Raw genomic sequence first — 218,137 nt, 5'->3', positions numbered from 1 at the left:
CCCCTCTGTAACATAAGAAATACTGCCCACTGCTTATCACCTGCCCACGCTCCAGCTGCCTGGACAAACACAGTTAACTTTCAGTGAATACACAATGTTCTCCACTGGTTACAAAGCATGCAAACTGTGCAAACTGTGCAAACTTAAAGGACTGAATCTCACCATCTTAACAGCATTTTTCATATAGTTGTCGTTCACTGAAGCAGGATTCAGGCAGTCGTCAAACAACACCAAATGGCACCAGGTTTCATCATCGTTTGCATAAATCAGATTTTGACTGATATGAAAGAAGAAGCCTGAGGCACACTGAACAAAACACTGCTGCCGGCAGGGGGTCCGACATTAATGTGAAGCATCGCACAGCCCCACAGTTTAGGCCTTTGTACTCTGTGCCGTGCCTCGGTGATGGTTTGTACTCTCGATTAGACACAAGTTTCTACATTCAGCCTGCTGGACCAAACTCTGCAGCACAGCTTCCAAAACTTAAAGTCTGACAGCATGAGATATGAAGAGAAGCATTCAGAACAACGCATCTCCTGTGGCTTGAGATAGCAGAGCGTCTCACATTTCCACCTCGTGATAAAAAGGGAACAAATTTAAACAAAGTGCATGCCATTTGATCCTCTCCTCTCTCTGCTGCTTTACTGTCACCATGCTGGCTCTGTGCTGATTAAATTAGCTGCACTCGTCGTTTGAAAAGCTCACACAACAAACATCAGACTGTTTTTCTTCCTTTTCTCCATGCATGACCACAATCAACATACTCTAGACTGTGTGTGCACTTAGACCCAGATGTATTCACTTTATGCTGCTCACTGCTGAATAACAGCTCTAAATTTGTGCTTCTGAACTCTGCAAGTCCAGCAGGACCCAGAACGGGAACCTTAACAACAGAGCAACAGTCGGGAAATAAGGCAGGCGGGGTTTATTCTGAAACAAACCCAGGTAGCAACAAGACGACCTTCGTGTTGGATAAGCAATAAATGCTTTAAAGATCATCACTTCAAACTATCAACAAAGTTACGCAAATGTGTGCCTGCTGTGCTGAGGTCTGGAAGAAGATCCTTACTGTCATTCTGCTGTTTCACGATAACCCAGGAACCACCAAGGCTCTAACCTGACATGAGCTGGAAACTGCTGAAACACCAGGATCACTATCCACAGTGTAGCTGTCACAGTCCAGGTGAGCTGCTAGAAAATTCCACCAAGTCCACGTTCTCCTGTGCACGGACCTGAACCCTGAACAATTAACCAAATATGTAAGTGTGTATGCTTTGTGTGGACCAGAGAAAATTCAGCATAAAACCAAACTTATAAAACCAATTCTTCTTTTTTAATGTAATTAAAGATGTCTGCTGTTTCAATCATTCCACTCTGGGAAAAGAACAGTTCAAAGATGACCCTGACATTCATGACCCTGATGACTGCATCAATACTTCTTAACACAACTTTGTTTTTACTTTAAATATCCACATATTTAAGGTAACAATAGTAATATTGGCTGTAATTCTACTGCAGACACATTGATCTTTATTTCACTGCTGTTTCATCAGAGTTCAGCTCTGATTCAGCCGACAGCAGAAAGTTGATTTAATGTGATTTCACATCATTTCAGTTATTTCATGTTTTTGATCATCATTAACGCTGCGCGCACACACACACACACAGAAGACAGACGGACAGTGTGTTGTACATGTTAGAGGAGCAGATTAGCTGGGAGTGTGCTTCTTGTTTCCTGGGCCCTGCTGTGCCCAAACACACACACACATGCGTTGTGGGCAGGGTCTTGTACCTCCTGCTTCAGCACCATCTGCCTCTTTGATATATTGGCACATTTGGTGCACACACACACACACACACACACACACACACACACACACAGCATGCCTCTGAGGCCTGACCAGGCATCAGCTGTTCACAGTCGGATCAAAGGATTTAGAGATGACGTAATGATGGTGAAGCGTGACCTCGTCACACACACACACCTGCAGCACAGGTAGAACACCTCCTGACAGTTTTATTGGGATCTTTGTCTCTTGGATGAGGGCATTAGCTCGTATTTTTTCCCGCCTGCTAAATCCCCAGTGGCGTGTCGGCGAGCAGAAATGGGCTCTTCCATGCAAACAAGGCTTTTATGAGACTCCTGAACCTTTTATGTCGTTTACTGAAGCTTTACATCCCTGTTTACTGCAGAACTTCACAACACTGAACCCATGAAGATCTTTCAGAACTTTCTAACACTGCACAGTTCCAGTGAGAAATAAATTCAGCTAAGAAAACCCTTTAGCTCGCAGGTTGGTACGTAGCGTGAGCTCAAACTTCCTGCTGAGAGACGTGGCAATGTCTTGGCTTCTCAATTAGCCGCGGTGTGGAGCGAGCACTATGTCCGCTGGCAGCACAATAAAGTTTATTCAAACAAGACGACTCTGTCTTCAATAACCATAGACTGCTGCTGATTTTTGGACCAAGAAGTGATGATACGTGACACTTTATGGAAGCATCACACAGACACAAATAAAAGTGCTCAGTAACATCCAATTACAAATGAAAGGATTTTAGAATAGAATAGAATAGAATTCAACTTTATTGTCATTGCACATGCACAGGTACAGGACAACGAAATGCAGTTTGCATCCATCCAGAAGTGCTTTATTGATATAGATATATTACAATATATATTAGCAATAATATAGATATGTAAGTATATTACAGAAATGGGTCTATTATGGTATGTTATAATGTACACGGTATGGAGTATGTTGTGAATATTCTATAACTATAAATATGTACAGGCTGTATTGAGTACAAGCTATGTACAGGATATGAACAGGATATAAATATGAAATAAAAAAACTATACAGAATCTGAGATATACAGTTATACAGAAATGTGAACTATGCAAGTTAGAAACAGTTGTAGGATTAAAAATTATCGTATGTACAGAATGATTATTTACACAGAACTATACAGTAGTGCAGTTAAGAGGCTATATAAAGTGCTAGTGGTTGTGAGTGGTGGTTCAGTCCATGTTATTATTGTGTGTTTGAGGGTACAGTTGTCCATTGTCTGTGTGTGTATGTTCAGTCCATGTGTTAATGTGGGTCAGATGTCAGGAGGCAGAGTTCAGGAGTCTGACAGCTGTGGGGAAGAAGCTGTTCCGGTACCTGGTGGTCTTAGTCCAGAGGCTCCTGTAGCGCCTCCCAGAGGGCAGGAGGGTGAAGAGTCCATGTGATGGGTGACTGGGGTCTTTGATGATTTTCCCAGCCCTTTTCAGACACCGCTTCCTGTAGATGTCTTTTATGGCAGGAAGTGGTGCTCCGGCGATGCGCTGGGCAGTTTTCACAACCCTCTGTAACGCCTTCCGGTCCGAGGCAGAGCAGTTCCCGTACCAGACTGTTATACAGTTGGTCAGGATGCTCTCGATGGTGCAGCGATAGAAGTCCACCAGGATGTCTGAGGACAGGTGGTTCTTCCTCAGAGTCCTCAAGAAGAAGAGGCGCTGGTGAGCCTTCTTGACCAGCTTGGAGCAGTTGGTCGTCCAGATGAGATCCTTGGAGATGTGGACTCCCAGGAACTTGAAGCTGCTCACACGCTCCACAGCCGTCCCCTTAATGTGGATGGGTGGATGTGGGTCAGCATTCCTCCTGTAGTCCACGATGAGCTCCTTGGTCTTCTTGGTGTTACAGTTTTTTCTGAATGCTTAAACCCTAACTGTGATTCCTGTAGCACAATCTCTAAAACTATTCAGACTTATAGCAAAACCACTCACTGAGTTTGCAAAACTAAAAGCACAAAAACTGCTTTGCACTCAGTTTGCAATTTTGTAACACACACTTTGCAAAACTGTAGGCACAATTCACTGCACAACACTCAATTACCAAATTTCCAACACACTCCTAGCAAAAGTATACACATGTATGGCTATCATTAACACTAATTTGCCAACTGTCTGGCACACTGTCACATGTGAAAACTTTTTTAGATAATTAGTTCACTTTGCAATCAGCCTAAGCACTATAATACAGGTAAGCTGTGTGTGCGGAGTACAATGGAGGGAGCAGAAAGAGTGAGAAGTAGAGGAGGCCGAGGAAGAGGACGTGGAGGTGAAGAAGTAGGATGAAGAGGACGACAAGGACAAGGAGGAGCAAGAGGAGGACGAGGAGGGGGGAGAGGAGGACAAGGAGGGGGGAGAGGAGGACGAGGAGGGGGGAGAGGAGGGGGGAGAGGAAGGGTAGGAAGAGTAAGAAATAGAATTGCTGATGACATCAGAGCTACAATAGTGGACCATGTAATCAACCGTGGAATGACCCTGAGGGTAGCTGGCCAACGGGTCCAGCCTAACTCGAGCCGCTACACTGTAGCAAGTACCATAAGGACATCTTGAAATGAGAATCGGTTAGTACAGTCACTTCGCACAAAGATTTGTAGCACTGCCATATGCCAATGAGAAACACAACAATACCATTGATGTAAAAATACTGAAATTGTTACTTTACAGAATTGCTAGATGACCAGATGCTGGGGGCAGAGGAAGCATGTTCACTGCAGACCAAGTAACCCATAGAGTCATTATGGCGATTGCAAATTATCCTATACTTGGAAATAAACACTTGTGTTTGTTTTGATGTGTGTGAATAAACACCAGTGCTTGAAGTTTGGATCCGTCTATGCTTATGGATCTATGACAGAAGTATGAGCTCAAACTGACATACCCTACCTTGTGCAAAAAATGTGCTTAAGCAATCAGAAAAAACTGTAAGTCTTGAGCTCTTTTATTTTGATGTACTAGAATAAATTATTTAGTGCACACACACCAAACAAGGAGAGAAGTTTTCACATATCTGTGTTATAAACAAAGGCTGATTGCCTTCCGACTCTCCAGCATGCAGCTCCAGCTGTAACAAGAACTACAAAGACCAATTTGTACCAAACGTCATATGGTCGATTGTGTGTGGCGCTCAGATAATGCAGCAGAGATAAAATTTGAAACTTCTGCTTTGACGTCAACAGAAATTAGTGGAATGACCAAACACGTGTGCTGCAGATGGGACTTTCACAGAGTCGACACACTGACGTGTTTTTGTAAAAGTCCACTTCCAGGAAATTTTTCTGACCCACTCTGCTCCATCAAAGGCTGTCTTCCTATTTTCCTGCCTTTATTAAGCTCCTGCATTAAAGAAGAAATGTGGCTCTGTTGGAAGCAAAGGAGTCACTTCTTAAAAGCACTCTTAGTCGTCTGAATAACACCCACCTCAGCCACATTTGCTTTTGTGCTCAGAGTTGCTGTCATTAAGCCAGCCAAAAGAAAACTCATTTCCATCTCTCTTATTGCCTTTCATATGACTTTCATCAAATCCAGCAGTCGAGATTTCTTTGTCAACAAGGAGCTAAAACGCCCGAGCACTGACAGAAAAATTATTCAGTCATTACACGAGCCAAGCTGAGACATGCCAGGAGAAGAAAAGCCCATGAAATGGTATTATCTGCTTCAAAATGACTGTTTTATTGGTTTCACAATTAATTTTCCTGCCTGTTTATTTTTCGAGTCGTGTGTTTTTAAATTGCTTTGCTTTTCATATTTGACCTGTCTTGTCATCGTCCTGTCGCCCTTTTGTGGAGCACTCTGAAGTCTCCCAACTCTGATTGAGAAATAATAAAACAACATTAAAGTGATGAATAAAAGATTGTAATAAGGAGGCATCCCATACCAGATGAGAGACCTCACCAAGGACGTGTCCAGGGGGCTCGCTGTGATGTGAAGGAGCTGTGGCTCTGCTCTTCAGCCTCTCTGGAGCTGCGTCCGCTCTGAAAGCGACATGGTGACCAGATGGCGACATTCTGCGTCTTCATGCTAGTCACAAAAAATAGTTGGGACCAGAGACAAACTTTTCTCAACTCCCAGAGAAGAGACTGAAGCAACTACCAATGTAAAGAATAACATATTTGCCACACTAACATGCGTCTCAGATCATCAAACACATTTTAATATTAGACAAATGTAACCTGAATAATAAGTTCAGTTTTTAAAGTGAAGCAGGCTAAAAGACTTCAAAGCAGCACGATCTAAAGGAAGAGCTGCGAAACAAACAGTCTGAAAGGTTACAGAGACGTGTAAGGCTGTGAGACTGCAGTGAGAGCCACACATGGAGGAAACCTGGAACAGTGCTGAAGATTCCCGGGAGCGACTGAGCGGTCTACCAAAATTACTCCAAGAGTCCATCGACAACTCATTCATGAGGTCAAAGAAGAATGCAGAACAACACCTAAAGACCTGCAGGCCTCACTCAGCTCAGTTAAGGTCAGAGGTCATGATTCAACCATAAGAAAGAGGCGGGGCAAAAATGACCTCCATGAGAGAGTCCCAGGAGAACACAAATGCTGGTCTCACATCTGCCAACAAACATCTGGATAATACTCAGAGACAGAAGCAGAACTTTCTGGAAGGTCTTCCATCAAACATGATGGAATATCACAGCAGTCAAACATGGCGTTGGCGCGATGGTCTGGGACTCATTTCCTCATGAGCCATCGTGCAAAATCTTATGTGGGATGAAAGAACTCGGCTAGTTGATCCAAAGTCATGAAGCTGAAACTTTAAAAAGACTGGACTCACATCAGTCTGGGTGTTTCTATCAGCAGTCTACGAAGACATGGGGAACAAAAGGATCTGAGTGCAAAGTGATTAGTGAGAATCATACCTGCAGGAACACCATTAAACTCCTTTATACAAGAAAGACTTTGAAGGTAAGCTCCTACCCTGTGCTTCCATTCTGCCTATTTCACTGTACAGTGGCCATTATCTCTGTGATTGCTTAATGTTAGTTGAGCAGTATGAACAGAGTACTCGGTAATTACCAGCAGAGAACGTCTCGTCTCTAATTTCCCTGCTCCATTTGATTCATTAAAGTCTTGCAGTTATGTTTTGTAAGGAGAACATGAAGAGTTTAACTCTGAGAGCGAAAAAAAGCAGGCAGGGTGAGTGTTAGACAAGAATTTCACAATAAAAGCACAGCTTTAACCCTTGAACAGCTTTTACAGCTTCTCAGAACAATTCAGCACATTTCACCTCAGCCAGCATATTTTTCCTGAATCCCTAATTACAGCCTTTCATCAAACATGAAGAATCAGCGTTTCTGACTGAAACAAGGCTCATTGTTCTTTGTTGCCGCTTTGCAGAAAAGAGTTTAGACGTCGACATGTCGGTTCTGATCCTCGCAGCTCGCAGACAATATCACCGGGCGGTATTTTGGCAGCTTTTCCTTTTCCAGGCGTGACGGGTTTTGTCCAAACCTGCAAGGCCATGGGAGCTGACTGCCTAACACAATGAAAGAAGAAAGTAATTTAACAAGTGGTCCCTTGATCTCTTCTCAGTCTGCTTCCTCGTGTTTCTATTTGTTCATATCCAAACTGATCCCTCCTGTTGCTGTTTTCTTTGGCTGCCTCATTTTAATCTTTCTGCATCTCCTCTCTCTGATCCATTGTACACTGCAGCTGTACCACAATTACCTCAACAGAAAAGGAAAAATCCACATAGAAACTCACAGCTTTATGCTTCTTAATCCATTTCTGATATTTCCGTAGAAACAATTGGACATAATTCTGTAAGCATCTGTTTTAAAGGTATTAAAAAAAGGTACAGCTAGTTGTTATATCGGGTACGCTCTTTTAAAAAACACTGCGTCCTTGATACCGTGACTGATATTGTAGACTTTACAATCAGCTCTCAGCCTGACATGAACAAACTCACTGCCAAAGGAGAAAAAAACAGATAGTTGTTTTGAACAGGATCGTCAGTTCTCCCTGCTCATATTCAGAACACACATATTTCATTTTTAGGATCTCTGTGGTGCTGATGACCCAGTTTGATCCAAGCTTTGGCCGTGGGACAGATGGCCTCTCTGTGCTGACAGCTGGTTTATGAGTATGAGCGTTTGCATTGATATACCAAGTCTGATTTTCACCAAATGTGTAAAAATCATGGTGAAAATCCCCACCACCAACCTGTGGGCTGCACGGTGTGCTCATTTAGGTTTTATACTTCCTGTGTTCGTGAGGCCATCAGAGTCCCAGCCACGTAAATTTGGTCAATGGACAGTGAGCGAGAACGTCTTTTTACATTTACATTACAATGCACCGATGATCTGCCCAGGCAGTGGACTTCAAAGAGTCTCTAGCTGTTTGTGTCCATCCAAAGAATAATCCATACTTGTTAATTTATAAAAAGAGGATTCACCCCCCCCCCCCCCCCCCCCCCCCGGGTCGCTACTAAAAAAGAAGCCTACATGTTGGACTTGGTTTCACTTTCATCTGAAGAAGCTCCCAGTTGTTGATGATCAGTATGTTTCAAAAAAATGACACCAATAACTATCAACTATAGTTTCAGGACTTATCTGAAATCCAAGGTAGGACTTGAATCAGTTCTTCAGGCAATTCCCATAATCCGTTCTCATGGCTGGCCGCACAATTTCACCATCATTCAGGTTCTTATTTGGCCTGGGCTTGCCGTCACTGGTTCCTCCAGGATCCTTTGTAGCAGTTGAAAAAACAGTCTACACAAACAGTGCAGGACAATGAATTTCTATTCTATACTGGGTTCTTAACATGAGCCCATTAACTTCTTTTCCTCCAAAATGGATCTTAACAAATATTATACATCATGTATAACCAAATACTTAAGAGTGTACTTTGATTACCAATGTATTAATAACAAATATTTCTCTTAGCTTTTCCAAGTTGCCACAGTTACAGTAACTTGTTTTTAGCTGTAACAAATTATTTTATCACAATTATGTCAAAATAAAGAATATAAGCAACTTAAACAGTAACAATCACTGTTTACAATGAAAGTGACGTTTATCATTCTTATCTCTTAATTACTTAATTTACAGTACAAATACTTTTAAACCTGAGATGCGCTGTTTCTATTAAGACTGAAACATTTTAATATAAACACAGCAAGTACTTGTATTTGAATGATATGGCTTGTGGTGTGGTTGGCTAACCGCACATAGCAGCTAGCATCACACCTAGCATCGGCAGTAACATATGTAGCTTAGAACACTCAACACTTACACCACACCGTAAGGAACAACAAGATAATGTGTGCCCTGGCTCATGTGTGCCCAGCCCAGTTTTACTCTTTAAGTGTGTGTGTGTGGGTGTGTGGGTGTGTGTGTATGTATCCATGAACGTTTATGTTAATGAGAGTGTGGGGAGTGAGTTGGAGGGCGGGGTGGGCTGCTTTTAACCATGTAAAGCACTTTGTGCTACATCTTTATATGAAAAGTGCTTTATAAATAAAGATTGATTGATTGAAGTACAACAACACACTACATTCTCATAGCTCCCGATTGTTTTGTTTTTTTAATTGTTTCTGAGCTAAATCGGCTAGTAAAAGACATTATCTAAACTTAACAGTTAGCTAACGAAAACATGTGACTGACCGGGATTTTCCAACACAATGGCTGAATAGATGTTATTCCCTTTGTGGCCAGAGTTCATGGCCTAATAAATTAGCAGCTTATTAGCATTGCTATGTAAAAACTATTTGGTCTCATTAACTGGTTTGCAGGACTGCATGTCGAGATACTTTGTGCCGTGCTCTGACTGTGTTGCCCTTAAGGCATTTCTCTGAATAAATAGGTTCATAAGTTTGAAATAAATAATTCTAAAAAGATTTGCCATTAAAAAATTTATATGTGTTGTTAAAATGAATAATTCATGCTTTACATACATTTTAGTTAAAAGGAAAATATCACTAAAATGTATTTCCTGTTCTGGCGGGGCACTTCCGGTTCCGGTCAAGCACTTCCGGTTTTGGTCAAGCACTCGGTTTTGCTGAGAAATTGGTCGTGTCCAAATTCATGGGCTGCATCCTCCTGAGGCCGCATTTGTAGACCGATTACGTCACAGCGACGCGCCGAAGGCTGTCCAAATTCGTAGACTCCTCCGAATGTAGCCGACAAATGCGTCCTCCTTTTCCCTGAATTTGAAGGATGGGTCGGGTGTGTCCTTCGTGGCCTACCATATCCCAGAATTCATAGCGCGGCCCAGCCAAACTCCAGTTTCCAACAATGACGGCCGCTACTAAGCTTTAAAATTACTCATACTAATTTTTCTGGGTCACAAAATAAACTTTTAACATATTTTCAGGCGAGAAAGTAGCTGTGTAAACATCAAATATCTGCTCGGTTTATCAAGATATCGCATATTTGCAAAAGTGCTTCGATGTTTTCGGAGGCGTCTGCTACCCACCAGCTCGATAGCTAGCCGGGAGCTCGAGGGTTACTGATGCGGCCGAGAACGGCACAACTCCCGGCACATCATTTTCAGATCACCGCAGACTTTCGCTGCTCGGGTTAAACGTAATATATATAAGTCACTTAGACAACCTAAAAATGTTATTGTTGGGCTTTTTTCACTGTTTTGTTTGTTCATGATTAAATCGGTTTGGCTGAGATTAAAGTTATTAGATTAGATTAGATAAAATAAAACTTTATTAATTCCCCGGGTGGGTTCCTCCTTGGTTTTTACACAGCTGACTAAACGTCAAACAGAAAACTGATTAAACAGAAGTATGAGACAGTCGAGAATTTACGCCAGTGTCCCGTTATATTTTAGATAGCAAAGAGCAGACGGCTGAGTTTATTAAACTCCACCGAGACAGCGGTGACCCTAATCAGAAGGCTAGACCGTCCAATTTCACGGCCGTTTACTTCCGGCCTACCCGACCTTCTGAGGACCTGGCCCACGTAGACCGCGAAGGCCGGGTCCTCAGGAGGATGCAGCCCATGAATTTGGACACGACCACAGGCTCCTCATGCTAAAGGCAGTATGGAGATGTAATCAAATGCCATCAAATGCCATGAAAAAAAATCCTCTCCAGTGGTCACGCTGAGGTGGCCCCCCCACTGGAAAAGGGAGAAGAGTGTTGGTATCTTCCAACATTTGGAGTCTACCACCCACAAAAACCCAATCAGATCAGGGTTGTCTTCGATTCTAGCGCCCAGTACTTGGGTGTCTTACTTAACAATGTCCTCCTTACTGGCCTTATTTAAACAACACACTTGTCGGAGTTCTTCTCCGCTTCCGGACAGAAAGTGTTGCAATCATGGCAGATATACAGCAAATGTTTCACTGTTTTATGGTACGCGAAGACCACCGCAACTTCCTCCGTTTTCTGTGGCATAGGGACAACGACCTAAACAAAGAAGTTGTTGAGTACCGGATGAAAGTCCACGTGTTTGGCAACTCAACATCCCCCACTGTTGCCATTTATGGACTACGCAAGGCCATCAGAGCAGGTTCGAAAGACTATGGTGCAGATACAGTAAAGTTCGTGGAGAGGCACTTTTACGTAGATGACGGCTTGATCTCTGTCCCCTCTCCTGCTGAGGCTATAGACTTGCTTCAAAGAACACAAGCCTCACTCGCTGAATCCAACCTATGCCTGCATAAGTTCGTTTCCAACTCTCAGGAAGTTATGCAGGCCTTCTGCCCAGAAGATTGTGCTCCTGTCATTAAAAACTTAGATTTAAGTGGTGAAGAGACACAATCCCAGCGAAGCCTTGGACTCATTTGGGAAATAACAAGAGACACATTTACTTACTCAGTGGCCACCTCAAGCAAGCCATTCACTCGCCGTGGCGTATTGTCCTCTGTCAATAGCGTCTTCGATCCCCTGGGCCTATTGGCACCCGTTACAATCCAAGGAAGGGCCCTACTCAGAGAGCTTACTTCAGAATGTTCAGATTGGGACGTACCCCTTCCAGAGGACAAACAAAGCAGATGGGAAATGTGGAGAAATTCCCTTCAGGATTTAAGAGAACTACATGTTCCCAGAACCTACACATCCACCTCACTAAGTCGAGCAAAGCGAAAGGAACTGTGTTTATTCTCAGATGCATCTACTAAGGCCATAGGAGCTGTAGCCTACTTAAAGGCAGTTCACACAGATGGGAAGGTCGAGGTTGGGTTCATAATGGGCAAAGCAAAACTAGCCCCCCTGTCAGAACCTACAATACCAAGACTTGAACTATGTGCAGCCATCTTGGCAGCAGAAATGGCTGACCTCATTCAAGATGAGTTGGACTTAGACTTTGATGCAGTGCACTTCTATATGGACAGTAAGGTAGTGCTTGGCTACATCTGTAATGAGTCAAAAAGGTTTTACACATACGTTCACAACAGAGTACAGCGCATTCGCCAGTCATCAAAGCCAGAACAGTGGCATTATGTGCGCACAGAGGAAAATCCAGCAGACCATGCGTCTAGGTCACTGTCGGCATTCCAACTAAAAAAGTCCACCTGGTTCACCGGACCACCCTTCATCCACCGTCCTGCCGCAGAGACAACACAACTGAGTGGAATGTTTGACCTGATTGAACCAGATAAGGACTCAGAAATTAGACCAGAAGTAAAAACCTACGTCATTCACCTCCAAGTACTCATCTGTAAGCGTTTTGAGCACTTTTCTACCTTTCAGTCTCTAGTCAGAGCCATAGCAAATCTTATCCACATTGCAAAGTCCTTCAATGGGACTAATCCAAACAAAAAATGCAAAGGCTGGCACAAATGTCATCTGCCTCAAACTCCAGAGGAGATTGCTCAAGCAAAAACTGTCATCTTCAAAGAGACACAGAAGGCATACTTTGAGAAGGAACTTTCTGCCCTTGATGCTGGGAAGTCAATCTCAAAACAGAGCCCCCTCAAGAAGCTCAGCCCAATGTTACAGGACAGTCTCATTTCTGTTGGAGGCCGACTCAAACATGCAGAAATTGAGAGTGTTGAAAAAAGCCCAGTAATTCTTCCAAAAAACAGTCACATCTCCCTTCTGCTCACTCGCCATTACCACGAGCTAACAAGGCATCAAGGTCGGAGCAATCAGAGCTGCTGGGCTGTGGCTTTTAGGCAGCAAAAAACTAGTCAATTCAGTAATCCACAAATGTTTAACCTGCCGCAAACTACGTGGAAAACAAGAACAACAACTCATGGCGGACCTACCACCTGAACGCCTAAAAACGTGTCCTCCTTTCACCTACGTCGGCCTTGATGTCTTCGGACCGTGGTCCATAACAACCAGGCGTACCAGGGGCGGAGTAGCTGAAAGTAAGCGGTGGGCCATCATGTTTACCTGCATGAGTTCGAGAGCTGTGCATATTGAGGTAATCGAATCTCTGGACACATCCAGCTGCATAAACGCCCTCCGCCGCTTCTTCGCTCTGAGAGGCCCCGCCAAACAGCTGCTATCTGACCGTGGCACAAATTTTATTAGCACTTCAAAGGAACTTGGAATGGATAAATCACTCCAACAGTACCTAACTATCCAAGGCTGCAGTTGGGAGTTTAATCCACCACATGCATCCCACATGGGAGGCTCTTGGGAGCGCATGATCGGAGTCGCCCGCAGAATCCTGGACTCCATGCTACTACAAAATAAGGTTCAACTGACTCACGACGTGTTATGCACACTCATGGCTGAGGTTACAGCCATAATAAATGCAAGGCCGCTCGTCCCAGTGTCCTCTGATCCAGAGAACCCTTTCGTCCTATCCCCTTCAATGCTCCTTACGCAGAAATCTTACCTCCTATCCCCACCTGGAGACTTTTCGGATAAAGACCTCTACAACAAAAAATGGAGACGGGTCCAAGTCCTTTCCAACCAGTTCTGGACACGCTGGAGGCGAGAGTATCTACCCACATTGCAGCAAAGGCAGAAATGGACCGGATCGCGCAGAAACCTCCAAGTTGGCGACCTGGTTCTGCTCAAGGACAAGCAGGTTGCACGAAACAGCTGGCCCATGGCCAGGGTCACTGCCACATTCCCAAGCAAGGACGACCGAGTAAGGAAAATTGAAGTAAAGACATGCAATCAAGGGTGCATAAAGACATTTATGCGACCAGTTACAGAAGTTATCCTCCTCATGCCAAAGAACTGAATGCATAATGTTTGTTTAGCATAGTGGCCTCCCGAGGCCAGGCAGGGAGTGTGTTGCCCTTAAGGCATTTCTCTGAATAAATAGGTTCATAAGTTTGAAATAAATAATTCTAAAAAGATTTGCCATTAAAAAATTAATATGTGTTGTTAAAATTAATAATTCATGCTTTACATACGTTTAAGTTAAAAGGAAAATATCACTAAAATGTATTTCCTGTTCTGGCGGGGCACTTCCGGTTCCGGTCAAGCACTTCCGGTTTTGGTCAAGCACTCGGTTTTGCTGAGAAACAGGCTCCTCATGCTAAAGGCAGTATGGAGATGTAATCAAATGCCATCTACTCCGAATTATCAGGCTGGAACGCCGTAACTTACTTTATATGATAGTTCATACAGATAGCTTTGGATATTAATGTATATTTTGTTAACATGAATGTTTTAGTAAGAGTAATGCACTTTATTGATGTAAACATGCTTCTGCCTGTTGAGATGGAGTTTATTTTCTGTCATTTCAGTTTTCACCACATGTTCATGGAGACAATTAAACAAGCTGCAACTAAACTCCAGGGTCTTCATTTGTGGTTTAACTCGGTGTCACCAACATCCTCGTTGAAAACACTACACCGACACACACTTGACGGCCATTAGAGGGAGGATCTCACAGGTAGAGACAGACAATGCTTCCCTTGCACGAGATGCAAGGTCAGTGTAGCTGCCTCAAAGCACCCCCATGTGACAATAATAGGCAATAGCCCTCGATGACAAAAGGGGATTTATTAGCCCTGTATTTCGCATGGGTTACATATTAAAGCTATAAATCATCTTTCTTTCCAGCTGCCTTCAAATATACAGAAAGTCGAGCTAATATAAATTAAGAAAACCCAGATTAGTCGGTAATAATAAACTAAATGTTATTAAAGTAATAAAAGTAGTCATCCGCCGCTATTAGTGCTTCATTTAGACCTTTGGTGACAGCCTCATATTGTATTGACAGAATTAGTAGATTGGTAGATTTGCACTTTGTGGGTTTGATTATCCTCCTGCTACCTGCTGACGTATCAGCCGTTTCCAGTAGTGGTGTGTGACATTGCATATTTTGGTATCGATCCGATACCAAGTAAATACGGGCCAGTATCGCCGACACCAATACCGATACCGATACTTTTCAATAAATAAGGTGGATGCCTCATTGAATTGCTAAATCGGAATTAATTTTCATGACCTTAAGTGTTTTTTGTGATTTTTCCTTTTGTATTATTAATTACTTAAAACCCAGGACATAATTAGGAGAAATAATTTATTTATAATTAAATAAAAAATGCTTTATTATTGTGGCGGGCCGTGGTCTGCGATGCTGCTGCAGATGAGATGGACTCACAATCATGCCTCACTGGCTTAAAACCTGTGCGCTGCTTGTGCTGTTGTTGTTTTTGGTGTTGATGTGTACATCTGGCAGCAGGAGGGCTGCAGCCGTTGAATGTAGGCTACTGTTACAGCAACCAAGTTGTCGTGCCAAACTAGGTATCCCCGACAGAATTTGTTTCCCCTGCGTCGGGAGCACACGCTGGACTGTCCAAATCACGGACAAACAGTATCCCACATTGTTGATTTTTAGTTCACAAACACTTCTTATAATGACTAACTACTCCTGACATTTTTGAGATGTTAGCTCTTTATACAACGAAGTTATAGCGGGATAATATCAGGTTGATCCTGCCACAATTTGTTCCCCCTGTGTAAATCACTGACAAACAGTATACCACATTGCTGACAGTGTTGGGAAGGTTACTTTTAAAATGTATTCCGTTACAGAATACAGAATACATGCCCCAAAATGTATTCTGTAACGTATTCCGTTACGTTACTCAATGAGAGTAACGTATTCTGAATACTTTGGATTACTTAATATATTATCGTGCTTTTTACAACAACGTGAATGTACTATTGCTGTGTGATTTATTACTATTACTGAAGGTCCGCGACTCCGAACTGTAGTAAAGGGACCTCTGACTAATACGGCGGGGTCCCTGTCGGCTCATAGCCGAAAAATAGCTTTACTTTGTTGTGTGGGTCAATTTTTCTTGCGAGAGACAGAGAGAGGCGTTGAAAGACTGCTCCAACGGAACTTATTGTTTTCGGAGGAAAACACGAACACGGTGTACAGTCGAGTCTTAATAGCTTACTTACAACTGGGCTCGTCAGGCACTCTTCTTGGCTGCAGTGGTTATTATTATATTTACATGCTTCCATCTCCCGTTTTTCCTCGACGACAACTCGTACCTTTCCACTCTCCTTTTTCTCCCTCCTCGCGCTCACAGACACATAACGTGTATGGCAGTGCATTCTCCCTGCAGCACGGACTACACTGGCCATGATGCTACATTCTTTAGAGCTATGCTTGTAGCATTCTGCCTGTTAGCTTAGCACAACAACGAAAAGGCGCTCTCTCACTGTAACAGGGCAGCCCCTAGCGGCTGGAAACACAGTGAGACAGACCAAGGCAAGTGTAGTGGAACAAAGTATTTATTTGCTATATGGCTCTCCTTAAAACAATTAACTTGTCGAGCTTCTTCACAGCACAAAAATCCCCTAATGACAACTGGCAGCCTTAAATATGTTCAGCTGTCACAGACTTAACCATTATTCCACTCTCAGGTAAATTCTTAAATCCCAACCTTCCACCACAGTATACAATATATCAATAAGAATAAATAAATACATAAATACATCTTCACATTTACATATTAATAAATATTTCACACTTTAATGTTACACAAAACCCAATATTATAAAAACCCAGAAACCCAAGCACAAAAAGATTCACCACACTCTTTACCCATGGTCTCTCCCTGAACCTTTAAATGGTGTCTGGACCCCCGGGGAAACATTTGCCCAAACACCTTGAAGAGGACACAGGCAAGAAAGGTGAGTAATCATTAACTTACAAACACTTATTTGCACCACTTTTATCCCTAGATTTCACACACACACTTGCCTTAGTTTTCCTTATTGGTAAACCTTAATCACAATCTCAATCACCATTCTTCTCTCCTGACAGACAACCACCACATTCCTTGATGAGGAGCAGCTGTGCAGGATCTGAAACAAGGCCACCAACTGATTTTAAAATTCCCAATAAATAGTCAATAAATATTTAAACTTCTTGTGTGCAAATCCATGCTTAAAGTGCAATCCTACATAAAGTGCTTGATAAGGTGCTTTTAATAAAGTGAAAGGTGTGCTCTAAAGTGCTATACAGACAATACAATATAAATAAATGCAGTAAGGGAGTCCTCTTCCTTACACTCACCCAGGAAACACACAGTCGCAGAAAGAGAGAGAGAGCGTCGCCCTGTAACCATGGCAACCGTAACGCTGCCGCCTGGAACGACAGAACGTAGCTGTCAAACAAAACCCAAACAGTCCTGACCCGCGACAAAATGAAAAAGGAAAGTACCGCAGTGTAATCCATTTATTTCAACAAAGTAACTGTATTCTGAATACCACCTTTTTAAACGGTAACTGTAACGGAATACAGTTACTCATATTTTGTATTCTAAATACGTAACGGCGGTACATGTATTCCGTTACTCCCCAACACTGATTGCTGATTTTTAGTTCACAAACACTTCTTATTATGACGCATTACTGCTGAAACTTTGGAGGATTTAGCTCTTTATATAGTAAAGTTACAGGAGAATAAAAATAGTTATCAGCTAAAATGTTAATGGTTTGTTAAAATAATCCCATCTGATACCCCGTGAGCAATGAATATATAATTTTCTGTTGTAACCCTCAAACTGAATGGTAATGTAACGATACAAATTTTTCACTTTTTCACAAAATGAAAACATCAGTACTTCCTGCGTGCTCCCAGCACAGGGGAAACAAATTCTGTACCTACTTTGGCACGACACCGGGCCGATTCCAGTCTGAACGTCTCCTGCGTTGGGCGACACTTTCTTCTTTTTAATGTGACATTAACTGTGTCAGGGCTTTTTCACAGCGAGTAATGCTGTGGATGTTCTCTCAGCTGAAATTCACTTTCAGTGTCTTCATTCCGGCATGCCGTTTGTCTCTGCCCATTGGCGACTGTTGGGTCTGTGTTTCCACAAGCCCCGCTAGTTCTAGAGACTTATTCATCATGAAGAAAACAAGACAGTCGATCGATCAATCACTTGCGCAAGGGAGGCTTGTGTCCACCACGAAAATGACCCCGACTCTGACCTCCTCCTGCTGCCTTTTTATTGAGAGACAGTTCACACAAAACACGTCATAGCAAAGCAACGCCCACTTGGTTCTAAGACAAGGCATTGTATGTATATGTGTGAACTTCTGTAAGAATGTGTGTGTGTGTGTCAGACCTCCTGCTGACCAAAGGGTCGTAAACGCAGGAAGCTTACATCAAAAAGAAGCAGATCTTCCAAATAGGATGTATCTGCAATAAAACATTACAGCCCCCCAACCAGAACCTCGAGAATCTGGGGGGGAAGGACAGTGGAATCCCTTTCATCAGAGTTGGCAAGCATAGAAATGACAACATTTAACAATTCACCCTAACAGCGACCTTCAACATTAACCTTTACTGCTAATGTGTTAGCCTAACCAACTGTGGCTAGCTACCAGGTACTAATGCAGTTAGAAGCACCATTAAAGCAACTAATTTTATTAATTGCTTTTTTTGTTGATTTTTGTTGACTAATGTTGATATTTTGGGGTGTGTGTAAAGAACCAAAATTCCTTTTTTAACTGTAAAATCAACATTAGGAAAAGCGGGTGGAGGGAGGTTTGGAGTCTTCTCTCACCCCCATTCTCTGCGACCTGCTGGAGCAGGGGGGCTAGGAGGAGGAGTTGGCCGTCCGACTGCGGTCTGGAGTGTGGAGCCTTCCTGCTGCTGCGGAGTCGGGGCGGTCTGCCTCCCCCCACCGCAGGGAAAAGGGAAACACCACCTGGGTCTGGGTGCAGTTCCCCCCTCCAGGGGCGGGGGCACCTAGACCCGGTTTGTAGAGTACGCTTAGGGAGTGTGATCGTGTGTACAACGTCTCTTTATGTCTGTCTCCACGTTGGTTGAGTGTGGAGTAAGTGCATATGAGAGCATGAGGGTGGGAATGGATGTTTGTATCTGTGTGTGCCTGTATTTCTGTGTCTATATGTCAGGTTGGGTGTCAGGCGCCACCTCTCTGGGGACATCTCAGGCCCTCCAAGGTTTGGAGGCCTATCTCCCCCTACCACCACTTCCCCTGCCAGTGGTGGACTCCCTCAGACATCGGTGCGTTGGTGGTTCTTTGTGTCCGGGGATGGGCGTCCAGGTACACACCGGCTCACTCCTTGGCGGCCGCTTATCGGGGCCTGGAGCCTGGGGCTCGCTCGGGCCACTTCGGAGGTGGGGTGCCCCCGGCCTCTCGGCCTGGGGCTCGGTCACTCAGGCGCAGCAGGCTGCCGGCGGAGCTCACGGGCGCGTCACTGCAACTCCCCCTGGCTTCTGCTCCGCGGCTGCTGAGTGAGCCCTCATCTGGGACTCTCCTCAGCTCTTTCTGGGACAGTGGCGCAGCTGCCCCTCTGTTGGTCTTCCTTGGTCTCTTGTGTTCTGGGGGCCTCTGGATGTCTGGAGTTTTGATCTCCTCCACACCTGCTTCATGCCCTGGAGGACGGGGCTGTGGCCCCCCCACACCCTCTAGCAGATTATTACATGAAGGAACCTTTTAAAAAACAAAAAACAAGTGCGTCCATGCTCACAGGTGTACACACGGGTGATCACACCCACAAACTACACCCTTTTTGGCTCCTACCTCAAAGCACACTGTGTTCTGTTGATCTTATGTGCTGCACAATAATGTTTAATATTTAGTATTTACTGTCATATTCCCATATATCATTGTGATGTTGTTTATTCTATTACTCTTGTTCTCTTCTGCTTGCTTTCTTTTTTCTTTCTCAGCAGGTGACCCAGGTGATTGATATATGCATTTTTTTTTCTCTGCCCGTTCTGTTGGTTTTTGTCTTTTGCCCTTCTCCCCCGTCCCTCTTCTCAGCTGTTTCTCTTTCCCTCTTTCTTTCTCCCCTTCTTTCCCCCAGTCAAGTCTGTCCCGTATTCAGTAAGTGAAAATAAAATAAACAATAAAAGGTGAATCAAATGGACCATTACGGCAAGGCTGGGATGGTCAGTTTGGTAAAGTAAATCCGTTGGGCATCTTTCTTTGCCTTTAGACAACAATTCTGAGGGCAAAAGAGCCAAACGGGACAGGCAAAAAAGACAAAAAAAAAAAAAAAAAAAAAAAAGGAAAAGCCTCCATGCTGCGGTTTGAGACCCTGCTAGTAAAGAATGTTCTGATGTCTGTGATGTTTTCAGCAGCTCCCACTATGTTCTGTCTGGAAATAAAAGGCAGCAAAAACCAATTTCAGTCCTCTGTGTCGTATGTTTACGGCAGGTTTTTGTTTGCTGAAAGTGGAAGATGTGTCTCGCCTTTTCTGTTTCACCAAATGAGCGCAACAGTCATCCTCTGGAGGAGAGCTTTAGAGATATGAGAAATGTCAAAGGGAGGAAGAGGGGTTTTTGATGGTTCCTCGTAACAATAGAGCCATTGTTAAGTCCCAAAAAGTCATATTTGTACAAAACTATGAAAGCAAACTATTACAGCTACATATTACATTCATTCTCTGTTCAACACATTCACACACTTCATCTGCCCCCTCATTTTAGACCTTTTCTTATTGTTCTCCTCCTTTAAAGGTACACACACACTCTCACTTTGGGCTGTAATTAGAGGATCACGCTCTCATTTAGCAATTCCTCCTCTCTCCTCTCTCTGTATCAAAGCTTTTTGTCTCCAACTCTGTGAAAATCAGACGAACCCGGACGGAAGAAAGCATCCACTCGCTACATGTAGGCGTTACACTGATTGGCTCAAATCAACGATTTGCATTGAAATGTATCTTTCATCTTTAATTACACTGTATTTCAGTGCTTGTTATGCATGCATTGTGGGATTGGTCTCTTTTCTGCAAACCTCGCCAGGCAGAGGTTTTTATTTTATACTATACTATCAGGCTGGTGATGCATTCAGGTGACTAAATCACAGCATGAGTCAGTACAGTACTGGAAAAGCTCAGAATGGAAATAAATTACGAGTACTTTGGTTCGAATGTCAGTATCTAGACACTTTGTGATGATCGGCCTTTTACTGTTGAGTTTTATCACAGGCCAAATATTCAAGGTGACAGAAATGAAGAGCTGACAGACTATTTCACTGACTTATTTCTTTATTTCCTGGCACAGAATAAATAAAACTGGTGGGACAATAATAACGTATTATCATCACATCCTCCACAACAACACAACTCAGAATAAACATGTACAAATTTAGAAGTATGGAGAAATATACAGCAGACAAAAGTTTGGAGGATTTATGAAATGTGGAGCTCAAGAAGCGTTTCTTGTTAAAGCACTGATTAGCGCTCGAAACAGGAAACAGTCGTAGAGCGTTTTCCAGTAAAGACCAATCAGCTCATTCACTTTGTCCAAGGAGCATGTCAGCAGTCACCGCTCTTCCACCGAATCCCTCGATCCAGCCGAGAGAGGATCTGATAAGTGATCCCAGCCAGGACGAGGCTATCTCTCTCTCACTGCCTATCCTGGATAATCGGCTTTTCGGACGCTTTACAGCATGAACATCACATTCGATCTGGTCTGACCTGAAACCAATGGCTGAGACCTTTAGACTAATCAGGAAAGTGTTTGCTGAGGTCAAAGGGAAGAGATTTTCCACATACCTTCATAAACCTGCTGAGTCAGCACACTGGTTTTTCCGTGTTGATTTCACTGTTACTGCCCATGGTTCAAGGAGAGCAGGAGACACTTAAACCCACAAATACAGTCAAAACGTCAGAACTTTATCCCAGTCTAAACTCTGTCGAACTTCTTCAGTCATTCCATAAAACAAAACGTTTTGCTGTAATTTGTTTTGTTCTGAGTAAAATTAAATTTTGAACATGTTCTAATTCTGTTTGTTGCAACTTTAAATGGTTTAACTTGTTTTAACTGGTCTTCTTGCCGTTGCTCTTTGATTAGAAATGTCTGTGATGGTCTTCATGCAGGTTCCAGATGTGCTCTGAAAGCTGATGGATCGAGACAATAAGAACTTCATCTCAGTCATTCATCTCAGTTTGAACTGAACGCTTCGTTTTCCTTTCTGATTAATTTCCAATGACAACAGTCTGAATGAGCAACTACATACCTGTCTACCTCCCTTCATACAAATCCCTCCATCTTAACATTAATCTGCCACAGTATTGTATTATGTACTCAGGGAGGAGCTTTACTTAAAATGATGGCTTATCCAGTGCTGCAGTTCTTACGAAACAAGCACTCTCACACTGGCAGCTATTTAATCGCCTGTCAGAGAAACCTAACTTTTCTGTTCTTCAGAAATGGTTTTATTTACCATAAAAGTGAACTTTCACTGGTACTGGGACACTCAGAGTAAGATCTAAGCATTTCAAAGCAAACAGATCCTGGCAAAAATAAAAGCTACACTTAGTGTCAGGGCACTAAAATCTGTTAGCAAGTTAAACCTGTGTGTCTCCTGATTTAACTGGCGTTGATAAAGAAGAAGATCAATACACAAAATGTTTATGAGCTGCCTTTAATGCTTCGTTCAGGCAACAAACCCATAGAGTTCAGCCAAAACCTTCAGTTTTCCTTAAGCTTTTCCAGACACTTCCCGTATCACTGACCCAGAACATGAAATGTTTCATATTAATGGACCTGACTGTCCTAAAATAGCTCAGATTCTTGGAACTCCTCTGGCCCGACGATGACAGCACGGGAAATATCCTGCAACCTGCTGCAGTTTCTTTGGTCGATCTGCAGCATCCATCCTGAGTTTGACAAACACAGCCGCACAATTGGAAGCTTTCTAAGTCACTGACAATCACAGCAAAAGCTCAGATTATTTGTTACCAGACAATCAGCTGGGGCAATCGTGGCTCAAGAGTTGGGAGTTTGCCTTGTAATTGGAAGGTTGCTGGTTCGAGCCCCGGCTTGGACAGTCACGGTCGTTGTTCTCCTTGGACAAGACACTTCACCTGTTGCCACCTACTGGTGGTGGTCAGAGGGCCCAGTGCCGCCAGTGTCCGGCAGCCTCGCCTCTGTCAGTGCGCCCCAGGGTGGCTGTGGCTACAATGTAGCTTGCCATCACCAGTGTGTGGATGACTGGATGTGTAAAGCGCTATGCAAATACAGGCCATTTATCATTTACAGTACCACACCGATGAGGAATACTGGCTCTGCATGGGTGAAATCTCAGACAGGGTGCTGCAAAAAAAAGCTTCTTGTGATTACGCTGACTGCTACGATTATGCCATAGTTTGCGTGGCAGACCATTTGCTCCCTGAAATGTAGTGAAACCTGGTAATGAGCTGTGCTCGACTGCAACCAACAATTTTCAAAAGGAATCACGCTTCTCACTGTTTCACTACCACTCGCCAAGCAGTTTATATTTGCAGACAAGTTGGGGTCGTCAACGCAAACTGCAGGTAACCACAGCAACCTGAGACATGGCACGCTGTGGAGGTCTCCCCCCAACATGACTGCAGAGGGAGCATGCTCTGCACAGCTATACGACAACGAGTCACGAGTACACAGACTGAAGGTTGAACTCAGAGTTGAAGCAACACTGTCGTCATTCTCTGTGCACCTTGGAAGCAGATGAAGAAGAAAGACACATACAGAAAGTGAGCACATGCTTACGTGCACGTTTACTTGATGCTTAAAGTTGGAGCTCTCGCTGGTCTCTATACACATCAGCTGACTTTGAATCATGTCAGCTAGTCCTCCCAGCTGAACTTAGTTCACTCTCATTCTGCTAAAATGACAGAAAACACTGTACAAACCATATTTTCTTGGCTACAGATCTAATAACATGGTTAAAGTTCATTATTTTTCACAATTATCAGATAATTAACATCAGATATTGCTTAATCAACAAAATTATGTGTGGTGGATTTCATGAACAAAGAAGCCTCACATGCAATCACCAGCAGCACGAACACATGAAGAAACCATCCAGCCAGCTTCCCCCTCTCCCCATAAATAACAGTGATAGTAAAAAATTTAATCTGAGAGTCTAAATGTAGATCACCCCCGGCCTTCACCCCTGGGCGGCTCCTGTCAAAGCGACTTCATGGAGAAACAGATAAACTCATTCAGCTTCAGCCGGCCAGCATGAATCACAGCAATAACGCAGCATTATCTGCTATGATTTATGCATCAGGTAACAAGCCCACACAGGAAGTGATGCAGAGCTCCCTTCCCTCCCTCCCTGGAGCTCAGCCCTTTTGTACGGTCTCTTAGCACAGTGACCTCACACCAGCCACGTTATTGGTCAGATGATGTCATTAAAAATGCTCCAACAGCACAAAGACGGTCCAGAGATCCGGTTCAGGGACTCCAATTAGCTGAAGCGCCTGCACACAACCTTGATGAAGGAAAAATGATTGGAGAGTAAAGTTCGATATTTATTGTGAGGATGGAGCAAGTTCATGAAGCTTGAGCTTTATTTAGAAATCTTCTTCATGCAGCAGTCAGGTCATCTTTGATAAAGATGTTCTTCACCTTCACTTAGCAGAAATATTCATTTCACTGTAGCATCAGTATAAAAGCAGAACTGTGCAGTATGAACCATGAATACAATATAAAACAACAGAAAATGGCTAAAGTTAGGGGAGGGCAAAATACAATATCCCACCATCTAACACAGAACATGATGAATATAAAGTTCTTTACCTTTCAAGTAGAGATGGCATGATACCACTTTTTTAATGTCCGATACCGATACCATAAATTTGGATATCTGCCGATACCGATATGAATCCAATATAGTGTGTTTTTTAATAAATAAAAATGTTTTTTTAATATCTTGCTGCTTTTTGTATAAGTTCATACTCAAGTTACAAAAAAACAAACACTAAAGCTATTCTGTTATACCTGTATGCAAAAAATATACTGCACCCAAAATATTTCATAGTTCAGCAACACTGATCAATCTAATAAACTTAAACCTACTCCATCCTCCCTATTCTGGTATTTTAAAGAGTAAGCAACCTAACTAATAGGGTTCTAAAAAAAGGGAACCACCTCATGATGCTTAATCGATGTAATCAACTTTAATTTGATGCAGTGTGGGAAATAAAATGCACAGAACTCAATTATTTTTCAAGAATAATTAAATAGATTCAACATCTTTCTTCAACAGAATTGCAGACTGCACAGATGGAAAAAGTACTATAGCTTACTAGGGTATATTAGACTTAACAGTTACTATATACAGTAACGGACTTCTATACATTTTTCATCAGATTAAAACTTTGGGTGTAAGATTCGGATAATTATTTATTAAAAGCTAGACATTTTAAATGAGAATAAGAAAGAAAAGTATGTCTTTGTGCCCCCTTTTCCCTGTTCATGCCCTATCGGCCCCCCTGGCTAAACTTTGCTAGATCCGCCCCTGCACAGTTACCAGCTGTCAGCTATGTAGAAAAGGATCCTGGTGTAAAAAGTAATATTAAATAAATTCTAACAACAGCTTATCAAGCTTAAACGTGCTGCTGTTGTTCAGCCGCTGGTTTCCTCTTTCTGGCGCGAAGTGGGCAATAAACAAACAAGAGAGACGGACTCACGACAGAAAAGCCAATCAGCTGATCATTGATCAGTTTCATGATTGAAGTAGCAGCAGGAGAGGGAGAGAGAGAGAGAGAGAAGAGGCACTCGCTCCATATATCGGTTCTTAAGCTTAACGTGGGAATGCTTTACAAACATTCAGAGATGGACTTACACACTTGCTTTACTTCCTTCTGAGATCACGTTGTCGGCGATGAAATGCCGGGTTGGTAGCGAAACTCCAAATGCTCAACCAGACCACTGACAGGTCTCACATGCCACAGCCGCTCTATCACGTGACGCATACTGCTCCGAGTGCTAAGGTTATGAGGCGAGTTACCGCGTGTCGCAAGCTTTGTGAGGTGCTTTTTTTGATATTGAACGGATCGGATTACATTTTTTATTTCTCTCCGATATCCGATCCAGTAATTTAGGTCAGTATCGGACCGATACCGATACGTAATATCGGTCCATCTCTACTTTCAAGCATTTCTCAAATACATTACAGGCCTCTCAGTCTCCAATGCCACTGATTCTATGAGTATACTGCACAACAAAGAAAGTTTTGTGAAAATGTGCAGAAAAATAACTTCATTGCTTCTGAAGAAGCTTTTCATGAGGACTCAAGGTTAAAGACAAGTTATTCAACTTCCTCCGTCTTCATCATGAACACTGTGACACCATCAGACTCTGGCACGAAGAGAGGAAAGAGAGCCCAGCCACGGCCCGCTGACACTCAGTCAGTGTGAAACACAGAGCTCACGTGTGGACCTGAGAATCCTGCAAATCCATATCTGAGGTGTGACATTTACACCAAGCACGGAGAAATCTGGCTGGGATTAATGAATCCCGACTCCAACAGCCAACTGTCACACGCCACCTGAAGTGGAGCAGAAGAGAAGCGATCCGATAATCTTTCCACAGAGTCACCTGCACAGACCTGTGAATCTTATTTCCTCTGCACAGAAATTCTTGGAAAAAGACTCTTTGCATCATCGAACTAAACAGCAAGATGGTTTGAGCTTTTAGGGAGGGAACACAACTCAACGCAGTCACGGTAAAAAAGAGCCAAACCTAAAAAAACTGGTTGTGCGAGTGAGTATGGCCTGAGCCACGACCAGCGTGTGTTCTGTGAACTGAGCAGCGGCTGGCTTGCTCGTATCATCCTTGCAAAGATGACAGCACAGATGCTGGCATGCTTTGTGATTCGGCCTTGTTGGAGCTCGTCATGCACATCCTGATTTTTTTAACCAGCAAGTGTCTAAACAGGTTGCTTTGCTTTTCTGTGCTTCCCACTACAGAATAATTTATGTTATACTTTGTTTTTGCTACAGAAGAATATTTATTTTATTAATATTTTACATTTACAATTTTTTTCCTGGGGACCCCATGACACCCTATGTTTGTTTTTAACATAGTTCACGGTGGAGAACAGCTGCTGACATAATGTGGATCCGAAGATCCAGAATTGTCTTACCTGGGGTTGAAAGTCTCGATAAATGCACGGTGTTTCGGCAGGTATATTGGCTTCCGCAAGTGTGACGCTTATTTTGAGTGATCAAAAAAAAAATAAAAAAAATAGAATATAATTTTATATTTCAATATCACAATAATCTTCCAATTTAGAACTACAAGTTAAAAAAGAACTAACATAAATAAAATACACTTCAGCTAATTACTTAAAAAATAATAATTTATTTTCCCAAACCAGCGGAGGACTAAAGGACTAAAGAGCCGCATGCGGCTCCGGAGCCGCAGGTTGCCGACCCCTGTCCTAAACAGTCGATTCAAATGACAGTCAGCATAATTTTTGAGTCATCAACCATTAGAGTATAATTCAAATGTTACTGAACAAAGCTCGAATGAAAACAATGTTTTTCAAAAATAAAATGCCTAAAATGCACTGTTCCAAATTATGAAGCACACAGAGTTTCAAAACATTTTATAGGTTGTAGAGAAATGAAAATGGCCATTTGTTGAATTTGCAGCATTAGTAAAAAACATCTCAACAGGACAAGTTACATATTCACATATTTGATAGCAGTTTCACAATTCTTGCATGAAACGTGAGTTCTTGGAAAGTTTCTGCTTGAATGTCTTTGCAGAAACAGAGCTGCCTTACAGAGCTGCTGTTTGGATGTGAACTGCCTCCCCACCCTCAGAAAAACCTACATACTTTACAGAGGTCATTTTCACACCTTCAGGGACCCTAAAGGGGCCGACCAGCAATGTTCCCTCTAATTTTTCATGCGTGTGAGCGAACACACAAACTCCCTGAGCGGTCCCTTGGACCACTGTGAGCAACAGTAGAGGTGTGCACTGTGGTCACGCCAGCATCGAATCCATCCAAGTTACATGGTTTATTAAAATAATCAAATTACAGCATTTACATTTATGTTAGACTACTTTTAACTAACTGCTTTAGCCCACTTGCAATGAAAATGTAAAAAAAAATCTAGTCATTGACCTGTGTAGTATGTTAACACTATTGGAAGTAAAAGTAACTTGAACTCCAATTTTGAAAACACAACTTTCTTTCTTTTTTAAATAAAGTTCTGACTTGTATTATGAGTATGAGTCTGTGGTCTGGGAGAGAGTCCTGTAACTCTCTGTCTGCAAAATATAGTATATAATTAGGGCTGGGTATCGTCACTGATTTCTAGAATCAATTCGATTCTGACTCACAAGGTCCCGAATCGATTCGATCCATGATTCGATTAAATTCGATTCGATTCGATTTGAATATGGGAAATTTTGACAGTCAGAAATATTATAATTCAGATCAGTACATTTACATATTTTTGTATCTATAAAAAGGAAGCTGACACACGCAAGACTTTATCAAAGGTGTGAGCGTCACAGCAGATGCCTTTGTGTCAAAGTAGCTAAAGATAAAACACAGAAAAACATGGTTTTCCTGGCCTGGGATTTTATACAAATATTCTGCAGTACATCAAAAACGAAAAAAAAACCCCCATTAATCAACATATGAACATTACCTCTGATAGGTTTGTAGGTTGAACCCATCCGCTGGAACGTTGAAGGCAATATAATTACACTGCAAAGCAAGACACAAGTAGGCAAAGTTCTTCATGTTACTCGTGCACGGGAGAAAACCGGACAGAGCGCCGTTCCTTCGCTTGACCCCAGTTGCTCTCGTCCGTTCTCCCGTACCACTGTTCTTTTATTGAGGTTACATGAATATGCATAAGTTCATTAACATATGACGTCTACATACACACAAAGAGTACCTTGCCTGTGTGTGTGTGTGTGTGTGTGTGTGGACTGCTGATCAAAGGGTCAAACATCCGTGGTCAGGAAGAGGGTAGCCTCCCCCTCACCCTAGATAGATAACACGGTGAGGAAGTCCAGCAGTTCATCTAAACAAAGAGCACTTAGACTAAAACAGACGCAACTACGTTAATCCTACCATAAAACAATAAGACACGGTATGACCTCTCATGCTCCCAAAGTGCTGTCTAATACACACAAAGTTTGCAGACTATCAAGGATCAAAACCTCTACCAATCTACAACTAATTACAAAACTCTAAGCATATATAAGTAAATATTTCTAAGCATAAATGACAATCAACAATACAAATCTAACAACCTCTGACGTTACAGCGGTTTTATTAGAGACACGACTGAGCGTTTTGCATTTAGCATAATTTTAAAAAGTTTAAATTTGTTCAGTATTGAATGGCAGAAATTAGGTTTTCTTTTCAGAAGTATGTAAACGGGAAAAAAACAGCGGCCGACAGCGCTGTAAACAACGGTAGACTTGTGCGTAACAAGCAAGCGAATAATGCAGAAAACAGTACAGAGAGAGAGAGAGAGAGAGAGAGAGAGAGCTGTGCATGAACTGTGATTTTATCATGGTGGAAGCAAAACAGTAAAAGTCAGAGGGAATTCATGACGATGTTTATGTGAAGCGTAGTTTTGATCTTCTTTTGCTGCTGGTTCAGTCAGTTTTATTTTATTTTGTTTGGGGAGAGATAAAACTAACAGCTTTAGGCTACGTCCACACGTACGCGTGTATTTTTGAAAACAGAGATTTTCCGTTTTCATTTTAAAAAATAATCCCGTCCACACGTAAAGGCAGAAATGAAGGAAAACGCTGCTAGGAACATGCCAAAGCAGCAGGTGGCGCTATATTCCTAACCATGTAGAAATGTTGGCCAATCAGAAGTGTAGAAGCCTCGGTGGGAAAAAGTAAATAAAGTTGGGGCATAGAAGCAGAACCGAGTCGTATGTGTGGAGGGACAGTAACTGTGTGTGTATATGTAAGCATTTAAACACTGCAGAGAGTACAATTAACAGTAACAGTATTGTAGAAATTCATTTCACCGAAATAATAATGTGGCGCACACTGTGACGTCAAAAAAGGCGCACACCTTTGACGCTGTGTTTTCTCCGTTTTTCTCGTCCACACGTAAATGCAAAAACTGAGTTTTAGAAAATATCCACCCTGGCCGGAGTTTTTAAAAATCTCCGTTTTCAGTGACCAAAAACGCTGTTTCCATGTGGACGAAAGGTGCAAACACATAGAAAAATCTGCGTTTTCAAAAATACCCTGGTACGTGTGGACATAGCCTTAGAATCAGCGCAAAAAGGGCGTAAACACAAAGTGTGGACCCGCCGACAGATCAGAATCAGCGAGCTGTCGGCTTTCAGCCCCAACCGTGTCCATGCCGTCGTGTGAGAAAGGCAACATCTCACTGATTCTGATCCGCAGTCCCGCTGTGTGTTTACGTCTTTGTGCAGAATCCGTGTACCTGCTCGCATTTACTGTCTTAGCTGTTTGGTGGTTGTTGAAATTTTGTGAGATTTCACCTGAGATTATGTCATTTCGGTTTTATCGATTTTAATCGATAAATCGATTATAAAAACCCACCCCTATATATAATGACCAATGCTGGGCAATTAATTATATAGTTACTTCTTCAAAAAAGTAACTCAGTTTGGCAAACAACAAAGTTTTTTGCAGCTATTTTTTTTTTAAATGCAGCCAAGGCAGTTTTTAAATAAACATTTCAAACTGTTTTTAGAACAATCAGCTGTTCTGCATCAAATCTGATGCCACACAAATTATTTGTGCCACTCCAAAAAATAATTTCTGTCCACTATGAGATAAAGGAGAACAACAGCCTGATACCTGCAGGCCTGACAACAGGAGATGTATCACTCCTGTAACACCTGTAACATTCAGCAGTTGCCTCATTGTTCTGACACACAACAAAAACTACACTACACACTAACTACACAAGATTTGCGCTAAACGTCTCAAATCTCTCACATCTCAAAACACCGCCGTCACTCCTAAAACTTCCCCCCGTTTCTTAACAACTAGATGCCATGTTGCCATATCATTTTTTGATTGGTCGACATGGTACTTTTTTGGACGAATAGGACAGGGAGAGGGGGGTGGAATTTTTGCTCACAGGCGGAGAGCGCTTTCGAGCCTTTTTTCTTATGAAACGCCGTCTTTACCGTTTCTTCCCGCAGTAAATGTAAACAACAACAGTATTCAGGAAGAAAACCAAACATTGCATTTTTTTTTTTTTAATCACAACTCTGGTTTTACGTGGCCTATCAACACGATTTAAAAACTGGTATAAAGTCCCCACTTTTTTTTTTTTAATTGTTCCGTCTGTCCTGCTCACATCTCCAATGGTTGTACACGTTGTCATTAATGTGGCTTCACTCCACATCAGCCACGCCGCTTTGCTAGCTAAAACACCGGTGTCGGCACATAAGAATGCTGTCATAGCCTGTCAAACACGTTGATTAGCTGCGTATATACGAATGTGAATCGCATCATTGGCTGGACTATGGGATAAGGTGGCATCGTTCTAATCCCATACAGGAGCAGCCAGTCACTTACTGACTAACACTGTAAAACAGAATTGTTAAAGTATTAACTTTAATTTCAATTCAGGTTAAATTTTTTTTGTGCGCAACACAGATTTTCTGTGCGCAGAGACCGTGCCAGCAGTGCGCAATTGCGCACGCGCGCAGCTTAGAGGGAACATTGGCCACCACCAAACAACTGAGTTATTTTTACACACCGGCCAGCATCTGGCCAATCCAACACCTTTCATTGTTTATACCAATGACTGTATAAAAGATGGATGACGCGACACCGCTTCCTCCCATTGTGCAAAAATGAAGCCAAAATATCCCGCTTGTGGAGGCTGCCATCTTGCAAATTTGGAGCCAGAGTCTGCGCAGTAGTGACTTAAGGTGGAGCGACTGTGTAACGGTCCCGCCCACACACCCGCTGGACGTGACCGCAAACACGCCCCCTACACTTTTTACGTAGCCCGGCTGCTTGAGTTTTTTTGCTGGTTTACGTGACTGATGACTCGTTTAATTAAGGTAAATACAACCAAGTCACTGTTATAAAAAAAAGGCACACAGCTTATCATCTTATAGGCTGTATCCCAATTCAGGGTCTGCAGCCTTAACGGTCCACAAGGGCCGCGTACTCAAAGATCGCTAAGGCCTGAAGTGCGAGACTTCTGAAATGGGATTGTCTAGCCTCCGTTGCACTGCCCAGGTTACCTAGCAACCATGACACTAACAGCTGGAAACATTTCATATAGCATTATTTGACAGAAATGAAGGAGAAAATATTTTGTTCATTTGTTTGTTAGTTTCTACATGAGCTTTGATTTGATAAGTATCTGAGGCTGAGACCACGGGACTGTGGAATCATGATTATTGGGCTTCACTTCTGTACTGAACAGAAGCTAGATTAGCTAGTAAATAACAATTAGCTCATGTTGTTCATGAGACTAAAGTCATCTTACTTTGGTAATGTAAATACAATATGGCCAATATTAAAGTTATCATTTCAATCATTATTAGTTATTACAGCAGTGAATGACTGTTTCAAATACTGAGCTGCAGTAAAGATTCATGCTGCATTTATTTGTATTTCCTGTCACCTTAAATCTTCAATTGTTCTTTTAATATGTTGTCATTACTAAATTTGTCTTACTTTAAATATCCATAAAATCATCAAATTTTCTGTAAGATTAAGGTTGACTATTGAACGGCAGATATTTTAAAGTAAAGGCTTTAAAACCAAGTTAGTACAAATGTCACTAATGTCACATAACTCTGTTTGCTAGATTAGCTGCTAGCATACGCACTGTGTTGGAGGCTTGTTGCTAGCTAGTTAGCGATGCTACACACCTAATACTTTAATAGTCTGTATTATTGAAGGATTCGGCACTTCTTATGTTTGTTTGTTTTTTAATCCATTTTTAGACAGCGATGAGATCATCTGCACACTCCACAGAAGCCCAGAGTTACTGTTAATATCAAAAATATAATGCTGTCCTTTGAGATTTTAACATAAGACTGTGAGTGTAATGGATCTAAAACGGTTTAAATCTTCAGAGCCCTCTACAGCCTGGTAACATGGAAACTTTAAAAAGAGCAGCAGAAGGTTTCAGTAGTGTAGTCTAATTTATTCTTTTCATTTAATAATCCGGTTGTTCAGTGATGACGCAACGAATCCTACTTCCGGGTCTAAAGTTGTCTGCGTTTAATATGGCTTTTGTGTTGTTAACATGTTTAATATTATGTATTTTCTTCTATTTGATCTCAAAAAGCTCCTAAAACAGTCAGTGATCCCTGTTGACCTCCCTCGGCTTTTATTACCACTAATCATTTATTTAAGCTCAGTTTTTAAAACCTTAGGATGTAACTACAGCCCAGCCCATGCAGCAGTATATGAATGACTAACCTCGTATTGTGGATGGATTATCTCAGTTGTTCTCCTGGCTGAAGTTTGGTCCTTTTACAGCATCCTGCCATGCGATTACATTTATTCCTGACCACCGAGAACACTCACATTAACTTTTATTGAGTGGAAAAAAAGTTAGCTTGTTTATATTATGCTAACATAGCTGTGTCGCTAGCGGTCACGTAGCACATCATTATATACCAGCTAGCCCAACTTCAGTAACCCTACAAACGTCACTGCTGTTTAGTTTTCTGTCTTCATTTATGCTGGAAGTGATAACAGAGCTGTACGTTTGAATTTGTTTCCAAAACCCCGCAGTCAGGACATGCTATATTGTATTTAGATAGAAGCTAGCGAGCTAACTCCCTGCTAACTTCTAACTCCGTTAAATGTCATAAATTCCGTTTTCATGGATGCCTGGATGTTAAACTCAATTGTTACACCTGGTAGAGCAGAACGCTGATCATTTTATTAAAGATGAAAGACTTTAGACAGTTTTTCAACTCTCAGTAATGCCATAGTGATCGTTTGATATATGGACCTGCAGCGGAGTTTAGACCCAGACACGGCTAGTGACGTCAGACTGAACAATCGGATAGAGTCCATATTATATCAACAGCTACATTCACCCTGGAGAGAAACTAGCTTTGTGAAACACCAAACTGAGGTCCTGTTAATGCTGATATATAGTGACACAGTTACATGAGTGATTAATCCTTTTGTTTTTTTGTCTTTAACTTTATCAATAAAGCTGCAGCTTTCACTACAGCACATGTGGTACTTTAACCTTTGTACTGTTTTCATCAGTTCATTTTGCAGTTAACATGTTGGATGATCTGTGTGCTGTCATTCAATGGGGCTGAGGTCTGAATCTCAGGGCTACGGTGGCCCCTAGAGAAAAAGCACATACAAACTCCAAAACACTTGCAAACTCCAAAACACTTGCAAACTCCAAAACACTTGCAAACCCCAAAACACATGCAAATTCCAAAACACAACGGAAGTGCTCCAGGACGCTAGGGGCAGTGTTGAGCTTTTGTTACCTAGTAACTACACAAGCCAGGAAGTGGATTTGGGCTGTATCCTAATTCAGGGTCTGCAGGCTTAAAGGCCGCATTTTAAGGCCGATTACGTCACAGCGACACGACGAAGGCTGTTCCAAATCAAAGGCTGCTCAAAATGCGGCCCTCAAATGCGTCCTTAATTTCCCTGAATTTTAAGGATGGGTTGGTGTAGACTTCATAGCTAGGGTTGCCAACTCCCTGAAAAATAAATAAGGGACACCTCGTGGCCAGGGCCGGGCAACCCAGTTGTCTTCACCCTTCCCAGTGTGGTAGCTCTTTTTTTGTGTGTGTGTGAAATTATTTTTTAACCATTTGACTTGAATTTGATTTAAGCAGATGCATATTCTTTGTGATATGACCATATGGGAAACAAATGATCATTTAGCCATTTATTTTTAGGTCAAAATGACAACATTAACACAGTAAAACAGGTCTCTTTCTTACACAGAAGCCTGTAATGCTTAACTTTTGAGAATATAAGTAAATCTTTCTTTAAAAGAACTCTGTCCTGCTTAACTTAAAATTATATAAATTAATAGAAAGCAATAGAACGAAAAATATTCTTGTAACTGTGCACATATAGTGCATTTAGTACAATTGGCTTCAGTTGAGGTATTATTTCAGCTTTTCTAATGCTAATCAGCTGCTCCTGTTTGTAAACCCACTTGTTCCCATGATTACGTATCATAACTCATCATCATTATTCATCTATGTATTACTTTTATGTATTAGTGACCTATTTGTTGTAATCATCTATCCTTGCAGTTGTTTATTACACAAAATAAATTATATTATTACACTTCTGGCCACATAGCGCTGATATTCACCGCACACGCCCATATTAACCTTAACCAGAGGGTTTAAAAAAACAAACCAGTGTTTACATACCATATCTGTTTCTGCCATGGCCTGGTGGACAAAAAATTGGTTAAGGGTTCCCCGAGCTTTCACGCCCCTCATGTTCTTCTTGTGCCCACCATTAGAAGCATGCCTATGGAAAAAGTGCGCCGGCACACAGTGCAGTGCGCTTTATAGGTGTTATGGTGCACTTTTCCAGCCAGGTGTTTTCCTTTTCCCATTCCTCCCTGTACTTTTGCAGCCTTTTTTTTTCTTTCTCTGAGGGGAACAAACATTGCTGCTCTAATGCTGGGCTTACACTGCGATTTTTGGCCCATTTTGAGCCGATTTTTGAGTCGTGCGGCCGATTTGGTGATCGGCCCGATTTTGGCCTTCATCGTGCATCGTGTAGTATACGTGGGGTAACGAGAAGCGATTAACTCCTCACGACCAGCTCCCGATCATCAATCGCTCGTGAGGGTGTCACCACAGCCGCTCACACTGCTCATGCGCAAACACGTAAACATCGGTGAAAAAGACGGAGCAGCACGGCAGTGCAGCGTGTGATCTGGACACAAGCGATGGAGGCACAACTTGTAGAACTTTGGAAAGCTCATCCGAGCCTTTTCGATGTGGCATCACAAAATGATCACGACCACAACAACCGTGAAAATAGTTGGATTTACATTGCTGCTCAATCACAGCTGCCTGATCAATGTTTTTCATTAGCAATTTAGCAAAGTTGATGGTGGTGGTGTGTCTGTGTGAGTGAAAGACAGAGAGGGAGAGCGAGCGACAATTTTCTGTTATAACCTTCATTTTATGGAGGCACAGTGTGAGCACTCAGGTCGCATCAGAGCATCGGGCGGTATAGTGTGAGACCCTGCATCGTGACCTACCAACGTCTAACCCCTGCGAGTCAATCGTGCAGTTTGAGCAGGAGCTGAATAACGTGACTGAAAAAATGGCACAGTGTCTGCCCAGCTTTAGGTGTACTGTCATCCGAGACTTGCACCGCAGTGTCGGCGTTTGTTTCCCTGTTGGCCATGCTTGTTGTTGTGGTCATCTGTTGTCTTCCGGTATTTTCTCTGCAAGCGACCTTTCCTCGACCAATGAGATAATCTGAATTGTCATACTTGAATTGTCATAAGTGTGCTGTCAGCTCATTGGTCACAAAGCAGGAGAAGGGCTGGGAATTATGTTTTCAAACAAAGCGTTAATTCCATTAACATTTATAGACTACTTTTGATTCTCACTGTATTACGGGACAAAGTGCGTCCCTTATTAGCTCAATACGGGACGTGTACTTTTGTTTCTAAATACGGGACGATTCCGTTTTTTAAGGGACGGTTGGCAACCCTATTCATAGCCCAACATATCCCAGATTTCATAGTGCGGCGCTGGTGTGGATAATTTTGCCGAAAAAACGGCGGAAGCGGAGCCGCCGAAGAGTAAACTTTCAGAAGTAAGTACTGAATATTATGTCACTTATTTATGCGCAAATGTTTTTATAATGAAGAACATTAAAACATTACTGTTGGTCACATGTCGGGAAAGTTATGTGACATTAGCGATGTTTGTACTAACTTGGTTTTAAAGCCTTTACTTAAAAATATACGCCGTTCAATAGTTGACTTTAATCTTACAGAGAATGTGATGATTTTATGGATAATTAAAGTCAGTCATATATCCACAAACATAACAAGCTGAAAGTCAGTGATGCTGCTTGGTTTGCAGTCCTGAATATCACGGCATAAGCAGGATCCACTCCACTGTTAATGTTAGCTATGTTATATTACTGCCTCTGTTCGGTGGTGTCGAGCCAAACAGACTTTAACGTGTGTTTGAACGAGCTGACGGTTCACTCGTTAAGCTGAAAGAAAGATGCTTTAATCACAGCAGTCACACATGTGTCCACTCTACCATCTGGGAACTCTTCTTGTTTTGTAATAACACAATCTTCCTCCTTTTGTGCTGTTTTGTAGCAGTGTATACAACTGAGACTGTCACCTGTCTGTCTGTCCCGCACTCTCTCTCTTTTTCTTTCTCTCTGATTGTGTAATAAAAGTATGAACATGTGTTTATAAGTCACACTTGTGTTTGAATCCTGCAGCTTATCACACATTTGATTTCCATGTGTGACAACTGCAAGTGTCCAGAGTGAGGACAGACTGAGGGACCCATTGCTGCACATCATCTGTGAGGCTTTGCACCCCTGACGATCCACAGACAGATGGAGAGAATAGACAGACTGTTCCCTGTTTTTGAAGGACTGCTAGAAAAGTTTGGAATAACTAATTGTCTGTCCTGAATCAGTCTTATTAGGCAATGTTCAAATAATGTTATCATTCCAGTGTTTTCAGTGTGGGAGTACTCAGGGCCTTCATGTTAAACACTATGAAAGGCAGCAACAAGTGTAATATTCAGAAACCTAAAGTATGTATCAGCAGCAGAATGGACCTAAAAATAAATGTTTGTTCCACTTCTATGAAGCTTTGAGTATTTTGGATTAGTAGCACTGCTGTGTTTGTTGCATCATATTGCTGTAATTGTTTATATGCTTTATATATTCTGAGGTAAGTTGATCTATAGTGTTATATCATATTCTATAAGGATGTTATGTGTTTGTATACTTTCTGCCCAGTTTGACCCATTTAGCAGAAGTCAGCCTGTTTAAGGCTCTGATATCTATTCTGTATAACTTAAAGCAGTTATGACATGGTCTGATTTTCTCACCCAATAAAGGAATATTCAATATATCAGTCTACTCTTCATTTGATCAGAAACAGTTATTACAGCAATGAGCCAAATTTAGTAATGCCAACATACTGAAGGAACAACATTTGTCTCTTATATATGATACACCTATATATGCACTGTCAAAGATACTTGTCTTTGAGTGAAGATTTAAGGTGATAAGACATAAATAACTGCAACTTGAATCTGTACTGAGGCTCAGTATTTGACACAGAGTTCATGTTCACTGCTGTAATAGCTAATAATGATTAATATAATAACTATAATATTGGCCATATTATATTTACATTACCAAAGTGATATGACTTTAGTCTCATGAACAACATTAACTAATTGTTATTTACTAATTAATCTTAAATGACTGTTCAGTACAGAAATGAAGCCCAAAAATCATGTTTTACTGTCCTGTGGTCTCAGCCTCAGATACTTATCAAATCACACAAAGCTCTTGTAGAAACAAACAAACAAATGAACAAAATATTTTCTCCTTCATTTCTGTCAAACAAAGTTGTATGACACGTTTCCAGCGGTTAGTATCATGGTTGCTAGGCAACCTGGGAAGCGCAACGGAGACTAGACCGTCCCATACAGCCCATGTGCTTGCAACAAACTTGCCGTTTATTTTGCAAATCCAGCTCAACACTGCCCCTAGCGTCCTGGAGCACTTCCGTTGTGTTTTGGAATTTGCATGTGTTTTGGAGTTTGTACTGCTTTGTCTCTAGGGGCCACCGTACAGGGCAGCTCCTGTAATCACAAAGAGAACAGACCATCAAACTCAAATTTTATCCCTCAAAATTGAAATAAAGCGGATTCTTCTGTCCTCACACACTCCGGATCTGAAGTTCTTCTCTTGCATTTTTTTCAGTATTACAGTACACTACAGTAGCTTAATCCATAGTTCCTGATTAATGAGGAGTTACTGAAGTACAAGCTTTAAAAAAAATGTTACTGTCTTTACAGATGTGGCAAGAGACTGAAAACATGCTGTTGTGTGCACATATTTTATATTCAGCTCTGCACGTGAGCTAAAGCAGGGTGCAGCCTATTTCTTTTACAGTATAATACTTGCAATAAAAGTACAGTAACAGTAATTAGTGACTGAGTAGCCCGGGGCATTTCCCTTGATTTCTTTAGTAAATTCATTCACCTGCACAGATTAGCTAAACGAACCCTGACAGCCGAGTGCTCATTTTAGCTAGCTAAGGTCTCAGGACCTAGCTAAGGACGGTAGTTACGGATTAGCTTACAAACACGTTTAACTTACCGAAAAAGTGCACCGGGGCCTTGGGTCCTTCTGTCGGGTAGTCCAGTTTACTGTACTGAAGAACACCTCAGGCTGTCAGGTCAAAACACTCGGTCGTGTTTTCGTAGCGTAGGCCCTCCTCTCAGAGCCTACGCTCTATCTGCTATTCCCGAACAGAGATACGCAAGTTTCTCCGTGACTGCAGCTGCCAGTCAAAGCTGTTATGATGACGTTTCACCCCAATTTAACATCAACGCGGTACGAATTAGAATCAAACTTATGGGAAAGGAGACCCCTTGGACATCAATCAGCATGATGAGAACTATTGAAAACAAAAGAAAGAATCTTTGGAAAAAAAATTATCTGAGGAGAATAAATAAATTTTAGTCTGACCCCAGTCCCAACCGCTAACATGGAGGAGGCGGGGTTTATGACCTATACTGCAGCCAGACACCAGGGGGCGATAGAGACGTTTTGGCTTCATTTATGGGGAGCTGTCGCGTCGTCCATGTTTTCTACAGTCATTGGTTTATACCGTTACAAAAAATAAAAAAAAAATAAAAATCATCGGCCCACCTATGCCCGAAGGCCAGTCCAGCTATGGCTGTGCCATCAGTTGACCCTAGGGTTGCCGACCAGAGGCGGAGCCAGACATTTGAAACACCCGGGGCTTAGCCCAAAAGGGTAGTATGCATGTGGGATTTTTTTTTTTTTTTTTTTTTTGGGGGGGGGGGGGGGGGGGGGTTAGAAATGAGTGAAAGATTAATAGGCTCTGTTTTGAGTTTTGTTCAAAAAGAATGTCTTCTTATAGGGAAAAATATATATCACATGTGCAGGACACCTTAAACTAGTTTTTTAATTAAGCAGCAAGGCAGAACAAGGTCAGGGCTGTATCAAGACACGAGGACTAAACCCCAATTCAACCAGACCCAGAACTGATCCAGAATTAAAACAGGACTACAAGAGTTCAAAATCAGGACTACTTGGGATTTAACCAAGACAGAACCACAATCAGAACTAGATGATAGTAGCACTAAAAATCATCATAGACCTGCACTACACTTGTTTAATTCTACCAAAGTACACTATTTAGATTGAGAAAAGTTTATATAATTATTTAGCCTTGTTGTGCAAACAAGCCTGCAAAACTTAATAAATATAGAATTTGAAAAATAACAAACCTAAAAAGAAACACTAGGTACGAGATACATGAGTACCTATGATACGGTGGTACTTTTGGCAAACGACCATTTGACTAACATGTGTGTCTCACCTGCTCTTGTTCCATCTCTGTTCTGTCCTCATTCTCCATCTCCCTCTCTGTTCCTCTCTCTCCCTCTCTGTTCCCCTCTTCCTCTCTCTCTCTCTTTGTGCTGACAATCATCAAATATACAGGTGAAACCAGATATTTACAAACTCTTCAGATCAAAACACAAACACTTTTTTAATTGCAACATCAAATCAGACTAAATGTTTATTTTTTTTGATTGATAAATATAAAAAACACATTTGTTAACTTTAAGAGTAAAGAGAGAAACTATCTGTATTTCTTAATTGTAAATGGCACCAAATTGTATTCAAAATTGAGCCACACTTATGGAGGTCCACAGTTCTTTTTCTGGTGTTTTGGTTGATATCGCTTGGTTTTCCCATTTCAAAGAAACAGGCTCTGTGTTTTGCCTTATATGCATCCACAGCTGTGCCACCACTTTACTCACATGGACTCTACTAACCTATCAGAAGCTTCTTCAGCTCAGAATGGAATCGTCTGGAGTTTTCTTATTAATTAACAATAAACTTAGTGTATATGTACTCCTAAATTTGATGAAAGTGATAAAAATAGATCTCTCTCTCTCTTTATTCTGACATTTAACTAATTCAAAATATATTTCAATATTTATCTAAAACAAAAGTTTACTCTAAATTGATGTTGTACAGTAAAAATATTTTATGTTTTCTCCCTAAAGTGTATGTAAATATCTGGTTACAAATGTGAATATCCTGCTGTGTACTGAAACCCCTCTTGTTTTGCATAGAAATATACTGAACAACATACAAAGCATAATATATAAAATAACATTTACCTGAGTTTTTTCTTTGAAAGAACCCTCTAATGTCCATTCTTATATTTCAGTACATAACTGAAACCGATTTAGTCGGGGAGGGTAAGAACTGAAAATATGAAATAAACACACGTAAGCTAAGACTCTCTTAAAAAAATAGCATTTGTTCGGCTTTTCATTTCGCCATTTGTTGATTCACTTGAAGAGCGAGTAACGTAATATTGGTCAAGTGATCAGTTTGATATCAATCTTTCATGATGCACCGTCATATTTACATTATTTGTACAGTAGGAATGATTTGCTTTGGTACCTGGTCAAACTTAAGCTCTCCTTAGTATGGCTGGCTCCGTTTCTCCAACAGCGCACTCACTGCTGGCAGCAGCTGCCCCACCCCCTCTCTCAGTCGCTTAGTGACTGAGCTCGGATCATACCAATATCAGGGGGGATTCACGCACAGTCGTAAATTCCCACAGTGTGCACTATGTGCTTCGAATATTGTGTGTACTTTTTGTTTTATACAGTTGTCAGCCAGGCATCTAACTATGAAAAAATTACACTCCAAAAGACCCCGGGCTTCTGACAAAACAACCCGGGCTTAAGCCCAGTAAGCCACCCCCACGCTCCGCCCCTGGTTGCTGCTCCGTCCACGCGCAGAATCATGTGAGGAAAAGTCGGGAGAAAGCGCCAGAGTCCAATTTGGGATTACTTTGAATATGACTGTGTTTTGGATAAAGCAAGTGTCTTGTAGTGGAAAGAGACAAATTATGAGGGACATTTCTAAAGGGGAAAAAAATCCCACAAACCTTAAAGTGCACTTGAAAAGTTCACACAAGAAGGCTAACCTAGCTTACCTTGAGAAGGTAAGGGAGCGCACTCAAACCTCATCCCCAGAAAACAGAAGCTAACCCCAGGCAAGGCAGCGTGATGCATCCCGAGACAACAGGACGGGGATATCTACATAACTGTGTGAGTCAATTGCCTTCAAAAGGTTTATCAATTCACTTGAACCAAAATTACGAACACCCGGTGCTGCAAGAGTCAATAGTCTCATTGGGGCCAAGATATAAATTTTATAGTTGCCTGGTATCAATGGTTGTTCATCTGCCTTTATTTATTTATTTAAAGAACCCATAGGTGGGAATGTGAGTTGTCTGTCTCTGCGTGTTAGCCCTGCGACAGACAGGCGACCTGTCCAGAGTGCAGGGTATGGTAGCTGGAATAGCAACATACCCAAGGATAAGCAGAAGAGCATGACTGATATGATGAAACTGGGATTTTGTTGCACTTAATTATTGCAAACACAACTAAAACTATAACTGAAACTAATCAAAACTAAACTGAAACTAAGGATTTTTAAAAAAATAAAAACTAAACTAAACTAGCAAACAATTGGTAAAAACTAATTAAAACTGATATAAAATTGAAAATCTGAAGTCAAAACTAAATAAAAATAAAAACTAATGAAAATTGCAAAACTATTAAAACCCTGGTTATCTTGTTGTATTTCTGTTTTGGTCAGTGCGATCCTCTATGTTGTTGCATGCTGGGGCAGCAGGTTGAGGGTCACAGATGCCAACAGACTAAATTAACTGATCCACAAGGCCAGCAATGTTGTGGGGATAGAGCTGGACTCCGTTGGGGTGGTGTCTGAGAGGTAGATGTTGTCCAAGATAAAGACAATGTTGGATAATACTCCCACCCACTCCATGACATGCTGGCTAGTCACAGAAGCACATTCAGTGAGAGACTGAGATTATCAAAAAGCACCACTGACTGACACAGGAAATCATTCCTGCCTGTGGCCATCTCCCTGTACAACTCCTCCATCTAACACACGGTGAACACTGCAATAGTTTCACCCTTTTTACACACGCTCTTTTCTACTCTGGATTATTCTTGTCAATTTTCTTGATATTTATTTAAGAAAATAATATTTAAGAAAATTGGCGCCCTCCTTGCAAACGGAGGGTGCCCTTACTCCCAGCAAATGGGCGTTAGAAAACCGATCGGTGCCTATGTCATTCCCAATATGCGCTGGCATGATGTCGGGCCAGCATGAGTAAGAGTATATTTTTTTTTTTGCCAATGCCTGTGATGCCACCCCCCACCAACATGTCGGGCAACCCGTATCAAAAACCGCTACTTGTCTGCTTGATAATGTGGAACATCCTTCCTTAGTAGTTTTTTCTTTAATTGGGCTCAACTGTCAAATTAATGATCATAGTAAAAACATGCAGCATGCCGTTGTCTGTTTAAGTCACACTAGCTTCTCCTTTTCACAAACACACACACACACACACACACACACACACACACACACACACACACACACACACACACACACACACACACACGATGAGGTGTACCGTACCTTAACAAGATGAAAGTGACCCACATGTGCGCACCGTTGAACTTGATGCTGAGTGTTGCAATCGCTGGAAAGCAACAGACAGCTGATAGTGTGAGTATGTCTGTGTGACTGTGTGAGTGAGTGAGTGTGTCTGTGCGATTGTGTCTGCCCCAATAGCAAGCAGATCTGGCCCAGATCTGGTATCAAGCCGGCACTGCTGTTTGACTTCTGGCATGATAAGACGTACGTCATCCAGATATGGGCCAGGCCTGGCATAGATGGCACTGTTTATGTGATGCCATGCCATATCTGGCTCGATTGTGGATTGGGTCATGTGGCCCAGGCTCGTAGAAAACAGGTCTGACCCGGATCTGGCATCAAGCTGGCACTTCTGACTGACTGGTGTCATGGCAGAGTGTATTGTCAACCAGATGTGGGCCAGGTCTGGCAATGATGCACTATTTATGCTCCTATTTAACTATTTTAGTTAGAAGACCCAAATGCCATGTTGCAATACTATACTGCTATGGTAGCCAACGTTTCAAATGCAGGTTTGACAGGTTTGTGAGTGTACACTTTATACAATACCTAGTGACGGTTTACTCATCTTTGCCAGTGGGTGGCTGTATCTCAGGCAGCAGAGCAGGTCACCTACTGATTGGAAGGTTAGTGGTTCGATCCCTGGCTCCTCCAGTCTGCAAGAGTGTGAATGTGTGTGAATGTAGTTAGGAAGCACTCAGATTAGAGAAAGTGTGTGAATGTGGCATGTTGTATAGAGCACTTTGAGCACTCTGGGAGAGTAGAAAAGCGCTATTAAAGGAATTAGTCCATTCACTGTCTGAACAGAGTTTCATCATGTTATTTTTGCACTATTATGCACATGTTGTTATTACATGGCTTGATTAAAATACACATTAGGATGATGTGGAATATACTAGGCACAGGTACACGCACACACAGGTCTTTATCGCCAAGTTCCACATTTATTTACACTTTCAGACACTGATACTATCGCACAGAATGACAGCTGTCCATCCCAGCTGATGTGTGTCTCTTTTTCTCCTCTCCCGCTCCTCTCCGTCTCACTATAACACAGGGGAGGGAAACCATCATCAGTCCATAAACAACATCAGCTGTTCTTACCGGCCTCGCAGCGCCGCCCTGATGAGCCTTCCGCTCCACTCCTCCCCTGCAGCTGCGCCCGGGGCCACGCCCCCGCCACACACCCCCACCGCCCGTTCGAGGCCGGGGAGCCGTCCGGCCGAGCCAACTCCCCCCCCCGCGAGCGAGAGAGGAAATCGGCCACTGCCATCTGCGCCCCCGGCCTATGGATCACCTTGAACTTAAAGGGCTGCAACGCCAGATACCAGCGGGTGATCCGGGCGTTGGCATCCTTCATGCGGTGGAGCCACTGCAGCGGGGCGTGGTCCGAACAGAGGGTGAATGAGCGTCCCAGGAGGTAATAGCGCAGGGAGCCGACCGCCCACCGGATGGCCAGGCACTCCTTCTCCACGGTGCTGTACCGGCGCTCGCGCTCTGCTAGCTTCCGGCTGATGTATAGGACAGGGCGGTCGGCCCCCCTTACCTGCTGGGACAAAACGGCTCCCAGCCCTCTGTCCGAGGCGTCAGTCTGCAGAACAAAAGGGAGGGAAAAGTTAGGAGTGTGAAGCAGCGGCTCCCCACAGAGAGCCTTTTTCACCTGCACAAACGCCGCCTGGCACGGCCCCGTCCACTGGACCAGATCCGGGGCACCCTTTCGAGTGAGATCGGTCAGGGGGCTGGTTAGCTGCGCAAACCCCGGCACAAAGCGACGATAGTAACCCGCCAACCCCAAGAACCGTCTCACCTCCTTTTTCGTCCTGGGGCGCGGGCAGGATGCGATAGCCGCCGTCTTCTCCACCTGTGGACGCACCTGCCCGCCCCCCAGGTGGTACCCCAGATACTGCACCTCCCTCCGTCCAACCGCGCACTTCTTCGGATTGGCCGTGAGCCCCGCCCCCCTCAGGGACTCCAGGACCGCGGCCACCCGCAGCACATGCTCCGCCCAGGTGTCGCTGTGGATGATCACGTCATCCAGGTAGGCGGCAGCATACGCTGCGTGCGGACGCAGTACCCGGTCCATGAGACGCTGGAAAGTGGCCGGGGCCCCGAACAGGCCAAACGGAAGTGTCACGAACTGGTACAAACCGTACGGAGTGGAGAAGGCCGTTTTCTCCCTGGCCTCGGCAGACAAGGGAATCTGCCAATAGCCCTTGGTTAAGTCCAGTGTCGTGAAAAAGCGGGCCGTGCCTAACCGGTCCAGGAGCTCGTCGACCCGAGGCATGGGGTAGGCATCAAAGCGTGACACTTCGTTCACCCTGCGATAGTCGACACAGAACCGTATAGACCCATCCTTCTTCGCCACCAGAACGATGGGGCTACACCAGGCGCTGTGCGACTCTTCTATTACTCCCATCCTCAGCATTTCCGCCAATTCCCTCTGCACGATTTTTCGCTTGTGCTCCGGGAGCCTGTAGGGCCGTGAACGCACCGTCACGCCAGGCTGCGTCACGAAATGGTGCTCGATGAGGGACGTCCGGCCGGGCAGGGGGGAGAACACGTCCGCAAAGCGCTGTTGCAACGCGACAACGTCCGCTCTCTGGGCCTGTGTGAGATGGTCATCACAAGGGAGGGAGGCGGGAATGATAGAATTTGGCACCTCAGGCCCCAACTCATCTCTCTCCTTCACCAAGCTCACCAGAGAAGCGGTTTCAACCTCTCGCCACAGTTTGAGGAGATTGAGGTGATAAATCTGCGCGGCTCCTCCCCTGTCCGACCGAGCGACCTCATAGTCCACGTCCCCGACTCGCCGTGTGACCACAAAGGGTCCTTGCCACTTGGCGAGCAACTTCGAGCTGGAAGTAGGGAGTAACACAAGCACTTTATCTCCCGGTGAGAATTGCCTGAGCCTAGCCCCTCTGTCATACAGGCGTTGCTGACGCTGCTGAGCCTGGAGCAAATTCTCCCGTGACAACCTCCCCAAAGTGTGGAGTTTTGCTCTCAGGTCCAACACGTACTGAATCTCATTTTTGGCGGGGCTCGGACCGTCCTCCCAGCTTTCTTTAATCAGGTCGAGCACCCCACGTGGCCTCCTGCCGAACAGCAGTTCAAAGGGAGAAAATCCCGTGGAGGCCTGGGGCACCTCCCGCACTGCGAATAACAGAGGGTCTAGCCAGTGATCCCAATTGCGTTCATCCTCGTTAATGAACTTACGAATCATGGACTTTAAGGTCTTATTCAGCCGCTCCACCAGCCCGTCAGTCTGAGGGTGGTAGACGCTGGTCCGAATAGATTTAATGCCCAGTAATTCGTACAGTTCCCGCAGTGTACGAGACATAAACGACGTGCCCTGGTCAGTCAGTATCTCTTTCGGGATTCCGACTCGGGAGATGACCTGAAACAGTGCCTGCGCCACACTCTTTGCAGAGATGGTGCGCAGCGGAACTGCTTCCGGGTACCGCGTTGCGTAATCCACCAAGACTAACACAAAGCGGTAGCCGCGTGCACTCCGGTGAAACGGCCCGATGAGGTCCATGCCGATGCGCTCAAACGGGACCTCAATGAGGGGGAGAGGGCGCAGCGGCGCCTTCGGTATGGCCGGCTGGTTAACAAGTTGGCAGTCCGGGCAGGACGCGCACCAGCGGCACACATCCGCTCGGATGCCCGGCCAATAAAATCGGGCCGTTATTCGCTCCAGAGTTTTCTCATAGCCCATATGCCCTGCCATGGGGTTATAGTGGGCCGCCTGGAAAAGCGTTTCCCGGCGGCCCTGCGGCACCAACAACTGGGTGTGTGTTTCCTCTGTCTGAGTGTCACGACTCACTCGATATAATCGGTCGTTTAATAAGACGAAACGCGGGTAGGTCTGCGCGGCCTCAGGGCGCACCACGTGACCATCAATAGCCATCACTTGGTCAAAGGCTGAGCGTAGGGTGCCGTCACGAGACTGCTCCAGTGGGAAATCACCCATGGGGGACACTTCCGGGGCCGGCGGGACGTCCCGTGAGGGACCCGCCGGCTCCTCCCCCCCGGAGTCAGTGTCGGACGACCCCGCGTCACCGCTGAACGCCGCGCACACGCTACACCCCGCTTCCGGTCGTGATCGCACCCCCGCGTACTGTCCCAGTAGCTGATGAAACCCCGGCCAATTGGTACCCAGAATCAGGGGGTGCGACAGGCGCGGGCTAACCGCCGCCGTTACTCTATGCGTTTTGCCCTTATACTTTAATAACAGCGGCACTATGGGATACCTGTGAACGTCACCATGCACACACCTCACCTCCACCCATTCTGCCTCCAGCAATGCCCCGGGGCGAACCAAGCTTTGGTGTACGAGGGTCTGCGTGCAGCCCGTGTCCACCAACGCCTGGCGTATACCCCCTCGAGTCCTTACCGGAATACTGTATGTCCCTCCTGGACCGGGGGAGGGTGCTGGGGCGCCAGCAACACGAAACACCTGCCCCACTTCCATAAGCGGACAATCCCTCCTCAGGTGCCCCGGCTGCCCGCACTTCCAACACTCCGGCCCCGGCGTCTGTGCTGCTCTCCGTGGCTCGGGGGCGGCTCCACTTGGCTCGGCTGCCCTGGACGGCACCAACGCCGCGAAAGGGTTAGTGGGGCTCAGCGCCGGCAGCCGCTCTGCCTGCCCTGGTGCCGGCACACGGCGCCTCGGGGCCGGCACCGGGGCCTGTTTGTTCGGCCTCCGTCCGGCGTCCCCGGGTTCCCCTGCTCCAGCGGCAAGGTGGTCCTCCGCCAGCGTCACCGCTACCTCCAAGCTTGCGGGCCGGTGGCACCGGACCCATCTCGCCGTCTCCGCTGGCAATCCCTCCGTGAACTGCTCCAGCACCACCTTGTCCACCAGCTTCGTCTCCCCCTCCGATGTTCCCGGTTGCAGCCAGCGTACCGCCGCGTCGCGCAGCTGCCGGGCCCAGGCGAATGGTCGGTCCGTTGTAGCCAGCCGACAGGCCCGGAACCGCCGGCGATGGTCTTCGGCGGTGAGCCCTAGCCTGTCCACCACCGCCCGGCTCACGTCCGCGAAGCTGCTCCTCGACGCCGGAGGCAGACTCAGGGCCGCTGTTTGTGCCTCCCCGGACAGCAGGGGGAGCAGCCGCGGAGCCCACTCCTCCCGCGGCCATTGGCAAGCCTCCGCCGTGGCACGGAAGGTCTCCAAAAAAACCTGTGGGTCGTCCCCGTCCCCCATCCGGGGCACCGCCACCGACAGTGGCGAGGGCTTCGGCGTGGCAGCGGCCCCGACCAGCCGCTCCAGAACTTGCGTCTGCCGGTCCGTCTGCTCCCGCAGCGCGGCCTTTGTCTCTGAATAAGAGCACTCCACTGGCATGAGGTGAGCGGGAGAGCGGCTGTCACACAAACATGAGTGCTGATGGAGGACAAAATAAAACACAAACTAAAAGATAGCAACACCAGACACACATCAGGAGCACCACAGAAGAAGAGAGTGAGAAGTAAAAGACCTGCACTGTGACCTGAACTGTAAATCACATCGAGTCTGTAAATGCTTCACATTCATGGAACTGAGGCAATCTGCAGTTTTCTTTGACAGCGGGCAGATTTATCATTTGTAATGTGAACAGAACAGCTAGTAACAACATGTCCACTAACCCACCCTCCCAAAGCACTCTCATGGGACACAGGACACTCTGGTTAAACATACTTCCACTCTTCTCGCCCCACCAGTGGGCCAACTCTGATGGAAAGCTGTAGAATGAAATTGAAACAGAAATATGAGACTACTCGGAGGTTAAAAACACAGAAATGTTCCAGCTGTCACCATCGTGATGGGTTTCTCCTCAGAATACGGACATTTTCTCACAGCTCCTCAAAACACAAAACATCCTCCCATCAGGACGAAACCAGTCTTGTCTCAATTGATCACTTCTTTTGTTTTTAAAGGATTTTATGATTATGAAGGTGTTCCCCTCAGGGCGGGACGCTCTCCTACATTGACACAGCCAGCCAAAACCTTCAATAAAGTCAAACGTTTCTGGGTTCACCACAGGAGTCAATATCTGGGTGTCAGATAGTTATCAGAGGAAAAATTTACTGCTCAGAAATCTAAAGTTTATGTTTTGTTCTCCATTTCCTTTGACATCCTTCAGCGGTGTTGTTAATGTGACGGATTTATCAGTAAATGACAAGACCTGGAAGCAAATACCTACAACACTCAGCAGGAAACACTCTTCCTTTACAGTGTGGGACACTGACGTGACATGTGTCATTAGAAAGAATCATAATAATGTGAAACTTTAACACCGTGAAGACAGGGCAGACGACTGGTTTCCATCAGAGAACAGATGGATCTTTATTGGGTGCAAATGAAAAAGCCCTCAATGCAGAGCCAGGATTAACACAGAGAGGGCCACAATGAGAAACTCCCATACAGGGCGTGGAGAAGCCATGGAGAACATCATGCTGCCTGTAACAGCATTCGCCGTGACCGGTTTGGTGGTGGGAAGGCGTATTCATGGAGGTCTGACTCGCCTTCAGCTCACTGCTGCTGCAGATGGCCGCCCCTCCCTGAGCCTGGTTCTGCCCAAGGTTTCTGTTAAAAGGGAGTTTTTCCTTCCCGCTGTCGCCAAAGTGATTGCTCATAGGGGGTCATATGATTGTTGGGTTTTTGTCTGTATGTATTATTGTAGGGTCTAACTTACAATATATACTGTAGCACCTTGAGGCGACTGTTGTTGTAATTTGGCGCTGTATAAATCAATCTGAATTGAATAGGTCCTGTGAGTGTATGTTGGATATGTTGTTATGTGTTCGTTTGTTCTATGTTTCCCTGAAGATAGTATTTGCATTTCTTGCTCCTGGCCTTCTGTAGTTTTGGATTTTTTCCTTTTGTGAAGTTTTTTTGAAGTTCTGTTTTCCAGAACTCATTTGGTTCCGCATTCTGTGCTCCACACAGCTGATCTTTTACACTCGTAAAGGATTGAAAGGTGACCTGGAATGACACAGTTATCATAGTGAGTAACATCCAAGACGCTTCGGTTGGTTTCCTATGTTGTTTTTATCCATGTTGATTCTCTGAGTACATGAGCAACTATTCCCATTCCTGCAAACTGTTCTATTTGTGAAAAACACAGTTAAACATATACATTTTTAAAAATGGAGTTCTTCCTCCTCACTATAGCCAATCCTGCTCACATTGATTGGCTGACTTGGCTGATTGATTGACTGTCACATTGTTGAAGTCTTCTCTCCAGTGTTGGAGGGTCTTTACCTATTAACTGTAATCTTAGTCTGATTGTGTGAAACAAGTCTCTGTTGTAAATAAGACATTGAGTCTTAACAGGACTACCTGTATAAATAAATTCAAATCAAATAGATGCAAACATCTGCTGTAGTAAAACTCAGTCAATGTAACACTGTAAGACTTATGTGGCTGTACGCGGTTTATATATCGTGATCGATAGGTTCTGGGCATATTCTGGCACTTTTTGGGAGTTTTCACTCTGAACCTGAGCGAACATGTGACAGCTGAAAGCTGTTAGTATGTAGGAACAAAAAAACCAAAAAAAAAAAAAACAGCCTTGCTGTTGTTTGACCTTCATCTTTCTGAATCCTGCGTACTCTGTCTGAGTTCTGAAAAGAGGTAAACTGAGCGGAGTGGGCAGGAGGCGGTGAGGAACACAAAGTCCTTCAACTGAAGATCGTCTGAAACGTGCTGTGAGAGATGTTTTTATGCTGCTCAGTTTCACAGAGACAGCGATGCTCACCAAACCCATAAAAACTGTCAGAGAGGGGAAGAAGGAGCTCTTCTCCTCTCTTCAAGGACAAAAATCGTGAATGGTTTTGTTCCAGAGCAGAAAGCAGTCTAACCGCCTCCTCCGTGGCTGTACTGCTCTCATTTGTCAAATAATATATGTATTTATTCAGATTAACAAAAGGCTTTGGGATTAAAATATGCCAGGCAGGCAGAGGAACCTTAGCTTAGTGTGCAGGACCTGAAGGCCTAATTTGAGGATTTTCCTTTGTTAACAAAGAGAGCTGATCCTGCACTCTAACGCGCACCCTTCTGTTCTGAAAGCAGCGCCAGAGGTGGGAAAGCATCATCCCCGAGGCTCTAGCTTGCTCTGTCACTCAGGTGGAAATCACAGCTTCATCTCACTCACACACACACACACACACACACACACACACACACACACACACACACACACACACACACACAAACAGAGAGAGAGAGCAGAAACCTGACAGGTGTGAGCAGGATTATAGAAAAATTCAAATAAATCCGGGGCAAAAAACCAGGCCACACTCTGGCCACCAAGCGTAGAGTTACAGAAAAGGAAGACGTGTTTTTGGACTTTCCTCTGTCAGTCCAAAGCAGCCAAAGCAACACAGGAACCCATTTTCCCCTCAGGCTGCTCATTATCAGTGGCTTCATTGGTCAGACTGGACGTCATGTACATGAACTAAAATGATTTAAATAATCAATCCTGATTTGTGGATTAACTGGCTGTTGTTTATATTGTGACCTCTTTATATCAGACATGAGAGGCTCTCCAAGACAAACATTAACACTGTAGCGCCATCTTGTGGTTAAAAAGGTAGAAACTACCTGAACACATACAGATGATAACAGATTTATTACCCCCCTTTCATTTTTTAATATGCTCCCGACGCTAACAGTCAGTGGTGAGGCCTTTTTGCATGATAACTCGGCTGAGTCATCCACGCGTGTCTCTGCAGTTGTTCTGGGTGTTTTAGACCCTCACTAGTTTTCTTTCAGAGTCTTTAATTCTTCTGCCAGGCTTCTTCTGTGCTGTGCGGCTCTCTTTGAATTTCTCGACAATGCTTCTCACTCCAGTTCTTCACACTTGGAGCTGCTGTGATGACTTTGTATATTCACTCCTGCTCTGTGAGCATCAGTGATTCTGTTTCTCAGGTCTGACCTGATGATACTCATTGACGACTTGAACCCTGCTCAAGTTTTTATACTGAGTGCAAACTGGAAGATAACAGTCAGTTTGAACTGGACAGCTTTGAGTGTTACAGAGTTAAAGCACATCATTGCACAGCAGTACTTTGTGCTGTGACTCAATAGAGTAATATAATAATGTAGAGTATTAATAATATTCACCCTGCGCATTCTCTCTGTTATTGTGTCCAAACTGGAATCATTTATTCTTTCTGAAGAAAACTGTTTGTGCTTTAAATCCTTTTCTCAGTTAAAATATATTCTCTTCATGCTTTGAGCTGCTTCTGAAGTTACAGTGAGCTACTTTTACGTGCAAGATCAATCGTGTCACATAGCACAATCAAATCACAGCGCACTGCTATCCAAACTGGAAATACAGATTTTACACTTCCCTTTTCATGGCAGCGAAGATTTTTGAAGATAACACTACGATAGTCCCTCTTTATTTTTACTGTAGCATTGTAAATGATGATGTCATAACATCTTGAGCTGACAGGACAGAAGCAGCTTTTCAAACTAAAACCATCACTGCTGCCGTCTGTTGGAGGGACACATACAAAGATTATGATTATGAGCATTTATTGCAGCTATGTGTGAAAATTACATTTTAATTGAAATATAACATTAGTAAAAAAGCAGTTAAGTGAAGTAATTAAAGTAAAAATACTCGTGAGTATTTAAATAAGTATAAAGATACAGGCTGGGTTCACAGATTTTCTGTTAACAGCTGTCAGGTGCCAAAAACTTCTCATCTTCCTAATAAATGCCTCTAATGCAGTGTCTAAAATGCAAGCATTCTTTGTTAATAACCACCGTCTGCCTCTATAAAAGAAATCTACTTTATGTTTCTCCTAAAGTGAAGCTTCTGCTGTCACAATGAGCCAGTCACTAAAGCCTTACTGTTATCACTTGACCCTGCTTCAGCCCAACACACCAACACTGCAAACAAATGTAGAAGTTGTACACCTGATATGAGAGTCTGATTCTGGTGGTAAACTTAGCATGAGGTAAAATATTAAATTTGTTTGGCTAAATGACCTCCTCAACATGTCTTTAAGTTCTCCAGAGGCCTGGTAATGAACTAAGCATTGATTCAGGTGTGTTGACCCAGGGTGATCTCTAAAACCTGCAGGACACTGGCCCTTGAGGCCTGGAGTTAAAATATGAGTAACTGTATTCCGTTACAGTTACCGTTTAAAAAGGTGGTATTTAGAATACAGTTACTTTGTTGAAATAAATGGATTACACTGCGGTACTCTCCTGTTTCATATTGTGGTGGGTCAGGACTGTTTGGGTTTTGTTTGACAGCTACGTTCTGTTGTTCCAGGCGGCAGCGTTACGGTTGCCATGGTTACAGGGCGACGCTCGCTCTCTCTCTCTCTGCGACTGTGTGCTTCCTGGGTGAGAGAGCGCCTTTTTGTTGTTGTGCTAAGCTAACAGGCAGAATGCTACAAGCTCTAAAGAATGTAGCCTCATGGGCAGTGTAGTCCGTGTTGCAGGGAGAATGGACCGCCATACACGTTATGCGTCTGTGAGCAAGAGGAGGGAGAAAAAGGAGAGTGGAAAAGTATGAGCAGTCATCCAGCAAAAACGGGAGCTGGAAGCATGTAAATATAATAGTAACCACTGCAGCCAAGAAGAGAGCCTGACGAGCCCAGTTGTAAGTAAGCTATTAAGACTAGACTGTACACTGTGTTAGTGTTTTCCTCCGAAAACAATAAGTTCCGTTGGAGCAGCCTTTCAACGCCTCTCTGTCTCTTGCAAGAAAAGGTGACCCACACAACAAAGTAAACTATTTTTCGGCTACGAGCGGACATGGACCCCGCCATATTAGTTAGGTCCCTTTACTAAGGTTCGGAGCCGCGGACCCTCGGTAATAGTAATAAATCACACAGCAATAGTACATTCACATAGTTGTAAAAAGCATAATATATTAAGTAATCCAAAGTATTCAGAATACGTTACTGTCATTGAGTAACGTAACGGAATACGTTACAGAATACATTTTGGGGCATGTATTCTGTAATGGAATACATTTTAAAAGCAATCTTCCCAACACTGCAAATATCCCTGGAAACTAACCCAAGTTGCTCTGTAGGGCATCCTGCTGGGTAGAACGACATGTCTTAGAAAAGGAACCAGTCCATTTTTCAAAGTCTCTGCTGCCATCTAGTGGTAAAGACTAATTTCTGTGTAACCTGGGCTTCTTTAAATGAAAGCAGAACAGCAAGTAAAAAGCTGGAATAAGAAGAATTCTACAGCACTTGTTAGCTTTTTGTTGTTGGTTCCTTTTAATTTGTTATATAATTACAGCTAAAGGTAAATTTGTTTTTATTAAAAAGCCATAAAAACCTTTTTTTTTTTTTTAAATATGTTAAATGAACACAGTAAAAAATAATGATGTTGCGACTGTACACAGTCTTTGAAAAAGAAATCTTGCTCCAAGGAAAAGCTTTTTGGATGGCTGTTTTGGTACAGATTGGCAGAGCATCATATGTTATTGATATTATTTTGCACATATCCAAATGTTCTAATGATGAAAACAAATCAGTATATATTTGCATGTATCCTACATATGTGCTCACACCTGAGATTAAAGTTTAAAGCTATGAGTTAAATGAATCGTGAAATCTAAACAGAGATGTTAAATGTTGTACTCGGTCGTTTCCCTGCTTCAGAGGAAACCGAGTTGGTCAGTGCGTGCTTTGCACCGAACAATGACAGTATTGTCCGGTTCTCGCAGATAACCTGGATGGGCGGTGTGTCATTTCAAAAAGCTTTTGAATTGTTTGGGCCACCAGACGACGACAGCTGTGGTCACAAAAAGCCTTCTGGTCCTATGGAAGTGTACGGGACAACAACTCTGACCTCTGCTGGGTTTATGGTCTTACGGCCACTCATTTGGGGTCATACTCAATAAAATATTGAGGATTATTGTGGTATATTATGCCATGAGTTGTATGAGCCAATGAGTGTGCAGCTACACAGCCTGTCCCTCCCTACATGTTCACATGTGCCGCACTCCACAGTAATCAATCAAATAATCAGAGTTTTATGCACATAAAGCTCCAGGTGAACGACTCATCAAACGAGCGTCCAGATCCAAACGAAGCTCTGAGCTGGCGGATAAACACCGTGAGGCAGCAATCTGATCCTGCAAACGTCTGAGACATCTCAGTAAACCACAGTGAGACTCCACGCAGCAACACCCTCCTCTACCACACCAACCTTCTGCATGTCCTCCTTCATTACATCGATAAACCATCTGTTTTGCTGTCTTTGTGTCAGTACCACAGTCTCCAAACCATCCATCACAGCATCACCTCAATCTTTAAACGTTCCCTTTCATTATTGCTGTTTACTTCTGTCACAAATCACCCCTAACATTCTCCTCCACCCACTCCACCCTGCTTGCACTCTATTCTTCACCTCTTTAGATGGTTGACCGCAGGTATTTAAGCTCATCCACCTTTGCTCCTTTCATGTTCACCTTTCCACCTGCATGCACATCTGATCACTCTGTCTGTACTCACAGGTGTCCTTGCACCACTCTCACACAACGCCACACTTCCTCTGTTACGACCCATCATCTGCTTTCTATAGCCCAACAAAGACACAGTGAAGCTCCTTCTGACCTTCTCTACACTTGCGCATCATGGGGGGGGGGGATGGATGGGCACTAAAAATATTGAGGTAGCACAAAAAACAGAACACTGAAGTGGTGCAGTGGAGAGGAGGGGGTGATGATGGGAAATCGTGAGGGAAATACAAAGGGACACAATACGAATGGCAAGAACTGGAAATGCAGGAATAAAAAAAACAAAAACAAAAAACAAAAAAAAACAAGTCGATGTCCAGCTGTCAGCTCATTTTATGGTGTCTTCCTCTCTCTTTTGCTCATGTTTATTAAAATTATAACCGACACAGAACAGAAAATGATAAATAAAGAAACTCTGCACTTGTATCGGTGAGATGAGGTTTATGGCTGCAGAAAAAGCCCCTCACTGGATCTTGAGTTTGGATTAGTTTGTTTAACAGTCCTAAAGCAGGCTGCATCCAGCTTCTTCTGATCTGAAAGGAGTGAAGCCCACATCTCGGTCCCACGGCCTCCTTTTATCACATTAAGCCGCTTAAAATGAATTAAAATCCGCATGATTGGATGACTCATTCGCTCCCAGGTTGGACAACAAAAGCCTTTGTCGCCCCCAGGCGGGGGTAAGCAACGGTACACTGCGAGCTAACAACAAAAACGGCAGTCGGCTGTTCACGAAACCATCGTACCGTCAACTGACACTGTGACGTTATTGGCACGCTCCGTGAACCCAGGCAGCGAGGAGACGCTTCCGGATTGGCTGTACGTAAGGGGCCGTTGCAGTCACGTTCAACTATTGGTGAATGAGTCGCGGAGCGTGAATATGATTGAGTAGCCGTCGCGTAGGCGGGCAGAATAGCACGTTCGGTTGTGGAACCGAGGCCGGTACTAAGCATTTCGGCACGTTGTGAAGCCGTTAGCGTTCAGGCAGCCGCTGCTGTGACTCTTAGACACTTCCTGTTTGTAAAGCGCAGTTTTGCCCAAAATAATTCACCAGGCGGTAAGTTACTCTTCTCTGTAATCTAATCCAACATTAGTGTGTGATTAGTTTATACTTGTGTTTTTTTATTAACTGGATCGCTCTTCCAGGCCGCGTCTACAGCCTGGTGTAGAAGGGGAGTTGCTGTTAGCAACCCTAATGACATTGTAACTAGAGTATAATTATATAATCGTGTATTACCTATACATTACAATATTTGAGTATTTTGAAATGCCATCGGATGGTGTAATAACTGTTATTGCGTGAAAAAGTCGAAATGCAGCTACCGGCTTGATTGTTTGGTCTCCAGGATATAGCCATCCCCCACATGTAGCTCTCTTTTAGCCGTGGCTTGGTCGTTACTGCCTCTTTTACCGCTCCGTTTTGTCGTTTAATCCCTACATGTTAATTTAAATAAGTTTAAAGATCAATTTCGTGTTTGGTTCACCCTTCGGTCCCGGTTCGGAGCTGCTAGCAGGGCTCTCTCCGGCAGCAGCGGAGGGGTGGCCGGCCGGGACACGTGCTGCGGCCGCCGCTCGCCCTGCCTCGCTTTGGGAGCCGTGTGTTCGCTCAGTTTCCACAGCTTGGCTCCGGAGAGGGCCGTCTAGCGTGCCATGTGAACCCGGTTATCGATGGGGCAGTCCACTGAGGGTCGCGTGTAAGCCGGTGAGCGGCTCCAAGCAGCGGGCACGCCGCGGCCTTTGTGTGCGTGCAAGCGCGGTCCTTCACGCGGAGCCCGGATCGATAAGCTAGAGCCAGCTGGAAGCATTGGGGCACGTTTTTAGGCTAGCTGGGCTAGTCCACCTTAAAGCCTGGTGGACCAGGGAGGGCTGGGCGGTGTGTCACAGCAACAGATGGCTCGTGCTGTGTGTACAGGTGTGCACATTTATCTGCACAGCACTTTTCGGTGGAAGGTAGCGTGAAGGCCAGTGATCCCGTGTACTCCCGGTGTTAGCAGAGGGCTAAATTCTCTCTAACAAGAAGACACCTTCAACAGCAGGCTGAGGGAAGGCGGCCATCTTCCTTGGCTAGCCCAGGGGGTAAGGAGAAGGAAGACAAACTGTAGGAGTGCAGGGGTTAATTAATTAACCCAAAATGGATTTAAAGTTTATCAAATGTCCAAAGACATGAAAATGGGCAGAGAACAGACTTGTGTTACATACATTTGACTCTTTACCTTAACTGTATGTGAATCAGCTATACCTACATCAGCTTGCAGGCCTCAGATTCCTGTTGTAGGCCAATGAAGACCCAGGTAAAGAGCACTTCAGGTTTCACATTTCCAGTAACAGCAGACATGAAACATCCAGGGATGCCTGCAGACGGTATTGTATAAAGACCAGGAAGCATGCTCGAGCAGGATATCCAAGGTATGGTTAAGCTCACCTAAGATAGGTTTAATCTTAAGCATCAAGTTTTATAGGATTAGAAATGAGTCAATCAGAGGGATGGCTCAAAATCGAGGGAGAGTGGATACACTGGGCAAAGGATGAAGATGGAGCTGCTAGGTGGGAGGACAAGAGGAAAATCTCAGAGGAGGTTCCTAGTTGTAATGCATGGGTAGGCAACTCCAGGCCTCAAGGGCCAGTGTCCTGCAGGTTTTAGATCTCACCCTGGGTCAACACACCTGAATCAAATGATTAGTTCATTACCAGGCCTCTGGAGAACTGTTGAGGAGGTCATTTAGCCATTTGAATCAGCTGTGTTGGATCAACAACACATCTAAAACCTGCAGGACACTGGCCCTTGAGGCCTGGAGTTGCCTACCACTGGTGTAGTGAAACAGATGATGATGCTGGGATAGAGATGGAGAAAGATGTTGGGGTGTGGGAGTAGGAGACCATTGTGCCTTCACTGGTTTTGGGAAACAAGCAAGAGATGCATTAAAGAAAATTTCTATCAATTTATTTAAATAAAAGAGATTAAAAGTATATGAGTCACTAGCGCTTCATTACATCTGTCGCTCTGCGATGACCAGCAGCAGTCACCGTCATGCCTGGATTACATTTTCCCTGATATCGGTCTTCGGTCACATTTATGTCTTGATGAAATCTTTCCCTGTGCTTGTTGACAGAAACATGAGTCTTGAATCATCTGATGAGCTGTTTCACACTCACGATTTGTGATTCTCTGCTTTCACTCTGCGTCCACGAGTGTTTTGTGTGCTGCGGATTCAGTATCAGTTCAGTTCAGGGGCAACAAATACACCTCCTTTTATTCTGCCTTCACTTTTCTGGAGAGCAAACTTGTTAAACACTGAAATACCTTACCGTCTTTTTATTTTTATTTATTATTTTTTTGTTTAAGTCAGCTAAAAAAAAAACTAGGCTTGTTTGAAGAAAACATTTTTTAAAATTTGAAATCTGGAATCAAAATTCATGAAAGCACAGCTGAACGAAGCCCAGCAGCAAAATACTCGTTGGCCGGTGTAATCTGCACAACCTTCCAAATGTAATACTTGTAGTACTTTGATTTTTGTTTGATTTTACTCAAGTTGGACAGTCTGCACACTGTGTACAGTTCAAAGCAACAAAGTTCAGATCAACATGAATTGTGATTTAGGATGTTTGTGCTGGCCACCTGTGTCACCACCACCTGTCAGAGGCCACGCCCCTAATAATGCAAACCCTAGTCCAGTTGGAACAGCTTTTATAAAGGTAGAACTCGTCTATAGAGACCACAAACTAGTTTGTTTCAGGCTGTAAACATGTTCATTTTAACTGAGTTGCTGCTGGAGCCCCTGCTGGATGCTATAGGAACTGCAGGTTGTAGTTCTTGGTTCGGTAAGGCTAACTGGGCTTAGAACAGCAGCTGCTCGATACACAGGATATCATAACAGATGTTCATCACCGTTGTTTCAGTTGATGTTGAAATCAGGTTTATTTAATATCATTACTCAGACTTTGTTGATTTATTAAACCTAAAAAAACATTAAATAGATATTGGACAACAGAACACGGATTAAAGCCAAAACTGTTACTGAAATAAACATTAGATGCTAACACATTGTCCGTGTTGCGCTTTCTTTGTCCTATTGTTGGAGTTTTACACTGAGAGAGGTTAGCGGGTAGAGTCGGCGAGTAGCTCATGTAGCAGCCGTGGTTTCTGTCTAAAAATATCCCGACGAGGAGGCCAAGCAGGCTGCCGGCTTCACAGGTGGATACCCTGGAAATGTTTTTAGCAGAGACTCTCAAATAAAAGCCACCAGCTCTTTCTGTCACAGTAAAGTGGCCCAGCTGGTTGTTTCCTGTGGTTCATTTCCATTCAGCGTGAAAGAAGGACCTTGGGATTGATTGTTGAGGAATTCACAGCAGAAATGACTTTTTCCAGTCTTCCTTATAGACTCCATTCATGTTGCTACAGTGAGAAAATCTACCAGTAGAGGCACGAAGCAGGCAATCCATCGAGTCTGACGAGCCCTGCAGCTTTCTGTGGAAAAATCCTGAGCGGGTCTCATTTTAAAAACTGCAAATGTTCAAGAAACAGGGAAAGTATGCAGGTCTGTCTGAGCATGCCAGGCGTGTCTGTGGAGCGCAGCAAGCTTCCTGCTTCTGACGCCTGTTTGCATCATAGTTGTCATAGTACAGGAAAGGTAGAACACATCTGAACAAGCCATAGTCTGCAACCATTCCAAAACATAGTCAACGTTTGTGCAGTTTCCCGTGGACGATGTGCTATCTGCCACAGAAGAAACAGTTTTTTAATAAGACTTTCAGCATAAATTCAGGTGTGTCAGAAAGTAGGGCTGTGCGATATGACCAAAATCTCATATCCCAATGTAAGACACTTATCGTCCCGAATTTTTTCTTTTTTTTTTCTTTTTACATTTTCTGCTAATTCTGTGGGTTAGTGTCCACGCCCTGTGAAAATCGTCTCCAGGGCCGTTTTCACATCGGTGCACACAGACGAGGCAGAATGGGTCAGCTCTGCTGAATACAGGCGTCACAAACACGTAGAGGCCGAGGCTGAAACGCGATGAGTCGGTCTGCATGAGCAGCTCATCAGCACCTGAAACAAAGTTCCTCTACCCCACGGGGTCTGCTGCTCTGAATGATCAATGTTTAAGAGACTACTGAGCTCAGAATGACTTCATTGAGCAGATTTCTCAGTCTGTGCAGTCCTCATGTCTCCATGTTTGTGGCACTAAAACGTCCATGATGAATTTGTTCACAGCTGTCGGGATGAGCGGAGCTTTCTTTGTTTGTAGTGATATCATTTGGCCTGTTGCTGATCTCAGCCTGCTCTTTCTCTCTGCAGAGATTTCAAGTTGACCAAAGAAATGGTGATGGAGAAGCCAAGTGCCCAGCTGGTCGGGCGAGAGTTTGTCCGACAGTATTACACACTCCTGAACCAGGCCCCCGACTACCTGCACAGGTACAGCCGGCAGCTGTTTGTCTGTCAAATCAAATCAAATCACTTTTATTGTCACATCACATGTGCAGGTACACTGGTACAGTACATGCGAGTGAAATTCTTGTCAGCATACGAGGGAGTGACTGAAGCGTCACGCGCTCGCCCGCTGTCTTTGTAAATGTCTTCCTGCACACACTAAATCCGTCTCTGCTGTTTGCACTCAGGTTTTATGGAAAGAACTCATCCTACGTGCACGGTGGCCTGGACAGCAACGGCAAACCGGCGGAGGCCGTTTACGGACAATCTGTAAGTAAAGTGGCAGGCTGTAGCTTTAAGGTCAATTCCAAAGAGCTAGAAGGATGTAACTGTACTACAAAGTAATATGTTATAGTTACAGCTTACATTAAAACACACACACGCAGGCTAATTTCAGACGAGGCTGGCCCATCCTGAATGATAAGCTGAACGAGGTGGCGTCCTCTGATTGACGTCTGACCACAAGCGTGAAGTTGGTTTGAGTTCATAGCTTTTAGGTTTGGGCGCGGGAAGTCTGACTCAGCCTGTCTGTTCTCTTTTCCAGGAGATCCATAAGAGGGTGATGGCTCTGAGCTTCCGAGATTGTCACACCAAGATCAGACACGTGGACGCTCATGCCACCCTGAATGAGGGCGTGGTGGTGCAGGTGATGGGCGAGCTGTCCAACAACATGCAGCCCATGAGGAAATTCATGCAGACCTTCGTGCTGGCGCCCGAGGTCAGTTCTTCCATCGGGCCTTCAGCCTGTTATCATGTGATCTGTGACATGAACCCGCAGTAGAAAGTGTTGATTGATGGGTTTTCCTTTCCTTCAGGGAACCGTTGCAAACAAATTCTACGTCCACAACGACGTGTTCCGTTACCAGGACGAAGTGTTCGGCGACTCCGACTCTGAGCCGCCTGAGGGTGAGAACACATCTAGTTCTGTTTTTGTTGTGATTCATGACTCTTTCAGAGATCAGATTAAGAAATCCTGAACATGTCTGATCGGTTAAATGGGGATGAAAATATTCGGGTAGTGAGTCGAGTGTTTTCAGAGCAGAGGTGGAGGAAGTTTAGCGTTGCTGCTGTTAGTACAGCCGCAGTCTCGCGCAGATATTTAATGTTACGTACGTGTTTTGGTTTTCAGAGTCCGAGGACGAGGTGGAGGAGCTGGAGGAGAGGGTTCCCTCCCCTGACGTGGCTCCCGAGGAGTCGGCTCCTTTCTACGACCCAGCAGCTTGGTATGTGATCGAAGCGCGCTGAAGAGTCTCGCGTTCTTGTCGAGGTTTAAACTTGAATATTTAAACGCACAGAACACAGCTGCACCCGGGTTGTGGAAGAGGAAGATGATGTCACAGTTTTATTTACTGGAGTTCTAAAGCAAACTGCCACAAGTAGCGTTTTCAGTGAAGTGAACTTCTCTCTTCTTTGCTTCCAGTTCAGAGCCAGCCGTTCCTGGTGACGAGGAGGAAGCGGTGGCGGCAAGCCCAGAGCCAGAGCAGGAAGCAGAGAAGGAGGCCGAGGCAGTGGCGGTGGAGCTGAAGCCCGAGACGAAGCCGGACACGCAGACAGACGTGCACACAGGTGACGAGCAGACAGAGAAAAGCCCTGCCACCGCCACACCATCCGCTACAGAAGCTGTCGCTGCACCTGCCGAGCCCGCCCCTGCCGCCCCGGAGGAAAACAGGGTAGGTGGTTGTGTGGCGGCGTTTATGAATTGGGTTAAGTGGCAAACACGAGGATCTGATTTCTTTCCTTTGTCTTGCAGCCGTTCTCCTGGGCGTTGGTCACCAGTAAGAACCTCCCTCCCAGCGGGGCTGTCCCTGTCTCAGGAATCCCTCCCCATGTCGTCAAAGTCACCCCCACAGCACCGGTGAGTCCCTGTTCTCCCTCAGAACCCTGCTCAGGCTTTATGTCGCAGGTGTGGGTTCAGAAGTGCCGTGATGCTCTGAATGAACATTCATGTCAAATATTAGCAAATATGATAAAGTCTCACACAAAGACTTTGATTTCTCAACATTTTTCTGGAAATGGCTGTCCTTTTACTCTTTGGCAGCAGGTGTCACTATTTTAAAAGCAGATTTAATCTCAGTTTATGATGCAATCGCTTCTCTTGGGTAACACTGAGAAGATGATGGCAGAGCTCTGAGAGCTAGCTTCTGCCAGCAGCACGTTTGTGATGATAATCAGAGCCTCGAGTCCAGAAAACAAACTTTTTGTTTTAAAATGCGTTTCGACTCTTATAGCCCAGAGCTGAAGTGAAGTCAGAGTCCCAGACACCAGCACAGAGACCACAGAGAGACCAGAGGTCAAGGGAACAGAGGCCGGGAGGTCCTCCGCCTACTCACAGAGGCCCCAGACCAGGTACGCATAGTCCCGTCAGCAGCAGGCCTTTATTGTAAACCGGAGGTAACATCACGAAGCACCTCGGCTGCAAAGATGTCCCTGGCTGATTTGTGACAGCGGGGTCTCCTCGATGTGTTTGGATTTGTTATTTTTGCTGAACACAGAGAAGCTGTATCTGAAAAGGACTCTTCTTGTTTGTCTCAGCTCGAGAAGGAGAGCAGGGTGAGTCGGAGGGGCGCCGGGTGGTCCGGTATCCCGACGCACACCAACTCTTTGTGGGGAATGTGCCTCACGACGTGGACAAGAACGAACTGAAGGAGTTCTTTGAGCGTGAGTTGGGTTGTGTGAAACTTTTGTTTTTTCTTTTGTTTGTAGGTGTAAAATCTGACTGTTTTTACCGCGTCTTTCAGAGTACGGGACGGTCCTGGAGCTCAGGATCAACAGCGGAGGGAAGCTTCCAAACTTTGGCTTTGTGGTGTTTGACGACTCTGAGCCCGTCCAGAAGATTCTCAGTAACAGGGTGAGCTTTTTGATGCTTTCAGCCGAGGAGCTTCACGCTCAGCTGTTTGTGTCTTGGCCCGTGACAACCGCCTTAATGCCTCTTTTCTCCTTCAGCCCATCAAGTTCCGAGGCGACGTACGCCTGAACGTGGAGGAGAAGAAAACCCGGTCAGCCAGAGAGGGCGACAGGCGGGACGCCAGGCCTCGGGGCCCCGGTGGCCCCGGCGGGCCCAGAGAGCGGGTTGGGGGCAGCGGGGGACCCCGGGGCCCCTCTGCCCGCGGAGGCACGTCACAGAAACCCAGCTTTGGCTCCGGACGGGGCGCCGGACCCAGCGAGGGACGCTACCCTGCCCCCCGCCAGTGAGGCTCCCGGCCTCTGAACCTGAGTTCATTACTGTCATTTACCTGAGCAGGTGTGTGCCTGCCGCAGCAGGAGCTGATTGGACACGGCCAAATTCTCTGCTCCGCTCCTGGGAAGGAAAAGCGAGGAACTCTGTGCGGTCGTGGTTCCTCGTCATTTCCCTCCTGGTGCATGAGCGTCAAAACAGGTTTCAGTAATCAACGCAGGTTTAGTCGAGAGCTCTGCCCGCTCCTTCCTGCTGATTTCAGCAGCATGTGTCTCTCCTGAAGATGGCTGCCTCTTCCTCCTCCCCGGATGCCCTCCACTCCAGCCTCCTCCTCCCCCTCACCTCCTGATTTGAGGACGTCGCACTCATTTCTCCCATCGTCTCCTCCTCCTCTTCTTCTTTGAACTCCACCAACACGTATTATTTGGACTCTTGTTGTTTTTCATGCTGAACTTGAATTTATTAAACAAATCAAAACATGCAAACACATAAAAAAGGGTAAATACTACTTGAATTGGGGATAATGAACCCAGAGGTTAGGTGTTGTTTTTCGCGTTCTCTCCCTGTTTCTTAAAGGAACGTGTACTTTACTGCTTGGGCAATCCTGTGTATTGCTGCCACCATTGTATCTAGCGATGGATCTGTCTTATTTTTTTTCTATCAGGTCAAGAGCTGAACTATAGTGGTTTTATTTGAGTAATAATAATGTTGGCTTGTAATATGTGGATTGACAGACGTGTCTGAATGGAGCATGTTTCCAAACCCGTTGTTAGGCTTCTACCGATGCACTTCATTTGTCATGTTTAAAGCGAGCTCACCGGCCAACGAGAGAACTAAATTAAAGTGAATTACTGTTTTGAACGTTGTTTCAGAGCTTGTTTTCAGTCTGTGGACGGATGCACGGGGAGTTAAATGTGTTTGAGGAAGGCAGCACGTGTCCGTGTCCAGGAACATGGACGCTTTAAGCAGGCGACGCTTTAATACTGATCTTTTTCTTTTTATGCCTTTAATTGATTTTAAAAAAAAAAGTGAGTTTTATCTTCACTTAATCCAGAAACTATAAATTATTCATTTAAACCATAACAAGGCCAAGGTCTATGGACATGTGTGACAATGTTCATTTGACCAGCTGGTTAACACAGCAGCAGCGACATTCGGCTCCCTCCAATGGTGCGTCTGGAGGAAGACGAACTTCACCCTGATTACCAAAATCCGCCTGTACCACACACTTGTAATTCTTCTCTATGGATCAGAGATCTGGGTCATCCTCAAGCCCGAACTCAACAAGCTCGAGTTCTTCCAAATGTGCCGTTTGCGTCAGATTCTCCGAGCATCCCTCTGTGACCGGCGCAGCAACAGCGCGATACATAGTCAATGTCACCAGCAGCCCTCGATAGAAGAGCTTTTTTGGTTTGGCCGCGTCTGCTGCATGAGCAATCATCGCCCCCAAGAAGACTTGGATCGAGCAAATTGAAGACTATCTTAAACGACAACATCTAACCCTTAAAGCAAGCAAAGGTCAAGGTCTGGAAGTGCATTGTTGACCAAGATGGAAACCCTACGACACCCACAGAGACATATTGGCTTCGTGGATGACCTCCCCTACCGACTGCCAGCTAGGGACAAAAGAAGGAGAAGAGCAGGTTAACGCTGGTTTATGAAAGCAAGGTTTCATCAGTCATGGCGGTAACAGCAATACATGCAGTTCACTGTGAAAGGCCGTGGTCATCGACAGGTAAAACTTCTCCATACATTTCATCACAAGTCCCTCACAGGTGATCAGGTGATGGTCGCCATCACAACGACAGGAAGTCACAGTGGCAGTGTGAACAGCAGTATCCATTTCTGTACTGACCGGTTTGACCTGGGCTGCTTTAACGAGTCCGCTCTCCTCACACCACCTCTGAACAACACGACGTCATCGTCCAACTTGTTTGTAATAAAGATGTGAATAACAGACGTAAGAAATGTTTTTTTTTTTTTCTATTCTCAAACTGCTCTCCCTTAGGAGCTCAGTCTGGGAGGAGTTCTTTTTTTCTCCTCTTTCTTGTATGTATTGTGGATTTCACTGATTTTCATACCTCTGACCTCTTCCCAATGTGATGTTTGTGTAATCTATATATGGTCAGAAGGGGAAGCTCATGTTGGCACTGGCTGAAGCTAGCAGCCTTAACCTACCCAATTTCTTTCGGGATCAATGAAGTATAATCAATCAATGTTTCGAATAAATAAGCGGTGTTGGGGCTGTGCTGGTCTGCAGGGTGACCTTAGAATTCAATTCAATTTTATTTATATAGCGCCAAATCACAACAAAAATCGCCTCAAGGCGCTTCATAGATACAGAGAAAACCCCAACAATCATATGACCCCCTATGAGCAAGCACTTTGGCGACAGTGGGAAGGAAAAACTCCCTTTTAACAGGAAGAAACCTCCGGCAGAACCAGGCTCAGGGAGGGGCGGCCATCTGCTGCGACCGGTTGGGGTGAGAGAAGGAAGACAGAATAAAGACATGCTGTGGAAGAGAGACAGAGGTTAATAACAGATATGATTCAATGCAGAGAGGTCTGTTAATACATAGTGAGTGAGAAAGGTGATTGGAAAGGAAAAACTCAATGCATCATGGGAATCCCCCGGCAGCCTACGTCTATTGCAGCACAACTAAGGCCCAACTATATGCTTTAGCAAAGAGGAAAGTTTTAAGCCTAATCTTAAAAGTAGAGATAGTGTCTGTCACCCGAATCCAAACTGGAAGCTGGTTCCACAGAAGAGGGGCCTGAAAACTGAAGGCTCTCCCTCCCATTCTACTTTTAAATACTCTAGGAACAACAAGTAGGCCTGCAGAGCGAGAGCGAAGCGCTCTAATAGGGTGATATGGTACTACAAGGTCATTAAGATAAGATGGGGCCTGATTATTTAAGACCTTGTATGTGAGGAGCAGGATTTTGAATTCAATTCTGGATTTAACAGGAAGCCAATGAAGGGAAGCCAAAACAGGAGAAATATGCTCTCTCTTTCTAGTCCCTCTCAGTACTCTTGCTGCAGCATTTTGGATTAGCTGAAGGCTTTTCAGTGAGTTTTTTGGACATCCTGATAATAATGAATTACAGTAGTCAAGCCTGGAAGTAATAAATGCATGAACTAGTTTTCCAGCGTCACTCTGAGACAGGATATTTCTAACTTTAGAGATGTTGCGCAAATGGAGGAAAGCAGTCTTACATATTTGTTTAATATGTGCGTTGAAGGACATATCCTGGTCAAAAATGACTCCAAGGTTCCTCACAGCGTTACTGGAGGCCAAGGTAATGCCATCCAGAGTAAGAATCTGGTTAGATACCATATTTCTAAGATTTTCAGGGCCAAGTACAATAACCTCAGTTTTATCTGAATTAAGAAGCAGAAAGTTAGCGGCCATCCAGGTCTTTATGTCTTTAAGACATTCCTGCAGTTTAACTAATTGGTGTGTGTTATCTGGCTTCATGGACAGATAGAGCTGGGTGTCACCTGCATAGCAGTGAAAATGTATGCTATGTCTTCTAATGATGCTGCCTGGGGGAAGCATGTATAGTGTAAACAGAATCAGTCCTAGCACTGAACCCTGTGGAACTCCATAATTAACCTTAGTGTGTGAAGAGGACTCTCCATTTACATGTACAAACTGGAGTCTATTAGATAGATATGATACAAACCACTGCAGCACAGTACCTGTAATACCTACAGCATGTTCTAATTGCTCTAATAGGATATTATGGTCGACAGTATCGAATGCTGCACTAAGGTCTAGCAGGACAAGCACAGAGATGAGTCCACTGTCAGAGGCCATAAGAAGATCATTTGTAACCTTCACTAAAGCTGTTTCTGTGCTGTGATGAGCTCTGAAACCTGACTGAAACTCTTCAAATAAACCATTCCTCTGCAGATGATCTGTTAGCTGTTTGACAACTACTCTTTCAAGGATTTTTGATATGAAAGGAAGGTTGGAGATTGGCCTATAATTAGCTAAGACTGCTGGGTCTAGAGATGGCTTTTTGAGTAAAGGTTTAACTACAGCCAACTTGAAGGCCTGTGGTACATAGCCGATTATTAGAGATAGGTTGATCATATTTAAGATCGAAGAATTAATTAATGGCAGGACTTCTTTGAGCAGTTTTGTAGGAATGGGGTCTAAAAGACACGTTGATGGTTTGGAGGAAGTAATTATTGAAGTTAACTCAGAAAGATCAATTGGAGAAAAAGAGTCTAACTTAACATCAATGGTACTAAGAGTAGCTGTAGATAATATTACATCTGTGGGATGATTATTGGTAATTTTTTCTCTAATGATAAAAATTTTATTTGTGAAGAAGTTCATGAAGTCATTACTAGTTAACGTTAAAGGGATGGTTGTTTGTAATAAAGATGTGAATAACAGACGTAAGAAATGTTTGTTTTTTTTCTATTCTCAAACTGCTCTCCCCTAGGAGCTCAGTCTGGGAGGAGTTCTTTTTTTCTCCTCCTCTTTCTTGCATGTAGAGCTCTGACTTTTTGTCAGCCTGGCTACAGTGCTGAAGAGAAACCTGGGGTTGTTCTTATTTTCTTCAATCTGTGATGAATAGTAAGATGTTCAGGCTTTGCGGAGGACTATTTCTCAAACTATTTCTCCAGGCTAAATCATGATCCTCTAAATTTGTGACACGCCATTTCCTCTCCAGCTTACGAGTCATCTGCTTTAAGATACGTGTTTGAGAATTATACCACGGAGTCAGGTACTTCTGATTTGAGATCTTAGTTTTCACAGGAGCTACAGTATCCAGAGTCGTACGTAGTGAGGAGGTGAAATTATTAACAAGATAATCGACCTCTGTTGGAGTAGCGTTCAGATAGCTACTCTGCTCTGTGTTGGTACAGGGCATCGAAGATGATAAGAAGATGCTTTGGACCAGAAAATGTTTCAGATTTTAGGACCACTTGAATCCAGATGAAGGCTGGCTGACTCCCAGCAGTATTCCTGGAAATGCAGTGGGCTAGATGAATCTTTGCCAGGCTGATTCTAGCCCCTGGACCTTATGTTTGACACCCCTGATCTACATGATGCGAGGGAGCGATGCTGACCTATTAAATAAATTTGGTGTCTTTGTCCTCAAGAAATTCCACATAAAACCTACAGAGGACAAATAGACCAGAAAAACAATAAAAAAGCACAAACAGATTCATTTATTCATCCATGTTTATGGGGGAAGCGATTATAGAGACAATCTCGAGCTCTCCTCTGCTGTCGTGTAGGATTAAACTGTGATTATTATTTTATTTTTTATTTTTTTACATGTCTGTCATTTTAGAAATTGATCGTCTACAAAACTCCACAAAGAAAACGTATTAAAAATGAAACGTTGATTTCATTCACTGGGATCTGTTCAAAGAACAAACCTAGAAGATTAAAATTTAGAGCAGGTACTTTATTACCTGCCAGCTCCTCTACCTGACACTTTAATAACCAGAGGGGTGCAGTGTTTTTAAGGTGGTACCAGAAAGCATGTCCAATGTCCAATATTCATCCAGTGACACTAATGGAGCCCAAACTCGGCTCAGTTTGAATAAATCACCTTTAAGTTGGTAAACAAAACCACCAGGAGACAGCTTCCTGTCAGTGTGCTCCTCTCTGCCTCCTGTCAGACCTCTGTCACCTTCACACCTGCTCGTTTGTTTCTGCAGCCGCCCTCCAGCTGACGTGCATTATACATCAGAGACGTGCCCTCTTGCCGCTTATCAAAACTTCCACTTCACGCCCTCCTCGCTCTGAGATCCAGAGCTGAGCAGCTGTGGAGTTGCCGTCCCGCTGCTGACACTGATCTCTGACTTCTCTGTGGAAGCCAGTCTTTAATTTGAGGCGGTCAGAGTGAAGCTGTGCTGCTTTTAGGAGTTGAGCAGATTCACCTTTTATCTAAATGATACATGACACGCATCATGTAAGAAAACAGGAAATCTGAGCGTGTCCAAAACCTGTCTGTTGAAAGAATCTTTCCAAGCACCAATCAACAAGAGCACATATTTCGATTTTACCCAGTAGAGCTGGCGGATCAGTGACTGGCCAGATAAATGAGACCATTAATGAGTGGTTATTTACAAAGGTTTGCATCCCTTGGCACAAAAATTGCAATCATCATCATCACCACCACCACTGATTCCGAGTCATTAAAACCCAGTGTGGTGTATCAGACAGCCTGATGTGCCAGAGCTGCACATTCATGAAACTCTGACAACTTTGTTTTAGTATTAATGTGACCAACACGTCTTTAATGACCCTGCATGAGCTTTAAAGGAATAATGGTGCCATTACTGATACCAGATTAAGTTCATATATTACAGTGTGGTATCATTACAGACCTTGAGTTCAGCTGGTTTGGATCGCGTTGGGTCAGTGTGTGTGTGTGTGTGCAGTCCCTCCATGATGTTTGGGACAAAGACACGTTTGTCTTTGAGGGAGCCCTCTGCTCACAGTGTGGAGGTTTCACTCAAACACACTGAGCAGACACAATTAAAACACACAGTCCTCACTTTAAAGTCAGTCACTCTCATACACAGTCCCCATCAGTCAGGCCATCCCAGTGTTTGGGATTCCTCAGGTGGGCTTTATTCATGCGCGGACTGTCATTGGCTCCCTGAATTTAAATCTGCAGCAGGACAAGAGAAACAAGAGCGTTTCTCCAAGCCAAAACAAGGGGGCTGAAATCAGTTGACTTAAATCCAACTGAGCATGAAACTTCAGTTTAATTCAATTTATTTCATTTATTTAGCATCAATTCACAGCAACAGTAACCTCAAGATGCTTTATATTTAAAGGTAAAGAACCCACAGTGATTCTGGTCACGGCAGATGGCCCCGCCCCTCCCTGAGCCTGGTTCTGCTGGAGGTTTCTTCCTGTTAAAAGGGAGTTTTTCCTTCCCACTGTCGCCAAAGTGCTTGCTCATAGGGTGTCATATGAGTGTTGGGTTTTTGTCTGTATGTATTATTGTAGGGTCTACCTTACAATATAAAGCACCTTGAGGCAACTGTTGTTGTGATTTGGTGCTGTATAAATAAAGTTGAATTGAATTAATCAGGTAGCCCCCTATGAGCAGCTTTAACAGAAAACAGACTCTGAATATACAAGCATGTCTGTCAGGGAGTTTTTAATGTTTTATTTGCTTATGCTTCAAAAGTTATGTTATACATATTTCACCAGACAGTTTTCTGTAGAAACAGGAAGCTGACCCTGTGACACTGACAAGAGACCAGCACAGAAATACATATCCGCAGAAGTTGACTTGCATTATATTATTCTTAGAAATTGACCTGCAACACACATACTCTGTGACACACACACACACACACAGCTTGCATGCAGACAGACATCAGGACCTGCGTAACAGGAAATGTGATTATATTTGCATATTGACGATGTAACCTATAAAAATAAACGAATACTTCAGTTCGGTGTGATTTGCTCTGAGCTTTTCACCTACACAAGTGTCTCATTGTTGTTTATTCACCTGACTGTTTGTTAACTGTAAATCTCTGACAATGTCTGTGCCCAGTTTCTGGTCCTGTTAGTAAAACAGTCATGTTGACGCAGATCCACTCACTGTGATTTAACAGCTCGTACTGCACACACACACACACACACACACACACACACACACACACACACACACACACACACACACACACACACACACACAGCCTAAACCTAACCATAACCTAACTGTAACCCTGACACTAAGCCACATTCTGAGCCTCAAAGATGCCTTCAAACTTGGGCATTTGGTCCCCATAAGGGCTGTTAGTCCCCACAAGTATAGTAAACGTCCAATTTTTGGACACACACACAGAGGATCATTTCTCAGCACCGTGCTGGGCGGAGTCTCGAGACATATAAGAGGTGCTCCCATCGACATGATTAGCATCGATTTCCTGTTGAAACCAGCTCGCCTGACACTTCATGAAGCTGGAGTGTATAGACTTCATCTGTCCCTGTGACTGAGGGATCCTGAGAACAAGCCCCTCCCTCCCTCCCTCCCAGGCACAGTTTCTATAACAGTGTGAAAAGTTGACCTTCAGACGCTCGGCTGTGGGTCTGCCACACTCGGGGTCCTTCATACTCGGCCTGACCTCAAGTCTATGCAGCTCTGCATGCTGCCGGGGGAACATCCTGCTTTCACTCACACTGGAGATCAAGAAGACAGTTTACAGGAAGGTTTTTTTTTTTTTAAAATATAAAGATGCTTAAAATGTTCCTTGAACATTTGATTAAAACATTTTATCACAAACATTATAACGATCATTAGAACTTTCTAAACAGTTTCTCCTTTTTAAGGCCTGAACATGATTCACTGAGATACAGAATTCAGTTAAGCTGTGTGATTAGACTCTGATGAGCCATCAAAGCAGAGCCACATCCTCAGGAGTGTAGACAGTTGTTGGAGGCTTGGATGGTTCTCTAGGGACCTGGAGGAGGTGGAGATGGGGAGGAGGTGGGCTGCATGAATAAGAATGACATCAGAGGAGTGAGATTAAAGTGAAAAGGGCAGTTGGTTTGGAGCAAAGAACAGAGCACCAGGCAGATGAGTGATCACATAGCTTCATTACTGAACACATGAGCTTCCGTCTGAGGTCCAGTTTGCCATCACTGTGGGAATGTTTCCTACTGGCTGGGGTGTCGGATACAGAGAGGAAGAACCAAAAGAAACCAAACTCAGTGTCTGACCCACGGGAACGGCTGCAATAAACTTCAGAACCAGGTCAAACTGAAAGTGCAATTCCCACCTGAGTGCAGGCTGCAGGCTGACTAACAGATGAGCAACGAGCCCAACGGCCCTGTGGCTTTAAAGATTTGCATGCAGGTGATTTCTGTCAGGTAAATATCCACTCCTGGAGTCTAGTCTGGAAAGAAACAGTGAACTTGTCAAAGTGCGGGCTCTGCTGCTGTTTAACTTACCAGTCATGTTATTTCTGTGACCACCTGTTGAAAAAGCTCCAGTTTGTTTGAAAATGGGGAACATAGTGTACACCTAACTTAGAAGCTTTCTCTGGAGCTTTCTGGATCTATCCTCAGATCCTGATGGGGAAAAAAACACAACCCCCCAAATCTGAAACGTGTAGGGATTAAAAACAAAGCTCAGGTGGAGCTCCTGTGGTCGTGCTGCAGACATTTAAATTGCTTCCAGGCGTGGATTCCTATACAAATCTGTAACTTTACACTGATGATATGTGTGCACTTGTGCAGTCCAGACCATATTGGCTGCCTCCTCTTTTATATTAAATACATTATATCCACCTTTTATATTATATCCAACTTGGTCCTTCTCCAAACACCAGTGAAAAAGTACAGCAGGAGATAAGGTCTAAATGATGACGTCAACTTTCCTCTTGCTAAGTAAATGCTGTGTTTTACAGTAAGAGCCATGCAGACAGGTTAATGGGAATAAAATAATTAAAGGACCTGCCATTTAAATCTGCTCTTTTCATTCAAAGGAGCAGATTTCTTCCATACTGACTTCTCTTCATCGGCTCCCTGAATTTAAATCATGCTTCTCACATACAAGGTCTTAAATAATCAGGCCCCATCTTATTTTAATGACCTTACAGTACCATATCACCCCATTAGAGCACTTACCTCTCACAGGTTACTTGTTGTTCCTAGAGCACTTAAAAGTAGAATGGAAGGCAGAGCCTTCAGTTTTCAGGCCCCTCTTCTGTGGAACCAGCTTCCAGTTTGGATTCGGGAGACAGACACGATCTCTACTTTTAAGATTAATTTCCTTTTTTGCTAAAGCATATAGTTAGGGCTGGACCAGGTGACCCCGAATCCTCCCTTAGACTCTCTTTTCTCTCTCCTCTGTGCTCTCAGGTGGCCGCAGCCCCTCCCTGAGCCCGTTGGAGGTCTCTGCTTTTTTCCAGGTGCTAACATCATTACCTGGAGTACATCATGTACCTGACATAGCCACATGCCATATTCCTGGATTCAACAGGATCAGAGGTTTTGATGGAAAGGTGCGACTGCTTTTTCAGACATATACAGGGACCCCGGCCCACCGTCCCATAATGAACCTTAGTGCGAGGTGTTCCTCTGGTGGCCACTGATGCTATGTGTGTTCTGACACCGGCCGTCTGAGCTACAGCAGCTCGTCTGTTGGGTCAGAGCACACGACCCAGCTTTTGCTGCTCCACCCACGACCCCGTCACCGGTTTACCGCCAATACTGACCCCTGCAGAAGAGGAACACTTCAGAAGAACTGCAGTTTTGTAGGAAATCCTCACACTCACGCATTTTTCCGACTTCTAACGTCAAGTTTTAGGACACATGGTTGACCTGCTCCCTTGTCTGCAGCTTAACGCGAAGCACTCTAATTGCAGGAATTTTGCGTGAGCAGTAGGTGGGGCAAAGAAATTCTGAAAGCACGATAAACACAACAAAGAAGTCTGACCTTTATTAAAATAAAAACAACCTGCAGCCGGGATTTCTTTGCAATTTTTAATACTTTTTCTCGAACGATTACACAGATCCTTGAGTCGAGTAACAGAAAGCAGAAGATCCAACTCCAACAACCTCGACAATGTTCAAAAACAGGTAAAGAGATTTTTGTTCAGAAAACCTTTAATCATTAATAGAATTAGTAGTATGACATATTTCAGTAAATATTTAGATATATACAGATACAGCAGAAACGGTACATTCTTTTTTTTTTCTCTTCAAATTGCTTCACATTTTTTTATACAAGCCAAAATATCTGCCATTTTATTTATATTCATGCAAAATATTGATTCTCAGATTAATGAAAAATAAAAAGGATTTGCTGAACTTTTTTTTTTTTTTCATTCTGCTCTGATGTGCACGTTCAGATTATAAGCGTCATAATGAGCATAATTGTAAGTTCGGCAAACGAAACAGGTGCACTTTGTGCCAATACACGAGAGAAGCAACTAAAGCAAAATTAAGGCCATTCCAACTTGTGCAAAGAAAGTAAATAAATAAATAATAAGAAGAAGAATCGTCATAATAATGTTTCCTTTAGTTCACAGCAGTTCGAGAGTCTCTGTTTTTTTCTCCTTCTGCCTCGGGGTCATCGGGTTGTATAGTACATACAATAAAATACAAGAGAATCAAACAAACCCTGCAAAAGCCCGTGAATCATTAATCATCGGCAAATCAAACCATGCTACTTTAAAATCCATAAACGTCTAAAAATGCATCCCGCTCTCTCATCCTTCTGTCAGTTTGCATCACATCGCGATGCAAAACCAACCCACAGTATCCCCCCCTCTGCCCCCCAAACCCACAGAGAACAATGATTAATACGACGGCATGAGGCCTGACAAAAAGCTCTACAACAACTATGACACGCACGAGACCCACGCCTGAGGGGAGGGCCGTAAATGCTGGGAAATGGTGGTTGAATGGATGCACGATATGCTTCTAGGTCCTCTTTTTTTGTTGCATATTCAACCCCCATATGGCACGAGAAGATGTGCATGTGTATGTAAAACAGGCGACTGATGTCCTTGTGTTTTTGGCACAGAAGATAAAAGGAGCCGTCCTAATCAGATTGAGCCGGCTGAGGTTTCCCACCTGGGTGCAGGCCGTGACCACAGAGGAGGCTTCACTGCAAACAGAGGCCATCAGAGGCGGTTTGCATCATACGTGTCGCTCAGAGGAGCTGCCAAGTCTACAAAATACGATTTTCCTGGCGAGCGTGCACGGATCTATAAGTTCATTTGCTGGGAAGAGCTGCACCTCAAGCTCTATTATAAAAGATATTTTAAAGTTTGTTGTGTGCCTCACCACGACTGAGCCAGGTGGACTAAAAGTCGAACACTTCCATTTAAGACAGCGTTGATTTGTCCCTGTACACAAATATAAAATATTCCTTTCAGCAGCACTAAACGGTTTACTTTTTAAGTACTGCACCTGCTTGACTAACCCGTGTAACTGAAAGAGTTTATTACCTGGAATTAGCTTTAAGGTGATTTCTGGAGAACTTTGGTCAAACCAAGAACGCTGTGTGAGAAGCATCGCAGCAGCCTTTGAAAGGCCCAGTGAGCTTGTTTTGCTTCGTTGCTCCCACATACATGAATAGCAGAGAAGTACAAGTGTGACTTTAGACCTGGGTGAGGTCTTCATTTAACATGCATATTTGTGGGTTTTCAGAAAAAACACCACCTTTTTACTTTCCCTGCTTGAACCGTCTGATCTGCTCTGAATCTGAATCCGTGCCCACATCTCTGAAGGTGTAACGATAAGGAGGGTGAGAGGGTGAAGGCGGGGATTCGACCGGAGCTCACGGAAACACAGCCGCGCATGTGGAAATAAAACGGCCTCTGTAAGTAACCGAAGCACCTCTGAGGTCCCAGCTTTGAGCAGTTTTCCTTTTCTGGGAATGATTCGGTGAATGAGATGCATAGTTTGGACTGAAGCAGATTTTATGGCACTTCCATTTTAAAGTCAGAACAGGCTGGGATCATGTGAGCAGAGGGAGAGGTGGAGCATAGCCCTTCGGATTGCTCGCAGTGTACTTTGAGACAAAGCGAATGATGTAAATTAAAATCTACATCAGATGTTCTGTAAAAGACACAAAACCCAAATTAGTTTTAAGGAATCCCTTTGCTGCGGATTCATGGATTAAACAGCAGGAGGAGAGAAATGAAGAAATCATCCAAATGAAAATATTGTTTTGTATTTCTGTCTCTGAGGATAAAAGGAATATGAAATTATAGCCTCTTAAATCATATTTTTTCTCACAATGCAGAGTTGGACAGCGAAATGTTTGTTTCAGTTAACAGTGGAGATGCACTTTGTGCCAATCTCCCCATGTCTGATATTTAGACCAAAACAAATAATCCATGTTTTATTGTCAGAGCGAGGAAGGTCTAGCTGGCTGGTTGACTTTCAGCTGGTGGCTCACTGATCAGAGGTTATCAGAGGAATAATCGGAAATATTCATCCGCTCTCTCTAAGACTCTTACAGTATGTCTGTGGACTGGGACAGAACCAGGAAACACAAACTATAATATATAATAGCTACATCGGGCTAATTTAACCAGCGCACAAGCTGGAATTTAATAAAATGTTTCTGACTGGGCAGTGCGGCTGAGCCAGGCCTCCCGGTGTCTCACAAAGAATCGTCGACGTGCTCCTTTGAGGTTTGGCTGCAAAGGCAGGTTTTTGTGTAAGAAGCAGAAAAAGATAGTGTGAGACTGATTAAATGTTTGCAAAAAAAAAGAACATTGCACATCACAGCCTGTCAGAGTTCTCACTGCACACACATCATCACTCTCCTCCTTCCACCTCCTTCCTTCAGATTTCTAGTTTAAAACATACACACATATATATTTATATATATTTTTCTCCATCTACTGATCCGTGTGCATTGGGCAGAAGTGCCTGGGCAGTTTGCAACACCTTTGTCTCCATTCTGACCAATAAGCATGAAAGACCTTTTTTCACTGTCTGCAGCGGGATGTGGATGAGGGTGCCAAGACGTGGGAAAAATCATATTTGCATATACTGATCATTGCATAGAGAAGCCTGGTGCAAAGTACAAGAAAAAAAAACGAAACAAATAAAATCATTAGTCACACTTATGAAGCCTCAAATGACGAATCCCCTCATCACAGCCTCTGCATGTGGATGGCGGCGTAGCTTTATGAGGTTTGCAGCTACAGTCGGTGCATACGAATGAGGCGGGAATACAGTTAATTAAGGTAACATATGTCCTCTCGGCTGGGGAGCGGGATGGGCGGCGTCACGTTAAGGCGGGGTCAAAGCAAGGAAGCACTACTGGAGATGTAAACGTATCTGTGTGTTGCTACGTCCTCGCTCGAGTAGTTCTCTGTCCGCTTTCACCAAAACAAAGCGAAATCTCAAAAACCCAGGAGCCTGCGAGGCGACATCAGCTGCTGACATCAGAGCGCACCTCCTTCCTGCGTGTCAGAGCGCCGCAGGAGCCACGTGTTGAGTCGGCACAGAAATTCATTAAGAAACAACCGAAAAAACAGAAATGAAGGACAGGCAGAGGAACACGCTGAGCACGGATAAATGAGATAGTTTGTCCCATGTCGTCCAGTCGTGTGATTGACAGGTCGGTTCAGTTTCACGGTGCTTGATGGCAGCGGGAGCAAGGGGGAGCTTTGAGGAGTGCTTGCAGTACACATTTGAAGCAAATCTCGATATACAGAAAGCGCGACCTTTGCATCGCTTTGTTCAATGGAAGCACCGATCGGCCCGCCTTCTTTTCTTTTCTTTTTTTTGGGTGAAAAATCCTTTAAATCCAGACGCCCACCTGTGGAAACAAACATCCTATTTTTTCCCAGTTATGATAACATATATGAGTATATTACACTGCTCTCGCACGACCCACCCGTCACATAGCATTATATCTGTCGTCACACAAAAAGCTAAAACACAACATTTCTTTTACAAGCCTCGCTTGTTCAGTCCGACTGCTCCCACACAGTTTTTGCTGGGATGCCTGCAAAAGTTGAACTTTTCGTTTCTTGAATATATTGCCACATTCATATATCATGCATTTTACTGCATTGCTATTGCACCGGTCCGGATTATTCAGGAGCTGGAAGGAGACGGGAACGGGGCAGGTTTCAGGGTAGGAGAGGAGATTAAAGGAAAAATAAAGCAATAATAAATATTTGAAATCGTGTCTGTAGCCGTCAGGTGGTGCCATGGTGAGCGACCGCCACAAAGAAAGTGACTTTCCTCGACCAAATGAAGGCGAAGGAAGAGGAAGAGGAGAGAACGCTCGGTGGAAAAAGGGGCAACAGATCTTGTACCGAAGTCAGCGCTCTGTTTCCTTTTCTCTGTCTTCTCCTCTTCGCACCGTTCTCCTCCTCGTCCTCCTCCTCAGCTCTCCACTACTGCTTGTGGATGTCCTCGCTGCGGATGATCTTGTAAATGATCCAGTAGAAAATGTTAAAAATGAGGAAGACGAGTGGGAAGGCCACGCGGGACACCGTGTCGATGCGCTTGGCCCGACTAATGAACAGCTTCTTCATCTCCTCGATGCTCTTTTCGGGTGCGGCCGAGGTCGGGGCATTGTTGTTGTTGCCTTTGATGGCCATGCCGTCCTTAGCCTGCAGGCAAGCGGGGCCCATGCCGTAACCGGGGAAACTGAAGCGGCCCTCGCCCGTCTCATCCTCCTGCAACACAGGCCAAGACTCAGGCTGTTAGGAACCAGAGAAAGACGTTACTGTTGAGAGGTGTGTGTGAGTGAATTTCAGAGATGTGCAGTCATGCAAAACAAATAACTGATGACGTGGAGTGAAAATGAAAAGCGAGGAAGTGAAGTACTTTATCACATGACCGTGTGTCTGAATAAACCAGAAATTTAAGGTGGAATTAGCGTCTCATTCTCAGCTGACTGTCTTAATTAAAATAAAGAGGAAAAGAAGAATATGTGTATATATATATATATATGTATGTATATATATATATATATATGTATATATATATAATGTATGTAGAGAGAGAGAGAATATAGAATATTTGATTCATCTTTGTGCAATTCCATCCTGTTAAGAACAGCGAAAACTACCCCTGGTTTGACCCCTGAATGTTCCCTTCATGCTAATCTTCTTGCACGCCCTTGGACAGAGATGGGCAGTAACGCGTTACTGTAATCCGATTACTTTTTTCAAGTAACGAGTAAAGTAAGGAATTACTATTGCAAAAACGGTAATTAGATTACCTTTACTTTCCCGTAGGAACGCTGCGTTACTGTGTTACTAAAACCGTGATTTTTTTGCGAGAACGTCTCATGACAGTGACGTAAGCGAGTGCGACGTTCGTGACAACAGCTGTGTGCAGATTAACAATGGATCACATATCGACTGTGGGAGAGAGTATGAGCGTGCAGCGTTTAAAGTGTGGAAGTACTGACCTTACTTTGAGTTTGATTCCATAAAAAGTGACAAAAACATTAGCGTCCATCGTGCGTGGGAAGAAAACTTCTTTTTACAGCAAAAAACCCCCCTTAAACTTCCAAGCAAACACCGAGTGCGCTACGACGTAATGGGAAACTCACAGAGAAACTCGCGGATTCTTCCACTGACCGCTGCGGCACACCTGCACCAGGGTAAACCTCCGCCTACCCTACTCCTGCTTTACAGGTGAAAATAGAGCAACAGGACCGCTAGTCTTTGACTTTATTTATGTTCTGCTGTGTTTTACTTGCATCTATTTGAAAGACTGAGTGCAAACACAAAATATATATATTTTATGTGCTGGAATGTGCAGAAAATAGGTTTAAATGTTAAACTAATTTCTTCCAGTCAGAGAATGTTGCAGATAATTTAATTTTTGCTTGATGCATAAAGTTAAAAGATTAAAACTAATAAAACAAGTTTTAAAAAGAAACTTTTCCATTTGATTACATTTTGTATGATGGATTATGCAGAAAAAGTAGAATTGGGCTGAAAGATCTAAATCGTGTTTTTAAAAAGTAACTAAGTAACTAAGTAATTAATTACTTTTGAAAATAAGTAATCAGTAAAGTAATGGGATTACTTTTTGGGGGAAGTAATCAGTAATTAGTTACTGATTACTTTTTTCAAGTAACTTGACCAACACTGCCCTTGGACCACTGCTCTCTAGTTTTAAATAACTCCGTGCAGTTCCCATTTTGACCTCTTACATTTTGTCATGACCTCAAACGTGCAGACAGTAAATGGACCCAATACTGTGTTCATCAGAAATGAATATCTGAAAATGGCCCTTTGACTTCATCTGTGTGACCAGAATGAAAGTCAAGTTGAAGGGCCAGCATTTTGGGCAAAGAGCAAAGAGGCATTCGGGGACTTCAGGGAGAAATCTAAAATCAGCAGCAGTGCTAAAAGTGGTCCAAGCAGAAATGAGAAGATGACTTTGAGAGGGAAGTCGTAAAAAAAACCCAAACCTTGGGCAACTGATGAGAGTTTTGCTCCAGTTTGGATCATCTGACCTCAGTTAAAAAACAGTCCCATCATTCTTAAACTTTCTCGCATGGAAAAATTGTTTCTTTTATATGATTTATATGATCCTTTCATCAGTCAGAAGAAAACGCTTGTAACAAACCAGTCTCAAAGGCCACCACAATCATCTCTTTCATAGATAGGCAGCCTGGATTTGCTTTTTTAACCATAATAAATCTGACTGATATTTCTTGGTCGGGCAGCAGGTTTGACTGATTGTAGGCAGGCACAACTTTAACATCATGACACGTTTGATTGGTGTGTCCATCTTTGATGGCATTAAATAGAAATGTGTTAAACTTTATTAATATGAGCAATGAATACAGAAGTATCATATATATATATATATCTAATGAACAGCAGTGTGTTTGAGAAACATTGTGTCTTCTATTCAAGTTCCCATCAGGTATTTGGAAAAAGAAGATGCAATTTTAAGAGCTGCACCACTAAATCATGATATTTCCTGTGTTGCTATTCCAGTGGTTGGTTGTGACTCATCGATTGTTATTTCGACTGAATGGCCCAGCGGCGCTGTGCAGGGGGGACGAACCCCAAAGCTCGCTGCCGATCACACTCGCTCAGCCTAGATGCAGAAGTCATCGATAGGAGCTGACGTCGGACGCCACGTACGCTCATCTCAGTCGCCAAGGGGAGCGGGAGGATGCGGCCGAATGGATTTGGATTGATTGACGTGCGCCGTGCTCAAGGTTACGGCGCGTGCACGGCACTTTCACCCGAGCGCGGCGAGATATTGAAAATCCTATCGCCCCACTCACCCTGCCTTTTCATTACAGGAGACACAATGACTTCCTTATCTGGTTCAGGGACTCGAACACAAAGGTCTACATGGGCTGAGAGACGGCGAGGGCGTGTGGGGAAACTAAACGAGGAAAATAAACAGCGCAGAATGTCCTTCAAACTTAAAACAACACCCGTGAAATTAAAAATTAGCTTCAATGATAAGGAGTCGTCTTTGTTTGGCTTCAGAGTTTTTGATAAAAGCCGAGGTTGTAAAGTTCACGCTTGAATGCCATTTGTTTGTTTGTTCCCGCAGGCCACGGTGGGAGTTTGTGTGGCAGCTTATCAGCAGGGAATCTTTCCAGTTCATTTTGGCTGAAAAGGAAAAGAAAAAGAGCATTTTATGATCGGAAAACAAGCAGGAGCAAAATCGAAAGCAGGAGGAGGAACTGTTGGCAGCAGAAGGACCAAAGTGACGCAAAACCTCTGCAGCAGCAACAAATCAAGCTGCCAACCAAACAGACGCCTCAGTTCTCTTCAGTTAGACCAGCCTCCGGTTTCTAGCAGGGGGAAGGAGCTAAAAAAGAGTCAATAATGAGCCTGTTTGTCTTGATATCATCAATAACACAGAGAAAAGGGTTAAAAATGCTCCAAAAATCCGATCAAATAAAGCAGCGCAGCCGGGTGAGGGAGATGTACTGAGAGTGTGTGTGAGTGTGTGTGCGTGAGTGTTAGACCACCAGGTAACGATCCATTTTTAGTGCCTCATGTCCCCGTTCTGTCCTTGCATGCACTTCAAGCCATCTATTACTGTTAATACATGTACACACACACACATGTGCACGCACACACACTCACACACGCCCGTGCGCGCTAGATGTCGATGCATTAGCTGTGATGCTAGCCGACCTCTGCCTGTCCTTCAGTGACGCTGCTAAACTATTACAGATGCTCTGCTTTATTCTGCCTGCCATGTGATTAATGTGGAGGGCGGAGGAACGTGAGGAGGAGACACAATGAGAGGAACGGCAGAGGGAGAAAGAAAAGGTGGAGTAATGACGAAAAGAAAGGAAGTCAGAGAAGGAGAACAATAAGGGACAAGGGGGGAAGACCTGCAGCCTGCAGACTTGGCGAAAAGAACTCACAAGGTTCCTGAAGGAACCCATCGAAGAACGCCTCCGCATGGACCAGGTGATTCATTACATTTATGCCTAATTATAAAAATGCCCTCCATTAACACACAAGCTCTGGGCCCGCGCAGTCCACGGATGGATGGATGGGCGGAGGAGAATTAAGGTTTGCCCTTTGGATTCTACAAAGGAGCCTCAAAGGATCCAGCTCATCTAATGTCTCTTCTCTGATACGGCCCAAAAATCGAATCCTAACATATTTACACACATACGAAATCTGGAAAGTTATGGACCGTGAGATGTTTGGTCTCTGCACCGCCACAAGTGCAGACTCTGCTTTAATCCCAGGGGGGCAAAAACAAATATGACATTGACCGTTAAAGCCAGTTCAAGGGTGGTCTTCTCTTCATAAATGAAGCAGATAACAAGTCTGCTCCAAACTCGGTGTAGTACCTACTCCAACTGTGGCAATTACATTTGCAAGCTGTTTGTGTAAACAAGTGCAAAGGAGCTCTCGGTGCAAGTGCATCCCTAACTTAATGTCCACCACTTCAGGTCAGGGTTAATATTTTAGCCTCATGCTAAACAAGGGAACACTAGGAGTGGCCTAACCATACTCCCGAGGCCAGCGTGGTGATAAAAATATAATCCTAATCAGGATGATCACTGGATCCTTTCTACGGCAAACCAATCATTGGCCAATGAGGCCATATTAGATTTTTTAAATACATCGAAAGACGTCAGACCAGCTCTGCAACTAAAACTAACATCAGCCTTTAAACGAACCACATGAAGAACATATTACAGAGAAAGCCGAGAAGGTCTCCCACGTGGAGGCAGCGTGATGTATGGCTTCCAGTGTGCCCGTGGTTTTTGTTGGATGACAGAAGCAGTGTAACAACACTCGCTGCTCAGGTTCCTGCGGGAAGTTTCGTTTTTGGGGAACTCTCCACAAAGTGTTAAGGATGAACACTTTCTGTATGATTTATGTTCCTGAAATCAGGGACTACATGGTAATTTCCTAGTGAATATTCTTTGTTCACCGCCTTGAACCGAAGCTGAGAGTCGGCACTCAGAGCTGGCTGAAGGTTCCCAGATTTGTATTGGTACTGGTGACAGAGAAGCTTGTGTGATTTTCTCAGCATCATCTTGTCCTTTTGTCACGTGAAATTTTATCATAATAACTGGACTCGTCTTTAATCTGTACCTGGTAGATGAACACTTTGCTGGATGAAACAGACGGGATAGTCGAGCAGAACAGAAACAATAGACAAGACTAGGGTCAGATAGAAAACAAGTACAGTTAAAGTTAAAGAAAATATGAAAGACGGTAAAAGGGAATGAAATAATGTTGAAAAGTAGAATGCTCAGAAAGAAGCTGGGGCAGCGCAGGCGAGGGAAGACGCTAAAAGAGGAGTGGAAAAAAGAGGAAGAGGACCTCTTAGCTCACTCATCCATCACACTTTCATCTCTGGATTGAAGCGTTTCTATCTCCGCCTCAGCTGATGTGAGTAATCGAGCAGATTAGCAGGAAGCTGAAAGCGAGCTGCATCAGGCCTGCCATCCTCCATGTCTCCTCTGCTAACATTACCCTTGGATACTTGTTTTAGAGACCTGCATTTACATAAAACAGGATTCAGAGAGGTGTCAGCCCCAACTAACGCCAGCATCAGTCTCTGCTGAAAGAGGCTGGAGGAGGAATTTCTTGGCTTGCGTTTCGCTTTATGATTTCCCCCCTAAGCAATTCCAGCCAAGCACCGGGGAAGGAAATATATTATACATTTGCCTCAGCCGATCCATTTTCCGGTGGATCCATCTTAAACCGCCCTTCACTTCCTCTCCCTGTCTCCCTTCTGCCTCTCGCCTCGATTACGGCCATTTGAGGCTTTTTAGGACATTTCAGCATCAATATGTCAGTGCTGAGTGCATTCTGGTGTGCTGACAGGAATATCCAAGTAATGTGAACTTTTCCATTCGTATCTATGGTATTTTGTGCCTTTAATTCACCCCAACTTAGTTTGTTATAAGCAGCAGGTTGAGACTGATATCCGGCTATGACAGAGTACACTTCACACCTGGAAATACATCCAGGATCCGTCTCCTGTCTGGCCACTTGTGATTGGATTCTGCATTGCAGCATAGATTTGATTTTATCTGTGAAATAACTGCGCTCGGGCACGGGAACATATTTGTCATCCCGAGAAGGTTAGCGTGGCTGTTTGTCGAAGATGCTGCTGTGCACCACTTTTATAGTTTTGTGTGGCAGAAGGAAGCACGGCAGCTGCAGGGGAGGTTTTTGATGCTTCAAATGCATTCCTGAGTTTCTTCTTCATGTCATTCAGTTTGTGGTAACGTGGGTCCGTTACGTCAGCACACACAGCTCCAAGGCTGCTTTGGCACTTTTCATATTTATATAAAAATATATATATGTGGGCTCCAAAATATTTTTCATCATTTCATTTGTGGCCTGAGTCATCCAGTCAGAAATTAGCTCTGGACGTGATCTGGCTGTTCTGGATTATCTAAACTATTTTGGTGCTTATTTGGACTTTTCCTGCTCTCTCCCACGTTTCCTTGCCTTTGTCTTGTTTCCACTTCCTGATTTATTGTTTCATGTTTTCGTCTTCCCTCCTGATCGTTTCCACCTGTGTCTGCCTGCCCTCATTAGTCTCACCTGTTTCTCCTTTGCTCTGTGTGCAGGTATAGGCTGTGTCTCAATTCGTAGGCCACATCCTCCTGAGGCCACATTTGAAGGCCGATTACATCACAGCGATGCAACAAAGGCTGTCCCAATTCGAAGGCTGCTCCAAATGCGCCCGACAAATGCGTCCTTCATTTCCCCAAATTTGAGGATAGGTCAGGTGTATCCTTCGTGGCGCAACCTATCCCCGATTTAATAGCGCGGCCCACCCAATTCCAGTTTCCAATAATGGCGGCAGCTACTTAGTTGTAATATTACTCTTATTACTCTTTGCTATACTGTATTCATTAAACTAGTATTTATAATATCTTTATAATAATATAAATACTTTTCAAATGCATCAATGGCGGAGGAGGACGACTAAAGAGCTTGAAATATTACTCTTTCTGTGTCACAAAATAAACTTTTAACATATTTTCAGGCGAGAATGCAGCTGTGTCAACTTCAAATATCTGCTCGGTTTATCAAGACATCACATAATTGCAAGAGTGCTCTGATGTCTGTTACCCACCAGCTCGATAGCTGACCGGGTAGTCAAGGCTCACTAGAGTTGGTGAGAACACTGGAGCACATCATTTTCAGACCCCGCACGGACTTTCGCTACTCAAGTTAAGCATGATATATAAGTCACTTAGATAACTTAAAAATGTTATTGTTTGGCTTTTTTCAGTGTTTTATTTGTTCCTGAGTAAATCATTTTGGCTGTGATTAAAGTTATAGTTTTCACACAGCTGAATAAACGTCAAACAGAAAACTGATTAAACAGGAGTGTGAGATGGTAGAGAATTTACTCCAGTGTCGTGTTATATTTTAGATAGCAAAGAGCAGACGGCTGAGTTTATTAAACTCCACCAAGACAGCGGTGACGCAAATCTGAAGGCTGGACTGTCCCATTTCACAGACATCAAACCTGCGAGGTGTTATCAGGTGTGGGTGTGGCAACTGCACTTTTAAAAAACTAGTTGCTGTTTTCAATTATTTTGACTCCTCACGCTGCACTGCATGATGGATCTGCAGTGTGACTAAACAGCAGCTCCTTAACTTGAATCTGAGGAATGTAAAGTCGTGGGAGCTGCCTCTGAGTAGAACACATGGCAGTTAACAGTTGCAGTTGGTTCAGGAGTTTTTTGTCAAATAATCAATAATCGAGTCTTTGCATTTCCAGTTTGATCCTGGGCTGGAATTCATCATGTACAACCCTTTGAATGTCCGAGAAAAAAAACAGGAAGCTGCTGCTTGCTGCGCTCCTGATGAACGATACTGATGACGATTTAGAAGCTGTTGCTTGGTCTCGTTCTTTACCTGTGACTCATCACAGTACAAGTACAAGGAACCAAGCTTTATATGAAACTGAATGATCGCACGTCACAGCCTACCCTTTAGCCATTTCACCTCAACTTGAAATTCCAAGTTCTTTTCTCAGTTTCAAGTCATTTTCCCATTCAGGTGGCGGAAATGAGCTTCCCAGTTTTATTATTAAAATCTGTCACAGATGGGAGAAACTGTGAGACCTTCTTGTTCAACAATCATCTGCAGCTCTGATTAGCCACATTCTCTCCCACGACGCCCACATCAGCCATCTTAAACATGTTATTTTCAGTTGCCGTAGTTACAGGTGCAAATGTGTGTATTTGTGCCAATGAGATATCGAAACAGGAGTTGTGTGAGCATGGGTGTTCAGAACATTTAAATTGCAGTTGTTCATTCATCTTCAGCAGTGCAGAGAGTACACTCGTGAGCTACTGACACTCAGTCATTAAGTTAATTCATATTAATACCTGTGTCCTTGTGCATACTTATAAGTGAAGTTTCAGAGCAGAAAAGTAAAACTTTATGTGAATCATTAATAATTTCCAACTGCATTCTGTAAGCGAGTCATTTACCATACCAACACTTGAGACCATTTTCATTAAAAAAGAGCCACAGACGTTTTTCTACTTCAGTCTGAGACTTTAAGAGAACAGAGATTAGACTCTGGAGACACTACTAACTGTAATTCTGTTAAATGAGCTTTGTATAATGATGTTACAGATGTTACATGGGCTGGACAGATCGTGTTTGTGGTCAGCTCCCAAATTAAACACAGCTGCTAGCTGCTACCTTAATGATAGCTTCACAAGCGGCAATATCAGTAACTGCTAATAGCTAAACGGCTAACCTTAACATTTATGATAACTGTTAAATAATTTGGTCCTGTTATTTCACGAAATTCCTCATAAAGACCAGGGTGTCTGTCTGTCACTAGCAGCTGATCTGTTTAGCTGCTAGTGGGGGGAGGGTTAGGGAACAGGCTTGCTGTCTACAACCTGCCAACATGGATGAATCCTGGATTTGGGCACAGAAAATATCTCCATGAAAAACACAGGTAAAAAAACTGCAACCAAATATATCAGAGATTGTGATTCTGACCCAGGAGGAGGAGTCACAGTGTCAAAGGTAGGGAAAAACCAGTCCTTCATATGCTCGTTATGGTGACATGAGCCTGGAAGTTTACCCAGAATGCCCTTGCTGAAATTTCCTGCAGCGAATCATCAGACAGATTTCTGGTTTCTGCTCCTCTACATTACATGAAACTGCTACAGTTCTTCAGACTGACAGATCTGTCACACTGATGCTCTAATGAGGCAAATTAAAAAGTCCTAATTTGAACCCCTAGCTGGTTGTTAAGTGATGACGTATGAACCCTGCTTCCAGGTCTAAACTACTCTGCATTTATTAAGGATGATGTGTTTTAACATGATTTAATGCTTTATATCTTGTTCTATTTAATCTGAACAAGCCCCTAAAAAAAGCCGGTGATCACTGTCGGCCTTTCTCGGTTTTTATTATCACTATCATCATCTTAAAGCTCAGTTTTTAAAACCTTACAATGTAACTACAGCCCAGCCCAGCCCATGCAGCATTATATTAATGACTAACCTCGTATTGTGGATGGATTATCTCAGTTGTTCTCCTGACTGAAGTTTGGTCCGTTTACAGTATCCTGCCATGCAATTGCATTTGTCCCTAACCATCAGGAACCCTCACGTTAACTTTTATCGAGTAGAAAAAAGTTAGCAAAAAAAGTTAGCTTCACTGTGTTTATATTATGCTAACTATAGCTGTGTAGCTAGCCCCCACGTAGCACATCATTATATACCAGCTAGCCCAACTTTAGTAACGCTGCAAATGTCACTGCTGTTTAGTTTTCTGTCTTCATTTACATCTCAAGTGAAAGCAGAGCTGTACGTTTTAATTTTTTCAGAAGGCCGTACGAGGAAAGTTTATGGATGTTCCTGATGATGTTTTGTAAAACTTTGGCAGTGATGATATTGGAGTGCCCTGTGTGACCTGGAATGATGAACCACACGATCTGCTGCTCTCTTCCTGTATCTCCTCTCTTTGCATTTCAACCGTGTGTGACATAAATATCTTTCGGGGAAGTCGCGTCACCTTTTCACTCAATCTGAGGTTTGCATTTTGGTGTCAGTTAGTGTTCATGCTGGTATTAGCTTTTAATGCAGGTGAGGACAGTTTCTGAAGCTGAAGGTTGACCGTCCACAGAAATGGTAAAAATGTTTTCTGTGTTATTTTGAGCTTGAGACATCGTGGTGGTCCATGAGCTCACACATTTATTGTCATCTACATATGAGGTTCTTATCTGTGCGATTGGCTGATTTCCATTTTATTACATGTTTAATCAGGATTACATGTCCTTGTTCTGGTTTCATTCCTTTTACAGGCTGGGTTTTTTGGTAGAAACCAGTTCAGGAGGAGCTCACAGTAGATAGTACAGTGTACGGGATGGCCTCTTGGCCAAGAGGTCATCCTTTTATTCTTGAGAAAACATGGAGAGCCTCATGCAAATTCATGTCTGACTAATCCCGAGGCTTTCAGCACTACAATAAGGGCGAGAGGTCGGCACATTTCCCTGTCCGGCAGATAAATATGGATATTTAAATAAAAATTTGCATGATGTTGTAGTGTGATCAGTACAAATCTGTACTTGTACTGAGCAGCTTGATGAAAACAGGGGCTATAAGCACTTTCAATCACTACTTTGCTTGATTTTCCTGATCGGGACTCAGGAAAAATGCCGAATGCCACTCAACAGCCGGCCTGTCAATCCAGAGGTTCAGCCGCCATGTATGGCTCATCGCTCACACCGCGCTTCTTTGGGCCTCCTAATCCCCGAGCTCTCTTATCTGCCTTTGTTCTCAGAGCTGGCGAACAGCCTGTGAGATCAAGGCATTTAGAGAAACCAGCATGTCGACACCCCCCCCCCCCCCCCCCCACCACCACCACCAAACGAGTAATCATGGCTAACGAGCTGATTATAGCCGATCAATCAGGATGTCAGTTTCCCTAATAAGGCGCTGTCATTATAAAACAGTGGGACGGAGGCTGCAGCGGGGAGGTCATGTCCCCCAGGCCTCTTCTCCAAATGCACATCTCTCTTCCCAGAAGGCCGACCAGGCTGCAGGGGAGGAAGCATCATCTCATTGCTCTCCTTCTTTTCTCGTGTTTTTAAGGTGAACGAGACGCAGGAGAAGACCGTCGTGTGCTTTAGTCGCTTGCTGCTTTGATGTGCTTGAGTGTTTGTGTTACTCTGACTGTGGATGTAATGCAGGGCAGTCACTTTTAATGCATCTGATGCGAGCCACTCCACTCCACAGTGGATAATTCACAAATAATTTTTTAACGAAGGCCTCTCTTCATCTTAATACTAATGAGAATTTGTAAGGGAAGGCACTGCAGACAGTCCTGATTGAAGCGGAGGCAAAGGCAGTAATGTTTGACTTCCCTTTGATTTCTAAAGAGGCTCTCATTTTCAGTCTGGAGAGCTTGACTGTGTTAAACAAGCGAGCTGCTGCCAGGCGGGCCTATCCTTCAAGGATGAGTGGCGCTATTGATCTGATCCCCATGCAGTAGCTGTGCTCGCCCAGCAGGGGGGGATGTTTCTCTGCGTGGACGTTGGCAGCAGCGTTTGCTCTCACAGGGCTGCGGTATCTGTCTATTTGATGCCCTCTCGCTCTGTCTTTCTAATTAGACGTCCTTCTGAAGCAGGTATCCTGAGTCCAATTGCTTCTGCTCTTTCTCTGACTCGTTGTCCCCGAACTATCAGTGTCACTAACAAATCAATAAAACATCAGAGTAGAAACCACAGAAATCAGCACAACTGGGACTCCTCCAACTGCTGCTGCTGTGGCTACCTGCGCCGCAAACACAGCTCCGTCCGATGCTGAAATACGAGCCGGGGCGGGGAGCAGAGCGACAGCAGGCTGCGGCTTTCACTTGGATTTGCATACCTGCTGATTTCAGCCAAAGATTTCCAGTCCCCAAGAAATCAAGGCACAAGCTGGCTGTCCTTTCACTCTCACTTTTGTATATGTGCACTTGATGCTTCAAAGCACTTTTACAGCATGCATCTCAATAGTTGCATAAGAGCCACAAAGTCCTCGAGGACATTGTTCACTCCGACTGCAGCGGCTTCCAACTGTACTCAGCTGCAGCTCATAGCGCTTCATCTCTGCTGCAGCCAGAATGGCAGGAAACAAACCGCTCTGGGGAATAATTACTCTAATCCATTACAATGTACCGCCCTACGACAATTACCACACTTAGAGGAAGGCATGTGCTCACCATTGTAATTACCTTAAAACACAGCTAATGTATATTAGGGCTAAAGTCAGCACAGATGGTTATTCTCTTTCAGGAAGGAATCACTCCACTAGATGACAGGAACCCCTCAAGAAGTGTATTTAACTCGTACCACAGATCCTCACGTGTCCCAATACGAAGGTTTATATGTGCGAGCAACATCTGAATCCTGCTTCTTCTTGCTCTGGACCGGCCCGAGTGTCACGGCACTGACTGAGCACACGTACGAGTGCACTGGTGTCACATATGTGCCTCTGTGTATGTGCCAGCTGGCCCTCCGCTGATTGTGAAGTTGTTACTGTGACCTTATAAGCTGCTGCTGTCAGTGCTTGGAAGTGATGCACTAATTTTCATGCTAATGCAGCAAGATGTTCTGAACATCTGTACGAATAAGCTCAGAGAAAACTAGTTCTAGACTAGCGAGGGCACCTGTTTGGCAGTCACACCCCAAAGTTTAATCAAACTAAGAAGCCAAAACCTCTAATGACCAGAAGGGGCAGCAGTGAGTCAGCCCTCATAGACTCCCGTGTTAAAACCTTCCAGCAGAAATAAACGTGTTTACAGCCTGATACACAAACTGGTTTGGTCCCTGTAGATAATTCCAACCAGTTTGTGGTACCTGTAGAGGAAACACGGGTGAAACCGATGCTTGTAATGTCTTTAGAAGGATTTTTAAACCAATCATTTTACATTTTATTTTGCTTAGTGATCTTGCCTTTAACTCTTGTTTTCGTTAGTGAAATTCTAGTTTTTCATTTGTATATTAATTAGCACTAACAGAGTGTTTTCCAGCAGCTCTGGATTATCATGGAAATTAATCTCTGTCCAAAATAAAAGTATATTATACCTCTGTTATATTAACAGAGGTATAATAACACAACTCAACAACAGCAATACTAAGAGCCTCTGTTTGGCGTAAGGAAGTTGTTTATCTTACCAGAGTTTTGTGTTCTCCTGTAACTGGTTGGCAATCGCCTTCCCTGGAACATGTCACACTTTCAGAATTTTAAGTGGAATAACACCTAGTGGGAGGCAACCTGTCTCCAAGCAATCTCAGTCCGACACAGAGAGACGAGGTCCCAGCTGATTAGTGGAACTCGTATTCTAGTTTTTTTAGGTCAGTTGGATGGCCGTTCTGCAGTAAGGACTCTCTTGTCACTATTGTGGAGGAACTTCTGTTTCTCTCTGTGAGGTTCTGAATGTAGTTCGTTTCTATGTAACAGAAATTCAACAGATTTGTGATTTTTGTTAATTTATCACAGTTAATCGCTGATTTATGACAGATAAACTGATAGCAGGCTGACTCTAGCTTATTTAAGTCTCCATATTGGATCGCCAAAGTTACAGACCTGGTTGCTATCCTCAAAGTGACCAGGTAAGTTCATCACACATAGTCACAATCATTTAGGCTGTGCTGCAGACTCCAACCATTGTTTTCCCTAAAGCCTTAGCATAACAGGCTTATCTGTCTAATGCAGGTAGGAAGCATTAGCTAATTACTTAACACTTCACCCTTTAATCCAGCCATAGTCACTTCCTGACAAGTAGACAGCCTGAGGTGTATATGATCATCAGTGATGACCTGAAGCTATCGTACATTTCATTTCATTCATTCAGTTTTATTTATTTCCACATCACAGTTGCCTCAAGGTGCTTCATACTGTAAAGTAAAGACTACAGTAATACAAAAGACCCTATCATCGAATCACATCACAATATCTGGGACAGCAAATGCAGTAAATATATGAGGACAGGACTTAACTGTGCTAATGACTGGGCTTCTAAAACACCAGGTTATAATCATGGTTAGATTGCGGTTATTTTTACATCTCAGCTGGAATTTAGATTTGATCGAGCAGTCCTGTGTTAGTGAGGTTTAGGCGTGCTGGAGCGCAGCGGTGACAGTTTCCTCTGCAGCGAGCTTAAACCTGACTGATAGCCCTCTCGCAGCCGTAATGGAGGGCTGTGGATCACATTAGAGTCACATTAGAAGCACTGGCCAGAGAGGTTAATTAAGAACGAGTGACGCCCAAGGACTGAACGCCTCTCACTCGCTGTGTGCCGACGGGGCTTCGTTGTCATCAGATTTCCTTCACAGCGGTCGGGATTAATGGTGATGATCTTATTGAGGGTGCTCATACATTTATTAAGGGATCATTTTATTCCATTTTTATTGTGCCTGAAATAAAGTAAAAAGACCCAAGGAGCTGAATTTTAAGTTGTTTTATACTTTTGAAGAATTCCTCCATTTCCACCAAATTATGCAGACCTCTCAGCAAAATCCTGCTTTAAATGCAAATACCTCGAATTGATCTCTGTTTTCTTTGTGTCCTTACACGTCCTTGTAGCCTCTTGTTGTTAAGGTGTTGTGATGAGATGAGTTGTGCACAAGTGGTGGAGAGTAAGTAGATTTACATAAGTGCACTCCTGAAATATTTGACTTAGGTAAGCACCTTTTATTTCAGGCAGGGTTCTTATGTCGGGTTCAGGCCGTCGAGTTCACGCTGCTAGGTTCAGGCGGTTTGGTTACGGCTGTGGGGTTCAGGTTGCCGGATTCAGGCTGTCTGTCAGGGTTCAGACCATAAAATTCAAGCTGCCCAGTTCAGGTCGCTGGGTTCAGGCTGTCTGTCGGATTCAGGATGCCAGGTTAAGGCCACTGGTTAAGGTTAAGCTGGTTAAGCTGTCAGGTTAAGGTCTCCAGGTTTGGGAAATCGGGTTCAGGCCATTGGGTTATGGCTGTGGGATTCAGGCCACCGAGTTCAGGCCGCTGAGTTCAGGCTGTTTGGCTGGCTCGGTCCGACTCCACTCAACAAGAGGCCAATAAGACGAGATCAAGATCTGGGAGGAGCTGACCTTCATCCTTCCAGGATGGAGTTTAAAACAATATAGATGGTGGACATCCAGAAAATATCGACCAGTGGTATCCCAGGTTACTGTACTCGCAAAATGAGTTGACTGATCCCGGAGTTGTTTTCTGTAAAGCTCGCCAACATTACTTTGGTAGCAGTTCGGATGCATTTAATAAGCCGTTTGTCACTAAAGCTTTGAGCTCTGAATAAAGCACTGACTGATTTATTCAGATATTCATTGTCCCTGCATACTTTTCATATACTGTAATATGTCTACAATTAATCAGGTACCTTTCTGTGTATGAAAATTCTTTCAGAAAGTTTTGTTTGAAAAATATATAAGATTTGGATTAAAGGTGAGCACAGAGAAACATTTTAACTCTGGACGTATATCTCCAAAAATGAAACTTTTAAACTTTTTAAATCTGACTTCCAGCAGAAAGTCTTTGTGATGTGTTTAAACAAATATGACATGTTTGCAAACTGAATTAAAACAGGCTGATTTACTGTAGTTTATAATATTAGTGACACCAAAATAGTTAAAAATAACAGCCTAGTTCTGTTTTTAATATAGAAATTGTTGTAATTTTGATATTTTTCAGTATCCTATTCCCACATGAATCTTCCTTTATTTAAACCTTTGGTTGTGGTGTGAAAATGCAGAAGAGACTGTTGCATGGATAACTTTATAGTCGCCCACTTTCTAAGCAGGCTGATACATGCTAACATATTTTTCCCTCCACTTTATGATTCTTACATTTTCTTGGTGATGAATGTAATAAACACTTTTTTATATAAGAAAATACAAAACTCTGCGCTCGCTGCAGAGACATCAACTGTTAAATGACATTAGAGGATTTTTGGTGACTGAAGGGTCACCTCAGACAACCTCAACAAAAACCCGACTACACAACATGACACAAAAACTGAAAAACAAATGATGTTATATAAGAACACCAGAACATGAATTCACCTATTTTGTAATACAAGCTTAAAATAAATATTAAGGATTCCGAATGGCCAGATGTAAAGGCAGGAAGACCGACAGACGGGCTGCCGTGTACAAGGCTCAAATTGCATAACGTGGCCTACATTCACCCCGCTTCCATTGCAGGGCCACACAGAGAGTGTGAGATAAAACAAACGTATGCAAAAGGTTTGGTGTTGCAGATGTGGGTCAGTCCTGAGCCTGCGGTCCTCTTTCACTCTCTCTCTGTGGACTCGAGGGCCGAGAGAGGGGTGAGTGTCTGATTCCCTGGAAAGTGCAGCGGCAGCCGGACTGCTAATCTACCTCTTCACCTCCCATCGCTGCTCAGGGGGATTGGCGATTACCACAATGGGATTTAAGATTTATATATTTTATTTTGGATTATTTTTCTATATTCCCACAGACCGGCCTCCCATCCCTCTCTCTCTCCCTCACGGTGCCTTTGTGGACTGAGATTTCTGTGGAGGGAGGATTCAATCACACTCCGTTAGTGGGGTTCATTTGGGAATACCGCTGTTTGCTTGTGGGTCAGACATTTTTATATATGCTGAAGTTTCCTCCTGAGTTTGGAAAGCGACACTAAAATCCCTCCCCCCCTCCCCCTCGATCCTCCTCCGTGAAGGTCGAATGATATGAACTTTTGCTCCTGAGATTATGGGTTAAACATTTGTTTGCTTTTTTGTAGAAAGCGTGACATCACGGGATGACATCATACTTTCAGGTGCGCTCAAAGAAAGGTCTTACACTGATTTTACATTCTGACTTTGGGCCGACTTCTGACTACAGCCTGAGATCCTGGAGCAGAGGTGGGTCAGTCAGAGTCCTCAGAGCTCTGTTTCCATATGTTTGTTAAACATTATGGTAATTTCCTGCTTCATGTTCTTATTCTTGGAATCTGATAGAGGCAGTGAGCCCAAACCTCCACCACGGCAGCTCACTGTCTATTTTAAGAAATCTGCAGGAAAAACGAGTGCTGGTCTCGATGATGGTTTTTAATGGATTTACATGACCCCTGCAGACTTTCATCAGAATGATAAACTTTAGGGATGTAGACTCAAACAGAAGCTTTATCATTGGAAACCTGTAGAACAGTCGGTACATGATTAAAAAAAACAAGGAAATACACAACAGGCCCGGTTCAGGTCAGGTATCTTTTCAAGGTCCTGTCCTCATCCCCTCACCCCCAACCCTTCACAGCAGATGGGCGCCCCTCCCTGAACCCCAAAGTGATTCCTCATAGGGGGTCATATTATTGTTGGGTTTTTCTCTGTATGTATTGTTATAGGATCTATCTTACAATATAAATCGCCTTGACGCAACTGTTGTTGTAATTTGGCGCTATATAAATAAAACTGAATTGAATTGAATCCCCTCACCACCAACCCTTCGCAGCAGATGGCCACCCCTCCATGAGCCTGGTTCTGCTGGAGGTTTCTTCCTGTTAAAAGGGAGATTTTCTTTCCCTCTTTTGCCGAGCACTTGCTCATACACAGCAAATTCAAAAGTGTTAAATTTTTTGGTGTTAATAGTCTCCTTGCAAAAGTAGAGTTAATTTTACTCTAAGCAGAGTCACATTCTTTTAATGTAACTCTGAGGTGTAAAATGATAGTAGTTAAAATCGAGTGTTAAAAATGAGTGTTTCTCTGTCAAATCTGGAGGTGTTACAATGGAAACATTAACTCTTGACCTCTTAACTCTGAACTCCTACAGGGGCTATGACACCAACAGAGTAAATTCACAGACTCCGCCCCCAGCACGGCTCCAATCGGAGCTGAAGTGAAGCCGTTTCAGAACATTTTGCTCTACATATTTGAGTTGTTTGCCATGCTTGGTAAGTCATTTTTTCAAAGATTGTTTCAATTATTATTATTAGCTTTTATTTCTGTGGCTCTTTGGAGTTGAGACAAAGCTGTGTGAAAGGCATTAGCCATGTTGCTCGCTGATAGCATAATATTCTGTTTTAGCTAGCTGAAAGGTATTGTTTGCGGGCAAATACCACAGCCTTGAAAAAAAGCTTGCATGTGAATTTTCAGTCAAACTTTTGGTCAAATACACCTAAAACAATGTCTAGAATGTGAAATGTTGGTATAATGGTGCTACTTGAAGCCTGAAAACGATCGCCCATAAAAAAAAAATAAAAAAACGAGCAAACAGCAGTAGCAGACGTCCTGACTCGATTCTACGTTAGCATTTAGATCCCTCCAGAGTTTTGTGCACACGGTTTAGGTAAAAATGAAAAAAGTTGAGGTTTTACATTTAGTTCAGTATTACCTGTTGCCTGTGTCCTTGTCTTTTGGGAAAATACTTTACACAAGTAATGGCTCAAAGAGGATTCCTTTTTTTTTTTACTGTGCTGCAATTGTTTACTGGATTATTTGTGCCATTAATTAGTGTCAACTAATTTTTATTCAATCTCCACACAGGATATGCTTGTGAAGATGGAATATGGGGGAGAGCAGAAGTGCGTTGAAGTTCCACAAAGGGATGAATGAAGGACATGCATATTGTATTGAAGAAATAAGTGTTGAGAATGCTGTTATTTGCATTTACCATGTCAGACCTTTTGATAAACAAAATTCTAATGAAAGTGAGAACATGTACACTGTTACATCTTTCAGAAAATGTTTTGAAATTGTGGTGCACAGTTCAGAATAAATGTTTTTCAAAAACCATTGCATCTTTTTAGTAAATGTTTATTTCCAAAAAAAATTTCTAGAAGTTCAGAACAGTAAAATTCCCGCTTTTTAGAATGAATTAGAAGATAACTCTTACGTAGTTAAACTAAAATACTCTTTGAGAGTTAATATATAAACTCTTAACACCAAGTGTTAAATTATCAACTCCAGACAGATTTGGTGTTTAACACTAAATCAGAGTTAACGTACCAACTCTCCAAAAAGAGTTAAATTAACACTCTCTGGTGTGGACCCATATAGACACTTTAATAGTGTTGAAATCAAATCCGACAGTGTTAATTTGGACATGCTGGATTTGCTGTGTAGGTGTTCGTCTGATTGTTGGGTTTTCTCTGTATTACTGTAGGACCTTTATTCTACAGCACAAGGCGACTGAGGGGACTATTGTTGTTATTTGGTGGTATTTAAATAAAACTGAACCGACCCACAAAAACATGCATTAAGGCTCTTTAGTATTAATAATAATGATCACTAATAACATTAACTTTTTTTAATGCAAACGTCTTAAACCCGCCTTTTTCTGCATGTCCAGCCTAAATCGTGATTACCTTCATTCTGAAACTGACAGTCTAATCTTGCTCTTATGTCTACAACGCAACGGCCTCACTGGGCAGGACCTCCGTCACCCCGCGAGGACACAAGGTCCTCATAAATACATGACCACACGCTCACACGCTAAAGCATGTCAGACTCAATCAGGCAGCTCCAGGAGTAGCGAGCACAAACACATGCCCTACAACAGCAAAACGCACGACAGCCCCCACGGATGCATTCATGCATGCTCACCAGCTATAACGATACAATCTCTCTCTCACACACACAATGGGTGCTGTATGGATTGTTTACTGCAGGCACGATGTTGCATTTCTTGTGGGCGTTTGCATTTCCCTGCCCTTCACCCACACAAACCACTAGTTTCACTGTCAAGCAGCACTTCAGCTCCCCGCAGGGCTGACAGCTTTACTCTTTATTCAATACAGCAGCCGGGCGCTGATAAATCCAACTGGACATATAGGATTGATTGATTAAATGCTGCAAAGATAAAAGCTAACCTAAGAAAGTAGCAGAGAGAAGGCAAAGAAGAAAAAAAGGCTCTGATACGTCTGAACTGTCCTCCGGGGGAAATTTGACTTTGTGCGTTGTCATTTTAACCAAATATCCAAAAACAGTGTTGAGGAATTAAATAAAGCGACACATTTTCAGGTCTCCACTCTATCTTCGTTTCATCAGAAGAGATGTTTTTAGGCAGTTTGACAGTTAATGAAAAATGGAGACTGTTTTGGGAGTTATTTGTTTTTGACTTCACAGTGATGTCAGAACAAAGAAAGACGAAGGCTGCTGATGTGATTATCCACCTCTTAGTGATAAAAACATCTAATCAGTGTTGTATGTTTTTCACAGGCTCTCCCAAATTGTAGCCAGCTCCTGGGGCAGATTTTATACGTGTCACTTCCTACAAGAGCTCAACATTTTATTTTTTAACAACACCAGGAAGCTGCGAATGGATGGATTAATACTCAGACGTAAAAATAAACACTAGTTTGTTTATTCTACGTGGCTTACTGTTTTAATAAATAAAAAAAATGTCTGTAATGTTTGTTAGCATACTTGTTAAAGGTTTGACTTTCTTCAGATTAACTAATGGGACATCTGTATATGAACATCTGTAAGCAGAGGATGTGGTTTTCTGATTGATTACTGACCACACGTGTTTAATCTGAGCAGAAATCAATGAAACACGCTGGGATGATTTTTCCAAGGCTACCTGGATGAAAAGCACGTGATGTCACAGACACACAAAAACCCTGCAGCACACTCGGCACTGTTTGTTCTGACTGCTGCATTTCCACAAACAAAAGTTTGAGAGCTCAGCAGAGTTTCTTTTTTAATGTGTGCTTTCTTCTCTTTTACATCGTGGATCCATTATGAGCCTCGTCTGTGTTTGCTCCGCGGCTCAGCCTTTAATCATTCTCGGCTCTCTGCCCATCAAACATTGATGCTTTGTGTTTCTGCCCGGTGATGACGAGCGTTGCCTGCGAAAAAGCTAATATCAAACACGCCGTGAATTTTTCAGAAGGCCTGAGGATGGAGGAGAGCTGGGATTTTGATGTTCTCACACACACACACACACACACACACACACGCACACGCACACACACACACACACACACACACACTGTTTTCTTGCGTTGAAAGTGAGTTTCCATTTTTATCTGTAAAAACTGCACATTTGTAGATCTAAAATATTAGTTTCTCTCGTGCTTTGGTTCGTGCTGGGACTGGTGAAATAACTGACCATCAATAAAACAACTTTGGTTTCATATTTCCTCTCCAAAGATCCCTTTCTGTTAATCCAAATCAGGTCAAGAACAAAAAGCAGAAGCCCAAAATGATTCGTATTAATTTTATGATTATTCAGAGACACCTCTGTGATATGAACAAATTCTAAGTCTTGAATATAACTCATCAGAGTTCTGCATGAAGGACAGACTCGGTGCGGAGATGTAAAAATGCATGAATTTAAAGGTGAGGCCGTGCCATGGACGCTCAAGGCGGCTCACCTTCATGTGTCGTCGCCTCCGTCTGAAGCGCAGCAGCTCCTTGTGCTGGCGGGCGATGAAGTTGACGGCGGCGTACTCGAGCAGGGCCGAGAACACAAACAGCAGACAGACGGCCATCCAGATATCGATGGCTTTTACGTACGACACCTGTTAGTGGAGATGGGAAAGAAGAGGCCGTCAGAGGGTCTCTGTGCGTCGTGTCTGACTTGCTGATAAAAAAAAGAAACCCTAATAAAATCTAACGAGCATCTAAAGATCATTTCACCCTGTTTGGTTTGAGGCTGGAGGCAGTCGATTAGAGAAAGTTTGTAAAGTCGGCTTCATTTTCAGTTCATGACTTTAAACTCCAAATGTTTTCTCAAATGACCAATTTACACCAAATGATGCTCCTGCGACATGAAAATAAGCGTTCATAAAGGAACATTTATTGCTGTAACTGATGCAGATAAGTGTGATTTATGCACTCATTGTACTGACAATGAGTGCATAAATCAGATGATATATGTGGAAACAAATACATTATTTATTTCGGCCTAGGGCTCGGTCACTCAGGCGCAGCTGGGGGCCGGCGGAGCTCACGGGCGCGTCACTGCAACTCCCCCTGACTTCTGCTCCGCGGCTGCTGGGCGAGCCCTCATCTGGGACTCTCCTCAGCTCTTACTGGAACAGTGGCGCGGCTGCCCCTCTGTTGGTCTTCCATGGTCTCTTGTGTTCTGGGGGCCTCTGGATGTCTGGAGTTTTGATCTCCTCCATACCCGCTTCACACCCTGGAGGACGGGGCTGTGGCCCCCCCACACTCCCTAGCAGATCGTTACATGGAGAAACCTTTGGAATGCAAGCATGCTGATCCACACAGGTATGCACACATGGGTATTCACAGACACGGACTAAAGCTTTCTTGGCTGCTGCCTCAAAGCACACTGTGCGCTGTCTATCTTGCGTGCTGCACAATATCGTTTATTATTTAGTAAATATTGATATCTATGACTAGCTAGTTTATTGTGATGGTGCTTTGTTTTCTCTATTATTATGTTGCTCTTTGTTGTTTGCTGTCTCCTCTGTTTGTTTTTTTTGTTTGTTTTTTTTTTTTTTTTTTTTTTCTCCATACAGGTGACCCAGGAGTTCTTTTTTTTTTTCTCTCTCTTCCCCCCCCTTCTCACCGTCTCTTCTCCTCTTTGGTTTTCTTTCTTTCTCTCCCCCTCTCTCTCTCATTCATTCCCCCTGTCCTATTTATTAAAAAAAAAAATAAAAAAAAAAATAAAAAAATAAAAAAAAAAATAAAAAAAATGACAAAGGATGAACTGAAGCTCTGCCATCACGTAATGTCGCATACTGCTGTTTCTGATGTCATTTAAGAGAAAAAAAAAAAAAAAAAAAAAAAAAAAAAAGGAATGAGTGATGCTCTGTATCTTTATCGCAATAAAGGCATACGTGTAAAGGTATTTCCACTGTCTTGAGCTTAGACTACGAGGTTAAGGTGCTTTCACTACATTATTAAATTTACCTGACTGCATGCACAGCCAGGTGCACGTAAAACACAACACTGGGCCCAACTAGCTCACAGAACCAGTGAAATTACAGCAAGACGGCCAGGGCGAGGACTGTCCAGATAACACGGGCTAAATGAAGTCTGGTTGGATCATTGTATGATTGCTATCTGCCCGCCAAGTACCTTTATTCGAGTGCATTCGCCCGGCCTGTCATTACAACTCTTCATCTCCAAACGCAATTACAGCGTGCAGCCTGAGAGGGAGAACCTGGTCTGTCTCGCAGAGAGGAAGCCCACAATCAGCCGTTTAAAATCCAATTAAACTATGACTTTGGATCACTTTACACAAACACAGAGTGCTTATCATCGCCGTTCGACCTCGCTGTGATTCGTGCTCGTTTGTGCCGTTCATGAAAACGTTTATCTTCGAACGCCTGAGCGACTCCCTCCCCGAGCTGCCGAGAGGCCTCAACGCTCAGTGGTGATGGTCATCCAGCCAGAGAGACGGGGATGACTCTCCCACAAAAATGATTTCACAGACACTGAAAGAAGCTTTTCCTCCTTTGTGTGAAGCAGTAGAAACAATCTTCAAATCCTGCCCAGCACACACGTTACCTTTTCATACATACTCATAAAATCAGCATGGACGATTTTAGAGGTCAGCTTTGGTTCCTGTGCTGCTTTATTTTGGACTGTATGGTTATGTTCATAAACTTGGGCAGATCCAGAAGTAAAAGAAGCTTTTGAATGACCCCTTCTCTAAAATAGTGCCTTCTCTGGTGCTGATTCTGGGAAGGCAGAGCATTAAGCGAGGTAAATGAAGCAGATGGAGAGAGAGTCTGCACCACACTGTTGGACAACACTTTATTTCCTGATGCTGTTTTTGTTTTACTGCCAACATGAAGCGTTATGAGTGACCACAGTTTTCCTTATGCTGCTGGTACAGATTTCTTAAATTAGCTCTCGCAGACTCTGCTTAGCTATGAAATCTGGCAGGACTGAAGCACACTAAACTCACGCTCTACATCCTGAGAGTGACTCGTGTGTTTTTACTGTGTCCACAGGCGACTGTTAGCTCGGTGCTGCAGTATGATCTGTGTGAGGCTGAAAGCTCCTGACAGACAAACTGAGCAGTAGTGACCTGCTGAGCAGCTTAGGCGGCGTTACTGTACTCATGCTTCACAGGGCAAGGATCAAAAAAGAAGAAGAAGAAGAAGTAGTGGCGGGCCGTGAGCTGAAAGTGCTGACAGACTGAGCAAGTGTCTGGAATACTGAGGGGGGATTTTCCCTTATTTTCTGCCATAATCATATTGCATTGAATGTTTCCACAGGTTGAAATAACGGGGTAAAAATGTGTGTAAGAATAATCCACAGGAGCCTAAAACTCAGGCATCAGACATGGTTGTTTTGGCCCAGATAGCACCCTCCATTGCTGTGACATCAGCGTGAGAGAGGAACGTGGTCAGCACAGCACAGTGACGTACTGCTGACGTAGCCCGTGTGGGTGGAGGCGACGCCTAGCTTCTACCCGTCTTTGTGTGACCCACTCACAGAGGGATTCAAGGCATGGGGTAGCTTGGAAATCGTTTGGGGCACGTGAGTAGAGTAGCTGGATAGTCTAGTGTGAACACTTGGGAACAACAGATTGGAGCTTCAATCCTTTCACGCATCTACAAAATGTCCCCAGGCTAACGTCATCCTGATAAAAGCGACAGATAACTGAAGCATACCGGTTCATATGTGGCCCGATCAGCAAGCTCCATATCAAGTCTTCAGGATGAGAGGACAAACTGAGAAGTGGGCTAGTGGAATACAACGTGCATGGAACGGGAAAATGTGGGAATGATGGATGGAAAGATCATCTTTCAGTACTGAACAGATGATGTTTTTTTCTGTGCTAATCTGTAATGTAAGATAATCTGACCATCCTTCTTTTTTAATTTCACCAAAATTGACATTAAACTTGGATTAATAACAGATCTCCCCGCAGTCATCCTTCACCTGTTCAGATTTCCAGCACAGTTCTGCTGACTCAGCAGCACTCTGAGAACTCTGAGAGGGGCTTCCTCAGCATCGAGTCACGACTGGACTGAAGGTTTCTGACGGGGCATCAGCTGTTCATGCATGCAGCATCACGCAACTGAGCTCCCTGTCAGAAGATCAATGCATCGATCCTTTCTTCACTGAGAGACAGAAAAGAAATATCATCATAAATACTAAAGAAGGATGTAGTTTCCACACAGCCAGTTATCATCCCTGATGTGTCAGAGAAGGGGCTCAAAGTTTTCATAACCTGGTACTGAGGTCTTGGTCCTGGCTCCCCACAGAGGGATGCTTGTTCAGAAATTTAAACGCACGTGTCACAACACGCTGGGTTATTATGTACTCAAGCTGTTCCTAAACCTGATCAGACATTTTTCAGGGGCTTAAAACTAACTGAGCAGAGAAGGCAAAGGAAATAAAAGTGAAGACGTGGAGACAGAGGCGTGCAGTCGGTTTTGCTGAGAAGATTACGCCAACCCCACCTCTCCTGGTTCCTTGTCTTTCGGTTGGGGCCGTAACGCTCATAGCCGCTGTTTGTATCCTGGCAGCAGCAGAACCGAAGGAAACGTCTGCATATTTCTGCGACGTCTGTACTTTCTCACAAAAAGGATCTGCAGCCCTGAGATGAGAGCGCCCTGATCTGAATCAGTGAAGTCAGCCCCTCTCTGAAAGTCCACTGCTACAGGTGAACTGCAGCCGCCCCAGGTCTGTGGCTGGGGCTTAGAGGGTACAACAACATGTGTCCCAATAATGGTACGATAAGTAGACGTGGAGAGAGTCATACTGTGTGTGTACTGTGCTGTATATGGACAGCATGATCAGCTGAGCAGAGATCTCGCCTCGTGTCCACTTCCATCTGCTCTGATCTGACAAGCTGCAGCAGAAACATCTGAAGAGAGCCATATGTGTGTGTGTGTGTGTGTCTGCTATCAATCGCACACAGAACACTGTGAGAACACTCACAGAACACTGTGTGTCTGTGTGTGTGCCCACACAGACACATGCCCACCTAAGCTCAGCTGTGTTGTGTGATCATTATTGTGACAGCTGAACTGCAGAGGAATCATGGTTCACTTGTTCAATTTTTAGAGCGCATGAAGCACCTAATGTCAACAGAGTGTGTATATGTGTGTGTGTGTGTGTGTGTGTGTGTGTGTGTGTTTGTGTTGGGGATTACAGCTTTCCTGGACGTAATTATACAATCCTACTAGCTCACGCAGACCCTGACCATTTTTTCACTTTAATCTGAAAATCCCTGACAGTAAAAGATTCCTCTCGCTTTCTAAAACATATTGTCTCCATTTTTGTCTCCTTGAACCTTCTTTGTTAAAGGTCTTTTTTTAAATTCTTCCTTCTTTCATCCCTCCATCTGTCTGCCTCTCGACTTCCCTCCACTCTGTCTCTAATTTGTCAGGGAAAAGGAAATTTTTCTTTCCCTCCCATTGATTTATCTTTTCCCTTCATTCCAACTTTTCTTCAATTAATTCCTCTCTGTCTACATCGTCTTTGTCACTGCCTCTGTCATTTATGTCCCTTAATTATCAGAAAAAGCTGTAGGCCTTCCTTCCAACAGGGATGAAAAGACATCTGTCATTAAACGGCACGTCATGCATACAAATTCTTCCTGCCGTTGCTTCATATTTTACTTTGTTTTGGTGTTTTTGGGGGTGTGACGGATGAAAAACAATATCTGTAAAGGTAAAAGTCAACAGATGTGAAAATAAGCTTACGGATAAACTATCAGCTCAAACCTGAAAGTTCATCACAGGAATAAGATGATTTTGTTTCTGTCTTTATACAGAGTTAAGTACTGAAGAAGAAGCAGTAGAATATTAGCTTATTATAAACACTGGACTGGAACATAAAAGGCATAAAATAGCTAATTCTGTGATTATCCTGCGGCTTTCTTGTATGTCATCATTACAAGCTATCATATGAATAAAATTCTTGATATAGGAGTTTTATGGGTTTTTTTTAAATGTTTTTATTTATTATTATTTTTATGTATTTTTGCAGTTTTTAGGAAAAAAAATAATTAATGACACAGAGGTCTCAAAAAATCACACAACCCTGTGAAATGTTACAGGGTTAAGGAATACAAACCTTTAAAGTGGCTCCGTTCTGCTGTTTCTTATTTCCTGTCTGCTGTTCCAGTTTCCAATAATGAGCCAAAACCTCAAGCGTTACAGTTTCTTTCTACTCGTACCTCTGTATGACGTCTATATGATATTATTGTATTCTCAGGCACCTGGCTATGAGTGTAAAAGCTGCACCCTCCTGCTGTTAATACCTTCCATATGGAAGGGGAAGACAATCAGATGGAAGGTCATTGTAAGGGGGAGGAGCTAAAACAGCTTGTTTCAGACAAGCACTGAGAAAGGATTATTTTAAACTGTGAATCATGCAAAGCTGCTCTCTAAGAGTCCAGGAATAAATGAATTAGAAATAAGGTATGTTCATGAAGTCCAAGCAGACTACAATAACGAGTGATTTGTCCTCACCTTGGGCAGAGACGCTCTTGAACCGGAGCTCTGCGTGGTCATGGTCAGCACGGTGGTGATGCCCAGGCCCACCCGGGCGGGCGCGGCGTCCATGTTGATCCAGAAGGAAACCCAGGACAATATGACTATGAGCAGAGAGGGGATGTACATCTGGATCAGGTAGTAACCCATCTGACGCTCCAGGTGGAAACGAGCCTCGATACAGGTGAATTTACCTGGGAGGTGGGGGACAAAGAAGTGTCTTTGATGAGGTCGGAGTTTGTGGGCGAAGAGATATGAGACAACAGAGAGAGCAGAAGATATGAGAAAGGACAGCAGTTTCTTTGGGCTCGTCCTGTCGAATGAGAAGAAAGAGAAGGGTGAGGGTGACAAATGTCCTGTTACTGCTGCTTTGAGTGAGCACACCAGCTTATTTACTATTAACACATTCTTGTCTCAGCTGATCACATACTAACACATCAAAACCCACTGGTGTTGTATTTTATAGAACTGTGTGGACCCTTTAGCTTGTGCTGTTGATGTGCAGGGCGCATGCAGGAAAGATGCCAGGGTGGTCAGGGAAGTCTAATCTTAAAAGTAGAAATACTGTCTGTCTCCCGAATCCAAACTGGAAGCTGGTTCCACACAAGAGGGGCCTGAAAACTGAAGGCTCTGCCTCCCATTCTACTTTTAAATACTCTAGGAACAACAAGTAAGCCTGCAGTGTGAGAGCAAAGTGATGGTAAATGGACTGGTTCTCATATAGCACTTTTCTACTCTTCTGAGCACTCAAAGCGCTTCACACAACTTGCATTATGCATTCACCCAAGCACATTGTTCTAAGTGCTTTCTAAGTAACATTCACACACATTCATACTCTGATGGATGCATCAGAGAGCAATTTGGGGTTAATGCAGACTAGGGGAAGCCAGGAATCGAACCTCGAATCTTTCGATCAATAGATGACCTGCTCTACCGCCTGAGCTAGAGCCACCCCTTGGTCAAATGGAGTGATATGGTACTATAAGGTCATTAAGATAACATGGGGCCTGATTATTAAGTACACCCTCTCGCAACACTAATCATCTTCGTTATCGTCGTGAAGAGTCCTGCAACCTTGTCTCGTGTATTCTACTTCAGTGTGTTTCAGAGGGACGAGGTGGGTTGCAAAGTGGCTTGCAGATGGGCAGTGCATGGTGCAGTTTAAACATCGGAGTCATCAGGGATTATGGAATTAAGGGATTAACTTTAAGTTCTGTGTCAATAACAGAGAGAAAACCCGAAGAATCACCAAATTAACCACAAGCCCTGAGTTCAGTTTCAGAGCAAGAGATGGTGGTCACAGATCATGGCATGTAAAAGTAACAGTGCCCATTTTTGCTGTTCTTATCTTTAGCGTTTTTTAAAGCAACTGGTTTGGTTTTTAATGAGATGGCTTACGACACGCATAAGATTTTCTCTCCACAGCTTTATATTCATGGAGCCAGTCATTTTGTGTCGGTAGGTGTTCCATTATCACACGGAAATCTCATTTGGAGAATGATTGAACTTGCAACACATAAAGCACACAGCGCTGATTCCAGGAAAAAGAAACGACGCTGGTCAATGTTTAAACAAAAGCAAAATGTTCTTTCATCAGTTTCCCAGAGGCAGTGCGGTTCCATTATCACCGAAGAGTGTTACTGAATTCTCGATTATCTTCATTTGAAAGGGCACATTAAACATTGGCAAAGGCACATCTCCTTGAAGAACAGGTGGAAATGATGAGACGGAGGGTAAATTAAAAGAACAACAAGCACAGATTGGAGGAAGCAAGGAAACAAGAGCGAGGGGGAGAGTAAGAGAAGGAAGGAAGGAGCTCTCAGACTGAAAAAAGGATGAGCCACAGAGACGATGCTGACGTCTTTGAGACAAAATGTCATCTTCCTTCAGCGCTCATGCTAAGCCAAAGCAGAAAATCAGAGAGACGTACGGGGGCTCGCCAAATATCAAAGGAAGCCAAACATGTGGCACATCTGAAAACAAACCCAGGAGGAGGTTTGGGATTCAGCCTGCCACTCACAGAGTGTGAAGAGGAGCGAATCATTTCCATCTTCACAGCACAGCAGCGTTTTTCATCACTCTAAGAGGACAAAGTGCACAGTTTATTTTAGTCCAAGAAAGAGAAGATGAGGCATTGTGTTTAACACACGAATCCATCAGCAGCTAAACACAACCAGGAATAATCAGGTTTATCAAAACCAGCAGCTCAATAAAAATATTCAAAATATCCTGTTTACAGTCCAAGTTAAACAGGTGAGTTCTGTCCCTCTGCAGGTGTCGTGACGAAAGAAATTATCTATAAAGACAAAAACAGCATCAGGCTGTAAACATGCTTATTTCTGCTGCAAAGGTTCAACATGGGAGTCTATGGAGACTGACTCACTGCTGGAGCCTCTAGTGGACAGTAGAGGAATTGCAGCTGCTGGCTTCATTTCCAGCCCTGGAGGTCACCTCTGGAGTTTAAAGTGTAAAGAAAAGATGCTCTGAAAGTATCTGGTGACCTGAGCCAAGCTTCATATCAGCTGCACTGAAGACACATCTGTTATAACGGCTGCATCAGCGTTGTGCTCATCTTTACATGAGCTTTATGTCCTGCAGCGTCCTGCTACTTTTGGCTGTTCAGTTTTATTTTAGAAAAGGCTAAAGTGGTCAGCTGAAACCCGACAACTGTATGACAGAGGAGGGAAAGCACTAATTATTTAACTACGGGGAGTAACGGTGTGTACTCTCAGACGGTTCCACTCCAAACGAAGATGGCTCCATTGAGACGTTTGCATTTTCTTCTCTGTACATCTGTCTAAATGCTGACTGAAGCAGGCCAATTTGCTGGATTGTTGGTTTTGGAAAAGTACATCTGTGAATAACTCCCACAATCATGACCAACTCTGTTATTCCCCAACAGGCACAAGCACTCTGCCTTTTTTCACTCATTCAGGAAGCTCGGAGTTGGACACATCTTCATAAATCAGTGATCAAACAGTCACGTCCATCTTATCCGTCTGAGTGTTTCTCCGGCACGCTTGTTGTGTCTGTGTAGAAAAATGAATTTATTTGTCTTTGTCGAAACGTAGGACCGTGAACTGGATGTTTTTGTCCTACATCTCCTCACAAAGCAGCACTTTAACTTGACTTTGTTGCCTTCTTAAGTCAGCGCACTACATGCAGTGTGCTGTTAAAAGCCCGCTGATGCGTTTCCCTTGTTGTACCTGCCAGAAGCACTGCTCATCCTTTTGAGGGGAAGCTCTGGATGTTTATGCTCACAGCATGCTGCCGTGAAAAGGGAGTGCAGAGATTAGGAAGAACGGAGTCAGGACCTACTTCTCCTAATCCCTTTGCTCATGCTGTACTACACTGCACAGCAGTACAAATACACACTGTGCTTTAGTTTTAGGCACTTTAGATTTTTAGATACTTATCCGAATTCATTCAGCAGCATCACTGTGGTCTCGAACATAGAGCCCGACAGAAAGAAGTTTCTGCAGACACAAGAAAAGGTGTAAATCCTACAGCAGATGGCGAGAACCCCCACAGAGGCCTGATCTCAAAAATCACAGAGTCAGTCTGGTTTTACATGAGACAGTCATTCATCTTTTTCTGTTTACAGGATGCAGTCTGGAGTTTATTTGGAATAAATAAAAAAGTATTCATGACATTATTTCTGACATCATCCATACTTTGTACAAACCTGGAAGCAAACACCCTTAAAAGTTGAGAAATTTTGGTCTCGGTTCCTGTTTGTGTTTTTTATCCTGGTTATATTTTCACTCAGTTATCTGACGCGTATTGCTTTGTTCCAGAAAAAGATGCGGTCCACTCTCACTGTAGATCCTAGATGAACACTGCATTCGTTTCTACTGTTCGTGAGAGCAAACTACATTTTCTGGGTTTGACATTGACGGAGTCTCGGGAAGAAGAAGGTGTGTCCAGATGAAACATCATCAGAACTGATTTGACAGATGTGACATGACAAACCTCTTATTGTAAGTTCATCATAACAATTCTTAAATGAAATGTTTGAAATCAACAGCAAAACTGTGCAGCTGCTGTTTTTGTGGTTTCCTGCAGTAAAAACTGACTCCAACAAACAGGATCATTGAGACCAGTTATCTGTCCAATCCTGTCAAAACTGGCTCACAGTGAGTCTGCTGCACTTGTATCTCATTCTTTTGGTCACAGCAGCATAGCTGCACAGCTTTACTTCCACACTCGGCTCTCTCTTCACCACAGCAGACCAGTACAGCCAGTCCACATCACCACATCACCACATCACTGCACGAGATTTGGGAATATTTTATCATCTGAAAACTGTCTTTGCTTGTAAACACATACAGAGACATCATCTAATATCAGTTTGAATGCCTCTGTGATACCTTACCGACACCTGAAGTTAGCTAATTAAACATTTTTGTTAGCACAACTTGTAAATCAAATGTAAAGGTTTATTTTCTGTGGTGATGTGGACTGGTTGTACTGGTGTGCTGTGGTGAAGCTGAGTGTGAAACTAAAGCCTTAATGGTTAATCTGCTGTCCTCACATGCTACCATGAGCTCTGGGTAGATACACCCTCCGTAGGGTATCTGCTGCTTCTCCACACTGACCAGGATGCCTTGTCTCTGCCATGAGGTGTTTCAGGATGTCCTAGTGCTGTGCTCCTCTGCTAAGTCTACTGCCCCTTTGACCCGGACCCAGATCAGCAGGAGAAGATGGATGGATAAGTAATGGTATGCTAAGCATTATGCTTATGCTAGTTAGCCACGCCAGGGTCCTAACAGTGATAGCTGTAATGCTTTGGTTTTCATCTCTGGATGACAGTAAATGGTAAACAGGCTGGTTGTTATATATGGTCTGTTAAAGGTTAAACATTATTTTCAAATCTGAAATTCTAGCATTTAAAATGCAGACTGCAGTGGGTTTATTTGCATTGCAGCACTGTAGCAACAGTAACCGTGTCCCTCTGCCTCTCTGTAATGTAATGAGCACACTGGGTCTCATAATAAACCACAGAGAGCGAGATGGCCGAAGATCCATTTAATCAAAGACGATCAATGCACGGTGGCCTCATCAGTTAGAGTTAACCCTAAAAGACTGGAGAGAGGAGGAGTGAAAGGAGGGAGTGACCGAGGAGAAGAAGGATGTCAAGTGGAAAGTCGGAGAAACTTGAGGATAGAGCGAGAGGAGAGAGGGATGAGGAGGAGTGGAAGATACAAGAGGGAAGGAGAGAATGACGACAGCAGGAGGAGGAGGGGGGTGAACTTGATTTATAGCTGTGATACACTTCAGAGCTTTTAAGTGCTGTCCATATTTTCTATCTGATAAGAAGATTGAAATTATTCAGCCAGGCCCATATCTCACTGTGTGGAAGATGTGTGTGTCTCTGCTGTACTTAACACTGTACATGAACTCACACCATTCATGTGTGTGTGTTTAAATCTGTAAATTCACTCATCCCCTGCAACAGAGGTGGCATGTATGTAGGTTTACATGTTTCTGTATTACGTCACACTCCGTCTTCTCGGCCTGACTGAGAATCAGAGACACACCAACAAAGAAGAACCAGCACGCCCGCTCTTTAAATATTTCAAAACTCGTATTGATCACAAAACCAACCTGTAACCTGTTTTAAACACCTGCTCAGAACTCATTCTGATTGGCTCGCATTTCCTTAACTGCGCTCTACCTGCTTCGCTGTCTCCTGTCTGCCTCTATAAACTGCAAATGTGGAAATATCAAAAGTGAAAATGCATTGTTCCTGAACAGTGAAGGCAATTTAACGGTGAAGACAGCTATGCTAAAGGAGAAGATTCTGTCAGGTCCTCGTTCAGAGTTTTAGTTTTAGGAATGTTTGCTATGATAAACAGCCAGATTCATTCAGCCACAGCTGAAGCTGCGAGGGAAGACGCGCAGAGCGACGTGGCAGCGACGCACCTGTAAAGAGTCAAACTAACCACTCTCAACTTTGTGGCAAGTTATTAATATTATTATTATCATTACTGTTATCATTAAATCCTGTATTGAAACAGGTCATCTCACTGAGATGGAGATCTCTTTTTCAAGACAGACATGCACAAAAACCAGAGGTGGGGAGAGTAGCCAAAAATTGTACTGTAAGTAAATGTAACTGAGTAAATGTAATTATATACTACCCACCTCTCTCTAAAAGCCACACAAACACCGAGACTTCCTGTTTATAGAGGAAAGAGTGACGAGTAAAAGCAGACAGCTCAGTTGCTAAAACGTGTTACAGTAGTATAAAACAAGCAACGTAAAACGTGACTCTTCTTCAGTATCGACCCGAGCACTGCTAATAATCAACATCCAGTTACAGTTCAAGTCTTAAGCTCCATGGACAGAGCCCAGACCTCCAGCACACCTTTTACTTCACCCAGTTGTAAATGTGAAGGTTTACCGATTTTCACATTTGATGTGACCTTGATGTGTCTTACAGTCCGTCTTACAAACAATCTTTAAACTATGAGCCAGGAACACATCTTCAAACATTGATTTGAACTGTACAGATTTTGAGGCGCATAACCAGGACGTTGTTCCACACACTGAAACCTGCTCAGCTTGTGTTTTAATGACAGCCGCTGCCGGTGGGGACAAAGGTCTCACAGGTAGGAAGGGTTAAAGTAACGAGCTCGAGTCTTTCAGCTCGTCAGCCTGCTGCTTTGTTGGGCTGACTCGCTCTTGTTCTTGTTCCTTCGCTCGTTGGTTCAGGCACTATAAATACCTGGTTAGGCTTCGGTTAGTTTGGTTTAAAACACGCCCCTTAACAACAGTAACCCTGTTCTTCTACTGATGCTGTAAAGCAGGAAGGACACGGGCTGGGTCAATGAGCCAGGCCAGCACTAATTGACACCCCCGGGATGAGATGAAGCTGTGTGTCCACACATCTCAGGTTGTACTGAAAAAATAATATGAGGTGCTTGCTTGTGTGTTGCATTACTTAATTTATACAAAAACAACATTTAATGAAAAACAAGGAGCACGAACCTGGAGAGCTAATGAAACTGAGACGATTGTACAGATGTGTAAGGTTAAAACATCAGTTTTAGACACTGGATGTACCGAGTAGGGTTGCCAACCGTCCCTTAAAAAACGGAATCGTCCCGTATTTAGAAACAAAAGCACACGTCCCGTATTGAGCTAATAAGGGACGCACTTTGTCCCGTAATACAGTGAGAATCAAAAGTAGTCTATAAATGTTAATGGAATTAACGCTTTGTTTGAAAACATAATTCCCAGCCCTTCTCCTGCTTTGTGACCAATGAGCTGACAGCACACTCATGACAATTCGAGTATGACAATTCAGATTACCGCTCATCTCATTGGTCGAGGAAAGGTCGCTTACGGAGAAAATACCGGAAGACAACAGATGACCACAACAAGAAGCATGGCCAACAGGGAAACAAACGCCGACACTGCGGTGCAAGTCTCGGATGACAGTACACCTAAAGCTGGGCAGACACTGTGCCATTTTTTTCAGTATTCAGTTCCTGCTCAAACTGCACGATTGACTCGCAGGGGTTAGAAGTTGGTAGGTCACGATGCAGGGTCTCACACTATACCGCCCGATGCTCTGATGCGACCTGAGTGCTCACACTGTGCGTCCATAAAATGAAGGTTATAACAGAAAATCTGTCGCTCTCTGTCTTTCACTCACACAGACACACCACCATCAACTTTGCTAAATTGCTAATGAAAAACATGATCAGGCAGCTGTGATTGAGCAGCAATGTAAATCCAACTATTTTCACGGTTGTTGTGGTCGTGATCATTTTGTGAGGCCACATCGAAAAGGCTCGGATGAGCTTTCCAAAGTTCTACAAGTTGTGCCTCCATTGCTTGTGTCCAGATCACACGCAGCACTGCCGTGCTGCAACGTCTTTTTCACCGACGTCTACGTGTTTGCGCGTGAGCAGTGTGAGCACCCTCACGAGCGATTGATGATCGGGAGCTGCTCGAGGTGTTAATCGCTTCTCGTTACCCCACGTATACTACACGATGCACGATGAAGGCCAAAATCGGGCCGATCACCAAATCGGTCGCACGACTCAAAAATCGTCTCAAAATGGGCCAAAAATCGCACAGTGTGAGCCCAGCATTAGAGCAGCAATGTTTGTTCGCTCAGAGAAAGAAAAAAAAGGCTGCAAAAGTACAGGGAGGAATGGGAAAAGGAAAACACCTGGCTGGAAAAGTGCACTATAAAGCGCACTGCACTGTGTGCTGGCGCACTTTTTCCATAGGGATGCTTCTAATGGTGGGCACATAAAGAACATGAGGGGCGTGAAAGCTCGGGGAACCCTTAACCAATTTCTTGTCCACCAGGCCACGGCAGAAGCAGATATGGTATGTAAACACTGGTTTGTTTTTTTTAAACCCTCTGGTTAAGGTTAATATGGGCGTGTGCGGTGAATATCAGCGCTATGTGGCCAGAAGTGTGATAATATAATTTATTTTGTGTAATAAACAACTGCAAGGATAGATGATTACAACAAATAGATCACTAATACATAAAAGTAATACATAGATGAATAATGATGATGAGTTATGATGTGTAATCATGGGAACAAGCAGGTTTACAAACAGGAGCAGCTGATTAGCATTAGAAAAGCTGAAATAATACCTCAACTGAAGCCAATTGTACTAAATGCACTATATGTGCACTGTTACAAGAATATTTTTCGTTCTATTGCTTTCTATTAATTTATATAATTTTAAGTTAAGCAGGACAGAGTTCTTTTAAAGAAAGATTTACTTATATTCTCAAAAGGTAAGCATGACAGGCTTCTGTGTAAGAAAGAGACCTGTTTTACTCTGTTAATGTTGTCATTTTGAGCTAAAAAATAAATGGCTAAATGATCATTTGTTTCCCATATGGTCATATCACAAAGAATATGCATCTGCTTAAATCAAATTCAAGTCAAATGGTTAAAAAATAATTTCACACACAAAAAAAAAAAGAGCTACCACACTGGGAAGGATGAAGACAACTGGGTTGCCCGGCCCTGGCCACGAGGTGTCCCTTATTTATTTTTCAGGGAGTTGGCAACCCTAGTACCGAGCCACTTTCAGCAGGAGACGAAGTGGAATATGGACAGCCTGACGGCGGGGATTCTTCATGTCGATGTCAATTAAGAACCAGGTGAAGGCTGAGAGAAGCCACTCTGCAGGCGTTAGGCTATTAACAGCTACCTCACGAAAGAGTACCACGAACGTATCGTTAGCCAGAAACATATGGCGTTATTTTTGTGCCACTATTCTGAGCGCACGTAAAAAAGGTTTGCAGGTGCAAGTGTTGCATTTTGAGGAGAAATTTATTTTGAGCGAAGAAAAGCTGAATTTGAGTGAACAAAATTCATTGCTGCATGCAAAAAATGTATATCCGTGTTTGCTATTATCCATATACACACGCACAATAGCAGCCCCTCTCGCTCAGTTTTTGTATTTGCGCTCGCAATGTGTCGCTCACGCTCTCAACATTTCTGCCCGTGCACGCTCAACTCTTTCTGTACACCGTTATATTTGTGCCACAAAACCAGCCAATCACAGACTTGGATGCAAAAAAATCTGATTGGCTGTTTTTGTCTCCAATCAGCTCGAAAGGACGAAATGCAATATCCCAGAATCCATTTCGTCCAAAGCTCAAACGAGGCAGTGGCGGAGGAACACAGAGTGGCGGAGTTTGAAATATTACTCTTTCTGGGACACAAAATAAACTTTTAAGATATTTTCATGTTAGAATGTAGCTGTGTGAACTTCAAATATCTGCTCGATTTATCAAGACATCACATATTTGCATAAGTGCTCCAACGTTTTCGGAGATGCCTGTTACCCACCAGCTGACCGGGTGGGAACTCGGGTTAAACATAATATATAAGGCTGAACTGACAAAAAAATCACCGACTACACCACCAGGTATTATTGGAAAAACCATAAAGCCTTTGAACGAAAACAAACGCTGTTGTGACAGTGATGTACACTGTCTTGTTGGTATATATGTATGATTTGTATCACCTTCATGTTTCCAGCTTTACAGCTGTGGCTCCAGCAAACATCAGCTGATACTAGAAATTAATTTTAAATAAATTCTAACAACAGCTGATCAATTTTGAACGTGCTGCTGTTGTTGTTTAGCGCAACATCCGCTGGTTTCCTGTTTCTGGCGCAAAGTGGGAGATAAACAAACAAGAGAGACGATCAGCTGATCATTGATCAGTTTCATGATTGAAGTAGCAACAGGAGAGGGAGGGAGAATGAGGAGAGAAGAGGCAGCTAAGACAGAATAACTCCAGCTTTGTGTCTTTTTTATTCTCGCTGAAGTCTTTTCCCCTCAATACGGATGTATTGTAATTGGTCCAGCCCAGAGTTGATTATTACCAGCTGGCTAATCCACCACCTTTCATTGTTTATACCATTACAAAAACAAACAAACTAACATAAAAATGAAAAATCACCATTGGCCCACCGGGCAAATGCCGGGTAAATGCCCAATGGCCAGTCCAGGTATTCGGTCAGCTGGTGGGTAACAGGCATCTCCAAAAACGTTAGAGCACTTATGCAAATATGTGATGTCTTGATAAATCGAGCAGATATTAGAAGTTTACACAGCACCATTCTCGCATGAAAATATCTTAAAAGTTTATTTTGTGACCCACAAAGAGTAATATTTCAAACTTTGCCACTCTGTGTTCCTCCGCCACTGCCTCGTTTGAGTTTTGGACGAAATGGATTCTGGGATATTGCATTTCGTCATTTCGAGCTGGTTGGAGACGAAAACAGCCAATCAGATTTTTTTTGCATCCAAGTCTGTGATTGGCTGGTTTTGTGGCACAAATATAACGGTGTACAGAACGAGTTGAGCGCGCACGGGCTGAAATGTTGAGAGCGCGAGCGACACATTGCGAGCGAGCGCAAGTGCAAAAACTGAGCGAGAGGGGCTGCTATTGTGTGTGTGGATAATAGCAAACACTGAAATACATTTTTTGCACGCAGCAATGAATTTTGTTCACTCAAATTCAGCTTTTCTTCGCTCAAAATAAATTTCTCCTCAAAATGCAACACTTGCACCTGCAAATTTTTTTTACGTGCGCTCAGAATAGTGGCACAAAAATAACGCCATAGAAACAAAGTGCCCTGCAATGCAGCAGAAAGTGTAATTAGTATTTCAAACAGGGCTTTTTATGTGTGTGCTGGAGTGGACGGAGGGAGGGGGGAGCTCCCTCGCTCCTGGAGTCACAATAGACTGCAGCTAATAAATCTGAGGAACAATGACACCTTAATTCCCTCTTAATGCTTGATTGGGAAGACGCGACGCAAACACACGCCAACACACGCTCGTGGCAGCACGCACGCGAGCGCAGGCAGAGATTGTTACAGAGGAGATAGAGAGGAGGGAGGGCGGGGCAGAATGTTGTCCTTGAGCAATTCACGTGAATTGGCTCCACACAGAGCTTTTTAGCTAATTGTTTTGGTAGTGCCACGTTCAGCCTTACTACTCGCCAACCACTGGGGGTGTGGCTAAAACGCTGGCTCACCTAAAGCATCTTCATGGAGGCAGGAAATCTGTTCAGAATTTTTAAGGAAGCCCGAATAATTGTTGAAGTCTGCTGTTGGTCTCTGCTGTACTAACATGAAATGCCCCTCTGAGCCTCTCTCCAGTAAAATGGACTCAGATGAATCTGAGTATGAGAAGTGCTGTTTCTCTGTGCTCTGGGTTTAATCTTTAGTCCTTAAAGCTTTCTTTGAGTCTTTGAATTAAATATTGATACTGACGATCCATTAACTGTGCGGACGATGTATGACGCTTTTAAATGCACTCAGAATTTCAAACTGTTTGAAATACAGTTTAAAAAAAATTAAACAGTGGAGGAATTAGTTATTAATCACCTCTGACTCTCTCCCACACCGTGTCTTGGTGTGTCTTCCTCCTCTCAACCCCGAGTACGTGTGCTTATTTAAATTTGCGATTAAAGAAAGAAATAAGTTACAGCAGATTAGCGATGCTACCCTCCTTAAAAAGAAACAAGTTTTTGGGTTCTAGGTCTTTGTAGTTTTATATTTGGGGTTATGTTGGGATTAGGGTTCTATGCTGTGGGTTATATTCCCACTATTTCTTTTGTGTTATGTGTTGTGTTTACTTCCTGATAAAGATGCTTGACATAAGTGTCTTATGGTGCTTTCAGTTGTCAGCTTCAGTTATTCCATATTTAAAAAATATTTAACAGTGACAATGAGACGGAGATGGGACAAACGAAAGTCTCCCAAAAGCTAAGACAAGGAAATGTAACGGAGTGTTTGTAGCGCTCGGCTTCACTCTGACTTTGTATATTTGAGAAGGGCTGAATTTGAGTTTTGGGGATCTGTACTTGAATTTATTGATTGATTTTGTTTAATTTTATTTTTCAGAATAAAAGTTGGTTCAAGTTGGTCAAAAAAATGTTTTACAGTTTAAATAAGGATTTATTTTATTTGAGACAAATGAATGCACTTTAAAATGTAGTAGTAGTTTAGAGAGTTGCAGTACTACTGCATGTACTATGTTTTAGGTTAATCTATATTTCTTTCTTTTTTTTTCTTTAAAAAAGGACATCTTTAAAAGATGGACTTATAATAACAATTTTATAGACAAATTATATTATTTATGGTTGCGGGGCGAGTTGGGGGGCGTGAAATGTTTTCTTCTTCCTAAGGGGGGCGTAACAGGAAATATTTGAGAAGCACGGAGTTATGGAGGTCCTTGCATTCCTCTGTGTTCTCAGTCTGTTCCTCTAGCCTTGTCTCTGTATCGTGGCTCTCTTCCTGTTTTATTTCGGTGACTGCTGTTCTCTGTGTGTTGTCTTTACCTCACCTGTGCCCTCGCTGTCTGAGATCAGTGTGTTGTCCCTCCTGAGTGTGAGTTTTCCCTGATCCTCCTTGTGGGGTTGCCTTGTTCTGGGTTTCCTGCTCTACAAATGCTCATTTTTAAGTTCATCACTGTTTCCTGAATCCTCCACTCTCTGCCTGCCAGCACAGCCAGTTTATAACAGCAAGTTATGTTGATTCTGGTGTAAATTTTTTCTGCTCTCTTTCATCAATAGTTCACTTTAAAAAAGACTCTAACTTCAGTTTACTGAAATATGATTCTATCAGTATTTGATGTCCACACTGCAGCTGAACCACTTTTTTTTATCTACAGTGATTCGGGAAAGATCCTGGAAACAGCTGATATGTATTCATGTACCAAAGCTGTGGATTATCATCACTTCATTGTCTTTGTGTGTGTGTGTATGAGGAAGAGTGCGTGTGTGTGTGTGTGTGTGTGTGTGTGTGTGGGTGTGTGCAGAGTTGTGTCAAGGCTTTTCGTCTGGAGGAGGATCATTCATCTCCTGAGTGTCGACAGCAGATGTCAACCTCTGTGTGAGTGATGCCTCTGAATGGAAACTAATCAGCCTGCTACACACACACACACACACACCCACACAGAAATGGACCTGTCACGTTTGTGTTTTTGTTGAATTATGTGTCCCTCAGATTGTGACTCACGGTCTTTGTGTTGCTTCGGTGAGAACAGCAGTAAAGGGCAGCTGGATTCTGATATACTGTCTGACATAGAAGTAAAAGTACGTAAATGATTATTCAGTTATTATACGGAGGAATTTGTTTGTCATTCTGATCGTTCTTCTTTATCATTTAGACCCAAAATACAAATGCTGAATTGTGATTCCTCCACCCTCAGCTCCACGATGCCCCATCAATGTGCCCCCTCACACCTCACATACTCTTCAACCTCTAATGTTTCTGTTTAATCTAAGTTATCATTATTATTATTATAGCTATGTATGCTTTTCTATTTTAGGCTGCTGGCTCATGCAGATAATACAGATTTATATTTTTATATTTGGTGTTTTTTCTGGAGTGTAAGGATCGTGGGCTCGCTGTGTGGACCGGACAGATGGTTTTCAGCCACGCTTGGAGGACCTGGAGGGAGAAACGGAGCGTGGCAGCCGCCCCCGTCCTCCATCGTCTCCAGCAGCTCCTCTGTGGTTTCTCTTCTTCGGGATTTCGTTGTATTTGATTTTTTGGCTTCGTGATTTCGTGTTTCTCTCGCTGCCTGCTCAGTGCTGTCACTGTCTGTGTCTGTTTATTTTGTTTGATGCTCGATGACTGAAAAGCACTTTGGGTCACCTCCTCATGTTTTCATGTGCGCTGTAAAAACGTTACCTGACGTCTTGTCCACGTGCACGATCGGCGTTGTGTCGATTCAACGTTCTCTTCCTGTTTATCTTTTCCTATTTAGTATTTCCCTCTTTATATTTTTGCACATGATGCTTTTTAATTTCACAGTTTTCTGGTTATGAAACCAGACAAAATATTTAAATCCAACCCCCCCGTCATTTCAAACTAGCTCTGCTGCCTACAGTGTTTTCCCTTCACTGAGGGCTTCATGACACCAGGAAAACAAACTTTCAGTCCACTTATTTCCATATTTCACAGAATATAATAAAAGTGAAGACCTGTCTCTGACTCATGCAAGATTTCTGCACATTTCTCCTGTTTACATGATTTTAGAATATCTCTCTCAGTAAATTGTGAGATATCACCCCCTCCTTCCTGAACCAGAGACAAACAGAAAGAAGGAGGAGGAACCAGACAAAGAGACCGAGGAAGGCTGACGCGTAGCGAGGAGGAGTGAGAAACCATAAAATTCAACCTGAAGCTTGAGGCAGGTTTGGTCCTCAAAACTGAAAATATCCAAGTCAACTTCATCACATTTCCTATGCACACAGCATTACAGCAGTTTGATGTTAAGGTAGCTCAGAGAAGCACATTTTACCTGCAGCTGGTAACCGAAATCATTAGCGGTGCTCCCGCTGAGCTAAGCTCGGTATTTCACCGAGCAACGGAGAGAGAGTATCAGAATGCAACTGTTTGGCGTAACGTCTCAGGAAAGCTGGGATAGCGATCAGTTAACCTCCTGCTGATTAAATACAATTATTTGCTTTTCCAAAAGCTTTGAGTTGGAACCGAGAAGATCACCTGAATATGTAAAAAAAATCTATCAGTGCATGAACAGAAAATGGATTCTGAGGCAACAGGAGGAGAATAAAAAGATCTCTTTGCTTATAATATCAGCATCACAGCCCAGCTCTGAGGTTTTATCCCATTGTTCTCATGGAAACTGAAATGTTTAAGTAATCGTTGATATTGATGAATAGTTCTCTCTGTGTTAGCCCTGCCATCGACCCTGAATTAGATAAGTGGAAGAAAAAAGATTCTGTATTTGTTTGGGTTGTTCTGGCTGTGCAGAGCAAAGGATCATGGGTATGCAGCCTATGAAGATGTCCCATCGCATTAGTGGATCGCTGATTCTGTCCGGGGAACCTGAGTGGCTCAGACGAGTTCAATTCAATTTTATTTATACAGCACCAAATCACAACAACAGTCGCCTCAAAGCGCTTTGTATTGTAAGGCAGACCCTACAATAATGCATACAGAGAAAAACCCCACAATCATATGACCCCCTATGAGCAAGCACTTTGGCAACAGAGGAAAGGAAAAACTCCCTTTTAACAGGAAGAAAACTCAGAAGAATCCCCCCGCAGCCTACGCCTATGCAGCATAACTAAGGGAGGATTCAGGGTCACCTGATCCAGTCCTAACTATATGCTTTAGCAAAAAGAAAAGTCTTAAAAGTAGAGATAGTGTCTGTCTCCTTAATCCAAACTGGAAGCTGGTTCCACAGAACAGGGGCCTGAAAACTGAAGGCTCTCCCTCCTCTTCTACTTTTAAATACTCTAGGAACAACAAGTAAGTGTGAGAGTGAAGAGCTCTAATGGGGTACTATAAGGTCATTAAGATAAGATGGCTTCACGCCACTACAGAGATGCTGTATGTATGCGGTCCTTTCTGGCTGCACCGTAGCTCCGCTAACGAACCAACCGCAGCACAAACGAGCATATTCCTGGCTACTCCATGTGTTTCTCACTCCACCTGTAACATGAAGAACTGTGCATAAAGCCAAGCCACATCATTTTTATGAACCCAACCAAGGAATGAATATGAGAGAAAACAGCATCTAAAAGTGAAGATGAAGACTAGGGGCAGGTCTCCAGGTTCAGACCTCTTTATACTAACCTTCCTCCTACAACAAGCAGTAAAAAAGTTTGGTGAACATCATTCTGCATCAGTTTCTCTCACCTGTGTTGTAGTGCTTGGTGCAGTAGCGCAGGTCCTTCTCTTCTTTCAGAATGAACTGAGGTAGTGTCAGCCCGTCGGCAACCTGCACGGCCCCCTTCTTGTCCCATTCGAATATTAGGTCGTTCATGGTGTAGCCGACTGGAGGAGGGAGCAATGAGCGGGAGGTTAGACTATTTCATCACTGCAGAGGTCAGTTCTCATCCTCTGAGGAGGAACTGGACCTCTCTGTATCTGGCAGGGGTGCAAAGTCACATCCTGCAGTTTTAGTGGATAAAAGGCCAGTTCAGCACAACAATCACAATCTGTATTGGCAATAAAATCCACTGAAGTAGTGAGGGAGAAAGCCTGAGCTCAGTGTTTGGGAAACTTTAAAGGCTTCTGTGTTTTCAACTAAAGAAGCAAAAGAATGGAAGGAAGAAAGAAAATAGGACGTAAGGAAGAGAAGGCGAAGAAAGGAAAGAGGACAGAGGGAACACAAAAAGGAAGAAAATCAAGCAAAAAAGACCAAAGCAGCACTCTGGGAGGCTGTGGAGTTTAAATGATGGTACTGAAAATCCCACCAGTAGCAGCCTGAACATGGACACAGGCAGGATGGATCCATGCTTTAAACTTGTCAGACCAGGAAACATTTCTCTAGTTTCTGTTGTCCGGGTTTGAGAGCCATAGACTCAGTTTCCTCTTCTTACTGACAGCAGTGACACTGGTGTGGTCGTCTGCTGCTGGAGCCCATCTGCTTCAAGGTTCAGAGATGGTCTTCTGCAGACTTTGGTTGTAGCGAGTGGTTATTGGAGTTATTGCTGCCTTCCTATCTAAGCAGTCTGTCCATCTTCCTCTGACCTTAGCGAGTCATTTCCTCCCACAGAGCTGCTGCTGGCTGGTTATTTCCTCTGAGCTCAGAGATGGTTGGAGATCAGTGTGTGAAACACTCAGACCAACAACCATGCCACATTCTTTCTTCATCATTCTGATGCTCAGTCTGAACTTCAGCAGCTCGTCTTCACCGCTGAGCTGCTGCCGTGTGATTGGCTGATTATATTAATGAACATTAATGAACAGGTGTGCCTAATAAAGTGTCTGGGGAGTGTAAATATCAGTAATATATACAGGGAATTACTTTATGCCTTAAAACTAACTGGTGGCTTAACTAGTAAATGTGTTATTTATAAACAGCGGTAAAAAGCGACTTTATGATGTTTTGGTGTCCGTTTCACAAACTCAGAGACGACTGCATTGTTCTGTCTTTGATTTACGATCACTGACCCTCTGCAGATGTACTTCACACTCGCTACTGGGATTCCTCTCACGTCTGCTCAACAATAAGACCACAAGAAAAATCTATACCATATCTCTCACTCTGCCAGCTGTTGTTACTGATCGAATGATGTGTGTGTCTGTGCGCGTGTGTGTGTGTGTGTGTGTGTGTGTGTGTGCGTGTAATTGCTCACAGCTCTCCAGCTGCATGATGCAGGTCTGGACGTCCATTGGAAAGTTCTTCAGATCCATGGGGCAGGCCAGGACCAGCGTTATTCTGCAAACACACACACACACACACACACACACACACACACACACACGCACACACACACACTTTTACAGTAAGAGGATTACCTCGGGTTTTATCAGATCGCCACATCGACACCTCAGAAGGTTTGAAATTTCAGACTGAAATAATCATCAGTGGAAAAACTGATTAAATGAATCATTATTAGTTTACAAAAGATAAACAACTTTGTTTATGCTAAGATAAAAGCAGCAGAAATAATAAATGAGCTCTGCAGAGACGATAGAAAATTCACTTCATTTGAGCCAAACCAATTAAAGCATCAAACACATGAAAGTGTGAATGAACTGAAAGCCAGAGCAATTAGTTCTTTAATTGATTACCAACTGCAACAAGTTTGATACGTGATCCAATCAATAAATTCATTTAGTAAGCATAAATGAGAAACGCAAGTTTTCCCTCCTGTGTGGGAACGTCATTCATTTCGACTGGAGATGAAAGTAGCTGAGCTCGTCTGAAGCTCCTTCCTCTGGATTTAACGGAGCAGCACAGCATTAAAAACAGCGTCTGATGACGGGTGCCATTTTCAGGTTTTTCATATGAAACTATTTAAACACAAACGTGTTTTTATGTCACTGACAATGAATTTTGATGACAATTGCAAATCGGTCTGCAGAAAGGGTCACTGGCGCCTTTACTGCCAAAGGAAACTTTCCACACTCCCTGAACAATTTGAACTTTGTTTTATCCTTCTTTTATTGAGTCTGCTTTATCTTTTTGTTTGGTGGCATGGTTCACTGAATAACTCACTGAATAGCCGTCTATTTAATGACTGCACCACGTTCCTCTCGTCTCCCTGAGCACACACTCGGCAGTTTACTATGACACCTTCCTGCTGCCTCAAACTGAGCTGGAGTACCGACTGTGGATTAATCCAGACTGGAAATAATCCCCAACAAACAGTCTCTCACCTTCAGTTTGAAGAATATTTAAATAAATGCGACTTGTTATGACTGAATAGGAGAGAAGAAGTTCTGGGCTCACAAAATAAAGTACACATGTACCTTTGTGGTTTGCATGTTTTGGAGACTAGTCTCAAACTTCTCCTGACAGTATGGAACTTTAATGTAAAGGTTAAATGAATGTTAATTAAAAAACTATGCTATTAGGTCCAATAATTAGCAGTAGGAGGCTGATTTGTGTAGATTGGTCATGCAGACAATACTGACAGTATTTTCAAGCCTTTCAAGTTAAATCTTTACTCAAAAAGCCATCTCTAGACCCAGCAGTCTTAGCTAATTATAAAACAGCTAACAGATCATCTGCAGAGGAATGGCTTATTTGAAGAGTTTCAGTCAGGTTTCAGAGCTCATCACAGCACAGAAACAGCTTTAGTGAAGGTTACAAATGATCTTCTTATGGCCTCTGACACTGGACTCGTCTCTGTGCTTGTCCTGCTAGACCTTAGTGCAGCATTCGATACTGTCGATACTGACCATAATATCCTATTAGAGCGATTAGAACATGCTGTAGGTATTACAGGTACTGTGCTGCAGTGGTTTGTATCATATCTATCTAATAGACTCCAGTTTGTTCATGTAAATGGAGAGTCCTCTTCACACACTGAGGTTAATTATGGAGTTCCACAGGGTTCAGTGCTAGGACCAATTCTGTTTACATCATACATGCTTCCCTTAGGCAGTATCATCAGAAGACATAGCATACATTTTCACTGCTATGTAGATGACACCCAGCTCTATCTGTCCATGAAGCCAGATGACACACACCAATTAGTTAAACTGCAGGAATGTCTTAAAGACATAAAGAGCTGGATGGCCGCTAACTTTCTGCTTCTTAATTCAGATAAAACTGAGGTTATTGTATTCGGCCCTGAAAATCTTAGAAATATGGTATCTAACCAGATTCTTACTCTGGATGGCATTACCTTGGCCTCCAGTAACGCGGTGAGGAACCTTGGAGTCATTTTTGACCAGGACATGTCCTTCAACGCACATATTAAACAAATATGTAAGACTGCTTTCTTCCATTTGTGCAACATCTCTAAAGTTAGAAATATCCTGTCTCAGAGTGACGCTGAAAAACTAGTTCATGCATTTATTACTTCCAGGCTGGACTACTGTAATTCATTGTTATCAGGATGTCCAAAAAACTCCCTGAAAAGCCTTCAGCTAATCCAAAATGCTGCAGCAAGAGTCCTGACAGGGACTAGAAAGAGAGAGCATATTTCTCCTGTTTTGGCTTCCCTTCATTGGCTTCCTGTTAAATCCAGAATTGAATTCAAAATCCTGCTCCTCACATACAAGGTCTTAAATAATCAGGCCCCATCTTATCTTAATGACCTTGTAGTACCATATCACCCTATTAGAGCACTTCACTCTCGCACTGCAGGCTTACTTGTTGTTCCTAGAGTATTTAAAAGTAGAATGGGAGGCAGAGCATCTCTGGAAATAGTCTGTTTTTCCCAGAAATGAATGTAAAAAGCAATTTTATAAGTAAAAAGAACCATTAGTGAAATTAAACATGCAATTCCATCCATCAGCTAAAATAAAACTTGTTTGAGGATTTTTTTAATGAGAGAAGCTGTTGAAAAATCTACTCCTTGGAATTATAGACTGAACTCAATACAGTCTATCACTATTACAATCCACTGTTTCAGTCTTTCAAGTAATTGATAAATTGGCAGACTGTCAAAAATGACAAATAACAGTTTTGCTAATTTCACTTAATCTTAACCTCAAAACTCGGAGCACGTACATCCAGGTGACATGCTTCCTGCCAGATAACGATAAATATCAAAGTGTTCTCTGCATCAAATGTTACACTGCAGTTTAAATTTCAGGGAGAAAACCTGGAAAAAGCACCAAGTTCAGTTTGGTGTGTGCAGAGTGTGAGCTGAGCAAGCTGTTGTGAAGTGCAGGAGGTGATTTCACTGCACACGCTCAGTCCTTCTGCAACGACACACGTCCAGTCCGCCCAATGCTCCAGATAAACTTTGCCTCGTCTGCACATTGTTACAAGTGCCTCACTGGATGCTGAGTTCGTGCTACATACGTGATGCAGCTTTCACCGATGTCCCACTTTCTCAGGGACGGACTCAGCTCGGTGGTTTCTGCTGCTCTGTGACACCTAAATGCTGACAGAGGAAGTGCTTTACATTGTTCTCCGAGACTGTAAAACGAAGCTGGACTTCAAATTAATTACAAGATGGATGACATGGAAAAATCTTTTTTCTGCACTGCTGATGGTAAATGTGAAGATTGTGTATCTGTATTTTGGGGGGTGCACCTCCATGTTGCTGGGAAAATGGGAAACAGCTGCAGCAATTTATTGAAACATACATGGAAATACAGCACATGAGGCAGAAACAGAGTTTGTGCAACTCTAACAAGCTTGACAGTGAGTGATTGGTATAACCATTTTTATAAAAAGTTCTGCAGGCTTCTTGAAGGACATTCAAAGCTTAATGGATGTTTCTGCCTTTTGTTCTGCTCTCTGTCAGGATGATCCCACACTGCTTTGATAAAGTTGAGGTCCGGGCTCTGGGGAGACCCATCCATACTGTTCCACAGTGTGCTTCTATCCAGGTGTTTGGGATCATTGTCCTGCTGAAAAATGCTTCTCTTCATTAAGAATGTCTTCCTGACAGCCGCCCTTCCACTGATCCATTTCTGGTGAGGCTTCAGTGAACAGTTGATGGATCAGCTCTCATGTTCAGGATCTACACCCTCTCAAACATGGCTAAAAAACATACGCGTGAAAGGAGCAAGATGTATGGATGGAGGATGTTTGGTATGACCGGGGGTGAGATGCCTTAAAAGAGCATGGATGGGAAAAATTCTAGGCGATAACTCAAGAGTTGATAACTGGGGACATCCTGATCAGGAAAGTGGTGACACATCTTCAGTGGGAGGAGATTCACTGACTTGACCTCTAACGTCTGTTACCTTCTTAGTAAAGAAGCAAACAAAGTCATGAGGTAGAGAGATGTCACCAGTGAAGGAGGACAGGGTGGAAAATCATTTCCTAGTGCATGGAGCAGGTGGATTTTGTAATGGAAAAATTCCATTTTTGCTGAAGTTAAGCTGGAGGCAAATGCCTAATAGGAGATTCAATGAGGTCCATAAAATTTCCAGGTTTAAGTTATTTTCTCTCAGAGTCTCTGAGATCTGTCTGCAGCTTGCCTAGATAGCAACGGCTGGGATGGAACAGCCTGAGCAGATATAATGGAAAGAGGAGTGAGATTGCCAGGCCCCAGTTAGAGTGGAATAGAGGGTATCTGAAGCATCATTTATTCTTGGAGGGAAGAATGAGCCTCGGCGCCGGTGGTGTGGAAATGAGCAGGCACGAGGTTACAGAGATTGTGTCAAAAAGAAACCATCAAATTTCTTCTTCAGTGAGGGAAGAAATGATCAAACCCACACCTGACAGTTCTGACACTCTTAACTTCACTGTCTGTGAAAGTGAGTGCTCTCTGCAGCTGCTGGGTCTCAGGTTTGCCATTTGTGCTCTCCCCCACCCAGATCCTGGTGCTGGCGGTCTCCTCCAGTTGAAACAGAGTTTGTCTCTACTGTGGCCGAGTGCTGCGAATGGGGTCTGATCTTTGGGGGTCTCCCTCTTGTTTTGTAGGGTGTTGCTGACTGCAGTTGCAAACTGGTGCCGGTGCATAAATTCTCCCTTTGATAAAGTACGAATGGGACTCTATATTACTTCAGTGCTAGCATGTGCTTGTGTCTGAAGTGCAGCGGGAGATTGCACTACATGCGAATCTGGCCATCCAGTCTCAGAAACTTTGCTTTCATGCCGGAGGAGAAGCAAGCATCAGTCATGACTTCCCCTTGTGCTGCTCTGCCGATGAGTGATGACGATAGAAAAAAGAAAACAGCATTTACAGCACCCACTTTTCCCCCTTCCCCCGGGATGGTTTAATATCCCGAGTCGTGTTGTCGCCTCTGAGATCAAGCTGATCAACCGAGGGTTCATTCTGATGTTGTCAAGTTTAAAAAAATGAAAGCAGCAGAGGAGGCAGAGTGCAGAAGGGCCAATCTCACTCCTCCTCCTGCTGCTGGACATGAAGGTGAAAACTGAGGTTGATAATGGATCAGGCACACTGCTGGAATACTAACAGGCAGAGTAGATTACCATGGCTCCTGCGTTTTTTCATTTGCCCCCGAGCAAACGCAATAAAAGCAAGGAGGAGGCTCCGGCAGGCTAAAAGGTTTGTCAGCTGAAGGAGGCTATAACTCTGAAAGCCTTGAAAAGAATGTCTTGGAGATAAAAAGAGAAAAAAAGTGAGCAAGTAGAGGAAATAAAAACCTCCAACTCTGACGCAATAATAGAATTCTGAAGCAGAGGAGGGAGGTATGTGAAATGCAATAAACAGGAAGTCAGAGCAGGACAGTCACTTTTTATTTCCTATCACAGTTTTATAACTGATTGTTTCAGTACGACATCCCATCCTATAAACACTCTTCTTCATCCCGGTGTGAAACTTTTCTTTATCGCTCTTCTCTAAATTATAAAGTTCCTGATGTGCTCTTCTACCCGTCTTGTCCAGCAGTAGTAGCAAGCAGAAAGATAGTCTGAATGCTTTGTTGTGCCAAACAAATTTGTTCACGTACAGGTGTGATCTATCTGTAGGAGCACTGAGCTCACTATCAGTCCATCCGAGTCCAGGCCACAGTCTAAGCCGAGAGGCTTAGACTTCCTCCTGCTCCACTAGCTGATACTTGGGTGTTCCTAAAGAGCCAAGACATAGTCTGCCCCAAGATCTCCTACTAGTAGGACGGGCCTGAAACAGCCCAGGAAGCATCCTGGAGGCATCCCAGACAGATGTCCAAACCACATTAATGTGCTCCTTTTCTACTCTGAGCCCCTCACAACTGGCTGAGCTCTTTACCCCAACATTTCCTTCACCTGTGAGGTCACTGCTCTCAGTTTCTGTCAGCAGGTGACAGTCAGAAATCTTAACAAAGATGGTGCTGTGAGCCGTTTAATAACCACTCTCTCTCACAGTTGGAATATAAAACAATCCTCCACTCACCGTATGCTGTAGAGCACGTTGCCATTTTTAGAGATGCGTAGCAGCTTGTTGTCGGTGGTGACCTCATGAAAGTTGGCCCCCTTCTCGTTGGCAAAGAACAAGTCAGGTTTCCAGATGGAGTCCAACATGGAGGGGTCGAGGTCCAGCGAGTCGTCTGGATATTCGCTGTAGGCCAGCCGAGGGTCGTTCCACTGCTGTCTCAAGAAAATGTTCACTCTGTAGTCCTGCAAGGAGACACAGAGGATATGGAAGTGTTAGAGGTATGGGCAAGAAGGCAGAAGGAACATCTACTGAACATCTTCAAACATCTGGCATGGTCTGAAGCTCATTTATTATTGCATGGCACTATAGTTAGTCCTGGTGGAATACACAACGGTCGACATTACTATCACATTCACAGCCTGGCAGTCCTATCTTTTCTCTCATGTTATCCTCATGTTCACTGCTGCATTCTTTGGAGGTCCAAATTCTCCCTGAAGTAGACTAGGCAGGTGGGAAGGAAACTGCTTTGGCAGAGAAAAGGCTTCAGTGGGTGGTAATTTTGGGGAATGATTGGGCAAAACGTTTCAAAAACAATTCTGTGTCTTATAGATGAAGTGGTTTGAGAGGAAACTAGACTGCACCTGGTTTGCATACAAAATCTAGGCAATGAGCGACACTTTGGCCAAGTGTTTTTACACAGCTGAAGTTTCCATTGGACATTTTACAAATGCAGATCTGTGTGCATGTGGCTGCTGGTAGTAGAAAGTGTAATAAATACCAGAAAATACTGCAAGAAAAGGTGTTTTTCCAGCTTTGTAGAGCAACCCAGAAAAGCAAGAAAACTCATTAAAAGGAGAGTCTGATAATGAATATTAAAAAAGCGTCTTCATATGGATGAAGCATATTCATAAAACCGTAGTTACGCAGTTGGTAACAGCTGGAGTTCACACTCGCTGTTCTTGTTCTGTGTGGATAATCTGCTAACTTAATTTTCCTTGAACATGTGAGTGTGTTGTAGTGGTTTGTTACGATGTGTTGGTGTCGTATGTTGACACACGTGCTGAGGGCAGACAGTGGAGAGCAGTAGGAAAGACGCTGTAATGTTATTCTGTTTTTTGGGTTTTTTTGCCTACTTCAGCCTTAAATTAACACGTAACAGCAAAAGCTGTAAAGCACAACTGACACACCTTGAACAGAAGGATGTAAAATATATCCACGGATCCATGGGGAAATGTTGTCTTTATAAAATAAGAAAGAAAATGTGGAAAAGGGAGAAAAAAGGCTCGTCAAGGGTCACCGCACCGCTGACTAACGAAGCTGTAACTCCATATGGAGGACCGGATCGACAGATACAGGCAGACGCAGCAACGGAGTGAAGGACAGAGCTGAGCAGGTGGTTATGGGTCTTTATCCATATGTCATTTCCTCCTTTATGTGAATGTAGGAGATTTTACTGATGGTGGTGACTTGTAGCCTTGAGCTACAGCACAGATCTGTTTCCTGTCTGTGAACCTGTGTGATCTCTCAGATCCTGCTCAGCCTCAGGGTATTCAAACTACTCGGCTTTGTGCTTTTGTTTTCACAATCTCTATTTGTATTTCTGCACTTGTTCTTGGGGTTGTGTGTTGCCAGAAATCATAGCTAGATGGATGTGGAGCGAGACGATGAAGAACACAGATGGAAATGTTGTGCTTAATGGCCAATAGAAACAAGAGAATATTTTTTTTATTACATTTGATTAAAAGACAAAAAAGTGTTATTCATGACACATGAGTACACATCCTGGCCACAAAGGACAATCAGGAGGAAGTTAAGTTTTGTTAGTGTATATAGCCTCCTACAATTCTCATCTTAAATGTTCTTCCTCACCAAATATGGGCAATATTTTAAACAAGGAGCTCTGCATTCAGGCGGCTCTGAATGTACACTTTCAGTTTTTCTTCTGATTGGCTCTGTCAGCACACAGTGCTCATAAGTGCTGCTGATTATGGCTCATCTGGATCACATATTGGAATGTTCATTTTTGGTTTCAATAGGTTTTATCCAGCTGCAGTCTGAATCGATGGATGTCAGATCAAAAACAGAGCACAGAAATTAACCTCCACCGTCTCTCGCACAGTCAGACCTGACTGAACATGACAGTCCGTCTGCCCTAGACTCAAAAGGCTTTTTACTTCATTTCACCTCAAAATTAAAACGCGGTGTGGGAAACGTGGTTGCAGTATGACAACACGGACAACTGATTTAGGTTTAGGTATAAAAATAATTTGACTGAGATCACATAAAGACCATGGTTTGGTTGAAGGTTAGGGATGGGTGGAGAGTCTCCAGTAGATGCTGTCTGAATCTCTGTAATTAGTGGCTGTACTAAAGTAAATCATTGAGCATTTAAAGGATCATCTGATTTTTTCTGTCCCTCAGATCGTTCCCTTCTTCTATGCGTTAGAGTAGAACTAGCCTTTACACTGGTTTCCCTGTATTTTATCACCTGTATCGACACATTTCTGCCTCTGTCCCGTGTCTCCCCCCTTCTCACACTGCTCTGTAAATTCTCTGCATGTGCAGTGCAATCGATCCAGGTAGAAGATATGAACCGCTGCTCCCGCAGAGCTTTGTTGTATAACCCCTCCACCACCCATTCTCCATTTCCTGCTTCACAATCAGAGATGGAGTCTCTGTATTGAGTGTGGGATGGCATTTAGCTTGCCCCTCCATCTCCCTAATTGTCAATTATTCTCAGAACATGGAGCCTGGCCACTCCGGCCAGGCTGGAGCCATCATTAAGTGGCGTGGCGTAGCAGAAAAGCATTGCAGGGACGAGGTACGGCGTGCCAGCAGCCCCGGCAGGTGGCATTTAAAGGAGCAATGAGCCACAGTGCCGTACATGTGTGTATGTGTGTGAAATGCAGTCACATGGCAATCAGCCCCAGTGAGCCCCAGTCGCCGTTTATCACTGTTTATTACACTGAATATCTCACATGAAACAAATGAGCCTGACCTTTCAAACGAGTCGCCTTTTCTTCTGCTTGAGAATATGATGAATATCCTGAAATGAAGCCGAGATGAGGAGCGTCTGTTGATGCAGAGAGCCAACGAGGAAATACAGAGGAGCAGAGCGAGTGTATGCCAGGACCATCAGTCATTGACGGGCCTATGGTTTGATATCAGCTTGGAAAGGGCAAAAGCTGGGCAGACAGGAACCTGATGAAGTTTCTCAAAACAAAGATAACTAGAAGGGCACTCAGAGATCACAGGACTCCACTAGAACCAGTGCCCCATTGTGCAGTTCTACACCACAATCAAATGGGTAAAAACACCCAAACCTGGCAGACATAATCAACATTCAGTCATCATGCACATGTCAGGTCAGTCGGCTTCTCTGCAGTCAAAAGAAGATTACTGTATCCATCTGCAGTAATGTATATCCAGTGGTATGGCGTTCTATGAGCAGAGTAGAAGTCAACACATTAATGAAATGTTGGAGTAAAGGGGGGTTGCAAAGCTGCTTGACGATTTGCAGCAACTGTAGCTGCAGTAGGTCGGAAAATGCTACATGGTCAAATTCAATGGAAACAAATGCCCTCTCAATGTTTTGGTTTACCACTGTGAATTAGTCTTACACTGTTTATTTATATTCATTTGCCTTTGTTGCTAACTTTATTATGTATGTGTTGAGTGAATTGCAGCTCAGGGTCATCTCAGTGAATCCACAGTCTTTGTAGCATTGGCCACACTCCTCTCCCTGCTATGTCCCGCCACTGGTGGTCCTGATTTCTCCTCAGTTCTGTGTCCCGCTAACACGCCACACTCAAACGGTGTTAATATTGTATGCTACATGAGGTTATTGAACTGTGCTAACACTCACCTTTTTTTAAAAAAAATAAACTCGAAATAAAAAAGTCTCACACTCAGGGTCATTGTACTGATCGTCTGTGTTCAACTGTTTATGAGCTTTGTGAATCTTTGTGAATTATTTTGTGAATAATTGAATTGAATTGAATTGAATCTGTACCCAGTCTGTACCCAGGGGGTGATATACCCTCTATTTACAGACTTCTGAAGATCCACAAAGAAGGAGTCCCATTAGCAGCATAAACTCAGCCACCTACAACATTTCCAAGTCCCTCGCCACCATCCTCGCGCCCCCTGCGGGGAACACACCCCATCACATTAAAAACTCCTCTGACTTCACCAACAATTTCCAGAAACTTACTCTGGATCCAGGTGAAACCATAGTGTCCATTGATGTGGTTTCTCTCTTCACTGGCATACAACTTAGGCAGTGTAGACTGCAGAACCAGCTTCAGTCCGATCAGACCTGCACACTGTTAAACCTCGGCCTCACCACCACATATTTTAAACACAACGAGGGTTTCTACAGACAAAAACGTGGATGTGCTATGGGCTCCCGGTGTCACCTATTATAGCCAACCTTTACATGGAGGAAGTGGAAAGAAAGGCTCTGGGCTCGTTTAAAGAGACACCACCTAACCACTGGTACAGATACGTGGATGACACCTGGGTCAAAATCCAAACCCAAGAAGTAGAAGCCTTCACTGCTCACATCAACTCAGTGGATTGAAACATCCAAGTTAATCAGGGAAGACACAAAGAATAACAGTTTGCTGTTTCTGGACTGTGCTGTGTGCATGGAGGAGGATGGAAACCTCAACACTAAAGTTTACCTGAAGCCCACACACACAGACCAATTTCTTCTCTTTGACTCCCACCACCCTGTGGAACACATACTTGGAGTAATCAGGACTCTACAACACCAGGCAGAAAATGTTCCCTCTAAGCCTGAAGGGAAAAAGAGGGAACACACACTAGTAAAGGAAGCTCTTAAAACATATGGTTATCATCAAATCAGCAAAGGCACACAGGAAAAAGGTCAGAAACCAACTATGGAGAAACAGAATCACAAACAGAACAACACTGTCATCCCTGTCATCAGAGAAACTGAGGGTGGGGCTCACAACACCAACTGTCTGAGAACCTCCCCAGGCACCCACTCACATCTTGATCTCAGTAAGTCACATGATGGGATGAGGTAAGGTCTCACAATGGTTTTACCTGAAACCTCTGCTGATAATGACCCACACCTTTTTCACACCTTGGCTCATGTGATGGTGCAGATGATCAATAGTGGGCCAACGACCCTCTTAAGGGACACTCCCACTAGGGTTAAATACCTGAGCTTAAAACGCTTCTCGGATGAAACGTCTTCAAGAAACTTAAAGAAGTCCAGACACTTTTATTTCCAAGCTCCTTAGATGGGGGTGGTTATGGTTATGTCACTGTCCAGTCATGTTTGTGCTCCTGATGTTTGTATTTGCTCTAATTTTGTTTGTTTGTTTGCTGTTGAATGTTTATAAACATCTCTAACCTGCAGCCAGTTTGTGTGAGTAAATCTAAAACATGTACTCACTGGATCTACGTGATCACATTGAATAACGCACATGTCCATTTCCTTTTAACAAATATGAGACATAAACAAACTCGTACCAGTCTGTTCGTCCAACTGCTCTCAGAAGCACTGGTAACAACATGCTTCCAATGGTAGGGTACGTTTATGATCATTTATCAGACTGAATACTATAACTAATATTACTCTAACCTTAACTCTTTGAGCCTACTCCTCACAGTCTACAAAGGATTAATCCATGCTTATATGCATTTGCAAAGAAAAACATTAAAAGTGCCCAAAAATGAAAATGCATGTCTTAGTTTGCAGTATATAGTAAAGGTTAAACCTGATTTATTGTGTGTAAATGAGCTTCAGAGTCCTAACAGAATCCAATCTGTGATTTTAATTCTGAAAGTGAGCAGAGCGAGCAGCTTTTCCTTTCAATTCATGAACTGAAAATATATATTTTTTCAAAATGGATAAATGAGGTTTACTTGCATTTTTGATTATGAGCTTTCTCAGCCTGAGAGACAGACACCCTGCAGTTAATGTTCTATCTGCAAAGATATTTTATTTTGAAATGCCCTGAAAGCATTTAATTGTTTCACTGGAAAAAGTGGTCACACTGCACATTCATTTGGTCTATAAAACCTCATCATTATGGGTCAGAGGCTCCTCGTGGCTGCAGATGGACAAACATTAAAATGCAGAAATCAGCAAGCGGATATCAAATCTGTCTCAGACCGAAATGAGGGCAAAGTAATTTGAATGCACAAACGATTAATTTCAGGGAATAGTTCAGCGTTAGGAGAGCAAATGACTCATTTATTAAAAACGTTTATACTGAGGCAGCTTCATATTAAATCCTTCTATCTGAGAACGAGACATGAGGCCGTCGGACTGTTAAGTGCTACCCTGACATTACCATCTACCGTCGATGTGCTGTTATGAAACCATCAGCAGAGGAACTGCTGTACTTACACAATACCTTGCTCATTTCAGCATGTATTAAACTCAGGCAGTAAACCACGCATGAAAGGATGCAATACTCTTCCTCCTCTTCTTCTTGCAGCAACAACAACTACAGCGGCAGCCACATTCTACTTCCATGCCTGTCATAACATCCTGCCGTCTCCTTGGACGGCGCTCAGGAGGAGGTAGGAGGTCACGGAGGCTCGCACATTATGGTGGCACATCTGCGCGTGGAGAGGGAAACATGCTGTCTTCAGCATGCGGCCTGGGAAAAAGCCAACGCTGCGCCTGCAGCACTGTGAGATGTCGGAACAGTTTATGAGAAATCCAGGAAGCAAGCCTCTGCCCGGATCTCGAAAGAGGCGAGGAGGGTGCCGACGCGTTAGACCTGGACCGTTCGAGCTTGGCGTGTCCAATTTAAACTTCTAATTAAATCACCCACCTGAAACCTGTTTGATGATGAGAAACTTTTGCCTTGAGATGGTTACAGTTTCCCATGAATGTGAAGTCACAAATCAAAAACTGGAAAATGATGATTTTGTAGACATGTGAGAAAGAAAAGTGGGAGGGCACAGAGCTGCAGCACATCAGTGGAAGACAGCGGTTATATATCTGAAATGAATCTGGTTTTCTGTCCCGGGGTAACATTTAGATCAGCGCTGTATGAAATATGAGCACAAAATGAATCTTTTGATGCATTTTCACTGACAAAACTTCACAAAGTTCATTCCTTTATTCTGACTCCACAGACAAAAACACGGCAGATTACTTTACTGTAAGATTTCTTCCTTCGATGACTCACAAACACACGTAGTGCACATTTATGCACACGAGTCCAAATTAATGAGATAAAACTCATTAGTGCACATGAGGATAACATTTTAGATAACCTGACATATATACGAAAGAAAAGCTTGAAGCTCACTCTCATACTATGATCACATGGTTTATATTTTCTGTCATATGCTTTGGTATTAGAAACGTGTACTCTGGGTATTAACAGGCTGAGTTCACTGTGCAAGAATATCGCAATTAAAATATAAACCCAGCTGTTTGTCATGCTGCATGGCTAAAAAGTTGTTTTATCACCTTCGGAATTATATCAAAATGTATGACCTGTGTTAAGAAGAAAAGAAACAGCAGCTCAACACTTTTTAATATAATACATGTCTTAGTTATGATTTAATATTCCAATAATCAGTAATCAGATGTTTAAGGTTTCAGTGTGTGTGTTTTACACGCTGTAAGTGCACGTGTGCTACAAAGGAAGTGTGAAAGAATGAAGAGAGATTTTGTGTGTGTGTGCGTGTGTGTGTGTGTGCACGTGTGTATGTGTGTGTGTGTGAGAGAGAGAGTGAGTGGGAAGAGCGCTGAAACAGGAATAAAGCCGTGTACTGGTGGGACTTTAGCGAGCACTGCGCCATTCTACTCACTCCATCTATCAGCGACCCGCCCCAGCAACTCGGTGGCTACATGCACGTGTGCACTTATGTCTTTGTGAGGACCCGTCGAGGACATTTTAGAGGTTTAGACATTTTTTGGTTTTGGTTTTGTGATGTTTCTGGGTAAGGAACACAAAATATACTTCTCACAAACATAGCTAGACGTGTGTGTGTGTGTGTATGTGCGTGCGTGTGTGTGTGTGTGTGCTGAGCATGGAGTGTGGTTACACACTGCAGTGAACAGCGTCCTTGCTGCTGCTCGCTCTGTGTTTCGCCTCCTGAGGTTTAAAATGGATTTTCTGCTTTGATAAAAGCTGATAAATCCATTTATATCAGTACTTTGCTTTTTCCTATAATCCACCATTTGAGAGATTAGAGCACCAGCTCTGACTGTGGTCTGCAGTGCGTGGACTGACTCTATGGTCTGTTATATTTGGTTTCTATATCATCATCAAAACACTCATTCAGGTCTCTGTTTCTCATTGGATCTTCAACATGTTTTCATTTTCTCACAGAACTTTATCCGAGCACTGGAAACCACCGTAAATTGGTCTCGTTGGTCTATAGATGGTGTGTCCAGAGCGTGAAGCATTTCCTGTGTGGTCTACTTCTATGACATAACTCTGACTTTATATGTAAATATTAATTGTGCTTTTTAGCCCCTGTTATGACAGGGCAAGTGAGAGTGGATAAGAAAGGTGGGAGAGAGAGGAGGAGGGTGGATTCAAGCTCAGGCCTGTGCAGTAGGTCACCTGTTTAACCCAGTGAGCTTTACTGAAGCAGGTGAGGTGCGGGACATCAGCTGAACAGGTATTAAAAGTTTCTCTGTGTTCTTCTGCTCATCATTTTAATGAATAATACTGCCACAAAGTGTTCTTTTCTTCAGTTTTTCCATTGATTTTGCTTCTGTGAGAGAGAAAATCTGGATTTTTTTCCTGCATGTTGAGGATCTGTAGAAGCCACCAGTGTGTGTGCGTGTGTGTGTGTGTGTGTGTGTGTGTGTGTGTGTGTACTGTGGGATGTCTATCTTTGCTGCTCGGCTCTGCCTCAGTCCTTCTTTCCTCCTTCCTCCTTCCTTTCTACCATTTCTCTGCTCTTCTCTCCTTCCTCCATCCTTTCTTCTTCCAAACACATTATTCTTTTATCATTTCTATTCTCCCACGTGTTTCCCTCTTTTTTCCTGGTCTTATGTTTATTTTTAAAGTAATAATGTAATATGAGGCACTGGCCACCTTCACATTACACCTACAGGAGCCCCTCAGCCACGAAGCTCCTGCCCCCCCCCCCCCCCCTTTTGTCTGTGCTGATGGTAATGCCACAGGAGGTTTGGAGCTCTGCAGCGTCTTTGCACTACTAGCCTCAGCTGCGAGCCCGCTCTGAGCTGCTGTGGTTACTAAATGCTTCCACATACAGCTGATAGTGGAATATCTAACAGGACACACATTTCTTGTCTTGTCTTGTGCTCAGTGAACTCCTCTCACTGTGTCACAGATGTTGGTAGAGGCAGACTGCATGGCCAGGCACTTGATTTGAATTCATAGATGAAGTGGTGTAGCCCAGTACTTTTGTCCATATGGTGTATACTCATTGGTAACGATCCGTGTGTGGTTTGCTGTGAAGTAGCAACCGCAAGACCAGATCTGAGGCCTCCAAATCTGAGATCAAGGAAAATCCTGGGTTACTTCCTGTGGTTTGGGAGTGAGGTGATGTCATGAATGGTCAACGGATGCATCTCACTGGGATTCCTTGGTGCTGTCTCTTTGAGTTTTGCTGACACTGCGGCCTCACTTTGAATTAAAGCTAAATGCCAGAAACAATACAGTTTTCGTCTTTCACAACTTTCTGGACTCTCTCTATTACCCGAGCTCTTTCACTCGGATGAGATAAATGTCATATATTTTTTCAAAATGGGCTACGCAATTTCCCCTAGCAGCAGGACACTGTGTTTCTGTTTGGAACAGTAGTTAAACAGTGGGAAACGGCACGCTGTTGAACACTACTGTCAGTATTTCCTGCAGCAGCAGGAACGTGTACACCGTGTCAGACTGAGTCAACTTAATGGGCTCGCTGGCACACAGGTAAACTGAAAGACTTTGGATCTGACTCGCAGGAAAAATGCACTTTTGTTTTGGTGTTTTTACAATGTTTTCTTTGCTAACAGGATGGCAGAACATAAAACCTTCCTTTGACCTTCAACTTTTAGGGCCTTGAAAACCAGTTTTTCAAACAGTACTACCTGCCAGAGACAGGGAGCTGTGGGCTGTTTCACAGGAGTGTTTGTGTGTTTGTTAAATTCTAAAGCTGCTCGGGCAAAAGCAAACAGGGAGGAAAATAAGGACTTTTCTGGGGTGCTTGGTCACGCTGATCAAAACAGCCTTTTACTACTAGATGCAAAATTCCTCAAAGTAAAAAAACACAACACCACATTACACGTGTGCACGCTGAACGATGTTTAATCTGCGAATGTGCCCGAGGCCCTGCAGAAGGTTCACACAGCTGACAAGTTCAGAGCTCTCATTGGATGAAGAAGTGATTCATGTATGTTTTGAAGGTTAGCGGCACGAGCGTGCCTCGTTTTTACAAACACTTACAGAGGCAGCGGATGCTGAAATAGCCTCTGTTGTCACACACATACGAAGACACACAGAGGTTGGTTGGTGTCATATCGGCTCTGAACCTTGTTGCTCTGTGAAGGTTGCTGGTTCAGTTATATTAGCACTAATGGGTTTTCTGTGTAATGATTGAGCGTAAATTTCCACTCCACTGCGTACAAACAGGCACGGGGCCGCTACGTTGTTATGCAAATGGTCGCGGCAGTGATGCGCTCTAACAAATGAAGTGTAGCAAATGGGAGACGGGGTCAATGAGGCAGAGAAATTTCGAAATGCTCACAGGGCAGAACGCTTTTAATTTTTAAAGGGAAATAAAAGTGAAACTTTTGGATGTGCTGAATATCGGTGAAGCTTTCGTTTAAATTAATTGAATTTTTCAGGGCGGAGTTACCCGAGCGGAAACACAGCCGCGACGAGACGTGACAGTTTCTATTGGTTGTCCGACCGTCCGAATCCACACAGACAAAAGTGACAAATAAATGATGTGAAAGTCTTTACACCGAGGTGTGATATGGAGAATAAATCAGCTCACCATTGTTGTTTCGGCGATGGACCCGAAGCTGTTGATGAAAATGTTGCAGGTTACGTTGACAGGCGGACCTGGAGAGAGGGAGCAGAGAGACACGAGAAGTTAGAGTTCATAATATTTATGCAGACAGAAGACGTGGAGACGTGTTTGTCATCACAGAACGTGGAAAACCTGCTCGTGAGAGTTGACTGCAGAGCTCAACATGGATTCAACACTGCATCAACACTGCAAGCAGCTTGAATTTGAGTCGGTATAGAAGCTGTAAAGAGTGAATGTGTGCATTGTGGGTAATAATTTCTGATGAGCCTTTAGATGTTGTTCCACTTCTAAAAGAGCTTTCATTGATTTTCACTGAGGACGTGTTGAATTTCTGAGGAAATTAATTAAACTTAGGCATGAAAACATGATAAAAACCGAGCGAGGCTGACAGTGATCACTGACTTTTTTTATGGGGTTTGTTGAAATTAAACAGCACAAGATACAAATCATTAAAACATGTTAAAAACACCACAACCTTAAAAACCCAGAGTAGTTTGGACCCGGAAGCAGTGTTCATATGTCATCACTTAATAACCGCATTGCTATCAGAGTCAGGGGTCAGCATGGACACCCTGATTGATCTGCAGCTCCATGCACAACAAACTGTGATGCTCTGTGTATCCTGACTCCTTTCTATCAGAACCAGCATGAACATTTCCTGCAGAGTGAACTACAGCAACCACTCTGTTGGATCGGACCACACGGACCAGCCTTCGTTTCCCAAGTGCATCATCAGTGAGCCCTGAGCCAAATACTCACGCTCACACATATTTCCAGCTTCCAACATCAACTCTGATGACCACTTGATATCTCCCGCCCACTAACAGGTGCCATGATGGAGAGGTAATCAGTGTTACTCAGGCCTGGTTGGTGTCTGCAGCCTCCTGCTTTACATTCTCCTCGCTGTTGATAATTGCTGCACTTTGTCGGGGTTAGTTTACAGCGTAAGATTCTTCTTGTGTTCTGAATCGATGTAAGCTGAGTGGATGTGTTTGCGTGTATCAGTCTGCGTGTTGCCGGATATTAAAGCAGCAGAGAAGATTAAAGCTGAAGCGAGTTGATGGCAGACTGCAGGAAGTAAACAAAGTGAAAGAAACCTTCTGCTGGGGGAAAGTTGGCTTCAAACACTGGCTGAATAAACAACTTGCTTTTCCAGACTTAAATGTTCTGACAGCGTCCTACTGCCTGACAACAGCAGGAAGTTTGTCCGAGAGCCGCTGAGACGAGGAAATGCGCAAACGTCTCATTACAACTCGAGAAAACTACAAACGAGAAAACCAATTACACATCCCCCCGAGCCTTGAAAAGCCCACTCGAGTGGTGTCAATAAACCCACAGTGTCCTTTCAAAGGGAATCATAACAACCAAGACAGTCTGCCCTCTCTCCTCTCAGAGACGAGACGCTGCGTTCAAGGTTGATGAGTTAGTCGAGGTGAGAGTCAGCAGCCCCGTGCACGGCTCCACGATTCTTTGTCTCACTGGATTCTACAAACACAAATGCAGTAAGAAGCACGAACACCGACCCAGCAGTTCAGCTCTCCTCTGTTCCAATCACACTGAACCAACCCCAGCTTCCTCTAAAGCACAGGTGTCGAACTCCAGACCTCGAGGGCAGGTGTCCTGCAGGTTTCAGATGTGTCCTTGATCCAACACAGCTGATTTAAATGGCTAAATGGCTTCAGAGTTCGTGTTTTTTCTCTTTTCTCTTTCCTTTCACTCATTATAATCTGGCTGAACTCTGAAAACCAAGTCAAGCTGCATCAATGAATGTAGAATAAAAAGTCAGTTTTCAAATTCTGAAACTAACGTTTAATATGCTAAAGGTTGACACTATAATAAAGCCTTAGTCAGTCAGTCAGATTATTGCATGAGCGATGAAAGAGCAGGTGGCGTGATAATGGCTGGTGCAAGGAATAAAACTAAATACTGAAACACAGATTCAACAAAACACCACAGAAATACCTAAATAAGACATTTATTAAAAACATGAGGATTAATAAGACGAAAGGTTTTGTGTCCAGTTTCAGCTTGAACCTGCAGGTCTGTGATTCTTCAGGCCGCCTCTAATAATTTGGCCTCATTGAAACAGTTTTGGGGAACCTTCTCTGTTAAACGGTGATTGAACTAAAGTCTTCACATACACATCTCCACTGCAGACACCTGGTTTTAAAAAAATCACTCCTTTGAGCGTTCTCCCCTCTGACCTTCCTTATAAACATTTTTAGCACATCACGCTCGCTGGTGTACTACACCAATAAAAATCCTCCCAGTAGAACCAATCACAGAGGCCTCGTCAGCTCTGATATCATGCTTTATCACAGTATCAGCTCAGTCTGCATGTTTCCATTCATCAGGCTCAAAGAACTTCACAGCTCCAGTAGGAGCAGGATGATCCTCAAATGAAGCATTTTCCTTGTATTGGATTTAAGTCTGGAGACACAGTATGATCAGTTCTTTGTCTGTGAGATAATTACACTAATAACTGCCTACATATTTCAAACACATTTTTGTAAACAGATTACTGTAATCCGATTATTTTTAATCCATTTCCCATTAGAGATCTTAGAAAAAAATGTATTTGATTTTTAATGAGTCAAAGGTCTCTCTCACACACACACGGTCTGCCTTTAATGTCCCTGGTTAAACTCGATGTCTAATTCTAACTGCTGGCGGCTAGCTGGAAATGAAGGAAGGGGTCTGGATTATTTTGAAGGCCAATTACGCTCTCTGTCACAGTGTGAGGAGTGCCGGAGGCATACGCACAGACAGATGCGGTTAAGGCACCGGGTTGACGACGTATGGTTAAAAGGTAAAAGATCATCAGAGCCTGGCACAGGCGATGGATGGTCATGTGACATGTACAGCATCATATTTACGCAAACGACAGATTAGTGACGCGGCCGTGTGAGGAAACGAGGGCGAAGCAGAAAGAGCGACTGAGAAACGGAGATATTAAATGAACCTAGTTGGTTTCCACTGTGGCAAAAGAAAGTGGCTGCACGAGAAATGAGTTTGTTCCACTGTAGCTAAAGAGAAATCACCGCATTCTGCAGGTGGAGGAGGAGAGGAAGACATTTAACCTGCCAGCATTTGGGGTTCATTTACTTCAGATGTGATAGATAAGGGATGCTCGAAGTAGACCCGTGGGAACTGTGGAAGATTAATGCTGGTTACAGTCACGTCTAACACTCACCGACTCTGCTGTGTTTCTGTTTGTTCTGCATCTGTCATCTGTCTTCTGCACGGTACCCAGAGCTCTCCAACCATGTAAATATACAGCTTGTGTGTTTGGTATGCTTCAGATTTACACCCTCGATGTTAAATGCAAACTTTAAAATGCGAGAAGAAGAAGATCAGAGCCGTCGGCTTTCAGGCTTCTCTCATTTCCACAAGTTTAAAATATTGTTTTGCTGCAGTCTGTCTTCTGAAAGGGAGCGTTTCTATTTTTCTAATGTTAATAGTTTCATGCTTTACTTCATCAAACCAAAGATAAATTAACGTGCCTGAATGATCGAAATATGTTTTCCAGCCTGTATCTGTGTAGAGAAGAGGATTTTGGAGGAATATATAATGAAATATCACACACACACACACACACACACACACACATGATTCAGAGAAAGCTACTGGGTAATATTTTATGTAATGTGTGTACACTTTAATATAAAACCTACTGAGTCTGTAATTAAATACACTGAATGAAAATGTCTGTAACAATGTCTGTGCATTTTGTCACGTGTAAGATTAATTCAAGCACTGATATAAATTATGCAGCGCGTTCATTTTTTCTGTATCCATATTTCAATATTGTGCATTTTGTTAAAATCTGCATATTTTAGTGTAGCAAAACTTGCTTGTAAGACAAGTGGGCTCCTGCACCCGCGTGATACGAGGTGAGCGCAGGCTCTGAGTGCATCACAGGGTTTATCCATAAAGCGGCTGGTATTACATTATCACCGTGATTTCTCTCAGAATGGCTTTTCAGGCCTAACTCGAGTCCTCGGACACGTTTCCTCAGCATCCCGGCTTTGTTCACAATCCCTCCTTCAAAGTCCTCTCGTTCCGTGGTGGGAGGGTGGTGAGGGGAGGATATCGCAATTTGTCTTTTCTTCTTGACGTCCCTCAGAGCACGTGACACAAAAATCTGAGAAGGAGAAGCTAATACCCACTGAAAACCTCCTCCTTCTCCTTCTTTTCCACCACAGCGGTTCATTTAATAACCATGCAGTGAAGGAGAGGAGAGGAGAGAGAGACGGTTTTCCATTATTGCTTCCCGCTGAAGACAGAGACAAGAGGAAGAAGCAGCAGCTCGTTAAGTGTCACAGAGGACGAGCTGGCACCGAGTCACAGGATCCTGTAGCTTATATCGGCCTCAGCGTGCGAGCCAAGCGCTGAGAGCAGACGTGAGTGCGCTTCTACAGGCACGAGAACGGTTACGTAACGCGCTCTATGCATCGTGAATGAAAGGGAGATTTCTCAATTAAACCGTCTGCTTTCAGCTGCAGACAGAATCAGTTTCAGAATCTCATCACGTGCTGGCATATTTCTGAGTGCAGACTCTTTTAATTAGTGCTCGTTAAAATGCATGTGAGCAATTTCAATTAACGGAACTATGTGTTCTTATGCAGATTTTATGTAAACACTGTTCAGAAACCTAAACCTGAACGACCTTTTTTAACTTTGGTTATACAGGATGTTAAAAAAATGGTCGTTGATGTTTCTAAGCGGTGTCGGCGGTGGTGTAAGGCTTCCATCCTCACACACACGCTGATGTTGATGGTCACGCTGGTGTTAACACTTAGACCCCCGGAGAGCAGTCATTTTGGTTTTCTACCTTAGACCCCTGCGGAGTCATCATTTTGCGTTTCTACCTTTAATGGTCTGTCCAGCTGTGGCTGAAATACAATGTGAGTCTCAGCTCTTTGGACGTCTGTGTTCAGTTGTGTAAAGACAGCACCACACACACGTTTTTATTAGTTTTAAATTTTTTTCATTTCACACAATTGTTTCAGTTAGTTTGAAGTCTAATTTTTATTTTAGGTAATTAAAATGTTTTTCACATCTGGTTTTAGTTTTTACTACAATAACCTCGAATGTCACTTATCAAGCACAAAACACACAATTACACACGTATGCTAAAATAAACACTTAGCATATGCTACAGTGCACAGACATGAAGGTGCACTGAGGCGTGCATGAACACACAAACACACAACAACCATTAATATAGATTTAGCAGCACCTACATACACGACTGTTGCAGCTGATATAGTTTGATCACATGGCTCTTCATCCCTGCTGGCTACAGAACATCACACAGAGCTCAGTGAAATGGAAGCCAATTTGAAATGTCAGATTAATGCAAGGAGATGTGGAACTTTTCTTTTTAACTAATGAAACTCTCTTGCTAATGAATGTGTAACTAATTAGGCTACATTTTGTAAAAGTGCCTGAGGTTTGAACAAAATTTGAATTTTTTTATTTCTGTGAATGCTTTTACAATTATTCATGTCCACTGGCCCTCAGTAAAGTTAACACACACACGCACACACACACGCACACACACACACACGAACAGGCTAATCGAGGCTAGCGACTATGCTAGTCTGCTGAGGTGGAGCGGCTCGAATAATCCCGCTCTCTTTCAGCTGAACTCCATGTCCATGAAAAACAAGTGACAGCATTAATAAAGCAGGATGAAACAACTGGCCCAGCTCGGCCTCTCAGCACTTCTGCTAACTGCAGCTGCCGCAGCCATTTCCTGCAGAGATGCTGTAAACACAGCTCTCTCTCTGTGTGTGTGTGATTCCCCATCATGCCACACACACGAGCTTAAAGAGGACTCATTAGGATTTTCCTGTCGTTTTCATTGAGGTTCATAGGTTTTTGAACATGACCGCGGATTTTAAATCAAACTGTTAAAACACAGTCATTGTTTTATCAGATGCTCAAAAATGATTGGACAAATTTAATGTTTTAATAAATTCATCCAGTTATTTTATTTTTTTAAATAATTTAAATATGAGGATTATAATTGCTGTGCTTCCTTGATTGAGACGCTCTGCTGATCTGAGCCAAGTTATGGTAAACAGGCTGGTACTCATACAGTACTTTCTACTACAAGTCTCATTCATCCTCTATATCAAAGTACTTTTATGTGCATATTTATCTAAGGAATGATTCGGGGGAAATCAGAGTTGAGTATCTTACCCAATGGTGCTTCATGGACTGAAGGGGGCGGGGACTGCTCCACCAAGCTTGGGATCAGTAGATGACCTGCTCGCCAACCCGAGGCCCAACTGCCCCGGTCATGGTCAGATTTGGTTATGGGTCAGTGACAGTGACTTTAGGCAAGCTGATGTAAACTTGCTTCAGTGGTTTGGCTGATTATTGATGTTTATTGGGGTGTTTAAGAGGAATAAAGTTATCTGTGGTCAGTTAGGTAGAAAAAAAAACTCCTGTGGCACACCAGCATACTCCATACCAACAAAATACGTTAAATACAAATGAAACACTGATAATCTCAGAATACCTCAGTCTGCAACAACCACAACATGCTCCAGAGGTCACCATGAATTCTTGCAGAAAAATGAATGAATGAACACGTGTACCTACATTTAAAAAAGTCAGTTTCCTCATTCAACAGATGAGAAATGCTCCACTTAGCTTGGTGCCAGATGTGAACTGTATTGGTTCTTTCAAGCGTCTTTCATTTCTTAGTGTTGTACTTGCCGGTCATCATCGTCGGCTCATTTTTCACTGTGAATCAGAACTGACAGGGGAAGAAGAGCTTGGTGGTGATCCAGGAAGTAGATGGGTCTAAATAGAGATAACATGAAGATGGCAGCCTGATAAACCTGCCGGGGAAGCGCGTGTAATTGCTTTTTTAATGATTAATAGTTCAGCACCATTCCCTCGGCAGACTGGAGCCAACTTAACATTTCACCCTCACTGTGATTTTTAAACTGATGCTAGAAACAAACACTTTGCTGCCAACTGACGCTAGGAGCTGTGGATAGTGAAATGAGCCCGTGGGAGCATTTCTGCGTCAGCACGTCCTGAGGGGAAGTTTAAAGATGGCCGAAAACACGACCGCTTGGCCTGATTTTTCTCATCGCCACCCCAGGACAAGGCTTCCCACTTCCATTGTGGCAAAGCATCCGCTGCACAGCATGGTATGTCAAGTCCTCCATGTGCCATATGTGAAAGACTGCAGGACACAAGCAGTGAAGCTCCAGTCCAGTAACACACAGCCCAGCTCTGTTTACACATTACACATTCAAAGAACTATTGCCTTTGCTGATTTTCCATCTATTTCAAAAACTAAGAAGCAGAAATCCAAATCAGGTGTCATTCTTCCACTGAAGTTCTGTCCTCTGTTGCTGTTCACAGACCAAGAAAACCAGTTTATTCAGACATTAAGGAACTGGATTTGGCATCATTGAACTCTCCATCACAGCCTTCTGTCAGCCTCATTCTGCGGTTCTTCTGCCAAATCGCTTTTTCTGTAGCTGAATGTACAGCAACAAAAAAGATGCATATTTCATACGGGTTATCAAGTGAATCCAAGCAGCTTGGCGCAGGCTTCAGAGATTATGTTGGCCGACAAACATGACATCCCTGCCCTCTTAATCAACCTCCAGTGACACTCTGAGGTCTTGCATCAGTCCTCACAGTGTAGTCAAGCCTCTCGAGGGGTCTCAATCCCCATCTGCTGACAATGACTGAGACGACGACAGCCGGTCCTCCACCTTGTTCAAAAGACGGTGGCGCCGTAAAGCAGGCACGGCTCAGTCTCAGGAGCAGATTTACGTTTTGATTTGAAGTGGAAGAGTGGAGGTTAAATCCAGTGATCCCTACTGTGGATTCATTTGCAAAGAGTGATGTGGAGCTAAATCCAAATCATACATTATCTATCAGGTTAACGCTGCATGGTAATCTCCTGGGAGGGGATCAGTTTAGTCACAGTGTAGCTAAACCCTACTAACAAACATCGCACTGATGTTTTTTTGGTGATTGACTGTAACTAGTTGCAGTGACCACTTTCAATCACAAAGAAATTGCAAAGGTAGGAGGCAACCTCCAAACAACTGCAGTGCGACTGTTGCAACTCATCTCTTTGCAGTAGACGGGTTGACTCAGCTGGTTACATTTTGGTTGTTTTCCTTTATAAACGCAAGCTTGCTCAGCACCTGTGCCATTTTGCTGTTGAGCTGCGGGCGTGCATGGTCACTCTCTGTGGAGGATTTCTGTTTCAGATCTATGAGCTTCTGGCAGGAATGAGTGTAGGTAGCAAACTTGTGCATTTCTGTGTATGTAGACAGCAACAGATTTGCACATGCGTTGATGCGCATAAGTTGCTTTGAAAACAGGGACCGATTGCATCTGCGACGCAACCGCTTCAGAGGCAGCAAGATCTCTCCTGCTCGTAGTAATAGCAACACGTTAACAGTTGCAACAACCAAACAGCAGTGCACATTTTCTGCTGTCATTTTTTTATCATCTGTACTCTACCCACAGTCCTCCGTCACGGAAAAAAAGACATCCCGGAGTGTTTCAGGAGAAGCTGTCACAGCCATGAAGCTGTCACAGTCTTAATGACGGGTTCCTCAGCAGCTGACAGCTGTAATATGAGCTTCAGCTACAGCCTGTATTTCTTTTCCAGTGCTGAAAATCACTGACACTCACTGTGCAATCACAGCCTGTATGAAGTCACGAGTCCTTCTATTCAATTATTCACCCAGCTCCAACAACACACCACCGTTCTCCACCTCCTGTGCCTTCGTAACACCCTCACTTCAGTTACCATCGTCACAACTATCACGCAATCAAAAGTAAATGATCACTATGGAAAACTGGAGCTGGGATGAAGGATGACACCGAGGAAGAAGCTGAGCTCTCTGCAGACACATCTTCCAGAGCTTTCTCTCTGCTGCACTTCTTTCCTTGTTTCATACTGCCGTCGTGCTCTCCAGCGGCACGCCGCCCGTCCTGTTCCTGCCTCGTCCGAGAGACAAAATTCTCTTTACACTGCAGCATCCTTTATTTTCAACGTATTTATCGAGCCACCGGTGCTGACAGATCGGTCTCTGGGGACTCATCCTAACCCTTGTCCTGCGAACCTCTAATCATCAGCTCGGTGTTTACAGGGACCAATTAACCAGTCAATCTATCAGCTTTCCTCGCGGACATCTTCATTTTACAGCACCTCCCTACTGCGGCATACCTGGACCGCCAAGTGGAACTAATGAAGCGGCATAAATCAAGCACATGCCGTGCTTTTACAAGAGGGAAGAGTATAGGTGGTATAGTGGGCTACGCTCCATTATCAGGCCTTCGGAGAGTTGTAAAACACAGGTAACTGGAGGATTGCCTTGGCCCTGCTCTCCTATGCTTTATTTAACTCTCTCTTCTCCTGATGCCCAATTTGCAGTCCTCTAAGTGACACCTCAACACCACAGCGGTCTGCCTGAATTTATTTCCAGCAACAAATGGCATCGAGCTAAACAAAGCAAAGGCGGCGGGGGGAGAAGAAAAGTCACAGGCTACAAATTAAATGAATAATCCTCTGAATTACGCAGTATCGCCTCTTTTGCAATTGAGCTGCCTTCAGCAAAAAAATCCCACAATGGTTGCGAGACGTTAAATATTTATAAGGCGTCGTCTCAAGGCTATATGGTCCGGGGAAAGCAGTTTCACTCTTTTATTGAACTAATATATATTCCCTACACATGCCCGTGCAAGCTGAAGAGCAGGACTGAGGGAAAAGTGAGAAAACGGAGAGAGCCAGAAGGTTGTTTTTCTTTTCCGATCGCTGATTTTCTTCCATTACGTCCGAACGCAACAGCTGAGGAAGTGATCATCTCGTTCTCATCCACCGTGCATAAACACCAGAGCCGAAATGCCAGCTAGAGGGAAAAAAAGAGTTTCCCAGGGAACTTGAAAGCATCATAAATCCCCTGACTCGATAGTGAAACAGAGAAATAATGAACATTTCATCAAACCCCGAGAGCTTTATATTCCTGAAAGTTGCTCAGCACAACTTCGAAGAAAGTTCGCTAAAAGTCACGAAAAGATTTCGCACTTCTGAAAAAACGATCTTCAAACACAGTGTCGGTGCTGCAGCGGGACCGACGTACCTGCACAACTTCAACAGCCGCGCTGTCCGTCCGACCATGTTTCGCCTTTGTTGTTTACTACAAAGTCACCATGTTCCCTGACCAGAACTCAGGAATGATTATCAGAAGTAACTCATGTCATACAATGATGACGTTTTAAATCCAAACAAAGGTCAGAAATACATCAGTTGAACCTTGACTAGCTGCCAGAGGAATCCAACGAGGAGGAGGAAACTCCAGGGTGAATAATGTGAACATTAAAGGCCCAGTTCACAATTTTCCTCTGGGAGTCTTTTTTCTCTTTTTATTCATTTATTTATGAAAAACAAATACAAAATATATAGAGATATATATAAAAAATATTTTTCACTGCCGTTCCAAACCTTTTAGGTGGATCTTTGCCTCCACTTTTATAGTTTCAAATTTTCCACGAGATTTGGGGAGAAAGCTGTCGTTCCCTTTCAGCAACCAGACCATTAGAGAGGTCTGACTCTAATCTTAAGAACCAGTTAGGAGTCCTAAAATACTCGAGGACCCTGGTAAGTAAGTATCTGCTGATCAAATCATCCTGATTTGACAGTATTGGGAAGGTTACTTTTAAAACGTATTCCACTACAGATTACAGCCCCAAAATGTATTTTGTAACGCAGCGGTCCCCAACCCCCGGGCCTCGGACCGGTACCGGTCCGTGAGTCGTTTGGTACCGGGCCGCGAAAGTTGAGGCTCAGGTGTGAAATGTATGGTTTTCAGGGTTTTTATCGGTTTTCAACGTTATGTTGTTATCGTTTTTATCGTTTTTATCATTAACTCGGTTTTCCTGGGTCTTTTCACGTGTGTTATGAATAAATCTTTTTTTCGGTACCGGTACTAGTTTTATTTTGTTGTATTTATCCGCAACACCTTAAAGGCCGGTCCGTGAAAATATTGTCGGGCATAAACCGGTCCGTGGCACAAAAAAGGTTGGAGACCGCTGTTGTAACATTTTCCGTTACGTTACTCAATGAGAGTAACGTATTCTGAATACTTTGGATTACCTATTATATTATCATGCTTTTTACAACTACATAAATGTACTATTGCTATGTTGCTATGTAAATTATTACTATTACTGAAGGTTACTCGCCATATCAATACCAACTAGATTTTTAAATCTTAACATAAAATGAGGAACAGTAGGGTGGGCATTAGTAAGGCTGCACTTTTTTGCAGCGATCTCGTATAGAAAACTATTTGGCGTGTATATAAAACAGGTCCGCGGCTCCAAACCGTAGTAAAGGGACCTCTAGCTAATACGTCGGGTTCCGTGTCAGGCTCGTAGCCGAAAACTTTGTTGTCTGGGTCAACTTTGCTAGTGAGAGACAGAGAGAGGTGTTGAAAGGCTGCTCCAACAAAACTTATTGTTTCGGAGAAAAACACGAACTCGGTGTACAGTCAAGTCTTAATAGCTTACTTACAACTGGGCTCGTCAGGCTCTCTTTTTGGCTGCAGTGGTTATTATTATATTTACATACTTCCAGCTCCCGTTTCTGCTCGATGACAACTCGTACTTTTCCACTCTCCCTTTTCTCCCTCCTCGCGCTCACAGACACATAACGGGTATGGCAGTGCATTCTCCCTGCAGCACGGACTACACTGCCCATGAGGCTACATTCTTTAGAGCTATGCCTGTAGCATTCTGCCTATTGCCTTCATATTAAATCATTTTTGTGAATAATTTTTAAAAATATTTCTTCACGTCATTACGCAAGTAGAGGTGACATGGGCCGCGAGATTGAGACACAGGCATTAGAGCTTTTTAATGCGTGTTTTGTTTGGGGCGTGGAAACCAAATTTAGAGAGGGCGTAACCGAACATATGAAACAGGAAAATACTGCCGTGTAATCCCTTTATTTCAGCAAAGTAACTGTATTCTAAATACCACCTTTTTAAACGGTAACTGTAACGGAATACAGTTAGTCATATTTTGTATTTTAAATACGTAACGGTGGTAGATGTATTCCGTTACTCCCCAACACTGTGATTTCATGGCATTCCTAATATGGCTAAATATATATATATATATGTACCCAGGCAGTATTTTCCCTCAAATCAGCAGACTTTGGAGGGTTATCCCGACTTTCTGTAAGTAAAATAGGTAACTTTCAGCTCCCTACATCTGCTTCTTTAACCATTTTTCCCTCCATTACATCCAGACATGACAATGAGGAGGAGACAAACATCAAGGCTGCGAACCGCCGTGGGGAAGGGACAAAAAACGCTGGAAGGCTTTCAGACATAAAGCACCGTCCGTCTTGGCTCTCAACAATAAAATGCTTTTTTCTCTTCATTATGTCTTTATTTGCTTTAAAGCTGTTTCGAACACCAAAGCACCTGTCTGCTCCTCTGTCTGGTTTATTCTGCCTTTACTCCCATGCAGATGCTGTGTGCTCGTACGCCCTGCACAGACAGCTCTCATTATTGTCCTACATACAAGCCGGAGCCCTGGCTCTTTTATAGAGCGTAGTTTCCTTTAGGTGAGCGAGTAAATAGATCAGCAACAGGGAAAAAAACCCACTTCCTGTCACATTTTAATTGCAGTGGTGAGATGAGGAATGGCGTTTTCTACTGACGTCATATTCAGTCATCCATCATTGCCTCTTCCATGGAGTGAACTTTAGGGAAAACTTCATTTTCCTCCCCAGTGAGGGCGGAGAAATGCCATTATAATGTGTTTTACTCTTCCTCCACCTCCATTTTCTCCTTCTGCCCCTCGTCTTTTTTTCACAATTCCATTTCTTCTTTTCTCCGGATACTTTCTCCTGTCTCTTGTCACTTTGCTTCTTCCTCTCATTCATATTCTCTCTTTCAGCCACGGGGCGTTCAAGTTTCATTACGAGATAAAATGTATTCAAAGTGGGAGGCAGGCGGAGGGGAGAGGATGGAGAGATGGATGGATGCATAGCAGCCTGGTCAGAAAACACCTGAGGCTCTGTGTGTGCGTGTGTGTATGTGTGTGTGCATGTGTGTGTGAAGTAGTGAGATAACAACTGTGTTTGTCTATGCATATTTACTAAAAATTGGCATTTGTGCCTGTGAGCATTTCCCGTTTCTCTGTGTGACAAGATGTGTGTGTGTGTGTCCTGTATGTTTACAGTGAGAATGTGTGTGAATGTGTTTGTTTGCCAGCAGCATGTGTTTGCATGTGAACACTCCCCTCTGCAATATTCCAGCTGTTTATGCATACTATCTGAACACACACACACACACACACACACACACACACACACAAAGTCATTTCAGTTTAAGCACAAAATAAAAACAAGCTTTTTGAAGATTAGAGGACATTTAGCGTCATGATTCTTCTGTAACATGTACTCATGAAAACCATCAGTAGTTTGAATGTTTCCAGCACCTGGAGACAACCTTACTGCTGCTGGCATTAAAAAAGCTGCTGTTGGAAATGAGTAAAGTGGCACGGCATCAGTTTTGTGACTGAACAGGTGACCTGATTGCAAATATTATGCATTTGTAATCAGGCCACCTGATTACAAATGCATAATATGATGAATGTGTGTTTTATAACACACGCCCATAAAAAGGAAAATATATATAGATATCATTCTATATTTATCCAGTCATTTATTAGACTGGATAAACTAAGGTTTATCCAGTCTAATAATTGAGAAATTGTGAAATTGCACAAAACGTTTGTGCAGGACAACGCGTGTGTGTTATTGCTGCTGGAAGCACTTATTTATTCGGAATAACGGGGGAGATGTTCTCAGGACAGGTGCGTAGTCGGTGCAGGTGGATGCTCAGACCCTGCAGTGACCCTTCAGTCAGTCACCCTGATGTTTTTGGCTGTTGTGCTTAATTTGCGCCAATTCATAAATCTGGTTTTCAGTCAGGTGTCACATTTTGATCTTCTTGACACCTCTGTGTCATTTTCATGTTTGAGGAGCTTCTTGTGGGATGAGGTCATAAGAAAAAAGGACCGGATGCTGTGGTCAGAGACGAGTCGACGGCTTTCATTTCTTCAAAGCTGCTGTGTGTGGACGTTTCACTTGTTCTTTTTATTTTTTGTGTGGTTGTGTTAAATCTGTGATCTAAATAATTACACTTAACGAGTTCAAATCTGATATTGAACAAGCACATTAAAGTTTTTTCTGTCTGCTAGAAAATGACCAGCTAGCGGCGTCAGAGTCTCAGAGGTGGGATATATTTTGGGGATGATAGCTGGTAGAGGCTGGAAGAACTTCTTGACCATTGCTGTGTTTCACTGTAAATGATTAAATAAGCACAGTGGCCTCAGGGAAATATATTGTGCTAACCCCTCCATCCTCCTCACTTGAACATAATCTCTGCTATTTTGGGTCATTTGTTGAAATGCAGCATAAAATACCAATATGTGATTTTAATAAAGTGACTGCACAAAGGGCAGACACTGACGCAGTTTGGGATGAAATCAGTAAGACTCATACTTGACCTCAATGCTATGTAAAGGAGAAATTAATGAAACATTATTGAATCTTATTGGGTTTAAATTAATCTGTTTTCATGGGTAAAGTTTGCTGAAATACTTTTTTCTTCATTATGAGTGAATGTAGGTGCTTCCTGAGTAATGACGTCACGTTTTGAAATGCCAGTTGTTGTAAATTATGTAGGAGGCTGGCCTTTCCAAAGATGAAAAGCAGCCACTGAGTTTGATAGTTTGCGTTTGCTGGAAGAGCACCGGATGCTTCATCTTCAGTAGCCGCTATTGTTCAGAGCCTGACCATGATTTCAGTCACACTCCTGGAGTCTGTCCTCTGAACATTTGAGTCACCGGTGACGTCCTGCAGTCAGCACAGGGGGGAGCACCAGTGTGTTGGAAAGTAGAGTTTGTAGAGCAATAAGAACTATGTACACAGAAATATGCCGATGCTTTTGTAATCACTGCAGAAAGCCTTCTTTTTTTTTGATCAAACACCCAGAAATCATTAGAGGATATATTATAAAACCAAAACGATGTCCTGTTAGCCTGTCATCCTCGTTCACTGGATTTCTCTGCAACATCCGCGCTGCATTGATTTAACGACCTCATTCAAATGAAAGAGGCTGCTGCACACTTTGACACACAGCTGAAGACGACCTCAAAGACGCCTGAAGAAGAAAGTTCATGCAGGAGCCGTCTTAAAAGGAGGAGGAGAAACACCTCCACACCTAACAGCGCTCTGATTTCAGGGGGACCCACTCCAAATGTGACATTAATTGCTTTACCAAAAAATGTATCACCTTGTCTAATTATAGGCAGACAGTGAATTAAGTCTGCAATAAATGAGTCGCTGGACCTTTCAGGGCTTTCTTTGCCAGCTTTTGACTGACAGGAGAACATGACAGGCTGGCAGCCGGCTGCCCGCAGGGAGACAGAAATCAATAGCAGGTCTGCAATGGAGACGGAGACGAGGTGACTCGGGCTTTATATCAATGGATTAGTGAGAGGTAGCAATGGAAATGTGAAAGAGATTAAAAAAGGGAGGAAAATAAAAATGTGAGCAGCGATGTGTGTGTTTTAGTTCCTGTGTGTGTTCTGTGTGTGATCTTTCCTGTTTGCTGCCCTCATGCAGATGGAGTGTTTGCAGAGTGTGTGTGTGTGTGTGTGTGCGTGCGTGCGTGTAAGACAGAGATGGTCATCTCCTCAATAAATTGGCGTGTGATTTAATGGCGTGTCGTGATGTGCTGCCGTTAGCTCGACACTTTTAATCATCTTGAGGGAAATGTAGATAGTCATTTGAGATTAGTGGACACACACAAGCGCACGCGCGCGCACACAAACACACACACACTCTGTTAAAACAGGTCGATTCAGTTTTATTAAAAAACACTTTTCCATCGCTGTGAACACGGCTTCACCTTTAAAACGTTTTTTCTTCATATTCAGAACGTTTTACTAAGATTGTGTTTTTTTTATTTCTGTGTGGATTAAAGACAGAGGCCGTTGTGTTAACATTAAAATCAAAGAAATGTTTTGACTCTTTTTTATTGTTTTAACTGCAGTAAAAAAACCCAAAAAAGCATATTTTCACTACTTAATGTTAATACTTGGATAGAAAATTATGAAATATATGTGAAAATATATACAAAGAGTTAGGGTTAATTTTACGTGATTTATGTGTGTAATTAACTATAATATGAGCTCTCACATGAGTGCCTGTGACAGAGAAAATGCTTTAGTCCTTCATGTTCATCATCTGAGGCTTTCTTCTCTGGTGCTTTTGTTGTGAAATACTTTGATACTTTTATTTGGGCAGCGTGAATAAGTTACTCTAAATTCCTGCAAAGTCTGAAATTACTTTCATTCAAATGACCCCAGAACACCAAACACAGGAGCTGGTAATATATTAAATAGAGATTAAACGAGCTGCTTTGGCCACAGAAGGAGACGCCAAAGTTCTTCTTTGTTTCCTCACATGGGGATAATAAATCATACAACACTTCAATAGTCTGCTTTATAAGACTTTCAGTGCTTCACACAAATATACATGTCTGTATGTTGTTCTTCAGAAAGTTAACATGGATTTAAAGCATTAAAAGAATTTCTGACTCGTAAAGAAAACTTTTGTAACCGTGAAACGAATCTTTAGTCATTTTGATCAAAGCACTCGTGATTCGTGTGGTTTTGGAAAGCCCTGCAGTTAAAATGTTCTTTGTAAACCACAGTGCAGTGATGCCATACTATTTAAAATAGGCCACATGAATGGGAACGACTGTGTGTAGGGGGATATTCAGCTTTACGTTCAGTAAAACGATGTGCTGTGCTCCAGCCTGCAGTAATCATTCTGCAGCGTTGGCTTTCTGCAGCACTGTGCAATCACATTAGAAAGGTGTTCTTCATAAGACAGGCCACTCGGATAAGCATAAATCTACATAGCAGCAATTTTTTGCCCTCAATAAAAAAGTTAAATAACCGCAATATGCTCCGACCTGCAGTCGTCACATTAAAGTGTCACCTCTCTGAAGCACTGTGCAATCATATTACGAGCCGTCCTCGCATGGACGTAAATCTGCGGAGACGGACTGAATCTGTGGGAGGACGGAGAGCCCAGAACCTGGCCTAACAGTAATCTGCATAAAGTATCTGCAAGGAGGTGGCTCCTGTGAAATATGTGCTCAACATCCCACAACAGAAGGAGCAGAGCAGAGCCTCCAATCTGATGGTGGCCATGGAGAGGCACGAGCCCCGACCTGCTGACTGGATTCTGCTGAACACGCTGGAAGTAAAACCTCACCACCCGCCATCTTCCTCCTCTTTCTCCATCCTATCTGGTCTCTAGTCTTCCCCTCCGCCTCCATCTCCTCCATGTGCTCGGCTTTGTTAGACTCCTTCTTTCCTCTGCCGTCATCACCTTGTACACAGACTTCCTTCTTTGCTGTCTCTTCTATAGCATTCTTGTCTCTTCCTCTAATCATCCTTTCCTTCCCTCCTCTTTGCTCTCCTTTCATTTAGTCTGTCCACTCCTACTATCATATTATTTTACTACTTATTATTTTGTGTCTCTTTCTAAATAATTTAATTTTTTCTCTGACATATTCTTCCAATCCTATCCCTTTCTTCTTCTAATATTCCCCTCTCGCTTTGACATTAATCATTTTTCTTCTAAAACTGACATTTCCACCAATTCTGTCTGCAGCCAAAAATATCACCGCTACATACGCCTTTGTAGCAAAAATGCACGACATGTCTTCACAGCACTGCTGTAGGTCTGCTACATGACCGTGCTTTATGTTGATTAGCGATTAAAATGAAGGATAACCTACAGGTGGAGGAGGGTCTGTGGGTCCAAAAAGGGGGAAATCCCATCATCTAGAGACTGAAGTGGGCAAGCAGCTCATGGCTGACTCACAAAAATTACAAACGAAGCATCTGCAGCATGAATAAGACATTAATATATGACTGCAGCTCGGACCCACGTTAACGTCCAACCTACATTCTTTGATTTCCTGTCCAGCACGTCTGTGAACTGGAATTTTTCTCCTGCTATTTGAACAATAAAAAGAGAAATGATTTCTTATCAGCTCTGCACTTTTATATATTCATTTTATTTATTTTTAGCACCAAGCCAGAGTGTAAGTTATGCATCTCAGCAGCCCGGAGGCAGACAGGCTGCTGCCTGCTAATATAAACGCTGTCTCCTGTGACGCTGACAGTACTGGGAGGAGGTAATTGGGGTCTTTAGTCTGCAAACGGCGTCTCTCTCAATGGCGTTATTCACCCAGAGAAATCAGACGCAAGAGGATCGCATCTACTGTCCACTGCCGAGGTCGTTTTTTGCCGCGCTCATCGTTAGATGGCCGGTTAACTTTTTGGAGGAATAGTACCTCGGCCTTATTTCCTCGGTCTTGTTGCTATAGCGATCAGGAATATCCAACTGAAAATAATGACGTTTCTTTAACCTGCGCTGCACTCTGCAGACTCCGTCTGGCAGCATCGAGAAATAAGATTACCCAGTGCGTAACCTCTGCTGTTTGCTCCATCGCCAACTGTAATTGTCTGGAAAGTCCTGCAGCAGTAATTTGTAGGACGGACCCTGTGAGCGGATTGTGTATGGGGCTCTCTGTCACCGCTTAGAGTCTGTGCATGCAAATTAGGGCCACGCAGATATTAGTTACAACTGACAGGAGCCACTGTGTTAAAGGGCCTGCTGTGCTACCAGAATTAGCATCTTCAGCTAGGAGGACAAATGAGATGAGAGCGATCCTTTAACGCAGGGCAAACGGGGAGAAAGGTTACAAAGCTGTTGTAGTCCGTGCTCTACTCTAGACTTCATTTTACTTTTTATTTCCTGCACACTAAAGGTACACAATAAAAAATCTGTAAAATGAAGGAACTGTTTTTCTGATAATGAATTTTACAATTTACATAAACCTCTGTAAAAACAACATAATGGCAGAAAATTACCAGGACACAGGCTGCTGTGCAGTACTGCACATTCCTGCATTACATAAGGATGGCGGGTAGAATACAACAGTGCTACACACCACTACATGTGCCATTAAATGAGTCACAAGGATGACAAAAATAAATCATTCTTATAGCTGAGTTTGGAAAAACACTTTAAAAATGTTCTGTGTGAAATTTTAATGCTGGTTTTGTATCTCTGAATGAACCAGAACATCAAGTTCACTGATATGAAAACACAAGGTTGAAAGCTCACATAATATTAAAAACTGGCAGTTTTCCTGTCTCAGACAAAGTCCATTTTTTGAGTGGCTCCATGTCTTTGTCATTTAGTACAAACTGTTCTTATAGTGCTGTGATGAATGCAGTTTACTTAAAGCCAAACACTAGGAGAAGGACAGGTTTGCTGGTGTGATCACCAAAGTGTCTACATTTGTCTGTGTCAGGGAGGAAAAAAAGGTTTTCTATTGCCAGACACAACCGTCTGCAAACAATCATGGCTGACACTAAAGGAAAAACATCTGTCAGGTCAAAAGTGCACGCCTAAAATATTTTAAATATACTGAAATGCAGTTTTCTTAGTTATTTCTAGACATTTTCTGATAAAACCTCCAGCAAAACATCTCCACAGTTTAACCAAAAAGCATTTCCCTCATGTTCCTAATGGTGTCAACATCTGGAAAATGCCTCGTCGTTGCATTAAAGACAAATGATCACAAACGTTGGTGAGGGAAGAGCAGAAGTAGAAAGTAGAAAAAAGGGAAAAAGAAACAGGAAAAGGGAAAGTACCTTTCTTGTGAGTAGCTTCATTTTTGGAGCCTTTGGGGTCTAATAAAAAAAAGATGAGAATTAAACACAGCATATACTAACAACACGTTACCAACTACACGTTGTTTGTCCTCGTTAAGGAAAACAACCGCGTTGTCTATCAAGGAGCGAACAAGACAGCAAGGCTCGATTATCTATGGTGTCGCAACACTCTGCCAACACTCGGCCGGGGTGAGTGTGTGGCAGCGGGGGAGACTTGGGGAGGGGCGGGAGGAGGGGGGCAACATACTGTGAAGGCAATAGCAGGAAGGAGGGATGCATGAGACTGTAGAGAAACAATCTACTGCCATACTGCAGCGGGCAGGACAGGAGAGGCGATGCGCTGAGATGAAGAGGAGGAGAGTTGCAATGCAGTTCTGTCAAGAGGAGCTGAAGTAAAACTAGCAAAATGCACTACAGGAGATGCAAGAGGCCAGAGAGAAAGAGGAGGAAGAGGAGGAGGGCGGGGAGGTGCAAAGACTACATGTCAAACTGGCTTCATTTAGATTTTTCCCTTATCTTGACGGTTTTGACCTCGGTAATTTTGGGCAACAGGTAGACGGTGACTTACACATTTCACAACAACTCGAATGAAACAAAGCAGCCGATTCTCCGTCCCCATCGATATTTCGACTGGCAACAGAAATGGCACTAACCCTAAAGGAATGGATAAATGATCACCAATCTTAGATGTAATTCCAATTCTTCCTATTAATATGAAGTCATTTGGCTGAAATGGAGCCCATCTGGATGACAAAAGGTCCTACTTCAACCCCCCAAGAAAGTAACAGCCTCTCACAAACGGGCCACATTATATCGTAGCTGAGAAAGAGAACTTTTAGTCTGCACAAGGCTGATTGATAGTGGAAAAATGCCAACCCGCTAATGTCAAGGAATCAGAAATTAAAGCCGAACGATTCATTGCTCCGAGATCTTTCCCCCATTCGCCCTTGGAAAGATAAAGACTTAGCCCGATGTGCCACTGAACGTCAGTGGCTCATCGGATTGGTCTAAAAAAGTTTAAGAAAGGAAACAAAGTAGAGATTTTCTTCATCAGCACATGCTCACAGCTGCCGGCTAAACTGTGATTTAACACCAAGCCGTCTAATTTTCTGCAAATCAAAGACTTCCAAATCAGACATAACGTCAGAGTCGACCTTCAGGTATTAAACGGTTCTCATGCACTCAACAGCAAACACATTTCATTTCAAGCTATTAAAATTTTCTCTTCCAGTTACTCAGAATTATGAACAGAGGCCAACAATGCGTCCTATCGATACACGCCGAGGAGACTGTCTTCCTTTCGTAACTCATGTTTGTTGATCGATGTCCTATTTTGTCTTCGAACTGCACTGAACTGAGAAAACCGGGCACATCCTGCTTTGCTGTACTTGACAACTGCCAATGTGAAGGATGGGAACTACACCCAGTAGAAGTCTGCAAGCGATATTGTAATCTGTCACTGTCAGCCTGAAAAAAAAGGGAAACGGCTTCTAAGATAGATGGAAAGTATTCGTCGTGACCATGAACTGTTGTAGACAGGTGACTTAAACTCTATAATCTGCCCGAATCCACCAAAGGCAATTTTTCCTCCCTCCTCTGTGCACGACAGTCTCTCCGTGTCAGGACTAAGCCTGGGCTTAGCCTCGCGGCCAGGCGGCCCGTCGAACATCACCTGATCCTGGCATTAATACCACAGCAGCTTTGGTTTTTTGGACTTTTGCTTTGCCAGCAGAGGGGATCTCGTAACGCAAGCTAATTACTAGCACTGTGCACAATCAACTCTCCTGGCTTTGCAGCAAAGGTACAGAAATGAAACCAGAGGAAAAGAAAAAAGCTCGCCTCTGCGTTTGAAGCAAAGATGCTTTGTCAGACAAATACAGGGTTTTCCCCGAATGCTTTTCTCTCTACTTATACCCCAGGGTCCCTCCATCAGCCGAATGTTGGACGCATCTGCCACGTAAAGCCCGAGAACAGCAGCCCGTGGCCTGATTGTGTGGGGGAAGTGAACAATTACACGCCAACCTCTCCATCAGGCTATTTAAATGGATTTGGTGGGCTTAAACCTTTTTTCCTCTGGCTAGTAATTAGAGGTGCGACGGCGCAGGAGGACCGAATGGCCCTTTATAAGGCAGTATTCCCCTCCTTATAAACTTATTAGCCACGGACCGGTGGACTGCAGAGGGAGGAAGACAGAGTAATGTACCCATCGACTCCTTTTACACATCTCAGAGTGGCTGTGTGCAGCCTAAAGCTAAAGAAGGTTTTTGCTAGGATCAAAAGGAAACAATAATAATGTGAGCTATTTAAAGCAAACAGAAGAGGAGAGGAATTCATTCATTTCGACAACATGGTTCATTTGACAGTGCTCTAATTGCCAGCTTGATCATTTCCTGTTCGGCTCACGATAATGAACAGATTTAAACTTTTGACTGCAGAAATTAATCCGACCACTCTCATTCGCCTCTTTCCTCCACCTCTTAGACTCCTCTCGTCCGTTTTGGTGCCCTCACCATCCTATTCAATATTCCTCTCTTTGCTGCCCTTGCCGTTCTGCCTCCTCCTGCTAGACGCTCAACTGTGATCAATATTTTTGTCATAACTCTGGGGAGAGTCACCTCTGTGACGACATTAAAGTTCCTCTCTCCTTGCAATATATCCCTCATCCAAATTTCCTGGCTTGGAAAGGAGAGGGCCGTTACCTTGAATACTAAGAGAGCCACAAGACCTTCCTCTGGGCGAGAATGCCCACTCACCCGAGCAGATTTCAGCGCTTGCATCCTTGTAGAGTTGAGAAAAAAAGAGGAGGGTGTAGATATTGTAGTTTGCATCCCAGAGCTGCTTATTCAAGACTGCTGCAAGTGTAATACATAACTGAGGAACACTGGGTCCACTGGGAACTGTGTTAGCATCAGAGTTCCAGCTCTAAGCGAGCACAAATCTGTTCTGTGTGCAGTGCGACACCCTGCATTTCACTTCTGCCACCTGCACTTCTTCCTAATCTCCCATCGTGGGCAAATCCCTCCAACTTGTGTCTTTCACTTTGTCTTTCTCTCCCCCCACTTGCTCTCCCATCCATTCCCCCCCCCACCCTCCACCCGCAGCCATTCCTCCATCCTACGCTCATTACCTTATGCCCATTAATCCCATTAAGTAGCCATTAAACAAGTGCTGATAACACCAAATGAACGTCAAGCTCCGACAGCTAATAACTAAAGTCCCGCCTCGGCACGTTCAACTCCAGCAAGGAGAGAAGGAGGAGGAGGGAGTCGCACAACACAAGAGAAGCAAAGAGTTGTGTAGCTTTGTGCAGCAACAGCTCCTCCAGCTGTGCAAGGACAAAGTGAGGAGGAGAAGGAAAAGAATCTCTCGTCCCCTGTGCATATTTACTCAGGTCCACCGAAGCAAAGTGACGCAGTGATGATTTTTCAGTGAGAGGTCTTTGATATCAGGAGGAGGGAGCTTTGCCAAACAAAATAAAAGGACTGTTTCAAGGAGCAAACACGAGCTATGAAGCAACAACGGGGCCGCTCAAGAGTGCAGAAGATGAAAACCTGCTGAAGCACAGATTTTAAAGCTGGTGACACACTCAGTGTCTTCTCAGGCAAAAAGCCCTGCCTTGCAAACACGGGGGAGTCGGAGGGTGGGGAGTTTGGTTCGCCAGTGGCCTGTTCAGGTCGAGCCTGAAACCAGGAGCTTGGTCCGAGTCATTGGCCTTGCTGCTGCTCGGCTTGAGTGATGAGGAAGGACAAGGTTATGGCGGAGAGGGAGAGGAGAGTCACAGTTGTAGTCGGCACCATTCATCAAGCGTGCACGAAGACACACACTTGGACACAAGAAGAATTACACAAACCCTCCTCTCCCTCATTGGTTCCCTCGCTAACCCCCCATCTCTCCCTCTCATACACACTCCTTTATCTCCACAGCGCTGTGTGGCCATTCATTACCGGAGTAGTGCATCAGAAGGACTCGGTGCTGCTGTCTGAGGAAGTAAAAAAACCTCCTGCATGACCTCACCTGCTACCTGCTCACCTGACCAAATGTTTCAAGAGACAGATGCTAAAATAAAGGAGGGCTAAACAGATAAATAGGGGACAATTTCTTTAATAATGAACTTGTCTTTCAACCACCGATAAGGAAAATGGATATGCAGGAAGAGATGAGGAAAATAAAAGGAAGAGGGAAGAAAAATGAAGATTAAAATATAAGAGAATAAAATAAAAGATCTGATCACTATGCAGAAATAAATAAGACCAAATGATGTGTGATGAGCAAGGAAACTAATAAGGAAGCAAAAATTAAGAACGCAGCTATAAGCAGCAGACAGAAATAACGAAAAGGCAAAGACAGATGTGAGGTTTGGATGAAACACTGTAAAAACTGAGAAAGCAGGAAAAGAGAAATGAACGTAGGATGAAGTCATGGATTATAAACAGCTCGTCCTGAATGTGTCACGAGTGCTTGCTCTCCTCTCTCCAGCAGACGAACTAAACTAAATCATACACTGGACCCCTGCACCGGATCACTGGGATTTCTTCTCGTGCTGCCATAGTCATAGCCTGGGGCAGATCTCATCACTTCCCCATCCTGTCCCCTCCCGCCCTCCATCTACTGTGGCAAAATTAGCAGGGCTGGTGCTAATTGGATGAGCATGTATGATGTGTAGGAGGGAAAAAGAGGAGCACGGGGAGCTCACAAACAAAAAAACAAGAAAGAAACTATTTATGACATGCAGCAGTGGTGAATGAAGAAGAAACACCCAGTGCATCATGGGAATTCCCCAGCAGCCTACGCCTTTTGCAGCATAACTAAGGGAGGATTGAGGGTCACCTGATCCAGCCCTAACTATGTGCATTAGCAAAAAAGAAGGTTTGAAGCCTAATCTTTAAAGTAGAGATAGTGTCTGTCTCCTGAATCCAAACTGGAAGCTGGTTCCTGGGGCCTGAAAACTGAAGGCTCTCCCTCCCGTTCTACTTTTAAATACTCTAGGAACAACAAGTAAGCCTGAAGTGTGAGAGTGAAGTGCACTAATGGGGTGATAGTGTACTAGGAGGGGATATGATGCTTTCAGGACTTTGCACGTGAGAAGGAATTTAAATGTATTTCTGGAAACAACCAAGATCAGCAAGGTCAACGAAGGGAAGATAAATCTCTCTTTTTTTAATCCCTGTAAATACTAAGAAATTACAGTAGTCCAGCCTGGAAGTAATAAATGCATGAACTAGTTTTTCAGCGTCACTCTGAGACAGGATGTTTCTCATTTTAGAGATATTGCACAAATGGAAGAAACCAGTCCTACATATTTGTTTAATATGTGCACTGAAGGACATATCCTGGGGTTCCTCACAGTGTTACTGGAGACTAAGGTAACGCCATCCAGAGTACAATACACTCAGTTTGTTGTGAATTTAGATTTACATTTGCTATGTTCCCCATCATAAAATAGATATCAGTTTTACTGTAGACAGAATATCTCAAACAGCACGTGGGAGGCGTTCCATCCAGTAAAATAACGGTGGTACACAACAAGAAACAAAAAGATATTTGAAAAGCAGGTCAATATTAAAAAAAGACACCAAAATGGATTCATATAAATAATACAACAGTGAAGCTAAATCTAGTGTGTTTCCACTCCAAGTGCTTCACACTACAAGGCTCATCCATCCATCCTGCACCACACAAATCCTTCTCACTCTCGCTCTGATGGATGCTTCAGGGCCAGTTTGGGGGTTCACCTGATGTCACCTGGATGGTCCCGGGGTTTGAACCACTGACCTTTCAAATGGTGGCCACCCCACTCTGCTTCCTGAGCCATAGTTGCCCCAGGCACTGACCCGACTTCCTCGGGCAGCTTGTTTCGTAGCTGTGCGGCTCTGCATGTGTTCACTTCTGCTGGTTTTAGTTAAAAAAAACAACAACTTTGTTCTAGTCTAAATTGGAAATTGTGCAAAAGACAAAATGAAACTGTGTGACGCGCCCAGTGTGTTCTCAGGGTAATACACAGTTATCAGGGTGTCTTCACCGTGTTGGAGAATGTGCACAGGTGACGGTGACGTTTCCACTACAGCAGCTGACAAGCATGCTAGTTGAAGGATCCCTTCCTTAAAAAGCTTCTAAGGAAACACGTTCAAGCGATCCGTGTGCTGAATGCCACATCATTACAGACACGTCACTTATTAAAGTGTTCCCACTTAGCATGTTATGGTGATGATTATTTTTATTATAATACCCCCATGCTATTCTAGTTCTTCCTTTTTTTGCTCCCTGCCTGACTCCCCTACTGTGCAAGTACATTTTTTTTGTTGTTGTTTCTTTCCCCCCGAGTTTACGAGGCCGCCGAGCTGTCAAGCTGTTTATTTCATGGGTGTGATTAATGCAGGGGTGTAGTCGGCTGGTAGGGGACGCACACAAACACACACACTTACACACAAAAGACTGCATGAATGAGCAAGTCGGAGAGATCACGCTGTGTTACTCTGTCGACCTGACAACCATGACAGAATCTGGAAGTTCATGTCGGGCTGTCTGCTAACGATGGCCCCTGACACAATTAGCTGAGCACATTATATAAAAGATGGGCTCCTCCTCCTCGTCCATACGTATCTTCATTACAGATCTGCGTTCGTTACAAATTTACCCCAAAACAGAAAGTATCTGACATCTGAGCTCATTTAAATAAATGTGTCTGTGTTACAGGGGACATTGGGACTCTTATTATTCTGTGCGTGTGCGGCACAGCGCCGGAGAGTAATTTCATCTGCATTAAAAAATTTTATTACATCGCATTAGAAGAAGGAAAAAAAGATTAAAGCTATAAATTCAAATAACTGCCACACATGCCTGTTTAAATCCTGATTTGTAAAGGTCAGTGCAGTGCTAGCTTCAGTAAATCGCGCGGGAGTGTTGCTGAGCAGAGCTGAGGAGAAATCAAATTAAAAAAACAGAAATGATCTCCAAAATCGGCTCGCGACAAACACCTGAGCAAACCCTCGGCAGGTCGGCCATTCTGTAGCCAAGGCAGGTTTAATAATGCGCACTTAGTCACAGCGAAAACCCTCCGCTCCTCTCAACCCTGTCCTGCGTGAACCGAGATATCCTGCTCACCATATAATGGGTTGTACCATTATGGGCTCAGCAAAGAAAAAACAGAAGAAGAGAGAAGCTCCATGGCAGCATTCAGAAACAAAGCTGTGATTCACTTGTGCACATTCTGTGTACCTGTGTGCTCAGTGTACAAAATATTAGCAACACCTTTAAATTTCACCTGTTTTTGATTTAGAGACGACGGGCAGATGCAGAGCAGCAGACAAATAGCATCGCATGCTGACCTGACGCAGGCAGCGTTAGGTAATGTACGTCATCCCTCCAGGTTTGATCACCGCCAGAGATCCCAGAAAACATCTGGGTGAGAAGTGAACGGCAGAAATCTTTTCAGGTTATTGAAAAGACGAAGGCGAACCTTCTTTCTACCCCAGCAGGTAACATGCCACTTACTATATTACACACACACACACAAGCAGAGTGCTTAACAAATATATTAGACCACCAACAAATTAGTGGTTTATGCCACGGCTGACCTGAATGGACCAGGCAGGTTCTGTGTGTCGCAGCGTTTTTGTGTTTCTGTCTAGAATGAATTCGGATAAAGTCTCATGTTAAAAAACACATTTTCAAGGTCAGCTTCATGATTTATTGGTGGGAAACTAACAAAAAGTCCAATAACTTAAAATATTCTCATCTTAACATCTAAAGGTTTAAGACGTCACGTCACATTTGACCTCTGACCTCTCCTTCAAGGTCAACAAACTGATGTGAAGGTCAAAGTTATAATAATGATTTATGGAGATATTTAAAACTATGTTTCTTACTCCCATCTTTTCAATGTCGATCTTGTTTGTGTTGGAAACGTTTGTTTTATTAGGTATTTTTTATGTATATTTTTCATCTAACAGGTCATAACCACAATTCCTATACTAGGACGATGCTTTATCTTATTAATATATTTTTATTATAAACCAAAATACACTTGGTGTTTATTACAAAACATTTAAAATATGAATAAATCATGAAATAAATACTACACATGTACTATATTCATATAAATAAAAAAATATACAAATATTTTAGTAGGGTACATTAAAATGTGTTTCAGTGGGTTTATTAAAGTATGTTTAAAAAGAAGAAAGAAAAAAATGAGAGCCGCCTCAGAGGGGAAGCTCTCTGAGAGCTTCCTGTTTTTTAATGTTTCTCGTTAATCCAGCAGAATGCTCTTTAATTAAAAATATAATCATGTAATATCTTATCCATGAATTTTAAAGTTTACAGTTTTATGAAAAAGCAGTGAAGCACATTATTATTTTGCATCGATGAACAGTAAAAATGAGTTTTAGTTATTTTTATTTTACATTTCTAAAATATTTGACAGATGGTCTCATACATTTGTGAAGCTCTGTATACACACACACACGCACACACACACACACACACACACACACACACACACACACACACACACTGATCTGATCACAACCATTTTACATGAAACAGATCAGATCAAATTGAGCCAAGTGTAACGGCCATTTAGATATTTATAATTATTAATTAATGGTTTGGCAAATCTTGATAATAACCTGAAAAGGTTCACTTTTCACTAAAACTTGGACAGCGCCTAAAACGTGCGGTGACTGGGTGATGGGTTCCCGTGTGCTTTTGAGGTTCATGTTAAACCTGCAGACCAAACTGCTGCCAGGTAAGACTCAAACTCCTTACACATCCCACTGATCTGCTTCTGATCAGACTTGGAGGGGAACTGAGCGTACCTCTCACTAACATTTGAACCAATCTTCATCCTTTAAGTGACGACAGTAGGACAAGATTTACTGTCTGGACTGCAAGGTGCCAAGGATAGCAATGCTTTGGCAGCCGTATATAAAAAAAACAAGTAAGGCACATGTTGTAACAGGTGATTAAAGGTTAATACTTAAGGAAGACGTGTTGATAAAAGCTGGAATATCACCGGGGTACCAATATTTTGTACACATGACCCAACAAACCTAACGGAAGACATTAGAAATTTCTCACATCCACTTTATAAAATCTCAGTTCTGGCAGTTTTAAACATGCAGCAAGGCTTAAATGTCAGAAAAGCACGAGGGGAAATCAGTTTGTCTGTCTGTTCAGATGCTTAAAGATGCTGTAAATGTATTTTTAACCCATTGCATTAGTCATAGACTTTGGTGGATACGGAGGGCTGCCCCAGTTCTCTCATGTCCAGTCTGTGTTCCTAATGCAAGAAGTTTAAAGCAGAAACCTCTGACATGTGTCTTTATGGGGGCTTCCATTCAGGGAGGTCACTTAAAACTATATCGTCATCATCATCATCATGAAATCATGGTCAGCAGCACACTCATGGGAGAGAGGCACATTACCTTGACCACCAAAACAAGCACTCAGGATACTGTGTGGATACCAAGGAATGTAGCCAACTAGCTTAGTCCTTACTGGGGATTTTGTCATCTTACCATATGATTGTGGGTAAAAGTGCAAGGCTGGACTTGTGTTAGGGGAAAAAAAGGTGGGGGGAGGGAGTTTGGGGTCTGACACCTAAACTGAGCCGTGGGAAGAATTACCTTTGTTCCACACTGCAAAGGGCAAATACAGAGATCGACAAATTGAGAACAGACAAAAACATTGAAGTGATTAAATATACAGCAACAAAGTTTCAGCAACATCGATGTCTAAACATGTTATTTTCCTTTTTTCAGTTAAGCTAATAAATACAAACCTTATCTTTGGTGACATTCTTGGCTAAACAGGCATTTAGAGAAGGTAATAAAATGCAGACACAGCGCAGGTCTTTTCAGGGTACGTTTGGCTACATTCCTGTTTTATCCGACTGAGTCTTGGTGGCAACGCCTACCTTTAAAATTTGGTCGGATTCTGGCATCGTACCCCGAAACCTTGCCCATGAGCTTGTCCAGAAATTCGGACGGTGGCATCGGGGAGGCAGCTTTCCTCGCTGCAGCTTCTTTGGATGCTGCCAAGCTAGAAGAGAGAAAGGTAGACATGGTCAGCAAGAGAGGAATGGTGGATCCCAACAGATTTATGCAGCCTGGCAGTGTTACAAACAAACAATTACGTTTCATGTAAATGATCCAAAAAAGACCTGATTAACCCCAAAGATTACATAAACCCCGCCATTCAAACCTTTTACTGGCAGACATGTCTGTGAAGGTTCTTAGTCATCCAGGTCATCGTAGTCTAAGGAGCTTGGAAAGTAAGGCATCTGGACTTCTTTAAGTTGCTTGAAGACATTTCATCTGAGAAGCTCCTTCAGTTCCAAGAGCAAATGGTGGAGAGTCCCAGATTTTAAGCCCTATGGGAATGTCCCCCCCAAGAGGGTCATGGATTGATCCTCTACCTCTACATGAGCCAAGGTGTGAAAACGGGTGTAGGTCACAATCAACCAAGTTACGGGTGAATCCATAGTGAAGCCTAGTCCCACCCTATCATGTAATTTACAGAGGTCAAATGCCCCAGGGTGTGAGTGGGCATTAAGGCATCTGGGAAGAGATCTCAAAACTGGATTATAAATGGCAGAGAGTCAGTGTCATAAGCCCTCTGTTCAATGATGGTCATTCACAGTGGAGATAAATGGCTTCTTTCACTCCTCTTTCAAACCATCTGTCTTCTCCATCCAAAATGCTTAAAATCTGGGATTCTCCACCAGTTGCTCTAACAACTGAAGAAGCTTCTCAGATGAAATGTCTTCAAGAAATTTACAGTAGTCCGGACGCTTTTCTTTCCAAGCTCAATAGACTTTAAGTGAACCTCATTTCCTCATTTCAATGACCACATCACCATAAAAGAATTACAGAGCTAAAATCACAGGTTGGTGCACTTTCACCCAAACATGATGTTTCTCAAACACAGATGAAAAGCAGCCATCACGGGTCATGAACACAGGCTGTCATGTGTTACAAGGAAATCTGACGAAAGAACCAGAGCATGGCTGAAGTGTACGTAAAGCCACAGCGTACGTACTCACATGTAAGTCTGAGCTGTTGATGGCCTGAGAGCACATCTTTTACTCTAGTTTAAACAAATTTGGTAACAAAACACGTTCATTTGTGATTCTAATCTATAAAAACAATGTACCCGTGTGAGAAAAAGCTGACAGGCAGATTCTTTGTTGTCGTTGTTCATTTTAACAAAGAGGTAGTTCACACTAATAAATGATTAAATCAAATATCTTAAAAATCACCTTTGGTCCTCTGGAGGTTATCCCTGCTGGCATAAAGCAGCTCCCGTCCACACCACAGATTCAAATCAAATTAAATTTATCCTCATTTGATTTCATTTCGTTTTATCTATTTTAATTAAAAACTGACTAATTAAAACTTTACAGTCTGTGACTTTAACGCCTGGCTACAAGAAACATGCTTATTCTTTTCATGAAGTTGTTACTCAAATGCTGTGATTCACTTAACCAGCTCCCATTGATTTTGCAGTTCAGTTCTTTACCTTATTAAGCTCATCATGCTCATTAGATGCTCTCTGCATAATGCCAAATCCCCAGCACAGCCTTGAGCCCACAGACATACAACGAGTCCAGAGCAAACAGTCAATAACGCTGAACACACAGACGATGATGGACTGCGCTAAAAACCAAAGCGAACAGCTACGGCACATCAAAGAAAGACAAACAGGCACCAAGCGGCTCTCCTGTTGCCATGAGGATCACTGTGGTGACCCAGCTGAAAATATTGGTCTTGACAGATATAGTAAATGTCAGTGCAGCTTGGGACATAAACGCTCCTGCATTTATTGAAATGAAGATGAGCTGTGTTCGTTACCTACAAATGTGGCAAAAAGTCCAAGTCATTAAACTTCCCACTGCGAGGCCTGAAAATATACTCAGCATTTTACTGCAGGGGAGCATTCCTAACTCAGAGCTTAAAGCTAAACAACAAGGGGCCTATTACGCTTTCTGTTATTTTCTGTCATATTAGTTCTCTCATAATGGTAGTGAGGAAATTTCTAATGATGAGGTCAGCGTCTGTACAAGTTCAGTTCAATTCAATTTTATCTATATAGCATCAAATAAAAAAATAAAAAAACAGTTGCCTCAGGCACTGGTACAAAAAGCTACAGGCTGCAGTAAAATCTCTTCATATGATTATCAGACACAAAGTTCTGTGAACACACTGCTGTTCAAACCTCTGTTTGCAAGAGGAGGCCAATCAGAGGAAAGCTGGATTTAAAGGGAGGCAGAGGATGAACTGAGAGGCACAGACCATCGTGAGTCAGTCTGCAAAATCTCACTTCAATTTATATGGCATCAAACCAACAGAACAGTTGTCTCAGGGTAATTTATAGTGTAAGGTAATGAGCTTCTCACCTGGAAAAAAAAATCTGTATTTAGAATAGGACTATCTGAAACTCGTACATGTAAAAAAATCACAATTACATCCTAATAGATTTTTGGAATCTATTAGGATGAGGAAAAATCTGTTTCCCACTGTTGAAGCCTTCCCAAACATCCTTACTTTATAAAACAACATATCTCCAAAACTTTGGATATTTCAGATCTGAGCACCAAATGCAAGCTTCTGCAGCTGTTCCAGCTGTCGTGACTCCGAGCTGATTATTAGTTATTGATGTGGCTTTTAGTTCCTGTGCCACAGCCTGTTTGAACCCTGTGGTAATGCACGCCTCTGAATTTGGAATTAAATGCTTGGCTGCTTCAGTTGGATAGAAAGCGAACTGACAGTGACTCTGAACTGACCCGTGGCCCGACAGTGGAGGTGCATTAGTGGCCACTTGTAGTACAGTTTGTATTTCATTGCATCATTTCCTGCTGGGTCCAGAGACAGCACGGACAGCAGTGCGATCCTAGCTATAAATACGCTGCTGAGCTGACCCACTTCATCTGACCGCAGCTCCACGATGAGCTTTGTTATCCAGGAAGACATGAGAAGAACTCTGAAAACCTTTCACCGTGCCAGCTTTGTCCTAATGAGTCGATGAATTAATCAGCAATGAGGACTGAATGAGGACTGGGTAACTATTAGTTTCTGTTCTTCATTCTCATTCATATTTTTTGGATTTTTTTAAGTGTAATTAGTTTAATTAAATTCTACAAATACACTTTCTTCCATGTCAGTGTCCCTAAGAAAGTAGATAAAAGCATGTAAGCATTTTTCTAGCACCTGTCATGACAGTAAAGGGGTTAACTACTGAACGTCATAATCAGAATACTTTATTAATCCCAGAGGAAATTATGTGGTCAGTGTTGCTCCATGACAAAAAAAGCAAACAAGTTAAAGTACTACAGTTAAAGTAAATAGCTTGAATATAAAAATATCCCTGATATAATACACAAAAGAAATATAAACTATGAAGTTGAAATTAAGGTGACAACAGTAAAGGATGTGCAGAATGTCATGGTCCTGGGTCTTTTGACCCAGCGTTTTAAGTTTGAGTTTATTTTGTTCATTAGGTTATCTAAGTTCATTTGGTTATTAGACTCCTTGTGTTTTCTTCCCCTGTATTTAAGCTTCCCCTCACCCTTCGTGTTTCATGCTGCATGTCTTATGTTATCAAGTTTGTATTATCATGCCTAAGTGTTTCTAGTTCTTATTATTTCCCCCTCGTGTTTCCAACCATGTTAAATCTCCCCTGCTCTTCATGCGTTTCATGTCTGTGTCTTACATTGTCAAGTTCTGGTTGTCGTGTCTAAGTCTGCATGTTTCCTGTTTTATTTTGAAAAGGGGTCTTGTGTTCTGTGCTCATGCGGTTAGTTTTACTCTTGCCTGTGCATCATTATGTCTATCCTAGTCAGCTGTTTCCTCATGTGTCTCCACTTCCCCTAATCACCTGCTGTGTATTTAAGTCCTCTATTTTCAGTGTGTGATTGTCAGGTCGTCTGTTGTCCATGCCATGCTTCCAAGTTTCTTGTCTAGGTTTTTCTTATTGTTTGTTTAGATTCCCCAGTTTAGGTTTGTGTTAATTTTGCTTCAGTTTGCCTTGCCCTTTGTTTGTACCCTTTCTACCAGCCATATTAAACGGCTCACCTTTTGTTAACATTCAAGTTTTGTTCCCTGTTCCTTGGAGTCTGCATTTTGGGTCCTTTTTTCAATTCATACAGTCTGCCCTCACCAGACTGTGACAGAACGACCTGACAATCACACACTGAAAATAGAGGACTTAAATACACAGCAGGTGATTAGGGGAAGTGGAGACACATGAGGAAACAGCTGACTAGGATAGACATAATGATGCACAGGCAAGAGTAAAACTAACCGCATGCGCACAGAACACAAGACCCCTTTTCAAAATAAAACAGGAAACATGCAGACTTAGACACGACAACCAGAACTTGACAACGTAAGACACAGACATGAAACGCATGAAGAGCAGGGGAGATTTAACATGGTTGGAAACACGAGGGGGAAATAATAAGAACTAGAAACACTTAGGCATGATAATACAAACTTGATAACATAAGACATGCAGCATGAAACACGAAGGGTGAGGGGAAGCTTAAATACAGGGGAAGAAAACACAAGGAGTCTAATAACCAAATGAACTTAGATAACCTAATGAACAAAATAAACTCAAACTTAAAACGCTGGGTCAAAAGACCCAGGACCATGACACAGAACCGCGGGGCTTTGTGCTTTCAAACTAAAATCTACGCCATAACTGCAAGCCCCTCTGAAACCATACCCCGCAACCTGATGTGCATCTCACTGGAAATGTGACTGCACGTCTGTTCAGCACCGTTGATTCGTCCTGTGCATTTCTACCTTTTCCCTGCAGTTTTTAAGTTTATCAGTAAGAGAATAGCCATCATCATTTCAACAGAAGGAACAATAATCATAGCATCAATGTAAGGACTGAAACATGTCAGAAAGTTCCTGTAGGGAGATTGCTGAAACTATCAGAGTGTACAAAGAAGTGGAAAAACGTGAGGGACAAAGATGTCCGACCCCCGGAAAGAATGCCCAGAACAAAGAGCAAGTGCCCAGGAGGGAAAAGGTCCCCGCATCTAAGGCGCTTCTATCTAGACTAAACAACGATGTCGTAGTTACATCATAGCTCTACAAAGACTCACCGCAGAGCTCTGAGTCACGCCTTAGTTAGGTTTTATTAAATAGTTCCTCTTATAATCTTTACTTGTTAATTTATGTATTCTCTCTCTTTCTATCAGTACATCAACTCATTCTTTGTTTTTATTTTTATAGACTAACTGGATTGTTTTGCTTCTCTTTGGTCCTGTGTGTATCTCTGTCATTTTAATCTTATTATTTTCTTCATTTGGTCTTTTTGCTTAAAATGTTCTTAATTTTCACTCAAAGTGTAGAAAAGTGTCCTTCAGCTTCATTTAATCCATCATATCAGAGCAACGTGTGCACATAAACCTGGTTTTAAGGCCAGGTTCAGCAGCGGTCCATGACTCGCTCTAATGATCATATTATTGCTACAAAAAAAAAAAAAAGATTCCTGATTTTTAATGAATAAATAAATAAACACTCAGACAGTTTAACTGTTACTATATAAATAGTTAAAAACGGTGAATACGGTTCATGCTGTTGCACGGGGAGCATATTTATACGTCACTGTGGTTCCTGAGCTTGCGTCAGACTACAATCATCTCACTTCTCTCTAAACACAAATAAAATAAATAATAATAATAAAATACATTTTTTACCTACTCAGGGACTGTGGATGAACATTAGCTAGTAGCTAAATCTGGTGCAATGTTTCATCTTTGTTTTTGTACCCGGTCCCTGAAAAATAAATGTTAATGACTTTTAAATTTTATTTTTATTTCAAGTATCCGATCAAGCTGACCGAACTCCTCTTTGAACGTCTGAACCTAAACACAGGTCATAAATAAAATCAGGGCCTAATGGGAATTTTAATGACATGCATGTTTTATGACGGATCGACTCGGACCAAACCTTCTCAGAGTGAGTAGATGTTATGGATTTTGCTTCTGAGGAATAATTCATTTTGGTGCTGGAACATTCCCACTTTACAGCACTCAAACATTCAGCGGTCGTTTTCAGCCACCATGACTTTATCCCAGCTCAGGATATCAATGATTGAATATAGACAAAATTATTTCCTAAGATACTCGAGTCCAGACGACAAAGTGGGGCAGCAGCAACAGGACTTTTTGGGCTGTTTTCTTATCATTTCAGAGTTAGCTGAGTTCAAAGGGTCATTAAATTAGCTGGTCTGTTGTGACTTTCCTGTTTTCAAACTTACAGTTTGAACAGTAAATGTGAGAATGATGATTATTTAACTTCCTGATGAGTGTGTGGGAGGAGTGCGCTGCCACTGCATTAATCTCTCATAAATTAAAATGACAGATGATACAGTCGATCACGCTCACCTTCTAAATGTAAAACTGCAAACCATGACTTCCAATATGGTAAATTGTGCCGCGCAGCTTGATAAATAGTGGCATTAGCAATTCATAAACACGTAATGCGGCCGGCGCTGTCGCTTTATCAGGAAACTGCTGATCAGAATCGCAGTCCGCCTGGAGAAGACGGGAATTATGATGGAGCCGTGATTGGAAAACAAAACAGAAAGGGACAAATCTCTCACTAGTTCTTGTCTCATGTGTACACAAGCATGATGATGAAGTAAATATACACACACACACACAAACCAGCATGCCCTCTTCAGTGAAAACACTGGAAAACAAATCATGCGGGCGGGGGGGGGTTAGGGTTAGGAGAGCAGTGTGTGTGAGTGTGTGGTTGTGTTGTAAATGTTTGTGTGTTTAGGACAAGGACCAGTAAGGAAAGTTTGGACACTGTCTCCATCTACACTGCTACCAGCCACTAAGGTCATCCCGTCCTGTTGGGTAACCGGCCAAGCTGCTCGCAGAGTCACATGACACACACACACACACAGTCTCCATCAGTCTGTGGTGTTAATTGCTGACAGTAGTTCACGGTGTTGTTGATAATCATAAATCTTCACAGTGATAATGACATTATAATGATCATAACTGAGTATTAATGACAGGGATGGAAATAAGTTGGCCTGATGAATGATAATCACCGTGATGAAGAAACCTAACCACATAAACACGGGAAACCCCCCAACCGAAGACTAATGATGCCTTTGCTAACAGTTATTCAGCGTGTCCACGCGGTCAGCTGAGCCGACGTGATTACAGATTTAGCACTGTCACTGTTCTTTCTCTGGATCAGGTTTACTGCACAAACATGTTTTTGCACACGTTCAACTGCCAGACCACCACATCCCAGCAGGTGGACCTGAGCACTGGACACTAATGTCCACAACCAAACTGCACACAGAGTTAGCCGAGGAAAAAGTTAAACACCTACAACGAAGGATCAAAAGAGACCATCTCTGTTTCTGCTGATGTGAAACTCAAGAGCTGATTGCTAATCGAATGGCTAAAAGGAAGATCAGGGGGAGGCAGAGTTTTCTGCTACTATCTGTTAGAAGCTCCTACCCTCTGTGTGTCAGGTGACTGGGAGCTGTAAGCAGGGCGGAACAGGTGTACTTACAAAGACTGAAGAGCTAGCACCTGCAGAGTGACTGAGCTAAAGAGAATCACAGTGGTCACATGACTGTGATCAGGTGATTTTATGCAAACAGGAAGTTAACAAATAAATTAATGAATGAAAAGAAATATTATAGGAACGTGAATATAAAAATGTATTAATTGAGTGTTTATGAATCAAACACAATTGTAAAAAATAAAAATTGCGATGTGAAACGTTGGCACTGTATGAAAGTCCCCTCACTGATGTTTTCTTTGCCCTAATGATTTTCCACACTGCCATACATGAAGGATGAGGCCGTGTTTCTTTTCTGACGGGCTTTGCTGTTAAATGACGGCGAGGCTGACGACATTATAATGATCGTAAATCACAACACAGATAATTATATTAGAAGAATCATGACTGATGATGATCAGAGTGAAAGGTTTAAGTAAGCGTCACATTATGAGTCTTGTCCAGGCTTCTGATTAACCTGACATGTTGCTGTGTTAGCCTGCTAGCCTGTTAGCTTTAGGTTTATCTGTCTTTCTTGGTATTTTGTTGACTTGTAAGGTGTGAAATCTCTCCCTGTAAGATGTTGAATGTTTATTTAAATATTAAAAAGGATGATCTGGGGAAGGGAAATATCACCGTGACATACAAAATAACTTATTTTTGGCCTTTCCTCACATAACCTGCATCAGTTTATGTAAGCTGTGTGTCCACCCTGGTTTAGCTGGACACACATCAGTCACACAGAGGCAGCGGTTACAGTTGGAGGGACTGAATGACATCTCCTGCAGGCTGAGTGGGGGGATTTTGACTCGGTCTGCTGCCTCGTGATTCAGACTGCACAGTTTTACACTGGGAGCAAACCTTGATGGAGGCTTACTTTGGGCCAGTTAGGAACAGGATACATGAAGATTTTGTGCCATCTGTGGCCTTTCAAAGTCTGGAATTTTGACCTTTAGTTGAACACCCTGGAATTTGGCCAGCCTGCAATTTTTAAATGCCAGTGCACAGAGTCGACATGTGTCACACCTTACAGTCTGATCAGAAGAAAGTCTCAGATGGCCGAAATGTCACGTTTGAGAAAAAATGCCGACAGAAGCTCCGGTTTATAAAGAAATTCAAAAGAGAAAGGATGTGATGCACAGAAATATATGAGAAACACATCAGATCAGATCAAAGAGACAATAATGATCATTTTTTAAGGGCAATTATAGCGAGCAGAGGGATGGCTGTCTTTCTGAATTGGCACATGATTCACGAGCCACCTGCAGCATACGTCGGACTTTGGAAAAGTGCTGCAGGCCTGTTAGTCATCAATAACCAATAACACGAAGACATTTTCACTCATTTAAAAGTCAGTTTTAAAGGTTATGCCTCATACAGCAGAAATGACACATCTGAAACACTCGGACACGCATGTTGAAGAACTTCACACAGACACCAAGCTTATAAAATAAATATTTGTCCAAACATGCCGCATGACAGAATCTGATGTTTGAGACATGGAAAGCAAAGAAAAGTACAAATCTGCAGAGAATCTGAAAAAGTTCTTAAAAGGTGAAGTGGTCTGTGCTTTCTCTACAGAGTATTCCAATTAAATATGATAATATTTATAATATTTTATATGCAATAGAGCACATTTAAACCATGTGAAATAAGTGTAATCAAAACCGATATAGAAAATAAAAGTATGGTTCATGGTTCAACAGCCTCTTCTCTAACATTTATTGGTTATTCATTGCCTGCATAGTAAACGTTTCCAATAAATAACAGTTTAAAGTTTTATTGCTTTTGTTTCAGCCAAATTAAAGATTTTCAGGGGCAACAAGTACAATTTTTTGGCAAACCTCAGTAATATGAAAAATCATACAGCAGCAGTTTTTTGCACTGAATGGCAAATACGCTGATTATATATATTTTTTAATGAAGGTTATTTTAAATCCAGTGTACAAACTTTTAATCTACAAATATCTCTCCTAGCTGACTTTAATGATCTGTCAGTGATATTTGTGTCTAATTGTGGCTGAGCACACAGTGTAGGCAAAACTGAGATTTAAGGCTGTGATTCTTACACTTGTGTAAATGTGATCGTCTCTGTGGAATTGTATGACAGTAGAAGAAAACTCCATGGGAACAACACTGTCCTCAGTCAAACTCTTATCCGACGCATTTTTGTCACCTTTCACTTCATCAACGATAAGATGCCACTGCGCTCAAAGTGATGATGTGGAATCTAATTTCCATACTGACATTTGATGCTGCGCACCACCTCAGTGGACTAATTTAAATTAGTGCTTTATCTTAATCGATACCATTTTAAGTTTTCTTACTTCTACCAATCCATCTGTATTTTTGGCTACTGCTGAGTAACTCTGTGCATGCTTGTGTTATTTAACAGATTTTATTCAGAGACTCACAGGATCGTTAATGCAAAAGCTTGGCCAGTAAAGAGACAGCACGGCTGAGTGTCTTGTCATCATTAATGGCTCGGGTCAGTGTTGACGTTCAGGTTTGTGGATCTGATGCCAGAAAACAGCGTTGCTGTAAACTGTGGTGTATGTAGCACAAAACCTGAGACGGCTCTCGACACATAAGAGTACGCAAAGTAAACTTTTAGGTTTAGGTTAAGGTTTAGAACCTTTTTTATGGTAAAATGTGCCAAACTACAGGTTACATATAGTAGACATATAGTAACTAATTATCCATATATTCCAACATCTTTGCACTCTGAACCATAAATAAGTAATAATAACCATAAATAAATAATAATGTTGTTATTTACACCGAGAGCAAAGAACTAGTGGGAGCTCAGTTCATTGTATGTGTACACACACTTGGTCAGTAAATCTGAATCTGTCAGGGGCTGGGTTTGTGACCCAGCACTTTGACTTTGTTGTTGTATTTGTGATTTCTTAGGCATATTGAAAGGATGTTAAGTTCTAGCACTATTATCAGGTCGCCTTAAGTTTTAATTCTAGTTTAGGTTTTTCTGTGTATTCTTAGTTATGAGTGTGCTCCTGTTCTCTGTATTATAGGGTCTATCTTGTCCTCAGTGTTTTACTTTCAGTACCCCTGTGTTTAGGTCTCTCTTGTTGGTTCGTGCTTCTAAACCATGTTTCATGTTGTCAAGCTCATGTCATGTCGACGTTCCGTTATGTCCCGGTAGGAAGTCTTGTTTCTATGTTCATTGTGCTTAGTGTTACTTTTCATCATCGTCATGATATTAATTTGTGTCAGCTCTTTCCCCATGTGTTTCTACTTCCCCTGATCACCTCCTGTGTGTATTTAGTCTGTGTGTTTTCATTCTGTCCTTGTTGGATAGTCTGTGTATTTACCCACCACGTCACATCATGATTAAACCTTTCACGATTCTGCTCAGGTTATGTTCATGTTTCTTGTCCCTGTTGACTATTTATGACTAATTTTTTCCAAGTTATGCTCCACATCCATTATTCAGGCAACACACAGTCAGCTCCCGCCGGCCATGACAGAATCTATATAAAGTACATTTAATATGACTCATCCTCCTCACGTACTCTTAAACAAGTCAACATAACCGACCCCACAAGTTGGTGCGATTTAGCTTATTTAGGCAGTGCCACAGTATATTTCCTTTTTGTTTACACATTGATCACATTTTAAAGTGATGACATTTTTAAGCTCATGAACATTGTAGGGTCTTTACCTTACAGTATAAAGTGACTTGTGATTTGGTGCTGTATAAATATAATGGTCCCTGAACTTAGCACTTGGTACAAGAATGTGATCTCACACTCGCTGGTGAAACTCTGTGAAATCCCCCTTTAATTAAATACCTCTTGTTAAAATGAATACGTATGATTGTATGATTATGATAACTGATATCATGATCTGAGATTACTGTGACTGCTGAGCTCAAATCACACTAATTCTCCACCCTGTTGTACTTATTGTCTTTTTTAAAAGTTGCTTTCCTGTTGAAATAGTCACATGACTGAATGACAAAGCATGTGCGGTCAGCTGATGATCGTCTGTAAGTGTCGACAGTTCAGAGAACTCGTCAGAACGCCTGTGGACAACGACGATAATGGCATCTCCCAAAAACTGTAATGAAGCAGTGCCAATCAATGAGAAGACGACCGTGGTTAAGGGGCTTGGGAAGCACATCTGTAACCGGAAGGTCGCCGGTTCGATTCCTGGGCTCTCTGTCCTGGTCGTTGTGTCCTTGGGCAAGACACTTCACCCTACTGGTGTTGGCCAGTAGGGTGAAGCGAGGCTGCCATATCAAGGCGCGATATGGCAGCCTCGCTTCTGTCAGTCTGCCCCAGGGCAGCTGTGGCTACAACTGTAGCTGCCTCCACCAGTGTGTGAATGTGAGAGTGAATGAACAGTTCTGTAAAGTGCCTTGAAAAGCACTATATAAATCCAATCCATTACTATTATTAAGACATCAGGACTCTGAGACCCGTCACACATCCAGTTCTGTTCTCAGTGACAACAAATTAGGTGGATCAAAGATTATCTCTGTGCCGATAATTCCTGCAGCAATGTGACGAATCGGCGCTTAATCCTCTTTACAACAACGGCCGGTGGGAGTGAGATCGGATCAAGCTCTTAGAGAAAAACAAATTTCTGTTGTTGGGCATGGCCCTCGTCGCACAGATGATACAATAAAAGCATAAGACCCGTGTGAAATGCTTCCAAATTAGCGGTGAACGCGCACAGAGCTCGGCTGATGACAACCAGATTAGTCACAGATTACACCAGCGTGCCATTGACACAAAGATCATTTTTCCCGGACGTGTAGCGTGAGGTGACACTGAATTACACTGAAACTGTGAACTCTTCGAGGGGGAGTCTGGTTTTGTTGACCTTAAACTAGAGAATAATCAAGTTCCAGATTGTGTAATTGTTACGGCACAAAGTGTGGGCTGTGGGGGATTTCTGACAGAGTAAAAATAATATCAACAGATTCTGTATAAACATTTAAAAACTGATCGACTGACTGGTTTGCTGTATACAGAGAGTGAATGTGATATTTCTATGTGATTTTTCATTTCTTGTTGTTTACTTGCAGTTGAATCTACGTCTCCTATAACTGTTCAATGCTTTAACATAAGTGTCATTTCTGACCCTGAAGACATATGTATGTGTATTAAATTATAGACTTTGATTTCAATGATCATTCTGCTGTTAATTATTCCATAATCAGACTCTTGTTTTCAGATTTTTCAGTAATATTTCAAGCATTTCTGCACAAATATAGCATATTTTCAAATGTTTGTTAAATTGTAACAAAGTATGAAAAAAACACAATGATTTTGTTGGTGATCACAGAGCAGTTAAAATTCACATTATGTGCTGTATATATGTGAACTTTTACATTTTTTAGTTTTTAAATCATAGAAAAAGTGATAAATGTAACTTGTACAGTTTGTGTTTTTAAAGTCATTTTTGCATACAAATATTTGAAAACCAATACCACTGACAATATAACATTTTAGAAAATTAGAAATATTTGTTATAGATAAAGGAAACACACATATGAGACACTCAAAACATGATCCCTGTAGAAAACTTGAGGAGCTGAAATGACAGAGTCTGTGATTTTAGTGGGATGTCAGCTCAGTGCTGTGACGGTTAATGTGCTGATGCTGTGCTCTGAATTTCCCCCTGAGGGATAAAGAGTTTGATTGATTTACATTATCTCGTCTACACATTTTATGCTCATTTTACAGGCAGGATTAGTGTTTCCTGCATGACATGAAATTAAATGGGAAAAGCAGGTCAACAATAAAGTTTCTAACTAATGAACTTTTGGTTTTGTGGAATAATTTTGGAAGTCTGTGGACCGTCCCCTTTTGATTCATCTTTGTTTGCTTCTCCTTACTTAAAGAGATGGACTCTTACGCATACAGCACTTTTCTAATTGAGCCCTAAAAGTGCTTTTAGTACCAGCCTCATTCACTCAGTCACACACACACACACAAACCCATATCTATGCCTAAGTGCCTTCCCGAACATTCACACACACTGTGATGGATGCATCGGGGGCAACTCGAGGCTCAGTATCTTGCCTGAGGACACTCTGACATGCAGACTGGAGGAGCCAGAGATCAAACCAGCCCGCCCCATAGATAAAGACACTAGCTGCCTCCTTAAATGGCCGCCTAAGCTCGGTTTTCTGAGACTGCTGAGCCCTCAGCTTTTGAAATATGTGAATAAACAAAGGTTTCATTAAATCCCTGGACGATCCGCAGGCGAGAAAAGAATAATCAGCAGTTATCACACAGCTGGAACCTGATGTTTAAAGGTCCAGACTCATAGCAGCTATGGTTGTAATCCAAGCTCAGCGGGACACTTGCTCCCTGATTTGAGCCTCACAGAGTTGTCCCCCTTTATGTAAACCTGTCCTCTTTGTCCCCATTTTCCCCTTACCCCTGTCTGATCCCAGTGCAGCTGTGCAATATACCTCTCTGTGGTGCACTCTGTGTAAGACAATTAGCACTTCTCCCATGCATGCCATTTTTATTGCAAAACTGAAATTAAAACCTGATGATGGGAGTAAAACGCCTGAGATCAACAACTGGACCCTTCATCTCAGTATTCTTGTGTTCTCAGCAGACACTATGCTCACCATTTGTTTGAGTCTGCTCATCTTATAATTATTATTCAGCTCAAACCCCAAAATTTTAATATTAAAAGTTACGCAAGTTACGTGTGTCACTGAAAAACAGAGTCAAACTGACCCGTTTCCCAAACACACTGAGAGAAAAGGTGCGTTTTGAATATGTCTTTTTCTGTTGCTCCACAAAATACATATTCATCGAGTCCAAACATCTGCCAGGTGTCTGCCCCATTTGCATAAACGCTTGGGCGAACAGATCAGATGAGTCCTTTTAAAAACCCACCTGCTTTAATGTCATTACAGGCTCTCCACACTGAAGGCAGAATCAGGAAAAATGCATTAAGGCTCGAGGAGCCGGCGTCGATGTCTGTGGACACTTGACATCTCACCAGGCACAGCCACTACAGCCTGGCACGAGGATAATACAGCACACACACAATTAGAAGCAAGCTCTGCTGTGGACGCTTGACTATTTTGGCCTTAATTTCTCATGTTGGAGACAGAGACTCCAGCTGTGAGCTACCACGGAGCGCCTTTTCTAATAATATCTACATAATGCTGTCTGCCTGGCTTGTAAAAGTCCTTCTGCTGGACTGCGTGACAGCTTCAGCACCACAGAAGAAGGAAGACATGCACAGGTGCTGCTCGTGTTTTTTATAGCTCCACAACACTGACAGCCCTGCACTGAGACAACGTGCACAGCAACAGGGTGACACTCTAGATACATTCATACGTTTGTTTTAATAGTTTTAGGTATTTGTTGTATAAACTGAGAGCTCTACTCAAATAAATAATGGCTTTGAGTATTTTACAGTATTTATTTATCATTTATTTGAGTATTCAGTATTTACATGTTTACATGTATATTTTCTATGTAATTTTGTTATAAAAGTATAAAAGATATATATATATATATATATATATATATATATATATATATATATATATATATATATATATATATATATATATATAAAATTCACAGTTCGGTTCGTTTTCAATACTTTGGTGTCACGGTTCGATATTTTTTTGATACAAAAAAATGTTCATGCCTATTTTAAGTTATTAAAATTATAAATATTTCTTTTAACTCGAAAGTACAGTTTTTAAATTAAATGTTGCTGAAACATCAAAATAATAAAAAAAATAAATGTATCCGATGGAGAAATCACTTATCTGTGGAAAAGAGAGTTTATTACAGAGAAATGGCTCTTTCCAAAATAAAAGCTATTTTGTCAACAGCAATAAAAGTGTTATTTTATATATAACATTTGATTTGATATATTTCAGCTGCATTTAACTCAAAATGATCATTTCACCCCTCAGACTAATATATATATATATATATATATATATATATATATATATATATATATATATATATATATATATATATATATATATATATATATATATATATATATATATATATATATCACTTTTTTATCCAGGTAAAAGGCTCACCTTTCAAGAGAGTCCTGGCAAAGACACCAGAAATTACAATAAATGATATTCAGCACAGTTATCACAAGCATTTGAAACTTGCAGCAACAGATGAACAACATGCATCCTGCATTTCCCATAACGTAAGCATCACCAGAAAGTGTCCTCTACAAAGTTCTAAAGGAAACAAAAAATCATGTCCAAGGCATTTACTCTGATATTAACAGTACCACAGTAAACAATGGTCTAATACTGCAGACTGTATCTTTACTGTAAGTATTATTATTTCAGCCTCAGAGGTTCTTTCTGTCACGGCTGTTTGATATGTAAACACATACCCGTCTATAGTTGGAACAGGGCCACGAGGACCGAAGAGGCTCACAGTCAGCTGATATAAGTGGCACACAACCCGCGCCTAATCTTCTCCGGCTCTCCGTGATCAAAGTCGGGATTTGCTTTAATTATTTCAGATCAGCGCTGGCCCGTGCTGCTGTGGAGAGCTGCGGCCAATGCTGAGGCAGCAGAGGAGAAGGAAAAACAGCTGAGTTGCCCAGCGTCGGTGTCTCATATGCACACAGCGAGCAGAGAGAAACGCCAGAGCAAAGGAGAGGTGTGGGCTAATGCAAGACTCCAATCATTAGCCCTAAGTGTTCCTCATTATGTTCTTAAAGCCTCTGAAGACCCGAATCCCTAATTGATCTCATCCTGGCGTTTAGTAACACTCGGGAAAGCAAAGGGCTGCTTGCTTCCCTGGCACTAACAGATAGGCTGCCTCGCCCAGCAAACACGTCGTACCCTAGATGTTTAAGCATTCAGCATTTTAATGTTCATATCAAACAACATCAGACTGACGTGTGGTTTTCACACTTGCATGGAGTTCATTTTTTAGTCTAGGACAGGGGTGGGGAACTCCAGGCCTCAGGGGCCAGTGTCCTGCAGGTTTTAGATCTCACCCTGGGTCAGTACACCTGAATCAAACGATTAGTTCATTACCAGGCCTCTGGAGATCTACGAGACATGTTGAGGAGGTCATTTAGCCATTTAAATCAGCTCACACGTCTAAAACCTGCAGGACACGGGCCCTCGAGGCCTGGAGTTGGACACCCTTGGTCTAGGATGAAGGATGTGAAGACAGCACGAGGCTGTTGGTACTGACGTGTTCTGGTTTCAGGCCATGTGCTTGTGAACAGTCAGGTTTGAGGATGCTGTGGCTGCATGTAGCAGTCTGTGTTTGATATTCACAAATGTACGAGAATGTGTTAAAGTTCAGCAAAGGCAAAGCAAGGTTGTGCGTTTGATTCCCATCAGGAGCTGCTGTGTTTAAAATGCACGTAGTCATGATACTTTGGACATAACTTGCACATAACTACCACAGAAGGAAGCCTTATCAGTGCTTTTTCTAATATTTTCTTTTTTTTTCTTTACATTATCTCTTACTATCTTACTGTCACATTCAAGTCATTTTTATGTTTTAAACATGATGTAGAACTTTAATGCTCCATTCAGCAGGACTGTAAAATGCTCATCTTCCCTTTTTTATTTAAAATTTAAAATAAATATAGGATTTCATTTTCAGATCTGAAGGTTGTGAAAACACATCCTGGTTGTCATATATTCTCCGTCTACTAAACCCATCGCAAAAGGAACGAGCAGCGTTTGCCAAAGTGGTCGTTAAACCGAGTTCTAAGTCAGAAAAAACTCTTCAGAAACGCTCCTCTCTCATCAACAGCTTCTGCCATCGTCCAGCAGCACTTTAATTTCAGAAGTGCACAGCAGCTCCCGACATTTCCAGGAATTCACCTTTGCTTTAACTCAGTTACAGCTCTGAGAGGCCATTGATAATGTACTCTGTTAGTTATGGTGAAAATCTGTCACTGTCTGCTGATCAATAATGTATTATCATATATCAAGTTTTGGAAATGAACCTGCCCAGAAGTTCATTATTGCAGATGAAGGTGAACTCCACCAGAGAAGTCGATTGTTTTTTGTTAGACGACTCAGGGAAATTGATCACAGGAGAAAAATATATATGTTATGATTTGTTATGAAAGGAGATGCAAGTAATAAATATCGGCTACGAACAAAGAAACACCCTGAGGGCAGACGCATAAATGAAACAGTTGCTTTAATTCGGCTGAGCAGTGAGTATGCTAACTGACAAGGGATGATTTCTAGGACTGCTTTTGGCAGTGCTCTAGTGCAAATCTCACCCCGCCTGCTCTGCTCCAGGTCTGACCCCATCCCTGAATTGTGAACCCTAATGACCAAGTTCACAGCAGGAAGGCATAAAAGACATCTTTGTCCCTCTGGGGATCAAAAGAGGATTATTGAATCCTGAATTATGTGCAGCAGTTTGCAGCAGCTAAAGCTGATAATCTCCTTTGTTCACTCCCATCCTTCACTATCAATTGCTGATGTTTAATACACCCGATAGATTTTATGGGAGCATTCCCAACTCGGAAAAGAAAGCCCAACGGTGTGCCATCAAATAGTTTGATCCCTTCATTTTGTGTTACTGTTAGCTTGTAGAACAAAGGTGAAAATAATCAGGATGGAGGAGATTTTATTGTGTGAGTGACAGCAAGGTTCAGTTTTTGATGTCCAATTTTGCAGTTTGCAACATTCAGAGGCAATTTGAGGCTTTTGTGCTTTTGATATGTCAGCAGACTAATTTGCTTCATCTTTGGATCTGCTGTGGAAGTCAAATCAGAACGAACCCCTGGGAGATCCTGGACAACAATTCTGGGTAAAAAGTGGAAACACGCTTTATTTTATGCTCGAAATGACCCCAAGTGTCACACATCTGCTTTCTCTGGTAGTTTATTATTTATCTTTCACAGAATTCTCTCTTAAGTACAAAAGGAAACATGAGGGGGACATTCTGGGTTGCAGTGCAGTCTACAATATTTTGATAAAATCCTGTAATGATACAAAAAATCTGTTTGATAAATATGAAGCTTTGTCTTTACTTCAGAGTGCTCCAACACCATTCAATGACTTCTTTAAACCAAAAAATTAGGAATTAGGAAAGAATTAGGAATAAGTTTTAAAAAATCAAGTCTTCTTAACCAGTCAATGACGTATTTCTTTAAATAATATAAATCAAAATGACATGGTAAGGTTGGATTTTTGTTTTGCATACTCTTTGGCTGATAACGTTGCACTGCACCATCTCATCCATGTTAGTAGTTCAATTAATGTGAATAATCACTGTATTTCATTACCCTGTATTTATACATGTGTAATGACAATATAGTTGAATCCTAATGCTAATCCGAAGCTGCTCTGGATGAAGTATAGACTAAAGGTATTATTTACTATTTTAAATATATCTTTTGCATTTTTGGTTTTACTTAACGACCAACGGTCTAAAGTTGCATGAATTTGCTCTGCATGTAGGAAAATTGGAGTTAGACATTAAATGTTCATTTAAACAGACTGTTAGGACCTCCAATTAATATATTTCACTTACCGGTAAATAGTTTCTGTAATTTTATTTAAAATGTTTTTATTGATTGCCTCTTTAATCCTTTTAATTTTTCAGAGTGTTCCAACACCGTTCACTGATTTATTTAAACCAAATCTGTAATCCTTAGGAATAAGCAAGAAAAAAAAATTAAGTCTTCTTAACCAGTCAATGTTGTGTTCTTTGGAATAATATTGATCAACATGACATGGTAGGGTTGGATTTTTGCTTTGCACTTTTTTTCTGCAGCAGAACAGCCTATATGTAATGTTTCTCCTTCTTTTGTTAAACACAAGTGTTTAACATAATAGCATCAGTGGTGGGCATGGATACATGAAGATCATGAATTTTAAATAATTAATTAACTGCAGCAAAGCAGTTTGAAATGAGTGAAATGCAGTCTGAAGTTCTTGTGCTGTCTGCACAAGAACTTGGAGGGAGCATGTGTTTATATGACAGTATCATCAGCACAAAGACGTACTTTTGCTGGAATATTAGAAAATAAAATAGGTCCCAATGGTCTAAATGTATTTGCATCAGAATTTTAGTGAGAGTCAAAACTGCATCTAATTCACATTTATCAGGTTAAGTATCCACTTAAATGTACATTATATTCATGAACGGTGCATCTCGTCTTTTTCACTTCAAGTTCGACCTTGAACTTGAACCCAGGCAGACATTCATTTTCTCTTCATGCTTTAAGTTCTTAGACAGAATCAGAATTTGTTATAGGAACTCGCAGGGAGGTCTGTAATGTGACTGTAAATACAGATGACAGCCGGCACTGAGTCACAACACTTACACAGCTAATGAAAGCCAGAACTAGACTGAAGTGAAATATCACTCCAGGTAACATGACATTCGTGCAAGTCATTCTGTCACGGATTTGTTTTTCTGGCCATCTACGTGAAAGCTGACCTTTCATTTAATGAACAAACCACCGAGGTCAGTTTGTCCTCTTTAAAATGTCCCTCCTCTCCTAGTTTCCACTCCACCCCTTTAAAATACTTCAATTTAATATCAGTCTGACATCCGCTGCCTGAAATCACTTAAGAAAGCCATCGAATGACCTTCTCTAAATTGCCAGATTTCAACATCAATTTATTTCATGAACTGACAGAGTCGGATTTAATTTACTCTGAGACATGAAGGAGGTGAGCAGGTCGGAGTACGTCCCGCTCCCAAAGAGAAGAGATCCCGACATACAGCCGCCTCGTCAAGGCCAGCTCAAGGTTACCTTCAAGCAGCAGGTGACTGTTTCCACTCATGTTTCCATTTAAAAAAAGATTTTTATTGAAAATAGAAATGTACAGAGGAAAAGGTCACTCTGCACATTTCATTCAGGATAGAGACTGAAGGCTGGCGCTTTTGTACATAATAACGACACGTGCAAGCACCCGCAAACAACGGAGGTGATCAGTCTGTGTTATCATAGGGAGGCAGATGTGCAGCTGATCAAAAAAATAAAGGGATGCAGTTTGTTTCTCTAAGAAGCTGAAAACCTGAAGGTGCTTTATTTGTTGCAGCAGCGATTCAGCAAATGAAGCCATAAAAAAACTGAGTGACCCTTCCTGCAAATTACCCCCGATGCTTGATTGGCTTTAAATAACTAAACTGTCAACAGAGAGGCATCTAATTCTCTTTTTCCTGCTCCAGCACACCTTTAAGATCACAAATAACTGTATAACTGCATCTGAAACCAAATATAAATAAATTTCCCTCGAGAAGACTTCATGACAAACGTATGTTTGTTCCAGTTTGTTCCATGTTCCAGTTTTAGGATGATTAGCTTCTCCTTTTGTAAAAATAAACACATCGATATGTGTGGACAGAGGACAGCCGTCCCCAAAGCTTCCTATAAGATTCTGCTGTTCCAACGACCTCCCACCTGGTAGAAAACCAATACGGCAGACATGTCGGCGGCTGTTTCGATGCCTGTCAATCACTGTGAGTGACTGATTGGCATTCCCTGCTGGTTTGTGCGTTGGCATTCTCTAAATGCAGCACTGACCCGTTTGATTAATCGTTCCTGCTCGAGCGGTCAATAGAAGCAGACGATGTGCCGCAGGACTGAGGAGCACGTGATGTTCAGCTCGTGCACTTTAAGTCTGTTCCAGCGATTCAGGCTCAGATACGGTGTGATCGTTCATGGGTAACGCACAGCAACATTGCTGGAGGTTCTGAGCTCCTTTCCATACAGAAATCAAGAAATTAAAGGGAAATATATTTTTGTTATTGGGGTTAAATGATGGAGTGATGCTGATAGAAGAATAAAAATACAAGTATTTTTTGAGGGTTATATGTGAGAATATTGTTTATCAGTTTGTTGGCATTTTCTTTTCTGCTATTTAATATTAAGAACATACCCCGGGCATAAATCTCTTTGCTTGAATCCAAAATTTACAGCTCACTTCATGCAGTTTGTCCTAAAATGTGCTGCAAGAAATTATGAATGAGCTTTCAGCAGTAGCTCAGCATCTCTATGAGATTACTGTGATGACAGAATACGAACCCTAAATGATTTTGATAAACCTGTAACTCAAGAGACAGAATAACAGATTGAAATGTTAGCCTTACTGTGGACATTTACAGTATGTTGTACTTTTACTACATGAGCTATTTAAACTGCTACCTTTAAACTGCAGTTTCTCAAACGTCCAGCTGGGGCTCCAGCAGTGACTCAGTTCCATACATCTCTAATTCCTTCATAACAACTATGCAGACACCATACATATACAAACAATAACTTATTAGTTTACATTATTTTTAAGGTTTGATTGACAGCTGTAGCCAATGAATAGGCTCTTTGACTCTGCTCTAGTATAAGTGAAGCATGACTTTATTACTAATGATAATGTTAATTAATAGGTATTTGTTCATGCGCTGCACCTGCACAGTTTATGGAAGCAATGAGATAACAAGCGTTGGCTGATAATGTAGCACTGCACTTTCTCATCCACAGTAGCAGTTCAATTAATGTGAATAATCTGAAGCTGCTCTGGATGAAGTATAGACTAATAGTATCATTTATTATTTTAAATATATCTTTTGTTGCATGAATTTGCTTTTTATGTAGGAAACTTGGACAGCAAATGTTCCTGTGCGCTTTAAACAGACTGTTTATACTTTCATTTAAAATGTGTTTATTGATTGAGTCTTTAATCCTTTAAAAAAAAAAAAATTTTCTATCATAGATTTTGTGCCGACTGTCCACATTAATATCCGAGCTACGCTGTGTTGGTACTGACTGTCATTTCTAGAACCTTCCTAATATAAACAACGAATTGTTCATGAGATGAGGAATGACTGAATCTTAGATTGGACAAACCTTCACGGGTTTACAGTTGTAGCTGCTGTTGCCACTGATAAAGTAAAATAGTTTCTTCCAAAACATTTTAGTCCCAATTTTCTTAAAAACGGCAACTGATTAGATTTAAAAAAGGAGACTTTTTCAGGGAAAAAGGACATTATCTCGGATTTGAGCCTAATGCAAGATGAAACAGGTCGTTAGATGAATGTTTCCTGCAGGTCCAATCTAAATTCCTAGCTCTCCTCTGCTGCCTGTTTGATGAATACTACGAGTGTGGACAGAGCCAGTGAGTGAGCGAGATATGTGCAGGCATTAAATGTGTATTCATCAGGTCTGGCCCCAGCCATTGACGGGCTAATCAATGTTTAGTAATGAGGCTGAATGTGGAATGAGGTGTGGGGGGGTGTGTGGGTCAGGATGGAGGAAAGAGATATCAATTAAGCAGGGAACTGCAGAGTCCAGGCGTGAGGAGCTGAGACGGCAATATCCCAACTCTGCTTCATTAACTAAACAGTGTGCACTGAATGCAAAACTCCTGCAGCCCCCTCCTACAAAAGCACCATGTCCCTCACGGTAAATGGCCGCCTTATTCACTGGAAAGTAGTCACTGCAGCAGGTAGAAAAACACTAGTGATACTCGACATAATGAAATCCAGGCGACGTGCAGGGAAATGAGATCCACGTGTGATGCAATAAAACGAAACGTGCAGGAACCTGCAGGCTGGGAACGCGCACAGGACCCAAACACGTTAGCAAATAATAGTGAGAGATAATATTATAATATGCATTCAGCGTAAATTGGAAGAAACAGCTGGTAACTATAAATAGGCTCCTTTTCAGTTTCCAACATGCTGCACAGAATCAGAAAGCCGGCTCGTTTAACTGTGACATTGGAAAGTAGAGTGCAGTTTGAAGCACTTCTTGTGTTTTCCACCAGTTAAGGCGCTTCATACTTCTGCTCTGCACAACTGTCTGCAGAAACTACTGTATCATCTACGGGATTTGGAGAATGAATATGTAGTTGCATTGAATAAGACTTGAAACCAGCCGCTGAGACCATTTTTACTGAGCTCACAGAGCAGTAGACTCTCATAGACTTCTATACAATTGGACTCATCTTGGCAACCTAAAAAAAAATCTGTGTTGGTCATCTGGTCAAGAATACTTCCAAAGCAGTAATTCAAATAATAATGATTATATAATGGAGGGTGAAGACTGATTTGAAGTTTTTCAGCCCCAGTAAAACTGTTCAATCTAAAAAAAAAACCCATCTGAGCATCGTCACCTCCATGTCATCAGCTGACAGAGTTTCATCATCTGCATCACCAAAACAATGGCTGCCACTTCCTGTTCTGGTCAGGTACATTTAGCAGGTTTGTGAAAGGGGGACAATGACAAACAGGGAGCCGGCCTGGAGATGACCTGGAGATCTACATGAAAAATATGTTTGCATTGAATGGCTGACAAAGTACTGTCTCTGAATATGTTTTATCCCATCAACAGAAACAGTGTCCTTACATTTTTCCTCTTTGGCTGTATTATGTACAAGGAGCTCGATTACTGGATGTCTGTTAATGAAAGAAGAAAACTCACAATAAGCGATTGTCTTATTGAACCAGTGAGACAAATGGGAATGTGGATTTCCAGGATACAAGGCTGCTCCGAGCCGTTTGAGGTATTCACAAACCTCACCATGTCCCCTCCACATACTGTCTGCTATGAGCAACACCTGCTTTAACATGACTGTCAGAGAGCACGTGACTCCGACAGGCTCCTTTCCCCCAAACATGACCGCTGACACCATAAACACACATCGCCCGCTAGTGGTCGCTGTTTCCTCTTTTACCGTCCTGTCTGGATTCACTGCAACTTAATTCAACTTCCTTTACATGCTCAAGAGCAATGAGACACGCAACCCGAACACAACTTTCATAAGTTTGCACATGAACGCCCCCCTCCCCCCGCCCAACAGTAGGGCTGCAAAGCAATAAAAATGCAAATTCATATTTTCCATTTTCTGAAAAGCAATGACACACACGTCGTTATTTTGCACTCATGAAGTCCATTTCATGCTTCTGCTTACCTGAAAAACACAACCGTTTGCCACAAATAGATCCCCAGCACGTTTAGTCGGCACATTTTTGCCAGTCTCATTTTGTTTAGAGGGGAGGGGGAGTGTGTGGAGGTGGTGGGAAGGGGAGGAGGGGGGTCACGCTCTGGAGAGGATGAAGTCCCCTCCAAAAAAAAAAAAAAAAAGACCAAAAAAAGCCTTTAGTGGAAGAAGAGAAGGAGGAAGATGAGGGTGAGAGGGGAGGGGGGGTCGCGGTTCTGGTTTATGACCTCCAAGGTGAACCGAAAATGTTCCACCTTTTGTGTGTGTGTGTGTGTGTGTGTCTCTGTGTGTGTGGGTTTCAGATCCCGGAGTCGCCGGTGCCGAGCCGCGGGATGCTCATGACCTCAGTCTCCATGAAATCATGCTGATGTCCGCTCTCACGCCTCCACGCAGGAGGGTTTTTTGGGGGGAACAATCCACTAAATCCGCCAGGAGACTGTGTTCAGGACCACGGACAGAGGCGGGCAGTGGGTACGGAGCTCATCCGGGTTCTGGTTCGGGAGGGGAGGGAAAAGGGGGAAGAATAGGGGGGAGAGAAGGGGGTGGGTGGGGGTCTCGAGACGAGATCACGGGATCCTGTCAACTGAGCCACAGTTACATCCAATCACTCTAAAGTCCAGCGCGTGCGGTCCGCGGCGCCGACAGCGGGAACGAAACACATCCCCTCCGGTTCCTTCAGCAGTGGGTCTGCGGGAGGCTCACGCTCTCAGGAGGGCTCGAGAAGAGTGCACGTGCGCTTTATATTCCCCAAATCCAGCGCGAGGACAGAGCCGCAGCTTTCCTCACCCACATCCTACACACGTCCCGGACCCGCACGGGGCTGCTGCTCGGAGAGGAGGGTCTGCAGGTGGAGCAGGTGTGCCTCCTTTTCTCCCTCTCCTCCTCCTCCTGCTGCTCGGCGGCGGCTCCCCGGGGTGAGCAGTAGTAGTAGCGGTCTCTGCAGCAGCCCGGCTCGGCTGCTCCCATTGTCCGCTGCCGCTCAACTTGGAGACTCACCGGCGGCCGCCGCTGCGCTCCCGCCCCAGTACCAGCACCGGAACACCAGCTCCGCTAAACCGAGAGAAAGAACAAAAAGCAATCCCGTCGGAGTGTCGTTAACGTGCTCGCCGACTCGTGTGGACCCGTTCCATGGCGGAAGAGAGCGCGCACACACGTGCACGGAGGTGAAACACGGAGGCGGACACAGCCTCGTGCGCTCTGGTCTGCTTTCTTGCTGCAGTCATTTACCAAACTCCGAAAAAGCCCCTCACCGCGAAAGGACACGCCCACAGCGTGCCCCATTGGGCTGCGCGGGGCTGAAGGACGCCGATGACTGGCTGGGGGAGGTGTCACTAGCTGGGTATGAGCTTCTGCCCCTCATACGTGGATCCCCTGAGGAAATATCAGCGAACTTACTAAAGACTGAGCGTGCAGACCTTTAATATTTGTAAAAGTGATAAATCACGTGTCTGTGATCTGAGTTACGGGAAGGGAGAGGAGCCCTCACTAAAACACACCGAGCTGCTCCTGCTGAACTGAGGGAGGAGGCAAAAGCTCACACTGTCTGATTTCACAAATCAATGAAACAAATCCGTGAGCAGAAGAGATCAAAGTTTTAATCTGATTCATTTTTATGTTCTTATCATGATCGAAGGGCCTTCACAGTGCATCCGTTTCACTGTTTAAAAGGATTAACTTTCCTCTCCCCAACCAGCCGCGACAGATGGCCGCCCCTCCCCAAGCCTGGTTCCGCCAGAGGTTTTTTTTCTGTTAAAAGGGAGTTTTTCCTTCCCACTGTCGCCAAAGTGCTTGCTCATTGGAGGTCATATGATTGTTGGGTTTTTCTCTGTATGTATTATTGTAGGGTCTACCTTACAATATAAACCTTGAGGTGACTATTGTTGTGATTTGGTGCTGTATAAATAAAATTGAATTGAATGGAGTCATGTCTGAATATGACTTATTAACACTTTGGTACCAAATACATGTCTTTGTTTAGTGTTTCTTTATTTGCCATAAGGTGCTGCAGCTTTGGTGAACTCCTCTTCACTCTTTTAGATGAAATTGATCCTGTGACGTGGCTTTGATGCAACTCGAGATGAAATTGGAGAGATTTGAAGTTTGGAGGTGCATGAGGAGGCAACTGTGAAGGGGCATCGCGGGATCATCTTTTTTATGGGCTGACTGTAATATGTGTTACTTTTTTCTTTTTCTAAGGTGGTTATTCACTTATGTCTGTTTTCATTCAGATACCAGGAGGACCAAACAAAGATTTTGAGGCTTTGTAGACGATCCCCTTTATATGAAGCCTTGAGTAAGATGCCACCAAATCAGAATTTAATACCTATAAATGAGCTGCAGGGACTCTGCATCTTCAGATGCTAATGGAAAGCTTCCAAACGTAGCTTTCTTCCTGCCTCAGAGAAAACCGCAGTCAGAATGCACAACAAGTTTATTTTTAGAGGACTGCACGCAAGCCTGTCTGCCTGTATACACCAAATTCCTACTCAAATGGGATGCAATGAATTCCACTTAGGGTTAGTAAATTACCAATTATTATTATTATTATTATTATTATTATTATTATCATTATTATTATTATTGTTGTTGTTGTTGTTATTATCATTATTATTAGTAGTAGTAGTAGTAGGATTATTATTATTCAACCACTCAAATACTGCTTGTAGCGAGTCTTCATTAGCAGCAGGTTGTTTACCACCTGTGATTTTTATGACATGGTGCATCTCATGGTATTGGCACTTTGTTTTACATAAGAATTATTATAAATTAGAGGCTTTTTCAGAATGATCTTATAATTTATCAGCAGAGAGAGTGCAGGCCTGCCTGGGTGGTCATACAGTCAGTAAGATACTCTGAAGTGTCTTTAATCTTGTGCAGTGTAATACTGTAATGTTGTCACTCCAAAAATGTATTCTGTGATTTTAGAGTAACACACACACACACACACACACACACACACACACACACACACACACACACACACACACACAGTCTCTCTCCTCAGGACCATTTTGTCCGAAGTGTCCGCTGGAACGTGATTGTGATTCTAATGTCTGCAGGCACTGAAGGAATCACAAGGCTTAGCGATACTGTGACTGAAGAGCAGACACACACACACACACACACACACACACACACACACACACACACACACACACACACACACACAGAGAGAGAGAGAGACAAGAATATGATGTCTTCATTAGTGTAAAGGGAAAATTGCTCAGTGTGCAGGGCTCCTACCTCAGGCTAATTTCTGACTAAATAAAGGAAACAGACAGATAGACAGATGTGTCGCACAGGTTGGAACACAGGACTTTGTACTAAATATGAGTATGAATGATGTATACAGCAAACAAAGCTCAGACTCACACTGAGTGTGCTGAGATGTGAAACATGAGTCTGACAGAATTATGCAGAGATTATAGCAAAGATCAGCTGGTCTTCATTTACTGCCAATTGTCTCATTATCAATGCAATGATTGTGGCAATATTTACTACTTGTTTTTGATGTTTTATTCTCGCCTTCAGTTGGTGTCACCTCATTTAGTCTGCACAGGGTCTCTTATTTTGAATTTTCTGTGTCTGACTTCCTGTTGATCTCATCTGTTCTGTGTCATGTGCCTTCTATAAAAACTGAAGCTATAGCAGTAATAATACTGCTGCTTTATATTAAGCAGAGAGGAGAGCTACTTGCGTGCACTCCTAAAATGTGCTGCGGCACATCAGGCGGAATCAAGTGTGGTCTTGACTGGAGGAGACCACAAATAGAATTTCTTTATGTAGGTTTGTTTGTTTTTATTGTCCATACTGTAGATTTTCTGCAGAACATCTTTGGGTTTCACTTCAGTACAGTTTTCCTTTTATAATTCAGCAGTATGTGGAATGCAAAGGAAGCATGATGAATATTTAAACCATTACACAGCCATTATAGCTCTTTATGTAAATGTGGAGTAAAGTGCTGTGGTGGTTATTTATAGTCACAGCAGGCTGTAATTGGCTCCTGTTCTTATTTGGAGTGTGTGGACCAACCCAGCTGACCCGTCCCTGCAGAAGATGGCTCACAGCTGTGCTGCTGGAAGGTTGCAGGTTTAAATCCCTCACTGATGAAATCTTAATAAAGAGTTAATCAACTCTTCAAACATTAAACCTCAGGAGCCAAAGTCTCCCAGCACAGATCTCTGAGCAGTGTTTGCTCAGTCACAGCCAAAATTTACAACTATTTCTGACTGGCTCAAGGAAATTTGATTTCACTTGCATTTGTGTTAAACTGAATATAAATGATTGTTCTTCTGTGCACAGCTGCTCCTGCAGTAGATCATGTTTTCCTCTCCTCTGACTCCCTCTGTCATGCCAGTCGCCTGATGGTTGTGTTTCACTACATCTTAAGTATTTACATACTTAGCGTGTTGTCATTCGTGGGTGTCAAGTACTGCTATTTCACCTGCTGCCTGCCTTTCACAGATAAGGCCAAGTTGTCCTTTGGTTGTGGCAGTAGCGAGATGGTTCTCACTTTGTAACCAGCGACATAAAGAACCCTCTGGTGCCATGATTAAACACACAGTTGGCATAATTGTCCAGCATGCAGGGCTGATGTGCAGTAGACTGCAAAACCAACCACAAACAGGAGAGTAAAAAGTGAATCAAAAAAAGCAAAAAAGGTCCTAAAATTGACAGAAGACTAAAAAAAACTTGTGATATATATTCCAACACTGAAGCCCATCTTGTGTGTATCTCTGCAACAGCACTTCTGACAAAACAGCAGGATTTGATCCCCTGAGATAAGAACTCACCGCTAGAACCGAGACATCCTTTAGTGCAACAGAAAACCTCCCAATTTAAAGAGACTGGATATAATTTGGCCTGTCAAACTTCAGCACCTGGTTAGAAGGAGCCGGTGTTCAGTGTTGGCAGGTGAAGTTACTGCAGGAAAAACAAGAAGTCTCCCGATTCAAAGGCGATAGTGGCAAAGGTTAACGGTTGAGTCGTATTTTTGAAGTCCAGGAGTTGTTCTGATTCACTGAGAAATGTGAAGAGTCTGACAGCAGCAGCCCAAGAACAGCTGTACTCTACAAGGTACAATATGCTATACTTTAATATTTGCTGATATTTGATATTTGCTGTGAGTTCACTGTGCTCTTTTACCATCCACAAAGACCTTCATTTAGCACATTAACTGTTTCTGCTGCAAGCTGAACAGGTGCGCTGAGTGAGGCTGATGTTCAGCAGCAGGACGGATCAGTAGCTCCAGTTTCCCTCTAAAAGTTTTTAACAAAAGATAATCCAAGTAGAGCCCTTAGGTCTGCAGATAAGTTGCTTATGACTATCCCCAGAAAAACAGGGGTGACCGAGCTTTTGCGATCGCTGCACCCAAACTCTGGAACAGTCTGCCCCTTCACATTAGGTCATTGCCAACACTCGACATTTTTAAAACCCAATTGAAAACACATTTGTACTCTTTAGCTTTCAATTATGACTAGTCTTTTATATAATTACTATGTATGTTTACTATTTTACCTCTACTATGTGCAGCACTTTGGCTCAACCCGTGTTGTTTTTAAATGTGCTTATAAATAAATTTTGATTTTGATTGTTTTTTTTTATTTGAAAGCATCGTAACATTTATCCTTTACTAAAGGTCATTATGCCATTCAGGCAGCCTTCGCAGGGAGACTTGTAGAAAGGTTGAAACTCGAGGATTCTTGATATCAGAGCAGATATTCAATGACAACAGCTGGTGTCACAGGACGAGTGGAGGATACAGTGAAGATACACAAAATGACCCAATGGGAAACAGATTTCTCTACACTTATAGTAAAAATGTTCCAAAAACTCGAGTTAGGATTTAACATCACAGTATTAGACCTCCATGAGAGCATGTGTCCAAACCTGTGCCTACATCTGTCAGATTCTAATGCACAAAAACGAACAAAAAAAAAACCATGTTGTGCAGCGTTTCTCTCCATTATTTCATCATTTTCAACACCAACTTTCTATCTTTGTATCGCCATAAACTGTTTTAGCTTCAGAACTAAACTTTGCCCAGAAAGTCTTATATTTCATTTTTCAATCATCTCTTAAGAAGTTGGACTAAAATCCAGTGCACAAACAGCAGCTCAGCAAATCATGTATCAGTGCAATGGGAAAAGGTAGAAAAGGAGTTCTTAAAAATATCACTTTGCAAATGTTTTATTGCATGTATCTCATTTTTTCAGAACTCAGAAGCTGCACACTCCATCACCATGAATGAGGTTGCATGTGTTACCAGTGACCATTTTTATTGAAGTTAAATATTAGGTTAAGTATTAAAATTACTGATACCTGTGTCCTGTTGTGCAGCTTTAGGTTCCTTGTGTCATTCATGCTTTTTTGCCTTCTTCTTGGCTGAATTTACTTGTGTCTGATTGTCCCCATCACTATGCGTTGCTGTACGTCAGCATTAGTCTCAGTCTCAGAGTCAGAGTGGAAGACGCTCAGGTGTTGGAGAGAGGACTCTGTAACTCTTTCCTCCATAAAGATGACATTTTCTGATGTTAATGATGACCTTTGATATCTTAGCATATATCAGTAAAGTTTTGGTTTTAGTTTCTGGGCTTTTCCAAAGGTATCTGCACAGGTGTAGACCACCTTTGCTAACCTCTGATGCAAACCCAGGCATTTTGTCCTACAAACAGGCCTAAAATATGACAGAAACCATTCAGTTCAGAAAAGTGCTTCAATAGTTTCTCCCAGTAGGCGTTCAGGGGTAAAAAATTAATTAACTTCTGGTTTGGATTCAGAAGTTGTTCTTTTTGCCTGTCAGTGATTAAGAACTAGTCCAATATCTGCCACACTGCTTCAGATTTATTTCAGTGGCCCTAAATATGAAACATGCCACAACCACCATAAAATAATGCGGCTTTGACAAAGCTATTTATGACCCAGCGGAGCCACAGGTCATTTTTACTTGGCATGATTTTAAAATGAGGCTCTGAGGCAAAGATGTTTCATTCTGTGTAGTGTCTGCTGCCTAGACTCCTCACGTCTAAGCTCCTCCCTCCAGAGGACGTGATGAGGAGACACAAAGAGAGGAGAGGACATGAGGTTGAGCAGTTTGAGAAGTGTGAAGGGAAGCAGTGAACTAACCTCACTGCATAGGTACTTTATTTTGACGGCACTTCTTCTACCATGTAACCCACAAATGCTTGGTAGTTTCCCACAGTGTGACAGGTTTATCCACTCACCATCAGCTCACCGTTGCAACATCATTCTTGTGTTTAGCTCTCCAGTTCTTCTTTATATTTAAAGTAGAGATTACACAGAAGCCATCCTGCTAGGTGAGAAGAGGCAGTTTGGGAAATGGGAATGTTTGAATCATCTCTTTGAATTGACCTTGTGCCATAAAGATCCTTTCAGAGATGAGGTACGGCTGGATGGTTAGCATACAAACTAAGTCAACATTGATTTATTTTATCCATGACAATGATCTTTCTTTAACTTGGTTAACTGCTGCTCTTTTGTGCAACTGATCTTGTCCTCAGATCTTAGGGCATGTTTCCATTTACATTTTTATCCTTAAAATACATTACAAAATAAAAGACTGCAGTGAAAGTAATCACCTACATTGCATCATTTCCATATAAAATGAGAATATTTGATTTGTATTTATGAGATGCATATCTTGGGCCAGTCAACAAAGTCACATTGGACAAGGCAGAAACTTTAAGAGGGGACATACAGCATATTAGATCAAAAACCGAATAAATAAGAAAAGGGGGGGAAAACAGTTGTTGACGCTGACTGTCAATCCTTTAGAGAACGCCGTTGGCCTCAAACTCAGGATAGTGCGTTCATCAAACATGGGCTGGTCACAACCTGCACATATGATTGGATTTAACTCTAACCCTTGAAACTTTGTCATTTGTTATTTTACTCTAGAGCATGTGCAACAGGTGTGACTACTGCAGTGTGTACAGTGTATCAGATGGAGAGATGCAGAGAGAGTTCTAACCTGCTGAACCTTCATCATTTTCCAACCAAAATGATCTTAACCAGCAAAAGAAGACTAAAACCATTCTTTTCGTCTGAAACACGTTGTCATGAATTCTTCCTTCTTTTGCTGTCTTGCCTCCAAAACTTAAATCCACAAGGATAACAACTCCAACTCCATGTCCCTGCTTGCTTTGAGAGCAGTTTCCCATCAAAAAATAAATTTAAAAAAATCACAGTTTCCTGTCTCATTTGCTTGTTTCATCTGCCGTGGTGTACAGTGCTGTTCTCCGCTTTATTTAATAAGAACTTTCAACCTGCACAGATGGTGCCAAAAAGTGGCAAACTGCAGAACACATATGTCTTTACTGGAAACTCTGTAACTTTGTTCTGTTTCTGGTGCAGCCGATCTTCGCACCAGTAATGTCCAAATGTTGATTCATGGTTTTCTGGAGTTTCTGGTCTACTGCAGAACTGCAGAAGGGTTCAAAGGCAATAAAATAGAAATAAAATATGTTCCATCGCCAGTTACTTGGATACGATGACATCTGCTGTGATGCTCAGAGAGGCTCACAAGTATTAGCTTTGTGATATCAAGATGGTTTACACAGAATTTAATTTACAAAGAAATATTAAATTCATTTGATTTAGTTTTAGTTTTGATGGAATATTCATTGTATTCATTGTGTTTACATTGTATGTAAAAGCAAAATGTGACAAACTATAATGGAAACCACTTTTTTTAAAATCAGTGATGATGTACATGAATCATGTGACTTTAACATCCAGAGTGGGAGGACATGGGGGAAAAAAACTGCACGAGATGAAGTCATTATCCTCTGATGGTCCAGTATATGGTCTAGCCTCATCCACTACATCTCATGAGTGCTTGATCAGTCTGGGATGTGGGGAGGCTGGAGGTCTGGGTCTAAATGTTGGTGTCTTTTCTTGAGCTGCTCTTTACATCATGGGAGGGGGGGGGGGGGGGGGGTTACTGCCCCAATGCCTGGATCAAAAAGCAGTGTATTATAATTACAATTTAATTATCTTTATTCACTTTTTCTGTCAGTGGTTTTAATGTTGTGGCTGATTGGTGTACATAATTTCAATCATGTTTTCTCATTTTATATAATTTTTCACAGTTTGGGGTTTGACTGGTTTGCTCCTAATGAAGTCATCTTCCTGTGCTTTTTTATTATAAAATGATTTAATGGCACCCAGCTGGAAAATTGTAGTGTCAACAACTGCTAACTTCAACAAGCCGGCTGCTAATATTTCCATAACAGTAGTTGATGGAAATGTGCATTCAATTTATTTTGCCAATTTTCTCAATTCATTACATTTGGATGGGAACTTAAATATGGATGAAATAAAACAACAAGGATAAACAACAACATTGCCAGAAGAAATTTTGTCCTCTGTAAAGAAAACTACAGCAATAACCCTGCTAAATGCTAGAAGGATAGCAGGAAGACAGATGTGAGCTCTCACAACCTCAAACTGTGGAGGAAGCAAGTTCAATTGAACTGTATACATAGAGCACCAAGTCACAAAAACAGTCTAAGGAGCTTGTCAAGCATCTGGACATTTTTAGGTTGCTTGAAGATGTTTCACCTCTCATCTGAGAAGCTTCTTCAGTTCTAGGGTCAAATGGTGGAGACTCCCAGACTTAAGTCCTGTGGGAGTGTCCCCCCAAGAGAGACAATAGACCCTCTAATGATCCTCTACCTAATCACATGAGCCAAGGTGTGAAAATGGATGTAAGTCACAATCAGCCAAGGTTTCGGGTGAACCCACTGTGAAACCTAGCCCCACCCTAATCATGTGATTTCCAGAGGTCAGATGGCCCAGGATGTGAGTGAGCGTTAAGGCATCTGGGAAGGGATCTCAGAATTGGATTATAGATGGCAGACAGTTGGTGTTGTAAGCCACCACCTCTGTTCAAAGATGGTCGCTCACAGTGGACATAGATGGCTTCTTTCACTCCTCTTTCAAGCCATCTGTCTTCTCTGTCCAAAATGTAAACATTGGCATCCTCGAAAGAGTGACCTTTGTCCTTTAAATGCAGATGGACTGCCGAGTCTTGTCCTGTCGAGGTGGCTCTTCTATGTTGTGCCATGCGTTTATGAAGTGGCTGTTTCCCCAAACCTCTCCAATGTAGAGGTTTGGGCATTCCTCGCTACACTGTACAGCATAAACTACATTGTTAAGTTTATGTTAACAACTTTTTTAACCCTTGGATGCACAACCTATCAATACCTACACTCTTCCACGAGTGGGGTCAAAAATGACCCCAAATAGAAACAATGCATTTTGCAACAAACTTGGTTGTTATTCTTCAAAATCTTTAAAACAAAGAGTTGTAACATTCTCATATTTGAGGTATTCCTCATAAAACTTGTTTGTGACATGAGGCACTTTGCATTTTTATTTATTTTTTCATTAATTTAAAGAAATTGCAGTTTTTCTATCGCTTGTATCACTTTTGTATGCTTGCTCTGCATATACTGCAGAAGCTGGGTCTTCCCTCTGAAAGGCACAAGTTGTTCATCCACTGTAACACAATCATCAGGGATGAATTTCTGCCTGCAGTTGACCAGGAACAGGCCCCATACGTAGCTGAAAGCTGCCATATGGTTTGTTTTCAGTCGGTAGGCTCTGGTCCTCTTGTCATCAAAGTGCAAGAAACGGTCAATATCTTTAAATCTTTGAATTGACATAGTGGCCTTGTACAATGGGTTATGCAGAGGACTCCTAAAAAACTTGTACATCCCAGTTCTTCTCACTTCCTGCAAAAATGGTCAATCAAATGAAGGCCAGGAGCTTTTGTTTGATTACATTTTCCCACTCTTTTCCCCTGTCTGTGGCTACTCTTAGTGCCTCCATGTTTGTGCATGTCAGCACCTCTTCTATTATATTATCAGACATGAACATCTTCCATGCATTTACTGGGGAGAAAGTACTAAACCCAGGTGCAAGCCCTGGCTGACTAATTCAGAATATTGTGGCCAGAGCAGTAAGAGGGGCTCATTCTGTTAGACTCAATATCCATTTCCTCTTCAGAGGACTCCTCTGTATCTGACTAGTCTTGTTCGGGGGGACGGGGGTGACAATAGTCTGGGGGTCCTCTATATCTGAGATGTCAAATTCTGAGTCAATGCCTCCGATGGGCTCTTCATCCCATCCGTCCTGGATCATTTGTAGGGCAAGGTCCACAGCTGGCCTCATAGCAGCCATGTTACTTTAAATATTAAAAAAAAAAACATCAGAAAGTACAATGTTTGAAATGCACAGAAAACTATAAACAGGGCTGCACATAAATAGTCCGCAGGTGCGCATTTGCTGTCAAAATAAAAGATGCGCACCAGATAAGAAGTTGGAACGTTCGTTTGCGTACATGTTCTGGAGGAGGACAGACATTTGTTCAGAACTCTTAAAGATGTCGAAGAAGCAAGCTCCGTAAGCAATTACTTTGGTATCCCTCCACTGCAAAAGAACCGCGTATTCTCTGAATTTCTGGGAATACTTTTATTTTGACAGCGAATACACACCTGAAGACCACTTATGTGCAGCCCTGACTTTAAATCGTGTATGTTACTGTGTAAAAATTAATTCTTGATCCATCAGAAGTGTAAGTGGGACAGTCAGAGTTGCTAAGAATGAAAGTTTCATAGAAAATTGCATAGGAACTGCTTGGGGTAATTTTTCACCCCACTTGTGGAAGGGTGGGGTAGTGATACAAAAACTGCATTTTTTTTAAAAATTAATGAAAAAATAAATAAAAATGCAAATGGCCTCATGTTACAAACATATTTTATGAGGAATACCTGGAATATGAATATATTACAACTTTGCATTTTAAAGATTTTGAAGAAAAACAACCTGTGGGGTCATTAGAAACTGTAACCACATCAGTTTTTAACCCAGAAAGAAAATTATTTAGAAACAAATGGAAGATCAGCCTGGTATCAAAATGTAAAAAGCAAAAAGGAGACATTTTATAAGCTCTAACTAGTTTTGAGCAGTCACCTCTGCCACTTCTGCTACAGGGTGATCAAAGAAAATGCAGTTTTTAAGTTTTCTCCAGCAAATGATCAGAAAATCAACTTGTTTATGTTCGTCCACATCATACACATTAATTAAATACAACAGGTCAAGTTCAAACTTTCAATGCAAATGGTAATAAAGTTAGTAATTAAGATTAACAGGAAGTTACAAAACAAAAGTGATTGGACTGCACCGAGTAGAACAACAATAGCATGTTTATTAATGGTAGAAGATGTTATAGATGATGTGGAATTGATCTGGGGAAAATCTGTCATTAATTAAAAAATGTTCAATACCTCCATTAAACAGAAAAAGGTATTGTACAAAAACAAATCATAAATTAAAAAAAAATCAGCCAGGATAAAATTATTTCAGGCTTATGTTTGACTGTTTCATCATGAAACAAAGTTTTATTTATTTACAGCTTGCAAACAGGTTTTAAAGCCATGGAGTTCTTCTTCCTTTTATATCTGAGATATCTTTTTGTTGCATATTTTTATGGAGAGCTTCTGAGGGGTAACGTACTTCTCTTTAATGAGAGATAATGAAAAAATAGTTTTGCAGAGACATTTTATCTGGCAGGGTGCAGTGTTTGCTTTGCAGCTCTCGCTCTCTCGCTCTCTCTCTCTCTCTCTCTCTCTCTCTCTCTCTCTCTCTCTCTCACACACACACACACACACACGCACACACACACACACCAGTTCTGAACAGCCTGTGGTGAATACACTGAAAAGCCTGCAGCTGTGGATGCAACAGAAGACATCACAGGACTCAGCAGACTTACATCATGACCAGCGTGCCTGCATTACCTCCACAACTCAGCACGTCCTTCCCCAACTTTGTTTTCATGTTTGAGGTTCACCTTAAAGTTTCTCCAGCTGTTGGTGATGTGGGTGGGTGTGCACCACGAGCACACCCACAGACAGAAAGGAAATTATTGATAAAGGAGAAGAGCAAGAAGATCATCACACCATAGATCCCTATGTTATTTTTAGTGTTGACTCACTATACGATGTCAAGCTTTTCAGGGGAAGACAGTCTTATCAGGGTGTAAGAACTCGTGAAAATCTCTGCTGTTCATTTTTCCTTTCTGATAACAGAGGCTAACCCAGAGCGTTCTCACTCCCGAGGCGTAACATGTCGACGTTTTGTCACGTCCCGCGGCGTTCCTGAGGAACGCGAAAGGAGACCTTCGGCGTTCTTATGGTACGCGGCGGGTTATGGCTGGAATCCAGTGCAATGACGCTCCCGCGGGAGTAGACGTTCCAGCCCTGTATTCCAGCCCTAAACCTAACCTTATCCCTAGCCCTGACCATAACCTTATTCCTGACCTTAACCAGGACTTTAATGATGTTAAATAGCGTGTTTCTAAGCGATTTGAAGAATAAGAGCGAACATGTGTAGGTTCAGTCCAGACGGTTCTCATATTTCCTCTTTTTCCGAGGTCGTCATTTAGGAACGTGGTGGGTAGCCGAAAACGTAATATGGTGACGATTTGTCACCTAGCGTAAAATGTTACGCTTTGGGAGTGAGAATGGGTTGGCTAACCATGACCGAAAGGCGAGGTGGAGTCAACAACAACAAAACACTGTTAGTGCTTTAAATGGTAAATGGTAAATGGCCTGTATTTATATAGCGCTTTACTAGTCCCTAAGGACTCCAAAGCGCTTTACATATCCAGTCATCCACCCATTCACACATGCATTCACACACTGGTGATGGCAAGCTACATTGTAGCCACAGCCACCCTGGGGCGCACTGACAGAGGCGAGGCTGCCGGACACTGGCGCCACCGGGCGCTCTTAATTACTCATCGTAAACCAGGCAACGAGGTGGCAGAGATGTCTGGATCATCAGTTCAGGTAAGTTTGGTGGCTCAAAGCATTGCTTCCGTTGATCAGAAGATGACAGAACAGTGGATGAAGCCGACTGAATGAGGGCTAAATATTTTCAAAGCTCAAACAGTTTTTCTTTTGATTGGAAAAGAAGTCCACAGCTTTGTGACTTATTAAAAAGTCTCTAATCGAGTTCTGGATAATTATCAGACAAATTTTGATAAATGTAGGCCGTATGAAAGTGTGTGGATGTAGTTCCTGTGCTCTCCTCCTGTGTCTCGCCCCCTCGTTATTCCTCTATGTATTTAAGCCCTGTCCTTCTCTGTTTGTTGTGTTTCGTCCATGTTCCTCGTCTCAGGCGTCCATGTCCCATGTTCCACGTCTCCTCTCAGGTTCCTTTGTATTACTTTCTGCAGACGTGACACCTTTGTTTACTACAGCAGTATTTTTTTATCATATAGTAAAACTAAAGTGTACTGCTCAAGTGCCACTTTTCTTAGATTAAAACATTTAGATATGGCCCACACTCTAAAACAAGTTTAAATTGCTTGCCCCAAACCTTTTCTAAATTAAGATTACACTACATTTCTAATGAAAAACAAACATTCAAAATATGTTTTAATCTATTTTATATAACAACTTTGGTGCAACACAGCAGGCCTAAGTGTGAAAAAAACATTTCGGCTGGCCTGAAGTTTAAGTTAATTTCAATCAGTTTTATTCATGTAGCACCAAACACTCACCTCAAGGTGCTTCGTAGGCAAGGCAAGGCAAATTTATTTGTATAGCACAATTCAACAACAAGGTGATTCAAAGTGCTTTGAATACAGTCTATCATTCGTACTCTAATGATAGACTTTGGATTTGCCAAATTTGTTTAATAATGTTTTCTCATTATGTTAATAAAAAAATGTTGCAATTTTATTTGATGAGAATTCTATAAATTTCATCTTTTTTATAGATGTTGCCGTCTTAAAGCATTTTACACAGTAAAGTGATGACCGTATGGTATCACGGAAAGAACCCCAGCGATTCCCTCGTGCAAGCATTTAGCAACAGCAGGGAGAAAAATTCCTTTTTAACAAGAAGAAACATCCAACAGAACTGCCTCAGGGCAGGTGGGTCATCTGTCTTGATCCCCGAGATCACAAAAGAGAGCAGAGAGAAAAGATGCGAGCGGGAACAAACAGACACAGGTCAGCACAGCAGCAACCACAGATCAGAAACAGGCAGCTCACAGAACCTGCAGAAATGTGAAGGGAAACAACACTGAGACAGTTACTGGCATGCAAGAGCTGCACATGAATGCATGAAGAGTGTAAGAGAGGGGATTAGAGGAGAGGTGCTTAGAGCATGGCGATGGGTCCATCAGCAGCCCGAGGCCTACAAAAGCACAACTAAAAGATGATTAAAGGTCATCAGAGCCAACCCTGAGCTTTATCAGAAAACCAGAGTTCTCAGCTTAAGCTTAACAGTAGAGAGACACTTGGAAGTTACAGACCTGACGTAGTTCAACCTTAAATGACTTTTAGTGCATTTACAGCTAGAAAAGCTCACATCACACAGAATGAATTAACATAAAACCAGTGTTGGGTAAGTTACTTTAAAAAAGTAGTTAATTACTAATTACTAATTACTTAGTTAATATTGTATTTAAAATACTTATCTAATTACTGTGTCAGAAAAGTAACTTAATTACTAAATTAATTAAACTAAATACTTCTTAAAATCCCTATAAATCTTGAGTGGACAAACAATAGAAATTAAACTCTTTAAATAATACTTTTTTTTTTTTTAAAGACGGAGACTCTACAGTACACAGCGGTAGCATCTCTTCCACAATGTAGCCTGCAATCATTTTTTAAGCTCACCTTTTTAAGCACCTTCTGTGCTGCTGGAGTAAAATCAAGTTTTGCTGCTTAGCAGGAGTTGCCACAGTGTTATCCATGGATGATGAACAAGGATCACTCAGAAGTGTTCGTCTATGCTCTCGTGTCAGGTGCTTCAGTAGATTACTCGTGCTATTAACAGCAGCCGATAGTTTTTTTCTCCCCAGGAGATAGCTTATATATTACTGTAATGTTTTTGTCTGCTTGTTTCAGAAAAGTGAAGAGACGGGAATATGTCCATTTCATAAAACAGCCACACGACATCTTCTGCTTTAGAATAAGACTATGCAGCAAACTGGCGCGAAATGACGTACAGCTGCACTACAGCGATGTTAAAGCGGCAGAGTTTACTTCTACATTTAGAAGATAAATTATTGAAATTAAATAATGATATTCAGCGAGTTTAATTATTTTACAATGTAACGCAAGTACATTGTAAGTACCTGTAATTAAAATACCTAAAAATGAACAGTAATTAGTTACTCTACTTTTTCAGTGGAAAAGTAATTTAACTGGACAAACATCTTGAGAAAGTTGAGGGTAAACAGGAACGTTTCCTCTGGATGAGTCCGACTCTACCAGAGGAAACGGTGTAATGCGTTACTTAGTAACGCATTACACCCAACACTGCATATAACCTTTAATTCTAATATTGGCTTCAAAGTTAAGGGGGGGCCACAGACCAAGGCTGACCAGAAACAGCACGCTCGGTGCTGCAGTGAGAACACGGATGGAAATATAACTTTAACCGAGTGGCCCTATAAACTGAATGTTTTCTGCAGGCAGATCCCAGAAGCTGCTCCTGCTATTAGCCGTTAGATCGTCCAACTCCTCTGCCTTCAGGTGAAGCTGCTGACCAGCTGAGCTTCGCCTCTCAATGTCTTCCTGGAATCATCACGTTGTAAATGTCCTCGTATAATCCTCCATAACCCCCTTCTCATCATCCAAACTCAACCTTGAGTTACAACACGGCCACCACTGGCAATCACATTGGGAGGTGTGTTCCTTCATATCCACACAGGGGACCACACTCAGTAATCTCCTTAATTTAGCCAGGCTGATGAATTGTCCTGCTCTGCTGTCTCTTCAGCACCTTCAGCTCACCTCTCTCTCTCCTCTCTCTTTTTCTCCCTGACCCCTTCAGATTTGTGTCTTCTTTTCTTTTTTGTTTTTGTCTCTGAATGTTCTGCAGATACCCTTTGCCTGACCACAGTTACATTGTCTCTTTTCCAGGACATCTTCACAAAGTCCAGGAAACAAGGGAAGAATCAATGTTCCAAAGACACAACATCACATCGTAGATATTTCAGCCCATGTGCTTTACCAGGTTTCATGCAGGCGACATGATTGTGGACAAACTTCAGTATGAGTTTATATTTCTACAGTGACACACTGAGAATAATCATTCACTCATCCATCCTCTTATACTCATCAGCACAAATCCTATTTGATATGACCGTAAAATATTATAAATAGATTAGTCTTGGTAGCCTGGGATTGGTCCGCAAGGGCCTCTGCTCCTGGCTGAGCGGATTGGTGTTGCGGCTGCAGTGTGTGGACAAGAGATGAGGACGCTGTACCAGTACGTCGTGGTGAAGAGAAAGCTGAGTGTAAAAGCGAAGCTCTCAATTTACCGGTTGATCTATGTCCCTACCCTCACCTATTGTCACGAGCTGTAGGCAGTGACCGAAAGAACAAGATCGTGGATACAAGCGACAGAAATGGGCTTCTTCCAAAGGGTGGTTGGCCTCTCTCTTAGAGATAGGGTGAGAAGTTCAGCCATCCAGGAAGGGCTCAGAGTAGAGCTGCTGCTCCTCCACATCGAAAGGAGCCAGCTGAGGTGGATCGGGCATCTGATAAGGATGCCTCCTGGGTGAGGTGTTCCAGGCATGTCCCACTGGAAGGAGGCCCCGGGACAGACCCAGGAAACGCTGGAGAGATTATATCTCTCAGCTGGCCTGGGAACGCCTCGGTGGAGGTAGCCTGGGAGAGGGAGGTCTGGGTAGTAGGCTATATCAGACAGCTACATTTCTTCACAGGCTGACTGAAAATCTTTCCTTGTTTCTGTTGTTCTGGGAGAAGGTTTAGACATATTAAAGTAATAAAAGTGACAATACCTGTCCAGTTTTGTTCCCTTTTTTGAGTAAAACTGGTCACTGAGAACATTTCTCTGGCAGGGTTGGCTCCTCCAGCTGCGCTGAGTGAAGCTGCTAATTACTGACAAGCAGCAGCTGCTCACTGCCGCCACAGATCAACTCTGTACCTCTTTGATGATACTACCTGCTTTGCATTTGTGTTAGTATCCTCTCATCAGAAGTCACTTCAATAAACTCGGAAATCGTTTGATTATTATTTAATAATCAAATGTACATCTTGGTTAAAAAAAGCTGCTCGACTTCAAGTTCAGTTCGTGATACTCAAACCTGCATTTGAGCACATTATTCTGGAGGCTGACAAGTTTCACTGGCTATTTTAAGTTTGACAGCATTTTAGTAGGTAAAGGTGAATGGCTTGGACATGAATTGAGCTGCGGTTTGGGGAAAGCCTCGAAGGGGACTGGCGGCGGCTCCCGGGCCTGTCAGATCCCCGTGTACTAAATAGAAGTGAAGGGGACATAAACGAGAACGAACAGCTTGTAGAACTGGGGGAACCTACAGTGGGGCAAAAAAGTATTTAGTCAGCCACCGATTGTGCAAGTTCCCCCACCTAAAATGATGACAGAGGTCAGTAATTTGCACCAGAGGTACACTTCAACTGTGAGAGACAGAATGTGAAAAATAAATCCATGAATCCACATGGTAGGATTTGTAAAGAATTTATTCGTAAATCAGGGTGGAAAATAAGTATTTGGTCAATAACAAAAATACAACTCAATACTTTGTAACATAACCTTTGTTGGCAATAACAGAGGTCAAACGTTTACTATAGGTCTTTACCAGGTTTGCACACACAGTAGCTGGTATTTTGGCCCATTCCTCCATGCAGATCTTCTCGAGAGCAGTGATGTTTTGGGGCTGTCGCCGAGCAACACGGACTTTCAACTCCCGCCACAGATTTTCTATGGGGTTGAGGTCTGGAGACTGGCTAGGCCACTCCAGGACTTTCAAATGCTTCTTACGGAGCCACTCCTTTGTTGCCCGGGCGGTGTGTTTTGGATCATTGTCATGTTGGAAGACCCAGCCTCGTTTCAGCTTCAAAGTTCTCACTGATGGAAGGAGGTTTTGGCTCAAAATCTCACGATACATGGCCCCATTCATTCTGTCCTTAACACGGATCAGTCGTCCTGTCCCCTTGGCAGAAAAACAGCCCCATAGCATGATGTTTCCACCCCCATGCTTCACAGTAGGTATGGTGTTCTTGGGATGCAACTCAGTATTCTTCTTCCTCCAAACACGACGAGTTGAGTTTATACCAAAAAGTTCTACTTTGGTTTCATCTGACCACATGACATTCTCCCAATCCTCTGCTGTATCATCCATGTGCTCTCTGGCAAACTTCAGACGGGCCTGGACATGCACTGGCTTCAGCAGCGGAACACGTCTGGCACTGCGGGATTTGATTCCCTGCCGTTGTAGTGTGTTACTGATGGTGATCTTTGTTACTTTGGTCCCAGCTCTCTGCAGGTCATTCACCAGGTCCCCCCGTGTGGTTCTGGGATCTTTGCTCACCGTTCTCATGATCATTTTGACCCCACGGGATGAGATCTTGCGTGGAGCCCCAGATCGAGGGAGATTATCAGTGGTCTTGTATGTCTTCCATTTTCTGATGATTGCTCCCACAGTTGATTTTTTCACACCAAGCTGCTTGCCTATTGTAGATTGACTCTTCCCAGTCTGGTGCAGGTCTACAATACTTTTCCTGGTGTCCTTCGAAAGCTCTTTGGCCTTGGCCATGGCGGAGTTTGGAGTCTGACTGTTTGAGGCTGTGGACAGGTGTCTTTTATACAGATGATGAGTTCAAACAGGTGCCATTCATACAGGTAACGAGTGGGGGACAGAAAAGCTTCTTACAGAAGACGTTACAGGTCTGTGAGAGCCAGAGATTTTCCTTGTTTGAGCTGACCAAATACTTATTTTCCACCCTGATTTACGAATAAATTCTTTACAAATCCTACCATGTGAATTCATGGATTTTTTTTTCACATTCTGTCTCTCACAGTTGAAGTGTACCTCTGGTGCAAATTACTGACCTCTGTCATCATTTTAAGTGGGGGAACTTGCACAATCGGTGGCTGACTAAATACTTTTTTGCCCCACTGTATATCGATGAGAACCGGAAGGAGCATGTTTGGAGGCGTGGTCCTGAAATCCCGATACTTAATCTCCACTTAAACGTTAAACAGAAGAATCTGTGTTAAATCTGCACATTGACTGCAATTACACAACACAGTTTTAATGTAACACACTTTTTGGTTGGTGTAGGTGTTGTTTCCTGGTGGCTTTTGGCTCAAAGGGTTAGAAAATACACATTAATATATTCCACTTTCCAAACTTTGATTTATCTAAACAAAGCAAAATCAAATCAAGGCTGAGAACAGTGCAAATGAATTTGTAACTAACATCAAACATGCACAGACAGTGTGAAATCATAGTTTGTTTTTACATAGTGTGCAGTTTGTAAAACTAAAAGACTAAACACCGCCTCTGGGCTCACATCATTGAGATGCTGAAAATGTTCTCTTTAAAGTACAACAAGTACAATGGCTACAGCCTGAGCAGCATGTGAACAGCATCAAAAGCCAAATGTCCTCTGGAGGGGATGGAGAACAATGGCCGAGAAGAAGTTTAGATTAGAAATCAGAAAGACATCGCTTCTGTTCATCCTTGTTTGGACTGCAAACACAAACTGTTTGTAGTTAAGAGAGCAGGACACTCAGAGGATCCTAACCAAGACTCCATTGTTCTTTCGGGAACTTCAGTGTGGCTGTGCACTCTGTGGAGAGGAGGCTGTTGATCATGTTACAGTTTTTCTTTGTTTTATTTTCAACCTTTTTGTTTCTTTCCCACATTTCCTGGACTTTTTCAGGGAACATAACAGGGAACTTTTTCACCAACACTGAGTTTATGCCAGTTTAGAGCATTTTGGTTCTGTTTTAGTCATCTTCAGAAATACCTGAGGTAGTTTCTGTAGGATGTAGAATTTGTGTAAGCCTAATCTAGCACCACCAGGGCAACAACCTTTGTCAGTGATTTGGAAGCAATAGGAAGGTATAGAGATTGAAAATGTGACTTCATTCAGGGGCAAAATCGCAAAGAATTCTGGGAACTCGTGGCAAGAGATACTAGCGCACGCAGGCTTTCACATGAAATCAGTTACACAGCGATAAAAAGAAACACGAAAAATGGCAAGAAGCTGCTGTATTATTAACTGCAATAGCCAGTTGTATGACAGCCACGGGAAGCCGACGGGTAAAGAGATCGGTTGTTATCGGATTACGTCATTGAAGAGAAATTGTTCGAGCCATGTTTCCGAAGTAACAAAGAGCCGACGGGTGGCCTGGATTGCAGCCATTCAAAGACCAAATACAACGTCCCAGAACACTCCAGCTCACATGTTAGTCTGCTCCAAGCATTCCCACAAAGATCAGTGTTTTGTAGTAGTTAATACGTCACTTTTCATAACATAATTGGTGATATAGGTTACAAGCAAGTCTGGCGCTGAACAGAAATTGTCGCGCTATGCTCCTTTGTTTATTGTGCATAAATAGTGAATTGTCCTGACTCAATATTGCGTTTCGCTTCTGTTATTATGGTACATTGACAAAAACATATACTTTTATTCACAGGGTAAAACAGTTGTTTTGTATCACTAATTGCCCAGTACGATTACAGCATACAATATTATTGTCACTGCTACATTTCTGTAACACGTACCAGAAATTATTTCCACTACTAATTAATTACCATTGAGCTCAAAGGTCCTATTAATAAACGGTTAACGAATGTGTATTTATGAAGACGATTTGTGAAACTGGTAAACTTTCAATTCAATTCAATTTTATTTATATAGCGCCAAATCACAACAAAAGTCGCCTCAAGGCGCTTCATAGATACAGAGAAAAACCCAACAATCATATGACCCCCTATGAGCAAGCACTTTGGCGACAGTGGGAAGGAAAAACTCCCTTTTAACAGGAAGAAACCTCCGGCAGAACCAGGCTCAGGGAGGGGCGGCCATCTGCTGCGACCGGTTGGGGTGAGAGAAGGAAGACAGGATAAAAGACATGCTGTGGAAGAGAGACA

At 42.8% G+C, this 218,137-nt stretch overlaps 2 protein-coding genes and 1 long non-coding RNA gene across 7 annotated transcripts; 2 read left to right on the top strand and 1 right to left on the bottom strand.

Annotated features, from left to right (window-relative positions):
- Nucleotides 1-57,073: 57,073 nt before the first annotated feature.
- On the top strand, nucleotides 57,074-65,634 carry g3bp1 (GTPase activating protein (SH3 domain) binding protein 1). 2 transcript variants are annotated; one of them, XM_085286780.1, is made up of 13 exons: nucleotides 57,074-57,230; nucleotides 58,422-58,579; nucleotides 61,467-61,583; nucleotides 61,787-61,868; nucleotides 62,143-62,316; nucleotides 62,414-62,504; nucleotides 62,728-62,821; nucleotides 63,019-63,268; nucleotides 63,349-63,453; nucleotides 63,827-63,944; nucleotides 64,131-64,256; nucleotides 64,337-64,446; nucleotides 64,542-65,634. In XM_085286780.1, exons 3-13 carry the CDS (start codon nucleotides 61,489-61,491, stop codon nucleotides 64,788-64,790), a joined length of 1,494 nt encoding a protein of 497 aa, XP_085142906.1. In that variant the 5' UTR covers nucleotides 57,074-57,230; nucleotides 58,422-58,579; nucleotides 61,467-61,488; the 3' UTR covers nucleotides 64,791-65,634. The 2 variants fall into 2 exon arrangements, with proteins under 2 accessions (XP_085142906.1, XP_085142897.1); XM_085286771.1 differs by lacking the exon at nucleotides 58,422-58,579.
- Nucleotides 65,635-75,246: 9,612 nt separating this feature from the next.
- glra1 (glycine receptor, alpha 1) lies at nucleotides 75,247-196,683 on the bottom strand. Of its 4 annotated transcripts, none has more exons than XM_085286742.1 (11): nucleotides 196,127-196,683; nucleotides 171,588-171,712; nucleotides 171,298-171,309; nucleotides 161,651-161,689; nucleotides 141,791-141,858; nucleotides 130,844-131,067; nucleotides 124,727-124,809; nucleotides 123,282-123,419; nucleotides 107,082-107,296; nucleotides 101,049-101,195; nucleotides 75,247-79,960 (listed from the first exon to the last, which is right to left on the bottom strand). In XM_085286742.1, exons 1-11 carry the CDS (start codon nucleotides 196,195-196,197, stop codon nucleotides 79,652-79,654), a joined length of 1,431 nt encoding a protein of 476 aa, XP_085142868.1. In that variant the 5' UTR covers nucleotides 196,198-196,683; the 3' UTR covers nucleotides 75,247-79,651. The 4 variants fall into 4 exon arrangements, with proteins under 4 accessions (XP_085142868.1, XP_085142876.1, XP_085142852.1 ...); XM_085286750.1 differs by having other exon boundaries at nucleotides 75,247-79,936; XM_085286726.1 differs by lacking the exons at nucleotides 161,651-161,689; nucleotides 171,298-171,309.
- On the top strand, nucleotides 97,558-98,463 carry LOC146581764 (uncharacterized). Its single transcript, XR_014893883.1, has 2 exons — nucleotides 97,558-97,622; nucleotides 98,215-98,463. It is a non-coding gene; the product is annotated as an uncharacterized LOC146581764 (long non-coding RNA).
- Nucleotides 196,684-218,137: the final 21,454 nt, after the last annotated feature.

Source organism: Mchenga conophoros, linkage group LG2, assembly GCF_057382185.1.
Source record: "Mchenga conophoros isolate Kocher_MC1m ecotype Shallow Benthic linkage group LG2, M_conophoros_male_GT1.1, whole genome shotgun sequence".
NCBI lineage: Eukaryota > Metazoa > Chordata > Actinopteri > Cichliformes > Cichlidae > Mchenga > Mchenga conophoros.
The sequence above is the reverse complement of the archived record's forward strand: the minus strand, read 5'-3'. Positions and strand labels throughout refer to the sequence as shown.

Coding starts and splice junctions, on each gene's coding strand:
- g3bp1 (XM_085286771.1), top strand. CDS start 61,489: ATGGTGATGGAGAAGCCAAGTGCCCAGCTGGTCGGGCGAGAGTTTGTC. Junction 61,869..62,142: donor AGGCCGTTTACGGACAATCT/GTAAGTAAAGTG, acceptor TCTCTTTTCCAG/GAGATCCATAAGAGGGTGAT. Junction 63,945..64,130: donor TCACAGAGGCCCCAGACCAG/GTACGCATAGTC, acceptor TGTTTGTCTCAG/CTCGAGAAGGAGAGCAGGGT.
- glra1 (XM_085286742.1), bottom strand. CDS start 196,197: ATGAGACTGGCAAAAATGTGCCGACTAAACGTGCTGGGGATCTATTTG. Junction 123,420..124,726: donor CATCATGCAGCTGGAGAGCT/GTGAGCAATTAC, acceptor TCCCTCCTCCAG/TCGGCTACACCATGAACGAC. Junction 101,196..107,081: donor CAAGAGCGTCTCTGCCCAAG/GTGAGGACAAAT, acceptor CTCCACTAACAG/GTGTCGTACGTAAAAGCCAT.